We start from the raw sequence: 288,358 nt of genomic DNA on the forward strand, positions 1-288,358 counted from the left end.
GGAGGGCGGTGGCGGGAAGCAGAGGAACAAGGCTGTGCTGGCCAGTCTGCTGCCCGAGGGCCAGATCGCGCAAGTGGAGCGGAGTCCGTCTGACCCCCGGCACCCCACTGTATCCTCGGAGGAGGGCTGGCCTGGGAGAAGCTGGGAATGAACAGGAGGGGACATCCTCAGGTCGAGGCACTCAGGACAACGGGTACTGCCAGCTCAGGTGGGATGTACAATGAGAATCTGCAAGATTTCCAAATGAATGGTTGTCATTGGCAACATGACAAATCTCTTAACGGTAGCCCTTGGGAATCACACTAGTGATGTTCATTTAGAGCCCAGCATGGGTGTGACTTACACCACTATTTGGAATGAAAGTGATTTCCTTAACTCTTGTTATGTATACAAACCTGTATGTTTTGCAGAAAATGCAGTTTTAAAACATACAAGGAAAGGAAGTGCCTCCTTCTTCCTGCTGCAGTTTCTATCTAACTTAAAATGAGAAGACATTTCTAAGCTTTATTTAAATAACACATTTTCCCCTAAAAGATCAAGCACAATGTGTGTAGTCCACACAGCATGTGCAGCCCCTTGTCACTAAGCGTGGTTCAGAAAACTGCTGTGTGGAGACTGCGTTTGTTGCATGGACACGCCAGCCTTACGTGTTCCAATTTCCCCATTGCCGGATGTTTGGTTTGTGTGTCAGTGTATCTTAGCTTCTGCTGTGTTTTAGTTTTCTACTGCTCCATGACAAGTGGCCACAAACGTAGCGGCTCAAAGCAATCCACCTCTTCTGCTTGGCTCTGGTGGCTCAGCTGGGCCTCTGCCTGGGATCTCTCCAGGTGAGATCAAGGTAGACTCTCACCTGGGGCACCTGGGAGAGAATGGAAGAACCCAGTTCCCTGTGGTCGTAGGACTCAGGGCCCCTTTTCCTTGCTGGTTGTGGGCTGGGTGCTACTCTCAGATCCCAAAGGCCGCCCCCATTTACATGGCCTACTCCGTCTTCAGCTGTCAACCGTACAACGGAACCTGTTCATGTTTCAAATCCCTCTGCCTTTCTTTTCTGTCACCAGCCAGAGAAATTTCCTTGCTTTCAAGGGCTTTTATGAGGTCCAGTGTGCCAGGTAACATATCCAATCCCACAACTGTGATTGGGGGGTGATATCTCATCCCTTCACAGATTTAGAGATACGGGGGCATGGACTCTTTGGGGGTTCGTTTTAGCATTCTGTCCACCAGTATGTTCCCAATTTTTCATCATTATAAATAACACTGTGATAACAGCCTTAGTACAAAATGCTTTGTGCCCATGTCTACCAATCTTGTGATGTAGAATCCTGAAGTTATTTTACTGGATTTAAGGATGTAACTGAGACAACGTCTCATTTTAAGTTGAATAGAAACTACACCAGGAAAAAGAATATACTTTTTGTGGTCCCTGTTACGTGTTACCAAGTGAGGTACAAATTACCAAGAGCAGTGCCCAAATGGGAGCTCACTGTGGCTTTCCTAGGGTTAAAAAATCTTTTAACACATTTACCAAACTGGGGCTTCCCTGGTGGCGCAGTGGTTGAGAGTCCGCCTGCCGATGTAGGGGACACGGGTTCGTGCCCCGGTCTGGGAAGATCCCACATGCCGCGGAGCGGCTGGGCCCGTGAGCCATGGCCGCTGAGCTTGCGCGTCCAGAGCCTGTGCTCCGCAACGAGAGAGGCCACAACAGTGAGAGGGCCGCGTACCGCAAAAAAAAAAAACCAAAACATTTACCAAACTGAAAGGTGATATGAAAATTTTTTTTAATTTACATTTCTTTCACTGAGAGTTCTGTTGAACATATGTCCATATGTTTTCTAGTTAGTTGTATCTCTTCTCTGAGAATCCTGTAAATGCCTTTTTTTTTCCTTTTGGGATATTGTGCTATTCATAATGATTTTTAAAATCTCTTTCCTAGGAGTTGATTTTATTTGAAATTAAAGACACTATCAGAGAAAAGCTATACATCACAGATGAAGGTTAATTTTATGTGTCAACTTTGCTGGGCTATGGTGCCCAGTTGTTTGGTCAAACCTCAATCTAAATGTCGCTGTGAAGGTTTTTTTTTTAGATGAAATTAACATTTAAATCAGCAGACTTTGAGTAAAGCAGATGACCCTCCATGACATGGGTGGGCCTCATCCAATCAGCTGAAGGCCTTAAGAGAAAAGACGGGGGTCCCATGAGGAAGAGGGAATTCTGCCTCCAGATGTCCTTCAGACTCAAGATGCAGTCTCAGCTCTTCCCTGGGTTTCTAGCCTGCTGCCCTGCCCTGCAGAATTTGGACTTGCCAGCCCCTACATTCGTGTGAACCAATTCCTTAAAATAAATCTCTCTCTCTCCATCTCTCCCTTTCTCCCTCTCTCCCCCTCCCTCTCTTTCTTTCCCCCTCCTTCTTCCCCACTCTCTCTCTCTCTCTCTGTCTGTCTTTCTCTCTCTCTCTCTCTCTCTCTCTCTCTCTCTCTCTCTCTCTCTCTCTCACACACACACACACACACACACACACACACACACACACACACCTATTAGTTCCATTTCTCTGGGAACCCTAAGACAACACACAAAGGAAAAACAACTTGATTGACACAAGATTTCTCAAAGCAGTGATGGAAGCCATCCCTCACACCATCAACTAAACTTGGATGGGATAATATTTCAAATTTTTCAGGGAAGAACAAACTGTCAACCGATAGTTGTGTACACAGTTTTGTTTTGTATCTTTTTTTTTTTTTTTTTTTTTTTTTTTGTGGTATGCAGGCCTCTCCTGTTGCAGAGCACAGGCTCCGGACGCACAGGCTCAGCGGCCATGGCTCACGGGCCCAGCCGCTCCACGGCGTGTGGGATTTTCCCAGACCGGGGCACGAACCTGTGTCCCCTGCATTGGCAGGGGGACTCTCAGCCACTGCGCCACCAGGGAAGCCCTGTTTTTCATCTTTTAAGAAGGGAAATGAAGAGATTTACATATGAACATAAAGTTAATTTATTGCTGCAGCTTGAGCTAAAGGAGCTCCTACAAGATGGAACAAGAAATATTATCCCAGCAGGCTAGTCTGAGAGGCAAGAAAGACTGGTGAAAAATAAAATGGGGAGTATAAATTAAAATTTTAAACTATCAAAATAAAATACAGGCATACCTCATTTTATTACTCTTCACTTTATTGTGTTTCACAGATAATGTGTTTTTCACAAGTTGAAGATTTGTGGCAACCATGCATCGAAAGTCTATCAGTGGCATTTTTCCAACATTTGCTAATTTTATTTTGGTAATTCTCACACTATATCAAACCTTTTCATCATCACATTTGTTCTGGAGATCTGAGATCAGTGATCTTTGTTACCACTACAACTCACTGAAGACTCAGATGACGGTTAGCATTTTTTAGCAATAAAGTATTTTTTAATTAAGGTATATACATTGTTTTTTTTTAAATGATGTTAATTTTTTAACATCTTTATTGGGGTATAATTGCTTTACAATGGTGTGTTAGTTTCTGCTGTATAACAAAGTGAATCAGTTATACATATACATGTGTTCCCATATCTCTTCCCTCTTGCGTCTCCCTCCCTCCCACCCTCCCTATCCCACCCCTCCAGGCGGTCACAAAGCACCGAGCTGATCTCCCTGTGCTATGTGGCTGCTTCCCACTAGCTAGCTATTTTACATTTAGTAGTGTATATATGTCCATGCCTCTCTCTCGCTTTGTTACAGCTCACCCTTCCCCCTCCCCATATCCTCAAGTCCGTTCTCTAGTAGGTCTGTGTCTTTATTCCTGTCTAGGGGTAAGACAGGAATATACATTGTTTTTTAGACATGCCTCTGTACACTTAATAGACTGTAGTGTAAACATAACTCTTACATGCACTGGGAAACCAAAAATTCATGGGACTTTACTACAGTATTGGCTCAACTGTGGTGGTCTCGAACCAAACCTGAATATCTCTAATGTATGCCTATATTAGTATCTTTCTGTGAGATTTTTAAAAAGCACAGGACTAAAATAATGGGTAAGAATAGCATGTAATCAGGGTAGGGCAATGATAGTGGTTCAAGTGTTGTTTATTATGAGTGGGGTATAATATAGTAATTAATACTGTGAATAATGAAATTTTCTTTTCCCTCTGTCTTAATATTCACAATAAAGTGAATCAATGAAAGTGCAAGAAAGTGAATTAATAAAAAGAAAAAAACAAAAACAAGACAAAAAATTAAAAAGCAGGGTGGTTCAAGTTCAAATTTAGCATAACCAAAGTAAATGGGTTAAATTCCCTGGTTAGAAGAGAGATTCTCACATTGTACGCAGACCTCTCACTGTTGTGGCCTCTCCCGTTGCGGAGCACAGGCTCCGGACGCGCAGGCTCAGCAGCCATGGCTCACGGGCCCAGCCGCTCCACGGCATGTGAGATCTTCCCGGACCGGGGCACGAACCTGTGTCCCCTGCATCGGCAGGCGGACTCCCAACCACTGCGCCACCAGGGAAGCGCCTCACATATGTAATATTACATAACTGGGTTACTTTTTAACCCAGTTATGTAATATTTTTTTAACATCTTTATTGGAGTATAATTGCTTTACAGTGTTCTGTTAGTTTCTGCTGTATAACAAAGTGAATCAGCTATACATATACATATATCCCCATATCTCCTCCCTCTTGTGTCTCCCTCCCACCCTCCCTATCCCACCCCTCTAGGTGGTCACAAAGCACCGAGCTGATCTCCCTGTGCTATGCGGCTGCTTCCCACTAGCTAGCTATTTTACATTTGGTAGTGTATATATGTCCATGCCACTCTCTCACTTTGTCCCAGCTTACCCTTCCCCCTCCCCGTGTCCTCAAGTCCATTCTCTATGTCTGCATCTTTATTCTTGTCCTACCTCTAGGTTCTTCAGAACCATTTTTTTTTTAGATTCCATATATATGTGTTAGCATGGTATTTGTTTTTCTCTTTCTGACTTACTTCACTCTGTATGACAGACTCTAAATCCATCCACCTCTCTACAAATAACTCAATTTTGTTTCTTTTTATGGCTGAGTAATATTCCATTGTATATGTGCCACATCTTCTTTATCTGTAATATTTTTAAGATTGTTATGACCCTTGAGGAGGGTGGGAATACTCATGGGGGGCGTAGGAGGAGCTCTGAAGGGCTCGGATGCTCTAATTGTTGACAGGCATGGTGAGTACAGGGTGATTTATGTACTGGACACTGAGAGTCTAGGTGTCTCCCTACAGTTTATGGATGCAGCCAGGCCCACAGTCCCAGGAGGAGATGGGGCACCTCCCCAAAGAGAGATGTCGAGGCACCCCATTAACAGCTCAGCCTGTCCCACAGGAGACGAGCCCCATCCACAGATGCAGAGTTTTTAGATGATGGCAAATGTTCAATTCAAATAAGAAAGAGAGGGGACTTTCTTGGTGGCGCAGTGGTTAAGAATCTGCCTGCCAATGCAGGGGACACGGGTTCGAGCCCTGGTCCAGGAAGATCCCACATGCCACGGAGCAACAAAACCCGTGCGCCACAACTACTGAGCCTGCGCTCTAGAGCCACAACTACTGAAGCCCGCATGCCTACAGCCCATGCTCCGCAACAAGAGAAGCCACTGCAATGAGGAGCCTGCACACCGCAACTAGCGATAGCCCGTGTGCAGCAACAAAGACCCAACACAGCCAAAAATTTTTTTAAAAAGAATAAATAAAATAAATGTATAAATAAAAAATGAGAGAGACTGAAACACACAAAAATATAGGAAACAGGTTATGAAGGCAGAAGAAAACATCAGAGAACCTGAAGTATGTCTTAAGGGAATAGTGGTGAAATAATAGGATGCCATAGAGAGACATACCCAGCAAATAAAAGACGCCTCAGAAATTTAAAATCTAACAAATAATTCCATAGCAGCATTGGAAGATAAAACTGAGGAACTCTCCCATACAGAGTTAGGATATGACCCTGTGTCTCTTAGGGGTATAAATACTTTGGTTTCATCCGTGGTGTTTTTCCAGAGTCTCCTTGGATCCTTTGCCCAACCCTCAGGTCCCCTCGTTCCTGCCCCTTGGTAACCCTCAGTGATATCCCTTCCTTTGCTTCCCACTTATCCCCAAAGTCCTTCCCATTTCTCCCAGACCCTCCCCGCCTCAGCACTGCTTATCTGACAGTCACACCAGCAGGAACTAGCACCGGCTGGGAGAGGTTCACTGCTGGCATCTGTGAACACCTGCCTAGGACATTCCTCCACCCCGGGCCCTGGGGATGCTGGGCAGGGATATGTCAGCCCAGGGAAAACAGGAGCTGCTCAGGAAAAAAGAACAACTCACTTGTGTGTCCCTAAAGAGCACGGCCTGTTCAAAGGCATAAATGTAGGTTACAGTGTGGTGTGGGTGTGACGGGGGTAAATGGGTTAATGTACATGGGTGCTCAGAGCTCTCTTTCTCCTGCTGCGGCTGCTGGGGGTGCTTCTTCTCCACCACCTTCTCCTCCATCATCATCATCATCACCATCCATGGGCCACTCAAGTTTTCTCTGCTCTGATCCTCATTTAACCCTAATGACTTCCCTAAAGACCTCATTTCCAAGCACAGCCACACTGGGGGTTAGGCTTCAACATATGAATTTTGGGGAGACACAATTCAGTCCGTAGCAGACCTTATTTGGAATAAGGGTCTTTGCAGATATAATTAAGGTACGGATCTGGAGATGAGATTATCTGCACTAAGGTGGGCCCTCAATCCAGTGACAGACAGTAAAGAAGACACAGATACAGAGGGAGAAGACCATGTGAAGACCAGAGATTGGAGTGATGCGGCCACAAGCCCAGGACACCTGGGGCCACCAGAAGCTGGAAGAGGCATGGGACTGAGTCTCCCTCAAGCCCCAGAAGGAACCAACCCTGTGACACCTTGATCTCAAACTTCTAGCCTCCAGAACCGTAAGAGAAAAAATTTCTATTGTTATAAGTGCCCCCCAGTTTTTGGTAATTTGTGACAGGAGACTAACATGGCCACCTAAGTGGTCACCCTGTTTATTCATTGATTCATTTGATAAATTTCCATTGAGTAGATGAGTAAAAAGGACAGAATCCCTGCTCTCAGGAGTTTACCTTCCAGTGAGGGGTCAGGAAGCAGTACAGACAAAACCTGTACATCGTAGGCATATCTGGAGGTGATGACGGCCAGCGGAAAGCAAAGTGCAGCGAGCGGTGGGGAGGCTAGTTTTAACCACAGAAGAGAAGGGGCCCCTTGGGGAAGCTGACATTTGAGCAAAGACTTGGAGGAACGGGGAGTCCAGTGGGAGCCAGGGAGGCGTGTCCTACAGAGGGAGCCCTTGATCCCAGTGGGGGAGCATGTCTGGTGCATCACTGGGCAGCCAGGAGCCCTGCAGATGGAGTGGCCTCAACAGCAAAGAGTAAGGGCAGCCCAAGGAGAGCGTCTCGGCTCCTAGGCAGACCCCCATTCATTTACGTGAGCTGGGGGCCCCGCACAGTTTGAGTCAAGGAGTCACGATCTGATCGGCATTTTAAGAGAACCCCTGCAGCTGGCCTTTGAATAGACATGGGGAGGAGATTCAGTGACCAGAATGCTTAGTGAGCTCTGCTGTAACTCAGGAAAGGGGGGACAGGCTGGACAGGATGGGGCCAGCAAGGAGGTGACGTGAAATGCGGACGATCAATCGGGAAGATAGAGCCGACAGAATTCCTAATGGACAGGATTCCAAAACCTGGGGCGTCTCCAGTTTTCGTCCGAACCACTCTGGTCAAGCTCCTCTTCTCTGTTAGGCCCTGACCTTGACCTAACTTTGGCCTGCCAAGAGCCCAGTTTTAGCAAGGAATCCTGCTAAGTGGCTTATGGGGGAGCCCCCCACCCCTGATGTCCAAGTCCGTGGCTTACCCTACAGCAAGCATCACCATCCTGGGCATCTGACCAAGCTCCTCTCAGTCACTCTGTAGCCACTGAGCCCCTCACTCTGCCCGGTGGCCGAGAATCCTCAGCTGTCTTTGCTGTATCCAGAGTGGAGTCCAATCTCTCCCCACTTTTGTACTAGCCTTGAATAAACTCCTCCCTGCCATTTTAACAAGTGGCCAGTGAATAGTTTCTCTTCACCAGCAGCAACTCGGAGCTCGCAGCGTGGCCATTGCAGCTCAAGCACATCCAGGCTCATAGCCTCCAATACTAGGTGCCCCCCACGCGCCCGCAGAGCACAGAACCCGTCAGACGTCTGGGCACTTCCAGAGCCCCAAGCCTGCGCACCCCACCTCTCCGCCTGTCCCTTCTCCTGCGCCCGCCTCTGCCCACGGCTTCCCGGTGGTCCAGGCTCTCACCCGCGGATCTCAGCTCTCCGTGGTGACCGTGTTCCTCTCCTGGCCACTCTTCACACCACTCACCGGCTCGTCCAGCAGGAAGCTTTGCTGGTCCAGGGCAGGGATACAGCTTAACCTGCTCTCAAGGAGGCCCAGGGTGTGGTCAGGGGCAGCCACTGACATTCTCTGAGGATGCCTGAGATTCAGAATCTGCCACAGTTAGGGACCACACTCCACTCAGGGCTGGCATGGATTTTTTTTCCTAAATCACAATGACAGACGTCACTCACTCCATGAAATTCTGTGCCCAGTAGCCCTGGGCTGTGCTGTTTCACTGTGGCCTCTGCCTGGAGGTGGCCATTCCCACCTGCTCAAGTGGCCCAGGACCCCAGAGCCCCTCCACTCCCTAGGTCTGCAGGGGTGCACAGCTGGTCAATAGTGAGACTGAACCCCAACTTTCGTATTTCATTTCAGGCAGGCAAGATTTTTCCCTGTTCTTTTATAAAAGATTAAAAGAGCCGGAGGACACTCGTCAGAGAGAGACTAGTCATGGGGAATTGCAAATAATACAAACTTATCTTTCCTGGATTCTCATGTTTAGGTGCGGAAATCAAAAAGAGCCTAGGGCTTCCCTGGTGGCGCAGGGGTTGAGAGTCCGCCTGCCGATGCAGGGGACACGGGTTCGTGCCCCGGTCCGGGAAGATCCCACATGCGGCAGAGCAACTGGGCCCGTGAGTCATGGCCACTGAGCCTGCGCGTCTGGAGCCTGTGCTCCGCAACGGGAGAGGCCGCGATAGTGAGAGGCCCGCACACCACGATGAAGAGTGGCTTCCGCTCGCTGCAACTAGAGAAAGCCTTCGCACAGAAACAAAGACCCAACGCAGCCAAAAATAAATAAATAAAGAGCCGAAGCGTGTCCATCCACTGCGCCCACCTGTCACGTCGGAGGAGCAGGGCCCACACCAGGGCCCCGAGGAAGGACGGGGTGACAGCATTTTAGAAAATTACAGAACATGTCCCAGGGTCTTTAAAACATCCACACAACTGTTAGTTTTTCAATTAAAATGGCCACAGAGTTTAGTCAAGCAATTTTTTCCCTTTATTTTTGTTAAATAAGATTCCAGAAAGTATAGTGCAAACACTCAGTAGAAAAGTTGCAATTAAGAAATGTACATTCACATTTAACATTTCAGTCCATTTCACTGTTTTTTTTTCAAAATAAAAATAGGACAAATTATTCAATTACTTGTCTCAATTTAACAATCTTGGAAAAGACTGGTAGGTAGTCTACAGTGTTCAGTGGACGTAAAAATAGACCCGTATTGATTATACAAATCTATCATGAGAAGTTACCCAGTGATATTGAGTTGTTGTCCTTCTGGTACAGACATCTCGTTTCCACATCTAAAGAAGCATCCTCTGTGAGCTCTACTGGCAGGAGAACTGTCACCCCGGCCCACTCTGTGCTCCCTGGAGGGACAGAGGAGGGCCGAGGGGTTCACACAACCCTTCTCAGTGAGTAAAGAAAATCCAAGAGTGGGCTTTGGGTTTACCTTAAACGAGAGTGGAATCTGCTGCTAAGAGAGGGTGGTAATCGGTACATAATCTCCGCTTGTGCAAGGTGGGGTGCAATCAGTGTGAATGAGAGGTTGGCGGGGGGAGCTCGGGCTGAGGGGAGACACTGCAGAAGGAGTGCAGGAGCTGCACGGGCTCAGGGTCCAGGATCTGCTGTGACGGGACGCTCTGCAGCCTGCCGGCAGACAACCCGTGGTGGCCTGGGCCTGCCCCTTTGCACATGCTGCGTGTTTCGGAATCCCAAAAGTAAGTTTCACACGATTAGGAATTTCACGGCATGCGATGCTGAGTGCAAATGGCTCGCGCGGCCACACTTTCAACAGGGATGAAGACAAAACCGCGTGCCTCTCTGGGGCTGATGCCTGGGGAGTGCCGGCACCCCCGGCCTGTGCAAGAGGCCCTGGTGGCTTCCCCGGGATTCCCAGAATGTGGGAACAGTCCCCTGAGACATGTGCTTCGTGTCCGGGCCTGAGATCGCGTGCGGGCTGCTGGTGGGAGTCAAGAAACAAGTTCTGGATGCTGGTGGGCCCACTGCCCACTGCTCGCACCGCAGGGAGTGAGAGCCCCAGACACAGCTCTCTGTTTGGCTGCCCTGCACGCGTTCACCAAGCCCAAGAGGTGGACAGATCTCTCAGGGTTAGTCTAGGAATTGCTCTCTGCTTAAACGTCAGTTCTCAAGATGCGACTGCCAGCTGTTCTGGAATCCAACCCATCTGAAGATGAGTTGCCAGGAACCACGGGAGCCAGAGCCTGGGAGAGGCGGGGACACCTGTGCAGGGTGGCTGCCAATCCTTCACCATCCGTGGTGGTCCCTGTCTCGCCTTCTGCGTATTCTCAGTGAAACCTGCTGTTGGGCGTCCTCTGATCCCCAGGAAGGAACACTGACCGCCTACACCACGCCATAGCGTGACAAGGACATTGGAGGACTCTGACCAGGAGCTGGGGACTGGGTTGGCTCCTTGTAAGTGGAGAAGCGTGTGCAGTTTGGGGGCACCCGGGGGCCCCGGTTCTCCCCCTGGCTGATGTCAGAGAGGCCTTACAGAAAGAGATAAGACAACTGTCCTCACTGAGGGAGAGTCTGTGTTTTCTAAGACACGATGGCAGGTGGTGCTACAGGACATAGTTTTAGGATAGAAAGGATGACAAGACAAGGCAGGGATTCTTCAGGCCCAACACTTAAGTCTCTGCCGGGGATCAGCTGTTAAAGCAGAGGCAGGGCTTAGCGGAGAGACAGGCACTGTTTTACCGTCCTGACGTGAGGCCCAGGTGAGGACAACTCTGTGCCTGGGCACATCCAAGGGATGGGCTGTGGGGCAAACCCGCTGCCTGGGGGCCTGCTTGGCTGCTCAGACCCAGCCGGCCAGGCACCGCCACTACTTGTGTGTGCAAGAGCTAAAGGCTCCACCCAAACCAACACAACTTTGCCGATTTCAGTTAGTTAAGAGGTGCCGAAAAGAATGGGAAACCGGGGGCTTGGAATGGATGGGAACAGGATGAATCCTGGTCCTGCCACACAGTGCTGTGTGACTTTGTCCAAGTCTGTAACCTCTCTGAGCCTCAGAGTTCTCATCGACAACATGCGGAGCATAAGCACGCCTCCCTCTGCAGAATGTTTGGAGGCAAGGGGGCGGGAAAAGCACAGGAAAGGTGTACTTGCTGAGCAAGATACGGGTCTTAGTCATGATCATTCCCTTAGTTTGTAGTCACGTGAAGAGTCCACCAGAGACGTAGTTTAACTATATAGGAGAGCGACCCAGCCTTTCCCGGTGTTTATTAGTGTAGAACACACTGAATCAGGGGAAGTGCAGGAATTTCACAAAGGAATGAAGAATTATATCTACACGGATAGCCACCATCAAGGGCTGAAGAAACTGAGCTTACTGTAATCACGGGAGACCAGGGGGCTGCCACTGGGGTCAGTTGTCTGATTCCCAAGGTGTTTTTCCAGCCAGTTGCGACCCACACCCCTGAAGACCACCTGTCTATTGTTTTCTCTTCCCACAACACAGCCCAGAGACTGAAGCCGGGCCTGCAAGTGGCTGCCCGGGTAACTGGGAGGGAGGCGGGGGGGGGGGGGGGGGGGGGGGCTGTCGGCTCCTCCCTCCAGAATTCCTGCGGCACTCCCCGCAGGCCTCAGTGTACACCGGAACCCCAAACACAACAGAAATAAAACGACCACACAAACAACAGAAAACGGGATCGGCTCAGTGCCCTGACATCCCTGGACTTTGTACTGATACTGTGGAGAGATTCCAGGAAGGAGGGGAGGGAGGAAGGAAGACTTTCTTATTCTCTAGTGGTTCTCTAGTACTTGTAGAGGGAGGCCCGGGCACCACGTGGACGCCGGCGGGGGTCAAGGCTGCCTCTGTGTCTGGCCGAGAAGCTGCTGCCCTTACTCCTCCTTTTAAGGTCAGGATTTCTAGAGGAAATACAGCTGGGTCGGGGCACTCAGGGGCGGTTTCCCCCGATGCCCTGGGGGGTAGCCATCTGTCTGTATCTCTAGTTCATTTGTTTCTTATATGAATCCATCCTAATCCTAGGAACAAATAATTGATTTTAATTTTGCTTACGCCATGCCATGCAAACACAACACACACACACACACAAACTTGGATTAAGCCTGGCCTCTGGCAGAAAAGTTATTTTTTATCTTAGTGAACAGATGTGTTATATTTTCAGGGAAATTAAGGAATACGAATGTCTGTTCCACTGCCGTAAAGTCAAGTTGTTTAGGGAGGTCTAGCCCCAAATGGGGCACCTGAAATTGGGTTTGTTAATTTTACGAAATGGACAATGGAGAAGACAGATTTCCTCATCCCACCACAGGACCTGTCTCCAGTACAGGTCTCCAGTTTGTACACAGACAGGAGACAAAGAAAAACTCCCCGAATCCTTTCCAAAGCCTCCTGTGGCTTCTTGGAGGTGAGGGGTCCCCAGGAGCTCCCCCGTGTGCCGGCTGTCTGGGGTGCACCCGCACGGCCCCTGACCCGAGACTGAAATCTAGGTCAGGTTCCAGCAGCTTGGTCTGTAGCTGGCTTAACTGGCCACCCTGCTGGCCACGCCTACCCCAGCCCTGGGGTGCTGGGGTGGCCACTGGGGTGCCCACTGGCCACTGGGGTGCCCACTGCATCCTACTCTCCCACCCACACTGTCTCCCAGGCACGGGGCCTGCCTGTGGCTCCTGGCTGTCAGTCCACACAGAATCAAGGATGTCTTCCTGCTTTGGCGGATCCGGGGCTGGGGGACAACTGACTGTCAGCACTCCCGAGGTGGTCACCCACACAGGCCTCGGACACCAGCCCCAAGCTCCTGAGTCCATCCTGGGGAAACGCACAACGCCACTCCCCGCACGGCCCACCTGGCCAACCCCTGGGCACCCGGCCTGGCCTTTGCTCATGACACATGTCATGGGACAATGGGCCCTGTGTCAGCAGAGTCCCTCAGGTAAAGCCCATCTCCTTGCTGTCTCCCAAACTCAGTGTGGAGGCCCGAGCCACCACGACTGGCCTCCCATCACCCAGGCGTGGGCCCCCAGTCCCGCCTGCTGACCTCTGGGCCTGGCAGCGCAGGCCCCAGCAGACCTTGAATCTGATTGAGACCCACCCCCAGCCTAAGGTCCTGCGAAGGCAGATGCAAACCCAGGAGGCTGTATGAAGAAACGGCACGTCTTTCATCATCCACTACAAAACCGGCAGTATTGATTGAAAACGGGAAACGGCTAGCACAGACTTTCAAAGCAAACTGCAGCTGTGGAGGGGGGATGTCCGGGCCCAGGGATACGGTCGTGTCCTCCACCTGCCAGTCGGCCACAGCTCACCCCTCATTTACTTCACCAAAGCAAATATTTTGAAACCAATTGCCTCTGTGGAGTTTGGATTTGGGGGTCATTTTTGTTGTTGCTTTTCACTGAAGCCATTACAAAACCCAGGGCAAGCCAGTTTCCGGGGGTGGGGGGGGGCTCGTCATACACAACCAATAGGTCTGCACACTCGAGAATGACACGTGTGACAGCAGGTCTGTGATACCCCGGTAAGAGAACTGCTGGATGCAGGGCACACGCGTGTGAACCTGCATTTCCCGCGCGGTGCACGCACACTTAGGCAGTGCTTGCCTGACGGGTCACGCATGGGTGTCCCGGGCAGGGCCTGTCATGTGGGGAGAGACCCGCAGGACCCCGAGACTCAGGGGATCACAGAACACGCTTTGCAGAAGGGCGGGCACACCCTGGAAATGAGACGGGTCCACTTGCTGGGGAGGAAACCTAGACACGGCTGACAGGCCAACCCAGCCCTTCCTTCCCGCGTGGCAGGTTAAAGCGGGGATTCAAATATTATATCTAGGTCGCTACTGGGACGGTGGTGCAGGGTTCCTATGGGGGGAGACAAAGCAAGGTGTCCCCGAAGGCTGGCCAGATCCTGTCCGAGCCTGCACGTCAGCCCGGATTTGGGGGTGTCAGCCCCCCAACAGTGTGCTCTTCAGTTTGGGGAAACTTGTACACATGGCTTGTCTCTGAATCACCAATCTGCTTTGGACCAGACCTGTCTGTACAGTTTAGAGTTATTGCTTCTAGTGACAGAAGGTATCGGAAGCCCTGGTGGCTTTGGAGTCCGATAAACACGGCAGGCTCAGGGTGTCTGGGTCTGGGGGGCGTGGGGTCCACCCTGCAGGACACAGACCTTGGAGTGGACTGGCCCAGGGTCAGGGGCGTGGAAGCGTTTGGCAGTTCGGGGCTGCGTTCTAATCTACTGAGGTCAGGCACAAGAGGCATGCGAGGGTCTCGAAGGGACACGTGGATGGGGTCATTCCAAAGGGCAGCAGCAGCCTGGCCTAGCAGGGGCGATGCACTAGGAACCTCGCGCATCGGCTAAAGTGTGCTGTTCACACGGGGTGTCGGGCTTACCTTCATTTTGGTCAGAATGGAATAGGCAGACCGGTGCGCTATTTACAGAGCATCTTAAAAGAAATAATTTAGAGAGAATCCTACTTGGAAGGCTCTAACATTTGTACATGAATATCGTACAAGGTTAAAAATAAATAAGGCAATATCATACAGTCTTATCACAAATAAAAAGGAAGTCATTGGCCAAACCCCAAGGAACATTATGGCTGAGCACGGCCCCTAGGCCCACAGGAAGCAGGTAGGGTTTGGAACTGCTGATGATGAAGGAGGCTCTGCTCATCGAAGGGGAGACCTCGCCGTTGCATAACAGCCGAGGCCCCGATGGCTTCCCGCGGCTGCGGTGACAGCTGGCCACGCGTTCCGTGGCTTTGCCAACACTCCTGTGGGGGGGGTGGTGGTCCCGTGGCTCTGTGGACCTGAGGTCCCAGCACAGCGAGTCTGGGCTCTCATCCCGGGGCTCAGGGTCCACCTCGCTCAGGGTGATGTGAATTCAAGGCCTGTAGCTGTGGGATCGACAACCCGCTTCCTCACCAGCTGATGGCTGGGGCGTCCTCACCTTCGACCGGCTGCGGGCCCCGCATCTTTAAACAGCGACCTCGTGCTTCGAATCTTCCTGACTGCCCCGGCCTCCGTGTCCACTTCTAAGGGGCCACGTGGTCGCATTGGTCACACTGAGTTAACTCAGATGGTCCAGGATCCTCTCCTCAGCTGCTGCCCCAAGCCCTGAATTCCCTCTGCAAAGCCCCCTTTGCCATGTGACAGAGCATATTCGCAGGGTCAGGATCCCCTGCACTGTCCACCCCCCTTCCGCCCTGCCCTGGGCTGGAAGCTCGGCCATGGGGAGCAGGTGGGCAGCAGGGCCCTGGCCAGGGTCTCAGCCCCGCAGCTGGACGCAGGTGTGCACACCTGCACAGGCCGTGTGCTCAGAGGGCTCTGGAGATGACTCAGCTTGTGCTCTGTCTGTAAGGGGAGGGGGGAGGAAATTCAGCTCTCACCCAGGGCACATCTGAGGAAAGACTGTCCACCTGCCCGCCTCTGTCACTGGCCCGTCCACATGGGCTAAGTGGCCGGCCCTGTCAGCTACACCCACACAGCCACAAGTCATACACCCACAACGGAGGCAGCCCGGGGGACGCCACTAGCCACCCCCATGAGGCTCAGTCCAGAGTGAGCCCCTGTCCCAATTCTGAAAAGTCGGGACCCCCAGGGAGAGCGGTGTGGAATGGGACCCTCAGGCCTGCTGACTCTGCCGAGCAGGGCTCCCCTGCAACCCACAGAACCCTCCGGGCTGCTCTCGGAGCTTGGGTCTCTGCATGGCCATCCCCCTACTGACTTGCCTGCCCAGAAGGTTCCCTCCAGTTTCAAGCTGCCCTCCTCCCTGCAGTCGAGAGCTGAGGTCTCCACGTCCAGCTATTTCTGGCCAGTCTCTTCCCACTGGCCCTCCCAGATCCCTGCCCACGCCCAGGAGCCCATCCCAGCATGGCCGCATTCTTCATCTCCATGGCAACCGCAGAGATGCCTAGGTAGGAGATTCCCAGACTTGCACAGAATTACTTGCAGTCACTTTCCCTGCAAACCGGAGCAGGGACATCTGTACCGACAGCCATAAACTAACTCCAAATCTCCACGTCCAAGGGACTGGTTCTGCCAGAGAAACGCCTTCCATCCAGGAAGCGTTCTCATGGTTGCGAGGTCCACTTGTTTTCAAAATCAACAAAGCCTTGCACTGTTGTTCAGCGTACGGGAACCCAAGATGCCGTGGCGGAAGAGGTAAGAAATGACACCGACCACCTTCTCTCCTTTGAACAAACACAGTGACGTGGGCAGAAAAGGGAATGTCCAGGTTTTACAGGAGCCGATATGCTCAGCAGGGCAGGTGGAGAGCGCACAGGTGGAACAGGATCTATGCTGGTCACAGAGATGTGGCTGCAGGGTCCCCCAAGAATTCCAGAAGACCTGCCTCTGGCTCTTAACAAAAACCCAACCTCGACGAAAGCCAGCGGCCACCACCATCCATGCAGTGGGACAGGGGCTTCTCAGTTCTTCCCAAACCGTCCACCGAAGGCCTGCCCAGCTCTGGCTCTGGCCAAGAGAGTCCTGACTCTTACTCTGGGCTCTGCAGGCCACCGCCCAGGGCGGGAGCTGCCCTCACGGGACCCACACAGCTGGGCTGATGCCAATCCGTCTCCGGGCACACACGAGCTGGGCAGCCCAGTCACTCTGCCAGCCAGACCTCCAAGGCTCTCGCTGTAGCCTGTGGCCCTGGTGGACGTCCTGACGGTCCCGACGGTCCCGACGTCCAAAGCTCACCCAGCCAACCTCCCTCGGCCACCGAGAAGAGGACGGAGCAAACAAAGACACTGCTAAAGCCTCGGCGTCTGCGCAGTCTGGGTTCTCCCCTCACCCGAGTCACTGCCCAGCTGCTTCTGGTCATGCCTGGACAGTCCCCCTTCCCCAGCCCGGCCACTGGTTCCCCGCCCTGCTCTGCTGGCCGGGCTGGTCCCTGCGGGAGCCCCGAGGCCACCAACGCCCCGAGCATTTGTGCGCTGTGCCCCCAGCGGCCCGCCTGGGCTCCGCTAAGCCTCCTTCCCAGCTGCTCCGGGGGGCAGGTGGTGGCCTGGGGGGCAGGGGGCAAGCCCCGAGCCCTGCAGAGCCCCCGGCCCGGCTCTGACTGGGAGGCCGGCCGCAGGGGGCACCGGGGGGTGGCCCGTGGCCAGTCTGGTCTGGAGGCCGGCTCTCCCGTAAGGACACATTTTCCGCTCTGAGTTCACGGACCTGTTTTGGGAGCCATTTCCGTCGGTCCTGCCTTCCAGGAAGTATGTCAGCATCTCGCCCTTGCCCTTGACGCTGACTTTGCCTCGGCACACGAAGCGGTAGCAGCCCCGCCGCAGCAGCCTGTGCACTTCCTCCGTGACCTACAGCGGAGAAAGGCGGGCGTCACTCTTGGTCAACGGGGAGCCCACGAGAGGGTCCCTCCCCGACCTGCACTGATCACCCGATCGCCCGGCCTCTGGCTTCCCCAGGTCGGCCGGCAAGTCGGGTCCTGTGCCCCTCCTATGGTCACTCGGCGAGAAGGACGTGATCCTGCAGAGAAAGCAGGGGACTCAGAGGGGCCTCAACGGGGCCCTAGACAAGCAGGAGAGGACAGCGTTCGCCATGGGGGGTGCCCAGAGTGGGTGGGCGGGCTGGACAGGGCCCACACGGACCCGGTCCTAGGGGCTGCGGTGTGAGCTCCGTGATCACCCCAAGCCCTAACCAGATGCCTGGACACAGGGCTCCGGCTGTGCCGCCAGGGCCCTCGGGACGCGGTAACCCCACACGTCTTCGAGGGTCTGGGACTGGCAGGTAGCAGCTCAGCTGGAAGGGGACAGCACCGCCTCCCATCCCCGTGGCTGGCACGGAACCCTCAGGGCCCCGGTGGGCTCACACCAACCTGCCAGGGACCCCTGGGGCCTCTGTGGGCCACCAGCACGAGAGGGCAGAGGGCACGTTCTCCCAGGGACAACAGGGGTGTGACTTAACTTTCCTGATGCTCAGGTCCCGGGCAAGGGTTTAGCCAAAAGAATTCCTGCCTCACAGAGTTATGAAAAAGGTAAAGGGCAAGAAAGCACTTTCTAATAAGGTTCTGTACACAGAAGAGGACACGATCATTTGGATTCTCCTCACTTGACACTGAAGGCGGAGACCACCTCTCTCCCCGTCACCCCGACTCCCAGCTGCTGCTCTGAAAATCCCCCCTCCCCCACCCCATGTAGTCACCCACCTCTGGCGTCTTTATTTAAAACGACTCAGCCCACCCTGAGGCCAGGGTCTCGCATCCCCAGGGTGTCAGTCCCCAGCAGAGCTGGGCAGAGGGGCTGCTCTCTTCCCCGCCGGCTTCGCTGGAACCCTGAACCCACCCCCTCCCCCCAACGCGGCTCTCACCCTCGCTAACCGTCAGCCTGCTTCTCGCGTGCGACGGTAAAGGTCTGTCTCAGCACAACTTACCAAGGCTCCTGGTGTTCATAAGTGCTCACTGAATGAAAGAATAAAGGGACCAATGGAAGGAAGGGAGGGAGGGAGGTAATCAAGGCCCGCCAGAAACCTGCCCGCAGTTCAGGAAACAAGAATGACCACGGAACATCACAACCTGCACAGCTCCCGGGACAGTGAAATCTGCCGATGGATCTGCAAGTGCTGGGAGGGGGTCCCTCAGCTCCCCTCATGGCACAAACAAGCAAAACTGGCTGATCCAGTGTAGACAGAGGGCATGGAACAGAGTATGCTCAACCCACAACAAGTGGCCAAGGATGTATCGTTCCCCTTAATTAATTAACTCCACCAGTTTCTGTGGATTTTCATCAGCAAGGCACTGGCTGGTGCTCGCGCAGGGGGCAGGGGGCTGCTTGGTGTTCTGGAGAAAGTTCCGCGGCCCCTCACCAGGGCTGCCACCGCCCACCCACCGGGATGGAGAACGGCAGGTGGGTGCCTGAGGCCTAGACCCTCACCAGGTCGGCTGCATCTCTCGGCCTTGGGAGCAGGTCAGGTGGTCCCTCCCAGACCTCGTAAAGGAGAAGCATGTCGTCCACTTACAAGAAGAGTCCCTTGGTCAACTTGATGATGACTATGACATTCACAAAGACTTGGACGGTCAAGAAAAAGTGGGGAGTGCTGAAACTCCCCAGAGTGCTGCCAAAGACCTCGATCCAAGGCCACACAAGGGCCAGAGCCACACGGCCTCACTCAGGTCCCCAGCAGGGCTCAGCGCACCCCAGAGTCCTTCATGGAATTGAGCCACAGGCTGGCCGGTGACACAGGGGAGGTGCCACTGTCACAAAGGTCACCACTCAGATGTGGCCTCTGAGACGCAAGGTGATCTCAGAGGCCTGCTGTTGCGATCAAAGGCTCCATCGTGCTCCTTCCTTTCACGATTGAACCAACCCACAATTCATCTGTTCATCTGGCCTTCCTAGAACCCTGACGTCCAGCTTAAGGCCCAAAATACACATTAACAAAAATCTCTGAGTCTTATCCTTACGTGAGCTCTTTCCTCTCACTGTATTCTCTTGTCTTACGAAGAATGAGAGGTAACAAAATATTCAGATCATCGCACAAGGTAATGCTGGAGGTGAAGATGACCCACCAGCACATGCAGTAAAGCCGAGGTCTGAAGGCAGGTGGGCTCGGGCCTGGGCGTCCTTCCGGGCCGCTTGGGAGCTCGGGCTGCATGCCGCCCCTGTGCATCTCTCAGCCTTGACATTCTAGCCAGGAAGTCCCAGGCTGTGAATCGGGGTTGTGTATGACGTCACCGTGGGGGGCCCAGAAAGGGTCCAGGTCAGGGGCTCAGAGACACGAGGTCCCCAAGAGGCCGAGAGGGAGTCCCCTGTGAAGTCTGATTCTCAGCCACCTGCATGAGAATCCCTGTGTCTCTGAAGAGGTGGGCTGGGAACTCTCTCTAGAGCTCCCTGTGAGGCCCGGCCAGCAGTGGGGGGGACCCACCGGGGGGGACCCACCCTGCAACCACACCCACCCTGCAACCACACCGACCTCGCTCTGCCTGAGAGAGGGTGCTGGGCTCCCACGGAGACACTTCCCGGGAAGCACCTGCTTGGTCCTCAAGTTGATGGCCAAGGTGGAACCTGGGTATCGTCACAGTCAACCTTCTCGTGGCTGCCGTACTCCTTGGAAAACGGAGCCCTGGGATGCCCCAGGGACTTTAGTCTGCTCAGAACCCCCTTGTCTGCTTCTCCTGGGACAGCAGGCGTGAGGAGGGGTCTCCTTTTTAGGAATTTTGACACAGAAGAAAGAAAGCTCCCAGCTGAGGACTAAGGAATGAGCATTTGGGCAGGTGATATCTGATTAGATATTATCCTCAGGAAAAAGTTAAGACACCTCTTTGCAAACCTTCATCATTAATATGTGAGTCTCTTGTTCACTTCTTTAAAAGAACCAAAGGTTTAACCTGGGCTGGCAAAGGGAAGGGATCTCTCCTGGGCTGTGACCAAGAACACCTACGAGAACCATACAACAGTGGAGCATAAGTGTTTCTCCCTTTAAACTGGGATGACGAGCACGATGGGCTGGAGGGAAAGAGCCTTCGGCCAAGGGGGTGGCCAAGCGGCCAGGCCAGGTCACGTGGGCCGCCAGATGGAGGGACTGCAGGTCTTACCCAGGTTGACAAATGTCACCAGAGCCCTGCTTTTGTCCTGCCCTGTCCCAAGTGCATGGGGTGCTGCCACCCAAGCCTAAGGGCGGGAGGGGAGGGGCCTGGTCTGCTAAGACCTCCTGCGATGCGGACCTCCAGGAGGTCCGGGCCGAGGGACTTTGCCCTGCGGGAGTCCAGACACAGATATCGCCGGGCAGCCCAGCAGCCGGCAGAGGCTGGATGGCGTGCCGGAGTCCCTGCCATGGCAAACAGCCCTCACAGGAGGCCGGAGGGAGCAGGGACAGTTCTGAGCAGAGGGGTGGCCGACGCAGATCGGATGTTACAAACTTAGAGATGTGATGTTGGCACTGGACAGAAGCCAGGCTGGAGGGTGGAGGGGGCTCCCGCCAGGTGTCCCCTGGGGCATGACCAGCTCCTGGGGAAGACTGTGAGAAACATAGATGAAAGATCCTCTTAGAAAAGGAACACGGTGTCCTGGGATGGACGGCAGTACGACACCGTGGACGCGCTTAACGCCCCTGAGCTGTGCACTTAACAACAGCTAAGACGGTCCGCTTTCCGACATGTGTATTCCACCACCGCGAGAAAAGTTGAAGAGAAAGAATGCAGAGGTGCAGAGAGGCTGCACGCAGATCCCGCCTGTGTTCCGAGCAGGAGAGCCCCAGGAAGATTTTGGTGCCTGTCTTTTAAGCTGACGGACCCAAGGGACCCACCAAGGTACCTGTCCGAGGGTTAGCACCTGATGAATGCAGGCGGGGGCCCCAGGAACTGAACAGGTATGACACGAGAGGGCCCCAGGCGGGCAACCTTCTCATTGGAACCGCATCCTGCAGAGGCCGCACCCCAGTGCCTCTCTCAAAACCTGGGGTGAATGCACGTGTCTCGCAGGGTCTACGGAGGACTGAGACTTTGTAATCAAGTAAAGGACCAGTGCTAACTGGCTGCCAGCTGGTGGCTACCTCAAGGCCAGGCCACAGCAGGAGGGCAGTGGCCCTAGTCACCCAGCGCTGCGTTCTCTGCCCCATCCATCCGGGCCCCCAGAGGCCAACCGAAGCCACACACGGGGGACAGGCTCCTTCCCTCCGTGTGACCCACGCTTGCATGTTTGTTCCAAGGGAAATCCCGAGAGCGGAACCGCACGGCCACATACCACGAAGCGCAGGGGCCACTGTCTCTTACACCTTCAGTGCCAGCCAGTGCCAGAGCACCTGCTTCGCATCCCAAGTGAGCGCCCGCAGGTTCTCAGGTCAGGGGGCCCCACAGCACCTGCCCTTCAAACGGTGAGGCAGCCCCTTCCCTTCTCGGGAGCCATCACTCGCCATCCCCATCTCTGCGCCTGGCCACACAGAGGCCAACCTCCAAGGCTGCAGACACACTGAGCCTCGCGGCTCCGTGTCCCTCCCCAGAAGAGGCAGACCAGGACGGGAGGACGCAGGCTGCGGGGCTGGGCGGCCGCCCCCGCCCGACCCTCACCCCTTCCACCTCAGCCTCCCGCCGGCAGGATGGGCCCCTGTGCCTTGGGGGCTTCCGAGTGAACTGACCTGGATTCTGCCCTGGACGCCGGTGCTGTCCATCCGACTGGCCACGTTGACCGTATTTCCCCAGATGTCGTACTGCGGCCTGCGAGCCCCGATCACTCCAGCCACCACGGGGCCAACATTGATGCCTGGAAACAGTCGCGCGGGGCGTCAGTGGGGAAGCCTCCGAAGGGAGGAGCAGCCCCGTGGGAGGTCACGGATTCCTGGGGTCACGCAGTGCAACGCCCCTCCCCAGAGCAGGGACCCCAGAGCATCGCCGAGAGGCAGCTCCCGGGCTCTGCTTGCATGCCACACCGTCAGGAAGCAGCCCTGATCTGGGAAAAAGTCCCGTTTCCTGGAACGGCGACCCCGTGCCGAGGCTTGCGGATCGGAAGGCTGACCGTTCAGGCTGTGGGCCACAGCATGTCCCTCCGCCCCCAGCTCCCTCTCCCAGAAAGGACAGTGGCTCGACGGGTCCCCTGGATGAGGGATCCCCTCAGCTCCTCTGGGTGTCAGGCCCAGAACTACGTATTTTCAGGGCGCCCTTGTCTTTATGTGGCACAGGGTCCAACTGGCCTGGACAGTGACACAGGCCCAAGGAGCCCCAGTCGCCCCTGCAGCCAGGTCTGGGCTGACACCACAGCACACCTTCTGACTCAGTACTCTGCGTCGAGTTTCCTGAGCTTAGCCAAGCGCGTTAATACCGTTTCAGACGCTGGCCTAGTCAACTCCCCAAAGCCGGGGCAGTGGGTGCTAGCATCTCTGGGAGGAGGCAGGGGTGGAACTGGACGGGCTGAGCTGGGAGCCTCAGGCTAGGTGGATGTGGGAGCCCAGGAAGGAGCCCCAAAGGGGCCACTTCCAGATGGCTGGTGGGACCTGGGGAACCCCTTCTACCACCCCGGCTGCCCCAGTCCATGTGGACGAGACTGAGCCAGGATGCAGCCTCCTGTGTGACCGGCCATCCGGGCACAGAGGTGCGACGGGCCTATGGGTCCTCAGTAGGAGAGTAAGAAACAGAATTTCCCTGATGGACCCTTACGTCTATTAATCCAAGCCCGCGGCCCCAGAGGAGAACTGGACCCCGGGGGTGAGGCGCAGAGGGTGCTCTGACCCTACCTCCAGCACGTCCCTCGGGCCAGGCACCAGGGCTAAGTCAGCACCGTGTTTAAGCACATCAGAACTCTACCCACTCTGGAGGCTACCACCCCTCGTGCCCAAGCCCAGCTCTAAGTGCTGTTCTTTAAGGCCACTAGACATTTGAACTGTAAAACAGCCACAAATATCCTGTTTAACTATATCGTGGACTAGTAGGTAATGGGGGGGAAGGGGGGAGGGAGGGAGGGAGGGAGGGAGGAAGGAAGGAAGGAAAAAAGGAGAAAGAAAGAAGGAGAGAGAGGGAGGGAGGGAAAGAAAGAGAGAGAGAGAGGGAAAGAAGGAAGGAAGGCAGGAAGGAAGGAGAGAGGGAGGGAAGGAAGGAGAGAGAAAGAAAGAAAGAAAGAAAGAGAGAGAGAAAGAAGGAAGGAAGGCAGGAAGGAAGGAGAGAGGGAGGGAAGGAAGGAGAGAGAAAGAAAGAAAGAAAGAAAGAAAGAGAGAAAGAAGGAAGGAAGGAGGGAGGGAGGGAAGGAAGGAGAGAGAAAGAGAAAGAAAGAAAGAAAGAAAGAGAGAGAGAAAGAAAGAAAGAAAGAAAGAAAGAAAGAAAGGAAGGAAGGAAGGAGGGAGGGAGGAGGGAGGGAGGGAAGGAAGGAGAGAGAAAGAAAGAAAGAAAGAGAGAGAGAGAAAGAAAGAAAGAAAGAAAGGAAGGAAGGAAGGAAGGACAGAAAGGAAGACAGGCAGAGAGAGAGAGAAAGAAAGACATCTCTCGTTTAACTATATCCTCGACTAATACAAGTTTTTCTGGTAAACCTGTATTCCCAGAAAAAAGTGAATTTAAGACTGAAAACAGAAACCCTACAAGTCTGATAAGAGCTAGAGCGGAGCTTAGACCCCGGGTGGTTCCCCTCTTCACTCGCAGGCAAGGCAGGGAACCCAGGAGGACCAAAGACCCAGCCTGAGCCTGCACCCTGGGCTTCTGCACAGCCTCGGCCCCAACGTTTCGGGCCTGCAGACAGGGGCACCTTCCTCCAGCTGAGTGTGGACTCAGAGGTGTATCTGAGAGTCTCTAAGACAATCAAGATTTCTCCTGCGTTTCCTAAGCTGCACAATGACTCTTCCAGGTCCTCAGTCACTGATAACCAGCTCTGAGGTGGACCCAGCTGTCCCTGCGTCCCGTGCACTCCTCTGGGTGGTACCATCCTCCTTCCTGTGAGACAAGGGAGCCTGGACCGATGACCCCCGCTCCCAGGGGACAGCCCAGGCCACCAGCTCCCGGGGCCCGCGCAGGAAGGGTGAGCTGGCCCGAATGATGGGACAGCTCGCAGCCACGTACCAACACGGAGCACGAAGTCGTTGTAAGACTGGTAGTTGATCTCATCCAGGACGTCGAACATCTCGATGGCAAAATCTGCCAGTGTGCTGAGGTGGGAGGAGATGGACTTCTTAGCCTGGACGTGAGCAGACATGGGTTATGTTTGACAGGTGCAAGGGCAGAGGGGCCAGGGACACTCAGCCAGTGACGTGCGGGGGTGGGCGGACCAGGCTGTACCCCTCACAGGATCAGGGACTTGACCCCCACGTCAACCATGCAGCAGCCCCGCTGGCTGGGCCTGGGGCTGACTGGGTGGCACCCTACAGCTGCCCTAGTGTGTGTTTATCATCCCATTCTACAGGTAAGAGACTGAAACAGAGGAGGAATATTATTGCCCAAGGCTCCCAGCTCCTGAGGGCAGAGACTGAGGCCATCTGAGCCCAGGCAGAGCCCTTCCGCAGGAATGGGGGCGGGGGGGAACCCTGTGGTGGGAGACCAGATGTCCCACTGCTCAGACAAGGCTGCCACCAGCCCATTGGAAACAAGCAAAGTAAGGTGAGCAGAGGGGGTCTGAGTCAACTGCTCACACAGCAGAGAGCAGTTCCAGCCCTCCTTCCTCACACTGATTCCGTCTCTTTCATCGTGTTGTGTTGACAGATCCTCTCTTTTGTGAGAAAACAACTGTAATTTTTTTTCTTTTTCTAATGATATCAAGGTTACTTGCTCTTCTTGTTTTAGGAATATTTTCATAGTCCTCAAAGTTGGGGAATTAATGCTTTTTTAAAAAAAAATTAACTGACAATTTTTTAAAGAACAGTTTTAGGTTTACAGGTAAATTGAGCAGGTAAGTGTAGAGAGTTCCCATATACTACCCCCGTACCACCCCTCACACATACAGAGTCTCCCCTATTATTAACATCTTGCTTTAGGCTATGGTAGATTTGTTACCACTGAACGAACCTACGTTGATTCATTATTATTAACTAAAGTCCACAGTTTACGTTAGGGTTCACTCTGTGTGCTCTATGGGTTTTAAAAAATGCAAAATTTCATGTATCCATAATTGTAGTAGAATACAGAATAGTTTCACCGTCCTCTAAATCCCCCACCTATTCCCTCAAACCCTGGAAACCATTATTTACTATCTCCATAGTTTTGCCTTTTCTAGAATATCATACAGTTGGAATCACAAAGTATGTAGCTTTTCCAGATTGCCTTCTTTCACTTAATGATATGCATTTAAGGTTCCTCCATGTCTTTTCATGCTTTGACAGTTCATTCCTTTTTAGTGCTAAATAATATTCCATTGTATGGATGTATTACAGTTTATTTATTCATTCACCTATTGAAGGACACCCTGGTTGCTTTCAAGGTTTGCAATTATGAATAAATCTGCTATGAACATCCTTGGGCAGGATTTTGCGTGGACATAAGTTTTCAACTCTTGTGGATAAGTAACAAGGAGAGTGATTGCTGGATCATATGGTGAGAGCATATTTAGTTCTGTAAGAACTCCAACTGTCTTCCAAAGTGGCTGCAGCATTTTGCATTCCCTCCGGAAATGAGCGAGAGTTCCTACGGCTCCACGTCGTCACCAGCACGTGGCAGTGTCCGCGTTCTGGATTTTGGCCACTCTAATAGGTGTGAAATTGTATCTTGTTGTTTCAATTTGCATTTCCCTGAGGACATATGATAGGGAGCATCTTGTCATATGCTTATCTGCCATCTGTATATCTTCTTTGGTAAAGTGTCTGTTCCCATCTTTGGACGGAACACTTTTTGATTGGGCTATTTGTCTTCTTAATTTTAAGAGTTCTTTGTAATATTTTGGGTACAAAGCCTTTATCAGATAGGTGGTTTGCAAAGATTTTCTCCAAGTATATGGATTGTCTTTTCATTATAGTATTTTCCACCAGTAGAATTTTAAAATTTTAATTAAGTCCAATCTAACAGTGTTTTCTTTCACGGATCATGCTTTTGGTACTGTATGTAAACACCCATCACCAAACCCAAGGTTACCTAGATTTTCTCCTATGTTATCTTCCAGATGTTTTATAGTGTTGCATGTCACATTTAGGCCTATGATACATCTTGAGTTAATTTTTGTGAACAGTGTAAGGTCTGTGTTTAGATTCATTTAAAAAATATAATTTAGATAGATAGATATTCAATTTTTCTAGCAACATTTGTTGAAGACTATCTTTGCTCCATTTGTCAAAGATCAGTTGACGATATTTACGTAGATCTATTTCTGGGCTCTCTATTCTGTTCCACCGGTTTATTTGACTACCTCCCTTTTGCCAAAACCATACTGTATTGATTACTGCAGCTCTATGGCAAGCCTTGATTTCTGGTGGTGTCAGTCCTCGAACTTTGTCCTGCTTCTGCTATGTTGTGTTGACTACCCTCAGTCTTTTGTCTCTCCATGTCAACTTAGGATCAGTTGGTCAATGTCACATAATAACTTGCTGCACTTTTCATCAGGACTGCATTAAATCTACGGATCAAGTGGGAATCTGACATCTTAATGATACTGAGTTTTCCTATGCAGAAATACGGAGTATCTCTTGACTTATTTAGATCTTTGATCTAAATAAGCACTGGGCCCAGTGCTTTCTGTTTTGGAAGGTTATTAATGACTGGTTCAATTTTTAATATAGATATGGACCTACCCAGATTATCTATTTTTCTTATGTGAGTTTTAGCAGATTGCATCTTTCAGAGAATCGGTCCATTTCACCTAAGTTACCAAATTTGTGGACACATAGTTATACTTTTATACCAGTTGGAAATAGTAACTTTTAAAATGTTTGATTTTATAATTGTCTGTAGTTAAGATACAGAGATAAAATAGAAATTTCTACGTTGATTTTATATCCAGCAAGTTTGGTAAAGTCACTTAAAAATTCTATCAGCTTATATGGAAACATTTTAGCACTGTATATTCTAAACATGCGAGCAATTTGAGAATGATGGTTTTGTTCCTACTTTTGCAATTCATAACTCTTCTGTTTACTTTTCTTCCCTTATTGGACTGGCCAGGACCTCCAGTGTAGCACCATAGAGTTGTCCACAATATACTTTAACATCTTTTTTTTTCCGGACGCGCAGGCTCAGCGGCCATGGCTCACGGGCCCAGCCGCTCCGCGGCACGTGGGATCTTCCCGGACCGGGACACGAACCCGCGTCCCCTGCATTGGCAGGCGGACTCTCAACCACTGCGCCACCAGGGAAGCCCCTTAACATCTTTTAAATGTCCATTGGTTCAGTGGAAATGGCCCTTCTTTTGTTTCTAATATTAGTAATTTGTGTCTTCTCCCTTTTTCTTGGTTAGCATGGCTAGAGATTATCAATTTTATTGAACTTTTCAAAGAGCCAACTTTTGGTTTCATTGATTTTCTGATTTCTTGTCTTTGATTTCATTGATTTGTGCGCTGATATTTATTATTTCTTTTATTCTGTTGCTTTAGGTTTATACTGCTCTACTTTCTCTACTTTTCTAAGGTGGAAGCTTATTGATTTTGGATTGGTCTTCTTTTCTAATGTATGAATTCAATGACATAAATTTCTCTCTAAGCACTGCTTTTCCTGCACCCCACAAATTTGGGTAAGTTATATTTTTATTTTCATTTAGTTCAAAGTATTTTTCAACTTCTCTTGAGATTTCTTTCTTTTTTTTTTTTGCGGTATGTGGGCCTCTCACTATTGTGGCCTCTCCCGTTGCGGAGCACAGGCTCCGTTTGCGCAGGCTCAGTGGCCATGGCTCACGGGCCCAGCCGCTCCGCGGCACGTGGGATCTTCCCGGACCGGGACACGAACCCGCGTCCCCTGCATTGGCAGGCAGACTCTCAACCACTGCGCCACCAGGGAAGCCCAAGATTTCTTTTTTTTTTAATTTCTCCTTTGTATCACTTAGAAGTGTACTGCTTCATCTCCAAATATTTTGGAATTTTCCAATTATCTCCTAGCAACAGATTTCTACTTTAATTCCACTCTAGTCTAAGAATATAGTTTGCATTATTTCAATTATTTTAAATTTATTAAGCTGTGTTTTATGGCCCAGAATGCGGCCTATCTTGGTAAATGTCCCATGTGAGCTTCAAAAGAAGTATATTCTGCTGTCCTTGGATGAAGTAGTCTATAGATGTTAAGTACATCCAGGTGATTGACGATGCTGTTCAGTTCAGCTCTCTTCACAGATTTCCAGCCAACTGCATCTACAGATTACTGATAGCAGGGTAATGAAGTCTCCAACAAAAATAGTGGGTTCATCTACTTCTCCTTGCAGTTCTATCAGTTTTCGCCCCCTGTTGTTAAGTGCATAAATATCAAAGATTGTTACGTATTCTTGGAGAATTAACTCCTTTATAATGTACCTCTTCATCCCTGATAATTTCCCTTGATCTGTAATTTGCTTTGTCTGAAATTAAGATAGCTACTTGAGCTTTTAACCGTGCTAGCATGGTATCTCTTTCTACATCCTTTTATTTTTTAATGTATCTGTGACTTTATATTTAAAGTGTGTTTCTTGCAGAAAACCTAGCTGGGTCTTGTTTTTTAGCCGCTCTGTTAGTTTCTGTTTTTTAATTGGTGTTTTTAGGCCATTCACATTTACGGTGATTATTGATATAGTTAGATTAGCATCTACCATATGTGTAACTGCTTTCTATCCATGACACTTCTTTTTTTACATCTTCCTCTCTTTTTCTGCCTTTTTTATAGGGGCAACCTGAGGACTTTATTCACAATCCTGAACTGGGAAAGGGGAACACTCAGTGGTGCCAGGCTGCCAGGATGGGGCCAGGGTGGTAGGAAGGGGGCAGGGCTGGAGGCAGTTCTTGTGCCCGGCCTTCCGTGTTGACCTTCCCCAGAAGGTCAACACGGAACTGGCCACTGACAAGACAGCCTGCAGGCTGCTGCCCTAATCCAGTGCAGAGGGCAAACTGAGGCCCACAGTGGGGGGCCTGCCCATGGTCCCTGGGCAGCTGGGGGCAGAGCCGGGGGCAGAGCTGGGGCCCAGCCCCTGAGCAGGGCCCACCTGTCGACCTGTGCTCACCTTGGTCCCGGCCGCGGGCGCCAGCCCCACGGCAGCCATGTAGGTGCTTCCGATGGTCTTGATCTTCTCCAGGTCCTTGTAAAAGTCTCTGTCCATGAGCTTTGTTTGAAACACAAAACTGTTAAACGTTACATAACATCTTATAAAAGTCACGGCGGCGCACGGCCGCCAGGAGCAACCGCAGACAGGTACGTTCTGGAAAGCAGTGTGTCTTCTTCATGTAGGCATGAGACAAGTTCTGGGGCTGAACCGAGAGGCGCAGGCCTCAGGGGCTCCAGCAAAGGTGCTTAAAAGAGGCGCCAAGGAGGAGCCATACGGAATGCACTCCCGTCCTCTCCGTCCTCCAGCAGCTGAGCTCACAACCACCCAGCGGGCAGACGGGCCCCAGGGAGGGAAGCAGAACTGGCGCAGACTGGAAGCCTGGCTCTGGAGGGTGCAGAGGTGCCTGCCCACCCCCCAACCTGCAGGTGAAGCCGCCCACCTGAGCTCGACATTCACAAGGCAGGGCACAGACGCCAGCACCCGCCCTCCCCATATCCTAAGGCCAATTTCCTTCCTCAACTGTCACGGTTGGTTGGGATTCCCAAGGAGACAAAAGGCACGTGCTCCCCCTGGCCCCCTGCCATCCACAGAGCAACGTGCTACATCGGTGGACACAATTCAGGACTCGGTTGGAGGAGGGGCACCAGGCCGGCCCAGGCCCCAGGGGGTCAGGACTGTGGGGCGGCCCTTACCTCGTCGAAGTCGGCGATGATCTCGTTGAGGAGGCGCAGACACTCCACGCCCATGTTGTTGCCATCCAGCTCGATGTAGAAGTCGTTGAAGTTGGGGATGGAGGCGAACATGACCCCCACCTGCGAGTACGACTGGTAGTACAGGTCCTGGGGGTCAAAGGTTGGGTCAAGCACTGAAGAGGCAGGCAGAGCAGCATTGAGGGCTGGCGCTGGGAGCAGGGCCTGCGGACCAGTCCTGAGGCGTGGCTGCCAGGACGCGCCGGCACCCAGTGCCACACGAGGAGGGGGCTCGGAGGATCTAGGCCCACACGAGGTAAGTCAGCTCACAGGTGGGTGCAGAGCCCCCAGCCCAGCGGGACGAAAACATGAGCCCTGGAGCTATTTCAGGCCAAAGCTAGTGAAGCGAAGCCTGGAGGTTTGTGCCTTTAGGACCTAAAAGCCCAGCCGGAGCCTCTTTATTGCTGAGTCGGCTTTCAGAAGCCCTGCCCTATGCTGACTGGGTGGTCCCAGAGCTTTACTGCAGTAGGTCGCGGCCACTAGGACGTTCTGAGCAACCCAGACAGCTCTGAGCACAGAGAAGGGAGTGAACCGCCGGCCCTACGGGTGGGTGCGGCAGTTTCTAGGGGGCCACCCAGGACGTGCAGGCCTTGAAACGGCGCTTCCCAACCTCGTGTGCAGTTTACTGAAGCCCACTCGCCTTCCCTGTGGGGACAGTGGATGCTGTGCTCTCTCCCAGGATCAAAGGGGAGGGCACGCTAGCTCTGGGCACCTGTCACCCCCATGGCCCAGGGGCCTCAGATGGTCTAGTTCCCACCCTGCCCTTGGGGTGGCCGAGGGGCCTCTCCACCTCGGTGCTCACCATGTTGCGGGGGTTGGACATGAGGAAGTGCTGGGCGACGTGGGCCGGCAGGAGGTTGAAGAGAATCCTCTTGTTGTCCAGCTTCACCCTCTCCATGTCGTCCCTCTCCTCCTCTGCCTGGGGAGTGGTCCTCCGTTAGCCACTGGCCCGCCCACTCACGCTTCCCTGCTCGCTCGACTACCCGCCATGCAACAAGATTCTCGCCTGGACCAGACTCTGAACGCTCTTCCCCAATGTGCCCTGACGTCGGGGCATCCACGCTCATCTCTGCATCGTCCAGTTCGAGCAAGAGCCCTGCTTAGTCAGTTTAACACGACGCCCCACCCTTGACCTCTGATCACCCCGGTTATCTGATCGCGTTCCTCATCTCCGAGCCCAGCCAGGTGATGTCGGATCACCTTGGCCTGCTCTCAGCAGGGATCCTGTTAGGTCAGTTTAGCCGGAAGCCCCCTCACGCTGGATGCCTCCTTAGGGAGTTTCCCATCCACCGCCCCCCACCCTGCCCCTTGGCTACAAAGCCCCACTTGCCCGCCCTCTATTTTGGGTTGAGCCCGCTCTCTCTTCCGCTGCAGTGGTTGGTCCCTACGCCTGACGCAACACTCCCGAAAAATGTCTGCCTTACCCTCTTTAATGAGAGCTCTGAATTATTACACCTGTAACGCATGCTTCTTTCTGCTATCCAAGCTAAATGCCAAGTATGCCAACAGTTTCCACCAGGCTCATCTCCACGCCCCCTCCAGGGAGTGACTAGATCAACATTAGGGGCTCAGAGGATCCACGCAATTCTGGACTAGTCACCACCCGGCTCAGCTAGAGCTTCCAAAGGACAGACAATGAGGGGCCTGGCCCCAGTTTCCAGGGTCTACCCCCAGCCATCTTCTGGGGACCAGAGGCCTGAAGCAGCCCTCTGTGGGGCACGTGCCCACTCCCAGGACACACCAGGCCTCCAGCAGCCTCCGACGTGCCTCCAGAGCATTGCCGGCCTCACTGGGAATGCCCGAAGCCAGCGGTGGACCTTCCCTAAGCTCCTGCGTCCTCTAGAATCTCCTGGCTTTCAGCAGGACTCACAAGTCTCTGGGTGCTGAGACAAGCAGAAAGCTACAGGGGCCGGGGGGGCAGACCCAGCGGAGCAGAGGGTAGAAGCCGGCGGGTCCAACTGGGGGACACGGCCAAGCAGATGGCAGGTGCGGTACAGGTCCCAGCTGGCTGGCCTCTTAGCTCCAGGGCCCTGAGAGACTAATGCAACCAGTGGTGATGGCCCCACTCACTGGGCACCATGAGGGCTCAAGAGGCGATGGTGGCAAAGTGCTGAGGCCAGCCTCAGGTCAGGTGCCAGCCCTCAGAAATGGAGGCCACCGGATCACTGTGGGTCACTGTCCCCCACTTCCACATCTGGCACCTGGCCGTAGCCAGGGAAGGAGCTCAACTGGGGGGACATTACATCAGCATTACAGGGGCAACAAGCTCTTGAATGCAGTGACAATGTCACAGGCATGCCGTGTTGATGGCCTGCGGCCGCCACCAAAACCCACACCGTGGAGGGCAGCACACCCTGGTTCAAGTGGCCGGGTACAGAGCTCCAATTGCCTCGTCATAAAATGAAACACCCATTCATAGAGGCACCATTCCTACCTGTCAAGGGGTTAGGAGGGCGTGTGCTAGCTCGTAAGCCTTGAAGAGTGTCACCTATTTTTGGTGTTGTTATTATAATAACAGTGGAAGGGGTCGGCTACACGCTGCTGGGTTTCATGTAGTGATTCTACCAGTTAAAAGCAAGCATGTGAGACCCCCAAAGGTGGATGTGAGGAGGCCTCAGGCCACACCTGCCAGGAGGAAGGGGGCCCAGCCAGGAGTCCCAGGCCTCCTCTAGGGCGTTTTCTGGGAAAACGAGATGTGTGGTCCACAGGAGCCGTCAGTTAGCAACGGGGCTGATGCACGACAGGCTTCGTCCTGCCCCTTAAAGCGGGTAGACATGCTGCAGGTGAGGACAGAAGAAGGAGCCCAGGAGCCCCAGGACCCGGCTCAGACAAGCATGGACCCTGCAGACAGGGCTGTGGCTGCGGACAGCGGCTGAGATGGGTAACAGCAGACACAGCTGTGTGGGGAAGAAAGGCCTCACAAGGGAAACAGGAACCTCTCCTGAGACACATATAATTAATTTCCTGTTAACACGTGTGCACTGACACACAAAAGAAAGTTTCTTGAAAGATGAGGTAAAGAGAAAGTAAATAATAGTTTTTAACTAACAGGTGTTTAGAAATTTATTAATGACACAAAAATGTTTGCTCTCTCCAAAATATTAACGTTAACAGTATTTTAATGAATGCAGTGTAACTGAATATGTTTCAACTTTTTAAAAAATTTTGATTGATCACTTTGTGTGTTGAAAAGCTTTCGTTCTAATTTCGGTTTCTTTCAATTTATTTACAGCTAACTCAGATTTATGGGCTATCAGATTAACTCTCTTTCTAAATAATCAACTACTTTTTAATCCATCCACGGATGTGAACGTTTCTGTTGAAATCTGACTGATAAATGTCTATCTTCTTACAAACTAAGCAGAAGAAGTTGGATCGTTATATTTTTCACAAATAAGATGAAAATCCACTGAAGTTCTCTTTTTGTAAGACTTTCCAACCAGCCAGGAAGTATTGGTAAGAAAGAGCTGTGGGTAATATACATTATTCCTGTAAACAAAATCACACGACAGAGACACACCCAACATCCATTTTCAAAATGTTTTCTCGGGCTTCCCTGGTGGCGCAGTGGTTGAGAGTCCGCCTGCCGACGCAGGGGACACGGGTTCGTGCCCCGGTCTGGGAAGATCCCACATGCCGCAGAGTGGCTGGGCCCATGAGCCATGGCCACTGAGCCTGCGCGTCCAGAGCCTGTGTTCTGCAACGGGAGAGGCCACAGCGGTGAGAGGCCCACGTACCGCCAAAAAAAAAAAAAAAAAGTTTTTTCTACACCATAGTTTCCTTAGTTATCAAAGGGGAAGAGGAGGGGGGATAAATTAGGAGTTTGAGATTAACATATACACAGTACTATACATAAAATAGATAACCAACCTGAAACTAATACAACATGGTAAATCAACTATACTTCAACAAAAAAATTAAAAATTAAAGAATTAAATTAAAAAAGCACGTTCCTTCTCACGTGTCAAAAATCTGACCCCTGACTCTATAGGACAGATTATGGGAGCTTACCTTCCAGAAATTAATTACCAGGGGACACTTACAGACAGCTACACGGCATCTCAGAAGGGCACCCAGCCTGGGATCACTATCTTTTGGTAAACAGAACAGAGCAAAAACAAAAAACAGCACAACCTGACAACTCCCGGCAGATGACCGGTGAGCCGCTGTGCCCTGTGACTCTCGGTGTGACCCCTATGAGGTGCTGTGAAGCTTTCAGTCTAACCAGCCGAACAAGCAGACCCTGACCCAGCAGCTGGAGTTAAGGACAGCTCGCTAAAAATGAGCAATTGAGGGAGGGTGGCACCGGCCTCGCTATGCCTGGGAAGTGATGTCCCTGCCTGTGTCCTAGAAGTGACATCTGGCCAGGGTGAGATCAACCCAGCCAGCTCATTCTTCAACGAGGAAAGCATGTTTCTTAATTTTCAGATTCGCTCACTATAAACAGAACTTCTGATGTTGTTCCACAGTGTTCCGCAGAGAAACAGAAAGAATAGGGCAGATATAGATATACAGGAAGAGATTTATGAGGAGGAGTTGGCTCTCGTGATTATGGAGGCTGAGAAGTCCCACCATCTGCTGTCTGCAAACTGGAGACCCAGAAGACCTGGTGGTGTGACTCCTGAAGGTCTGAGAACCGGGGTGCTGAGGGCAGAGACGATGTCCCAGATCGTGTAGACAGGCGAGAGGGGCTCCAATTCTCCCTTCCTCCACCTTTCTGTTCTATTCAGGCCTCCCTCAATGGATTGGATGAGGCCCACCACATTAGGAGGGGGAATCTGTTCTACTGAACCCAATTCAAATGCTAATCTCATCTAGAGATACCCTTCCAGAGGTACGCAGAAAAACCTTTGGCCAAATAACTAGGCACCTCGTGATCCAGCCAAGTTCACACATAAGCTAACATCATGATGTCTTCTTCCAAAACCCCACTGTGCTATCTCACTTGCCTTCTGGGGTACACACACCCCCTCTTCGGGACGCCCAGGCTCTGAGAACCACCTCCTCCTGGGGAAGCACAGAAAGGGAAAGGGCCTTTCCAAAGCACACAGAGAAGCTGAGACAGAGGTCATCAGTCCCCAGGTGAGAAGGACTTCGTCTCTAACTCTTGAACTGAATCATTCCTAGTTGCCTCCCTTTGATAATTTAGTCTCACTTGAGGAAAAGGCACTCTGTGAGACATGCATCAACAACTGCATCAGCTGGGCAGGTGATCAATGATGGTGCTTGTCTCCATAGAGAGTGGCTGCCCTGCAGAGGGGACAAGTGTGGAGATTCAGGGTGGACCAGGCTGGTCAGGCCACACGGGGCACGGACATCCAGAGAAGCCCCCCACCCACTGTCAAGAGGGTGAAACACGAGGGGAGGTGGGGTCAGAGGAACAGAGATAAAGATGATAGCAGACTTATCGTTAAAAGGAATGCCAGACGAAAGGTGGCGGAACGTCTTTAACGCACTGAGCAGAAAAAAAGATCATGAACTCAGAATCCTATACCCAGCAAAAGTATCTTTCAACCACAAAGGCAAAATGAAGAGTTTTTTAGACACGCAAGAGGTGAAAGAATTCATCACCAACAGACTTGCAAGAAACATCAAAGTGGGTCCTTCAGGCAGAAGGAAGATGACAACAGACAGAAGCCTGGATCTGCACAGAGGAATGAAAAGCACCAGAAATCATAACTATGTGGGTAAACAAAAAATACTCTTTCTCATTATAACATATCTTTAAAACAGACTTTAATGTTTATGATGGAAATGATAATATATTTGGGGGGTTATAATATATGTACAAATAAAATCTATGATGATGTCAATGGCAAAATCCCTAGGATGGAAGAAACTGATGTACGTCCTGTTGTTATGGTTCTTATACTATATGTGAGGTCGTATAATACCACTTGAAGACAAGCTATGATAAGTACCCATTAAAAAAATACAACAAAGAGTTAGAGCTAATAAGAAAAGAGGGAGATCAAGTGGAATAATAGAAATATTTAATTAACCTAAAATAGAAAAAGAGGAAAATGAAAACAAAGCACAGATGGGACAAACAGGAAACAGCAACATGGAAGATTAAAGATTAAAATCCAACCACATCCATAATCACATTAATTGTAAACGGAACAGCTCGATTAAAAGGCAAGATCCAATTGTATGTTGCTTATATGAAATCCACTTTAAATAAAAAGATACAAATAGGTTAAAAGTAAAATGATGGAAAAACATATAACAAGAGAGCTGGATTACCTATATTAATATCAGACAAAGCAGACTGCAGAGCTAAGCATATTACCTGGAAAAAGAAGGTCTTTTTTTAGGGATCGATATTTATTTGGAGTTTTTGGTTTTAGCCCACAGGTATACAATAGCGTCTTCTTTTTTTTTTTTTTTTTTTTTTTGCGGTACGCGGGTCTCTCACTGTTGTGGCCTCTCCCGTTGTGGAGCACAGGCTCCGGATGCGCAGGCCCAGCGGCCATGGCTCACGGGCCCAGCCGCTCCGCGGCATGTGGGATCTTCCCGGACCGGGGCACGAACCCGTGTCCCCTGCATCGGCAGGTGGACTCTCAACCACTGTGCCACCAGGGAAGCCCGAAGAGCGACTTTTTATTGATCAGAGGAAAAAGGTTTCAATTTATCAAGAGGACATAATCCTAAATATTTATGCACCTAATAACAGATCATCAAAATACATACAAAAACTGACAGAACTGCAACAAGTTCTATCCACAGCTGTAGTTAGAAATTCCAACACCATTCTCTCAAAACTTGATAGAATGACTAGAGAGAAAATCAGAACCTGAATTAACTGACATATATAAAACACCATCCAACAGCGACAGAACCTCTCCCTGGCTAACTCCTCCAAAATCTCCAAGACTCTATCAGGTGTTATCTTTATAGGCTAATGTCACCAACTTGGGGGCCTGGTCAGGCCGTGGGCCTGTCATGCGTGTGGAGAAAGGAGGCCTGGGAAGTGACTGGAGAAGGAGCTGCAGCAGGCCTCAGCTCAGCCCAGCCACTGGGAACTCCACGTCTGAGCTCCCCCCGGCCACCGAGTGCTGAGAATGGCCGCTGCACAAGTGGGAATTACCGTCGGAATAGGCATTCATTGTAGAGAGAGAAATTTTTATCATAATCAAAATTATAAGTGTCATCATGATTATCTACTGAGTTCAAAGAAAAAAAATCACTGGAGCAAAGGCATTCCGATAGTTCCAGATTAAGAGGTTGAGGAAGTCGTCAGGAAGGAAAAGCCCATCTGTTTATTTAGGTTTATAGAACCAGCTGGGTCTCAATAAATAATTAACCCACTGAGTCTTTGGTCTGGCAATTTTGCAACAGTTCGAGGCACTCTGATGTGCCTCTGCACGACATGCTGAAATATCCAGAGGGCAAATGGGCAAAGTCTAGAAATTTCCTTGTTTTGCTGCGTTTACAGGAAAGCGAGGCGTTTCTCGTTACACATCGTTAGAAAAATATGTCAGTGTGTTCCATGTAGGCAACCCTTCCCCCATGACACAGAGGTCCTCTCCTGCACCAGACTCCCTGGAAAGCGCTCTTCACAGTGGGGCCGGGTGTGCAAGGGATATCGCTGGCAGAGGACCCCAGGACAGGGTCAACCACTGGACTTAGTAACATTTAAGGGGACACCAATGCCAAGAACAGCTCTTGCCAATCCAGATGAGAGAACCTGCCTGCCTGCCTGGGGGAAGGGGTCCCCAGCTGGGGGAGTCGACAGCCAGGGCCTCAATCCCACTCTCTGAGCATGAGGTCCAGAACGGGCACCCAGTCAAAGAGTGGGAAACCCCATCTCCCACACTCCCAAGCCGGTCCAGCGCTTCCTGGCTCATCCTAAGACCGTTCTTCTCTAGCTCTGAGTAGCTACTCATAACTGAAAGATCTTAAACCAGAGGGCCCAGCGGACGGCGAGTAGACACATCTCGGGCACCAGCCTGCCCGGTCACCCTGGATACCCGGCCGGAGCCGGACAAGACCAAGTTCAGCGGCACAGCCCACCACAAAGGGGCCGTCCTCCCTTACCTGGCACGGCTTTGGCAAACTGCAGCAGCCGCATCCCCTTTCCAGGAATGGTGTGCGCCGGCCTCTTCCCCTGGCGTCTGTGCTGACCCAGGACCCACCCAGAGGGCTCTACCTACAGGCCCCCTTGCCGCTGGCTTCTGGCCGGGCTCGGCCGGTGGGAACATCAGTAGGGGCTGGGAGGGAGGCAGGAGAGCGTGGCTGGGTCCCTCCCAGCTTGGTCACTGGGGGCTGGCTGTGTCCCTTGGCGGAAGGTCGTGAATCCTGTCTGGTGGCCCAGATTGTCCCAGGTGCTGAGGACCCCTTCCACTGTGGTGCCCTGGGCACTGCACCAGCCTGGGGTTGTCCTATCGCTGCCCCACCTTTCAGATGGTCCAAGTGCCATTAGCTCTCTTGACCTCACTGGTCTGGAGCGCGCCCTCTGCCCTCTGCCCAGACTGAGTGCTACGTGCCTGAGACCACACCCACCTCTACCGCAACCCCCGCGCCTGATGGATAACCACGCCCGGGCTCTACAGGGCCACTTCCAAGTTGCCCCCTGTTGGCCCCTGTGACTGTGGGGTCCCCACCCAGGGGTGCCTCCCCCTGCCCCTGCTCCATCACACTCCATGGCCAGGCCACCTTCCAGAGACAGGGATGGGATCCTGCCACCCTGGCTTTGGGGCCAGCAGTCAGCCCTGCCCACAGAGAACGGGGGGCTCTGACCCCTCAATGGTCTCCCCGCCACCCTTTCCCCCCGGGGTCTCTGTGAAGTTCCCCCTCCTGGCACACACCTTGTCCCCTTTCCTCGACGCCAGCCCCTCACCCCTCCACGGTTGAGTCTCAAGCGTCCAAGAGGCCCAGAGAAGCCCAGGCTCTTCCCAGAAGCCTGGCTGGGCATGGTGTGCACATGTCGGTGGGGCTGCGGCCTCGATCTGGCACCGGTGAAGGCGGCTGCCTGAGTCCCCCGAGGAGCGGGGTGAGCCAGAATCAGGTGGATTCCCACCCTTACGCCCTCACCAGGGGCCCTGCCCAAGCTGCACAGGAACTGGGGCCAGTGCTCTCCAGAGAGCCCACCTGGGGGGTCCCTGCCTGTGCAGAGGGAGCCAGGGGGCTCAGATCTCAGCGGCCTCCTGCCCACCTGGAATCCAGGTATGGAGTGAAGACAGGGCTGGGCCACAGGCCCCTGCGAATCAGGGGTCTGTCCCAGCAAGGGCTGGCTCAGGGCTCCCACTGGCCGCACACAGGGAGTCAGTGTGTCCAGAACAGGCACTGACTTAAGAGTACAGGCTGAAGAATAAAGAAACAGGCAAATCCACAGGGACAGAAAGTAGATGAGTGCTGGCTCAGGGCTGGGGGGTGGCTAGAAATGGGGAGCGACCGCTAATGGTTATGGGGGGTTCCTTGGGCAGCGTAAAAATGTACTAAAACTGACTGTGGTGTTGGTTGCGCGATGCTGTGAATATACTGAAAGCCACGGAATTGTATACTTTAGATGGGTGCGTGAACCACGTGGGATGTGAACTACACCTCAGCAAAGCTGCTGTATAAAAAGGAATAAATAAGCCATGCTTTTCACCTAGCATATCCGTGTGTGCACAGACAGATACACACACACACACACACACACACACACACACACACGCACATTTTCTTTCTTTTGTTTACCCAGAGTAATGGAATGATTGCTCATGATCTTGAATACAACCTGCCCTGGTGTGCAGACAGCAACCTGTTTTAGTAGCATCTGTCTTTTCCAGGTTAATTAAACTAGAGGGTGAACAGTAGTTTCCACTGGAGTGGCCGCTGCCTTCCGCCGCCATCACAGCCAGCCCTCCCATCCCCCCTCCCTGCCCCTCCTTCCCACAGGGAGAACACCCAGCAGTGGCTCCGGAGAGAGCCCAGTGGGGCCTGCAGCCTGTCAGACGTAACACGGTGTCTGCACCGACTGTGCGCCAAGCCTGCTGGGAAGGGAACTGTAATCGTTCCTCACTGCAGTGGCTAATTGCATGTGTCAACCTGACTGGGCCACAGGGCGCCCGGATCACTGGTGAGCATCCCTTCTGAGTGTGTCTGAAGGAGAGATTAGCTCTGAATAGCTGGACTGCGGGAGGAGGTCGTCCGCTCCAATGTGGGCGGGCGTCATCCAATCCCCTGGGGCCTGAAGGGAAGAAAATAGCAGAGGAGGGGCACTCCGCTCTCAGCCTGAGCTGGGGCGTCCATCTTCCCCCTCCCTCGGACATCAGCACTCCCGGTTTCTGACCTTGGGACCCGGACTGGACTACGTACACCCCAGCACTCCTGTTCTCTCACGGCAGGTGGCAGACGGCGGGACGTGTCAGCCTCCGTAACCTCGCAGGCCAATCCCGGGAATAAACCTCCTCTCTGCAGAACCCAACCAATACACTCCCACACGGGATTAGGGTCCTCACTCCATTCTACTGCGGACCAGGGACCCCAAGTGGAGTTGTGGGATTCCCGAGGAGGACCACTTAACTCTAGGCCCACCTCCTGCCCACCCGACACAGCTGACCAGCGAGGGCCTCAGCCACTGACCTCCTGCCTATTCCACCGCAGGACACGGACAGGCGTCATCCGTCTTCCTGAAGCAAGGGTGTGGGCAGGCAGAAAAAAAAGGAGACTGGGCCCCCCAGCAGGCGGGGAGAGTGTGGGGTGACGGCGGGGTGCACCCAGACACCTGGCTCAGAGCCACGTGGCTCTGGACTGGGACCCTGGCTGCACACAGGGTCCCTGGTATGCGGACACTCCCACCCACCACAGACCTGCTGGGACCTCCAGTCATTCCAGCCCTGGCCCTGGGCACGTCACATCTGTGTCTGAGCCCCATCTGTAATCCCACCTCCCGGGCAGGGCTGCTGTGAGGACGGAACAGAATGAACTCCCTCAGACAGCTGCTTCTTCATGTGTCAGAATGAGAAGACTCTCCTGCAGCCTCTGTTCTACTGCACACCTGCCTCCCCATTTTTAGACGAGGAAACCAAGGGGAAGCAATGTGTCCAGAGCCAGGAAGTGTGCAACTTACACAGATGGAGTCTGGCCTCTGGACCAGAAAGCCGGAAGCCCTCTGTTCCCAGAGTCGGGGACACAGAGCAGGTGACAAGGGGACAAGGAACAGGTGATGAGGGGGCTCGGAGACACACCACACCACGTGTGACCTGGGCTGGGCCCAGAAGTGGCCCTGGGTATGCCCGGTGCGCCTGTGCTCTGAGGTCATCGCCTGACACAGGGGCTCAGGGCCCAGGACAGCTCACGGGTCTGCTACTCCTCCGTGTCTCTCCCTCTCGTTTCAGCATTCCCCAGCATGCACTGTAAAAACATCAGGTCCCGGCCCCCAACCACAGACCTAAATCTGGAGCGGGCCACGCGAGATTCGGCATCTTCAGGAATTTTCCACGAGCCTCATGAGACCCGCTGTCACGTCCGGCCAGCGGAGGCCGAGCCCCTCTGCACCGTCACCCCTCTGCCAGCACGCCTTTGCTCACGGCTGACAAAGCAGTCAGACTCTGACCGTCGCACAGGGCTCGTCAGACCGCCCCCCGCCTGCCTGCCTTCCTGCTCCTTAGCCCCAGTGGCTCCACCCACAGAGCCGCCAGCGTCCAGCCGGGAGCCCCCACCTGACACCTCTCCCAAGGGGCCCCCGCCCCCCCACCCCACGGAAGCAGAGGGGCTCCTCTTGCCTGTGCGGCCCACAGGTAGTCCAGCCGCAGCTTGACGTCCACCTGCCGGGCGTGCAGGGCCAGCGTGCACGAGAACAGGAGGATGGCCACGATCGGCTCAAAGCTGCGGCCCGAGACGGCGTCACCCCTTGGGGAAGAAAAGGAAGGAAACCCACGTCAGTGTCCCGAACGCAAGGCCGGTCCCCAGAGGCCCCTCAGACGCGACACCCCCAGCGGCGCCCGGGACTGACCCGGGCGGAGAGCCCCATCCCCGGGGAAACCCGAGGAGTGGCTGGAACGTGGGTCCAAGTGAAGAAAGGGAGAAGCCCCGGCACCGGCGAGCTTCTGTTCAGCAAATCGGAACACAGGGCCCCTCGCGTGGACACAGGCGATGCCTGGCCACCGGCTCTAGCCGGAACAGCGTACCTACCCCACGGCCTTCGTGTACCCGCCGAGCTCCAGGACGAGGATGTAGGAGGTGGTAAGCACGGCAAGCAGGATCATTTTTGGCAAGGAGGACACCCGCAGGAATACAGCCAGCGGGAGGGTGCCCACGAGGCCACACAGCAGGGCGTGGGGCGCAGACTCGCAGGGCGCGGCGGGCAGCACGCGGTCCCGGCGCCCAGACGACAGGATCACCAGGGACCCGTTGGGACTGGAGCTCCAGGCCCAAGGCAGGCAGCCCACCTGGAAGGGGGACAGAGGACCCAGGAGCGTGGGAGGAGCCCCACTCAGGACACTCACGCGCCCTGCTCCCAGCCCCCTACGGCCTCCCGCTCCAACCCGCTCCCCCGGCGCCATCAGCCGGGCCTCGGAAACTTCTGCCTGCTCCCGGCCCTGCTAGTCTCCTGACTACCCAAGAGGGGGCAGTCTCCCCAGGGCCTGGGCCTGGGGGCATGAAACCCCTACCATCCTCCCAAACCACTCAGCTCCATCCTGTCCCTCCCCCCACCCCCTCCTTCCTGTTTCTCTGCCCAAGCTTCATCCTCTGCGCACTGCGAAGGCCGGGCCTCCATTCCCAGGAGGATCGCGTGTCCTGCACTGGGTGACGTCCCCTTCCCACCCCGCACTTCCTTGAGCACCCCCAGGCCCACCTCTGATCCCCTTGTTTCCCTCCCCAGCCCAGGGCCAGGCCCTCCAGGGTGGTCCCCGCAGGGCCCCCCACGTACCTGCGCCTGGCAGCTCTCACCACGCCCAGCCCCGTGCTCAGCAGAGACACTCACCACACAGCCTTGGGCCACGGAGTAGATTAAGACCACGATGAAGATACACAGGACGGTGCGGATCTGGATCGTCAGGCACCCTGGAAAACACTGAACAACAAAATGCTATTGAGAAAACGGCCTCTTGTTACAAAGTCGATCGTGTTCACAGTAAATCACAGTGCAGACTGTTGAAAGCCACCTGTACGCAGCTAGAGTCTCACCGACTACTCATCCTTCACACGCCTTTCTTGGCTGTTTTCATATAATTAATCTCCCCGGTGGAAAAGCTGCCCAAACTAAAAAAGACGAAAACTGAAGCCTTTAAATTAAAAAGATGCTGTGACGCTGAGTGGCACTGACAATCACTGAACAGATTACCTTGACGTGTTCAGAATACTGCATCCTTCTATCTCAGAAATGGTAAGACTTTCCATTCATTTGTGTCTTACATGCTTTAACTAAGTTTTATCATTTTCTTCACACAGGCTTTATAAAATTTTTGTCATTAGAAGTCTTATGTTAAGTCTATTTAATAAACACATTTTGCAATATTCAAAAAATGATGTCATGGATAAAAGACGTTCTTCTTAGACTCACACTTCTGAAATTAGAAACAAAAACGAAAATAGAGACCACAGGGAGATTACAGAAAACACCGACCAGCCAGGGAGCCCGGGACCATCTACACGGTTATCCCTCTATCCTCCCCACTGTGAAGTCGGAATCATTACCGACCCCGCTCTACCGGTGAGGAAATGCGGCCCAGACACCACTCACTCTCCAGTCCAGGAGACACAGGGTGGGCCGCTCCAGCTCACACAGTGGTGGACGTGGATCTGGGTCCCAGTTCTAGGCTTGAATACTGTTGTATTTTCCTTGAAACACAGATCTCCTCTGAGGTCCTCACGCAGAGGAGCTGTTCTGCGGCGGTGTGAGCCCCACTGTCTTAGTACCTGCATCATGCCCATCCCAGTCTTCTCTCCCACTGAGCCCTGGGCAAGGCCGTGGATGTTCAGGGGGACTCCTGCCCCCAGCCCCAAGAAGCACAGGCTGCTCACCCTTTTACTCAGCAAACCCTGGAGACACCGCCACCGGGAGTGGGGCCTGGCCCCTGGTGCTGCGGGAGAGGTGAAAACAGGACAAATGTCTCTCGGGAGGTTATGAGTGGAGGGCCACTGGCCAAGGCTGGGCAAGCCCCGCCCACGGTGTGTCCCGCTCTGGGCCTGGAGGGTGGACGTGGATGTACAGCTGGGTTGCTGATGCCTTTGGGCCACCCAAGGAAGGGCAGCCTTGGGCTGAGCCGGCACATAGGGGCAGTTAGAAGACCCAGAGAGAAACTGGTCTCAGGTAGTTGAATGGAGTCACTGGATAAAACCAGCCCTGGGCCCACCCTCCTCCCCTCCCTCTCTCCCTCCCTCTGAATTTTCTGAATATAGAGGACAATAAATTCCCTTTATCATTTAAGACCATTTGAGCTGGCTCTTCCGTTACCTGCAAAATAACATTGTTTAAGGCCGCCCCTGGATCACACAATGGTGAAGAGCTGTGACGGCCAGCCTCGGGGTACTGAGACCCTCTTCACTCCATGCTAACTGCCTGATCCTACGAACGTGTTTGATTGAATACACAAGAGTTAAAATACCTCTCTGGAAATTAATGACAATCACAAGGACCCACGTGGAGTTGGGGCTTGTTTGCTGGGAGCAACTAGAGGGTAAGAACACAGGCATGATAAGAAGGGCTGTCTGTTCATTTTAAGACTGCTGGCCGCCTTTTTTACAGTTAATTTGGGTCAACTTATTAGTTCTTGAGCAAAAAAACAAATATACAGGCGCGCACACACAGACACACACACACACACACACAGACACACACACACATCTCCACAGACCTAAAAACAGCATGAAAAATAGTTTGTCATAATATAGAAAAAAGGTAGCTGATCTGACATAAACAATGGAAAATTCCCCCAGAACGTGACCCACAATTAGTCAAAGGTGACCCAGGGGGTTGTCTATCGTTGCCACATCCTCAGAGCATGCTGTCACTGTCTCACGAAGGGACTCTGCAGCAATGGCCAGGCTGAGCGCCCGGGACCCCACGGTCAGACGGGGATTCACAGCCTGAGCTGAATTTCACAAAGGACCCCAGCAGTGTGACAAGGGCGCGAGGCAAGGGGATGCAGAGCAAGGCCCTGCCCTGTGCTCTGCAGAGAAGCGGAGCCGTGGAGCGTGCTGTGACCAGGGCGCGACACACGGAAGAAACCGCGGCCGCGCCAGATGGCCGGCGAACGGAGGGGTGACCGCCCGGCACCGTGGAAGGTCAGTCCTAATGCGGGCGACACTCCGCCGGAGCCGCGTGGCTGCAGAGTCTCAACGACCTAGGCAAAGGCGACAACTACACAACCGCAGCCTTCTCCACTCAGCCCTGCCTCTGCGCTCTGGGCTTATTCTCCGCCCATGCGTGTTGAGGGCCCAGAGAAGCACCGGGCGTGGCCAGAGACCACGTGCTCCCATGGGGGCGGGGCTTCAGAGGCTTCTGACCAGGCATCAAACCTGGCATCAGCCTTTGGCTAAGATCAAGTGTAGTAAGAACCGCGTTTTACACTACGGCGCACAGGTACACACAACTGAAGCAAACTTCCAGGAAACCCTGACTACAGTTGATGTAGGATGGCATTTTCATTCATTCCTATTCCATTCCTTTTGTTCACATCTCACAAAAACCTAAGAAAACCAAAAAACCACACATAAAAACAAGCCAAAAAAACCCCAATTTCACAGCCCCCCAGAGAGTTGCAATTTGAAGTTTAAAAAATATGACTTACCCTATGCTAAATACATGAACTCAACCCCACACAGATGCACTGCAGAAGCCACTGGGGCTGAGGTAGAAAAGGATGCGTCACGGGGAGGGCGGGGCACTCTCAGGGGCTAGCAGAGCCCTCAAGTTTGTCCCCGGAGGGTCACTGTCCTCTGCTGAGGCTCCGTCTCCCTCCCCAAGGAGGGAAAACCTACAGGTTTTCTAACTTCCCAGGCACTGTCCATTCATCGACGACGTCCAGTGTAAGCGGAATCTCACCACCACTGCAGACCTCCTCCCTGCCTTCCCCACCCACTGCAGGTGGCTCGCAGGGTCTAGGGTGGGCCGGGCCGGGGGCAGGAAGCCTTCCTCCCCGGAGGCCAGCCCTGCCAGGGCCGTAGGGAGGGCAGGAAGCCCAAGGCAGGAGCCCCACCTCCTGAGCGGTACCTTCGCTCAGGGGACCACAAAAGGGTGACTGGGACGGCGGACAGAAAAGTGAGGCTGAAATACGGGAAGAATGTGTGCCAGGCCCTGCTCCCAGTACATCATGAATATCCTTTCACGGACGGAGACACTGAGGCCCTCGCGCTGGCAGCCCCTAGCAATGGAGCTGCCACACCGGCTGCATGCCCTGGCTGCGGCCGCTTCTATGTCACAGAGGAAGGCACTCTGCCCAGTTGACTCCCAGGCCTTCTCGGGGATGCTCAGCTGCAATGGACCCTCCCGCCTGCGTGCACAGCCGTGACCACTCACGTCTCCCCATCTCAGCACGTGCTGGCCTCTGCGGGACGACCCTGCCCCCGCTGCCTGTACCCACCCTCCCCAGCCAGAGCCTGCCTGCTGTCTGACCCCTCCTGTCGCCTGGCGCCCAGTCTTCTGCACAAGCCCCATGGTGAGCTCAGAGCCCGGCGCAGGGCCTGCGAAGGGGAGTGTGCGAGTGTGTAAACTGGCCCCTGAACTGGCGCGCGCCGGCCGGGCGACCTGCAGCTGCCTGCTGCCAGGACCATGCACGCTGCACCCCGCTGCTTCCTGACCATCGCTCTGAGTGGACCCATGAAGCAATGGATCAAAATCGCACACCTAGAAAAAATGCTCAGGCCCATGGGGGAGGGCAAGGAGGGGTATGTGGGTGGAAAGAAAGGGGCTGGGGGAGCCAGGGTCACCTCCTCCAGGAAAACTGTCCACCAGGTGCACAGATTCTGAACACTGGGGATGAATGGGACGGGCTAAGAAATTAGCATCCACTTGCCATGCTTTCACTTGAAATCAGGTGAATAAAGCAATCTTATCTGAAGTGGGAAATTCCAGTTTACCAAACCAGACGCCACTCCATCTATGAAATCAAAGAGCTGGGAACGTGGTTTGAATAAATAGTATTTTTTCTTACTCAACAAGTTACCCATGAATAATAAAAAATTTAAATAAATAAAACTAGAGCCGATCTTCTCAAGAAGTAGCTGTTTTCCACAACTGTGCAAAAATAACCCTGGGTCGGTCAGACGTGACACGTGGGGGTCTAGTGGGGACAGGGGACATTTGAAAAGGAAGGTTCAGGATGGGAGAGAGGCGTGCGGGACCAGGACAGAGCCCTCTTCCAGGAGCCATGGGCGACACGGGGCCACGCACTCAGCCCTGGCTCCAAAGCCAATGAAGCATCCTCGAGAGTGTGGCCGCCCCAGGCTAGGACGGGAACCCACGACGAGCCACAGGACGCTCCATCCGCAGAGAAGAGCGTCACACCTTGTGTTCGTTTATCCAGTCACTACCAATCACCCACCCTTGTGTCCATGGGGCACCTTCCCAGAACTCCAAACTGCACCTGGCATATCATGACGGGCTTCATGAACTCCCAATACGCGGACAGCTCTTTCCGCCTGCCAAGAAGGCAAGCAGACGAACTGCCTCCACTACCCCACCTGTCCTGCCAACAGGGCAGGCAGAAGCCATGCACCTACCTGTCCAGGTTATGTGCAGGTGCAAGACACACACACACTGGTACCTGGACTAGGTAACGAGCAGGTAGAGAACACGAGCACACATATACCTGGACCCGGGTGATGTGTAGATACAGGACACAGGCCACCAGGAAGCAGATGCAGAACACCAGCAGGAGGAGGACGGCCACGCTCCTAGGACAGAAGACACGTGGGCACTGCAGGTTGGGCCGGGCGAGGTGTGCCCGAGAAATGCCTGGGAACCCACCCTTCCTCCCCTGCCTCACCCAGTCGCTGGCCCCCGGGAAGGAACAGCGGTCTCTGGGGACTTGTCCATGCTGGCTCTCTTCTAGGGGAGGAGCCCTTCCTGTGTCCACCCCAACTTCTAAGCCCCCCAGGGTCTCTCTAGTCCTGGGAGTGCCTGAGAGATGCTTCCCCTATGCAGGAAGGGCTGGGGTTGCACAGACTTGGCTGCTGGGTACCACCCTCTTACGGGGCTTCAACTGGGAAGGGTTTTTCTAGGAAAAGCTGTATCCCCACATAGGGCCGTGCAGATGGCCACTGTGTGTCCACAGTGTCCTGGGGGGGGGGGGCGGCTTCCATGTACTTTCTGGAAATTCACAGGAGAATTGCTCCACTCGGGACGATGACTAAATGTTATTAAAATCATTATGCTTTTGTTCCTTTCCAAAGCCTGCTTTTCCTCATTTTAATGTTTCTGAAAATGAGAAGCACCTAGACACCAGGGTGCCCATTTGGTGCCCTGTTTGTCTCCTGCTGCGGACGCTGTCATGAGGTCAATGGCGCATGTGGTGTGGACAGAGTCACTGAAAATATACGGGGTCTGAGAACTGAGCACATTTAAAATTAAAAACTGCGAGTGAGCGTTCCACACGTTTGCCATCAGGCGTGCTCAGCTAGTTCCTCCGGTAAATGGAGAACTGGTGCGTGGCTCAGGCCGTCCCCAAAGGCCAGGGCACCGCAGGAGTGTGACCGCGGGAGTCGAACCTGAACTTGAAAAGAAAAGGACTCCTGGTGACCTTCTCCTCTGACTGATGGACCCGGAACAGTACTTACTGCGGGATTATTAGAAGGTAGACAAGGCCGAATAAGGCGGCCAGGATGAGGGCCAGAATGACGGCGCTGGTGAAATACTCGTCCTGAAGCTGGTGATACTAGAAGACAGAGAAAAGGACCGTCAGCCGCCCAGCTTCCTGGAGACGCCAAGGTCTTCCTGAGGGCACCAGGGATCCCTAGAACTACAGGGAGAAGGGCCACCCACGTTCACTCCCAGCCCCCCCCCCCCCCCCCGGCACTCACCTTTCGCTCTCGCTCAGCCTGCTTGTACTTCAGGGTGAAGAAGTTCAGGTCCGCCATCTCCAGCTCCATCTGGCGGGCTTCCAGGAGGCGGCTGATGTACCTGTTGACGCGTGTCCCAGGGGTGGTGTGGACAACATTTGTAGAGAAAGACGAGCGGTTTCTGAGTTTTTCTGAGGCTGTTCTCAATGCCCTCCGCTGCCCGTCACGGAAAGAAAGGAAGGGATAGTGTCAAATTCTCCACTTATTAAAGAAAAGAGCTCTTATGCTCCCTCCTCCTGGGTCCTCGCCCACTGCAGAGTCTGGGGGGCCGGGTTTGGGGATCTGAGATGCAATCCCGCCTCAGCCACCTGCTGGCAGCGAGATCCCAGGTGAGTTATCTCATCCTTGGTGTTGTAAGTGGGGTTACATGGCACTTGTGCGGTGGTACCATGTGGAGGGTTAAGGGCCCCCGCTCATGTGGAGTGGACAGTGCCCAGCACAGAGCAATGAAACTGGTTCTTTGAAAATGTCAATAAAATCAACAGATATCTAGCAAGCATGACAAAGAAAAAGAAAGAAAGACACTAACAGATTCAGGAAAGAAATATAATTTTACTACAGACCCTGGAGACATCAAGAGGATATAAGGAAATACTATGAACAACAGTTCACATATAAATTTGACAACTTAGATCAATTACCTACTCCTTGAAACATACAAACTACCAGAACTCACCCAACAGGAAAGATAACTAGAAAAGCCCTATAATGGCTAAAGAAATTTACTTCATAATTTTAAAATTCATGCAAAAGTAGTCTCCAGGCTGAGATGGTTTCATCGTGAATTCTACCAAACATTTAAATAAGAATTAACATCAATTTTATATAATCTCTTCCAGAAAATAGAAGTCAACACTTCCCAAATCACTTGATAAAGTCAGTATTAGGGGCTTCCCTGGTGGCACAGTGGTTAAGAATCCACCTGCCAGTGCCAGGGACACGGGTTCAAGCCCTGGTCCAGGAAGATCCCACATGCCCGTGCGCCACAACTACTGAGCCTGCGCTCTAGAGCCCCCAAACCACAACTACTGAGTCCACATGCCACAACTACTGAAGCCCACACCCCTAGAGCCCATGCTCCACGACAAGAGAAGCTGCCGCAATGAGAAGCCCGCGCACCGCAACAAAGAGTAGTCCTGGCTCGCTGCAACTAGAGAAGGCCCACAGGCAGCAATGAAGACCCAACGCAGCCAAAAATAAATACAAATAAAATACATAAATTTATATAAATAATAAAGTCAGTATTATACTGATACCAAAACCAGACTAAGACAGTATTAAAAAAAGGAAAACCACTTTTGAGGTCACATCCCTCATGAATATTGATGCAAAAATCCTTAGCAAAACATTAGCAAATAGGATTCAGCAATATATAAGTAGAGGCCTACACCATGACCTTTACTAGATATGCAAGGCTGTTTAAATATCTGAACCTCCATGCGATCCATCGTATTAACACCATATTAACCACCACATGGAAAACCTCATGGTCATATCAACTGATACAGAAAAAATCCTTTGACAAAATTCAATATCCACTCATGATAAAAATGATCAGAAAACTAGGAATGGAGGGGAACTTCCCCAACTTGATGAAGCACATCTCCAGAATACCTACAGCTAACATCACACTCAAAGGTAAAAGGTTTTCCCTCTACCATCTGCAGTAAGGCAGAGATATCTGGCTCACCCTCACCTTGAATACAATACAGTGCCCCCAACCAGTGCCATAAGGCAAGGAAGGCAAATAAAAGGAAAACAGATTGGAAGGAAAGAAATGAAACTGTCCCTATTTGCAGACATGATAGAAACAGACATGATAGTCTACACAGAAAACCCCAGTGGGAGGAAAAAAAATCCTAGAACAAATAAGTGAGTTCCACAAGGTCATAGGATAAAAGATAAACATAAAAAATCAACCATATTTCTTTATACTAGCTATGAGCGTGTGAAGACCAAAACTAAAATACTGTACCATTTATAATCACTGAGAAGATGAAATACTAGGTGTAAATCTAACAACAGAACTTGTATGCTGAAGACTATACAATGCCAATGAAAGAAATCAAAGAAGATCTCAATAAATGGACAGACATACCATGCTCATGGATAAGAAGACTCAACATAGTGAAAATGTCAATCCTCCCCACACTGTCAATTCCTGTCAAATCCTAGCAGGATATTCTTTTTTTTTGTAGCTAGACAAGCTTATTCTAAATATTAAATGGAATAGCAAAGGGATTAGAATAGCTCATTTTTCTTAAAAAGAATAAAGTGAGAGGAATTGCTCTACTGATTTTAAGACTCACTATATAACTATATCAATCAAGACAATATGGTTTTGGCAGAAGGACAGACACATAGATCAATGGAACAGAACAGAGAGCCAAATAGCTTCACACAAGTATGGTCAACTGATTTTTGACAAAAGTGCAAAAGCAATTCAATGGTAGAAGCAAAGCTTTTAAACAAATAGTGCTGGAACCATTGGAGATCCATTAGCAAAAAAAATGAACTTAACTCAAACCTCACACTTTATAAAAGGAATTAACTCAGAGTGGATCACATTACAAAACATGAAAATATAAAATCCAGTTAGAAAGCAGACAATAGACACAAGGGGCATTTCACCAAAGAAGAGAACATACAAAGAGCTCCCTGGAGGCCTAGTGGTTAGGATCCTGGGCTTTCATCAGGGAACTGAGATGCCACAAGCTGGGCAGTGTGGCCAAAAAAACACATGGATAGAAATATAAGCACTCGCTTTTCGATCAATATTAAAGCATAGCATTTTATATGAGGGATTAAATCTTGAAATACATAAACACATATTTTTATTTATTTATTTATTTATTTATTTTTTTGCGGTACACGGGCCTCTCACTGTTGTGGCCTCTCCCGTTGCGGAGCACTGGCTCCGGACGCGCAGGCTCAGCGGCCATGGCTCACGGGCCCAGCTGCTCCGCGGCATGTGGGATCTTCCCGGACCGGGGCACGAACCCGCGTCCCCTACATCGGCAGGCGGACTCTCAACCACTGCGCCACCAGGGAAGCCGTTTTTTATTTCTTTTTAAAAGTGGATTAAATGTCATTCCCTTGCAGAGCTAGCCTGTATCTACTTTACAGTATGAAGTATCTCTTTAATTTTTATAACTAATACTTTGTATTTTAGTTTTTCTTACTCCCCTCAAATTTGGGGGGACATGAAAGTAGCTTTGTGAGGACCATTTGGAAATTCACTGTCACAATTCTCCCCTGTGCTTTGTTTGTTGTATCTTTGCACACGTGTAAAGATCTGTAGATGAAATGCTGTACAGACAGTTTGGCTGAAAACATAAAAGCTCACCAGCCAGCAGAGGGGAATAATAAATCAGTGATATTAAAATCTTCTTACAATGTCAGAAAGATAAAAGTCAGAATAAAGACTCTTTCCATTGAGAAAACGCTCCTAGATCAGTATGCAGCTAGAAATTTTAATAGGGAACATGCATCTTTTGGTAATAAAAGTTGTTAAGAAGAAAATAGCACACACACAAAAAAGAAAATAAGCACTTGAAAAGATGTTTGACATCATTAGCCATCAGGGAAATACAAAATAAAATCACAAGGAGACATCACCGCACACTTATTAGAACAATAATATATTTTCTTTAAAAAAAGTGGTGACAGGACCAAGGGCTGGCAAGGATGCAGAGAAACTGGATCGCGCATATGTTGCTGATGGGAATGTGTAGTGGTACAGTCACTCTGGAAGACAGTTTGCCGGTTTCTTAAAAAAACAAAACAAAAAGCAAAACCAAATATGACCCATCAATGGCACACCTCGGCATCGATCCAAAAATAATGAAAATTTATGTCCACGTAAAAAATCTGTACCTGAACGTTTATAGTAGTTTTATTTGTAATAGTCAAAATTGGACACAACCAAAATGTCCTTCAACAGGTGAGTGGTTAAACAAAGGTGGTCCATTCCAACCCGGCATACCAGCCAGCCACGGAAAGGAAGGAGCTATTGATCCCAGCAACAACCTGGAAGGACCCAAGCATAGAGTTGAGCATAAGAAAGGCCAAGTTCAAAGGGTCACACACTGTGTGATTCCGTTTATACAACATTCTCAAGTGACAGTTATAGGGATGGAGAACAGATTAGTGGGATCCAGGGTTAAGGATGGCTGTGAGGAGGGAGAAGGTGTGACCACGAGTGGGGCGAGACCTTGGTGGTGATGGAAATGTTCTGTGTCACTGCCACTAAGAAAGCCACTGGGTCTCAATCCACACCAGCACATTTCCATGGACCCACCGATGTCAGGGTCTCAGATGCAAGTGCGTGGCAGAGACTGCTGGCAGTCTCCCCGACATTCATAGCCCCTTGGTCACAGAACCCAAGTTCTATAAAGGCATTGGTCTCAGCCAATGCACTGCCTTTCTCCCCTTCCCGTGTCAGCTTGGTGCAGCTGTGTGGCTGAGTTCTGGCCAATGAGCTATACGCAGAAGTGTTGCTAGGGAGCATCCTCAAGAGGAGAGAGATATGCCTTTTGCCAGCTCTGCCTTCTTTCTGCTGGCTGGAATGCAGATGTAATGACCGGAGCCCCAGCATTTATCTTGGGCCATGAGGTGGCAGAGCAGCCAAGCCAGAATAATGAAAGAGAAAGGGTCTGGTCAAGATGCTTTGAAGCCACCACATTAGCCTTGAACTGCCTGCTCTCTGGATTTAGTTTATCCGTGAGAAAACTCACCGCTATCTTGTTCAAGCCACCATGATTGGGGTTTTCTTCATATGTCCTGAAACCCACTCCTGATTAGCACTACCTCCGAAAGCACACATCTCTGAAGCAGCATTCCTGGATGCTATGACCTGTCTGCTCCTCCAATCCCAATCTGCCCTCTACCTGCCATGGGGTGTGGTAGTTACAAGAAGACAGGGTGGTGAACTGGGGGACAGGGAAGATGGGGCATTCCCACAGCATGGAGCTGAAACCCTGGCCTGGGGTAGACTGGGCAGGCATGCACTTCCTGGGGCTGAGCTTGGGCACCCACCTTCCTGAAGCATATGAGCAGCTGAGATCAGTAAAAGTGTCCCCAGGCCTGCAAAGCACAGAGCTGCGTCTCAGGTCTCCTTTCACACCTGACACCCCAGAAAGGCCATGGTCTGAGAAACGGTCTCTGCCCAGCATCAGCCCCTCTGGGGAGCAGGCAGCAGGCAGCTGCTCTGCCCCAGGTCTTAGCCAGTCCCCTCACATATCCAGCTCCCCACAGGGCCCGATGAGCGGCCCTGCCATCCACCCTCACCTACTGAAGGGACAGGGACAGCCCAGGGGCTTAATGCTATCACTTCACAGACGACTTTCTAGAAATGACTCATCAGCCTAAGAACTGGCGGCTTTTCTCCACCCTTTTCCACGAAGAATTCCTTGTTTGAACCTCTCCCAGAGCAGGGGCAGGGGCCAGGCTCACGCCTCCCAAGGGGCGTCCTCATCAGGGGGTATCCACCGCCTCCTTGAAGCAGCTGCAAAGTTCTCTCCTTCCTCTTCTCTGCAAGAGTCCATATATGAGGGGGCACTAGAACTCCTTCAATGACCAGGAGAACCCACCGTCAGAGCCGTACGGGCTGGGAGTTTCCTCCTGGGAAGCAATTTAGTAAGACTTGAGTTCCTAACAGACAAAGGAGTATTCACATTTCCACTTTTGCCTGGGTCTTTTTGCCCTTTTGAGTTTTACCAGGAATTTGTCCATTTCATCTGAACTGTGAAGTGGGCTGTAAAGCTGCCACCTTACCTTCAACTATGAACGCGTTAGGATCTACACGATGCCCCCTTGCTCCCCGGGGGACAATGGTAATGGTTGTGTTGGCTGGATCGTCATGGATGACAGCTCGGGGTTTAATCCACTTCAAGGACATGGGCTGTCGGGGAGCAAGGAAGAGCAGAACCTCTTACTGGAACCCACTGGAGTTTTGCCAGACAAGGGCTAGCACAAGGGCTGAACCAAAACTGGCCAGGAGGGGAGGCAGCAGCTGAAAGCACAGAGCTCTCGAGCGGGGCCATGAGGGATGGCTCAGTCGGGTGATTTCAGACGAGAAATCCTACGAGCCCCTGGAAACCGTCCTGAGGCGTGAAGTCTTTTCTGAGGCCTAAGCAACGAGAACACCATGCCCAGATCCAGCTCAGCGAGTGTCTCTGCTCTGTCCAGCAGCTTTCCGGATGCCAGTGCAGGTTGTTCCCAGGTGGGCAGACCTGGTCTGGGTCTCGACCACGGTAAGTGACCTTCAGCTCAGAAGGTAAGTGGCCAATGGCGACTGTGCTCTGGTCTGGTTTGTCTGGGGCTGATGGACATATAGATCCACCTCAGGTCAGCCTGTCACCTCAGGGGTCAGAGTGTCCTCTTGCGACAACTAAAAGCCAGTGACAAAAGAGTGGCACACACATCACTGTGGTGACAGAGAGGGGAGCCAACCGCTGTCCCTTGCAGTGGTTATACCTGGGGCATCCTGATTCGGTGGGGACACAAAGCAAGTAAAAAGCTACTAGATGTCAAAGAAACCTTGGAGGAGCCTGTAATACCATTTACCCTGTAAGAGTCAGAGAAGAAAAGCCACCAGAATGATCATCTCAATAGATACCGAACACTATTTGCTAAAATTCAATATCTACTTCTCATTTTAACAAGTGCAAACACTCACTCACAGGGCTACTTTCTTGAGATCATTGGGCACCCATTACTAGTTCTTACCAAAAGCATCACAATTAATAAGAAAACTCTATTTGTTTTAACTAATTAAGCCAGAATGAAAAAAAGAATGCCACTCATCACTATCATTGAATAAAGGATGTAAAAAAAGAAACAAAATTTATCACTATTTAAAAGTGATACCGCTGTATATCAAGGAAACCCAAGGGAAGTAAAAAAGTTATTACAATCAGTTTCAATAAGTATGGACCAAACATAAGCTAGAATTTGATCTTCATCAAATTCAAGCAGAAATGGTGGAAACTATGTTTCTAAAATATTCCGAGCCATCTTTAAAACAAAAAGCTGGGAAACAGGGTAGGAAAGGCCCTCTGCAGACCTGAAATAGATCAGGAAGGGAGACGCGGCATGAAGCAACGAACAATGCTTAAACTGTGCTGAGGCCGTGCTGGGGAAGCTGTCACAAGAGTGAGTGCGGAAAACATGGAGAGAACAATTTGGCGACAGCGATCACAAATTCAAATACAGGCACCATTTAACGCAGTGATTTCACTACAAAGAAGTTACCGCAGGCTATCCTTGTAAAGTTCACTAAGATGTATAAAAAAATCTTTTTAATTTAAGAATGTTCTCAGCGCCGATGGCCAAGAGAAGAAATCTGGAAATCATGTTCCCATGCAATCAGCAAGGCACCGGGAAACAAGTCTGTCTGCAGGTGGAGGTCCCCTGGTACGAGCCTCCAGGACCTCCAAGGTCTGTCACTGAGTGAAAAGACAGGGCGTTGGGACAGTTAAACAGGTCAAGTCTTATTGGCATTAACCTTCTAGCACACAGCCAGGTTTTTCTGGGGGGGAAGAAAAAACGCAAAATGGTAAACAGTTCGGGGGATTGGACTTTCTGTATCACGGGTACATGTTACTTTTGTATTTTAAAATAAATATGCTTAGGTAATTTTAAATCTGAAGAGAAGGAGAGAGGCAGCATTTTTTAAAAGGGGAGAGAGAACTGGAAGGCTCCTGGTGTACATTCTGGAAGGGGCAAATCTACTGGCAGTATTAGGGGACTCCATAGAGAGCATCTCCCCAGGCTGGCCAGGGAGGGGGAGGCTTGTCTCCCACCTGCTGCTACAGCTAACACTGGTGCTACAATCTCTAACCAGCTACACTCTCGCAGATACTCAACTCAGAGAAATCCATTTTACAAAATGACCAGAGATGTAAGTGCACTTTCGTGAGCAAAAAAATGCTGTGAATCATTTATTTTGCTTAAAAAAAATCCAAAAAAACAATAAAAGCAGAAATGACCTAAATATCAATGGAAGTTGAGTGGAAGTTGAGTAAGTAAATGGTCTCTCCCTAGGCTGGAAATCTACACAATGATTAGAGAATTCTATTTTTGAGGAATAGTCAATAATATAAAGAAACCCTTATGATACACTGGCAAGTGAAAATAAAGTAACAAGCAGCAAACTGATTGTATATCATCCCATCAAGTTTATGTAGAAATTTATAAATATACACACATCTAAGAAGCTAGAAGGACGAAAATGTTGACGATAGGTTGGTTGAGGGTGATCGGATTGTAGATGAAGGCTTTTCATCTTCTTCTTTGTGCATTTTTGTATTTTTCCATATTTTCCACAATAAATTACTTTTATAATCAGAAAGGAATACTGAAGGAAGAAACAGACAAGCGTAAGCATGCGGGGGTTGGATTTACTGGAGAGAAGTACCTTGGACGTGAAGTACCCTAAAGCTGCGCTGGAGCCCTGACACCAAACCCCGAAGCCCAGGTCCCTGGCCGGAGGTGCGTGCACGGTATCGCCACCTAGCGGCCGATTCGCCCTGGGCTCCCACACCGCTGACCCAGGAGAGGCTAGGAACACGGGAACCCCAGGTGCGCTGTGGTCTGAGGCTGACCACGTACATCTGAGTCACCCCCCAGAACCTGGGACACAATGTCTCACAAACTCGGCACAAAGGCACAGACGACAGTGGAACCCACTGCCCTGATCCCGCCGGCTTCCCCAGCTCCATCTCCAAGGCCCCCTCGGTCAGGCTCAAGGTGCGGATAGAGTAAACGGAAGACAGGAACAGGAACGATGAGGCAGACCTCATCCTAAAGTAGGTGCAGGATCTGAGACCCGCCGGGGAGAACGGCTGCAAGGCAGGGGCTGCTCTGCTCGGGGGTCACCGGATGGGGCACTCATGTCATCCTCCCCAAATGTCCCCACTGGTGGCCGGCCCCGCCCGTGCACAGCCTCTCCACCCCATCGTCCCAGGACCACCATGGCCCCCCCCTCAGGCCGCCTGCCCTGTCTTCACCCTCTGATGCCCCCCCACGGTGCCAGCCCTCTACCTTCCCCATCCTCGTTTTCACTAATCACGGGGGGCAGGTGGCAATGAAAGGGCACAGAGCAGGGTAGCAGAGGCCCGGGCTCCCAGCTCGGCTCCCAGCCTGCGGCACCTGCCCATGGAGGCTGTGCTCTCTGTCTCCCCAGCAGGCGAGCTGCCTGGTCCCATAGAGGCTGCCCAGGGGGCATCGAGGCCGGAATCGGGCGCCCTGCGGACGAGGGGTCAGAGTCTGGAGGAGGCGGCGTGACGGAGAGAGAAGCGGGCTGGGTGCAGAGGGCGCCTGAGAGCAGAGCGCAAGCCTGGGCTGCGGTCTCCTCCGTTGGAGCCAGCCAGGCAGTGGCGGAGGTGTCCCAAGCACCAGAGATGTCGGGTGTGTCGGAGAGGGGCATGGGGACCCTGAGCACACAGGGTAGACCCGCGGGAGACTGCGGGGACAGGGCGCCAAGGACGAAACCCAGGACACCACCACGCATGCTCCCAAGGGAGGCGGGAGGGCTGCAAAGCTGGGGAGGTGAGAGGCTCGGGGCACGAGGAATCCAGGAATCCAACCGTGATTCGTGACGCTGGAAGAAAAGGATGGAAGGGGCTTCCCTGGTGGCGCAGTGGTTGAGAGTCCGCCTGCCGATGCAGGGGACACGGGTTCGTGCCCTGGTCCGGGAGGATCCCACATGCCGCAGAGCGGCTGGGCCCGTGAGCCATGGCCGCTGAGCCTGCGCGTCCGGAGCCTGTGCTCCGCAATGGGAGGGGCCACGGCGGTGAGAGGCCCGCGTACAGCAAAAAAAAAAAAAAAAAAAAAGAGAGAAAAGGAGGGAGGGAAGGGGCCCTGCACACAGCAGGTCTGCCTCCCCCAACTCCTGGGATGGGAGGGACGGGAGGAGCTGCACAGCTCCTGTCCTGGGCGTTGAGCCCAGGTGTGCGATTCCTCCCCAACCTAAGGAGCCATGGCTGGGGCGGGGGTGTTACTGGCGCTCTGTGGTCCGAGTGCGAACACCAAGGAGCCACCGGCCCCAGCGAAGGAGAGGCTGACGTTAGCTGTGCAGGCTCATCGGACACAGTCTGAATCCAGGGGTCATAGGCTCCTTTCACAGGTCAGCAGGCTCTGCCCTGGAAAAGCCTATTAACTCCTCCACCCTGGGCAATCCAGCAGGAATGACGCGTTCCCTCCCCGCTCCGCACCCCAACCCCCCTGGGGAGTCCTGGGGACGCCAGCTCTTGCCTCAGGCTCCAGGACGATGGCTCTGCACTGCCCAGGCTTCAACTAAAATTTGATTTTTCATTCATTGTGGATTCTTTTGGATTACATTTGATTTTTTAAAATATTGCACTATTACTTATCCTGATACTGAGGGGGTTTTTTGGTTTTTTGTTTTATAAATTCATTTATTTTATTTATTTATTTTTGGCTGTGTTGGGTCTTCGCTGCGGTGCGCAGGCTTCTCATTGCGGTGGCTCTTCTTGTTGTGGAGCACGGGCTCTAGGCACACGGGCTTCAGAAGTTGTGGCACGTGGGCTCAGTAGTTGTGGCGCACGGACTTAGGTGCTCCGTGGCATGTGGGATCTTCCCGGACCAGGGCTCGAACCCGTGTCCCCTGCATTGGCAGACAGATTCTTAACCACTGCGCCACCAGGGAAGCACATCCTGATACTGAGTTTTGGACGCATATTTAAATTGTGCACCTCATAACCCTTCCCCAGTCCCATCCCTGGCGGGGGGGTCAAGCTGAATCAAGGGGGTTGGGGCGGGGGTAGTGTGGGAAGAAGACAGAGATTAAATCAGGGTTTCTACCCTGGCAATCTGGCTAACAAGAAAGCCTGAGAGTTCTCCTGTTACAAATTCTGGGTAAATATATTAACTCATACATACTTTGAAATGTACAACTGAGCTGGCAAGAAAGTAAGGAAAATGACCAGAGGCCAGAAGCGTCAGGACAGTAGGAATGCAGGCCAGGGAATGGTACCATCAAGCTTTCATGGGGCTCACAGAAATCCAGGGGCCCAAGCAAGACGGGCAGTGAGGTCAGAGCCCTCCGGCTGAACCCCAGACCCTGAGAGGCTCCGTCAGCAAACACCAACCAGGAGAGACCACGCAGTGGGGTCGGTCTAAGACAGCTGGCCTTAGACCTAGCTGCGTACCACCTGGGACATCTAAAAACCACAAGCTGGGCATTTAGCCTCCTGCAAGGCCAGTAGAGGAAAGGCCCATCTTCTTGAGGGAATTCACCAGCAACAGAGCTCTTAGGCATCTCCAGATAAAGTTTTCCCAAACAGGAGCTCGTCATCAAAATCACAAGAAAATCCCTCTAGAATAAGGCACCACGAGCGAGAGTCAGCGGGATTTTGCTTCCTCCTGAAAAGCCACTAAAACTGTGGTGGGGGAATTCCTTTTAAAGGCATAAAACCCACACGGAGGAGAAAATGAGAGTGCAGAAGCGGCAATGCAATCCCGGGAAACAGGCAATCAGTCACGGATGTGCAGACCCAAGAGCACAGGTGATAGTGAAAGTCAGAATGTTCAGGAGGCACAGCCGTTGGTGAGGGGGCTGGAGGGCCAATGACAAGAGGACGCGGGGAGGACGCTCAAAGCTGCTGACGAAGTGGCGGAGCACAGGCTTCACCCCAGGCTGCCGGGACGCGGCCCTCCTGCCCCAGAGGACCAGGGTCTTCCCTGGGGGGGGGAAGGGATCAGGGTCTCTGGCCCCGGGTTACAGACAGTATGCCTGTGTGGTTGAAGCAGACACTAAGGATCCCCCCGCCAGCCACAATGCTGCCTCCGCTCAGCTCCAGGCTTTCACCCCAGGCCTCGCCCCATCCCAGCAGACTAAAGACGAAGGTGACTCTGACCAACCCAAGAAGAAAGACGGAAAATCCTGCACCCAGGTCACCTGTAGGAACACCCACAAAAGGAACCTCCGTCAGGTGCTGGAGGCCATGTACCACGAACTAGAGGGACTTAACCCAGGAAGGAGTGGCCTCTGATATGAGAGCCAGAGAGGGAGGGAGGGGATGGCCAGAGATGCTCTCCATGGAGGTGAAGGGCAAGGCTGGGGTGACACCACGTTGAGGCTCTCGGGGTGCAGACAGAGGAGGTCGGGGGCTCCGGAACCAGCGATACAATATCTGACACGTACAGATATCCTGAGGACAGATTTAAACAACAGCTGGGGTCTGTGGCTTGAATTTACCGATAAATCCATGGGATGCCAAGTTGCAAAAAAAACCCCACAACATAATGAAAAGTGTTTTGCGGGAAAGCAAAAGCAGCCCAGCTCTGAACAGCATTTACAAGACTGTGCGAGGTGAAGGACGAGGGCTACTGGAGCCGACCACAGCAGGACGGCACTGGGAGGACAGACACACAGGGACTCCCTGCGGGACTGGCACACGGGGGTGGGGCCCGCCTACCTTGTCATCGTCCTCGCAGGTCATGACATTGGAGAAAGGGATCTCAGCCTTGAACATCTTCCGGCAGTGCATGAGCTGCACCAGCAGGTAGCACACGGTCTTGAACTTCATCCTCTTGGCCGGTTTTATATCTGAGAGAATCAGCCCTGGAAATATCTGTGCGGACGTGCAGCAGAGAGAAACGCTGTGAGCTGACACACACGTCCTACCTCTTGGGCGGGGAGCACGAACTTAACGGGGCAGGGAGATCACAGGCCACTTGCTGAGGACCTGCGGCTCACCAGACCCAGCAGGGAACAGAACCGGCAACCCAGTCCCAAAACACGCAGGTCTCAACTACGTCCAATGCCTCTGAAACGAGAGCGATGCCCGAATCCCGGGGCGGATGCATGGACATCACCCAGCTGGGGCAGCACCACGCGGATGAGTGTCACCCACTGGCCCCCGGGGCCCCTCCTGCAGACCTGCCCTTCTGCCTTCCACCTTTTTCTCTCTCCTCCTCAACCCAAACTTCTCCCAAGGGGCTGCTCATCGTACAGACCTCGCCATCCTTCCCACCCTCAAACCGCAGCCATGGCTGACGCCGTTGTTTAATTCTGTATGACGGGTGGGGCGGCATCCACTCATGGCACCAAGGCTCCCTCCTCTGACTCACAACCTCCTGCATCCTGGCAGCGGCTCGCAGGCCTTCCTCCTTGGCGCCCTGCCCTCTGCTCCTATGTCCCCAGGTTGACCCCAGCTGGTCACCCAAACCTCTCACACCTGCCCTTCCCTCACACACTCACTCCCCTTCTCCAGAAGTCAGCTCACCCTGCCCTGCCTGTCCTGCCCTGAGCCCCATTTCTCTCCCCTGGCCAGTGCCACACCCATCCCCAGCTCCCACATCACATGGGGGCCACCGCATCCTGGCCTGGAGATGCACCAGGACAGCGAAACCCCAAGCTCTCCCTGACCTGCTTGTATCCTGAAGAAGTACTGTGGCCACCTGTGTCCCGTGCCCCTCACCTGTGTCCCGCGTCCCTCACCTGAGCCCTATGACCCTCACCTGAGCCCTGCACCCCTCACCTGAGTCCTGCGTCCCTCACCTGAGCCCTGCGCCCCTCACCTGAGTCCTGCGTCCCTCACCTGAGTCCTGCGCCCCTCACCTGAGCACTGCAATCCTCACCTGTGTCCTGCGCCCCTCACCTGAGTCCTGCGTCCCTCACCTGAGCCCTGTACCCCTCACCTGAGCCCCGGAAGTGGCTCGGTCACCCTCAATCGTGTCCAGATCACTTTCCCAGGACAGAGTGACCTTCAGCGCTCACACAGGATGGTCACAAGCCTTCCTGTGTGCACAGCACCCCTCGATCCATAGCGCACCCCATCCCTGACCTCCTGCAGAGGGTTCTCAAACCTGATTTGCAGGAGAGGCAGTGAAGGCCCAGGGAGGTGCGGTAGGACTCAGGATGGCCCAGCCCTCGAGGACCCCAGGGCCCTGACTCCAAGCTCCATCCCCTCCCCTCCCCCACGGCCCTCCCCTCACGGGCAACAGGCCAGGCCCAGGACACAAGGTCAGCGGGGACACCCTCCCATGTGCGCAGAGCTCAGGGCCTGAGAAGCAGCAATCTGGGGAGCTATGAGTCCTTAAGAAGGCTCCGCACAGGACCCCTTCTGGAGCCCACCTTTCGCCGATGGGAGGGCACGATGAAAAAGGTCTCGATGTTGTGAGTTTTCAGAAAACTGTTCCTCTCGTGTCCATGGCCCGGCTCCACCTCATAGTCACCATTCAGGCACGCCAGGGTGGTCTTTGTGATGTGAACCTTCCTACGGAAAAGGAGGCGGAGGTTTGGACGGAGCCTCCCCTGCGGGGCCACAGCTGGTCTGGGCGGCATCCGGGCGATGCTCTGCGGGGTCCTGGCAGAGCTCTGGAAGGAACACTCAGATTCCCTGGGGCATACGCACAGGAGGACTGACAGGTGGGATGGGGCAGGGGAGGGACCCCACGAGAGAGGGGGGAGTGTGCAAAGGAGGGCCAAGAACAGGGAGGGCTGCAGGCAGAGGGGATAAGGGGCCAGAGAGACACAAGAGGAACTGAAGGGGACAAAGGAAGCAAGTGTCAGAGGACACAGAAAGGACGATGAAGGAAGGAGAGGGGGGCAAGGTGAGAGGAGAAGCCAAACCCCCAGGGCGGGAGGACCCCAGCCCAACATCAGGCCCACACTGTCCCCACACAAAGTGGGCGGGTGGGAACAGAGCCGTGTGCGCGGCATTCATGCCCACCCCAGTGAGTTTTCTGGTGAGAGAAGGAGAAATCCTCTGTTAGCATAACCTGAGCAAAACCCAGTCCCCACGTAACCTAGACACGTGGCCTGAGCTTCCGGCCCTTAGCAAGGCCTGAGCACTGGGGCTTAGGGAGAAACACAAACTCCCCAGCATGCAAAACACTCCCTGCAAAGACCTGAGCCCTCACGTCCCCAAACAGTCTCCTGAATTCCTCGGTCGGGGAGGGGGAGACACATGCAGGGCACTGAGGCAGGAGTGAGCATCCCCCCATTGCTGGCCCTGAGGGCACCTGGGACACTGTCACCCCATCAGCCTGGCCCTGAACTGCAAACGGCATCAACGGTCTCCAGAAATGCACGCACGTCCACTCATTCATTCACTGGTCCCCCTCCCTCCTTTCCTTCCTCCCTTCCTTCCACCACAGAGAGGGACGGCACAGTCCTGTCACTGAGCTGAGGGGCCAATAGGGAGACAGAAACATCAGCGACCGCTCTCAGTGCAGGGCATCTCAGGCTCTGGAAAAGAGGAGGGGTCTCGGGTGCAGGTTGCCCTAAAAGCACATGGTGGCAATGGACAGCATCCAGGCTCTCAGCCTGGGCTGGGGAGAAACTGGAGGCCTGGCTGGTCCTGAGCAGCAAGGCCACTAAAGGGGAAAGCGCCACCTCACTTCCAGGTGCTGCCCACCACTCACGGGGCGATCCCTCCCCCAACACAGGTGGTGGGAGTGAAGACAGCCACGCTAGCTCGCCTGCCCTGGAGACGGAGGGTGGGGACGCCCAGTGTCTGCCATCCCTAAGGCCCACAGCACCAGAGCCCAGTTATTGATGAGACTGTCTTGTCCAAGACAATAGGGGTGGGGAGATGTGGGACCTGGGGCGGAGGGGGCTCCACCATACCCTGGAGCTGGGTGGGGTATGCAGGTGACCCCAATCATGGTTCCTACCTGAGGGCCCCTGGGGTGGGGGGCGCGGGTAGGCCATTTGCTCAGGACCCAATTTCAGTTGCTTCCAGGCAGCCTGGAACATGCATCCAGCACTTCAGTTTGGGGCTGACCAGGAGCTGTGTGTGCTTCAGGGCAGCAGAGAGGGCTGTGTGGTCTCCTGCCACCAAGAAGCTGGAGGCCGTCTCCGTGCAAGAAGCAGACAGGTGCCCCATCCCTCCCTGGCCTTGGCCTCTCCAAGGCAACCACTCAGGGTGTACGGCCTTGGGAAGGAGTCCATGAATCAAGTCCCAGGGGTCCCAGCATCAGATGCTGGGGTAAAGACACAGCAGTGATTCATTCCTCCCATCTGTCCGCCCGTCCATCTGTCTGTCTGACCAGCCACACTCCCCGAATACCCAATGAATAGAAGATAGGTGCTTGCAGAATGGATGGATGGAGGATGGATGGGTGGATGGAGGAAGTATGGAGGATGGATGAGTGGATAGGTGGGTGGATGAAGAAAGCAAAAGAAGGACGAAGGGGGAAGGGGGAGGGATGGGCTGGGAGTTTGGGGTTAGCAGATGCTAACTATTATATAGAGAATGGATCAACAACAGGGTCTTACCGCACAGAACAGGGAACTATATTCAATATCCTGTGATAAACCATAATGGAAAAGAATATGAAGAAGAACGTATTGACATATATATGCACGTGTAACTGAATCACTTCGCTGTGCAGTAGAAATTAACACAACATTGTGAATCAACTATACTTCAATAAAATAAAATTTTTTAAAAGAATGAAGGAATCACATTAAGAATAGTGCAAGAAAGAGCAAACCTAGAGAGGCAGAGTGAGGAAACCCTGAGAAGCTCCAGGGCGGACACCATCTCCAGGGGCCTCTCGGAAGGTTACTGGAAAAGCCCCATCACACACATTCCCCCCCTGCCCCGCTGCAAGGGCAAGGCAGGACCCCGAGGGGTGCACGCACCACGTGTGCCAGGCCCCTAGAGGCACTGGGGAGGGTGGCTCAGCAGCCCTGGTCCCCACTCACAGAGCAGCTTTCCAGCAACCCCTCCCAGGCCAGCTTCCTTCCCCTCCGCCCCCTGCCCTGCGGGGAGAGTCGCAATGCTGTCTCCCTGGGAGCCAGGCACTCACGCTTTGGCCCTCGTGTGCCCTGAACCCTCTGCTGAGGCCACCGCTGGCTGCACACACCTGATCTGGTGTCCAGTCCTCATTTTGCAGCACTGAACGCAGCTGACGGCTCTCCCTCCTCCCCAGCCCTCCTCCCGGCTGCCCGCACTCCCTCTCACCACCCCACCCTCCCCTGCCCCTCTTCCTGTCTCGCGCTCCCCTCCTCTCAGGAGCTCTCAGGCTCGGACCTTCATCATCTTCCCTCCTCCTCGCACCTCCTCCTGGCGCTCCGTGCACAGTGCCAGGGTCTCAGTGCCCCCAAGGGCCTGTGAGCGCCCCAGACCCCCGCCCAGCTCCGAACTGACCTCAGTGCCCAGGAGACCCAGGCTGACAGGTGATAAAGGCACCTCCCCCCGGCCCCGTGTCGTGCTCCCCTCTCTGCATCCCCCCGGTGGCCCCCCAAGAACGTGAACCCCACCGGGGCCGAGGGCTTTGTCTTCGCTGCCGACATCACCCTCCCCCGTCCTGGAAAAGCCAGGTGCTCTGTAAACACTGTGCTCCTGAGGTGGGTGTCTCCGAAAGGGGGAGTGGAGGGGAGGAGGGAAGAAAGAAGCAAAGCAGAGAGCAGGGCAGGCAGGATGCACGCCCCCCACCATGGGGCTGGTAAGTAGAGTGGAAGGAGGGAAGCTACCGGTCAGCCGGAACTTGAAAGACGCCCTGGCCAGGTGAGGGGGCTGCGGAGCGGGGTCCCTGGCGGTGGGAAGTCCGTGTGCTTGTTTGCACGGCAGGCGGAACGCTGAAAGACCTCAGTGGGCAGGGGCGGAGGGAGGTGGGCGGCTCCTGGCCGGCCAGGGGGCTGGACTTTGTGCAGGACAGCGGGGCTGCCGGCGGGCAGCTGCTGGGACTCACTCTGGCGCCCAGAGGGTGAGGGGCAGGCGCAGTGAGAAGGTGTCCCCCCCCCCACTCCGAGTCCCTGCTCTGAAGGGTGGAGAACAGGAGGAGTGGAGGGGTGCTGGAAGGACGGGGCCCTGGAGGAAGGAGGGGTCGGTGGCCAAGAGGGTCCCCCCAGACGGACGCTCAGAGGCAGCCCGGGTCACAGATGACAGTGCCGCAATTTTTGAGCTCGCTTAGAAATGCCGCGGCCACTCCCATGGCAGGCTTAGCGTGCATTCAGGCTTGTTGGATTCTAATCTCCGGGCTTGCTGCTTCCTGGAGCCCCGTAAGTCCTCCTTTCCTGCAATTTCAAAGCTGCTCTCCAGAGCCAGTGGCCTTGGATGTCACTCACTGGTCCCTCGGCCGAGCTCAGGGCCTTGGCACAAGGAAAGGTGTCACCTGTTTCCGCCACCTCCCCCAAAAAGTCAGGCCAGGAGGGAGGGGGGAAGATGTGGCCCAGAGGACACCAGGTCTCTAGGGTGAGAAGAGGACAGCTGGGGACAGGCAGCCAGGGCCAGAGGGGTCCTGAGGCCCCGCAGAGCGGAGGGCACAGAGCTTTGCCCTGAGGTTCGTAAGACAGAAGCAGACATGCGTGTGCAGGTGTCTAAGGCTCTGCTCTAGCCCCTGGGAACTGCAGCTGGGCCCTGCAGCAGCTGTGAGCACGGCCTGCCAACCCCTCTAAGAGGCGGAAATCGGGAGGGTGGGACCATGGGAGTGTGCCTCAGAGCCCCCTCTTCTGCAGTCACATCGTCCCCCTGCTGCCCACCGTTCGTGGAGGGCGGGGAGGTCCCGTTCAGTTCTCGGGTTAATGTTTTCACCGTCCATGATGCCTTGGCTCTGGGGAATGGTTTGAAGAAAATGAGACCAAAGGAGGCGACTGTAATGAGAAAGCATTAGGAGTGCACGGACCAGTGAGAAATGCACCCTCCTCACTCTAGAAGAAAATCTGTAACTTCCCTAGTGGGGCTCTAAAGGCAGAACACTTTCCACTTTAAGTCTGAGAAAGAAAGCAAAAAGAGAAGCGACATTGAGCACGCAGGACAGCTCCGAGCCAGGCAGACCACAGGGGCAGCGTTCAGTCTCCTCCTCCAGGGTCGGCTCGCCCACTCTCTTTGGGGCCTTGGGGGTGGGGCTGGGACAGCCGGGCATTCCCAGATCCCCAGACAGAAGGTTGAATTAGAATCCCCCGCCCCTACCCTCAAGGTTCCCGATTTACCCAGGCAGGCCGGCGGCTTCCATGACGTTCGCCAGGGTCACGTCGTTGGACCACACGTCGTACTGCCACTTGCGCAGGCCCAGGACCCCGCAGAGGACCCTGCCGGTGTGCAGCCCCACACGCATGTTCAGGTCCACCTCAGTGGCCTCGGCCACGGACCTGCAGCAAACACAGGCAGGGCGTGGGGCTGGGGCCCCGTGGTCTGCTCCCTCAGGGCCAGGAGCACAGGGCAGCGGGAGCATGCGGGGGGCGGGTCTCCTGACCTAGTCAGCCTGACCCCCGAGCTGTGGGCCCTGGTGGGCAGGGGTCACTCCAAGCTGGCTCCCCCCTGCTCCCTTGGCCACTGGCCATCTCACAAGGCATCCCACCTCCCCTATCCCCCTCCCCACCCAGAGCAGCAGCAGAAGAGAAATGAGCCCAGGACCCCGATCCAGGACCCCGATCCTGCTCTGGGTACCACTGACCTCATCAGGGGTGTCCGTGCCTGCTTGCTAGCCAGGGGCCAGCGTGAGAGCCCCGGGGAACATCGGACAGGGTCCCAGCAGCCCTGGGAACGGTCAAGGTTTGACCCTGAGTTCCCTGAGAGGGTGGGCTGCAGACCCGGCCTGTGGGGAGGTGCGAGGCTCCACAAACCTGCCCCGAACAACAGGGGGACCTTGTGGGTTGCAAACTGCATCAGTCAGCTCAAGGGAGAAAACAAGACGAAACACGCGGACGCTGAAATCAGACTGCAGGGCCAGTGCACGCGCGCTCCACTGCCCCAGGCGCTCGTGTCTCTGGGCTCCAGCCCCAGCTGAGGAAAGGGTTGGCAGGAAGCCCTGAGGGCCCCAGGAGAGACCACCCTCAGAGGTGGGGGGCAGTGTCACTGGAAGCATGCGTCAGAAGAAACAGGAGGTGGTTTTAAAAGTTCCTTTTAAAGGAACGAGGACGCCCTGCATGGTTTCTCCAGCCCCACGAGGCCCACGGTGAAGGGAGATGCAGGAAGTACGCAAAGGGCCTGTGATCGCACAGCCAGAGCGCAGGGGACGCACCGCAGCCACGGGGAGGCCCTCTGATGCCACTTTGCTGGACTTTCCACTTCTCCCCAAAAGCAAGAGATTATTTAATCTTTAAAAAGTCTGAAGCATGTTGCTGAGGAAGCAATGTCGGGCCTGGCTGGTGTGCTCCAAGGGACAGAATTGCAAGGAAGCCGTGAGGGCGGGGAGGGGGTCGGCCACGGCGCCCCCAGCCCTCCCCACCCTGGGCGGGTCCAAAGGTGGCCCCGACCGGCACGTGTGTTGGATGGGGCTCTCCGGCCGGTGGAGACGTTCCGTAGCAAGAAGGGCAGGAAGGTGGAGCTGAGGCTCGGGGACACAGCGCCCCATGATTAGGACATCGGCTGTGAGAGGGAAGGCAGACTGGGAGACCAAAGGCACACAGGGCCACGCTGCCACCACCCTCGGGCAGCCCGACATGGACTACCCACCCTCCGTCCCCTCCCAACAGCAGTTGCCCTGTAGTCCAACCACATCTAGACTTGCCCCCACAATACAGCAGGTGCCCCGAGCCTGTGAGCAAAATCTCAGTCCTGCCCCAAGTCTCAGGGCTGAGTCATGTGCATCCCACCCTGTTCAAACATAACAGAGGCCCAGCCCGGATGCTGCAGCCAGGAAGCCCTCCCAGATCCTTCACCACAGCAAACCCACTCCCGTCCCTGCCCAGACCCTTGTCACTCTGCTTCCGCTGGGTCAGGCTCCATCAGAGACTACTGCGTCCACATGGCCACATGGCCAGGCTGGCTCTACTGACCAGAGGCTTGGCGGACATCCTAGGGCCCTCTCAGAGAGTAGGTTGCAAGCATCCTGGGAGGGGCTGCCCCAGGCCATTCCTCACCTGTGTCTTGTCCCAGGCGGCTGGGACTTCCCACCTACCCCACCCGCGACGGCTGCAAGCTGTAACAGGGCTTAGCCGCTGGACAGATGCATTCCGGCCACAGCGCCCGCCAATGGCCCCTTGGGTTTGGTGTCAGCCCAAGGGAGAAGGAAGGCGGTAGCTGATACCTCCTGCCCTGGCTTAGCTTCCACAGCCCACCTGCGTCCCGTGTCCTGACTAGCCCCATCCCACCTGGTGGTCACTGCGCGTGAGCCTGCCTCCACGCTCGGTACCTGGAAGTCCTCTGTGCCTGGACTGGCCTGCCGCCTGCTGACCCGAGGCCATCCACAAGGGGTCCTGGCCATTAGTTTCCCAGGGCCTGGTGTAACACCGGTCCTGGACCCTCGTGAGTAAACGGTGTGGAATGAGATTTCAGTTCCCCTCACCCACACAGCTGCTGACCACCGCCAGCTCGCTGCCCTCCAAGAAAAAAACCCTTAATCTAAAAGACTAAAGAAAGACGAGGGGCTTCAAATGATGAGGAAATAAAGAGACTGGGAATCTTCATCTGAAACAAAATGAATGCCACCAGGACACAACTTAAGTCCACAACATCGCAAGGAGGTCGACAGAGAAGGAAAGTCCCGAAGCCCTGGCTCACGTGCCTCTGACAGCAAAGGAGCCTGTTCTGTGCAGCAGAAGAGAGGACAGAGCTGGGCCACCCCGCGGGAAGGCTGGGCCTTCCCCAGAGACTCTGAAACTAGCATCCCCAGGGACTCTGAAACTATCCCATGATCTCTTCCTAGCAGGTTACTGATGCGTGATGCCCTTACCAATGATCCACGATTTATTCATCATCATAACAGGAGTAGCAGCATTAAAGAAGCAAACACTTACACCCGGGGTGCACCTCGGGCTGGGTCCCCAGAGCTCCACCTCCCCAGCCTGGCTCGTGCACACTCGGCTGCCTCAATGCCAACGTCCTGTCCTCAGATCAAAAACTGCAGGCTGCGACCAGGAAGGGACAGGACCTGGGGGGCAGGGTAACCCCATTTGTCAGCAATGCCACAGCATGCGTGAGGCTCACTGGACCCAGCCCACCTGCCCTACCCTGACTTCCACTTGCACACCGTTCACCCACAGCCTGGCAGGGCTTCCTGCCAGCCAGGAGCCCCTGCCACGGCCCCCCACCCCGAGCGGCCTCCACTCAAACCTCCCCCCCCATCCCAGCCTGTCTTCTAACCAGAAGCAGTTCTGCCTGCAACTGCTCGCATCACCCACCGAGGGCCTGTCCCCCAAAACCATGGCACACGCGGGCCCCAGAGGCGTGCCGAGACACTGCCTTCCCAGCTGGCCCTCAAGCCCAGCCTCACCGTCCTCCGTATTCAGGGGGCCAGGCTGGACCGTAGAACCAGATACATCTACACAGGGCCCCGGGCATCCTGGTGTTCAGCTCTGATAACCTCAGAAGCCTGCGTGCCACGAATTTACAATAAAGGTTTTGTGGAAGCCTGACTGTTCACATATCTTTACTACCTATTTCATTGTATACACTTTAAATGTGTTTTTTTTCAATTTTAACTCTTTTTTCATTCGTTTGCCAATCGCCAGTTAAAGGTACTGAAACAACAAAACTAAGGTTTAAAAAAATTTTTTTCTTAATTCACAAAAAGAAATGAGTTCGGGAAAGAAGTAAACTTGCAAAAGATGTTTTTGTGCATTTTAAGCATTTCTACTTCTGCAGTCGTGGAAGGGCAAAGGGCAGGGGGACTGCTGCGACCCACATCCAACCTTCCTCAAGGAGGCCTTCCTGTCCGCAGTGTGCAGGGCCTTTGCCAGCCTCCACCCAACCTGTGCAGCCCAGGACACTCCACCAATTCGCCCCGTCTGTCACCCCTTCGAGCAGGCTCTCAACTGGGGGAACAGCAGACGTGCAGTGAGCTGGACAGTCACTTGTAGATAAATTCTGCCTCAAGAACTGTCTCACTCTAGATTACCAACAAGGACCTACTGTACAGCATGGGGAACCATACTCAGTATCTTGTAATAACCTGTAAGGGGAAAAGGTCTGAAAAAGAATAGATATACATATATATGTGTAACTGAATCGCTCTGCTGTACACCTGAAACTAACATAACATTGTAAATCAACTATACTACAATTTAAAAATTGTCGGGCTTCCCTGGTGGCGCAGTGGTTGAGAATCCGCCTGCCAATGCAGGAGACACGGGTTCGAGCCCCAGTCCGGAAAGATCCCACATGCCGCGGAGCAACTAAGCCCGTGCGCCACAACTACTGAGCCCGCGAGCCACAACTACTGAAGCCCGTGTGCCTGGAGCCCGTGCTCCACAACAAGAGAAGCCACCACAATGAGTTAAGAAAAAATTGTATGAAAAAGAAAAACAGAAAAAAACAAAAAACCTGTCTCACTGAAGAGCGTTTGCCAAGAACTGAGAAAATTGAAGGACGGGGAGGACCAGGCCTCCAGAACAACCAGAAATGACTTTTGTCACTCGGCCATCTCTTCTCATTCGACCTCCAGCCTTGGGCTCCTCCAGCCTGGGCACATCGGGTCTACCCATGACCTGAGCACAGGCAAGCTGGCCTTACCAGCTCAAAGACGGGTCAGGGAAGGAAGAGCACATGTCATTTCCTTCTACTTAACTCAATATAGTGAACCAAAAATACCCAGACCACAAGCAAAGCCACGTCTGGATGAAGGATTTAGCAAAACGGTACCCTGCCTGTTTGGAGGTCTGATTCGTGATTTGCTAATACCTGTGACGGGCAAGGTGCTCCCCGTGGAGTGGACAAACCCCGTTCCTGTAAGTGCACAGAATCCTGATGCTTTGGAGCCCAAGGGAGGGACAGCGGCAGCTCAGCTGGCTCCCTTTTCTGGGGGTTAATGAATTGATGACCGCAGTGGCTGGGGACCCAGCATCTTCCATGCCAGCCCATTTAACCTGGGATCCCATTTAATTCCCACAACAGCTCAGAGATGCAAACACGGTTTCTGCATGTCACAGCAGAGAAAATCAGGGATGGAAGGAAACCAAAGCATCACCTCAAGGATGGGGAACCAGGAACCCAGGGGGCCTGTCTGCTTCCTCGGGCAGGAAGCCCCCAGCCCACTCAGGAACAGCTGCATCTGGGGACTGATGACCTGAACTCAGGAAGCGTTCTTGTACCAGACTAGAGGAGCAGTTTCCTTGGGTCTGACCTAATATTCAAGGCCTGACAGAGGGAAGCTGGCACTGGGGTGCAGGAAAGGGTAGAGGCACAGATCTCACATGGGCAGCACACCCATTGGTGGGGGGGGCAGGATCAGGCCTGGGTACCCTGGGGAGGGGCCGCAGAACTTACGGTCAAAGACCCAGGTCCAAGCAGCACGACACCACCAGGAGTCCTGGAGAAACCTCCCCAGAACCTTCAAGGTCAAGGACTAGCCCCTGACCACCAGGACACAGGGCCTGGACGTGGCTGTGAGGTTGGTCCCACTGCCCTGGTCTCTGCCAATCCAACCTCGCTCAGAGCCCTGGATGTCATGAAGCCATCACTCCCATTTTTCAGATGGGGAAACTGAGAGCCAGGGTCACAGCTCTGCAGGGGCAAGACGAAGCCAGTCACCACATTTGCTGGGCACGTAAGGCTCTTCCCACTCTATCTCCATTCCTCCCACAGTCAGGTGCCACCTGGCCAAAACTGGGAATATATAGATGACTTTAAATTATTATTAAAAATCACACCAACAACAATTAACATGTGGTGTTTTTTTAAGAGCACATTGCACACCTTAATGAGGTCCACAGTTTGAAAGGAGGATCTGATTTGGGTGCTGCGGGCAGATGGGGGCCAGATTCCCCCAAGCAGGAGCCCAGAGGGCCTCGGGCACTGCCACTCCCCTGGGAGGGGGTTCAGAGCCCTGGGACTCCACATTCAGGCTGCATTCTTCACTCGGTCTTTTACACGGAGCATGGAAAATCTTTCATCTGTTTTCCCCGTAGAAATGAACTTTCTACCAAGTGGAAAAAAGATCATTCCTCACTTCTTGGCCAGGGAGAAGACCCTCGACCCCTCCGGTCTCACTCAAGGTCAGGGCCGGTCTGGCTGCACGCCTGCCTGCCCCTGCCCTTGCAGAGGTTTCTTCCTCGGTTTTTACAGATTCCTTCTTCCGCTCCTCTCTATCCGGCGGCAGCAGCGCTTGACCCACACACGTCGGTCCTGCACTCACAAGAGTCGGAGTGGATTGCCCTGTTTTCTGAAGCGAGCGACCCTGGTGGATGTGCTGCCCGCAAAGCGTCCGCCTGAAGAGGGAGCTGACAACAGTGGTCCAACACCCCTACGGTGGGGCTCGCGCATCCCCCGAACCTGAGCATCTGCGTCACCACGCACGGCGTCTGCACGAGATGCTTCAGGAATCTCATAACCTTGCCAACCATCCCTCCAGCCTTTGGGTGTCCTCTGTCCACTCAGAGGTCCCCAGGCCTGCAGCAGACCTCTCTGTGGCCCCAGCAAGGGACATCTCGGCACCACAGCCTCTTCTGCTTCCAGGTCACCCACGGCGCTGTGCCCGCGACCCAGGGCCACCTCTGGCCTCCCCAAAGAGCAGGCCGGTCAACAACCAGCCTCTTCTCCAGTTCAGCTTTTCTCCAGAGCAAGGGCTGCATATTGAAATCACCTAGAGGAGGGGGCTTTTCCACCCTCAATCCTAGACCACAGCCCAGACCAGCTGCCACTGGCTCTCCAGGCAGAGCAGGCCTCAGGGTTTCGACTTGCCCAGGCAATGCCGACACACAGCTCCTGGCTCCTGAGAAGCGGGGTACCAGGCCGAGCACGCTGGCGAGGTGCTGAGCGCCCTGCTTCTGCACACAGTGTGCAGGTGTGTGGACCCCGCAGTCTGCCTCGCGAGGACTGTGCAGCTGAGCCTGCCGTTCATCCCATCGCGTCCCATTCTCGTGCTATTACTTCTCTGCTCCCAAATGTGAAACCACGGCAGGCCCTGGTGACCCCATCTCACGGAGCCGAAGCCATCTCTCCAGGCTGTCGAGAAGCCGCGATGTGGCTCTAAGCTCCGCCCACCAGCCCAACCTCCCAGCTCCACACCCTCCTTAACTAGACGGAAGGCTCCCACCTCCTCATTGCCTGACGAGGGCTATGAGGGTAGCTAAGAAAGGAGCAGGCCAGGCCCCCAGTGTTCCAAAAATACCTGCTCCACCCCACCCTCTCTCCACAGAGAGCCCCTGACACCTGGTCACCTGTCCACGTGGACAAGCACGTGGGACTCCTTTTCAACTGGAACGCGGCCGGATTTGAGCCAACCCTTTCCCGCAATCAACTCCTTGAACATCTTATCCGGCTAAGCTCGAAGGGTCATTTCTTTTGGCCTGACTAACGTATAGCTGGCAATACCCTGGATCACCGCGGACAGGGAAATGCAGTCCCCACAAAATGCAAAGAAGGGAATCACAGAGGCAGAGCTGCACAGAGCAGGCGGGACTCCTCCACCCAGCACCTCGCCGCCTGGCTCTGGGTCTCCGCAGCCACGGCACAGGTGACCCACCTCGGACACACTGGCCAGGACAAGGCAGGCCTGCACGGCAGGGCACTCACGTGATGGTGTCGATCATGTCCAGGCCCATCTCCACGCAGCAGTGGGCGTGGTCCGTCTTGGGCTGAGTGAGGCCGGACACGCAGTAGTAGCAGTCTCCCAGGATCTTGATGCGACGGCAGTGGTTCTCCTTCGGGCGAGAGGGCAAAGGGCATGTTAGTGACGCACCTGGGGCTGCCCGAGCACCTGCGCCTCTGCCACCACCAGGTGTGCTGACCATTGAGCTCAAGGCCCGACCTAGACCAGGGCCCAGGCGGCTCTCCCACAGTCAGGGTACCTCGAGAGGGCAGGTGGCCCCTATATGGCTGTGATTAGGTCGCCTTGGGGCACCCCACGCCGTCCCCGCTACCCGCACTCAGCCTCTTCCCACGTGGGGGTCCACCTCCCCTGCCCTTCAGATCACCAGGCCAACCCCACAGGCCCTTCAAGGAGGGGAGGTCACCCCATGCCTGGGAGCCAGGTCCTCTCCCCAAGGAGGGGCCCCCTCTCCCAAGAGGGGCTAATACAGTCCCCGTCCTCGGATCACCATGTGATTGGCCCTACTGGAACATGCTAGGCTCCTTCGCCAGCCCGGGAAGGGCAGGCCACACGCATCTGAGTGCCCGTGGCTTAACCCAGAGTCAAGGTCCACAGGCCGTGTGAGCAGCTCTCCCCGGAGAACCACCAGCCGGGGCCTGAGCCCAGACCTCACCACCCACGGGGAACACCTTGGAGAGTCCTCCGACACTGAAGAAGGTCTACTCTCGCACTTACACAAAGGGGAGAATGCCAGTGCCCACCTCGCCCTCGTGTTGAGGACAGAGAGACACGCCAGACGCTTACTGCCACCTGTCCTGCACCAGTCCTCTGGGGTCAGCTATGATTATGACGGTGACTGTCAGTTTTATTTCAAGGACAGCATTAAAACGGCAGTTTTAGAACATTTTGTTTACAACACCCCTTCAAACCCCCCCTAAATAACTGAGGACCTCATAAAAAGTTTTCATGTAAGCAGGTTACAGCTATGGCTATTACCACATGAGAAGCTACAACTGAGAGATTTTTTAAAACGTATTAAAGCATTTAAAGTAACAATAGCAAATGTGTTATATATTAACATAAGTAACACTGTTTGAAAAATTATGACACTTCCCCAAACAGAAACAAATGAGAAGCAAGGCATCGTTCCCACTTTTGCAAGTCTCCAGTATCTGTCTTGACAGGAGACAGCTGGATTCTTTGTTCTACCATTCATGACATCATGTTTCCTGAGCTTGTGCACGTCTGTGAAGGAGATCAGCCTCACGCAGCCCGTCCGTGGATGAGACGGACCTCCCAGCCCCCGGGACGGACAGCCCCCCGGATGGTCCTGTAAAGCCCAGAGCTCTGCCGACCCTACTCTGAGAACACATTCTACAGCTTGTATTTAATTCTGCTCTTTGGTTTCTTACAAATGAGCCACCTCCTGCAGGTTTTCTCCAATGCTGTGAATTCACACAGTGCCCTGGGATGAGAATTCTCAGCCCTCACCACCCACGGGTTCACACACGGCCCGCACTTCTTCTGCAGGACGCTGTCCACTGGTGCAGAGGGTCGGGGAGGAACAAGGGCCTGCGACCCTGCTGCTCTCCTGAGAGATGGCCCAGGCCACTGAATGGCTGGGTGCCCAGCTCCCCCCAGCCCTGGGCCTCCCTCAAGGTAGGGACAGTCGGTCAAAGGGGAAGAGAAGAGCAGTCACTTCCACCTGTCGGGTGGTCTCTGGGGAAACCCAGTGACCGGGTCTTCCCCATGCTAAGCCCCACAAGCTCCCCCTGTGGACAGGGAGCTGGCCTCAGGGAGGTCCAGGGTCCAGCCACTCATCCTTCAAGAGACCAGAGGCAGCCACTTAACCATTAGGACACCAGCCTCCTGGTCTGCAGAAGGGGTTTGTTTCCCAGCGTTCCATGGGCAGGCCGTGCTGGGGCTGACTTGTCCCGTGACAGAGTCTGGGAGCCCAGGGCCTGGTGCAGACGTCCACACTGCAGAGCCCCTGGGAGGCAGCCAGCCAGGCTTCTCTAGGCTAGCAGGCAGCCCGGGCTCTCTTCTGGCACCTCTAGAGTGTCCGTCCTCACCTGTCCCCACCGTCACTGCCAGGACACACCGTGCAGGCCAGCGAGGGGCAGCTCGCCCCATACATCTGTGCCCCGTCTTCACAGTCGGGCTGCCTTCACTAGACCCGAGCGCCCAGGATGAGATGAGGGTCCACTGCCAGGGGCCCGACCCTCCCCAGGCGCAGAGACCCTCGGTGGAAGGCTCATGATTCCCGACTCGTCCAGCCCCCTCCGAGCTGTCTGGATCTGGTGATCCAGACCCCTCCCTCTGAGAAGCCCGCACAAGCACCTACCCCACGTGGGCAGCATTCTTGCAGAAGATCTCTAAGGTCACCAAGCCCTGATTCTGGGGACCTCGAGGATGACAGGTATTCCCCACCCATCAGCATCTCTGTGGGACGCTGAGTGCGGGTGACTGCGGACATCCCTGCATCCCCCAGCTTGGCTCTGCGGAGTTCCCAGCCACCTCCAGGCCCCATAACCCCAGCCTTGTGACCCTGGGACTGGAAGGTGCTCGGTACAAGGTCACTGAGCGGGCAGGTGTGCGCGCGCGCGCGCGCGCGTGTGTGTGTGTGTGTGTGTGTGTGTGTGAATGGGCCATAAATCCTACGGGCAGGTCGTAAGTGGCAGTTGTGCCGTCAGATTTCAAGGGAAATCAGAGGCCGTGGGTGGGGCTGCCCCCCAAGCAGCCACCCTATGAGCCCGACCGTCATATCTGACACAGAGACTCAAGAGTGGCCGCCACAGAAAAGGGAGTCTCTGTGGGGCTGGCCAACCCCTCAGGACAGGAGGTGCTGAAGGACCCTGTCGTTGTAAACTGTGATGAATGCAAGTGGTGTCCCTGGCGAGCCTCAGGAGTGACCCCTACGCCCAGCAGGGCTGCTCTCCAAGGCAGGACGGGGCATCTAGCAAGTGACATCCAGGCCACGGGCTCACAGGTAGATGAGGCCCACCGCATTCTGGGGAGAGCCAACACACGCAGGGGCATAACTACAGCCCGCCAGCGACACATGTGTCGCTGGCGACCATCCTGAGACCGTCCCTCCCGGGCTCAGAACAGACTGGGGAAGTGAAATGCTCACCCGTCCCCTTGTTTTTTAATCTCAACTCTCCTGACTTTTGTTAACAAGCTTAAGAGACCAAAAAAACGATGTTTTCCATTGCTTTTGGTGTTTTAGATAACAACATCTTCCCTGTAAATACCGAAAGCCAGCGCCTGGAGTTCCCCCGCAGGGAGCGTTTGTGACACCTGAACAGCTGCTTCGTGGCCAAAGCAAAGAAAGAAAATGGAGGAGGAGGGACGGCGGGGCTTGCTGGGAAGGGACAGGAGTGACAGGACATGATGGACAGAGCCCCCTCAGAGCAGCACAGGGGCTGCCGGGGGATCCAGGCAGGAGGGTCTCCTTTGCTTCCCAGGTATGGTCTGCAGGCCCGCTGGTCAACTCTGGACCTGGCTGGCCCTGCCCGAGAGGACGGCAGAGACTCCCACACTCAAGGGCTCTGTGACCCTGCCCGCCCAGCCCTGGACCCAGGAAGAAGCAGAGAATTCAGTGGGATCTCAGGAAGAGCCACTGCAGCTTCAGAACCGGAAGAGGCCCAAATCCCTCTGAGGCCGGCTCTGAAACAGCGGGGTCCAGAGAGGTCAGAGGCCATCATGTGCACCCCACACTGCAGCTGGCTTCTGGGAAGGCTGGGGAGCTCCCAAGACCTGCTGGCACCCCTGTGGGAGGGGAGATGCAGAGAGAGAGCTTGAAATGACCCAGTGACTGCACCTGAGCCCCAGGTGACTGCATGCAAAACCAAATGGCCAAGTGGTGTTAACCTTGCACGGTGCCGGGCCATCCGTGGGAAAACCAAATAAGAGATTTTAGAAAATGTTCCTTCTAGGAGGCTGTCTCAGCGTTTAACCTGCTGCGTCCGCACAAAGCTGAAAAGAAATGCACCAAGATATAAACCACGGCTATCGCTGGAAAGTAGGACACATAATCATTTCAACTTCCATTTCCATAGATCGTTCCTGCAGTTCCTTTTACTGAGTCCCACGTGCTCCACCCACTGCAACAAGGACCGCGGACACAAGCGAAGGGAAGAGACGAGGACCCTGTGCTCCGAGGGCTTCCTGCCCACGGGGAGGGACCACACAGGAGCAACAGAGCTGGAACCCAAGAACGCACAGACGTCTGTCCTACAGCAGAGACCAGCCGCATTAACTCAGGACCGGAAGTTTCTCCAGCCTCAGCCACGCCCAAGAGACATCAACGGGCCCCACTGAGGCACACTCTCCAATAATAAATAGTCACGTGTACACCTCTGCTGCTGGTATCCAAAAGGAACAGTGGAGGAGCAGCCCCAAACAGGGCACAGATGCCTAACTGCACAGGGCGGGGGGCGACGGTGGGGTGGCTCAGCCCTCTCTCCGCGTATCTTGCCTCAGGGTCTGCATTGTGGGACAGAGCCGTGCAAATAGTTGATGTACTTAAAAAAGAAAAATTAAATTTAGAACAGCAGTGCCTAAAAATAAAACCAAAATGAAATAACTGGGACCACGTTGGTAGCACAGTTCACAAGTGGTTTCACAAGTGGTTTCACAAGTGACAGGAAAACACGTATTTGACTGGATATCTAGTGGGATGTACTTCAAGGGCAAGGTAACGAGAGCAACCACTAAAGAAATCTTAGATTCTATTCAATGGTCTTATTGTGGGGAATAATATTGGTAATGCTATTTTGAATCAACTGTATATAAAAGGATGAAACAAAAAAATTCTATTACTGTCATTAGGGTTTCCAGCATCAAAGGAAAAGGGACACAAATTTAAGAATCACAGGAGTGAAGTTAAGTGAATTGGAAATATCAATATGAACTCAGAATTCATTCATGAATTTTTCTTTTTCTAAAACATATCTTCCATGTCTGGCTCCTGTAAAGTCCTAGGACCGGAGACCACCCAGATTACAGGCTGGAAAAACCATTTCCCAGTGGAAGAAACTAGGGCTTCCGGAAAACGCCGCATCTGTGAGACAGGACCACGCTCAGAGGGGACGGGCTGAGTCGAGAGGAAGCAGGAGGCAACCGCACGGCTCACCCCTTCGGAGGGTTCTAGTCCTGAAACTTGATAAAGAAATGAAAAGAACCAAGCATGCACTGAGGATAACCCAAGAGCTGAGGACTAAATGTGCTTCGTTTTTAAGGAACCACAAGCTAGTAAATGCAGAGGAAACAACAGGATCCGAAAACCACCACTGTAGCAACCAGAGTGAACACCGATGGGCCGAGTTCGCCAGGCAGCTGCTGTGACCCTCGGGTGCAATGTCATGGGAGACGGGTAACAACACGGGAACCTCAAACCTACACGCCCTGGAGGGAGGAGGCCAGTGGGGAGGGGTGCACTGGGGACAGCACTGCGCTCCAGGGAAGGGCTGTCAACACAAATGAGCGAGCCCAGGATCTAAGGCAGGTAGAGAAGGTCTGCTGGTTCAGGAGAAGCACAGGACACACCCAGCCTTGGGGCTGAGCCGCCACAAAAGGCAGGAGGCTTAACAAGGAAAAACCGAAACCAAGAAACACTTGGCATGTCCACGGAATACGGTGTGTGTATTCATCCAGGTTTTAGTTTTCTGTATCCTATGAAGGTCTGACGTCTCGGGGGCCTCGCTGGCAGGGAACGATGACCACCGCGCAGGGCTGGCTAATTCCCGGAGACAAACAACGGCTTGTTCCAATTACACCGGCGGATCAGAGGCCACGTCTCCTCTGCGGGCTCTCACACTCCGGCCACTGTCCCCACCCTAATCACCAGGGCAGGGACCAGACTGCAGGGAACACCGACAGCCCAGAGCCCTTACTATCCACACTGTCCAGCCCTGCATCTGCTTGCCCCCTCTTCCCGTGGAAATGCCAATAAAGCCCCGCCCTGCTCTCCCAGCCCCCTCTGCCAATCTGGGCGCCCGGTGGTCCCCTGTGACCTTGGATGGCCTGGTGTGTCCCCTCCTCTCGGGGACCATGAGTGATAGAGCATCCTTCTATGGCCTTAGCCTCTGTGTCATCACCCAAGGGTGCAGTCCAGACACACGTCCACCTCATGTGAATCCTGACTGGAACAAACCAGCTCTGAAGAAAAGACACGTCTGAGACGAGCAGGGTGACCAAGCCCAGAGCCAGACTCAGGACTCTGTGACTGCAGTCAGTGCAATTGGGTGCGACAGGGGCCTTGAGGTGGTGCTGGCCGTAACGTGCTCAGTGGAAGAGCTACTCACCAAGGATGCAAGCGTGCTGCGCGGTGCTGGGCAGGACCTGCGGGGGAGAGTGCAGACCAAACAAGACTGGCCAGACGTTAGTTACTGTCGAGGATGGGTTGTGGGTGCCGGGGGAGAGGGCGTGACGTTATTGTCTCTACCTTTGTGCTTGTGCGAATTTTCTAAAACCTTCAAGGGCAGGGTTTACATCTGGCTTACTCATGCTGCACCCCTATCACCTAGGACAATGCTGGCACACAGGAGGGACCGGGGAGCTGCTTTCTGAAGCCAAGTATGAACAAGTGCCTCCCTGGTGATACGTGGAGGAGACACGTCCTCCTCCTGTGCACGGCACTCAAGGGGCCCGTTCAGGCTACCCTGCCTCTCCCTCTACCGCGGCTCCCCACTCAGGCCTCAAGTGAACCTTGCTCTCCACACCACCCTCCTCCCTCTGCCTAGAGCACATCTCCCCACACAGGGACCTGGGCCACCGCACCTGCTGAATAAAGGTTTCCTCCCAGCAGACAGGGTGGTGAGTTTCTACAGGTGGCCTGATACGAATGACAGACTCCTTCAAATTCCAAACATCTACTGGCTTTTCAAGAAACAATATCTAGGGCTTCCCTGGTGGCGCAGTGGTTGGGAGTCCGCCTGCCGATGCAGGGGACGCGGGTTCGTGCCCCGGTCCGGGAAGATCCCACATGCTGCAGAGCGGCTGGGCCCGAGAGCCATGGCCACTGAGCCTGCGCGTCCGGAGCCTGTTGCTCCGCAACGGGGGAGGCCACAACAGTGAGAGGCCCGCATACCGAAAAAAAAAAAAAAAGAAAGAAAAGAAGAAAAAATATTTATTCCCTGCTAATCAAGGGATAATTAAAGAAATCCAGGTTCATCATCAAGGATGCAGAAAGTTCAGAAAATTAAAAATCACAACTCAGCAATAACCACAGTTATTCTGGGATATTTCATTCCAGCCTTTTCTCTCTGGCACTCACATAAGTGTGTGCACACACAGTGTGAAAATTGGGATTCTACTCTCTATGTTATTTGATCACTTAAAATCGTTCCTTTGGGGCAGTTTTCCAAGCTGAGCTCTGGTGACAGCTCCACCGCCACCCCCTCCAGGCTGTGCTCACGATGTCTGTTTACATCCTGACCACACGCTAGCAAACATCTCATTCAGCAAATCCTGGTTTTGCAAAATTGGCTCCAGTTCTCCCCACCCGAGCTGTAAGTACCCCGGCTGTAAGTTCCCTGACTCCGTCTTTGTGCTCCAGCACCCCTTGCCCGACAGCAGGTGCACAGGTGGCTTTGCTCAAGGAACACCGTCCAGCAGAGTCACAACTGACCCACGAGCACGTGTCAGGCCTGAACGCGGCCAACTCTGCGCAGCTACGGGACCAGGGTGTCAGAGCAGGAAGGCCTGACCCTCTGAAATGATCCCGAGGACAGTCTCCCGAGGAGGAGGGATGAGGGGGGACAGGAAGGATGGACCTGAACACACACCCGAGTAGCTCGGAATTGGGTAGGGAGCTCTGCCCTTGGACCAGCTTCCATGGGTCCCTTTCAGAAACATCCAGAAAAACACAAATAACTGAAAAATAATGTCCTCACTGACACAAGTCGTCAGAGTCATCTTTCAGGAATTGCACCCCCTACACTCTTGTCCAGGAGCCCCTCGGTGTCGGGTCCTCACGGGCCAGAAAGGCTCATGAAGCGTCCGAGTTCAGGGACAGCACAGACTGGCCAAGCCCAAGGGCGGGCATCCCCAGGGAGAGCCCCTTAGCAGACTCTGAGCATCCCCAGGGATGCTCGGACCAGAGAGGGGATGCCTCCCGCACTTGTCTGCGCTCGCTAACCACCCATGACGCATGTGGGTCAGCCTCCTGGCCCCGGGCACCACCAGCACTGTCCTAAATCCAATGCACCCCCATCCTGTGCCAGGCAACCGCCACCTCGGGACTGAGAACTGACAACAGTGCGACAAGCTCTCTCTGGAAACAGTCCCTGAAGGATTCCCGGGGTCATGACCAGAGCTAAGGACTGTGTTCTCATCTGCCTGTCACCCCTGAGGAGGGGGCCACAACCAGCCCAGGTGGCCTTGCGGATAAGAGGACAACCGGGACTCAGGCTCGTCTCCGTAGTGGGCACACCAAGGACCCTCCACGCTGGCCCACACCTCCCGAACCAGCCAGATGGACGTCTGCTTCACCCGGCCAGTTCATTTTCCCGCAGAGAAAACTGATCCAGAGAAGGGCCCCGTCCCCAACAGGTGGCGGTGGAGCAGGGCTGAGCCTGGGACAGGGGCTTCTCCATAAACCCAAAGGGTGCAGCCAATTGCCAAATCCACACGGAGATCAGAGCAAACACAAATCTAAAATGGATCCAATAAATGGGGGAAAGGTCAAAAACATAGTGCACATCTGTGGTCATCAGCCGTGCATCAGGGTAAATAAAACGTCAGCTCCTGTGGAGACTAAGACAAACACGCTCTGTGTTTGCTTAACTGCCCGGCAGATACCTTTGTAAAGGAGGATGGGTTTGGATCCCTGGGGTCACCACACCCTCCTCACCGGGCCCTTGGACACAAAACAAGCACATGTGAGAAAAACATGTCCAGGTGCTCATCAAAACAGGACACCAGCAGATTAGAACGAAAATATGTTTAAAACCCACAACATCCATGCACAAAAGGACAGAGAAAAAAAGCAATAAATTAGAAGGGAATGAGGCCATCTTAATTTTGAGCTTCCTCACAGTCACCTCAATGAGAAGGAAGAAAGATCCGAGATGAAACCATGATGTCTGAGCTGGAAGCTGCACTGGATGGTACGTGGCAGGTTAGACGCTGAAGATGCAAAGATTAGTGAACCTGAAGGCGCAGCAGTAGAGACTGTCCAAAATGAAACAGAAAGAAAAAGAACCCCCAAAATAAAACAAGATCACCATCCTGACGTGGGTGAAACTGGCGTTCCTGAAGGAAGAGGAGGACGGGCACAGAAAAGTATTTGCAAAACGGTGACTGAGGGTTTTTCCCCAAATATTATGAAAACTACAGATGCGAGAAGCTCAATAAACTGCAAGCACAAGACACCTGAAGAAAACCACAGCTAGGCACGTCAAAATCAAAGTGCTGAAAACCAGCAACAAAGAGAAAATCTTAAAAGCAGGCAGAGAAAAAAGACATTTCATACAGAGGAGCAAAGAGCTGACAGAAGACTTCTTGTTGAAAACAATACGAACGATGACAAGAAGAGCAGCATCTTTAAAGTTCTGGGGGAAAGACCTTTGCACTTAGAATTCTATACCCAGCAAAAAAGAAATTCAAAAAAATAAAGGCCAAATAAAGAGTTCTTTCAGAAATATAAAAGCTGAAAGGATTTGTCACTCGCAGGCCCACACTGCAAGAAACACTAGAGGAGGGCTTGCTTCCCTGGGGGCACGGTGGTTAAGAATCCACCTGCCAATGCAGGGCACATGGGTTTGAGCCCTGGTCCGGGAAGATTACACATGCTGCAGAGCAACTAAGCCCGTGCACCACTACTACTGAGCCTGTGCTCTAGAGCCCATGAGCCACAGCTACTGAGCCTGTGTGCTGCAACTACTGAGTCCAGTGCCTAGAGCCTGTGCTCCACAACAAGAGAAGCCACCGCAGTGAGAAGCCCGCGCAGCACAACAAAGAGTAGCCCCCGCTCGCCACAACTAGAGAAAGCCTGCGCGCAGCAATGAAGACCCAATGCAGCCAAAAATAAATAAATTTAAAAAAATAAATGTATAAAAAAAAGAGAAAAAGAAACATTAGAGGAAATTAAACAGAAAAAAAAGATAAAACGTGGAAATATGCCACACGTAGACCACACAAATGAGTGAAGCCCATATTCTGGGCCATAAATTTAAGAGGATTCAAATTTTAAAAGTATGCTCTCCAACCACAATCAAATTAAATTTGAAGTCAAAAACAGAAAGATCTTTGCAAACTCCCTCAAAAAACAAACGTCTTAATAATCCATGGGTCTAAGAAAAATTAAAGGGAAAATGATAAAGTATTTTGAACTGAACACAAATAGAAACACAACATATCAGAAATTTGCTAAAGCAGTACTTCGGAGGAAGTTCACAGCATTAAACACTTATATCAGAAGAGGAAAAAAGATCTAAAACACAATGGTCTCTGCTGCTACCTTAAGAAACTACAAAAAGAAGAGCAAATGAAAACCAAAATAAGCAGAAGAAACAAAATAATGAAAAAAAATAAAGGAAATTAATAAAATTGAAATAGAGATATATGAAACCAAAAGCAAATTCTTTTTAAAAAATCAATAAGACTGATAAATCTGCAGCCAGAATGATGAGACAAAAAGAAGACACAAATCACCAAAATCAAGAATGGGACAGGTGCCAGTACCACACATTCTACAAATATTAGAAGGATAACAAGGAAATAGTGTGAACAACTTTATTCTAATAATTTTGACAACTTAGGTTAAATGGGAAGACTCCCTGAAAGATTATAAAACACCAAGTTCATTCAAGAAAAAAATAAATAACCCCACGAGCCCTACTGAAAGTAATTGAATTTATAGTTAAAAATTTCCACAAAGAAAACTCCATGCACCAGTAAATTCTCCACACATTTAAGAGAGAAATCATACCGATGCTACACAAACTCTTCCAGAAAATTGAACTGGAGGAAATACTCCCCAACTCTTCTATGAAATCAGCATTACCTTGATACCACATAAAAACAACATAAGAAAAGAAAGCCACAGACTAATATCCTTCAGGAGCATAGATGGAAAAAAAATCTAAACAAAAACTTAACACACATGTACACACACGTACACCTACATATTCTCATACGTATTAACTCGTGTACACACATGCACACATGTACAGAGTTGCATGCATGTTCATGCACACTCACGTATATACGATGCACTCACATGTACACACACACTCACATACATTTATATATACATGCTCATTCACATGCGTACACATACACACACCTAACATATCTCTTACTCCAGTCAACCCACCATGAGGCTCCAGTGTGTGCAGCACCTGTTCTCTGGAGGGTGTGCACTTCCCTTGATAAAAGTATCTAATCCAACATCTCAGACACTAGTAAGTGTCCTGGTGAAAGAGCCTAGTAGTGAATAAAAGAGAAAATCTCTTACGTACCAACAAACTGGACAACCTAGAAGAAATGGATAAATTCCTAGAAATATACAATCTACCAAGATTCAATCACGAAAAAATATAAAATCTGAACAGACTGCATCAGTAATCAAAAACTCCCAATACAGGAAAGCCCTGGACCAGACGATTTCACTGGCGAATTCTACCAAACGTTCAAAGAAGAATTAATACCAATCCTTCTCAAACTCTAAAAAAAAACAGAAGAGGAAGGAGCACCTCCAAATTCATTTTACAAGGCCAGTATTATCCTGCAAGGATGGCACAAAAGAAGAAAATTATCCAATATCCCTGATGAACATAGATGCAAAAATCCTCAACAAAATTTCAGCAAATCGAATTTAACAATACATTAAAAGGATCACACAGCACGATCAAGTGGGATTTATTCCAGGGATGGTTCAACACACACGAATCAATGTGATACAAACACATTAACAAAATAAAGAATAAAAATCATATAGCAATCTCGATAGATGCAAAAAAGGTATTTGATAAAATTCGACATCCTTTCATGATAAAAAGTCTAACAAAGTGGGTGTGGATGGAACATACCTCAACATAATAAAGGCCATGTATGACAAGCCCACAGCTAACATCATACTCACTGGTGGAAAGCTGAAAGCTTTTCCTCTAAGATCAGGAACAAGACAAGGATGCCCACTCTCACCACTTTTATTCAACATAGTGTTGAAGTCCTAACCAGAACAGTTAGACAAGAAAAAGAAATAAAAGGCATCCAAATCGGAAAAGAAGTAAAACTGTCTCTATTTGCAAATGTCATAATATTATATACAGAAAACGCTAAAAACTGTATCAAAAAACTGTTAGAACTAATAAATGATTTCGGTGAAGTTGCAGGATACAAAATCAATATACAGAAATCTGTCACGTTTCTATATACTAATAACGAACTAGTAGAAAGTAAAATTAAGAAAATAATCCCATTTACAACTGCATCAAAAAGAATGACATACCTAGGGATAAATTTAACACCAAAAAAAGGCAAATTGTAACAATCTGAGGAAACACATGGAACACTGAGACATTCTGAGGGAACGTGTGATGCCCCAGAAGGCCCAGTGGACACCCTGCCATGTGCACCCTGGGTGCAGTGCCGATAGAAAGGGGCAATGGATGTCACAGCTGGGACATGGGCCCGAGAGGTGCCCCCAGGGCCAGGGTGAGGGCACAGGCTTGGAACTCAAGGTGACACTCACACCTGCAGCTGATTTAAAACAGAAGAAACTGGCAAAGCGACAGAGGGAGTTTGTATTCTAGGAAGGAAGAGGACAGGACAGGGAGCCCCCAGATCACACATTTCATCCTGAGAACGAAGACCTGGGTGTTCCTGGGGCACCATCTCCGCCCGTGCTCTCCCACCCAGGGAGGCCCATCTCTCCAACCCCTGGACGGGGTAGGCCCTGCGTCTGTTCCAGTAGAACACAGCACAGGTGGGGTCGGCCATCGGACTGCCCACCTCTGGGAACGCCACACCCACAAAAGAAGAAAGTGATCACTGGGCTGCATAAAAACTAAAATCTCTGCCCTTTATACAACACTGTCAGCAAATGAACAAACAGGCCAAAGTGGGAAAGAAAATATTTGCAAATCAGGTATCTGACACAGGACCAGCGGAAAATCCGTAAAGACTTCCTGGGCGGCTGGGAAGCAGGTTATGTCCTGAGAGGCCTGGAGCAGGGGGGTCTCCCAAGGACAGCAGAGGGGCAGGCGGCACTGCTCACCACGAATCACTGACCAAACTTGGCCCTGATCCTTCGGGGACCATGATGCTGACCTCAAGCTGCTGGGAAGACAGAATCGGACGAGGAGGCAAAGAGCACGGGCCCTCCCGTCAGCAGCAGATGCTCAGAAAAGAGGCCCTGGTGGGCCGAGTGGGACCCTGGTCCAGAAGCTTCCTGGTGAGGGGGGAGGAAGCAGAAGGCCTGAGAAAGCTCCCAAGCAGCACTGTGAGAGCCCCCGGCCGCCAGTCACCCCCTGCATCGGACAAAACACACATCCTGACCCAAAGGTAAAAGGTGCTGGAGGCCCGGGCACAGGCCACGCTCACGCCCTCCCCGCCTCTTCTATGCAGCCCTGTCCGCGGGAGGACGCCCGGGAGGCCTTCTCCCAGGAAGGCGAGGCGGCACGTGTTTGCACAGACCTCAGCCTCGCTCCCGGGAGCAAGTCCAGTGGCCGCGCAGACAAAGGCTGCCAGGGCCTCGAGGACAGGCAGCTCCATGCCCAGCAAAACGACATCACAGGCAGTGTGACCGCTGCTCGCTCTTCCTGCAAGGCAAGAGCAAAGGCCGGGGCCTGGTGTTCTGTGTCCTGCCCAGAGGCCGGTCCGAGTCTGCGGCCCACGCGGTACCCGCCACCCAGCGTCCCTCAGGACTCCTGGCCACTGCATGAGCCAGGCCCAGCCAGGGGTCCTCTCTTCACCCTGTTCACTGAGGGGACGTTCACTCTTCCTTCCAAGAGCTTTAACTGTCACCTCCTCTGAGAAGGAGTCTGACCTCGACAGAATCTGCCGGCCGACCCCTCCCTCCCTCCCTCCCTCCCTCCGTCTCATAACCACCCACTCAGGGGCCTCTGTTTCCACCTCGAGCGAGGCTGAAGGAGAAGGTGCACTTGTCCATGTCCTTGTGTCTCCCCCATGTCCTGGCAGGACAGGGCAGGTGGGGGTCGGGGTCCCAGGCCTGCATATGCTGCAAGTGAGGCCGTTAGCCTCGGCTTGACCTCTGCCGGCCTTAGATGTGACCTGTTCCAGGAAGACTTCAAAACCCTGGCGCTCAGCCCGCAGCGAGCAAGGGGGCCGGGCATCCTGACACGTCACCAGCTGACCCCCAGCAGGCAAGTTTCAAGCGCAGGCAGCGGGCCCGGAAAAGGGCAGCACAGGCCTGCTCCGAAGAGTCCTCCACCAAGGCCAGCCCAAGCGACACGTGCCACAGGACAGAAGGTGGAGGGCGGCCTGCGCGCAAGACCACGCAGCTCAGCCGGTGCCTCGTGCTGCCGGGGCCCCTCACTGGAGGCGCTGCCTGTGCTGGTGCAGCGCCGTCCTGTCTGCAAAGGTAGCGCTCAGGTCCCAGGGAAGGAACCAGCGAGCAGTGAGGCTGGAACAACGGGCGAACACCGCGTCCCAACCAGCCTAGGTCACATCTCCAACATGGGGATCCACCTGGCACATCGTCACCCCAGGAGCAACTCAAGTGAACCTCCGGACAAAGGGAGAGGCTGCGCTTACCGTGGCCAGCTCGTCAAACTTGCCGAAGAGCTCATTGAGGAGTTTCACCAGCTCCTGGGCCGTGCACTGCGACGCCAAGCCCGTGAAGCCCACGATGTCTGCAAAGAGGATGCTGCAAGACAAAGGGGTGCCAGTTGCCCTCCTCCGCCGACAGACGGACAGGCTCATGCCACTCAGACGGACGTTACCTTCGCACGTCACCTGAAACTAGAGCCCCCTGCTGATTCCTCAAGCAGCGGAAAAGGAAGGCTCTGCTGTTCTCGTGTCACAGGTGAGGAGACTGAGGCTGGGAGAAGCCGGGGGACTCTTTGGTCATAGAGGGAGGAAATGCTGGAGCCACTCAGAGCTCCTCCCAGGACACAGGGGAGCAGCAGTGACCACCGCATGCTGTCTATATACTCGGCGTTCCCCAGACACAGGGGAGAAGCTCAACGCCCACTAGGCCTGTCCCTTTTCCCAGGGTGGCCCTGTGACGGGGCCGTGGGTGGTGGCAGGTGAGCAGAAGTGACGTGCTCTTATGGAATGAGCAGCCCTCCTCCACACCTCCTACAGGTGATGCAGGCGACTGAGGCCCAGGCCCCGTCAGAGCCTCACGGGAGTCCTGTGCTACGCGCAGGGTCACCCCTCAGTCGGCTATGAGGGGGGGGGGGCAACCCCTCTTATATGCGGGGCGTCCGTTTACTACAGTACCTGGGTCAGTCTAAACAAGTCAATGCCCACCCATAGCACAGAGCTGGCATCCTGGATGCTAGAAAGACTTTCAAAGGCTTAAGTAATGAGGACCAAAGCAGGGCAGAGAACTTGTAGGACAACAGAGAACCTCCCCGAGCCGTACGTTTGGGAGAGGCTGGGGTTCCTGACGAGTCCTCCAAGCACCCTGACCCTCCCACATGTGAGGGACGAGGGAGATGGGATCAGGGGCCTGTCTCAGGACGAGGTGTTCCACGGAACCCACTTGGGAGAGGCCATGGGGCCTGATCATGGAGCTGCCGGACCAGGGCCAGGTGCCACTTCTGGACCTCTCGCCCCAGGGGAAAGAGAGCCCCTCGCTCTTGAAGACACTGCATGGCCAACTTTTGTCTCCTACAGCCAAAAGCACCCTCAGCTGTGAGACTTGGGAAATCACACACATGGTACACTGGAGGGGTTTGTGAGACTTAAACATGCATCTCCAGGTTAAATGAAGAAAGTGATGTGGAATGAAAGTGGTTTGTTCTTTTTACACAATTGTGTTCATATCTTAAAATTCCTGATGCCAGATCTTACCTCAGTTCTGCATTTTCAATAACACCTCATGCCAGAGAGTAGCGACCGACCTCACAGGCAGGGGCCAGGAGCCCACATCTCAGAGAAGCTTCTCCCTGACGAGGCCCTCGCCCCACCTCAACCACGCCCTGCCCCAGCTTGGAAAGACGCTGTGTTCACCCCATGACGAGCCGAACGTCCAGTTATAATCCTCTATCTGCAGGGCAGCTTTGCCCACTGAGACTGTGAGGGACTGAAGGATGCAGGCCCAGCTTATATGCCCACAGCACTGAGCACAGAGCAAGGGGGATGCACACCTGTGTCATGAATGAATGAATGAGTAAAACCTGGGTGTCTAGGGTAGAGAAGTGTCACTGATACTGAGAAGCTAAGAAAAGGGATTGCAAGAGTGGGCGGAGATAGACAACACCGATTTCTTTCCCCTCTGTTTTGGTATAAAATTCAGGCTTATTTACATCTCTGAGGAGCCACTGTGTTTTCTTCCTTCTCTATAACTAGCCATGCATTCACAGGCCTTCCTCTATCCACTGGCTTCTCAGCCTCTGCCCGTTCACTTCGTTCCTCAAAAACCGACTGAGCATTGCTCACTCCCATGCTAGGAAAGCCCCCAGGGCTTGCCCTGCCTGTCCTCCTCCACTACCTGTGGGAAACGTCACCCCCGAAGCACCCAACGTCCCCCACGCACGCAGGCAAACATGCGTGGAGGATCTCTTACACCCCAGGTCCCTGTCCTCAGGAGCTCAGCATCCGGGGAAGACAGCTCACAGGTGGGAGGGACAGAGCACAGGGAAGCAATGATATGGGAAGCCTGGGATTCTGTGGGAAGGCACAACACCCACTTCGCGGATGCAGCCAGGCTGGAGCTGTCCTCCCCAGGCACTATCCAGACACACAAGGAAGGAATGAGGGAGGGAGGGAGGGAGGTGAGAAGGAAGAAGAAAGGAAGAGGGGATTGATTCAGAAGTGCAAATAGCATGTGGAAACTAAGATGACTGAGAACCATATAATGACTTATCAAAAGCTGAGCGAGGGCTTTCCTGGTGGCGCAGGGGTTGAGAGTCCACCTGCCAATGCAGGGGACGCGGGTTCGTGCCCCGGTCCGGGAAGATCCCACATGCCGCGGAGCGGCTGGGCCCGTGAGCCATGGCCGCTGAGCCTGCGCGTCCGGAGCCTGTGCTCCGCAACGGGAGAGGCCACAACAGTGAGAGGCCCACGTACCGCAAAAAAAAAAAAAAAAAAAAAAAAAACCTGACAGAGGCAGACTGCTTGGAACTTGAGTACAAGCAGTAAGCAGTGGAGCACAAGTCTCCAGGATGAGAGGGGGTCCTTCAAACCGCCATCTCCTGCCTGAGTGACACTTACGTAAAGTATCGATATGATTCCCAGACAAGCAACACTGTTATCTATTCCAGGTACTTTAAAAGGGAATGCATGACTGAATACAATTAATTGCTTTTTAATAGAATCTTTAACAACAAACAAGCAAACCTCAGAGTGTCCAGGGAAAGTTGATTCACTCCAAGGGCTCAGTTTCCTCACCTATAAAATGGGAATAACAATCCCTAGCTCCTGGGGCTGCCATGAGATGAACAGAGTGAGAAGACCCCCTACCCCAGAGCCCGGCACCAACTAGAACAATGCTCAGTTATTAACCTGATGCAGGCAAATTCCCAGCCCAATGGCCACTGCCCAAACCTGGCTTAGGAACAGAGCTCCCACCCTTTCTAGCCAACACAGGAAATAGAAGGTGGAGAAATGAGAAAATGGGAAAGGGCAGCTGTGAAATGCATCACCCGAGAAGCCAACACACCCCCCTTGTGGGAGCTGCTTCCTTGCTGGGCAAGTGCTCCCCTGGGCTCCTAACCCACACCTGCTCCCTCCTTCCCTTAAACTAGCGCCCTCTGCCCACCTCCTCCATCACCCCCACCTCCATCCCCCCCACCTCCATTCCCCCCACCTCCATCCCCCCCACCTCCATCCTCCCCACCTCCATTCCCCCCACTTCCATACCCCCTACCTCCATACCCCCCGCCTCCATACCCCCTGCCTCTATCCCCCCCACCTCCATACCCCCACCTCCATCCCCCCACCTCCACTCCCCCCACCTCCATTCCCCCCACCTCCATACCCCCATCTCCATTCCCCCACCTCCATCCCCCCCACCTCCATACCCGCTACCTCCATACCCCCCGCCTCCATCCCACCCCACCTCCATCCCCCCACCTCCATCCCCCCACCTCCATACCCCCACCTCCATCCCCCCCACCTCCATCCCCCCCACCTCCATCCCCCCCATCTCCATACCCCCCACCTCCATTCCCCCCACCTCCATCCCCCCCACCTCCATACCCCCCACCTCCATACCCCCCACCTCCATACCCCCCCCTCCATTCCCCCCACCTCCATACCCCCCCCACCTCCATACCCCCCCCACCTCCATCCCCTCCCACCTGTGCTCCCTAGGCCCATCGCAGGGCCAGGCCAGTGCCAGCCCTACCTCACGTTGTCATGCCGCTGGATGTAGATCTTGTGGAAAATCCTCTCGGGGGGCTTCAGGAAGTCCTCCTTCATCTCCATGGCGACGTTCCGGGGCAGGAGACTCATGAGCAGCCGCTCCTGGACAGGAGAGACGGGCCCACGTGACACGGCAGCTCCCCCGACGATTCCTGGACACGCCCACCCCAGTGACCTTGGTGCCGGGAAGCTGCCCTCCACGAGGGGCCTCGGATCCTCCTCACACGTGACCGGCACGTGGTCCAGTCCCCCGGACCCTCCCAGCCCCAGGTGGGTGGTGAGCAGGCCTGGGCTGTCACCGCACAGGTAACCCGCGCCCAGAGCACTGCACAGGCACCAGCATCGCCTCCAGAACACCCGGCCCGCCCGTGAGCCCCAGCTTCAGTGAGCAGCGGGTCACAGCGGGGGAGTGTCGCTGCCGCCAAGCAGACCTGTCCAGCGTGGCCCCAGCAGGGACCTCGAGGTGGGCTACGAAAGCACCTGTGCCCCAGCAGACGGGGCCCGTGTTCACACAGAGTGAGTGGCTTTGGACACACTGTGGCACTTCCTCCCGGTCTTGTCTTCTGATTTCCCCCGATCTGCGGGAGACAAACATTTCCTCCCCGCACCGTCCCCACCAGAGGATGGAGCAAACGTCTGGGCTTATCCACAGGAGCCGTGCCGCCCTGGGGACGCTGTCGCCCTTCCGGGCCCTCGGTTTCCTCCTCTGGCCTCCACTCCTCCTCCTCTTGGTGGATCCGCCCCTGGCCTCAGACCCACTGGCCACACTGTATCTGAGAAACCGTGTTCTAGACACTTGGACTGAGGCCCCACTCCTCCCTCAATCCCTTTCACAGCCCCTCCCTCCCACTCTGCTTCAGAAAGCAAACAAAAGATCGGAATTTAGATCCTGCTTGGAATCAGGTGGACATCTTACAAGGGTGAACATGGGGCAGGGAGGGGGCACAGGAAGCCCCTCCCTCCCTCCAGCAGCCCCCAGGCTGGGCCCACAGCCCCTCGGCCCCGGCCTGTCCGGTCAATGGAGGAGGCTCCAACGGGGCCACATGGATGCCTGGCATGGCCCACCCGGAGCAGGGTCTGGGTGCAGCCACCAGGCCCTGAGACCCTCCTAGACCGCACGTCCACCCTGCAGTGTGAGGCCACATCCCTGACCGGGGGCAGACGCTCCTCTGCGCGACACCCTCTGAAGGACAACCAGAGCAGCAGTAGGGCAACAGTCACAGACCCTAAAAGCCCAGCCCGCCTCCCGGCCTGGGGTGCGGGTGTCAGGGCTTCTCCGCCTTGGCTCCAGGTGACACATTTATTTTAAGATGGGAGAATGTTTCTGATGCACTGGAAGAGTCTCCCCAGGCGACGCATCCCCACATACACTTCTGAGGAGGGAGGCCAGGCCCAGGCCCGCCAGACGCCAGGTGGAGCGGAGCGTGTTTGCCCAGGCAAGCCAGGCTGTGGCCGGGGCCCTGGGTCCTGAGCGAGGCCCGTATCTATGCTGGGGGCCCCACCCACTGTGGTCCCCACACGGCTCCAGGCTGGACAGACCTCCACACTCAGGAGGGACATCGCAAGAGCGCAGCTGTCCATGGCCACACGGGGAGAGGACCCTCTGAGACAGAAGCGCTGGTCCGAGCGTGTGTTCGGGGACAGCCTCAGGGACGGAAAGCCCCACTGCCCAGGGCACGGGAGCTGGTGTGTGACCTGAGCCTGCATGGGAGGACGTCGGCCATTCCTTAGCAGAGGGGCCTCTGGGCACAAGCCCGAGCGCGGCCCATGGAGAGGAGCCTCTGCAGGTGGCCGGCTGTCCTGAGGTGGAGGGAACTCGGCAGGGGGCTCACTCGGACCACCATCAAAGGACCACCTGGAAGGTTCCAGAGACTGTCACCGCCCTGAGATGCAAGGTGGGAAAACAAAAGCAGCTGGACGACAGGGCAGGCCGCCCAGGAAGGGCCCTGGGAACACACAGGGCAGCTGTGCCCTCTCCCGCAGCCCCAGTGTTGTGGGCGTCTACAACCCTGGGCCCTTGCACCCCAGAGCCCCGCACAGAGGTGTCGGGGAAAAGGCGGGTCCCAGGGCCTGCAAGACAGCTGCCTGGCCTCACATCCTGGTTCTGCCTCTTGGAGCGGTTAGTCAAGCTCCGTCACAATCCCATCCCGATGGCAGAGACCGTTTAACTGGATGGAGACTGGGGTGTGAGGGCTACACGGATCAGATCTGCCACGTCAGCCATAAAGTGCCTACCCTGGAATACGTATGTAAGAGACAAGGGTTATCTCACTTGGGTAAGCCACTGTCGTATGAAGTTCCTAACTGCGGGTTATATTTCTGACCAAGGGCCCAGCATGAACTCCATCCACAAGATTAGTGATGGTGCCTAAAGCCAACACACATTAATAATCAAGACTAGAGAGAAGCACACAGCCTCTCCCACGGGGAGCGAAGCCGCCACGTGAAAAGATCAAGCACCCATCCCCGATTAAAATCAAAAAAAAATCCAGCGAGCAACCTAAGACAAAGTAGCGCTCTGACATCCTAAAGATAAGACCTGGAATCCAATTCCAAACACAGCCCTAAAGCCTCAGGCAGCAATGAGACCTTCATTACATTAGGAGCAGACAGCTACGCTAATGAGTTCTAACCAGTGGAATAAGATACAAAGCCAGAAATCAAAGGGACAGATTTATGAACATGGATCATATCAAACATCCCAGCGTCCTATGAAGGCTATATAAAAACCTCAGTGTTTTTCTTGATTATCAAAATGGGACTTAAACGTATTATCCTTAATACATTTAAACAACAATTGTGAGGGCTCTGCTTCCGGAAAGATGGAGATGTACTTTTCCCTGCTCCCCCCACTAAATACACCAAAAGTCCAGGGCGTTACACATAAAACAGTCATCCAAGGCTGTGAAAGGCAGAGAGGAGGTGGCAGGAACCTCAGGACCAGGGATGGCATGGAGATAAGTCCTTGGACTTTCTTTTTGCCTCACATAACCCAGACTGAGTGCTGGACATGTGGGTGGCCCAGAGGTGCCGACAGGCACGGCAGTAAGTTCCGACAAAAGTCGGCTCTCTCTAATCAAAGGATCAGGATAGGGGCAGCCTTGTGAGAAAACTGCTGTACAAGAATGGTCCCACTCCAGGCACACCTCCAAAAATATCTGCAAACCTCCATCCTCCCCAGGCTGTGAGGAAGCACCAACCCCAGGCTGGGGTGTCAGAGAGGCCATGCAGGGACCCCTGCCTTTGGCCTCCCCCATCTGGTAACACGCGGCTCACCTCTCACACTGTTCCACATAGTCAGTGAAGACCAAAGGCTTTCCTGCTCCTTCCAAGTCACAAGCCAGAACTCTCTCCTGCACAGCAGTAAGGAGGTATCCCCACCCCCATGAACCCCAACCGAGGCCCAGTGTGGAGCCTGGACTTACAGCCCCACTAGGAAGTACTGGGGTGGTGGTCCCCACTTTCAAAGAAGACACAGAGTCTCATAGGTAACACCCCAACTGTCCAGGTTCCAATCAGAAATCACTCATCATACAAAGAACCAGAACAATCTCAACGAATGAAGATAGTCAACAGACACCGACACCAAACGACAGAATGATCAGAATAACTACCAAGATTTGAAAGCAGTCATCCTAAGAATGATTCAACGAACAACTACAAACATGTCTGAAAAAGCGAAAAAACAGAAACTCTCAGCAAAGAAATAGAAGACACAAAAAAAGAATCAAATGGAAATTTTAGAACTGGAAAAAAATCTGAAATAAAAAGCTCAACAGATGGCAACAACAACAGAATGGGGAGGACAGGGGAAAGCTCAGTGAACTTGAAGACGAAACAGTAGAAATTAACCAAACTGAAAAACAGACTGGAAAAATAATAGAAGAAACAACCCAGACGTCCATCAACGGATGAATGGATAAACAGCATGGTCCGTCCACACAGTGGAATACTACTCAGCTGTAACAGGAGTGAAGCACTGGCCCATGCTACAACACGGACGCACCCTGAGAACAGTACGCACAGTGAAAGAAGCCAGACACAAAAGGCCACGTACTGTGTGATTCCATGTATTGCTACGTGAAATGTCCTGAGCAGGCAAACCCACAGAGACAGAACATAGATTAGTGGCATCTAGGTCTGGGAAGAGCGGATGGGGAGTGACCACCAATGGGTACAGGTTTCTTTGGGGGGCAATGAAAATATTCAAAAATTAGATTATTGTGATGGTTACACACTCAAAATATCAAAAAAAAACATTTAGTTGTTTTGAACTTTACATTGAACTTAATAGTACTGATACATAAACTATAGATCAATAGGCTTTTTTAAATTAAAAATAAATAGCAACTATAGTGGTTTCAAAAGATGCTGTGAATGAGTCAGACCTCTTTAAAAATCCCTCCTATATCACTGAAAAGGAAACTTGCTTCCTCTTGATAAATTTCCTCACAATGGGAAATCAAAATTGTCCCATTTACCTTGTTAGGATGACAACTGAAGATGTGCTTTGTAAACAGCTGTAGGTAATTTTAGAATTACGAATTAATAATGGTATTTGAGGAATATCAGGGCCTTTGGAGCAGTGGCCTGTGCAGTCAGGTCAAGGACGCGATCTCAGGGGTAGGACCTTGCAAGCCCAGGCTCCCTGGCTGGGCTACGGGGAACGGCAGGAAAGGAGGCCCCCAAGGAGCTAAGGGGTGACCTTCAGAGGCCTCTCACCCCCTTCCCTAGGATCACCAGCTCTGACAGGCTCAGACCTAAGGGTTAGACCCCGGTGGGGAGCTGTGATCACCTAAGGCTCCCAGGTGGTCCCTGCCCCCCAGTGGAGCAGCCCTTCCAGCTCTACCCCAACTCTCACCAAGCTGTAGGAAGACAGAGCTGCAGCTTACCAACCTGCCAGCCCTGACTGGAAAGTAATACCTGTGCGCCCCACCCCCATTAGCTTTATGAATGCCACCCACTGCTCCCCATCTCCCAGCCCCTACCTGGCAAACTCCTACACATCCTTCAAAGCCCCAACCAAATACTCTTCCAGTGCACGTCCCACCCTCCCTACACACAGCATGCCCCTTGGACACGCCCATCCTCCAGCTGGGCCTCGCCACAGGGGCCAACTGCTGCTGCTCTCTGTCTCCCATCCAGTTACACCACATCTTGCTGAGACCAGGTTCCCTCCATCCCAGGGTCTCCAGAGCCGTGGGCCAAGCATTCAGATGTGCAGAGTCATGAATGACTACCCCCACAGGGATTCCAGCTGGGCCTCTCCCAACCCAATCGGGCACCAAGAGGCAAAGGGCCTCGGGGCTGACACCACTCATGAACGCAAGCCTGGGGACACAGGGGCTGCTCCCCTGCGTGTCAGTCTGAGCCGCATAACTGAGATTCTGGAATCCTAGCTCCATCCTCCAGAGTCATGAGCAAGGTTATCCTGCGCTCAGAGGAGTTTCTGTCCTATGCGTGATCAGCTTGGAAAGGTGTTTTCCTTCGACGTTTGTAGGACTCAGCTGTCAAACCACTGGGACCTGGTGATGACTTTTTGGCAAACTTTTCATTACTGAGTCCATCGTTTTAATGATCATAGGATGTTTCAGGCTTTCTTTTTCTTCTAGAATCAGTTTTAGTAACTAACACCATTCTGGGAATTTGTCCATTTTGTCTAAGTTTTCAAATATTCTGGCAAAAAAAAAAACCTCTTAGTGTTTCCCTCTCATCTATTTTTAACCTGGCTTTATCCCTAGGGCGTGTGCTTTCCCATCCCGGATCATCTCGTACCTGCTCTTTCTTCTTGTTCAGTCTCTCTAAAGTTTTTCTGTGTCAAAGAACCAATTTTTGATGCTTTTGTCTGAAACTGAAAGAGTCCTGTTAAAAGACCCCTCACAGCCCTCTGGAATACTTTAATCCAGATATCAATCAACCCAAAACATCTGTGTGAGCCTTTTTTTGTGGCTGAAGAGACACGAGGATGTAAAGGCAGAAAGCGGGCCACAGCTGGTTTGGGGGGGATTCTGGGCTTTGGCCCCTGCTCTCCTCCCTCTGCCACCAACGGCTTTGTCACTTGCGTTATTGGCCTTCCCACATCATTTAAATTCTCCGAGCCAGCCCCAGTTCTCGGGTTTACAAAACGGAACAAAGTTTTTACATGCTTAACTGCAATACAGGGGGCTGAAATTAGTTTTAAAGATCTAAGAACCCAGAGGAGAGAACACCTTCCGATCAAACACATTCCTCTCTTCTGCCACAACCCCGCGGGACAGGACAGAGTCGGGCAGCCCTGCGTAGGGGCCGCTGTTTTGATTCGGTGGGAGGAGGGGGTCACTGACAACTCAGGTAGCTTTTTCAAAATATAGCAGAGAACCTTCTAGAAGTAGAGTGCGTCCAATGAAGCAGACAGGCCCCCTGCCCATCCTCTCCAGCCCCTCTGGTTCTGTGGGTTGCCCTGAGGAGGAAAGAACGCTTCTAATATTCACACTTGTGAAAACGTTGGAGGAGGCCTTGCTCTTGGAGACTGGTCTGGGGAGAACATACCTGTCCGTGTCTGCAGGGAGCAGGGCAGGAGATAAAGAAACACTCAGATTTTGTAGCCAAAGCAGTTGGACTTTCTTTTAAAATAGCAACTTCAGGGCTATTAATTCTAAACCCTATGGGAGGGGAGGAGATGCTCCCGATTTCTGGCACAATCATCACTGTCTTCTCAGTGTTGCTGCAAAAATCAGTGATTACAGGCACGGAATGCCCACGGGTCCTTCCCGGCTGCAGGCGGGTGAGAGGTAAGAGCTCACAGTGGCATCCTTGCCTAAGACAGTCAGAGACTCTTCCCAAGGTTTGAGGTGAAGGGCACCCTAAAATCTACGTAACTGAATCACTTTGCTGTACACCTGAAACTAACCCAGTATTGTAAACCAACTATACTTCAAGAAAAGAAAGAAGCAACCGATCAACCTGGGCGAGAACAACGTTGGCATCAGATTTGTACAGAGCGGGGAAGGACCTGCGAATCCCATCTAAGTTACTGCCCGGGATTCTGCAGTGGGAGCCATGCTTCTCAACAGTTTGCATCTGCTGATTCCTGTCCCGGAACAAAAGGGTCCAGCAGCTGCGCCAGGCGAGGGTTCTGAGGTTGCGTGTCTGCATTTCACAGCAGGTCCCTCACTCGCCCCTCCCGCAAACCCTGGCCGGCCAGTGGTGGCCACACAAACGCAGGCCTGTCCTGCAGGTGCATCCCAGAGAGAGGACGTCTAGGGGGGCTCTGGAGAAACTCCTGCTTCGGGCCATGAAGCACAATCTTCTCCTGCCTGCAGAAGCCTCCTCGGCATACCTGGGTGGACACTCATCTGGGGAGAGAGGAAAGAACAACCTGCCCGGCTTCTAGGGCAAGTCCTGCCTCCGCACTGACCCCCCCCCCCAACCTGCATCTGACCAGCTCTCTGTCCTGCTCAGACACATCAGGGGCCCCGCCACGCGGTCCGGTGCGCCACCTTCCACCGAGGGCAAAGCCCTGCCTCCCTCTCACCTTCTCCCATCTCCTTCCAGCTGAGGCCACAACAAACTACACGCCACCCCTTGACCACCAATCACATGCCCCGCCCCGTCTCACCGCTCATGCGCCTCCCTGACTCGGTCTTGCTCAAGGACCCCATTCCCAGCCCCTGCAGCGCAAACCCGGCATCTCCCTGCCTCCCCCCAGAAGCCTGTGGGGCACAGCTGCCGCCACACAGTGGTCCTTCTGGAGCTGGACGCCCCACCCCACCCCCTCCCAGAACTGGACCACGTCCGCAGCATCCTCTCCCAGAACCCCCTTCCAGAACCAGGGTGCATCCACCATCCCCTCACATCACCTAGGGTGCCGCCTTACTGGGTCAGGGCCTGGAGAAGACTCTGGAAGCGGCTATGGAACTGGATTGCTCTGTTACTTGAGTTGAAGCATGAAAACGCAGACAAGCCCATATGGTCAGGGCGTCCCTCACCTGCAACTCAGGGGGCTGCGGTTTTCACACTGACACAGAGGTGTGAGTTGGGCAGAGCTGCCTGGCCACCTTCAGGCTCCCCTGGCCTGGCCAGGCCGTCCCCTGGTGCCTACTGGTGCTTGAGAGCCCTGAAGAGGTGGCTGAGCCCCACTTGAGCCCGAGTGCTTGCCTTCTGCCCCCCAAAGAGACAGGGCTCCCTGAGCTAAAAACAGGCGTCCCAGCCAGAGGCAGGGAGTAACCTGAGTGCCAGGGACAAGGCCTCCCAGGGAGAGAGTTGTCCGGTGATACGACCCGGGGGTTCCAATCAAAAAAATATAGCAAGTCAGGATACTGCCTCGCCCCCTCTCAGGACCAGCCAAGGGAACTCACAGGGGTGACCCATCCGCACTTCTGCATTTCGTGTGCTCAGCTTTCCCAGCAACAGATGAAGCCACAGAGGAAAATGACTGATACGGTGGAATACGCGAAAGATTGAGGTTTCACACAAAGAAAAGCACAGCTAGAGGAACAGACTTGAGGAACACCAGCCTTTCCCTAGTGAGCGGCTCATTCAAACCCACGGGAAAGTCAGAGCATGAATGGGCAGAGGATCAGAACATGCGCTCCACAGAGAAACACAACCGGTAAGCACACATGGAAAAGTGGCCACCACGCAAGGAACCGGCATCTGAGTAAACGGGGGGTACCGAGTTCTAACAGGAAGAGAGGAGGGAAGGAGGGACGGAGGGAGAGAGAAAGTGGGTCACGTGCAACGCTGGGGATACACACCAGAACCCTGAACGCTGGGCCCACCCCAGCTTTCCAAGCCATGGGACTGGGCAGGCCTGAGAATCTGCATTTCTGGCAGGCTCCCTCTGACGCCAACCCTGTCGGCCCCAGGACCCCACTCAACCACTGCTACCCAGAGCTGGGTGTAACTAAGTATTACTTATAAGATAAAAGGAAGCACAACATGTTTTGGAAAATACCCAGGACAGGGAGAGAGATGACACTGTAATATTTGCACTCCTGAGAATGTAACCAAGGATACTTCAAGTCTATACGAATAAAGATGCTTATGAGAAAGAAACATTTTTAAAAACATGGTGTCTAAAAGTCAGATGCGGAGACCTGCATGAAGACGAGGAAGCAGCAGCTGTCTTAGGTGACCTTTAGGGCACCAGTGGATACACCTGTGGGAAATGTTAAGTCAAAATGCAGAAAATAAAATTATGTATACACCAAAATGACGAAGATGAGGGAAGAGAATGTGCGTAAGGACGGAAACTCGAAAATACAGAGCACTCAGCTGGGTTCATGGGATTGGGTGATTGCACATTTCCTGCTTAAGAACATCAGGTCGGCGGTTAGAACTCAGACCCGTCGCTGAGCTTCCGTGAGTCTGGGACTGAGAAGCTCCTTGCTCTCGGAGCTGCAGAGAGGTGACACACGTACAGCAGCAAAGGCTAGGTTCGCAGCAAGCACGAGTGCTTGCTTGGCCACTGTGTTCCCTGGACGGGCGTGCAGGGGGAGGGATGTGCACTTGCAGAACCCGCACGCGCAGGCAGCAAGAGTGGCCACACCATGGCCAGCATCCTCGCCATCAACAGATGGGACCCATTGGAGGGACAGAGGGCACACCAAGCATTCGAAAATGTTTTAAGGGTAGATGCTAGGTAGTCTATAGGAAAGGCAGCAAGAGTAAGAAAAGAAACGCAAGACAGAACCAGAGAAAGCGGATCCAGAGAAAACCATAATTTGAAAAGACACATGCACCCCAATGTTCACAGCAGCACTATTTACAAGAGCCAAGACATGGATGCAACTAAGTGCCCCTTGATAGATGAATGGATAAAGAAGGTGTGGTACAGTTTCAAGATGGCGGAGTAGAAGGACATCCACTCACTCCCTCTTGCAAGAGCACTGGAATCACAACTAACTGCTGAACAGTCATCAACAGGAAGATACCGGAACTCACCAAAAAAGATAGCCCACATCCAAAGACAAAGGAGAAGCTGCAGTGAGATGGCAGGAGGGGCGCAATCACAATAAAATCAAATCCCACAACTGCTGGGTGGGTGACTCACAAACTGGAGAACACTTAGACCACAGAAGTCCACCCACTGGAGTGAAAGTTCTGAGCCCCACGTCACGCTTCCCAACCTGCGGGTCCAGCAAGGGGAGGAGGAATTCCCAGAGAATCAGACTTTGAAGGCTAGAGGGATTTGACTGCAGGACTTTGACACGACCAAGGGAAACAGAGACTCCACTATTGAAGGGCACACACAAAGTAGTGTGCGCATCGGGACCCAAGGGAAGGAGCAGTGACCCCTAGGAGACTAAACCAGACCTACATGCTAGTGTTGGAGGGTCTCCTGCAGAGGCGGGGGGCACCTGTGGCTCACCACGGGGACAAGGACACTGGCAGCAGAAGTTCTGGGAAGTACTCCTTGGCGTGAACCTTCCCAGAGTCTGCCATTAGCCCCACCAAAGAGCCTGTAGGCTCCAGTTCTGGGTCGCCTCAGGCCAAACACCAACAAGGAGGGAACTCAGCCCCACCCATCAGCAGACAAGCAGATTAAAGTTTTACTGAGCTCTGCCCACCAGAGCAACACCCAGCTTTACCCACCACCAGTCCCTTCCATCAGGAAGCTTGCACAAGCCTCTTAGATAGCCTCATCCACCAGAGAGCAGACAGCAGAAGCAAGAAGAACTACAATTCTGTAGCCTGTGGAATGAAAACCACATTCACAGAAAGACAGACAAAATGAAAAGGCAGAGGACTATGTACCAGATGAAGGAACAAGATAAAACTCCAGAAAGACAACTAAATGAAGTGGAGAGAGGCAACCTTCCAGAAAGAGAATTCAGAGTAATGATAGTGAAGATGATCCAGGACCTCGGAAAAAGAATGGAGGCAATGATTGAAAAGATAAAGAAATGTTTAACAAAGACCTAGAAGAATTAAAGAACAAACACCTAGAAGAATTAAAGAACAAACAGAGATGAACAATACAATAGCTGAAATGAAAAATACATTAGAAGGAATCAATAGCAGAATAACTGAGGCAGGAGAACGGATAACTGACCTGTAAGACAGAATGATGGAATTCACTGCTGCGGAAAGAATAAAGAATGAAAAGAAATGAAGACAGCCTAAGAGACCTCTGGGACAACATTAAACACACCAACGTTCTCATTTTAGAGGTCCCAGAAGAAGAATAGAGAGAGAAAGGACCCGAAAAAATATTTGTAGAGACTGTAGTCGAAAATTTCCCTAACTGGGAAAGGAAATAGCCACCCAAGTCCAGGAAGTGCAGAGAGTCCCAGGCAGGATAAACCCAAGGAGAAACACACTGAGACATATAGTAATCAAATTGCCAAAAATTAAGCACAAAGAAAAATTATTAAAAACACAAAGGAAAAATGACAAATAATATACAAAGGAACTCCCATAAGGTTAACAGCTGATTTCTCAGCAGAAACTCTACAAACCAAGAGGGAGTGGCATGATATATTTAAAGTGATGAAAGGGAAGAAACTACAACCAAGATGACTCTACCTGGCAAGGATCTCATTCACATTTGACAGAGAAATCAAAAGCTTTACAGACAAGCAAAAGCTAAGAGAATTCAGCATCACCAAACCAGCGCTACAACAAATGCTAAAGGAAATTCTCTAAGTGGGAAACACAAGAGAAGAAAAGGACCTACGAAAACAAACCCAGGACAATTAAGAAAATGGTATTAGAAATATAAATATCAATAATTACCTTAAACATGAATGGATTAAATGCTCCAAACAAAAGACACAGGCTCGCTGAATGGATACAGAAACAAGACCCATATATATGCTGTCTACAAGAGACCCACTTCAGACCTAGGGACACATACAGACTGAGAGTGATGGGATGGAAAAAGATATTCCATGCAAATGGAACTCAGAAGAAAGCTGGAGTAGCAATACTCATACCAGATAAAATAGACTTTAAAGTAAAGAATGTTACAAGAGACAAGGAAGGACACTACATAATGATCAAGGGATCGATCCAAGAAGGATATAACAATTATAAATATATATGCACCCAACACAGGAGCACCTCAATACATAAGGCAACTGCTAACAGCTATAAAAGAGGAAATCGGCAGTAACACAACAATAGTGGTGGACTTTAACACCTCACTTACACCAATGGACAGATCATCCAGACAGAAAATTAATAAGGAAACAGAAGCTTTAAATGACACAATAGACCAAACAGATTTAAATGATATTTATAGGACATTGATCTGAAAATAGCAGATTACACTTTCCTCTCAAGTGCACATGCAACATTCTCCAGGATAGATCACATTTTGGGTCACAAATCAAGCCTCGGTAAATTTAAGAAAAATGAAATCATATCAAGCATCTTTTCCGTCCACTACACTATGATATTAGAAATCAATTACAAGGGAAAAAAAGGTGAAAAACACAAATGCATGGAGACTAAACAATACGTTACTAAATAACCAAGAGATCACTGAAGAAATCAAAGAGGAAATCAAAAAATACCTAGAGACAAATGACAACGAAGACACGACGATCCAAAACCTATGGGATGCAGCAAAAGCAGTTCTAAGAGGGAAGTTTATAGCTATACAAGCCTACCTCAAGAAACAAGAAAAACCTCAAATAAACAATCTAACCTTATACCTAAAGGAAACAGAGAAAGAAGAACAAACAAAACCCAAACTTAGTAGAAGGAAAGAAATCATAAAGATCAGAGCAGAAATAAATGAAATAGAAACAAAGAAAACAATAGCAAAAATAAATAAAACTAAAGGCTGGTTCTTTGAGAAGATAAACAAAATTGATAAACCTTTAGCCAAACTCATCAAGAAAAAGAGGGAGAGGACTCAAATCAATAAAATTAGAAATGAAAAAGAAGTTACAACGAACACCGCAGAAATACAAAGCATCGTAAGAGACTACAAGCAGCTCTATGCCAATAAAATGGACAACCTGGAAGAAATGGACAAATTCTTAGAAAGGGATAACCTTCCAAGACTGAACCAGGAAGTAATAGAAAATATGAACAGACCAATCACAAGTAATGACATTGAAACTGTGGTTAAAAATCTTCCAGCAAACCAAAGTCCAGGACCAGATGGCTTCACAGTTGAATTCTACCAAACATTTAGAAAAGAGCTAACACCCACCCTTCTCAAACACTTAAAAAAAATTGCACAGGAAGGAACATTCCAAAACTCATTCTATGAGGCCACCATCACTCTGATACCAAAACCAGACAAAGATACTACAAAAAAAGAAAATTACACACCAATATCACCAATGAATACAGATGCAAAAATCCTCAACAAAATACCAGCAAACAGAATCCAACAACACATTAAAAGGATCATACAACATGATCAATTGGGATTTATCCCAGGGATGCAAGGATTCTTCAATATATGCAAATCCAGCAATGTGATATGCCATATTAACAAACTGAAGAATAAAAACCATATGATCATCTCAATAGATGCAGGAAAAGGTTTTGACAAAATTCAACATACATTTATGATAAAAACTCTCCAGAAAGTGGGCATAAAAGGAACCGACCTCAATAAATAAAGGCCATATATGACAAACCCACAGCAAACATCATTCTCAATTGGTGAAAAACTGAAAGCATTTCCTCTAAGATCAGGAACAAGACAAGGATGTCCACTCTTGCCACTATTATTCAACATAGTTTTGGAAGTCCTAGCTAGCCATGGCAATCAGAGAAGAAAAAGAAATAAAAGAAATACAAATTGGAAAAGAAGAAGTAAAACTGTCACTGTTTGCAGGTGACATGATACTATACATAGAGAATCCTAAAGATGCCACCAGAAAACTACTAGAGCTAATCAATGAATTTGGTAAAGTAGCAGGATACAAAATTAATGCACAAAAATCTCTTGCATTCCTATACACTAACAATGAAAGATCAGAAAGAGATATTAAGGAAGCAATCCCATTCACCACTGCAACAAAAAGAACAAAGTACCTAGGAATAAACCTACCTAAGGAGGTAAAAGACCTGTACTCAGAAAACTATAAGACACTGATGAAAGAAATCAAAGATGACACAAACAGATGGAGAGGTATACCATGTTCTTCCATTGGAAGAATCAATATGGTGAAAATGATTATACTACCCAAAGCAATCTACAGATTCAATGCAATCCTTATCAAATTACCAATAGCAATTTTTACAGAACTAGAATAAAAAATCTTAAAATTTGTACAGAGACAAAAACGACTCCAAATAGCCAAAGCAATCTTGAGGGGAAAAAATGGAGCCGGAGGAATCAGACTCCCCAACTTCAGACTATACTACAAAGCTACAGTCATCAAGACAATATGGTACTGGCACAAAAACAGAAATACAGATCAATGGAACAGGATAGAAAGCTCAGAGATAAACCCACGCACCTATGGTCAACTAATCTATGACAAAGGAGGCAAGGATATACAATGGAGAAAAAACAGTCTCTTCAATAAGTGGTGCTGGGAAAACTGGACAGGTACATGTAAAAGAATGAAATTAGAACACTCCCTAACATCATACATAAAAATAAACTCCAAATGGATTAAAGACCTAAATGTAAGACCGGACACTATAAAACTCTTAGAGGAAAACATAGGAAGAACACTCTTTGACATAAATCACAGAAAGATTTTTTTTTTTTTTTTTTTTTTTTTTTTTTGCGGTACACGGGCCTCTCACTGCTGTGGCCTCTCCCATTGCGGAGCACAGGCTCCGGACGCGCAGGCTCAGAAAGATCTTTTTTGACCCACCTCCTAGAGTAATGGAAATAAAAACAAAAATAAACAAATGGGACCTAGTTAAACTTAAAAGCTTTTGCACAGCAAAGGAAACTATAAACAAGACGAAAAGACAACCCTCAGAATGGGAGAAAATATTTGCAAATGAATCAAAGGACAAAGGATTAATCTCCAAAATATATAAACAGCTCATGCAGCTCAATATTAAAAAAACAAACAACCCAATCAAAAAATGGGCAGAAGCCCTAAATAGACATTTCTCCAAAGAAGACATACAGATGGCCAAGAAGCACATGAAAAGCTGCTCAACATCACCAATTATTAGAGAAATGCAAATCAAAACTACAATGAGGTATCACCTCACACCAGTCAGAATGGCCATCATCAAAAAATCTACAAACAATAAATGCTGGAGAGGGTGCGGAGAAAACGGAACCCTCTTGCACTGTTGGTGGGAATGTAAATTGATACAGCCACTATGGAGAACAGTATGGAGGTTCCTTAAAAAACTAAAACTAGACCTACCATATGACCCAGCAATCCCACTACTGGGCATACACCCAGAGAAAACCATAATTCAAAATGCACCCCAATGTTCACTGCAGTACTATTTACAATAGCCGGGTCATGGAAGCAACCTAAATGCCCATCAATAGATGAATGGATAAAGAAGATGTGGTACATATATACAATGGAATTTACTCAGCCATAAAAAGGAACGAAATTGGGTCATTTGTAGAGACGTGGATGGACCCAAGGACTGTCATACAGAGTGAAGTAAGTCAGAAAGGGGAAAACAAATATCAGATATTAACACATATATGTGGAATCTAGAAAACCGGTACAGATGAACCAGTTTGCAAGGCAGAAATAGAGACACAGAAGTAGAGAACAAACGTATGGTCACCAAGACGGGAAAGCGGGGTGGGGGAGCGGGTGGTGGAGGTGGGATGAATTGGGAGATTGGGATTGACATGTATACAGTAATATGTATAAAATCGATAACTAACAAAAACCTTCTGTATAAAAAAATAAATAAAATTAAATTTTAAAAAAAAGATGTGGAACATATATACAATGGCCTATTAATCAGCCATAAAAAAGAATGAAGTAATGTCATTTGCAGCAACATGGCTGGACCTAGAGATTAGCATACTAAATCAGTCAGACAGAGAAAGACAAATATCACATGATATCGCTTACATGTGGAATCTTAAAAAATAATACAAATGGGGCTTCCCTGGTGGCGCAGTAGTTGGGAATCCGCCTGCCGATGCAGGGGACATGGGTTCGTGCCCCGGTCCGGGAGGATCCCACGTGCCGCGGAGCGGCTGGGCCCGTGAGCCATGGCCGCTGAGCCTGCGCGTCCGGAGCCTGTGCTCCGCAGCAGGAGAGGCCACAGCAGTGAGAGGCCCGCGTAACACAAAAAAAATAAAATAAGAAAATAATACAAATGAACTTATTTACAAAACAGCAATAGTCCCACAGACATAGAAAACAAACTTATGGGTACCAAAGGAGAAGGGGGGGAGGGATAAACTGGGAGTTTGGGATTAACATATACACACTACTGTATATAAAACAGATAATCAACAAGGACCTAATGTATAGCACATGGAACCCTACTCAATATTGTTTTATAATAACCTATGTGGAAAACGAATGTGAAAAAAGTAGATATATATGTACGTATAAGTGAATCACTTTGCTGTACACCTGAAACTAACACAACATTGTAAATCAACTATACTTCGGTAAAAATAAATATTTTTTCTTAAGAAAGTGATTTTTTGAAGGAAGTGGGAAAGGAAGATACTTGAAAGGAGATGGAGAGGATAGAAAAATACAGAGAAAGCAAAGGAAGATTCAGAAACACACAAGAATGGCCCCCACGTTGATTTTTCCAGTGCTTCAGGCTATGTATTTAAGGGGAGAGGACTCTGAAGAGTCACTTCTGGGATCCCGTGGAGGTGATGAACGTAATAAGGCACCAAGCTCAAGGGTCTCTTCGCACCGAAGACTCCCCATCGGCGCTGATGACGCTGGCACGGGAAAACGTTCAGCGCACAGCCCCAGGAGACGTGCTCTTTATACTTGTGCATGTGGGTGCCAGCACACTCATACACACACATCCACACGTGCACATATGCACACACACCCACAAGTGCACACACGTGCACACGGTGTGTACAGCGACATATAGGCATGCACACACGCAGTCCACGTGAATGCAATCCACACACATGTATATACCCACACACAGACATGCACACATATACGCACATATACATTTGCACACATGCCCCACATATCCACAAACACACGTGTACAGACACATACAAATGTGCCCATGCACGTGCATACAACACACACATGCCCACATGCACATCGCAAGAATGCACACAGCCTCACAGACACACATCTCCCACACGAACACCACCCACAGACAGAGCCACCCGCTGATCCACACACGATCTAAACATACATGCGCCATCTATTTCTAAGTGATGGCCAACTTTTACTGTAAATACTAGGCATCGTTACAATACCTACAAATGGAAATGTGCGTGTGCATTTTTAAGTGTACAGTCTGTTCTTAACGCCTCGTATTCACAATAATAATAGCATCTCGTTTATAAACCCGTCCCATCCACCCTACCCCGGGAAAACAAGCACTTTGGGAAAGCACAGGAGTCCGGGTGCTCCCAGCTAAAGGCCTCGCCCAGGGCTCTTGGAGCGTCCCCGCGGCCCCAGGACAGCAGCAGAGGAAACGCCGCCGAAAGCGGTGAGCCCGCGACATGCAGGGGACGGTAGCTGGGGCAGTGGGAACCCACCCGGCTCCCTCCAAGCCTTTAGATCACAGGGGACAGTGCAGCTGCCCCAGCAGGCCTGGCAGGAGCCGGGCAGGGTGCTCTGCAGCCTCAGGCCAAGCTGCGGGTGTGAGGCTCACAGGGTGACCATCACTTCCTAGCAACTCAGCGCCTTCCAGCGGCACCAAGGCCAGCTCTCCTCTGCCTCCACTGAGGCCTGCCTCCTGGGCGTCTCGTCCACAGCCCCGTACCTCATGTCACCAACAGTTACGCCGAAGCCCAGGGATGACCACGGGTGGCAGTTCTTCTGCCTCTGCTCCCACGCAGCTGTCCCCTCTCCTCCGACCAGCTGAGGGGGCTGGTCCACAGAGACAGAGGGGCCAGCGGGGGCCTGAGGCCCCTACGCGACTCCCAGGCGGGCCAGGCTGGGCCTCACTCCCAGTGCCCTTGGTGAGAAGGCTGTGCGGCTCTATGCCCCCCGCCCCGGGCCCCCCATGTCCCTCGGGGCGAGACCCCGGTACTGACCTGCTTCTCGTTCTCATCCTCCAGCCTCAGCCGGTCCTCGATGCAGTTCCGGGCCTGCAGGAAGGCCTTCCTCTGGGAGCGCTCAGCCAGGATCCTCACGAAGACCCCGTACATGTTCACGCCAAGGAAGAGCAGGGCGTTGGCACCGAGCTGGAGGGGAGAGAACATTGCAGAGGGCTACACACAGGGCCCAGCTCAGCAGAGGCTCCTACGCGTCCTCCGACCACCAGCCCATGAAACGACTACGCCAGCCAGACCCACGGTGCCAAGCCGGTTTCACATGGCCACGAGCCAGGCCTCATCCCTCACCCTGTGCAGGGGTCACCTGTGCTATAAGCTTGTCACGTAACGGAACAGTAGGAAAGGACGCAAGGTGTGTCCCCCGAAATTCACGTGGAAGTCCTCACCCCTAACCCCCCAGCCTGGGCCTGTATTTGGACACAGGGTCTTTCAAGAGGTAATCAAGTTAAAATGAGGCCATTAGGCTGGGCCCTAATCCAACATGACTGGTGTCCTTATAAGAAGAGGAGATCAGGACACAGACACGCACGGAGGGAAGACAGGACACAGGGAGAAGATGGCCGTCGACACACCAAGAAGAAAGGTTTCGGGAGAAACCAGCCTCCAGAAGTGTGAGAAGTAATGTCTGTTGTTTAAGCCACCCAGTCTGGGCACTTAGTTACAACAGCCCGAGGAAACCATTACACCCAGAAGTTTTGAACGTGAAGACAGAGTGGTTATTCCCACAAAGGCAACATGGAAAGCTCTGGAGAGAAGCAGTGAAGGAGAGTTGATTAAAAACAAAAAAGAGGGCTTCCCTGGCAGCACAGTGGTTGAGAGTCTGCCTGCCGATGCAGGGGACGCGGGTTCGTGCCCCGATCCGGGAAGATCCCACATGCCGCGGAGCGGCTGGGCCCGTGAGCCATGGCCGCTGAGCCTGCGCGTCCGGAGCCTGTGCTCCACAACGGGAGAGGCCACAACAGTGAGAGGCCCACGTACCACAAAAAAAAAAAAAAAAATGGTGCCCACTGTCACCCAGAACACCTCATTGTGACCTGAGCGTCTCCATGTGACCTGGGCATCTCCGTGCGACCCAACCATCTCCATGTGACCCCGAGTATCTCCATGTGACGCTGATCATCTTCGCTGTGCCCCTGAACACCTCCAAATCTGAGCGTCCCGCTAGCTGGAGCGTCCATGCTTTAACCCGGTGCGGGGCTGGAACACAAATGCATCTTCAACGCCTGTGCCACCTCTCACAGGCACAGTGGCCAGCACTGGCTGCACTCCGGTGCACTGCACTGGCCCCCGTACCACGCAGCGTTTTCTGCGTCTAAAGGACCACCTGCTGTATTCTAGGATCAGCTCATCCCAGTCTGTAGATGAAGGCGCTTTTCTGGTGGCAGCGGGAAGACCGGCGTATATGAAACAATAAATTGTAATTTGGTGGAGTCAATATTTAAATGCGTACTGAGCGTGTTTAAAACGCCCACAGGCAGTAGTGAACACGTTTCTAAAAATTCAAACGATAGTGAGTCTTTGCACAAAATGCGCTTCTCTCCCAGCAGACCCTTAATCACCTGTGGCTTCTGCACGCCCCTCCCAGCCTCTATTTAAGGTTTTGAACATGCAGAACATATAACACACAGGACACCTCTCCCGAGATGCCCTCCAGCCCGTCAGCCCCACAGCTTCCGTGACCCCTGCAGTGAAGCGCCCAGCTGTCACTGTCGAGCGGAGTACGCAGTCGGGTGGAGAATAAGGAGTCCAACTGAGGGGCCAGGCGCCCGGGGTCAGCTCAGCACAGGGTGCAGGACGCCACAGGTCACACCTGGCAGATGCGGCTTTTCCAGAATGCAGGGCCTCAGGTGGCCGATGGCAGAAAAGGGGGGGAGTGCGGGTCCCTACTGAGGTCTGGGCAGAGACGTGAGGCATGGGCTGGGGGCAGAAGGGCCAGCAGAGGCTGGGCAGTTTGGTCAAGGGAAAACTCAGGAGCAGAGTGGGAGCGGGCTGGGTCACCGGGAGCCCCACCTTGTCACCTCCTCTACACCCACCTTCCCTTTACTCTGGCCATGGTGACCCCCCCAGGGACAGCAAGGCCCAGCCACGCAGTCACTGAGTACCTAGCTGCCCTGCCACACCGTGTGAGCTGCTCACATGGAAAACAGCCCCACGGCACACCCCACAGCTGGAGTCTGGCGGGCAGGGCGAGGCGGAAGCAGCGATCTGGGGAGCGGGCAGGTCTCCCCTGCCTGGTGCTCTGCATTCACATTCACACACCCAGGGTGCTTCCACGCGCCCCAGAGATCTTCCCGCAGGAGAGTGGAAGAGGAGGCCGTCCACGAGAAGCTGCTGGCACACCGGCCCCCCTGCATTCCCACACACCCCCAGACCAGCAGCCACGGTGACGGGCACACAGCAGCGACAAGAGGTGCAGCCCCTGCCCCCATGGGGCACAGGGAGGTATCAAGACTGGCCTCCTAATCAGTGATCAGGGACGAGGGTGACAAGGCAGAGAGAATCTGGCCCAGAGGTCACCTGGAGAGGGCGTTGGTTCACACCGGCACCAGAAGAGAGGGGATGGGGGCAACAGGCTGAGAGGGTTCTGAGCTCGGGGAAGGGTACGTGCCGGGGTGGAGGCTGAGTACCACACCCCAGAGCACGTGGCCGCAGGACCATAGGGCGTCCTGGTACTGCCAAGTCCTTGCCAACCCCACGGCATCCCTGCTGGCACTACACACACAGGCCCTGTGTAAGGGCAGGGCCCCCCGCTGCAGAGGGCGCGGCACACCCAGCAGACCTGCACACCGGGCCTCAGCATCTGGGCCCCCAAGGACCTTCCCACAGCCCATGCTGCCCTGGATGCCAGGGCCCTGCCAGGACCTCAATCCTGCACCTTTCCCACCCTTGGAAGGCTTGCCCTTCGAGCTCTCTTCCTTGTCTAGCTGAAACTCCACAGCCCAACAGGACAGCCCCCTACCCGCTCACACTCTGGAAGCGAAGCCAGCTCCGTGCACAACCCTGTGCCTGGGGTGCTCCTCCGGCCACAAGGGAATCCTCGTCTGTCCCTCCTCCCCCGGGGACCTCCCTCTGCCCAGCCCAGCCGGTCCCACTGCCCACTGCCTGCGGGGCCCCCCCTCCCCACTTCAACTGGGACCCGCAACTTCCAACCATCATCCTCGACAGCAAGCGTCTGATTATTTCTTTCCCCTGAAAATGAGATCCTTCTCTTAACGCCTCTTCCTCTCCCAGGCGGGCCCATCTTTCTCCCCTTTCCAGCAAAACTCCTGAAAAGGCCTCACCTCACCCCGCCTGGGCCGCACCCCAGCCTGCCTTCCCTTCACAGCTGCCCTGGGCGGGGCCACCTTCACATCCTGAGCCCACGCTCAGGTCCCAGTGCCCAGCCCACCGTCAGCTCCCCTCCCCTGGCCCCTTCCCCAGCCTCCTCTGGTCCACGCCTCACACCTGGACCCCCCTCCACCGCAAACTCCACCCCTCGTGATGTCTCATCCACACTCACCTCGGGAGCCCAGCCCTGTGCCAAAGACCCCAGATCGACACCTTCAGCTTGGGCCAGCCAGCCGTGCCCCTCCCCAGCCCAACGTTGCATGGGACAGACCCTGGCAGGACCCCTGGTCACCCCCAGCACTCACCCTGGTAGCCTCTCCCACCTCAGCAGACCCGGGCCCCTGGAAGCCCCTCAGGCCTGGGCCCATTGCCCCCACCAGCAAATCCTCCCGGCTCCGTCTCCAACAGACGGGGCGCTGACACCCCGCTGCCGACGGCTGCTTGGCTACCGAGCTACCTCCTAACCCGCCCTGTGCTCCTCCCAGCTCTGCAGGCTCCCCGCACGGTCCTCTGCCCTGAACCCCTGACCTGCAGTCTTCCTGTGCCCAAAGCCCTCCGTGGCCCAGGCCAGAGGCCCCTACACCCTGTCCTCCTCGTGTCCCCCCGGCCTCGCCTGCTTTCTTAGGGCCTCTGCCCTGCGTCCCTGGGTGGGACCCCTTTCCCACACAGCGCTCACCCCCGACCTCCAGGGCTTCCACTCACAAGGCACCTTCTCGAAACAGCCGACCCGACCCCTGTGTCTACAAAGGCACACACTCTCACCTGGGCTTGGAGTATTCTCCCGCTGACCAGTTCTATTTCTTTCCTTCTTCCTTTCCTTCTATTGTTTTTAGCAGTTACCGTCTTCCAACACGTTATATAACATTAACTCACTTGTCACCTTCCCTGCATGCTGTCTAGCCCTCGAGGGGCCTCAGTCTGTCAGGTCCACGACTGATCCGGGAGCCTGGAATAGAGCCTCTCGTATCATACCAGGTGCCTGGTATTTCTTGAATGAATAACTGAGGACACAGGGGTGGTGAGGGGGCTGGGCCCCGTCACATTGCTGGAAAGGGACAGAGGGAGAACTCACACGCAGACACCTGTGCTGCCACCTGCACTGCCCAACCTCTCTCCAGGCTGTCTCGGACGAGACCTGATAAGACTGTGTCCCAACTCTCATATGCCTCGTCAGATGGGCAGTGGGGAGGGACCCCAGCTTTTCCACGATCAAGAGAGGCACAAAAGAGGCAAGACATCAGGCTTCCCTGGTGGCGCAGTGGTTACGAATCCGCCTGCCAATGCAGGGGACATGGGTTCAAGCCCTGGTCCGAGAAGATCCCACATACCACAGAGCTACTAAGCCCGCGTGCCACAACTACTGAGCCTGCACTCTAGAGCCCGCGAGCCATAACTACTGAGCCCACATGCCACAACTATTGAAGCCCGCGTGCCTAGAGCCCATGCTCCGCAACGAGAAGCCACCGCAATGAGAAGCCCGCGCACTGCAACAAAGAGTAGCCCCCACTCACCACAGCTAGAGAAAGCCTGCGCGCAGCAGCAAAGACCCAACACAGGCAAAGATAAAAGCAGTAAACAAATAAATTTATTTTTAAAAATGGATCAAAAATCTAAATATAAGAGCTAGACTGGGAAAAATATAAAAAAAAAAAAAAACAAAGAGGCAAGGCATCAACGTGTCCTAGTGTCTGAAAGTGACGTGGCTTCTGGGGCAGGCTGAGCTGGTGGGAGCTGCTGGGACACAGCCCACAGACACATGCACACATGGACCAGATCACGCAGCCCAGGGAACGGCACTGGAGCGTGCGGGGCAGGCCTGGCAGGAGCATCCCCCTCCCAAGCCCTTGCCCTGCAGGCCCCGTGACCTGGGCAGACGGCCAGCAGAGGAAGCACTGCAGGGAAAAGGATGAGATCACCTGGCGACAGGTGTGCATGGCCACGGCAGCTCGTCAGCCTCTGCCCACGGGGCAGGCAGCCAACCCCACCCCACAGTGGGCACTGGGGGTCCCCCGGCCCCTTGGGAAGGCCAGTGTAGAGCAGGGAGAAGCTGGTACCGCGCAGTGGGTGGGCGCGTGGGGTCATCAGTCAACATGAACTGTCCAGATGTCCCCTGTGGCAGGCAGGGCTCTCCTGTCCCGGCCACTCCAGGTCCCAGAGGGCCAGGCGAGCCTTGCCGGGGCTGGGAGGAGATGAGTTCTGAGGCTGGAATGAGAACAAACAGGCCTGGTCTGGCATGTGGAATGGAGGCCTTTTCTGAGTCCACAGTGACCACAAAGATACAGACCCAGCCAGGAGGTTAAGGCCACCACCTGGAGGGCACGGGGGGAGGGGGGCTAGACCTTCTGTCTGTGTCCCCTCATCCGAGTGGCCCAGCTGGGGACTTCCGGGGCACCCACTCTGTCGGTCAGACGTGTGCTCAGAATCACTGATTCAGTGACTGCAGGAAACCACGACGAAGCGCATCTTTCTCTTAACCATGACGTATCGATGGTACTCGCAGCACTTCCCAATATTTTGCCACTCTTGTGACACAGGGCAAAGACTTGGGGGGAGAATTCCTCCTCAGGCGTTTACATCCCTGCAGTTGGCCTGCACTCAGGAAGGCACACAACTGCTCTCCAGCCGGAGGGCCCTCGCCCGCTGCCCCCCAAACCCCACACGCCCTGCAGATGGAATCACATGCCCAGGTCTTGGCTAGTTTCTCAGGCAGGGCTGGGAGCCCTCGTCAAGTGAGCATCTCCTGCGCACCAAGAGTTCTAAACACCGCCGGCACTCCGCCATCCCACGTCCCTGCTCCCTGCCTGGCACGCCGCCCTAGAGCTCGTTCAAGACCCTCACCTTCCACCCTGGCCCCCAGGCCCCGCTGCGCTGTCCTCAGCTCTCCCCCTGCCGCTCAGCACGAGGCCGCGGCAGCTTCGCTTCCTGCACAACCAACAGGGCTCACTGCCCCCCACCCCTTTACACGCACCTGAACGTTGCATCATTATGTTTTTTTTTTTTTTTTTTTTGCAGTACGCAGGCCTCTCACTGTTGTGGCCTCTCCCGCCGCAGAACGCAGGCTCCGGACGCGCAGGCTCAGTGGCCATGGCTCACGGGCCCAGCCGCTCCGCGGCATGTAGGATCTTCCCGGACTGGGGCACGAAGCCGTGTCCCCTGCATCGGCAGGCGGACTCTCAACCACTGCGCCACCAGGGAAGCCCCATCTCACACCCATGAGAGGCTGTGAGATCAGTAACTTAACCGAGGAGAACCCATTGTTCAGGACTCTAAGGGCTATGGGAGGTGGGCAGGCCTACCTTTACTAGGAAGCAGAAGGTAAACCTCCAGGAGGCCACACGAGCAGGGACTGCTACAAACTGAAGCAAAGGTGGCACCATGCAGGCCCCAAGCAGGCCCTGGGCAGGTGGGTGAGCCCGGAAATGAGGCCTGCCATTTATGGGGAAGACACGGGCGTAGAGAGGTTAAATCTCCCCGAGGTCCCAAGGCCAGGACGTCCCAAACACAGGCACGTAACTCCAGGGCCCGCCAGGCCACGGGCACATCTCTGGATCCAGGCCTTGGGTGGATGGGCCTTGGGGGCCCTGCACGGGTGGTGGCAGTCATGGGCTTCAGGGCTGCCGGGCTTGTGGCTGGTCGGGGGATGGCCGGGGCCTCACCCGCCCCTTGTCCTGCACACAAGGCCCAGGGCAGGTGGGGACAAGTGCCTAGTGGGAAGTGTGGAAGGGGCGGCAGGGCAGGGGCAGCAGGACGCTCTCAGGGCAGCAGGGTTTCAGGACAAGGACCCCATCACAGGTGCCAAGGAGTCAGGGAGTGGCTGCGACACAGGCAGAACGTGAGCAGACTGTTGAGATGGCAGCAGAGATCCTGGGCACTGGCTGGACACAGGGATCCGGAAGGGCCAGCCCTGGAGGAGGGGGCGGGGCCCCTGGAGCCATGAGAGTCCGCGTGAGGGGACCTTCGGAAAGGCCTGCACGGGAGGATGTGAAAGGTGGACTCCAGCCCTTGAAATTAAAACTAGAGTTGAGAAGATCAGAAACCTCCCTTTGGGGATTTTCTCATCATCTTAGCTTCCTTCCTGCCATCTTTGGGGTTAGATTACAAACAGGAATGGCGAGTCCCTGGGGGGCATAAAAGAGCCTGTGTGTGTGTGTGTGTGTGTGTGTGTGTGTGTGTGTGTGTGTGTGTGTCTGTGTGTGTGTGTGTCTGTGTGTGTGTGTGTCAAGGTGACTGACCAGTCAGTCTGTCCTCATCTGCCAGGGTCCTGGGTCTCACACACACACACCCCTGCCATGTGTGCGGTCAGCACCCCTCCCAAGTACAATGGCTAGGCCAAGGACTGCTCGTCTGCCCAGCAGAAAGACGTTCCCCCTGCCTCCCGCCCACCACTAGCCACTGCATCCCTCACTGGGCTCGGCTGGAGCCCACTGGGGGGAAGCAGCTGTTCTCCCTCTCCCCGGAAGAGCTCACCTCCCCCACGGCTAGGAAACCTGAGCGGCATAAGCCCATACTCCACTGCACTCCACTTCAGACCACCTGTGGGCCCTGCATCCCGCAGGAAAACCACACATTGTCCGCACCCCTGCAGTGAGCTGGGAGCTGCCCCCCACTCCAGCAGCACTCAGCAAAGGGACTTCTTTGATTTATTTTTTACATCTTTATTGGCGTATAATTGCTTTACAATGGTGTGTTAGTTTCTGCTTCACAACAAAGCGAATCAGCTGTACCTATACATATATCCCCATATCTCCTCCCTCTTGCGTCTCCCTCCCACCCTCCCTATCCCACCCCTCTAGGTGGTCACAAAGCCCAGAGCTGATCTCCCTGTGCTATGCGGCTGCTTCCCACTAGCTATCTACCTTACGTTTGGTAGTGTATATATGTCCATGCCTCTCTCGCTTTGTCACAGCTTACCCTTCCCCCTCCCCGTGTCCTCAAGTCCATTCTCTAGTAGATCTGCGTCTTTATTCCCGTCTTACCCCTAGGTTCTTCATGACATTTTTTTTTCTTAGATTCCATATATATGTGTTAGCGTACGGTATTTGTCTTTCTCTTTCTGACTTACTTCACTCTGTATGACAGACTCTAGGTCCATCCACCTCATTACAAATAGCTCAATTTCGTTTCTTTTTATGGCTGAGTAATATTCCATTGTATATATGTGCCACATCTTCTGTATCCATTCATCCGATCAAAGGGATTTCTTAAAATGGGATCACTGGTGGGAAGGGACGCTTCAGGGAGACTGGGGGAGGGCGTCTGCCAACCACCTGTCACCCCACCCTGGGAACCCCCAGGGCCCTCCCACCTGGAGCCCCCCCAATGTGAACCATTAGGACCAGGTGTCCCCCCCACCTCCGCACCTTGCCAGACGGGAGCTTCCTCACACGCCCAATGCATCTACTGATCCAAACCGGCCACCCCCGGGGTTTCCCCAGGGTTCAGGAGTTTTCCTTTCCCCACGAAGGTCTCTTGGACTTCCCTGGCAGTCCAGTGGTTGGTTAAGACTCCGCACTTCCACCGCAGAGGGCACGGGTTCAACCCCTGGTTGGGGAACTAAGATCCCACGTGCCTCATGACATAGCAAAAAAAAAAAAAGTCCTCCCATGAAGCTCTCTGAACTCGTGGCCCGGCCGGAGGTGCCCTGAAGATGGTGACCACATGGTTTAGCACCTGCTGTGCAGAAACCACAAGGGAGACAGGCCGGGGGTCACCGTGAGCTTCTCAGAGATGCAGGTGCCCACAGGCTGAGGGATGGAGAGTCAGGGGAGGAGGCGTCGGGAGGCATCACCCACCACTCCTGCAGCAGTGATCCCATCTCGGGCCCAGTCCAGCCCGGCTGCACTCCTGGCGAGCCCATGGGCACCCACATCACTCACTGCTCAGCACAGGAAGGAAACAGCGGCAGATCACCCCTCGGGTTCTCCGGGAAGGCCCCAAGACAACACCTGGGCCAGGGGAGTTAGCAGCCAGTCCGGGCAGAATTGCCCAGCCCAGGGGAGCCCACGGCTTCTTGCCACGGACAGCAGTCGGCAGCAGTGGAACTGTGCCCGGGCACCTCTAAGGCCCACGTGGGAAACTGCCACTTGGCCCGAGCAAGACTAGTGCCACGTCTCGGTGCCCCTCAGAGGACCTCCTCCCAGATGGGGATGTCCAAGGGGCTCCCACCCCAGGGGGACCCCCCAGCACTGGACACTAGCCAAACGGACGTCTCTTTGGCATGGGGAGACAGCAATCCAGAAGAAAGTCCCTCCTCCGGGGCCCGACCACTGGCTTCTGGGCTCCGAGGCTGGGCCGGGGCTGGCGCACAAGTGACCAGCACGACCACACCCGGCCTGGGGCTGCTTTCCCAGGGGACGATGACACCAGGACCGCTGCGGCTCTCACGGCCTGGTCCCCACGTGGACCCAGGAGTGTGGTCTGCACTGCACCTCTTCCCTAAGGGAGACCCCACGCTCGCGCCAATTCCACAGGGCCCGGGCGGGTGGGGCATAATCCCACCTGGCTAAGAGTCCCCCAGCACAGTGACCACGCCCAGTGTAGACACAGGGCCCAGCTCGCCCCTGGGACCCTTGCCCCCCAAACTCCCCATCTCCTGAGGGGCCATCTCAGAACGGGGGCTGAGCTGAGAGGCAGAGCCGAGCACCCCGTTGGTGCTGAAGCACGTGTGCGCTGAGTTTCAGACATTCACACCCCCGACGCTCTGTCCCCCAGTGGAATTCCGCTGCGCTGGGCTTCCCGCAGAGGCTCCTCTGCAGGGCGCTTGGTCAGCCCCAAGCATGTAAAGACAGAAGAAGCCAAACAGGGAAAGCACAAGCGCCTGCGTCAGACCTGGACCACCCGGAGGGCCCTGCCCCATCCCCAAAGGGCCTCAGGAAGGAAGGGCAGACACTTCAGATTTACAAGCTGGGCAGTTAAACGGGAAACGTGTGCCCCTGGTGTCCTCAGAGGGACCCTTCATAAGGGGAAATAACACACACACGCCACAAAGAAAAAAACAAAAATTTTAAAAGGTTCATGGCAATTTGGAAAGGAGTTCAAATATCTGCAGAAGATCGTCCCCCCGTCACTGCACCCACACCCCCAGTTGCTGCATCCACACCCCCGGTCGCTGCTCTCACACTCTCGTGGTCTCCAGGACAACATCCCGCCTCCACGGCAGGCCTGAGACCCGAGGAGCCCCGTGCTCTGCCCACTTTCCCAGGCCGGCCGCTCCCCTGTCCCCCTTCCCCCATCCACGTACAGAGCGTGTCGCACCCCAAATGCCCCCGCGGCCCACGCAGCACGCAGCTCTGGGGAGCCCACGCTCTCCCCTCGGCACTCCTCCCGCTCACTGATGCCTCTGCCCGCAAGGGTTCCCCTCCTTTCACTCGGCGGCCTCCTGACCCCCCAATCCCGAGGCACCCCAAGATCACCCCTACTCAGCATTCAAACTCCTCCACTGAACTTGATCCATTTTCAATCTGCTGCCGCCCAGACTGTCCCCAGCACGGGACCCGGGGCCCGTCCTGCAGAGAAGCCAGGTGTGTGGACTCGAGGGTGCGGCTCGAGGATGTCCTCCTCAGTCACAGAGGGCAGTGCGGTCACAAGACAAGGAGGGAGCTGCTGCCCAACGCACCCACCCCCCGCTCCACCACCCCCTGACTCCCCACGTGCCTCCCACCCCACCCTGCAGAGCCACTGTGCGTTTGGTCTGTGGGCCAGGCCCTAAGACCCCTGGGTCCCTCTCACCTCCTTTCCAAGGGTGCTCACAGGGGGACCCATTCATTCCCACCTCTACTCAGTCACCGCAAGCCGGGTGGCGCTCTTGTCTTTTCAAGCAGAGCTGGCTTTTCCACATCACTCACAGGTGTGTTGCCAAATTAATGTAATTGCTTCTTAGCTCTGTTTGCCAATTAATAGAAGTATTTTAGGGCTACCATCTTTTGAAAGAAGAAGGGCAGAAAGTCGGTAACTGTTGGAGCTGAGGGCTTCTACCCAAGAAATCACCACGCTGGCCCTTCTACTCTTGTGTATGATTGAAGTTTCCGTAATAAAAATAAAATAAAAACAAGTTATTTTTTAAAAGATGCTGATGGGCTCTTGTAAGCTCCTGCCGTTGGGTTTCTAAGCCCCAAGGCTGAGGCCCGCTGGGCTGTGGTCACCACACCTAGGTAGGGGCGGGAGGATCCAGGCGCAGTGCTATGTAACCCTCGGCATCTTCATCAAGGGCACCTCCTGGTGTTGGGGTCCCGGCTCACCCCACCTGCTGGTGCACGAGTGAGCTGGGCCACAGGACCGTGTGCCTCCAAGTCCCACCCACCCATAAACAGCACCTGCAGTATTTCAGCGCCTCCGTTCACCTTTACACACCTGGACGCCGACTCTATCCACAAAGAAGATCTCACCCCACTGCCCATTTCTGACCCTTGAACAAACTGGACTTCAGAAAAGGGTCCCACCGTACAGGGTGCTCCCGGGACACAGTGAGTACCCAGGAACCACTTGTGATTCCTGCAGGTAAGGATCTGCTTTAAAATAAAGCATCAGGGGCTTCCCTGGTGGCACAGTGGTTAAGAATCCGTCTGCCAATGCAGGGGACATGGATTTGAACCCTGGGCCGGGAAGGTCTCACATGTCGCGGAGCAACTAAGCCCGTGCGCCACAACTATTGAGCCTGCGCTCTAGAGCCCGCGAGCCACAACTACTGAGCCTGTGCTCTAGAGCCCGCGAGCCACAGCTACCGAGCCCGCACGCCTGGAGCCCGTGCTCTGCAACAAGAGAAGCCACCGCAATGAGAAGCCTGCGCACCCCAACAAAGAGTAGCTCCGCTCACCGTGACTAGAGAAAGCCACGTGCGGCGATGAAGACCCAACGCAGCCAAAAATAAAAAAATAAAATAAATAATTTTTTTAATTAAAAAAAATAAAATAAAGCATCAGAGATATTTCCAAATCCTTAGGCTAAACCAGTGATTCCCCAGATGTGCTCACTGAGCTTCTCATCCACGCAGCAGGGCACGTGTTTGGGAAAGCAGCCACCTTGCAAAACAAGTTCAAAGAGCACACATTTCAGATCCCTTTGGCCACGGTTGACTCAGGAGGCAACGCCTTCCCTTAACAAGAGAGTGTTTCTCCCATAAGGGAACTAGGCAAAGGCACTAAGAAAAATGCGCTAACGATTTCACAGAAGGTCATCACTCCAGCACAAGGCTCCCCCTCCCACCGATGCCCACGACCAAGTTCTCCCAGCAGCAGTGGGCAGAGTGTCCCAGAGCGGACGCCTCCCTCAGATGCTCACATGCAGCACAAGACTGCCAGTGCAGATGTGAGAAGCACCCTTGGAAGAATGCAGTCTCACACGGGCTCATCAGGCAGCTGCTGAGAAGGGCGCTAGGGGGACAGTGCACGGGACAAGAGGCCACACAGGAGGGCCGGCCGGAGGGCCAGGGTCCCGGGCACGGCCCAGGTTCGAGGGGGCAGGCCCTGCTGTGGTCGGTCATTCTCCTTGTCCAGAGTGTGGCATCTGACATCCCCCACCCTGGGCACATGGTGCCTTGGGCCCCATACGAGCCACTGCATGAACAACAAGACCCATCCATGCATCAGAGTCAGCTGTGCTCCCGGGAAGCCAGGGTCTACGTCAGCAAAGGAAAAGCTGGACCCTGATATAGTCACTCTGTACTTCAGAATCAAACTAGAAAGCTGCCTTCAGACTGGGAATGTGCCCACAGGGAGGGCTTCCCCCTCTGCAGGGTGTGGACAGCAGGAGGGAGCACCCAGCATGTCCAGTGACCCTGATGCACCACGGATGGGAGTCCCATCCCCAGGGTCACTCTTCTGGGCATGCTGTCCCCCTGCACCCGGATCCCTCACCTGAACATCCCCTCCACCTACCTGCACAAGGGGCCCCTCACCTGGGACCCCTCATAAGCACCCTGGTTCTGGGCCTGCAGCAGCCCCGCTGCCCACAGGATCCCCACAGGCCGCGACTGCCTGGCCAGGCCCCCTTCCAAGTTGCACTGCCCACCTCGGCAAGTGCCCCCGACTCCAGACCTAGACACACAGAGGCCCTGCTTGCTGTCCCTGCGCCCAGGCTGTGGGCCCTCAGACCACAGACCCTGTACCAAGCCTGACACAGGCACACCCACGTGAACACACTCACACCCCTGCACACCAGGATGCATGCACGTGTGTACACACGGGCACCTACGTGTGCACACACAGGCACGTACATTACACGTGTGCACTCGTGCGCGCGCACGTCCACAGCACGCGCAGGCGCGCGCAGAGGCCCCGCCCCCAGAGCTACAGGCATGCTCTGCACAGCCCCGCCCAGAGAACCCTGACAGCTCAGTATCAAGGCAGATCCCACCACTCTCCAATCCAAGAAGACAGGGTCCAGGAGGGAAGGGGACAGAGCAGGATCCAGGGGGGACGAAGACTGGAGGGCCGCAGACGCGGCAGTGAGGGACAGCCTGCAGTGGGTGGGGACGCCGCGTCAGCCCCATGCCACACCCCGCACGTGGATGTGAGCCCGAGGAAGCCCAGCCTGCCCAGCCTGGACTGACGCAAAGCAGACAGAGGGCAGAGGGACACAGCCGGTGGGGGTCCCGGCCCTTGTCACTCTTCCCCAAGGCTCTCAGTCCTACACACACGGCCCCCTCACCGGACCTCCCCCCCTGGGCAGAGCCTGGGGCCTGGTGTCATTTCACGCACTGGTCGTGGAGTTGGAGGGCCCCGGGCCCCATTTCCCTCGGGGGAGACACGTCCACCCGGAAAACAGTAAAAATAATCAGAGTGTGTTGCGTGAACGTGTGTGAGCGCGCCTGTGAGTGTGCATGTGGGTGTGTTCCTGTGTGAGCGTGCAAGGGTGTGTGTTTATGTGTGCATGCATGTACACACGTGAGTGTGAGAGCACGTACGTACAAGTGGGAATGTGTGTGAGTGTGCTTGTATGTGCATTTGTGTGGGTGTGAGTGTGCACTTGAGTGTGTTTGTATGTGTGCATGCACATGCGTGTGAGAGAGACAACGGACCACATGTGACTCACATCCTCAAACATGGCGGAACCCAGCACTTTAGGGGCGAGAAGTTCTTTTCTGCCTGCCTGGCTCAGCCCCTCGGTGCAAACTAAGGTGCCTGCAGTCCGGGAACAGGGTCTCACCTGGAGGTGCAGGGGCGGGGTGGTGGCCCAGGCCTCCCGGCTGCCATGCGGCCCTTCCTGCCCCACCGCCAGCCCCTGCCCAGCCTGGCACGTGGACGAGCGAAGCCCTGGCCCTGGGGAGGCCTCAGCACAGACACAGCCCTCTGGCTGCCGCTGCTGGGCTGTGCTACGGGAGGGCTCCCAACAGCACATCGGCCGGAAGCGATGGGAACACCCAAAGGGCACAGTCTGGACAGACGGCATGCCACCGGCATCCTGCGCGTCTCTTTCAGCGTTTGACCAAGACCAGACAGAGGGTCACAAAGGTAGGGAAAACTCGTAGGTCACAGGCTACGCTCAATTGGTGATGACAAGAGGAGACTCCCACTTCACTGAGTGCTGGCCCACGCTGCGGGGACGCCACGGTCCCAGAGGGCCACCTGCACCTACACAACCACGGGCATGACCTCGGAGGAAACTGAGGCACAGGGTAAGTCCCCTGCCCACCGCACCACAGCTCGGAGCAGAGCCCCCGCGGTGCTGGGAATTCCGACCCACCCCATCTGAGTCAGGAAATGATCCGAGGACGTTTCTGGGCTCCAAGCTGCAGGAACACAGAGCCAGCAGGAGACCCGTCAACCCAGAGGCTGGGCCCTGACCCTCTGGACCTCACAGATGTGAGGGGAGAAGGGCATCACCCCAGAACCACTGTAAGCCCATGGAAAGGGCAGCGGGTGGGGACGTTTCCCCACAGGACCCGCTTGAGGGAGACCTCCAAGTATTCCTTGTGGCCCGAGCCCCAGGGCCTCCCCGCACCTGCCTTTCTTCCACGCCCTCCTCCCTGGCCCCGTGGTGACCAGCTCAGTCCCTCAGGCAGCCACCTGCAGCCCCAGGGTCCAGCAGCCCCTTGGCCTCATCTATCCAGGACCTTGGCTGGAGCGCACTGTCCGCAGAAGGCCACCCTGAGCCCCCTGTCTGCCTTGTCCCCTTCACACGCCTCCGAAGGTCACACACACTCTCCCAGCACACACTGCAGTCCCAGTTGTTGATCGGGGTCCCCAGAGACTAACTTTCTGGAGGGCGGGTGGTCTGGTCCCCTAGCTCGGGGCCTGGCACCCAAACGTGGATCACAGAACTGTCCAGAGAAGGTGCCCCAGCCCGAGCAGCTGCGAGGCTTCACAGCCATGTCTGCTTCGCCTGGTCCCCGTCCCTTCCACCAGGTCCACCGGGGGGCCAGGCTCCAGCACATGGACAGTCTGGGGGTCCTGCGGCCACAAAGGAAAGCCTGGGGCCCACAGGACCGCCCAGAGGGGGAACAGGTGGGAACCCTCGCCCGACGCCAGGACGGTTCCCCCTCACCCAGGCCCCAGCTCCTGCTGCCCTGGTGTAGGCAGCTCTGGATGCTTCTTACAGTTTGAGCAGGCTGCCCTGGCGGGAGGATGACACAGCTGTGATGGAAACAGACCAGGTTTAGGGAGGGGACCGCCCAGCAGACAAGGGGGCTGGGGAATCAGGTGTGCCCTGTGGGATGCCCGCTGGACATGAACCTGGAGGCCTGGAGGAGCCACTGGACACTGCCCAAGGCTCAGGGAGCAGCCGGGCTGTCATGTGCAGGGGGTGGGAAGCCGGGGCAGTAAGTCACCATGGGGCTGAGCCCTGCCCAGTGACGGGAGCCAAGGCAGGTGAGCCAGCGGGTGATGGGATCCAGCCAGGGCAGGGGAGGGAGAGGGAGGGACCAGTAGGGGGCAGTCAGGAGGCTGGGGGGTTACGTGCAGCAGGAGAGGGGCCCCACCTAGGAAAGAGCCCAGCCAGAGGAGAAGGGGCCCCACCGGGGTGAGGGGCCGGCTGTGCGGCACGGCTGCAGAGGCAGGCTGGTCAGGAGAGGGTCCAGGGAGGTGGGGTGAGGGGAGGTGCAGAGGACCAGAGGGGAAGAGGGCCAGCCAGTGGAGAGGGGGCCATGGGGGGGAGGGCCCCGCCTGAGGAGGCGCTGGGCTGACGGAGGGGCACAGGTCTGGAAGGAGGGGTCGGAGACACATAGGGGCGGGAGGCATGGGCTGCCCAAGCCCGTGTGGCGGCCGGTACAGCCAGCACACATGGTGATTCTGACAGCGGTCACGTGGCTCCACCTGCCAGCACTCACGTTCTCCTCAAGGGCTCAGCCCAACTGGAGGGGCAGGGGGAATTCTGGCCAGCTCCCAGCTCCCCAGCACAGCAGCGATTTGTTACCCTTTCTGTGGTTCAGGCACTAAACACATTTCCTTTACGTGGATAGGCAACCAGACTGCACTGCAAGTTGCACACTGCAGTGGACCCTCGCTATCCCCCCTCTGAAAAGAGACAGCAATCCTGACCCGCCTGCCCACAAAGCGGGCATCCGGGAGGGAGCCCTGGGGAGAGAGTCAGCACAGGGTGGAAGCTGGGGCTCTGCGCCCTGCACCCGTCACAGGCAAGGCGCCTGAGGGGCAGAGCAGGCACCCTGAGCCAGCAACCCTTCTCCAGAGACACCCCTCCTGCCCCACTGTCACTCCCCGGCAATGACCTTCACAAGCACTGCCCTGACTCTACCTCCCCGCCACTCCCCAGCCAACCTGTCCCTGAGCACAGTCACCTCCTCCCAGAGCCTCCCCCCTCAAGGCTCTGTCGGTCAACAAGGGACAAATCTGGCATCTCCCCCTCCCCTCCTCCGCCACCCTCGAAGCCCCAGGCCCCCAGGCTGCTGTGCTCACCCCCCAACCCCATGCCCTCCAGCCTGCCCACCGCTGCTGGTTCTGAGCAGGCCTCAGGTGTTCCTGAACGTGATGCCTTCAGTTCTGACACGTTGCCCAGTTAAATAAAAGTGACTGTGTTTAGGTACAACCGGGGGGCCCTGAAAGCAAGGGGCTGGGAGGGGGGGGGGACCCAGTCCGGTCCACATTCATGGGGCTCATCCTTGGTGCTGGTCCAGGTGGGAATAAGGCCATTTCCCCCAAATTCTTTCTGCTCTAGCGGAAAGCAGCAGGCATACCCTCTCGGGGAAGGGTGGAGGCCCCCAAATTTCAGCAGTGCAGTCACGTGGCCGGCTTTCTGCATGTCCACCTCGGCCTCCCGGCAACTGGGCTGGTCCCGGCTCTACAGAGCCCAAAGGCTCTGGGATCTGGGCTGCGTCCCCAGATCCCCACACACCAGGGCGGCACAGGATTGCTGCAAGAAAGCCTTAGAGCCTCCCTGCGGAGGGCCTGAGGCTCTGGGAGCCCACACTTGAACCCCGGTCTCAGTCCCCAGAGCGCGCTTTCTCCGGCGAGCATATGACACGCTGCATATAGGCAGCAAAGGCGGCACCCATGCACAGACCGCCTCATTCATCCAGTCCTTCTTCTGCCGCTTTTTGGCCTCTACCCTGTGTCCTGCAGGGCTTCTGCCTGCCCCAAATTCCATCCTGCGGGAGCAGCGCTGTGAGCAGGTGAGTGGACTGCAAGATGGCAGGGAGGCGGTGAAGCGTGATTAGCAGCGGACATGCTTCGGAAACATGGGTGCTATCTTCTTCACTGGTCTCAAATACCAAGTTGCAGAGCTCACCAAGGACAGATTTCACAGACTCCCAGAATTTTCTAATTGGAAGGGAGGATCCCTGGGGCACCATACAGTCGGATCACCACGTATTTCTCTGCATCCATCCCCATCTATCTGTCAATATCACCACCACCTGTACAGACTCATGGGTTTGAATATGAACATTCTAAAGAAGCCAAAACGATTCAGAAGGGGCCTGAGATTTCAAATATGTGCTTTTCCAGTACGAACTTTCACCACAGCCCTACAGGGGAGCTGCGACGCCCTTTAGACAGGTGGGGAAACTGAGGCTCAGAAAAGGAAGGGTCTGCATTGCCCAGGGAATCACAGCCAGTGGCAGTGAAGCCCAGATATCTGCTCCCTACGACTCCCACGCCCCCAGGATGGTCTCCCTTTCTTCCTAGAATACAGGCGCTCCTCTTATCCTGGGGGAGGGGCAGAGTTCTGAGTGCCCGAGGCACCTTTACAGACTCCCCCTCCCGCACCCCTCCCCCCTCTCTGTTTTAATCTTTTAATTCTCTAAAAGGAATGACTACAGGCTACATAAAGCATTGGTTATTAAAAAAGAAGACAATAGTATTGCCTGTCACTGAAGCAGCTGACTGAAGCCCTGGGTGCAACCAGAACTGAGCCAGGCCCCAGCCCAGGCCTGTCCAGGCCCCCTCCCCACCTGCAGCTGACCTGGCCTCCCTCCCGGTCCTGGTAGGGAAGTTGTCCTTGCTGGGGGGACCTGGCTGTGGGGGGGGGAGAGGGACAACCACAACACATGGAAGGGTTGTTGGGGGAGAGATACAGGGGTGCCCCCTGCGAAGGTCAAACAAGCTGCACTCAAAGCCCATAGGAGGCCTGCTGGAGAAACAAACCCTCCCCCTTCCCCTCCCCCTCCCTCCCCCTCCCCTCCCCCTCCCCTCCCTTCCCCCTTCCCTCCCCTCCCCCCTCTCCCTCCCCTCCCCCTCCCCCCTCCCATCACCTTCCTCCCCTCCCTGGGGGCACGCAGCCCTCTGGCCCTCTTCTCTTTTTTCTGCCTTTATCGCTGCCTCCTCTCTGCCTCCGGCCTTCACCCCTACTTCCCTTCCTCTCTTCCCCCCACCCCCCAGCCCCTCTCCACATACTCCCTCCTCCTCCCCTCCCAGCCCTCACCACACACTGGCCTCTCTGGGCCCTGAAATATAGGTCCAGCATTGTGTCACTCTTGTGTGTCCCATGGCCCCTCTGACCCTGTACATCCTGGGCATCACCGTCTGGGGGCCCCTCCCTTGGTCCTCGGGTGGTGGGTCCTTAGTGGGGCCCCAGCCCCAGCTGTCTGACACCCATCACTCCCCCCACCCCAGCTGCTCCTCCCAAAGCCAGATCTGTCCAGCTTCCCCTCCTCACCCCATCTCCTCCATCTCCCCCTTTCTCTCCCTCGATGCGCTCCCCCACCCCACCCCACCCACCCCGCCCTCTTGCCAAAATGCAGCCAGAGGCAGAAACAGAACCCTCCCTCAGGGCCCTCCAAGCCCAGGTGGGATAGGCTGGGCTGCACGGAAAAGCTCCAAAATCACCACGCAGCAAGACCTCTGGGGTCCTTGGGCTGGGGAGGAGCCCACGGGCAGCAGCCGGCATGGGATCCTCGCAACGATCTTGCCCGCCAGGGAAAGACAGTGACAAAGTTCAGGCGCTGCGAGCCTGGGTGCCGGCTGCGGCAGAGCAGGTCGGAAGAGACCACAGCCCTGTGCGACCTTGGCAAACCCTGTCCCTGTGGACCCCAAACGGGTCCACAACTGGGCGCCAGGGTGGCTGGAGGGGGCCAAAGTCCTTGCCCCCTTCCCACCTCCCCCATGGCGGCACGGTTGGGAGGGGGTCTCTGCGAGCGCCGCATGGGCTCCAGGCGCCAAGCGTGAGGGAGAGGCACCCTAGGCTGTGCGCACAGCCTGCAGGAATCCTGCCTGCCCTGGCCTGCTCCCCGCGCCTACTTTTCGTCCCTCCTGCGGGGATGGGCGCAGACAGCGTCGGACCCGAGCTCTGGCCGCACCTGGCCGCTCACCAGCTGCCTGACCTTGCCAATCTTTGCCCTCTCTACACTAGTCTACCGGTCTCCACATTCCACACCCAGGAGCGCTTTGTGGACTGTAACTCGGAAAAGAGTCGGCCCCAGGGTGCCAGCCCCCACTGTGTCCCCAATTCTCTGAGTGACCTTGAACGTCCCCCCTCGAATTCGGGGCCTCAGTTTCCCCACCTGCCCAGCCTGGCGATGCGCGCCCTCCTCCCCGCATTCCCAGTCCCTCCCGGGCAGGTGTGTCCCAGACCGGATCGGGAGCGCGCGCGGCACTTACCGTCCTCCAGAGACGTGGGCGCTTGGCGGGGACCAAGGTAGCCGTGACCAGCAAATGCGAGGCGGCCACCACGAGCCCGAAGCCGATGGCCAGCAGGCTGCGCACGGGCAGCAGGGCATAGGACACGAAGGTGACCAAAAGGAGCTGCCAGACGCCCTGGTCGGCTGCCACCGGCACCGCTGCCCTCCCGGCGTGGGCCCCGGCGGGGCCGCCGAGCGCGAAGGGACAGCAGAGCAGCGCGAAGGTGAGGCTGAAGAGCAGCGCGAGCTGGCCGACCTGCTGCAGCTGGGGCACCTGCAGCGAGCGGACGTTGGTGACCACGAGCAGCGCCAGGAAGAGCACGCAGTGCACGGGGTGCGAGCCCTTGGCCAGGCCGGGCGCGGGCCCCGGCGCACCCAGCAGCTCGGCCAGGGCCAGCGCGCCCGCCAGTAGGCTGAGCACGGCCAGCGCCTTCAGCGTGGCCGCCTGCTCCAGCCGCAACGTGTAGCCGCGGAACAGCGCCTCCAGCTCGGGGCACGCGAACTCCTCGTCGCACGCCCGCAGCCCGCGCCGGCCGCCCGGCCCCGCCGCCCGCTCGGCGCCCCCAGACTCGCCCGCGCCGCCTCCGCCTCCGCCGCCGCCTCGGCCGCGCGGCGCCCCCGCCATCCCAGCGCCATGCAGCGGGCGCGCCCCTCGCCGGCCGGGGCGCCGGGCGGGCGGGCGGGCGGGCGGCGAGGCGCCGGGGCGCGGCGGGCAGAGTTGGGGCGCCTGCTGCCCCGCGCGCGCGCCCCGAGCGCGTCCCCTCCCGCCCGCTGCGCCTGCGCACTGGCGCCGCCCGCGCCCCGGCCCCGGTCCTCCGGAGACCGCGCTGCGACAGCCGAGCTCGGAGCCGCGGGCCTGGGCGCGCGAGGCACACGCGCGCGCCCCGGCCCGCACCCCAACGCCGCATCCCAGGCCCCCCGCCGCCGGAGGGGCCGCGTAAACCTCGGGCACCCACCTAGCCCGCTCCCGGCCTCAGTTTCCCCACTGGTGCGCAGTGCCACGCACTGTGCTGTCTCTCGGGGCGTTAAAAATGCTGAAATTTTGCGCTTTTCCCCTGTGGGAGGGCTTACCTTGCATGCCCCCCAAATAAAAGCAGGTCCCCTATTCTAGAGGAACGCAAAGTGGGGCCCATGCTTGACTGCGGATCCATAGCTAGGGCCCTGCGAGGTGAAGCGATGCCCAAGGACCCGGGGGCAGGGAGGAAGGTGGCCGCCACGGCATCTCCCCACAGGTCCTCTGCCCGCGGGACCCTCCCCACGGCGGGCTGTGGGCAAGTCCTGCCCTGGTTCCTACAACCCCCGTGAGTGGGTGCAGCGGTGCAGGAGCAGTGACCAGGTGGTGTAGTCCGACAAGCAGAGCCCCCAGCCGGAGTTCGGGCCGTGGGGCGTGTGGCCAGTGCCACCTGGGTGCAGAAGGAGCAGGTTAGAGTCCTAGCGGTGAGGCCTCTAGGGAAGAAGGTGGGAGGTTGTTGGTTCAGGGATGGGGTGGGTGTCGAAAGGAGAAGGGACCCTGCAGTTTGCCGTAAGAGGAAACTGGAAACCCAAGTGATGGGGAGATGTTTTCTTCCAGCAGGACAAATGTAGGGACTGTTGCCATGGCGCGTGCGTGGGACCCACGGCTTACACTCATTCATTCACTCTAAGGGAAGGGGCTTTGTGCCGGCCTCCACCTGTGTTGTGCTCACAGTGGCCCCGGGGGCTGTGCCTCTGTCCGCCCTTTACCATGGGGATCCCAGAGTGAGCAGCTGGCTCCAGGAGGTGTGGAGAGGTGTAAGGACTCACAGCGGAACCCCTGTCCCCTCCATCACCCCGTGCTGCTTCTCATATGTGTGAACCCCCAGTGGACCAGGAGGTCCCAGGAAGTCCCCGAGACCAGGAGGCTAGCCCTCTGCAGGAGGCCCTCCCAAGGCCCACTTCCAGACAAACAGGTTTAATTAATGCAGCCCAAGCATGGGTCTGTTTTAGAGGTACTCCCTGGGGTCCAGGGACTCTAGAGGTAAGAGCCGCTGCACCATATATTGTTATGTGGGCACAAGAATTAGAATTTTTTTTTAATATCTTTATTGGGGTATAATTGCTTTACAATGGTGTGAAGAATTAGAATTTGAGGTGTGTTTCACATCTTTCTGGTACCGGTATTAGTTGAGCCGTATGAAGTTGCCATTTTTGTGAGAGTCCAAAGTAATCCCTTACCGGTGCCAATAGCTATAAAGACAGCACCTCACAGACTCTGCCTAGGCACCTCCACTCCATGTCCCCAGCAGTTCACATCAGCAAATTTTTGGTGGCCATCGGGTCCCTCCTGGTGAAATGGCCTCCCCATACAGGGCACCTCCTCTGTGAAGCCTTCCCGATTCCCCCTGACCCAGCTAATGGCTTCCTCAGCCCAGTTCCTACTCCCCCCTAATACCCACCACTCTATCTGGTCATCAGTTTGTTTATGTCCAACCTCACGTGGAGATGGCAGCCCTGGGAGGGCCGTGTCTGAACCACGAATATCACCTGCCTCCCCCTCATGTGGCAAAGTGTCTGACTTCCATCATCTAGTTTTCTCCCTGCCCCCAAATGGTAGCAAAGTCTGCAGGATTTTTCTTTTTAAGTTCTGAGTATCAAGAATATATTCTCTTGTTAAATGACGTAGTATATTTTTTATCCTAATGATTTTATGAACGGAAAGCTGGATGATATCCAAAAACGGATCGAACTACGTAAGAATGAAACAAGTATGACAAAGCGACCTGGGTGCAAAGTTCACAGATCAACGGCACACTCTTCCCTTGGCCAACAAATTTAATAGACAAAATTGGCATCAACTCCTTTTCTAAAGAGCTTGTGTATGTCAGGGTTGATGGAAAGAGATTCAGGCACAGGCACCATGCCCTTTGCTTGCTGCCACACAGGGTCCTCCTGACAAAGCAGCCAGGGCCATGGGGTACAGTTCACAGGTCATTGTCACATCCATCATCCCATTTGGCATCCTGGAGAAAAGATCTGTCACCCTCGTCTTGTTGACCAAGAAGCAGAGGCCCGGAGATGCTTGTGCAATGCCGGAGACAGGAACACACCAGAGCTTCGTGTGAGCTGTGAGGGATCCAGCTTCCTAACTCCAGCTGGTGGGAGGGGTTGCCACAGTGGGGACATGCACTGTTCATAAGTTCATCTTGTCTCATCGAATCTTCTGGGTGGAAAGGAGAAGGCCTCACATGGGCAGTTTGCAGTCAGGGCTAGCAGGGAAGTTATCTGACAGACAGTCAAATGCACACATCCCATACTCTCTCTGGATGTCACGGCTTGAGTCGTGTCCCCGCCGCCAAAATTCATATACTGAAGTCCTAACCCCCAGTACCTCTGAACACGACTTTATTTGGAAATGAGGTCATTGCAGATATAATTAAGATGAGGCCATTCTGGAGTAAGGTGGGTCCTAACCCAATATGACCGGTGTCCTTATACAAAGGGGGCATTTGGAGATAGACAGACTCACACACACACAAGCCAAAGCAACACTGGAAGTCAAGAGAGAGGCCGGGAACAGATCCTCCCCCAGCACCTTCAGAGGGAGCGTGGCCCTCCCCACACACCTTGATCTTGGACTTCCAGCCTCCCACTTCCGTGAGAGAATATATTTCTGTCGTTTAAGCCCCCAGCGTGCAGTATTTTATTACAGGGGCCCTAGCAGAGTGATACATCTAGCATATGGTCTATCTTGGATAATGTTCCATGTTACAGCGGGTAAATATTGACCAACAGTGAAGGGGTTGCAAAGATCACAAGGAGGAATTCTGCTCTCCTGGGGAGCACGTCCTCCCCAGCGGAGGTGAACCGATGCAGGGCACCATCGTGGGCCGTGTTGTGTCCTGCGGGTCTGGGAAGACGGGCGTTCGGTTACCTCCTTGTCACCAAACAAAAGCTTTCCTCTCCAAAAAAAGAGCAAAACAAAACTAGTATACCTCTGGCCCCCTTGTTCCTCTGGGGGTATCAGAGTCCTCTCCCCACTTTCAGAAAGAGAGCTGACGCCTCACTTGAGACAGGCAGGCAGTACTTCTTGCGGCAGTAACGCCACTGGGCCTCTGTCTGACTTCCTGTTGTTTACGAATCTCCTGTGTATCTTTGCATTTGAGCCTCACAACTGCCAAGGGCTCTGGCCTTCTCAGAAACTAATCCAATTTCAGATTGTGCGTAGGCGTGGTTCAGGGTGGGCCCAGCCTGGAGCCAGGTCCAGCATCGCGGACACCACAGGGGTGGTGGACCCTGAGTCACATAGCTGGGCTGGTATCCCAGCACCACCCTTCCTAGCTGTGTGACTTTGGGCAGGTTACTTAACCTCTCTGTGCCTCATGTCCTCCTTAGATTGAGTAGATAACAGCCCCTGGCTCACAGGGTTATCATGGGAAGAGAGGCCCAATTGCACACAGAGCCTGCACTTCGTAAGCACAAAGTGGACGGCTTCTGCCTCTCATGAATGAACGTTCCATGCACACAGGAATGGGTCAAGTGTCATTCAGACTCTTTGAGGTAAATGTGTGAGTCTCAGGCATGTCCGAACAGAGACCACGATACCAGGGACATCGCTCTAAGCCAGCTCGTTGAGTTCCTCGGACTTTGGCCAGAGACTTGGCTTCCAGACGAGCGTTTCTTATTCCGCTGGCCACTCTGTATTTGGGACAAAGCTCGCCCTGTGGGTTTGTTTGAAGAGACCCACCTCTAGTGAACTGACTCTGAACCACTGTGGAAATGCAGGTTGGTCAGGAAAGAAGTGGGAAAGTTCAATAAGAAACTACGTTCAGGAAAGTTAATTTTGTCAGAGCCATTGCCGGGTAATCAAACGACCCACATGACAGGTTCAACGGGCCATTAAAGTGGAGACACCTGCAGCCGGGTGACCTGGGAGAGCTCAGCCTCCAGGGTGCCTGGGACGCATGTTCCTCTGACACCCACCACAGCATGCTTCTCAGGCCTTCCTCAGGTCTCTCCTGGTGGACTTGCTGTCTGGGGCATGAGGGACGCGCGAACATGATTTGTGGACCACGATTAGAAAAGGTCGGGGGATCTGTTCAGGACTCCTCCAGTCAAAAGGGGGCAGAGAACTCCAACCCCAGCTACCTTAACCGGAAAACTAGGAGGCCACTTCACTCTCCCAACTGAAAGCCTGGATGGATGACCCAGGACCACAACTCAGAGGCCCGGGGAGGCCCCTGGGGGAGACGCTCCACTCCTGGAACCGAGGGCAGGGGAGTCCTCGAGCCCAAGCAGGGACTGCAGATGGACAAGCGGCTGGATGACCAACGGGCAGGCGACCAGCCTACTTCGGTCCCTTCACACATCACTGTCCCCTGCAGTGCTGGCAGGAAGAAGCCTAACTGGGGCACCAGAGCTGGTTCCCACTCACCTCCCCCCAGGGTGGTGGGCTCGCCGGTCCTGGGGGACTCAGCGTCTTGCCCTCCGTGCCAGGGTCGCCGGCCGGCCTAGGGGCGAAGGCATCAGATAACAGCGGACTGTCCCAGCTTTTTGCAGAGAGACCTGGCTGGCGGGCGGAGGTTGGTGTGACTGACACTTTTGCCGATTGCCCTTGTCACTTAGGATTTGGTATCAAACAGAGCAGGAGTCTTGGCTGGTGGGAGAGGCCGGCGCCAAGCCCAGCAATCACACAGATAAATATGCGATCACAACTGAGGCAAGTACTCCCAAGAGAGCAGCCGCAGGGCATGTCCTTGGGTGAAACCTGTGGTGAGCGGAGTGGTGTCAGGCCACGCTGGGCTCTGTGAACAGCACCTGAGCCCCCAGCAGAGTGGGCTACCGGCGGCAGCAGGGAGACGTAGTGCCGCGAGCTCTTGATGCCCAGAGCACGCTGTGGGGCCTGGATGATTAGTCCAGACTCGGGGTGGGGAAGGGGGTGTGGACTGACCTCCTCCGGGGTCCCTGCGAGGTTCCTGTGTCATCCTGGTGAGACAGCAAGTGGCCTCATGAGGAGGGGACGTCAGCCACGGGTAGGATGGAAGGGTCCAGGTGACCCTGGGAGGGAGACCACAGTGGACACTCGCGGGTGCAGAAGGCAGCTCATCCAAGCCCCCGCAATGCCCTCGCTGTCTTTCCTGATGTAACTAACACACCTCCCTCAACAAGCCAGAGCAAGTGCATCCCCTTCCTGTTTCCTCTAAATCGCATTTTTTTTTCTGCTAAGTTCAAAAGAAATTAGATTCCAGGCAGGTGTGCGTGGGTATATTCCGAGGGAGAGGAGCTCTCCATTCAGTCGGTGAGCGCGCAGGGGCTGAGTGCCCTGCACAGGAGCGTGGCTCTGTCCAGCGGGGAGAAAGGAGGGGACAGACTCAGTGCCCAGACGGTCACCTCTGCTGCTAGAGAGGACGGGGCGGTCAGCACAGACAAGGGCCACCCACCCTAGAGACAGTGCCCAGCGTGCACCCTGAAACCAAGCGGGGTCCCCCGACTGAAAAGGACAAGGACGGGATTCTCTATGGATTCCCCAGTGATGTTCGGGGTCCTTACAGTTCATGAAACAATGCTGTTAGTACTCCCCATCCTGGTGCACCGTCCACCACGGGGACAGAAAGCGACAGGCAGGGTGCCTGCTCGGCCCCGCGCCAACGCCGGCCGCTGATGGTTATTTGTAGTGACCCGGGGGACCTAAGCTGACCGGCACTAAGTGGATTTGTATAAACCATCCCCGGGAGGGTAGGGCTGGAGGTGATGGGGAGGCAGGAGGGTGGAGCTATAGGCGCACCCTGAAACGTGCAGGGGAGCGGGGTGGAAATAAGCTTTGCATGGCGGAGAGTCGGCTGTGACAGCTGCACCCAAAAGGCAGGGAAGCTTCAGCCTGAGGATTTGCACTAAAAATAGAATCGCTGGCTTGTGGGTAGAGAATTTGACCCAATTAGAGATTACCAGTTTCAGGAATCACTGGAAAAGAAATCTCATTAAATAGGTTAAATATAGGAGCCAGAGGCCGAAAAGGCCATCTGTGACTAAAAGGAAAACCAAAACTCCAGAAGGATTTTTAAATGCATTTTGCATCTGCTGTACAGGGAAGGGACTTAAAGTGCTGTAAATGCAGCCCAGGGCACCTGAGCGATGAGCTCCTAGCCGTGCATTTTGCAGAGGGTGGAGGCAGGTGCAGAGCCACGCTGCTGCCCGCCAGCCCCATGCTCACTGCTGTGGGGTCTGGCTAAGCTGGCCCTTCTCCGTGCTGAAGAGCTGCAGCTCTGGGTCACACTCAGTGTTGGTGACAGCACTCAGGTCAGCCCACAGGAAATGTGAGCGGGACCCCACCCCAGCCCGCTCCGGATTCCCTGCGTCTCTAGGCACTGCCTTTCCCCGGCCAGGAGCCCGGCAGCCTCCCTCCACACCTCCCTTCCTCGCCTCACGTCCAATCTGCTTCCCAGTCCTGTGAATCCGGCCCCTGAAATAGCTTCCTCCTCTGCGTCTCCACTCACGCCCGCTGCAGCTGTCTTCATCCGGGTCTTCACCACTTCCTGCCAGGACCACTGGAACCGCCCTCCCTCCCATCACTCAGTCGCTGGCACATTTTCCCTAAAATGTAGAAAGCGTCTTATCCATTCCATGCTCTAAAAAAAGATGCTTCCTATTGCCTCAGAGCATCCCGCAAGCGTGTTTTTACAGCACACACGTCCTGAGGAAAACCCTAAGAAAAGAAACGCTGTGTCTGAAAGCTTTCAAGAGATGCTGCAGGCAGGAAACCCACGTACCCTGGTTGAACGCTGCCTTTCAACTAACTTGACCACAGAACACCTACGGGCACCACGTAGCAGAACACCTACGGGCAGCACGTAGCATGAATGGGCTCTGGGCAAGGCGGGGCAGGCCAGCACCCAGACCGCCCCTCCCCTACACACCTGCGTGCTGTTGCCCCCAGCTCAGCCTGGTGATGCTTTACCTGTTGCCTGCTGTCACCTGCATGGTCATGCCCTCTCCAAACCTCTCCTCTGCCTTGCAGAGTTTCACCCACTGCATTGGCCAGAAACCTTCCAGCTCAACTGAAAGGAGTGGAAACCAGAGCAGCAGGTTTGCTGCACGTCTTTGATGGGTCCTGAGGCCCAAATCATGCTTTCCAGACACCCGTGGGAGCAACGCCAGGAAGGGCAGGTGCCTCTTGCACCTTGGGTCATTCCAGGGCAGCTCTGTCCTCCACACGCCAGCAAAGGCAGCCCAGCGGCCCCCAGGTGCTCACTGCTGGGACAGTCACTCTGCCGGGAGCCCACAGTCCCCGATAGCCAGCCCCAGAGTCTGGGTCCTCTGTCCTCCCTAGGCAAGGGGGCATCAGGGAGACACATTAGCCTGGCGCCCCATTGGAGCCATGTCAACTGGGAAAGGCTGTGACACTGGTAAGATAAAACACAGTCAGCACATCCCCATTTAAGGGTCAACTTGGCTCCCTCTTCATCAAAGGAGACCCCCCATCGCCCCACGCTGATTCCCTCCATGCTCCCCTGCCTTTCCACACTCATCAATATCTGTCTCTGTAGCAGGTTGAACCGGGTCCCCCTGGAACTCATGTCCACCTGGATCCTCAGAATGGGACTTTATTTGGAAATAAGTTCTTACTTAACTCTAGTTAAGGGTCTCAAGATGCCATCATCCTGCATTTAGGTGTCTTTATGAGAGGAGAAGACACAGAGGGATAAAGGCCATGTGAGGACGGAGGCAGAGCTTGGAGTGATGCTGCCTCAATCCAAGGACACCAAGGCTGGCCAGCCACCACCTCAGCTGGAAGCGGTGAGGAAGGATTCTTTTGCAGGTTTCGGAGAGAGCACAGCCCTGCCAACACCTTGATCTTGAACTTCCAGCATCCAGGTGGGGAGAGGATAAATTTCTACTATAAAACCACCACCCAGTTTGTGGTTATTTTTTTACAGCAGCCCTAGGAAACTCTTACAGTCTTGAAGGACAATTATTTAGCTACCTGCACCTCCCTCTCTTGTGAACCCCTGGAGCACATGGCCACTCCTTATTCATTTTTACGTCCCACTCCTCCACACCCAGGGCTTAGCTCCCCTCAGCGAGTAGCCAGCAAATGTTCCTGCATTAAGTTTCGTTGAGTCTCACAGCACCGAGGGTCCCGTGTTTCAGAGCAGTGATGGCCACTGAGTCAGGGCGAGCTACTCAATCATTTGTGGTCCCTGGTGTGCCCAGCGCTGGGGCCCTGAATCTCAGGCTGCCCTCGCCCACCTGTGGCGAGGCACCCAGAACGGCAAACGTGCATGAAGCCAGGCGTCCACGTGCCTCTTGAGGGTGAAAATATGGGTGTTTGTTTCCTCTCCCATACATGTTTCTGTGCATAAATTTTTACAAAAATTTTATGACAAATTTTTTTAGCATCTTTATTGTAGTATGATTGCTTTACAATGGTGTGTTGGCTTCTGCTGTATAACAAAGTGAGTCAGCTATACGTATACATATATCCCCATATCTCCTCCCTCTTGCGTCTCCCTCCCACCCTCCCTATCCCACCCCTCTAGGTGGTCACAAAGCACCGAGCTGATCTCCCTGTGCTATGCGGCTGCTTCCCACTAGCTATCTATTTTACATTTGGTAGTGTATATATGTCCATGCCTCTCTCTCACTTTGTCCCAGCTTACCCTTCCCCCTCCCTGTGTCCTGAAGTCCATTCTCTACGTCTGCGTCTTTATTCCTGTCCTGCCCCTAGGTTCTTCAGAACCCTTTTTTTTTTAGATTCCATATCTGTGTGTTAGCATTTGGCATTTGTCTTTCTCTTTCTGACTTACTTCACTCTGTATGACAGACTCTAGGTCCAACCATCTCACTACAAATAACTCAGTTTCGTTTCTTTTTATGGCTGAGTAATATTCCTTTATGACAAATTTTTATAATCAGGAAAATGTAATTTAATATGGGTTGATTGAAATCCAACACATTACAGGTTTGCTGTGAGGACTAATGAATAAATCAGAACAGATAGGGAAGGACTTTGGCCATTGTAAAGTAGGGAAAATAAACATTATTATTGTAATAATAATATTACAATAATAATGGGTATTATTACAATATACAATAATATATTATTGTATTTCTTGGGCAGGTCAAGACAAATTGTACTCAATGAGAGAAAAGCAAGCCAGTTTATATGTGTTTTCAGTTCACAGTGATTAAGTCCCTGTTCCCGGCCTGCTGGGGGAAGATGCAGAGCCTGCCTCCAGGGCCTGGCCAGAAATGACAGCAAAGCAGGTCTTGGGCTTCCCTGGTGAGCTCTGGTCAACGCACTCTTTCTTTGGTCAGGTATTGTTTAGAAAGAGAGAGCTGGAACCCTGCAGGGAGGGCTTCCTTCTCCCCACAGAGAGTTGCAAGCAGGGGGTAAATGCTTAGTTATCACGTATTAATTCCCGGGCGGTCCAGTGGTTAGGACTCTGTGCTTCCACTGCAGGGGGCACAGGTTCGATCCCTGGTCAGGGAACTAAGATCCTGCAGGCCACGCAGCACAGCCAAAAATAAAAATTAAAAAATAAAATAAAATAAAAGTTCCCAGGCAGAAACTGAGTTAGAATGCTAAGAAGTCATGGAAGAGAGAATCCAAGCTTCATGCAGGTGCCACTGCACCCCGGGGGGGATGGACAAATCAGGATACTGGTGAGGGTGCCGCAACGTCAGAGCCCACTGCTCAAGGCTTGTGGGATGCAAACGGGTGTGGCCCAGGTCCCCGAGTGCTCGGCAGGGTGCAGCCCCCAGCCCCATGCACACCTGTGTGCACACCTGCACCCGTGAGCACGGTGGGCAGGCTGGGCACTCCTGGGCACTGCACCTGGATTTTGGTGGGAGTTACTGGGGTGAGGGGCACAGTTCACTTTGCAAACCACTCAGAGCTCAGCTCCAGCCTTACACCCCCCTTGGGTTTGTTGCTGCCATTGACCTTTTCCAGAGCGAACCCTCCACCTGTCCGGGTGAGACCTCTGCCAGCCTCCCTTCTCTCAGCCTCAATATTTTCATCTGTTGAAAGGAGGGTGACTGATGTTCCCTCACTGCTGTGAAAATGGGGTGCTCTGCCCATTGTGGAAGTACTGGGGAGAGCCCCCCACAAATGCCCTGAGAGACTGTGGGTGGGAGGCAGTCAGCCCCACCGGGAGTCAGCTCCACCTCCCGGTCAGCCCCACCGGGAGATTGATTGAGGAGTTGTGGGTGGGATGGTTCAGGGGCTGGGGAGCAGGCTGTCCTCCACTTCTTCCTTCCTTCCTCATGGCGGGAGAAAGGGACGACCCAGAGCAGTCACCTTGGGCCCGGGCTGGAGTTTACCAGTGTGGGTGGTACAGCCAGTCCCGGACTCCCCTTTGGGAAATCACATGCTAGGGGAAAAAACTTTTCTTTTATATAAAAAAGGTAGGGAGACTGGTCTAGAATAAACGAGGCATAATAACCGATAGCAACACATGAACCTTGATTGAATCCTACTTGTTGATTGTTTTTTAATTGAACTACAGTTGATTTGCAATATTGTGTTTGTTTTAGGTGTACAGCAAAGTGATTCAGTTACACATATATATGTATATCTATTCTTTTTCAGATTTTTTCCATTATAGCTTATTACAGGATATTGATGGTTCCCTGTGCTCTACAGTAAGTCCTTGTTTATCCATTTTATATATAGTGGTATCAGTTAATCCCATACCCCTAATTTATCTCTCACCCCCGTTTCCTCTTTGGTAACCATAAGTTTATTTTCTATGTGAGTCTGTTTCTGTTTTGTAAGTAAGTGCATTTGTATCATTTTTTAGAGTCTACATATAAGTGATATCATATAATATTTGTCTTTGTCTGTCTTAGTTCACTTAGTATGATAATTTCTAGAATCCTAGTTTTTAATCCATAAAAGAGCTGTTGGGAACAGTAAGGGAAACATGAAAATGGCCTGGGTCTGAGACGATATTGGGGAATTACTAGGTGGCCAGCTGACTTGATTTTCTTAAGTGTGATAATGATGTTGCAGTGACGAACTAGAGTGTTTTGGTTCTTAGGACATGGATGCTGGGGTATTTAGAGATGAAGTTTCACAATGTCTATAACTTTCATCGAATGTGTTCAGTTAAAGAAAACTCTCTTTCCGCTTTCCCTTATGTTTGAAAGTTTCTATATTGAAAGTTAGAAAAGGGAAGAGGGAGGGAAGGAAAAGGGGCACCTGCAGGGAATTCAGCCCAGAAGTGCCCCTTGGCTACCAACAGAATCATTAAATGTTGCCTGTCAGAAAGCGCCTCGGTTTGGTCGCCTGGTATCTCCTCAGACTAATATAAACCGAACCTGAGTTCATACTCAAAGATCATCAAGGACATAAGGAAGCAAACTACTGAGAGTAACAGTCAACAGAAAAAAAACCAACCATGGAGTTAGACCCTCAAAGACCTGGGATATTGTAATGATCGTATACAGAGTATCAACTAATGATGAATACATTTTTTTAAGGAATTAAACGTGTAGTTACAGAAGTGAGTGAGCAACAGACTATAGTACACAGTGTCTTAAAAGCGGCCAGAAGGGAAAGATCTGCAACTTACAAAAGAACAACAGGTGGCCTGAGAACAGACTTTTCAAACAGCAACAAAAAGTAGCCCTCAAAACCGGGGAATTACAATTTATAGGGACTGAGAAGAAATAACTCTCAACTGAGAATGGTGCAATTTGCAGAAAAAAAATTTCATGAATGAGGATGAAATACATTTCCAGAAAATCAAAGACCAAGAGAATTGCACCAATATACCAACAATAATGAAATTTCTAAAGGAGTACTCCACGAGGAAAAGAAAATGAACCCAGAAAAATTATCTGAACTGTGTGGTGAGTGAAAAGACGAATACTGGGCATACAAACAAAATTAAGTAATTCCTTGATTATAAGAGCTAATAGGTAACGACACCCAAAAATGGAAAGTCAAGAAACAGGAAAGAAAAGCAAACACTGAGCAAAAGACAGCTGGGTAACAAGGCTAACACCAGGCAGCATAAGCTTTAATACAGAAAGTGTTCCTAAGGACAGGGAAGATCACAACATAATATCAACAGCTTCATCAGGAAAATACAGGTGATGGCCAGCTCAGCCTGCTGTAACAAAACACCGCGATAACAGATTTTTTTTTCTCATAGCTCTGGAGGCTGGAAGGCCAAGGTCAAGGTACCATCATGGTCAAGTTCTGGTGAGAAACCACGTCCAGGTTGCAAACAGCTGACTTCTCTTCCCATGGTAGGAATAGGTCAAACTAGTTCTTTGGGGCCTCTTCTTATTTTTTTATTTTTATTTTTAATTTTTTTTTTTTTTTGGCCACACAGCTTGCAGGATCTCAGTTCCCCAACCAGGAATTGAACCCCAGCCATGGCAGTGATAGCCAAGAATCCTAACCACTAGGCCACCAGGGAACTCCCTGGGGCCTCTTCTTAGAAGGGCACTAATCCCATTCACAGCGGCTCCACCCTCATGACCTAATCACCTCCCAAAGGACCCACCTTCTAATACCATTGCATTGGGGATTGGATTTCAACATGTGAATTTGGGGGAGAGACACATTCAATGCATACAGTATAAGAATTCTAAATTTGCATGCAAAAAGTCTACTCCAAATATGTAAATTAAGAATTGGTAGAGCTACAAGGAGAAATTGATGAACATATTATCAGAGTGGTTGATTTCAATCCACCTCTTTCAATTATTAATAATTCAAGCTGACAAAAAATGAGTAAAGCTAAACAAGATTTGAATGAAACTGTTAACAAACTTGGTTTATGCAATAATACATTCTTCTAGGCACATACGCAACGTTTACAAAAATTTAACACTAGGTCACAAAGCAAACCTCAAAAATGTCAAAGACTCAGATTCATACAAACCAGTCACCCAGCCACAATGAAAGTAAAATGTGTGTAAATATAAAAAGATTGTTAAAATGTTCCCATATGTCTAAGTAACTCATGATTCAAAGTGAAGTAATATCAGAGAAATTCAAAATACTTCAAACTGAACAATAAAAGATACTGCATAGCAAAACTTGAGACATAATGAGCACAGTATTTAATGGGAAATGTATAGCCTCAAATACTTAAATAAGGAAGAAGCGAGGCTAAAAATAAAAAACTAAGAACCCAACCTAAGAGGCTGGATAAAGAACTATAGAATATCATGTGAGGATAGTGTTAGTAAAGAAAAGTCTAAAATTCAATAGAAAACAAGTATTCCATCTTAAGAATCAACTAAGCCAAATGGTTTTTTTTTTTTAATGACTAATAAATCTGACAGTGCTTTGTAGAAGTTGATTGTTTTAAAGGAGAGAAAGTATAAGAAAATATTAAGAATCTAAAAGAGGACTTAATTACAGAAGCTGCAGTTTAAAGAAATTAAGATGATACCATTCATGAATCTGTGGCAACGTATTTAAAAGCATATATAAACTGATCCTGGAAAAATATAACTTAAGAATAACGTCTCAAGAGGAAATGAAACATTCCAGTAGTGGCATAATCATTAAAAGAATCAGGTCAGTAATTAACAGCAGGCCTAGGAGATTTTAGTGGTCAGCTCGACCGACCTTTTGAGGAATCCGTCTCTGCAGAATCACAGACAATTCCAGAGTATAGAAACACTGGGTGCACTCCACGTTCTTTTATGAGCTATTATGCTTTGCTAGCATTAGAAAAAAAATCTGTATCATTCTCCAAATTAATAGATTGATGAGGGAGAAACCATATGATCATCTTAATTGATGAAGTAAAAGCATTTGATAAAATTCATCACACATTCATCATCCATCTAATTAAATACAAATGGAAGGTGACTTCTTGATAAAAGTCTTCAAAAACATTATTCTTTATGATAAAATCTTAGAATCATTTCTTTAAAACTCAGGAATAGGACAAGGAATCCCATTCTCATAAATTAGTTTCACAATTTACTCGAGGTCCTGGCAAACTATAATAAATAGTATTAAATAAATATAAACAGTATTAAATAGTTGCTAAAGATCTGAAAGCTTTAAGCATTGGAAGATCATAAGGAACAAAGCTAGTATTATTTAATTTATGATACTCTACATCAAATATTCAAGAAAATCCATGCCTAAATTATCAGACATGATACATATTTAACAGTATGACTGGCTATAAGATCAACATCAAAAATTAAGAACAGGGCTTCCTTGTTGGCGTAGTGGTTGAGAGTCCGCCTGCCGATGCAGGGTACACGGGTTTGTGCTCTGGTCCGGGAAGATCCCACATGCCGCGGAGCAGCTGGGCCCGTGAGCCATGGCCGCTGAGCCTGCGCGTCCGGAGCCTGTGCTCCGCAACGGGAGAGACCACAGCAGTGAGAGGCCCGCGTACCGCAAAAAAAAAAAAAAAAAATTAAGAACAGAGGTGTTTATACCTCTGAAACAAACAGAGACAGAATTTTCCAAATGATCCCTTTTATAATGATAGCCAAAAGTTTAAGGTACCTACGAATAAATGCAACAAAAGACGTGCAAGTCCTATAGAGATAAAATTATGAAACTTTAGGGATGCACACACATTTTTTTAAAAGCCTATTTTGTAAGATCAGGAAAAAAACTGAGCTGCAGAGACATTCAAGCTCTCATTCAGGAAGAACCTGCTCATAGCTAGCTCACTGTTTTTCTCTGTGAAAGTCAGAGAGAGCCTTAAACTGTTTTTGTATGTGTGTATGTGTATGTATGTATGTATGTGAGTGTATGTGTGTCCGTGTATGCATGTGTGTGTGTGTATTTTGCTGAATTATATAATCGGGAATGTTATCCCAAATTCCACGCTATAAATCAGTGGTTCCCAAACTTGAGCCTGCATCAGTATCCCCTGGAGGGCTGCCCTCCCCTCTCCCAGTTTCCGGGTTAGTAGGTCTAGGCTGGGGCCAAAGACTGCATTTTAAACAATTTCCCAGGTGATGTGATGCCGCTGGTCGAGGGACCCTGCTGTATTTGTTACCAAGTACTACCAATAAACATTTCTTTCTGCCTAAACAGCCTATGTTACTCTATTTCCTCAATCAGCTTATGAAATGAAAGCACTAAAATCTGATTGAAAACTTGGGAAAATGTTTTTAAATTGCTAAAATTTGCATTTCCCATTATCTGAACAGGAATAGAAATGAACAATTTTATTTGACAGACATAATCTGTTCTATATATAACTACACAATTATAGAAGCGGTGACTCTTCCCATTAAATTTTCAAGGTGGTCGCTGTGTCGTCTCACTCTGAGTGGGTCAGACAGGCAAAGCAAATGGAGAACACTTCACCATTCCCATCCCGTCCATGGGCAGCAAACCACCAGGGGACAGGAACTCTAATTTACAACACTAAACCCAGCACAGCAGGATTTGAATGCTAAAAGAAGAATTTTCACATTTACCTAAATGTTTTCTATCACTTTAAAGATTCATGTTGATTTCAGTGAGTTTTATTTTGACTAGATCCAGGGGGAGTGCTTTCAGTACTGGGTCTCCCCACAGTGTCTAGTTCATGTATTCATATAAATAAAAATAGAAAGCTTTCAGTGCGTTTAGAGTCCTAAAGTTATTAATGACACAACGGGCTTTCATGAACTCATACTGAATGGAAAAAGTAAAAAGTCAACACTATGCGTTCCTATGATTCCAAGCAGGTTAAAATTCAATGTACAGAAGATAGTTTCCTGTATACATTTTCATATTTTCTACTGTGAGTGTAAATAACAGGGGCTAGTATGCAGATCCCTCGCTGCGTGCCAGGCCCTGCGTAAGCATTCTCGGCATCTTAGCTCTTGCAATCCTGGCAGCGATCCTGGGCATGGGGACAGGTGGGTACACTGAGGCACAGAGCTGCAGGTGGCTTACCCGCAGTCCCTCAGCAGTAACCCGGGGCTCCGTCGGGCGGCTTGGTCCCAGGGTCCTCGCTGTCACTCCTGCACTGGCCTCTTCTTAAATTTAGGGAACTGGAAAGAAGAAAGTAAAGCGTGAGAAGCCCCCAGCACTGGGGGCAGGGAGTGAGGCTGCAGGGCAGGGTGCTCAGCGGTGCCTGTGCTCTGGACCCGCCAAGAGGGCCCTCCCCTGGGGCAGATCACAGAGAGCCAGGAACCCTGGGCCCCTTGGCCTAGGACAGGGTCCTTCACACGGAAACAGCGCTTTGCAGGTGGTTCCTGCCCTGAGATACCCACTCAGTCATCTCAGGATGGGGGATTGTTAGCTGCACTTTGGGGTCTGAGAGTCGAGGCTGATGGCCCTGCCTACGTGGGCCATAAGACATCCACATTCCCACACTTTGCTCTCTTGCACATTCTGACCAGTATATGTACATGCACACGCGCACATGTACACACACAGGCACCCACAGGTATGCACACACACAGATACACAGCCGCCGGCACACACACGGCCCAGCCATCGTAACGAGCAGGATTCTCTAGGAGCCGTACCCTCTCCTGCAGACCCCATTCCCAGAGGCCCACCCACTGCACCTCGGCAATCCCCACAGGGCCTCAGATCTCTGCTGGCTCTGCTTTCTGCCCCTCCCAGCTGCTGTTGGGTGCTCCAACTGTCACTTCTCCTTTGTACGCCTTTCCTGGGTTCTGAGGCAGGGCCCCTCATCCCAAGGGCTCTCCTGGTATCTCCGGGCCCCGAGGCTGGCTGCTTCCTAGTGATGCAGCCCATTTTCCATCTCTGCCTTCGCTCCTGTGAGGGGCCGTGCGGGCCTGCACCTTCAAGGAGCCTACGTCTGAGAACTTCCTCCGGCACCTGGGGTACCAGCCCCTCCCCTCAGTCCAAGCGCTCCATGGACGACGACTGATAACAGTCTTCCTTCTAAGATTATGTTTGGACATGAACGGGGTTTCCTGGGGCGGAAACAGCATGAGACGGGCCCAGGAGAATCCTCTTTCCCCATTGTTTCCCAGTTGTTGGCTGTGCGGCCCTTGATGAGTCACATCTCTGTATTCTGAGCCTCAGTTTCTCCACCTGTAAAGGAAGGCTTAATATCCTATTACAGAATCAAAAGGAACCGCCTGTGCACCGTGCCGCACAAGCCAGGTGTAGTCAGAGAAATGAGCAAAGGGAAACCCCTCCCTCCTGTCAATGGCCCAGTCCCTGAACATCCCCAAGGGCTTAATTAAAGCATCACGTAGCCTTATTTTTAAAAATAAATTTATTTATTTATTTATTTATTTTGGGTTGCATTGGGTCTTCGTTGCTGTGCGCGGGCTTTCTCTAGTTGCGGCGAGCAAGGGCTACTCTTCGTTGGGGTGCGCGGGCTGCTCATTGCAGTGGCTTCTCCTGCTGCAGAGCACGGGCTCCAGGGCGTGGGCTTCAGTAATTGTGGCTCGTGGGCTCTAGGGCGTAGGCTCAGTAGTTGTGGCGCACGGGCTTCGTTGCTCTGCGGCATGTGGGATCTTCCTGGACCAGGGCTCAAACCCGTGTCCCCTGACTTGGCAGGCGGACTCCTAACCACCCATCATGTAGCTTTTAAATGAATTTTTCTTATACTAAAATAGGAAACTAACACACACTGCAGAAAATGTAAAAAATAGAGGGACAGTAAGGATGCAATCAATGCTTATCTCCTTCTAATATGAACTAATTTACTAGTGAAACAGACATCTTGTCATCTATTTCTTGCCTTTACATCTCTTTTTCATTTGATATGAGGCTGTTTGCTGTCTTTTCGTGTCCCTTACTGAGTTTTCTAGTGGTGTTTTAAAATTGGATTTCAACAGATCTTTATATATTTTAAAGATATTAACTTTTCACTTGTTTTAATTATTCTAAATAATTTTGTGGTTTGTTCTTTATCTTTCAATTTTACTTTGTCTTTACCTTTTTTGAGATGTAATTCATGTACCATAAAAATCACCATTTTTTTAAACATCTTTATTGGAGTATAATTGCTTTACAATGTTGTTTAGTTTCTGCTGTATAACAAAGTGAATCAACTATACATATACATATATCCCCATATCCCCTCCCTCTTGCATCTCCCTCCCACCCTCCCTAACCCACCCCTCTAGGTGGTCACAAAGCACCGGGCTTATCTCCCTGTGCCATGTGGCTGCTTCCCAATAAAAACCTAAAAATAGTACTACTATACGACCCAGCAATCCCACTACTGGACATATACCCTGAGAAAACCATAATTCAAAAAGAGACATGTACCACAATGTTCATTGCAGCTCTATTTACAATAGCCAGGACATGGAAGCAACCTAAGTGTCCAACAGATGAATGGATAAAGAAGATGTGGCACATATATACAATGGAATATTACTCAGACATAAAAGGAAACGAAATTGAGTTATTTGAACTGAGGTGGATGGACCTAGAGTCTGTCATACAGAGTGAAGTAAGTCAGAAAGAGAAAAATCACCATTTTAAACTGGATAATTCAGTGGTTTTTAATGAATTTGCAAAGCTGTACAATTGCCACTAATTCTGCAATATTTTCAGGACTTCAAGGCAGTCGTGCTCCATCCTCACCACCCCCAATGCCTTGCAACAATCAATCGACATTCTATGTATGGATTTGCCAACTCTGGACATTTCATATAAATTTAATTATATATTATGTGGCTTTTGTGTCTGGTTTCTTTCATTTAGCATAAGGTTTTCAAAGTTCACTCACATTATAGCATGAATCAGTACTTCATTTCTTTCCATGCCTGAATAATATTCCACTGTATGAATATAACACATGCTATTTATCCATCCATCCGTTGATAGACATTTGGATTGGCTATTATGAATGATGCTGTGATGAACATTTGTGTACAACCTTTTGTGTGCACTTGTATTTTCAATTCTCTGGGGTATATACCTAAGAGTAAAATTGCAGAGTCCTCCGGTTTGGCCTCTGGAGGGACTGCCAAAGTGTTTTCCAAAGTGGCTACACTGTTTCACATTCCCACCAACAATGAATGAGGGTGTCAGTTTTTCCATGACCCTCATCAGCACCTGCTAATATCTATCTTCTTATTCCAGCCATCCTACTGAGTGTGAACTTGTATCTCACTGTGGTTTTAACTTGCATTTCCCTAATGACTCACAGTGTTGAGCATCTTTTCATGTGCTTATTGGCCATTTATATATATTATTTGGAGAAATACCTATTCTAATCTTCTTAGTTGGGGTCTTTAATTTTTTTACTTTTGAGTTGTAAGAAAAGTTCTTTAAATATTCCACATTCTAGACGCTTATCAGATATATGATTTCTCCCACTCTGTGGGCTTTCTTTTTCCTTTATTAATAATGTCCTCTTATATATAAAAGTTTTAATTTGGATGTAGGCAAAATGACTTATTTTTTTCCTTTGGTTGCTTATGCTTTAGGTATCATAAATAAGAAATTGTTTAATTCAAGGTCACAAAGACTTACCTCTATGCTTTCTTCTAAAAGTTTTAGAGTTTTAGCCCTTACATTTAAGTATTTGTTCCATTTTAAATTTATTTGTTTATGTGGTGTGAGGTAAGACTCTAAATCCATTCTTTTGCATGTGGATATCTAATTATCCTAGCATCATTTGTTGAAAAGACTATTCTTTCCCTTTTGAATTGCCTTGACACCCTTGTTGCAATCAGCTGACCGTAGATGTTGGGTCTATTTCTGGACCTTCCATTCTATTTCATTGATCCATATGTCTATCTGTGTGTCAGTACCACACTGTTATGATTACCTTAGCGTTCAAGTAGGTTTTTGAAATCGAAATGTAAGCCCTCCAACTTTGCAACTTTGTTCTTCATTTTCAAGATTGTTTGGATATGTGTGGCCCCTGCATTTCCATATGGGTTTTCATATAAGTTTGTCAATTTTTGGAAAAAAAAAAAGGCTATTGGAATTTTATGAGGGATAACATTGAAGCTGTAGGTAATTTGGGGAGTATTGCCGTCTTAATATTACGACTTCCAATCCATGAATATGGGATATCTTCCCATTTATTTAAACTGATTTGTGTACACTGATATTGTATCCTACAAACTGGTCCAACTTATTAGCTCTATTGGTTTAATTTTGTAAGTTCCTTCCTTAGGACTGTCTATGTACAAGATCATGTCATCTACAAATAGAGATAGTTTTACTTCTTTCTTTCCGATCTGGGTGCCTTTTACGTCTTTTTCTTGACTAATTGTCCTGGTTAGAACCTGAAGTACAGCGTTGAATAGAAATGGTAAGAACAGACATCCTTGTTTTGTCCCTGATCTTAAAGGAAACACATTCAACCTTTACCATTAAGTATGATGTTAGCTGTGAGTTTTTCATAGATGCCCCTTATCATATCGAGGAAGTTTCCTTCTAGTCCTAGTTTGTTGAGTGTTTTTATCATGAAAGTTGTTGGATGTTGTCAGATGCTTTTCCTGTGTCCATTGAAATGATCATTTTTTTCTCCTGTTTTTCTATTAATGTTGTATATTCTTTATTAGTGTCCTCGAGCTGCCATAACAAAGTATCACAGGCTAGGCAGCTGAAACAGCAGACATTTATTCTCCCACAGTTCTGGAGGCTGGGAGTCCAAGATCAAGGTGTCAGGAGGGCTGTTCCTTCTGGGGCCCTATGGGAGGGTCTGTTCCAGGCCTGTCTCTAGCTGCTGGTGGTTCCTTAGCTTGTGGCAGCATAATCCAGTCTTCACATGTTCACATGACACCTGTTTGTGTGTGTGTGTGTGTGTGTGTGTGTCCAAATTTTTCCTTTTCATATGGAGACCAGTCGTATTGGATTAAGGGCCCACTCTATTCCAGGATGACCTCATCTTTAACTACATCTGCTTCCAAATAAGGTCACATTATGAAGTTCTGAGAATGAGGACTTCAATTTGTAAAATTGGGGGGGGGGCACGATTCAGCCTATAACAGCTTAAATACAATAAAATGTACAGATGTTAAAAATGTAGATTAAGTTTTACTTACCTATTCAATATAAACTCATAGATGCACCACCCAAATCAAGATAGTAAATATTTCCAGCACCCCAACAGGGTCCCTTGACCCAGATGGCTATCTTAGCAAGACTTTATTTTGAAACCAAAGATCTGTTTTTATTTTCCAGTATCTGTTTGAAGCTACATTATCTCAGTGGGGCCCTTATACCCTCCTGTCTCTGGGTTCTGACCTTTTCTAAGCAAAAAGTCCACTCCAAGCCTGTCGGTTCTATGGCTAAAACCAGAGGAGACATCTGTTAACTGCTTCAAACAAATCAGAGGCGATCCTGTCTGGTTTCTCTCCTGGCACTGATGCACTGTCCAATCATCGTTGTTCATCTGGCGAAGGTCCTGGTTAATAAAGGAGCCGGGTTAACTCACCCTGTCCTTCAGGGCTAACGTCCCTGTTAGATTCCCCTGCACATCCCAGACCAGCTCCATGCTGTAAACTGACAGACAGTGGCAGCTACTTACCATGCCACCCACCACAGGCTTCTGAGTGGCTAGATGATGCAAGAGCATTTATTCCCACTTAACCTGAAGGCTTACATATTGGACTGGCACTGGCACTTTTGTCACTCGTTTTTCCCCTGGCCTGTTCATTCTTGTGTTTTTGTTATAGATCCTCGTAGTTGGCTCACCAGAAACACAGAACAAAATTCAGCAGCTGCAATGATGATTAACTCTCAGTCTCCTCTTGTGGAAGCCTCTGCCCACCAACGACCCTCTAAAGATCTTCATCTGCTTCTTGCAAAAGCATCTTAAGCTCAGTCTGTGAAAAACTGATATCCCCACCCATATTCCTCCTTAAAATCATATTGCTTTGCCCTTGTTAGTTTTTTTTTCCTTGTCATTATTGTTTTGTTTGGTCCACCCATATTCCTCCTTAAAATCATATTGCTTTGCCCTTGTTAGTTTTTTTTTCCTTGTCATTATTGTTTTGTTTGGTCCACCCATATTCCTCCTTAAAATCATATTGCTTTGCCCTTGTTAGTTTTTTTTCCCTTGTCATTATTGTTTTGTTCGGTCTTTGGTTTATTTTTTTTCTTAGTTTAGTAAATCTCTCTTCCATCTACTCAGTCATCCAAGAAAAGCTCCTGGGGATTATGCTAGGTGCCTCTATTTTCTTATATCCAATCTCTCGGACACTGGGTACCACTGCATCTCTCTCTCCCTCCCCATCCCTGCTGCCTGAGAGGTAGCTGTTTTCCCACCACAGTAGCCTCTCCCCTCTCTTACTCACCCCCACCCCCTCAAGTGTCATCAAGTTGAATTTTCTAAATGGAAATATGAGTGTGTCTCTTTGTGCCTAACACTGTCCAGAGCCTCTTAATAACCTCTGGTTCAGACCATAAAGGTCGCACATGCTCTGAGCTCCACCTGTCCCCACACCCTGGGCCCCAACCAACTCGAGGGGCTTGTAGTTTCTGGAACTCGCCCGGCTCACCGTGGCCTCCATGCCCATTTTGCCTCACTGCCCTTGCCCACCTTCTCCACCTGGGAACACTTGCTCAGCCTTCCTGCTTCAGCTCACAAGCTTCCACCTTCGGAGTCCTACCCCTGTGACCATCCTCCCCCAGCGAAGTGAGCCCTGTCCTCAGCACCCCAACCTGCAAGCACCCAAACTCTGCTCCCAGATTAGTTATAACTTCAGTGGTCAAGAGTGCCACCTGGGTTCAAGACCCTCTTCCAACACTTCTAGCTGAATGACCTCGAGCAAGTTGGTTGACCTCTCTGGGCCTTGATTTCTGTAAATGGGGGTCATAATAACCTACCTCCAAGGCTGTTACAGGGAATGATGTTTTACTATTGCTACCTAGGAAATGGTCAGTGCTCAATAAATATTCCTTATTAATATTCCCTTTTACATCTTTCTATTAAACTGTTCCTACAGTGGGGCAATACCTGAATTCCCGTGATGCTGTGAGCTCTCTGAGAGGGGGAACCACTGTTGACCATCCCTCCAGGCTGAGGTGTAGCTCCGTGCCCCATGCACAGATGACAGATGAAATCACAGTAAAAGATCTCCACTGTGTTTATCCCACTACTCCCCTAGGATGGTCGAGGGGCCGTCCGCCTAGCTTCCATCAAGGGCATTGCAGATGCTAATGAAATGCAGCGCTTATACGTATCCTTGGCCTCATCCACCTTTCCTGGGCACGCCACCTGGGAGATGACCATCCGGTCACACTTCTGTACTGAATGACTTTGAATTGGTTGATTCCATGGGCTATGCCCTCGGCTGCACCAGGGAATCAGATGGAATCATCTGGAGTTCAGGAATTGCCGCTTTGAGTAGATAGTATGCAGACTCCAGTGGGAATGTCTGTCTGAATCTCTTGGTTAGAACCCAGATGCCAATTCTGCTCATGGCCTGGGAAGCCAGGCTGACATGCTGGGCTTCTGTGCCTGGGACCCTCCTCACCTTTTCTCTCTCAGCTGGAAAATGGGGAAATCGTGAAACCAGCCTCACTGAGGCAGGGCTTTGTAAATATCACGTAAATATAATACAGAATGAAAGTTCTTACTCATAACAAACTGTGTACAGCACAAAACGTGGTCCTGAGCAAGTCTGCTCGTGAAATCTCGTCTAATGGTGACAATGAAGAGGAATTTTGTCCCTAAAGGTGGCCCCAAACATCCTGGGAAGAGCTGTCAAGGTTTCCTAGAAGAATATGAGAATAGCAGCCGCGTGGAGCGCAGCCCAGCCTCCTTGTGAGTCGAGCCCCTGCAGCCCCCCACCGTCTGCCTTTCCTGGGCTGCAAGAGCTCAGAGCTCCCAGCCCTGAGGCGATCGGCCTCTGCCCATTGTGGTCAGGTGGCTCCCCTGGACAGAGCTCACCTGTAACAGAGCTCCACTTCCTGGAGGAGGTGGCCCGACAGAGAGGAAGACTGCGTCCCCTCAGGGCCCGAGTCCACCCTCTCTCTCTCAAGCACAAGGGTTGGGCATGTCTGCTCTCCAGGCTGGGCTTCCTCTGTTGAGCGTGTCCCCTTTGGTGGTACCCTCTCAGAGAGTGACCTGACGACCAAGCTTTAGCCCTGAGCACGGCATCTTGACCTTACCTTGACCCGGCACAGATCCCAGTATGGCACTGGGAGCTCTGGTCCCAGCCTGGCCACATTCCAGTTTGCAGTCAGGTGTGTGTCTGTTCACTCTTCCGTTCAGTACAAAAACAGTGAGTATCTGCTCCCATTGACAACTTGGGACCCACCCTCTTCTGGAGGAGCTTAGAGTCTAAAGGTGAATAAAGACAGGTGGCCAGTCCTTACGTGATGCTGCTTAACAGAGCTCTGCAGAAAAGGACCAGCTGAGTCAGGCTTCCTGGAGGAGGTGACATTTGATTTGGGTTTCAAACAATAAGTAGAGTGAACTCTTACCAGTTCATTTTACGAGGCCAGAATGGCCCTGATATCAATATCAGACCAACATTGTACCAAAAGCAAACTATAAACCATATCCCTCATGAGTAGAGATGCAACAATCCTTGACAAAATATTAACAAGCCAATTTATCGATGTTTGTATTTTTTTTAAATGTATGACCAAGTGGGGTTTAATCCAGGTTTCCAAGGATGGGTCAATATTCAGGAAATCAATCAATGTAATCATCATATTCATAAGCTAGTGAAGAAAAACCACAAGATCATATCAATTGATGCAGAAAAAGCATCTGACAACATTCGACATTCCTGATAACTCAAAAAACTCAAAAAAGAAAAAATCTACAAAACTAGGAATAGAGAGGACCTACCTCAACTTGAAAAAAAAGGATTTTCAAAAAACCTACAGCTAACATTATACGTCATGGTGAAATAATGAATACTTTTCCTCTAAGGCTGAAACCAAGTCAGGATGTCAGCTTTCACCACCTGTACTTGGCAAAGTGCTGGGAGTTCTACCCAGTGCAATAGAGTAAGAAAAGGAAGCAAAAGACATAGAAATTGGAAAGGAAGAAATAAAAGCAATGCTCGTTGTAGATGACATGATTGTCCAAGTAGAAAATCCCAAGGAATTTCCAAAAAAAAAAAAGAAAAATTCCTAGAACTAGTGTGAGTTCAACAAGGTCATAGGACAAGACCAACATGCAAAATCAATTATGTTGTTCTCTACTAGCAAGGAACACATGGAAACAGAAACTAAAAGTACAATGCTATTTTAACTGCTCAAAAAGTAAGATACTTATGTATAAATATAATAAAATGTGTACAGAACTTATATGTTGAAAACTACAAAATGCTGGTGAAAGGAATGCAAGATGATATAAGTAATTGGTGAGACATACAGTGTTTGTATTGAAAACTTCCATGTGGTAAAGATGTTATTCTTCCCCAAATTGCTATACATATTTAATGTAATTCTATCAAAATCCCAGCAGGAATTGTATAAAATGTGGACTAGATTATTCTAAAATTTACATGGAAAGGCAAAGGGACTAGAACAGATCAAACATATTAATAAAGAAGTATAAAGTGTGAGGAAACACTCTTTCAGACATTATACAGTGACAGTAATAAAGAGTGTGGTATCAGCAAAAAGACACAGAGCTGAGTGGAATAGAAGAGAGCCCAGAAACAGACCCACTCAAGTGCAGACAAGCAATTTTTGAGAAACATATAAAAGCAATTCAATGGAGGGAGGATAGCGTTTTCAACAAATGCTGCTGGAGTGTTTGTACATCCAACAGACAGAAAAATGAATCTTCACTTCAGTTTCACTCCTCACACCTTATAAAAATCAACTCAACAAAGATCACAGACTTAAATGTAAAACTCTAACACCTTTAGAAGAAAACACAGTAGAAAATCCTCAGGATCTAGAGTGTGTTGCAGAGTTCTTAGAATTGACATCAAAGACACATTCATAACAGAAAGAAATTGATACATTGAACTTAAGCAAAATTTAACATCTTAGCTCTCTGTGCAAAAGACCCCATCAAAAGGATTAAAAAACAAGCTACGAACTGGGGGAAAAAGTTTTTTGACAACCACATATCTGACAAACATTAGTCTCTAGAATCTATAAAGGACTCTCAAAACTCAATAGTAAAATATATATATGTATATATATATATATATATATATATATATATATATACACACACACACACACACACACATATATATATTCCAGTCAGAAAATGGGCAAAAGATGAAGATATATGAAATCATGGAAGGGGATATTCAAGGGCCAAATAAGCACATGGGAAGATGTTTAATATCTGTGGCCATTAGAAGAAAGGCAAATAGAAACCATGATGAGACACCACTCCTCATCTATTAGTATAGCTGAGATAAAAATAACATTTGGGGGTTTCCCTGGTGGCGCAGTGGTTGAGAGTCCGCCTGCCGATGCAGGGGACACGGGTTCGTGCCCTGGTCCGGGAGGATCCCACATGCCGCAGAGCGGCTGGGCCCGTGAGCCATGGCCGCTGAGCCTGCGCGTCCGGAGCCTGTGCTCCGCAACGGGAGAGGCCACAACAGTGAGAGGCCCGCGTACCGCAAAAAATAATAATAATAATAGTATTTGGTACTAATGCTGGCAAGCATGCAGAAAAGTTGCTTCTCTAATGTTGCTGATGGGAATGTAAAACGTACAGCCACCCTGAAAAATAGTGTGATAGTTTCTCAAGGAACTGCACATACACTGATGATACGCAACGCAACAATCTCCCTCCTGGGTATTTATCCCAGAGAAGAGAAGACTTACATCCACACAAAATCCTGTACATGAATATCGGCTTTATTTGTAAGAACCAAAAATTGAAACAACCAAAATGTCCTTTCACAGATGAGTAGTAAAACGAACTGCAGTTCTCCTGTTGAGGCTCAGACAGGCCACCCCAAGATATGCCACAGCGGCATATTTGATAGCTTTGAATTAAATTGAGAAACAGCCGGTGGGAAAAAATATATAAAAAACACTCTCACTTCTACCTTTTCCCTCTGAAAGCAGGAAATACATCCCCCATGTGAAGGTATCTTCCCTGTACCAGAAGGACAGAAAGCATCTTTGTCACCAGAGTTAGGGGATTCAAGGCTAAGAAAGCTGTAATACAGATCTTACTTCTTCATTCGTTTGCTACCTCAAGGACAAGCCCCTTTGTTCTGTTAAATCTTCACAAGTAATTGTTTCCTTGTCTGAAAATGATGTATAAACAGCCTGCTTTGGTCACTTTGGGGGCCCCATTTCTATGAGACCTCCATGCATACAAATTAATCTTTTTCTCTTGTTAACCTATGTCAATTTAATTATTAGACCAGACAAAAGAACTCAAGAGGGGTAGGAGGGAACTTTCACCCTCCCCAGCCATCCAAACCATGGAATACTACTCAGTGTTAAAAGGAAAGAGCTGTTGATACACACAGAGCTTGAGTAGACCTCAAGGACATTGTGCTGAGTGAAGAAAGGCAATCCCATACTGCACTGTTCCATTTATATAATTATAATTCTTAAAATGACGAAGGCGTGAGGTAGGGAAGAGACTGGTGGTTCCCACGGGTCAGGGATGGTAGCAAGAGGACGAAGGTTGGGGTGACTGTAGGCAGATAGGTAGGGGGTCCCCGGAGAAAGGGAACCGGGCGTGGCTTTCTTGACAGAAGAGAAGCCATTTTGTGATCTAAGCCAGGCCACAGTGCTTGCCCTTGGACAGGTCTCAGTAATTAATAACCTTAAGGCAACAAAAGCAGGCAGGAAGAAAGGACTGCTGTCAGGCCGGAGAAGTAACAATAGCAAAGATAACATGTCAGTTGCAAAGACTCCCCGTTCTGTTTCAATGGTAAAGATTAGCCTGAACTCAACCACCAGGTCAGCTAGAACCTAAGGGAGACGATGTTGACCTTTTCTGACCCTCGTAACTTCAGTCCCCTAAAGCTTGGACTCTGTTCACCACTGAAGTCCCTTCATGAATGTGCTTCTGCTCTCAGCTTAAAGCTTCCCCAATTTTGCTCTTTGGGGAGCCAGTGCTTTGGGACAGATCCCAGGTGTTCTCCTTACTGGCTGCAAGTAATCAATCCTTCCTTCTCCCAGTCTATGGCTTGGCTGTGTCTTTTGGCTCAATAACACCAGCAAGAGGCAAACAGGGCTACAAAGGGGCCGCACAGGGAGGTCTTTGCCATAACGGAGTGGTTCTATAATTTGATTGCAGTGGCGTTTACAGGCATCCACACCTGTGATAGATGACGTAGAACTATAACTACATGCACAGTGTACCTGTGTCAACTTCCTGGTGTGAATAGTCTTCCACAGTTAGGCTGTGACAAGGGAAACCAGCTGCAGGGGACAGGGCACCTCTCCATTTTTGCAACTTCTTATCAGTCTACATTTATTTCAACGTAAAAAGTTTTTTTAAAGGCCAAGGCTGTACACCTTTAAAAAGACTAAATTACTGTTACCTGCAACACACGGATGAATCTCAGAGGACTATGAAGCCAGGCCCAGAGCGCCTGCTGTGTGCTTTCATTTCTGTGAAGTTCGAGAACGACCCCACTAACGATGGTGCCTTCAACCAGACAGCAACTACCTCAGTTTTGGAGAAATGGATTAGGAAAGAACATGACGGACGAGATATATGAGGCACTGAGAATGTCCTATAGCTCTTCATTCAGGGGTGTCAGGGGGCACACAGGTTTAAAATAAATCAGCAACTTGTACACTTAAGAAAAGTGAAAAGTGTCTATGTATAGCACAGGGAACTCTTCTCAATTCTCTGTGGTGACCTAAATGGGAAGGAAATCTAAAAAAGAGGGGATACGTGTATACGTACAACTGATTCACTTTGTTGTACAGCAGAGACCAGCACAACATTGTAAAGGAACTATACTCCAACGAAAATGTTTTAAAAAAAGGTATATGGTTAGATTAGAGTACTTGTTTTGTAAGGAAAACTATGTAGTCATTAAAAAGAATGAGGAATATCTTTAAATACCAAAATGGAAAGATATCTGACATACTTCTGAGTGGAAAAAAAAGTTGTCCAACGGTACATAGAATAGATTGCAATATTTCTAAAAATAAATGTGAATTCACTTAAAAGAAAAAAAGAAAGGAAAAAAACCTTGCTTAATCTTGTTTTATGAATTTCTGAACTGCCAGATGTGTTAGGGAAACACTGACCGAAGCTGCCCGCCCTGGCCAGGCCCGATAGTAACCACTTGCATGAGTCATGTTAGAACTCGGACCTAACAAGCTACCACCAACCGGGAAAGGTCAAAGGAGAGAGGAGGCGCCAGTCCATGTGTCCTACCAACCTCCCAGAATCCTTCTCGCTGGAATCCATCTTGACTGAGTGATGCTTGCGCCACCAGGAAGGACCCTGAGTGAGAATGATTGGCCAGAGACAACCGGGAAACTAATCCCATCACCATCAAACCCGAGACTGCGAGCCACGTGGCAGAGCAGTCCTCCTGGGCTCCCTTACCCTGCTGCTCTCCGCCCAGGTGCCCCTTCCCAATAGTCTCTTGCTTTGTCAGCACGTGTCTCCTCGGACAATTCATTTTCAAGTGTTAGATAAGAGCCCGCTCTCGGGCCCTGGAAGGGGTCCGCCTTCCTGCAACAGAAGTGTCACTGGTGGAACAGTGATTTCCTCTGTTCTTGCCCTTCTCGAGGGAAAGAAATCAATCAAGGGGCATAGAGCAGTTTTAAGTAGCAAGAGTTTTATTAAGCAGAGTGAAAGTCACTCCCGAGAAAGGATGAGAGCGGGCTGTCTGGAAACCAGAAGCAGCCCTGCAACAGGGTGGGGTTGGGTTTTTCGGAGCGGTGGAAAGTCCCTCCCTGTGCCCTGTGTCATTTGACTGACAAGTTGATTGACAGCTTTAGGTTATATAACTTTTCTCTTAGTGTGCAGGTGCTTACCCATAAGCACCCAAGCAAAACCCATGGTGGCAGGGGGAGGGGTGTGTGGAAGAAACCACAATGCTGATTTCTTACAAATACAGCATCATGAACCCCAGGTCACCTTGAGTCACCGTCTATGTCTTGGTGCACCTGCACCAACCTGTGGCCCTGATGTGGCTTGAAACCTAGCCGTGGTCCTTGGCCACAGGAGGGAGGATCTCTGGGTTTGCTCTGACCGCCAGTGTCCAGGTGGAGGACGGACTGCTCATGTCTGACTAGCTACCTCACAGAAGCAGGCCCTACGTGAGGGCAGCTCATACTGACGCCCACTCTGGGGTCTCCCCCCATTTCCACTTTCCCCTACTTTAAGTTCTTGGCCTCAGGCCGGGGACAGGGCAGAGGAATGACTTTCTTCTCTATTTTCTCCTAGAATGTCCCCTGCTCCAGCCTGCATTTCTGTGCCAATCTTGTTTACTACTATATAGCAGACCCTGAACAACCTGGGTTTGAACCGCATGGGTCAACTTATAATTGGAGTAAATACTATAGTACGACATGATCCTATCAGCAGTTGGTTGAATCCAGGGATACAGAACCATGCATATGGAGGAAACCCAGATATGGAGGAACTGTGGATAAGGGGGGCTGACTATAAGGGATACTCAAATTTTTATTGTGAAGATGATCGGTGCCTCTAACCCCCGAGTTGTTCGTGGGTCAGCTGTATTTGAACGGGAAGCTTCACGACGTTTGTCTAGAGCAGTGGATCTCAAACGTGGTCCCTGGACCTGCAGCATCAGTAGCATCAGGGAACTTACTAGAAATGCAAATTCTGGGACCCCACCTGACCTAGTGAATCCAAAACTCGGGGGCGGGGCCCAGCAACACGCCCTCTGGGTCATTCTGTGATGCACCTGGGGACCTCTGACCTAGAATCAATCCCTGTTTCTTGGGATGCCTGCGGGGCTGGGGACGACCACTCGCCCAGAGTAAACATCTCCTTTTCCCAAGATCACCGTCTGGCTGCTGTGGTCTCTCCCCACCTCCTTTCTCTACACCCAGCAGAGAAAATCAGATTTCACTTTTGTCAGGTGACCTACCATAGTCCAATCAACTGCGGCCAGTCTTGGGGTCAGGAAGCATAGTCTCAGGGGACAACCTTGGAGAAAGATAAGACAATTCTTAGAGAAGAGGGCTGGGCAGATCACCCAATATTTACTGCAATATCCTGTAAAGATGTTTGTAAACGTGCCTTGAAAACTCCACGGCTTTCAAGTGCAATGTTTGATCCTCATTAGAAAAGATAGAATCAATTTTCTCCGCTGGCTTTCTGTGATGCCTAATTTATTTTGAAAGGAGAAAGAAAATTATTTAATTTTCGGGAGTTTCAGTGTGAAGGGTAAATTAAATAATGACATGGAGCATGTCAGCTGCAGTTTCTCCTTCACCCCGCTCCCAGAAATCACATATTCTTTCCCAGTCATTACAGATTACTTTCAATTATTTTGAAAAGAAAAATGCCACTCTAACAACTATAAATGGCTTATATTGTAGCTCTCAACCTTTTAAAAGATGATCTATTTTGCAAAAATTAAATTGCATCAAACTCAGAATCTCTGGAAACGGAGCAGGCAGACTCCTCCAATTAAGCCTCCAGCATCTGCTGCAATATTTTGCCAATAAGCCATTCCAATCCAAATATAGTTCTGATGCCGCAGCGCTTTCTGGAGCAATTAAGTGTGTAGTTTTTAAGATCTCCACGTTGCATTTGGCGCTCGCTTTCCCAAGGCCTCCAGATCCATGACCACCTGCGGTCTAATTCTGGCCTCTCCTGCACACTCAGCCTCTCCTGCCTCAATTTCACAAATCCCTGGTGAACAAAGGAACCCGGTGGCTGTTTTCTTTGCAACCTGGGAGGTGAAGCCGGCTGACCCACGGTGCTCCCCGCTCAGCTAATGAGGAAGGCATATCTGCCTCACTCCGTGGTCGCACCCTAACTTCCACCTGCCTCCCCTGGAGCTCTGTCTGGAAGGCGACATCCCTGGTTAGTTCCCACCTGCCAGGGGCGGCTCATATTCCACCCGTGCCTCTCTTTAGTCCTTGGGACCTCCCTAGGAGGTGTTATAATCGCCAGGCCCTGCTGCAGGCTGGGTGGTCCCAGAGGCTGTCTCTGAGATGGGGACGCGTGTGCAGGAGGTTTGCTGGGTGTGCCCTCGGGTGGAGCATCTGCGGGAGGGGACGGCAGGCCTGAGCAGTGGACACGCGGAGCTCAACGCCACCGTGGGGAGCTCCGACCTGCAGGGCCCCACAAGTATCTCTTCTAGGAAGGGGAGCGGGTCCTCACATCGCCAGGTCAACACAGCATGGGGGCCACCACTGCCACCCGCAGGCAATGGGGAGCTGGGCCGGGACAGCGAGTTACCTGTCTGAGTGAGCATCTGCATGGAAAAGCATGACTGGTGCCCAGCACGGACTCCGAATGCAGCTCCTCACACAGGTACAGGAGTTATTAGTTAGTTATTTAGTTTCAGCTGTACAGCAAAGTGATTCACTTATAGGTACGTTTTTCAGATTCTTTTCCATTATAGGTGATTACAAGATATTGAATATATTTGCCTGTGCCGTACAGTAAATCCTTGTTGTTTATCTATTTATATTTAGTAGTGTGCGTCTGTTAATCCCATACTCCTAATTTATCCCTCCCCTTTCCCCTTTGGTAACCATAAGTGTGTTTTCTATGACTTGTGAGTCTGTTTCTGTTTTGTAAGTAAATTAATTTGTGTTATTCCTAAGATTCCACATATAAGTGAAAACATACAGTATTTGTCTTTCTCTGATTTATTTCACTAAGCATAATATTCTCTAGGTCCATCCATGTTGCTGCAAATGGCAATATCATTCTTTTTTATGCCTGAGTAATATTCCATTGTATATATATAGACCACATCTCATTTGTAGAGTTGAGGACGGCCCTAGAGTCTGTCATACAGAGTAAAGCAAGCCAGAAAGAGAAAAACAAATATCATATATTAATGCATATATGTGGAATCTAGAAAAATGGTACAGATGGACCTATCTGTAGGGCAGGAGTAGAGGTTGAGAACGGACATGTGGACACAGGGCGGAAAGGGGAGGGTGGGACGAATTGGGAGATTAGGTTTGACATAAATACACTACCATGTATAAAATAATTAGCTAGTGGGAACCTCAGCTCAGTGCTCTGTGATGACCTAGATGGGCGGGGGGAGGGAGAGGGAGGTCCAAGAGGGAGGGGATATAGGCATACATACAGCTGATTCACTTCATTGTACAGCAGAGACTAACACAACATTGTAAAGCAATTTTACTCCAATAAAAAAAAAAAGAAAAAAGAATAGACCACATCTTCTTCGACCATTCATCTGTTGATGGGCACTTAGGCTGCTCCTATGTCTTGGCTATTGTAAATAGTGCATCGTCCTCATTTCTTGTTCTACTGTCACTGCTCCATTCCACACACTTATCGGTTCTAGTCCAGACTGAGAATATCCCCTCTGGACAGCTAGCACTGCTTCCAGGCCCCCCTGTCCCTCCTGCTGCTAACACACCAGTGACCATGGATCACAGCTCCGTCAGGCTTCTTCTCAGAAAGATTCGCTTGTTTCCCACGCCTGCATGGCTGAGCCCAACCCCACCCGCAAGCCTGCTTTAGGACCATCAGTGCTTCAGCTCACCCTTCACCGACACCTCCCCAAGCCCCGGGTGGTGGCCACGTGACCACGGGGACTCTTCTTAGAATTGTGCTGGACCCTGCAGAGGTCCACCTTCCTCCCAGTGCCCAAGATCTACTCCACTTGCCTCTTCCCAAGAATATCACTCAGAGGCACAAAACCAGGGTAAGAGCCCATGACAGTGACAGCTCAGGCCTTGGAAAATATTACAGTTCTTCCTGGCGTAGCTAAAATAGGAAAAAGAAAGACTTCTGAGGACAATAGAGTAGACAAGTTATTCAGAAGTGAGAAAAGAGAAACACTCTAACATTGACAGATGAATGCAAGAACTTACCTTTTCTTACTTTGCTACGCTCATTCTACTTGTGGTTAAGTGGGTTAGGAGTCTAAGGACAAATGTATAATATTCTTCACCATGGAGCAGGTTGGACAGTGTTCCCCAGAATTCATGTCCACCCAGAACCTCAGAACAGGACTGTATTTGGAAATAGGGTCTTTGCAGATGTAATTAATTAAGGATCTCAAGATGGGATCATCCTGGATTTAGGGTGAGCCCAAAGTCCAAGGACGGGTGTCCTTATAAGGAGAGGAGAGGACACACAGGGACGCACAGAGCAGAGACCACGTGAAGACGGAGGTGAGACTGGAGTGATGTGGCCACAAGCCCAGCAACACCGGGAGGCATCAGAAGCTGGAAGAGACAGGAAGCCTCCTCCGTGAGAGCCTCTGAAGGGAGCACAGCCCTGCCCACACCTTGGCTTCCAGCCTCCAGATCTGTGAGAGAATAAGTTTCTAAGAACTAAGATCCCTCACGCCGCATGGTGAGGCCCCTCCTCCCAAAAACAGAATTGCCACAAAACAAATTACTCCTGTCCATATGGCATGACCGTTGACTCAAAATCAGCTGGTCCCCAGCCTGGATTTGACACAATGCCTCACGAGGCGCAATCCCGTCCCCACGCTGGACGTCGTAGGTGTAAAGGAGGCCCGGCAGACGCACAGAGGCCAGCACTCAAACAAGCAGGGTGACAAGAGCTCAGAGCCTCTAGGGCAGGCGTCCAGGGTCCTCCAGGGCTCAGGTGGACATGTAGACAGAAGTGGGTGCTGGCCACACTCTGAGTTCCTTGTGGGCCTTGACTCTGACTAGCACCATGTTGTGGGCAAAATTCATATGTTAAACTCTCATGCCTCATGTGATGGTTTAGGAGGCGGGGCCTTTGGGAGGTGATGAGGGTTAGAAGAGGGCATGAGCGTGGGGCCCCTGGATAGGATTAGTGCCCTTACAAGAAGAGGAAGAAACACCAGAACAGTCTCTCTCTCTCTCTTCTCTCTCTGTCATGTGAGGACACAGTGAGAAAGCTGCCATCTGCAAGCCAGGAACCCAGTTGGCTGGCATCTCAATCTTGAACTTCCAGCCTCCAGAGCTGTAAGAAATAAATGCTGGTTGTTTAAGCCCCCCTCTCTGTGTTGTTTCGTTATGGCCACCAGAGCTGACCAAGACACATCACGTCCCCTTTGAGGTCCTGGCCAAGTGGCCACAACTCCTTAGTCAGGCTGTCCCAAGGAGAGGTGTGACAGGTAAGCTTGGTCCATGTGATTCAGCACTCTGCTACATTTATCTAACCCCCTACTTTACGGATGGGCAGAGTGGCAGGAAAGTAGATGCAGGAACCCTTGGTCTGCAGCAGGGTTCGTACAAGCAGTAAGCCTTTCCTTACACCATATGCTTCCTAAAGTTATTTTTTTCTTTTGTGATTATTTTTGAAATATGCCTAACTTGTTTGTATCTGCTGTAAAAATAGTTAAAGAGAAATAACTCGAGATGATGACTAGTATTGTTTATAACCTTCTGAAAGACTATGCAGATTATAATACATAGATTATGCAATTGCAATAGTTTTTATGAATGCATTTTCAATTACCTTCTCTACAGATTTTCATATAAATTGTTCTTTTGGTTTCAAAATTTCTTTAAAGGAAATTGTACGTTTCTTATATATTTCATATATTGTCTTATCAACAAATGGATTTTACCAAGCTTCCCTACAAAGTTTATCATAATGCTCTTTTAAAAAATAATTACTAAAAAAATAATAATTACTGAAAATATAATCCTCCCTTCTCTATTCCTATCTACATTTCACTTCTCATTTCCTCCCTTTCCCCCTAAGATAAAAAAAATCACTTTATCTCTGAAGATGAAGGCTATTGGAATTGTGTTCCATTTACCTGTGTCCATTCAAAATAAATAATACACATATAAAATTAAATTCAATACCCATTCTTAATTTTAAAACATTTTATTGAACTAGTAATAGAAGAAAAACATTGCTTGACATAATAAAGAATAATGTACCTCAAATGATCATTTTACTTTGTGGTGACACAATGGAGGCATTCCTATTCGTATCTGGAATAAGATGAGAATATTCGCCATCACCAATAAATTTTAGGTTTTTCCTGGGCATTCTAACCAATGCAATATGAAAAGAGGGGGAAAAGTACACAAGTACAAACATTGTAAAGGAAAAATCAAAGTTTTTGCCAATGACATAAATATCTATTTAGAACATGTTTTCTTTGGTTTTATTTTGCTCTTTTTTTTTTTTCCTAGTTTCCTAATGTGAAAACTCAGATTACTGATTCAAGACATTCCTCTCTCTTTTTTTTTAATATGAGCATTTAATGGTATAAATTTCCTTCCAAATACTGGTTTAGCTGCATCCTACAGATTCTGGTATAATTTCAATTTTGTTCAGTGTATAACATTTTCCTGTTTCCTTTGAGAATTTCCCTTTGACTCACAGATGATTTTAAAATATGCTGCTTTATTTCCTAGTGTTTGGAGATGTTCCTCCTTTCTATCTGTTTTTGATTTCTAGTTTAATTCCACTATATAGAGAAAAATCTGCTTCAAATGATTTCAATTCTTTTACTTTTGTTAAGGTTTAATTATGACGCAGGGTGTGGTTGATTGTGATGGATGGTCCATGTTCACTTGAAAAATTGTATATTCTGTTTGTGGTGGAGTGTTTCATACAAGTCAATTAGATCCAGTTGGTTGATTGTGCTGTTGAATTCTTCTACATTCTTGCTGATTTTCTGTCTACTTGTTTTATAAATTACAGAGATAGGAGTATTGAAATCTCCAACTATAATTATGGATCTATTTCTCTTTTCAGTTCTGTTGGCTTTTGATTTTGCTCTCTATATATTGAATAGAGAAAGCTTAATGTTAAGAATGATTAGCTATAACAAGTGGTAGGAGTTTTGTTCCATGTACTTTTCATATAAATTTATTTATTTCATATATTTTATTTTTGGCTGCGTTGGGTCTTTGTTGCTGCACACGGGCTTTCTCTAGTTGTGGTGCAGTAGTTGTGGTGCATGGGCTTAGTTGCTCCATGGCATGTGGGATCTTCCCGGACCAGGACTCGAACCCGTGTCCCCTGCATTGGTAGGTGGATTCTTAACCACTGCACCACCAGGGAAGCCCTGTTCCATGTATTTTTAATCCTTATTTTAGGTGCACACACATTTAGGATTGCTGTGTCTTCTTGGTAAACTGACCCTGTTTTATCATTAGGAATACCACTTTCTCCCTGATAATATTTTTTTGCTCTGAAGTCTACTTTGAAAATAATGTACCTATTTCATCTTTCCTACTCAGATCCTGCATGCTAGATCCTTTTCCAGCCCTTTGCTTTTAACCTAACTATTTCATGATATTTGAAGTAAGTTTCTTCCAGGTAGCATAGAGTTGGGTCACATTTTTCGTCCATTCTGACATTCTCTGTCTTTTAACTGGTGTGCTTAGGCCACTTACATGTATTGTAATTGTTGCTATTGTTGCATTTAGTCTACCATCTTATTTTCGTTTTCTGTTTGTTTCCTCTACTTTTTATCCTTCTGCTTCCCCTTTCCTCCTTATATTGATTATTTGAACATTTTTAATAATCCATTTTAATGTATCTGTTGTGGTTTTGACTATGTATATCTCTTTATCTACTTGGTGTACTGATTGCTCTCAGGGCTACAGTACACACGCTTAACTTTTCCCAGTCCACTTAGAATCCATATTTTACACTTCCAGTGCAATATAGAATTTTAACCACCATAGAAAATCCTTTATCCTTCACCTCAATACCATTTTCTATAAATTACATCTATATAAATTGACAACACTTTCAACCAGTGTTGTATTTTTTGCTTTCACTTGTAACACATTTTAATGAATTCAAGAGACGAATTGTAGGTTACTACATGTGCCCAGATACTTCCCATTTCTGTTCCTCTCCCTTCATTCCTGATGTTCCATTTCCCTCTAGTAACTTCCCTATTGTCTGAGTAACTTTCTTTAGCAATTCTTTTGGGAGGAGTTGGCTGGCATTCAGGACTCTTAGTTTCCCTTCATTTGAGAATGTCTTTATTTCACTTTCCTTCCTAAAGGATATTCTCTGAATGAACTTAGAACTATGGATTGACAGTTCTTTTTTTTCAAAACTGTATTTCCACTTCTTTCTGGTCGCCATGGTTTTAATGAGAATCCACAATCATTTGAATCATTGTTCTCTTATAGATAGGCACTGCATCATTTTTCAGTGACTGCTTTCAAGATTTTTTTCTTGGCTTTAGTGTGTTTATAATATATTTTCATTGTGTTTCTATGAGTTTACCCTTCTTGAAGTTTGCTTCTTACATTTGTAGGTTCAGGGTTTTTGCCAAATTTGGGAAGTTTTCAGCAACTATGTCTTCAGATATATTTTCTGCACCACACTTTTTCTCCTCCTCTCTGAAAATCCAGGACACAAACGTTAGACCTTGCAGCAGCACCCCACAAATCACTAAGGCTCGGGCACTGCTTTCTTTTTTCAGTCTTTTTCTTCTGCAATGTTAAAGTCTGACTACTCTCTCATCTCCATTATGCAAATTTTTTAGTTTTGGTTATTGTATTTTTGAGGTTTACTCTTTCCATTTAGTTCTCCTTCATGTTTTCCATTACTTTTCTGAGATTGTCTATCCTTCTGTATGTTTCAAGATTATGCGCTATTACTTCTTAAAGTACTTTCATAGGATCAGGTTTAAAGTCTTTGATAATTTGGTCACCTCCGTCACCTTGGCATTGACTTCTGTTGATTGCTTTTTCCTATGCAAACTGACATTCTTCTGGTTCTTTGTGTGCGGAGAAATTTTGCTGTGTACCCTGAACTTGTGGGATTAGGTCAGGTTCAGGCCACAAGTTCAACCTACCTTCTGTGGGTTGTGGTCTCAGTGCCCATTCTATTGTCAAAGGCTCTTCACCACTATCCAGATCTGCCTACCTGTGTGCTACCCACAGCCAGCCTGGGGCCTTGAGGTGGTGTATGCCCTGGCTCAGGTCTCAAATTCCTTGATGTGTTGTTTGGAGTCAGGAGTTCATAAAGCTCACAAGCAACCACATGGCTTCCTCCCTCGTTCCCGAGATCTCTTTGGTACTTTCTGATCTCTGTGCATCTCCTTGTTGGTCCTGGTGCTACAGTTACCCTGCTCCACCCTGAACTTCCAATGACGGCATCGGCATCCTGGGCCGAGTGAAGGGAGGCCAAGGAGAAAAGAGAAGCAGGAGGAGCTCGCCCTTCCCTCCTAGAACTACAGCAGCTCCTCCGATTGGAAGGAAGGTTCCTTTCTCCAGCACTTTGAGCACCTGGGGACCCTGCTGCTGCTGCCCCTACCACCACCTCTGCTGGTGGGGGGCTGCCTGGGGGCTGGGGCATGGACAAACCAAAGAAAAGGGGGAAAGGAGGAATGTTTCACCCCTCTCTGTCTTTTCCGCTCTCTGAGCCCATGCTGGAGGGCTCTTCCTGAGGCTCTGGTCACATCAGTGCTTACTCCTGGTTGGGCAGCCTGAGCCCAGCCCAGGGGACACCGTTAAATAAAAGAGACCAGGAACCGAGTGTTGGTTTAATGGTACTTCAAAATCTTGTCTATCTCCCAGCTCCGTCCACCATTATTTGCTTGTCAGGGTCTCATGCCCCTGTTCCAGGTACTGTGTCCACAATCCATAACTTCATTCCATGGGAGAGACACACAGAGTACCCTAGCTCCGTCTTACCCGGAACCAGAACTCCACCCACTTTTTGGTTTAATTCTTTACATCTGAATCTTTATCCTTATAAAATGTGTTTTGATGTCATGAGAAGACTTAGATTCGAGCTTTACAATGTGGCTAGCCAGTTTCCCAACATACCTGAATGTGCAGTCCACATTTCCTGCAGGCTGTTCTACAGATGTGTTTCATTTGAAAGTCCAATGAATTGTCAAAGAAAATTATGGTGAGATCATTTTTCTTAAGTTGTTGGCAACGTCATCTGAAAGTTTATTTGTAAAAAGTAGGTAATTGAGATGCCCAAAGAAATTTCTGAGAAAGAAGAATAGACTATGTGGACTGGATTAATTTTCAGGATTATATAAAGATATAATCATTTAATCAATAAATTGATGATTTTCTGGTGTAATAATAGATCAATGAATGGGGTAGAGAAAATAGAAAAGAGAGGATGTAAATGTCCACCCACCATCCTCAACATAGAAGGAAAGATAGCATGTGCATGTGGGGTGGGGAGGGCTGGTGGTATTGGTAAGATTTTATTGATATTTTTGGCAAGGAACATCTGAGAATAACAAGAGAAGTGACCCAAGTAGCCAAATATGTTGGGATATACTCAGGATTAAAACTCATTGAAAAAAAACCAAAAAAACTCATTGAGATGGAGACACATGATTAATAATTGGAAGGTCATAGAATTGGGCTAGAAAAGAAAGAGACTGGGGCAGGGCCAGTCCCCTGGAAGACTGCAGCTAGCCTGGTCGCTGTCTGCTAAAGCCACCAAGTCATCCTCCAGACCCTAAACCTTGGCCGGAAGTTGAGGGTAGACTGAGCATGGCTTTGCTCCGAGGAGAGGAAATGCGAGGTAAAATTGATAACCGGGGACAGGAGCCTGGTTTCCCCATCAAGTTGTTAAGAGGAGGTCGGTCATGTTTAATAACATGTAGAGGCACAGAAAATAAACAAACGAGTTAATCACTAGTCAAAACTCAAAACCCAAAATCCTCACCGTTATCAACTTTTCACGGAGACCTCTGTTTAGATTTGACTCCAGTGATAATTACCTCCCAAAAAAAGCACCGGCTGCATTCCAGTGCTTTAATCACATTAAAATGTAATCTCATATCTTCTTCCTTAGGGATTGTGAAAAGAGAGGAAGAGACCAGAGAACAAAGAAAACCTTTGAACAGGGAGAATTGAGGGTGAGTCCTTTAGCGTTTATGGAATTCAGATGGTTTGTTGTATGTCAGGAAAACTTTAAAGTTAAAAGTATGTACAAAATGGAACCTTCAGAAACTCAAGGATAAAATGAGGTAACAAACATAAGTTGAAAACATAGAGGGATATAACAGACCCTCAACATTACACGACCTCTGAGTGACGTGAGCTGCCGTGAACCACATGTCCCAGTCCACTCAAAGCAAAGGGAGGTCTGTGAACTTCATCTCATCGGAGCTCAGATGCGGATGAACACACTGAACGCAGGGCCCTCCCTACAGCCTGCTAGCCGGATGGTCACTGAAATTCCCTGAATTCTCTGTCCTGGGGAAACACCACCTCACCAGGGGGCATCCTGCCATAGAGCAGCTCTATTTATTAGAAAGCACTAGCGCTCCTGCAGTTGGACCAAAATCTGCGTCTCTGTGGCTTCCACCCTCTGATCCCACTGGAGGCGGCTGAAATGTCTCTGTTCCCATTTCTGGTGTAGAACCTGATGTCTGAGGAATCTCCAGCGGCAGTGTTCCTTATTCCTACGACCATTCCTCACGTGGCAGGGCTTACCAACCAGTCAGGATTTCAGGGCTGCTGCTATGGTCACTGTGTCTCTTGAAGAAGGGCATATAGCGCTGTCAGCAGCAGAGGGGTGGCCATACATAGCATGCCCTGCGAGCAAACCCTGTGCTACACAGTTCACGCGGTTGCGCTCAGGCCATAGGAATCTATGAGCGGATGAGTCTCCTCGTGCGGTGAACAGGAAAGCCCCCTGTGGGGCTGAGCACACAGACGGGAGGGTGGTGCACTCTGGCCCACGGACAGAGGATCCTGCACTCAGCACCCTCCTGGACATCGTTCTATAGCGCTCTTCCTGTGGCCATTCCCTTGTACCCTTCGGAATAAATCAGTAATCTCCAAGCACGGTGCCTCCCCAAGTTCTGCGTGTGGTGTCAGCAACTCATTCAACCTGAGGGGGCTTGTGAGCCCTGAATCAGTAGTTAGCCGGGCAGAAATGGGGACCCCGCTGGTGGCTGGCATCTGAGGTGGGGCAGTCTCGTTGGGGACCTTGCGCCTAACCTGAGGGGTCTGCTCTGACTCCAGGGAGTTGCTGTCAGGTTTGAACTGAAGCGTGGGACACCCAGCGGAGGTCAGAAAATTGCATCAGAATACTGAAGCCTCACTTGCTTTTGGGCAAAGAGGCATCTCTGCATTTGCTCTCTCCCAATGGCTGTTAGGAAGAACCAAAGCCAGACAGTGGTAAAAACAGATTTTACCCAGGAACTACTGCAGAAGGGAAAGGAGACCTCATTACAGAACTGAGCTCAATCCCAAATACAGCACCAGCAAGTGAGGGTTTACAAGCCAAGGTCAGTGGATGGAAAATCACTGAGAGGAGACATCAGGGGTAAGGGTGGGCAGATGATTCTAGCTAAACCAATCTCCCAGGATTCTTGCTGAGGGCAGCCAGGATGATCAGACATCGCCCAGGGAGGGTGGTGGATGTGGAATTTGATCAGATGTCAAGGTGGGGACCTGTCTCCACACGTGTTTAGCAGGGTTCTTGCTATAAACAGCTCTGCAGGAAGAACACGAAGCCCAAGACTGAGCCTTGGTGGAGAAGAGGCTCAGAGGAGCCTGGTAGAGCTCAGTCAGGGAGAGAGTCTGTCCAGCAGGCATTTCTCAGATATACCGAGGTGTCAGGAACCTTAAACGATGCAGGACAGCGTATTGCAAACGCCTCTGTCTTTGTGGGCCTGCAGATAAACTGTGTATCTCTCAATGGACCACACATTTGTGAAAATGTGTAAAATCTGTGGCCTGAGTGAGTGAGTGTCTGGAGGCCCCTCCAGGGCTAGGAGTTTCTGAAGGGTTCGTTTAAAGGGAGGAGAGGCACAAGGCAGGACTGTGGGTGCCACCGCAGGCGGTGCTTTCACGGCGTAAGACCCGGCCCCCTGGCCCAGGTTTCCTGCCCCTGCCTGCCAGGTGCCTGCTTTCTTGATGGTGGGGGGGTGGGGGAATTGGGGGGATGGCAGAGCAGAAGGATCTGCCAGGGGTCCCTCCCTAATAGCGGGGTGAGTTGCATGGCTTAGAAAGAGCACTTTCTAGTCCATGCAACCTGGCTTTCACGTTTATTCACCTTAGGAAACAAAACACTCACTAAAAACAGTTCTCTCCGAGGACCCCAGAGGCAGAAGAAACCCCAGGGTTTCTGGGGATTCAGCGAAATCACTGCTCAACCCAGCTTGATGAAACTTTGCTGTGTTCCCCCTTTGAGCAGAGCACTCTGCAAAGGCCAAGGCGGGTGGGGAGGGGACTCCATGAAGGCCTTCCTGGAAGGAGGTCCCAGGTGATCAGGGGGCTTCTTGAAGGAGGGGAGTGGCTGAGCACAGACCTCCACCCAGGGGTGGCAGGTGGCCCCCATCAGCAGGGCGGTCCCTCCCCGCTCCCGTCAGGGGCTTAACTACCCTTGCTTCTTTTTTTTTTTTTTTTTTTAATTTATTTAGCAGGAGCTTAACTACCCTTGCTTCTTTTTTTTTTTTTAATTTTTAATTTTTAATTTATTTAACAGGGGCTTAACTACCCTTGCTTCATTTTTTTTATTTTTTTTTTTAATTTATTTAACAGGGGCTTAACTACCCTTGCTTCTTTTTTTTAAATTTAATATCTTTATTGGAGTATAATTGCTTTACAATGGTGTGTTAGTTTCTGTTGTATAACAAAGTGAATCAGCTTTACGTATACATATATCCCCATATCTCCTCCCTCTTCCGTCTCCCTCCCTCCCACCCTCCCTAATCCACCCCTCTAGGTGGTCACAAAGCCCCGAGCTGATCTCCCTGTGCTATGTGGCTGCTTCCCACTAGCTATCTATTTCACATTTGGTAGTGTGTATATGTCCATGCCACTCGCCAATGCCTGACCTACGGGTTTTTTCCACTTTGCTTTAACAGGGCGGCGCCTCATCCTCCAGGACTCTCTGGACACAGGTGGATGGGCCTGCTTCACTTATGTAAGAACCTTGGGGAAGCACAGGGCGCTGAGCATTTAAAAGAGTTAAAGTCCGGTGTTCCTGGGGAGGACTCATTTCATTCATTAACCCCTGAAGGGCGGCACAGCAGCGTTTTCACGTTGGAGCGCCCACTAGCCACTTCCAAGGATGCTTGTTCCCCTCCCCCTCCTCCTTTCCCTCCATGCCAGTTTTCCAAACCCCACCTTACCCAGCGGATTTTCCTTAAAAAATAAGAAGCGATGATGTCTCTTCCTGCTTCAAAGCCCCTGGTGGCTTCCCATTCCCCTTCGATGAAACATCTCAGTCTGGAACTGAAGCCGTCCCAGGGTTGGCCACACCCCCTCCGCCAACTCGTACAGGGCCCTGTGAGTCCCCTCTCCTGAGCTCTGGGGTCCTGGTCCCCTCAGAAGCCCCGGGTTCCTGCAGGCGGCCTCTCCCTGTTGGAGGGGAGCCCTGTGAGAGCTGGAGCTGTCAGCCCAGGGCAGAGCTGCGGGCCCAGCCCTGAGAACACAGCCGCGCTCCGTCCGTGGGAGGGCTGGGTGACCGCTCTCTGTTCTACTGAAGTTTTGCAAATGCAGTTCAGCCTGTTCTCGTACAACCCAACAGCAGAACGCTGGGGGGTGTCCATCACTCTCACAAGAGAACCCAGGTTCTGGGGCCCCGGCAGGTCCTGGCAACGGGAGTCTACACTCTGGCGGCGGGGACTCTCCCCGGCCAGTGGGCTCCCCGCGAGCTGCCTGGCCAGCTTCTCTGTCTGTGGTCGCAGCGCCACCCAGAGGGCATCAAAGGTGCAGCTCCCGGGAGAGGGCCAACCATGTGCCAATAGATGACTTCTTACCCGCAGGATACATATTCCCCAGTGTTTTCAGGGCGTGGGGGGAGGGAGGCAGGAGGGGACATGTGCTGAGATAGGATGGAACATAGCTGTTACACAGTACGGGAGCTCGAAGGACACGTTGAAACAGCTAGACCCGGCTGAGGGCCTCCTGGTTGTGCCCTTGGCTGGGGGCACGGCATCAGGTGGGCTCGCGGCTGGGGTGTGGGCTCTGACCCGGGTCCCGTCAGCCTGATCGCACATCCTACCGGGGCCGGAGCCACAAGACAAGCCGGGAGCTCAGAGCAGATGCCATTGCTAGATGTTTATCCCTAGGAACTCACTAGTATGTCATCTACACCAGCAAAATGCTAGAGTCAGCCTCCCTGGTCCACGTGGGGGTGGAGTGGGGCTAACAAGTGAGCATGCCATTCATCCATTCACTCATTCATTCATTCATTCATTCAAATATCCCCTCCTCCCTTGTCTACACCGGCACAGAGAAGCGCTGTCCTCACAGAGCTCAGTTTTCTGGGGGGAGAGATAATTTGATATGAGCTCCAGTGTGTGGGACACATGGCTGCGTCCTGAGGGGCTACGGATGAACCCGCCTGTGCACAAGGGCACACACTTCCTGCTTCTTAAAACAACGTCTTTCAATCAATAGTATGTGTTTGCAGCTGACAGAGCTGGGGGAAGGAAAGAGTGAGAAAGCATTGAGAAGGACGAGAACCAGAGCAGCGGGTGTAGCAGCATCTGCACAGTTGACACCTGCGAGCGAGACCAGCCCCCAGGCTCCCCGCCTTCCACTCCGTCTGGCTTGCATCCCCTCCGGAGGTGAAGCCGGTCCCCACCTCCCAGAGGAGTCGGTGGAAACCCAGGAAGCCAGGAGAGTGGGGACGGAGGCCCCTTCCCCAGGGCTGGGCTGGCTCACAGACCTCCCTGCAGGACCAGGAGAGGGTTTGCAGTGCCGCCCTCCCGGCTGAGGCCGGAGCTCCCAGCCCTTCTACAAACCTCAGGAGGGGCACAGGGGCCTGGCCCACTCAGCTTTTCCCTGAACTTGGAAAAAGGAGCTGGGTGGCGCCTAGCAAGGCAGAAAGAAACACGAGCAAGCAGATGTGCTGGTCCTGGGCGTTTCCCAGGCACTACAGAATCCGGCACGTTGTCAGCACTCTGGGCTCACTGAGCCTGCCCTGGCATCACTGTATCCTTGAGGGATCGCTCACCAATCGGGAAGGGCCTGGTCATCCCCACCCTGGGAAAAGTGGGTGCTCTCGAGGACCACCCGTCACAGGTGTGCGTGACTGCGGGGCAAGTGAGATCCTGGAGCAGCAAGGAGGCCCGGACACACAAATCTTAATTATGTTTCCTCGTGGTCGTTCTTTTACCTTCCGCCCCTGCTGTCATCTCAAAAGTCTTTGTTTATTATCCCATCGCCCTTAATTTCCTTAAAAACGCTGAGCACATACTGCTGTTTCGTTCTCACAAAGATGCGGCACTTTTGTCTGTCGTAAGCTATATAAAGGACCACAGTCCTTTATTTGAAACTCTTTTCTTAACAGACTTCACATTACTTTCTCAGTGGCCTGGGAAGCCGCATCCTCTACCTGACGCTGTTCAGCAGCACAGCCCTGTTCCCCCGGCCCAGCTGGGCCCCCAGCCCTCCGCCCACCCCTCCATCCCCGACGACAGGCTACCAGCAGGCCCTCCATCGCTCACTTCCCAGGACACAGGCCTCCCAGCCCTTGGTCTGGTCCCGTTTGTGGCACATCTAGCAGAAACTCCATGCAGCATGGGACACATGACACTTCGCTCTGGTTTGGGGGATACAAATGTTCCGCGGCTTTGGTTTTCCTCGGGTCATCTGTAAGGCTTCCGGGATGGGGATCCAGGAGCCGGTCTGAAGTGTTGCCCCCCTCCCCCGGGATGTCACCACAGAAGGAGTAAGTGCTTTCAGGCACTGAACCCTGGCCCTCACGTTTTCGATACTGATGGATGGGTAAGAAATAGTTCAGATGACAGAAGGCTGAGCTCTGGGTCATAACCAGCTGCCACCTGGGCTCTGGAAATCTGGTACCATCAGCCTTGCTCCCATTTCATCAGGCCTGGACGTTTGCGAGTCAATGAGCCCCAGAAATATGGACTTTGCTTCCAATGCTGCCGAAGTGACCAAGATTTCTAAATGTACGAGATTAGCGCTAAAATCTTCAGGGAGCAAAGTTTCTTTGTAAGATCAGCAATTCTTTCCGCTTCTTCAGAAAAGCAGAGGCTCCTGCCATTTCTTTACATTTCTGCTTTTCAGCACACCTGGGCACACAGAGGCTTACGCCGGTGGAAAAATGGACAGTAAGATGCCGTCCAGTCGTCCGGTCAGGCCCGGGCGGGGGGGCTGGGGGGATGCTTTGGTTCCTCAGATCCCCCTCGAAGGCTGAGGTCAGCACAGTCAGAACCTGTCCTGTCACTGCAGGGCTCAGCCAGGCACCTTTTCTACCTGGTTCCTCTTTCTTTACCTCTTTTCCGTACCAGGGTGGAAGGGATGGGAACACAGGAGCCCTGAGCATAGACTGAGCTTCTGGATTTTACATATAGTATTTAATTCTCACGACAACCCTCTGTGCTCCTCATTTTACTGACTAAGCATCCGGAAGGTTTGGTCACCGGAGAGGTCTTCCCCCTGTGCTCAGCGCACTGCAGCCATGGTCCCCCCAACACCACTGCTCGCTGCTAAGGAAATGTGACGGCAAACAAAAGCTTCTCCCAATCCAGGAAATCTCTTCAGAAAGGGAGCAGAGAAAACAGGTGTATTACTGAGGGAGCAATAAAACAGAATGGGATGTGTATCCCAGGCAACCTGCTGAGAGATTGCAGAGACAGGAAGACGCCTCTCCCTTCAGACTCTAAGCAGATACAACCCACTACCCACGTGTTTCCAAGATAAACATAACAACTTCTCAGGTAAGAGACCTGACAGCACCATTTGTCACATGTAGTTCCTCCTAGATTCGTCCGGTAATTGGGGGTGACCACCTGGGTTTGCTTCTTGGTTTTAGACAAAAGAAAAACAAATATCTCCTCTCCTTATGACAGGAGTAGTTTAGCAACCTGGGGCCAGGCACCCACCGAGGTTAGTGGGACACTAACACCCCCATGGACACTGGGAGCCAGAGTGCCATCTCTCTGGGAGGTTGTCTTTCCAAAGAGGCGGTTCCGGATCCTGGAGAAAGACACTCCTGGTGTAAAGCTGGAGGCCAGCTTATTTTGCTTATAACCAGATTTCCATATATTTCCAAGGGAAAGGGAAGGAACTTACAGTTGCAAGTTTCCTAAAGTAGATGCTCTAAGGAGGGCCGGGGGCATCTCCCCCTTATTTTCACCAGGAGGGTTAAGCCTCCTTGTTAAATTCGTATCTGCCTTTGCAGTGCCCACCAGACAGCAAGCCCTGCAGGGTCAGGACGACACATCCTTGTGCCCAGACAACGACCCTGTCCTTAGGGCTTTCTGGGCACTGAGGCAGACTGTGGATGCTCTGTCCTTTCCTTGCGATGCTACACATGAAGGGACCGTGGACATGGCCGTTTAGGTGTCTTCTGTGCAAGCATTGAGTGCTTTACACTTCTTTACAGATTTTGAACTGGCTTGAAAATAATTAAAGATGCTTTCATTTGGACACTAAGAAATCCTAAAGGAGTCGATCAATTTATCAGACGATTGTCTACTAATTATATTTTTCTTTTACAAATGGATGGAGGAGAAAGAACTCAAATAGAAGGGTAAATAGAGAAAGGATGATTTTGTCTCTTCAAATCCTTTCTCTGCTTATCTCTGGGGTTATTGTTTCTCTTATAAAAATGTCAGTAAGGGCTTTATCTGTATCTAGGTAGTATCTATGTAGTAACAGTGAGACTTATCATTTTTAGCATCTATATGCCAGACGCTCTACATCCATTATCAGTGCTCATTTCCTCCACAATTCTAAGAAAGCAGGATTATTATTCCTCTGAAAGGAACAGAGAAACAGCCTCAGAAAACTCCCTGGGGAGATTCTAAACCAACCCTGCCTGACCCGAGCTCCCAGCTCTCATTGCTCTGGGAAAGTCTACATGACACAGATATTTTCAACAATCAGCTACTGTCCCTTTGACTTTAGGGTTTTTTTGTGATATCACAATTTAACATTTTTATTTTAAGAATCTGAATTGTCCTCTGTGATTTCTCCCACTGCTTCAAAACTGAAAAGAATTATCTTCCATGATAATATAATTTAGGTTTTCTTCTAGTTTTGCAAATCTTATTTTTTCCATGAAATGCTTTAATTTAGCTGGATTTAATTTTAGCACAGGATGCAAGGTGTGGATGCAACATGCCCCCCCTTGAGATTGCTATCCACTTGGTCTAAGGACATTCATTAACAAATCCTTCCTTCTATCCTTTCCTTAGAGACGTACCCTATCTTGCAAGTTTCAGACACTGGTGTGTTTTCGTTCTCCTTTGATCTGTGTGTCTATACCTTTGCTTAAATATTCTTTTGCAGGGCTTCCCTGGTGGCACAGTGGTTGAGGGTCTGCCTGCCGATGCAGGGGACACAGGTTCGTGCCCCGGTCCGGGAGGATCCCACGTGCCACGGAGCGGCTGGGCCCGTGAGCCATGGCCGCTGAGCCTGCGCGTCCGGAGCCTGTGCTCCACAACGGGAGAGGCCACCACAGTGAGAGGTCCGCGTACCACAAAAAAAAAAAAAAAAAAAAATATTCTTTTGCAGATTTTAGCTTAGCAGCCCTATCTTAAGCAGCTGGAACTCCTGCTCATTTCTGTTTTGTTTCAGAAGCTTTGATAATCTTGCACATATGTTTTCCCTTTATCTCTAGGATTTTTTTCTCGAATGTTTCATTCATTCCCAAATCCTTTAAGATGTTTAAAGGGTTGCGTTTGCATTAAGTCCACAGATTACTTTGGGGAAAACAATCACATTTTGCGACATTCTGCCTGCTTGCCCGCGGACATGTGACACATCCCGTCCACGTGGCTTTCTTCCCTTCTGACACCTTCCGGGAGGTCCCTGGTAGCTGGTACAGCTCTCATTAATCTCATTCTTCTGTGCATCGTGTGCTTTTTGTTTCTATTCCCAGGTGAATGCTTTTCTCACCACACTCTGACAGATCTTCCAGGAGAAGTGAATGCCTTTCATTTAACATATTTGCTACGAAGCGATTCTTTTTACCAAACTCTTTTATAAAGTCTAACTGTTTTTGTAGAGACTCTGGAGAACACATGCCCATCACCACCTGCCACAAGGCACCCTCTGACTAGGTGAGACTCCCAGGGCGCCGGCGAGAGTCCAGAGGGGCTCTGGTGACCTTGGCCACGTCCACAACAGCCTGGGGGTGTGGCGGAGACCTGGGGGCGCGTGGCTGGTGAAAGGAGCCCTTAAGCCAGGCTCTTTGGTATCATTCCTTTCCCTGCTTCAGCTGGTTCCACAAAGCCCCGCACCATCTAGTCAGTGACACGGAGCCCTCCCGTCAGGTGTGACAAGGGGTCAAGGATCTGAAGCAGAACCTGCCTCACTGTCAAACCTCACATTTATCTTAAAATTATAAGTGGGGGGAGCTATGACCCACTTTCTCTCCAGAGAATCTTAAGGTAGGGCAGTCAGGCACTCTTCATCTGCAAGGTATGACCTGCGTTTCATGGTTTTCCTTGCATCCTGTACTACCTATGTCAGGAGGCCCTAAATGGTCCATATTCAGCTTTTAACAATAAATTACCCAAAAATTTGATAGTTAGAGCTAATTTGCCACCACAGTAATTGAAGCCAGAATCGCTTATGTGGTCCCACAAATAGAAAGCCAGACAAAGGTTGGGGATCCCTGGGGGCCTCTCCCGCAGGTGGGATGGGGTTTGGGGAAGGGCAGTGCTGAGAATGGAAAGCACTTATTTCTCACACAGTCAGTGATGTCGGAGTCTCTGAAAAGCATCCAGGACAAACCCCCGCCCTGACAGCCCACCCGTGAGCACCAGCCCTCGTCCTGGGACCAGTCCTGAACACGGGGGGTTCTCAAGGCCACTGGTCCTGAGCGCCAGGCCACCAAAACCTTCAGTCACGTCAGCTGAGCTCTGATGGGGGAGCCTGAGCCCTAGAAACCCAGCTCTCCTGGCAGACAAACAGGAAGCTCCGTTTCTCTGCAACGGGTTCAATTTACTTCTAGTTCACAAGCTCATAATCAATTTCATTGGTTCCACCCCCTGCTTACGGTCAGTTATGAGTTTGGACTTGGGAGCGACAGGTGTGTCCTGGCAGCTGCGAGATTACCTAACTCAGTCTTTTTGATTCTTGCCATGTTCCTATGATTTATACTTTGTGTATTTGGGCCTCAAATGCCAAAATGCAAGTGCAAATTTCCTGATGAGTTTTCTGAACATTGGACATTTCCTAAGCAGAAGAAAAGTTCTCTTGAAGCTCTTGGTTCAGGACACAAGTCAGACATAAACCAGCAGAGATATACGGTTTCCTCAAAGAGTACCAAAGAATGTAATATAACATTTTTTTTTTGCTTAACAGAAACTCATATGAAGCAGCTCCAGTGATGGCAGCAGAAGCTGTAATGACTCCCACTCTGCTCACAGCCATCAGTCCTTCAGCTTAGATGACTGTCTCACCGTACTGCTGCCAGAAGTATTTTCTGATTCCAACGCTGAAGCCAATTCTCAAGTGCCGGCACGAAATCTCTTGCAATAACAAAAGTGTAACCACGCCATTGACATTACATACATACATGCATGGTCAAAGATCTCAGTGCTTCACCTTTTTACAGCATAGCCACAGACACAAGTCATCACAATGAAGAAAAAACTTTCCCGTTGCTTGTGCAATATTTTTCTCCTGAAAAAGCCTTGCTTCTACGGCTATTGTGTGTAAGAGCTCTTCCAGCAGAGCCTTGAGTAACAGTGGTGAATTTGTGCAGACCTTCTATTACTGAGTTAGGAGTTCATGAAAAAGATTGCACTGCTTTTAGTGGAGATGATACACAAACACATTTGGGGGATATTTGCATAAAGATGCAACGTTTATTCAAAGTTGAAGCAGGGAGGGAACGATACCATGGAAGGTGTGGGCTGTCCTTCCCAGATTCTGCATAATGCTGCTCAGAGAGCATCTGAGGTCCTTTCTATGGACATCAAAGCCATCGGCATGAAACGGTTCTCTAACTTCAACATTTGTACTGTTCAAATGGAGCAATTGAAGGACTTGGGTGATTTTGTGGCCATTAAGTTGTATTCCATTCTCTCACATTCAAAAATGGTTGGTTCTCATTAGCAGATGCAGTTGAGAGAATCCTGTTCATGTGAAGTGTTGCAATCATACTTCAATTCTGAAGAAAGGCCCCCAAATTCATGCTGATTTTAGAAATGATTTACTGAAACAAGTCTACTTATTTGCTGTTCAGAGTTTTCAAAATCCTTTTAGCAACAGGATTCTGAAAATTGACAGAGCAGCCCACAGTGCTACTGAAGCACTCCTTTAATACGATACTTGATGAATCTGTTAAAACAACTTGAAGAACTGTTTATTCCTTCAAATGTCAATGCTGTTCTTCAAAGGGGCATTAATTATGAGCAGAAAAGGAAATTCTGACTTAAAATAGCTCATCCTTACGGCACTTGCCATGACCCTGTTTGAAATGGATTTCACCCCTTCGAGCATTCTTCTCTTTTATGTGGATGTTACTAAATGCCCCTCCCCTCGAGGGGAGAAGTAGGGCATCGCCGTTGTCCCAAAGAGGAAGGGAACAAACATGAACTGTTATGCTTGTGTGTTGGGGGCGGGGGGGGGGGGTGGTGAACAACATTTTAAAAAGTCATTGAACAAGAGATGTTATGGAATCCCGAAGAATGGAAAAGCAACTTCTACCAGAGAATGTGCTATGAGGCACCTCCAGAACTCAAATTCACTGCACAGTTTTCAGAGCTGCCAACGTTCTGCCAGTACATGCTCTGTAGACCAGCTCACAATGCTGGCACTGAGCACGGCTTCTCACTAATAAATAATCAGGGGACGAAGGAATGAAATAAGTGGCATGTAGCCGCTGTAGAAGGTGCATCTCGATGGACGTGGAAAATGGCAATAATGCAAGGAATTTCATAAGCGAATTCTGCAAAACAATTAACTGATAAGGAGAGCTAAGTCAAGAGGGAAATAGAATTAATTAAAGCGGTATATAACTTAGAGACATAATTTATTTCAGATACACAATGAATAATTTTAGTATGAGGCATCCCATGTAATATTTTCCCTTGATCTCAATGACCCTACGCATGGGTAATTAGAAATGACTTAAATGGACATCAGTATTCCCCTGTGCTGCTCTGGTGTCACCCCATGCCTACCCGCTCCCTGGACTGTGCCATTCCCAGGGCAACCTTGGCCTTAGCCTCATGTCTGTGGAAGGACAGAGCTGCAGGCTGCCTCTTGGGAAATGGGCCTGAGAATCCCATCCAGGGTCTTCCTAGAGAGCTGCACGAGGGGCCACCATCCAGGCCGGGCGAGGTCCAGTGGCAGGCACAGTGGCCAGGACGGAGGGCAGAACTGAAGTCTCCTCTCTTTAAACCGCCAGAGAGAGCACAGCCTCCAGCACCTGTGTCCATGGGGACCCGTGGATGCCTGTCCGGGGACAGGGCAGAGCAGAACCCCGTGGGCCTCAGAATCAGGCCTGGCTGTGTTCCTTACTCTTTCTTTCTTTTTCAATTTTAATTTTATTGTGGCAAGAGCACTTACAATGAGCTCTACCCTCTGAGCAAATGTTTATGTGTACAATTCAGTATTGCGGACCGTAGGCACAGTGGTGTCCAGCGGATCTTGGGACCTCATTCATTTTGTTCAACTGAGTCTTTATGCCCCCTGATGAGTAACTCCCCATCCCCCTGCCGCAGCCCCCAGCAATCTCTTATCTACTTCCTGTCTCCATGAGTATGAAGTGGAATGGTGCAGTATTGTCCTCCTGAGTCTGGCTTATTTCACGTAGTGTAATGACCTCAAGGTTCAGAGCATGTGAATTGCCTACCTTTTTAATGCTTGATTGATGTTCCATGGTGTGGATGGACCACATTGTCTAGCGTATAGGTGTGGCCTTGGGCACTTACCTGGCCTGTGTACGCTGAGATCCCTGTCCTCACAGTGCCGTCCTAACCCTGATCTGAGGGTGGTGCTGCTACTTGATGTATTCAAACCTGTTATTAAGTGAAATCTTCATGGTCTATTACTTCCCAGATTCGACTCAAAAAATCGTCTCTTTCCTGTGATTTATGTGCTAGCCAGGAACCCCGGCTTCACTGAAGTCTTAAGGCTGTGTGCAAGGAAGAGCAGAACCTTCCAGGCCTTTCCTACCAGGTTAGTGATTATTTCTTAGAGGCCCTTTACCTGGAGGGCCCTGGGTACAGGCTGCCGTGTTTGCTCTGTTCCGCTTTCACCTCTTCCCTGATGCTACATTTCCTAGAGACAAGGATGGCCTTGATATGGAAAAAAATAGTAGCCCAAACCTGTTCGTAAGCATGACTGGTAATCAAATGTTTTTACCAACTTCCTAAAGTGTGAGCAGAAATTATTCTTAAAGTCTCCAATTTAGAAAAAAATTAATAAAAAATCTGACAGTCAAGATTTATATGTTCCCCAAGATTTATATGCAGAGGATTTTCCTTCTCCACTTTCTTCCTTTAGAACATTTCAAAAGAGTTTTGAAAATATTTTATGTATGTGTATATATATACATATATATTTTTTGTTGTTGTTGTTGTTGTTGCTGTTGTTCAGAACAATTGAAAAGTTCAATCGCTCAGCTGCCTTTTCCTAACCCCTTCCTGCTGTGAGGATCACGTGACAGAGTCTGGAGAGCACCGAGAGGTGAGCAGAAGTTAGCTGTGTGTTCCTGCCTGGAAGGTGATGTGATGGCTAGAGCCGCAGTGGCCACGCTGTGGTATGAGGAACAGGTCAGGACAATTGTTAAAATGGCTGCCCTGACACTTTTGAGCTGCTGAGCCAAGCTCTGACTTGTTGTTGTTTTATTTAAGCCACTAGAGCTCTTCTTCTATTACTTACAGCTGAAAATATTCCAGAGTCTAACAACAGGTCATGGACATTGCAGGTACAGACGACAGTAGTGCCTGGCAAATGGCATGTCCTGTGTAGGGGACGTAGACAAGGGTGTGACACAAGTGGCCAGATAGTGAAAACCCTGAAGAACTCAGGCTAAATTCTGCAGGGTACTGGAATCCTGAAAACACACACCCTTTTTATTTTAAAAAGCATATTCAGTCTTAAAAGGAAACTACCGCCATATTTTAAAGTATACTTGAAAGCACATTGTGTTCAATTTTCAGAATCTTAAACTGACACGATACCGAATTCAAGAGTGAAAACTAAATGAAAGCTGTATCTGGAAAGGCAAATATGGAGAACGTGTTCCAGGCTACACTTTAGAACACAAATATTTTGATGCTCGTAATGCAGCCCGTAGGTCAATGTGTATTTCCCCCTCTCAGTTCGCTGAAATTAATGGGCATCTTTTGGCACATCAAGCGAAATAACAAACTTCTTAATTCTCTTTGTGAGAGCCATTCAGGCTGTTAACAGGGAAAATACTATTTGACAACCTGTAATTAGAGGAACTGCTCCCAACCTGCACCAGGAGTACAGGGACCCATCACTCTTGGTCCTTTGTAATAAGAAGAAAGAATCCTCGTGAACCCACAAACACGCTGCAAACGAACACTGAGTCATCAGCAAAGGACGTGCTTTAGAATCCCCGCAGATGGGTGTGGGGCAGTTGGCTGATTGCAGTTTCTTGTGAAATTACTGGGCGTGTGAGCTATTAGGTGACAGTGTGAGCTGATAGACTTCACCGTCAACGCATTAGGGTTTAACTGGCAGAAGTCCTGTTTTCCTTTGATGACAGTCCTGAGAAGTAAGTGTTTGTAGACTGTGTCCTGCATGCCATCTTCCTGCCAGTCCCATCTATAACCAAGCTGGCTCCAGCTGAGTGGGGGGCGCCTCGGACTGTGGGAGCCACAGAGCATGCCTGCGGGACTCTGGCTTCAACACTCTACTACATGCTTCGTGCCTCAGTTTCCTCCCTTACAGTCGCAGATTACACAAGGTAACCCCTGAAGAGAACTCACCACCTCCTGCCATGTGCCATGTGTCAGTTTCTCAACAGCCTGAGAGCTGTGCTCTGTACCCTCAGAGTCCATTGTCTCCCTTGCTATTTCTGCTTCTGTGCTGCTCATCATCTTACGGAATCACAGCAACTCCCACACATCTCACTACAGGGCAGTTCTTAGATGTGAGGGGTCATCCAGGCCATGCCCCTTCTACCAGTCTGTCTTTTGGGAGCTCACGGGCCACACATCTAACCTGCCATTCCCCAGGGGACACTGGAGTGACTCTCGTGATAATCAGGCTATGTAATTTCATTGGTTAGGACCCACCCTCAGTCCCCTCACTGTAGCTTGCCCTCTGGTCAGGTGGTAAATCCTCCAGGCCCTCAGGGAAATCTCACTGTTCTCATGAGGCTGACGGCAAATCATACCATTGAACTTGTGATACAAAATTTGGACAAACTTATATGTATTTTCTTGTCCTCATGGAATTATCTCCAAATAGTTAATCAAGTTTGCAGATGCAATTAGATGGATTGGTATGGTGTGGGGTTCAGATGGCCTGGGAGGATGGGTACCAGCCCTGGACCTAAGAATGATGATTTTTTTTTTTAGGTTAATTTGTGCTTTTGTTTGCCGGTATAACTTAATTACAGTGATCAGAAAACTTTCTTGATCTAAAAAATACACCACAATCCAACGAACACATATCTAATATGTATACATATATAAAAGTGAAACAGAAGTTTTGCCAAAAACTTCTACCCTGAGTGTTAATTTTTTTTTTGAGACTTATTTTTCTAAAGCAGTTTTAGGTTTACTACAAAATTGACAGGAAAGTACAGAAATTCCCCGTATACCCCCTCCCCTCACATGCATAGCCATTATCAACAGAGTGGTACCTTTTTTTTTTTTTTAAGCCAGTGATGGACTGCATTGACACATAATCACCAAAGTCCACAGTTCATCTTAGGGTTCACTATAATGAAGTGAACAGTGTTGCACATTCTATGGGTTTGGACAAAAGTATGATGACATATATCCATCATTATAATGTCATTCAAAGTATTTTCATTGCTTATAAAAGCTTCTGTACTCTGTATTCATCTCTCCTCTCCCCCCAATCTCCTGGCAACCACTGATCTTTCTACTGTGGTTATTGTCTCCATAGTTTTCCCTTTTCCAGAATGGTATATAGAACCTATTTTTCTTTTTCTTTTTTTTCCAAAAGAGAGGTTCTAAGCCTTTATGTCTGTAAGACCACTCATGGTCCACCCATGCACGGACCAGACAGGCTCTAGGCGGCAAACTCCCCCACTAAATACTATAGCTTTCCTTTCAGTATTGAGCCCTGTCCCACTAGTCCTGTGCAACAGCCACGTGAGCTGCAGAGGGACACGGGTTGGGTATTTGCTCATAGGAAGGCCACAAGTTTTGTGTCCCTTGTCACAGTGCACCCAGATTCCTGTTGGGTATGCTGTAAAACAGAGGAGCTGTTTCTTCAGACCCCCTGCTCTGAGCACACCCCAACCTTAACGGTCTTGAACAAGCTATCATGTCTAATTGGAATAAAGGCAAGTCTTGAGATTTGCCCTCCGAAAGTGCCCAACGTGACAAACCGTAGATGAGGAGAAAGGATGCCAGAGCAGCTGAACAGGGCTCTCACCAACCAAAGTGGAGACAAGCAAACATCGGAAAGGAGAGTAACCATGGTTGACTGAAACACATTCAACCTATAAAAATCCATGAGCTCATCATAATTCTCAAAGAGAGCAAACACACAAACAAAAGCCCTTCCCTAACTTGCCTTCTTTAGAACCAAGAGTTATACCAATGCTTTCCTCTGAAAATTCAGTTAGGCAGGGGGAAGAATGAAGGCCTTATTCACCTTTCCTGCAGAATCCATATTTGGGGTTACTAAACAGCCCCAGCTGATAAGAAAACAATCTTCTGTATGGCATTAGGCGAGCTAATAACCACAGGTGATAAGATGAGAAAATCCCCTTTCATAGCCCCTGATGAAATAACTCAGGGCCCTGAGGTAGACGGGGCTAGATACACTCAGGGTTCCAGATGCGCACCCCAATAGCTTTCAGCTCCTAAACCCAGACAGCTACTTGAGCAAAAGGAACAGTCAGGAAGCCCGTGGAACCCCGATGTGGTTTCCTGCTTAAATTGTTCAGACATAACCACCTCAGGGCTTAGGGACCTCCTTTCCAGAGACAGGAAACAGTGAGCCATTAAACCACTGCAGGACAGTCAGACCCACCAGAGGACAGATCCTCTACAAGACAACTGATCTGACCTCTTCAACAATATAGTGAAAAAGGGAAGTGAGGGAGGAGTCCATTTAGCTTAAAAGTGATACAAGAAATAAAAACTCAAAAATTCTGTCCTTCATCTGCATGAACCATATTTTAAAGATATCTTGGAAACAATAGGAGACACTTGACTTTCTAATAAGTATGAGATGATGACAAAGAATGATTGTTCATTTTCTTAGGTGTGGAAAATAGGATTGGTATTATATAGGAAAGGGTACTTGATTTTTAGAGGAGGACATTAAAGTAATTAGGGGTAAATGCCACAATGTATGTTATTTAGTTTAAAATACTTCAGCTAAAAACAACAGTTGTAGCGATATAACAAAATGTTAACAGTGAAACCTAGGCGGTGTGTATATGGATATTCATTTTAATATCCACTGTATGTTTGAAACATTTCAAAATAAAAAGTGAAAAAAAAAAGGTAAAAGATACATGGCTTAACAGCAGCTCCTTAAGCAAAAGATGTGGTGATTCTGTGTAGGACAAGAGATGAGAGCTGGTGTATCACCAGCAAGGTGGCAGCAACCCCCAGGCACATCCCTGGAAATAGGGTTTGCAGACATAGAACAGTGGTCATCCTGCAGGTGAAGAACTGGAAGAGACATTTGGGAAAGATACTTGGAACCACGCTCTAGAACAGAAGTGATAAATAGATCTTGGATGGTGGCCGCCATGCTGAGCATCTTCCCAGACCATCCTTCAGGTCAATGGGAAGAGTGCTCTGAGCAATGGGTGATGGACCATCCTTTCGCCTTTCTGAAATCCTGACCTTTATGGACCCACAACATATATGAGGGGAGAAGTTAGAGAGGAAAGAATCTATACCAAGTGAGTTTAAAAAGAAAGAAGGTTTGGGTTTGATATGCAAAATAATGTTAGCGACATGCAAATGACCCGAGAGGAGGTACCCAGGTTGTATAGGAACCTTCTACACAGCAAGGGCCCAGCCTGGAGGACACAGCCCATCCACCCAGTTCCTGGAGGACAGAGAATACCCTTGTCCACCCCAGGCAGAACCTCTCCGTGGTGGGAAAGGGAGATGTCAGAGAAAAGAGGAACTCAGTCCGTTCTTGGAAAGAAGGCTAGAGGAGGATGTTCAGGTGCACACGTGCACGTGCACACGGACGTGTGTGTCTTCCTATTACGTTTGTGTTTTTATTTCCTTGATTTCTGCTCACATATTTTTTATCCCCTTCCTTCTGCTTGCTTTGTGTTTATTCTGCACTTCTTTTTCTAGGTTCTTGAGGTGGTAGCTCTGATTATTGATCGGAGACTTCTCTTCTCATGCAGGTATGAGGCTTCTAGTGCAGCCTCCAACAGCTAACTATCAAAATGAAAAGTCTGATCATTTTTATTTTCATTTGGTTAAAAGTATTCTGAAGTTTCTCTGGACTCTGATTCATGGATGATTTAGAAGTGTGTTCTTTACTCTCCATCTATCTGGGGATTTTTCACTCCTCTTTCTGTTACTTCTAGTTTAATTCTTTTGTTGTCAGAACATACTTTGTGTGATTTCTATTCTTTTAAATCAGTTAAGGTGTGTTCTAAGGCTGAGAATGTGGTCTACCTTGGTGAACGCTCCATGTGAGCTTGAGAAGAGTGTGTATTCTGCTGTTGGATGGAGAACTCTCTCAATTTCAATTAGGTCAAGTTGATTGATAGTGTTTAACAGATCATCTGATTTCCTGCCTCCTTGATCAATTACTGACAGAAGCATGTTGTAGTTTCAGCTACAAAAATGGATTTGTACATTCTCATTTCAGTTCTATTAGTCTTGCTCTATATATTTTGACATATTTTTAATGTATTGTGAGGTTCATGCATGCTTAGTGCTGTTATAGTTTCTTAGAGAATCTATCATGTTACTCTTCATTCCTGATAATCTTTCTTGTTCTGAAATCTGTATTGTCTGAAATTAATACAGTTCCTCAAGCTTTTGTTTGATTAGTGTTCTTTTGATTAGTACCATGGTATTTCTTTCTCTGTTTCATTCTTTAGGGAGATTTTCTATCTAAATATTTATATTTAAGTGGGTTTGCTGTAGACAACATAGTTGGGTTTGGCTTTATGTCCACTCTGCAAACCTCTGTCTGTTAATTGGTATGCTTAGACAACTCATATTTTAAATGACTATTAATACAGATGGATTGGTATCTACTATCTTTGTAACTGTTTTATAGTCACCTTATTTGCTCTTTTTTCCCTATTGGTGCATTTTGTGAGTTCAGCTGAGCATTTTATATTATTGTATTTTCATATTTTCTTAGCATATCATTTATACTTCTTGAAAAATTTTTAGTTTTTGGCCTAGAGAGTACACTATATAGAGAGATATAGATATATATAGATATATATAGATTTTTTTTTTTTTTTTTTTTTTTTTTGCTGTACGCGGACCTCTCACTGTTGTGGCCTCTCCCGTTGCGGAGCACAGGCTCCGGACGCGCAGGCTCAGCGGCCATGGCTCACGGGCCCAGCCGCTCCGCGGCATGTGGGATCTTCCCGGACCGAGGCACGAACCCGTGTCCCCTGCATCGGCAGGCGGACTCTCAACCACTGCGCCACCAGGGAAGCCCACACTATACATTTTTAACTAACCTTAGTCTGCCTTCAAAACAACACTCTACAGCTCCATGTGGTACAGGTACTGGCTATTCCCACATTTTCCCTCCTCGTTCTCCTGTCATTGTCATCATTCACCTCACTTAGTCACCCAATACATTGTTATTATTACTGGTTTAAAAAAACAACTACTTTTAGATCAATTAAGAACAAGAAAAATAAAATATTTTATTTTAACCTCCATCTATTCCTTCTCCAGCAATATTCCTTTCTTTGTACAAATACAAGTATCTGATCTATGCAGTTTCCTTTCTACCCAAAGAACTTCTGATATTTCTGTGTGGCATGTCAGGTGGCAATGAGTTCCTTCAGTTTTGTTTTAGAAATTACTTTTTTCTCATTCATTTTTAAATAATTTCTCTAGATGTAGAATTCTAGGTTTCTTTTTTCTCCAGCACTTTAAAGATGTCAGTCCACTCTCTTCCTTCTTGCATGGTTCCTGGCAGAAAGGTCTCTCTAATTCTTACACTTGTTCCTTCAGAGTTAAGGTGGTTTTTTTCACCCTCTATTCTGCTTGGGGTTCTCTGAGCTTCCTGGATCTGTGGTTTGGTATCTGTCATTAATTTGGGACCATTCTTAACCATTATTACTTCAAATATTTCTTCTACCTCCCTTTCTCTTTCTTCTCCTTCTGGTATTCCAATTACACTTATGCTACATATTTTGATATTGTTCTATAGTTCTTGCACGGTCTGTTCTGCTCTTTTTTTTCTTTGCATTTCAGTTTGAGAAGTTTCTATTGGCTTCCTTCAAGTTCAGTGATTTTTTTTCTTGGTGTATTATTCAGTGTTCTCCAGAGAAAGAGAGCTAATAGAGTGGAGAGGGATGTTAATGAATTGGCTCATGTGATTGTGGGGCAACTGTGAAATATGCAGGGTGGATCAGCAGGCTGGAAGCTCAGGCAGGGTTTCTGTGCTGAAATCTTTTTTTAAATTTTTATTAATTAATTTATTTATTTATGGCTGCATTGGGTCTTCGTTGCTGTGTGCAGGCTTTCTCTAGTTGCAGCGAGTGGGGGGCTACTCTTCGTTGCAGTGTGCGGGCTTCTCATTGCGGTGGCTTCTCTTGTTGCAGAGCACAGGCTCTAGGCATGAAGGCTTCAGTAGTTGTGGCTCGCAGGCTCTAGAGTGCAGGCTCAGTAGTTGTGGCGAAGGGGCTTAGCTGCTCCGTGGCATGTGGGATCTTCCCGGACCAGGGCTCGAACCCATGTGCCTTGCATTGGCGGGCAGATTCTCAACCACTGCGCCACCAGGGAAGCCCCTGTGCTGCAGTCTTGAGGCAGAGTTGCCTCTTCTTCAGGAAACCTCAGTCTTTGCTCTTAAGGCCTTCAACTGACTGGATGAGGCCCCCCCGCAACATTACAGAGCATTAGTAACCTTACTCCATGTCTGAGTAGAGTCTGAGAAACTGATTTAAATATTAATCACACCTAAAATATATCTTCACAGCAACGTTTAGACTAGTGTTTGACCGATAAACTGGGCACCGTAGACCAGGCAGGTTGACATAAGTTAACCACCACAGTCTACCCCTTGTCAATTTGGCACCCTTCCACATCTCCTTAAACCATACTTACTTCTATAGCCAAACACCACAGACTGGGTGACTTATAAACAACAGAAACTCTATTTCTCACAGTTATGGAGACTGGAAGTCCAAGATCAAGGCTCCAGCACAGTCATGTTCTCGTGAAGGTCCTCTTCTGGTTCATAGCCAGAGCCTTCTCACTGTGTCCTCTTGTGGTGGAAGGGGCAATGACCCCTCTGGGGTCTCTTTTATAAGGGCATGCATCCCATTCATGAGGACTCCACCCTTATGACCTAATCACCTTCCAAAGGCCCTAACTCCTCCAAGTATCGTCACCCTGGGGATTAGGATTCCAGCATATGCATTTTGGTGGCAGGGGCTCAGGCACAAACATTCAGTCCATAGCAGGTAAATACCCAGGCGTGTGATTGCTGGCTTATATGGTAATTGTATGTTTAATTTTAAAACAAGCGAAAAACCCTGCCAAATGAATTTCCAGAGTGGCTGTACCACTTACATTCCCACCAGTGATGTGTGAGAGATCCAGTTTCTCTGAATCCTCACCAGCACTTGATATTGTTATTGTTATTTTTTTTTAGCTGTTCTAATAGGTGTGTAGTAAACCATCTCATCATGGTTTTAATTTGCACTGCCCTACTGGCCAATAACGAATATATTTTCATGTGCATTTTTGCCATGTGCATACCGTCTTTGGTGAAATATTTGCCCATTTCTTTTACTGTTTCATTTTGAAAGTTCTTTATATATGCTAGATATAAGCCTGTTTTCAGATATGTGGTTTATAGTTATTTTCTCCAAACCTGTAGCTTGTCTTTATACTCATTTTTCTTTATTCTTTCTTCCTTCCTTTCTTTCTTCCTTCCTTTCTTTCTTTCTTTCTTTCTTTCTTTATTTATTTATTTATTTATTTATTTATTTATTTTTGGCTGCATCAGGTCTTAGTTGTGGCACACGGGATCTTTCGTTGCAGTGCATGGGCTTCTCTCTAGTTGTGGCGTACCGGCTCCAGAATGCCTGGGCTCTGTAGTTGCCGCCAGCGGGCTCTCTAATTGTAGTATGTGGGCTTAATTACCCCACAGCATGTGGGATCTTAGGGCGACCAGGGATCGAACCTGCATCCCCTGCACTGGAAGGCAGATTCTAAACCACTGATCACCAGGGATCACTCAGTTTGGCTTTCTGGGCCTAATTCTGTTTGCTTATGGGGAACAATTGAAAGAGAACAGCATTCAAAGCTCGTTTTGGAACACAAATAGACGATTTATGTAATTAGCCCGGGTGCAATTACATGGCGCACCATCAAGTGGCATCTTCATGAACTAGATTGGCACCAACTAATTCTTATAAACATAAATAGATCGAGTTGTTAAGTAACAAGTAATTGCAGAGAGCACATGATATTCTCTCTGGGCAAATCAGACTACCCATGTTTAATCTGGCTTCTGTACTGCTCAGGGGAATCAGAAAGAGGTGGAGGGAGGCTATCAGAATGATGTGCTGAGTAGTCTGGGTTAAATTCAAAGGGATATATGAACAGCCCTGTGATCTAGATAAAATGCAAATGCAGCAGTGAATGATAAGAACACATTTTTCACCATGGCTTTACTCTCCTTCAGAGGAATCCATTATTCTTAAATTACACACCGAAAACTATTTGCAGCAGATATTATAACAAGCGTGAACAACTTTTTATGTATAAAGAGCTCATGCAAAATTAAGAAAAATATGAAGACCCAAATATTTAAGTTGTCAAAAGATGTGAAGAGTCATGTCCCAGGGGAAGTACAAATGACTGATGCACATGTGACAAAAATTAAATTTCACTAGTAAGCAAAGAAATGGAAAGTAAAGCCATGAAGTGATGCCTTTTTGTCACCCATACTTCTAGCAATAATTTAAACATTGATATTGCATTTGCTTTTATCCCTCTGGAAACCCCATTGGATGGTCTCATAAAAGCACAGAAAATACACCCATGAGAGCAAAGGAGGAAGGAAAGTTGTTCTGTCTAAGGATGACTTGAGACAGGCACGGGGACAGGTGTTTGTGGATGGGTGAACAGAGCGAGGGATGTCACAGCCGGCAACATCCCGGAAGTCTGCCCTGTTGCCCTGAGCTCAAGTTCATCGGGAATAGTGGAGGCCAGGAGTAGGAGTGACACAGACACCCAGCACTGATGGGAGGTCGGCGTCTAGAGCAGCTGCAGCTCCGGGCCCTGGACATCTCCCACACCCTGTCCAGACAGCAGATACCTGTGCAAGCCACCCACCCAAAGGCAAAACCAGAGGATTCTTCCCTGAAGAAATGGGGAAGTCCCAGGGTTTCCAGAGTGGTGCTGGTACCCACAATCAGCCCCACCCCTTCTGGAATGTGGACCCACAACATGACCCGCCTGCTGGTCCACGCCCACACCATCGCAGTGTGGTCAGGGAGGGGGCCTTGCCAAAGGGGCAGAGTGAGGCCACTTCAGGCCCCACGGTGGGGAGAACACAGGAGGAATGTCACAGCAGGGGGCATGAAGATAAGGGAGAACCCACAGGAAAACTGACCCAGAAGTGTGGATCATTCTGCAACAGAAGAGCTCCTTCATAAAGGATTTGAGTTTGTATTTTCAGAGTTGTTCAGGAAGATGTAACAAACGTATGAAAATAGGATACTGCGACAAAGGAACACTTGGGAAACAAGAAGACCTTTTAGAAATGAAATCAACTGTTTCAATAAAACGTGGAGCTAAAAAAGACAAGACAGAAAATATGAAAGGAAATGTTAAAAAGAGACAGAAGATCAATGCAGGATGGCCATCATTTGACTAAAAGGGAGGGTCTCGTTGATCCGTGAAACAATACAAAGTCTTCAGTTTCAGAGGCCACCAAGAGTTCACAATGATTGAAATAGACCACAGATTCAGCCTCCTCTTTTAAGACTGTGAAAATATTAAGGATAAAGAGAAGATTCTAGGAGCTTCCATAGAAAAAAGCAGATCACCTGCAAAGGCACCAGAGCCGAAAGGGCATCAGAATGTTCACTAGTCATTCCAGGTTCCAAGTGAGTTTCAGCCTGGAACTCCGTAGCCACACCATTAATCAAGTGTGAGGACTCACTGCAGGGTTTCCAGACATGCAAAACATTCAAAAATGCATTTGTTTTTGCACCCTTTCTTGGGAATTTGCTTGAAAATGTGCTGTCTCAATAGAAGAAAAGCCCAGAGGAAGAAAGCTAGAAACCCAGGGATCTCAGTTGCTCCTGGCTGTGTCCCCAAGTCCGCAAAAGGAGTGAGGCCCAGGGACAATGGCGCTGATTCCTGGGGAGGGGTAATGCGGGGGAAGCAAGCTGAGGGTGATGTGTGTGTGTGACCAGCTATGGGAAAGCACAGTACTCCTTTTCCAGTATGAAAAAAAGTCTCCAGGGGGAGAAAAACCAGACTGCATTAGTTTGTGAGGGCGGCTATAACAGAGAACAACAGGCCGGGCAGCTTAGACAGAAGTTTATTCTCTCACAGTCCTGGAAGGTGGAAGTCTGAGATCAAGGTGTCAAGAGGGCTGGTTTCTCCCAAGGCCTCTGTCCTTGGCATGCAGATGGCCATCTTTTTCCTGTGTCCTCACATGGTCGTCCATCTGTGTGTGTCTGTGTCCCAATCACCTCTTCTTATAAGGACCCCAGTTATATCGGATTAGGGCCCAGCCATATGGCCTCATTTTAACTCAGTCACCTCTTTAAAGACCCTCTCTCCAAATACAATCACATTCTGAGGTCCTGGGGGTGAAGACTTCAACATACAGATTTTGATGGACATGGTGCAGCCCATAACATGTACTGAAATGTTGTTACTAGAAAGAACAGAATGTACAAAGCAAATTGCAACATGGCCTGACTTTGCAGGGCAGGTGGAGTGTAACATTTGTGAGCTGCAGGCCCTTCACAGGGTTTGGAATTTGGGTTTGCAGGCTCAGTTGGTGAAGGCGGGGTCTCGTTTCTCCTTCTATGAACACCAACTTCCGGCTGGTGTTCCCACAGTGGCTGGAAGAGAAAGGCTGTGACACGCGGAATTCCTCCCACAGTTGGTGGGTGAGGAATTTAATGAGGGACCACCTCAGGCTCTCATGGCCTCGAGCAGCCAGGTTTTCCCACTGCAATGTGGCAAGAAGATTCTAGAACATAAGCTCTGTGAAGGCAGAGACTTTTTTGTGTGTGTGTGTGGTACGTGGGCCTCTCACTGTTGTGGTCTCTCCCGTTGCGGAGCACAGGCTCCGGACGCGCAGGCTGAGCGGCCATGGCTCACGGGCCCAGCCGCTCTGCGGCATGTGGAATCTTCCCAGACTGGGGCACGAACCCATGTCCCCTGCATCGGCAGGCGGACTTTCAACCACTGCGCTACCAGGGAAGCCCGGCAGAGACTTTTGTTTGATTCGCCAGTATATGCCCATAGAATGGGCCAGTGCCTGGCACACAGTAGGTACTCAAGAAATGTTTGTTGAATGATTCAATAAATCAACCATTAGGATGAAACTATTGTCAGTAGTTTCCTGTTGGTAACATGTAAAAGAGTCTTGGAAGGGGTGAGTCCTGGAGCAGGCTGGGAGCATTTCTAAATTTAGAAGGAATTAGCCGCATCTGACCTATAAGTTTTGGCTCACCTGCTGTCTCCTCCATGAAATTTGGTTTCCCATGATTTCATGAGCTTCCACTTGAGGTATGGATGGCTTGGTGGTCAAAAAGCAGCACATCTGTAGCACACGAAGGAAAATCTCTCTCTCTCCCTCTCACCAGCACTCCCACCCCCAAGCCGTCTCTGAGTTTGGATGTTTGCCCTGGGAAGTGCCCCTCCAATCCCCACACCCCCCTGAGATCCCAGGTTTTCCCAGGAGGAAAGGTTTGAGCTCCTCCATAAGAGGCTGGGCAAGGAGCCTCCTTTTCCCCCTGGAATGGAGCGGGGGCACCAGCAGGAGGAAGGAAGGGGAGGGAGGGGCTGGAGCACTGGCTGGAGGGAGAGGCTGGCTGGAGGGCCTGACCTCCGGGCATCACTGAATGCTGGAGGAGGGCCTTTGCTTCACCGCACCCCAGCCAGCTCCCCGTAAAAGCTTGTTTTATGTTTCTAGTGTGACGGGTTGTTTGAGTTGACTCATTAGTTTGGAAGCTCAACCTGACCAGCACAAGGATGCTCAGGACAGGGGCCCAGGAGGCGCGGGAGGCCGAGAGAGAGTCCTTCTAGGGCCCCTGCCCAGGTTGCCACTGGCGGCTCCCGTGCACGTCCTCGGCGCCCTCCCAAGAGTCCGAGAGACCTGCTTGCCCGGAGCCATCAGGTTCTACCACCAGACCAGGCAGGCAGAGCCAGTCACTTGATACAAACTCTACTTTTACTCTTGCCTGAGGCCCACGTGGGAAGCTCAGGCCTGACCTGGAGAGGAAGCTCGGGGCTTCCACAGGGCATGGAATTAGTGGGTTTGTCAAAAAAAAAAAAAAAAATCTCAACTTAAAGGGGAGACCTTATTCCAAAGGTTATCGCAGCAGGAGAGATGCTCTGACCACAAGGTCTGCAACATCTCTGGGGTTGAGCAGAAAGGGTTTCTTGTCCAGAAAGAGGAAAACAGGCTGGAAGAATGGGAATGTGATGGGAAGGTAGTCAGAGGATGTTTTCCCGAGGCCACCCTAGTCCAGGGGTCCAGGTCCTGGGGCCCAGAAGAAGGAGAGATGTTTATGCCAAGCTCAGTTATGACTGATCAGTGGGGACGGCCGTGCAGGTGGTCGTTGACCAGATGAAGATTGGGACCCTGGCCTGTGTCTGGCCTCATCCAGGAGAGCAGGGGCCTCCCTGGGTCTCATCTAGGGCATGCGGAGAAGGGATTCTTCACAGTGGGGATTCCTTTACCCCTTGCTGCTTCCAGGAGCACAGGGCTCAGGTGAGATCCGACATGGTCACATGTGTCATGGGAGCCCCTCTGGCTCGTGGGTTATACATGCACGTACGTTTTTGTCATTTATTAATTTGTTCTTCTGAAATTAAGAAATACCTACTTGGATCATTTTTCTTTTTTTAATATTTATTTATGTATTTATTATTTATTTACTTGGATGCATCGGGTCTTAGTTGCAGCACACGGGATCTTTCGTTGCGGCACTCAGGCTTTTCTCTAGTTGTGGCTCCCGGGCTCCAGAGCACGCAGACTCAGCAGTTGCAGCACGCAGTCTCTCTAGTTGTTGTGCACACAGGCTCTAGAGCACACGGGCTTAGTTGCTCTGTGGCATGTGGAATCTTAGCTCCCCAGCCAGGGATGGAACCTGCGTCCCCTGTGTTGGAAGGTGGATTCTTAACCACTGGACCACCAGAGAAGTCCCAGATCATTTTTCTTTTAATTAAGGAAATTTCTCTGAAAATGAGTTCAACTTCGTAGGTGGATGTGTGGTAACCTTCCTGCAGCCTCCACCACGCTGACGAGTTCCCCCAAAGGATTAGGCGGGGGTGACAAGCTCCGTGCTGGTTTGGGCTCATTAGTCATTTCTGTACATTCTTTTCATGTGAACAAAATCCCAGATAAAAATAATGCAGTGGGGGCTTCCCTGGTGGCGCAGTGGTTGAGAGTCCACCTGCCGAGGCAGGGGACGTGGGTTCGTGCCCCAGTCCGGGAAGACCCCACATGCCGCGGGGCGGCTGGGCCCGTGAGCCATGGCCGCTGAGCCTGCACGTCCGGAGCCTGTGCTCTGCAACAGGAGAGGCCACAACAGTGAGAGGCCCGCGTACCGCAAAAAAATAAATAAATAAATAAAAATAAAATAAAAAATAATGCGGTGGTAGCTTTGGAGCCTGCCATTGCTGGGGACACAACAGCGCCATGGGCTCCTGCCGGCACTCCCTGACGGCTGCATGCATAAAGGGGGACCCTATCTCCAGCCCCCTAGGAAGGATGCCACCTGGTGCTAGGGATAGTCCTGCTGTTCCTGCCACCCATCAGAGTGAGTGCAAAAGGGAGGGATCCGGGCCCCCCGAGGGCTCTGCAAGCTCCCTGTGAGCTCATGCTTCACCAACGGTGTAACGCCTTCACTTCCGAAAATTCCCTCAGATATATTTCCTTTTCGATCACAGAGCAAATTAACAATCTCACTTATATCCTCTGGGAAGATACAAGGTTCCACTTGTTTCTTTCCACCTCTCCGCACCTGTCTCCAGGCCACTACTGTCAGAAACTGGACCCCTCATCACGCCTGCTCACATAAGCGTTGGTCCTCCTGGTGCGTCTCATCACCAGCTGTCCCGTACATGACGCCGTAACATGGTCCATGAGGACATGCCGTCTGCGACAGGGTCCCTGACAGCATCCTCACCTTCACTCTAGTCAAGCAGTTAGGAGCTGGGAGAGCAGCCTCAGGAGTAAATGGGGGATCCTCAAAATTAAGAAAGAGTCCTTGCCCGGTCTAGACCAGACTCTGTAGCTGGACAGCCAGGAGGTCCTGGGTTAAGTCTCCTTTTGGGGGGAGCTCTGGGTCCCATCTGTCAAATGCATAACTAACCAATGTCTGGATATCTCACAGGAGGTTTATGAAAGTCGTGTCTGTTAATACTGTAGTTCAAGTGCTAAGATTTGATTTTTGTATGATTGAATTACTTCATTCAGCTTCTCTTATAGCAATGAAGATGATAATTAATGAATCTGAATTTTCGAAATCTGATTTTTGTAATATTACCTCTGTTTCTTACAAATACAAGACAGAATATTTATTGCCAATAATATAGTAAAACCTTAGCTATGTGCACAATATTGATTGTCTAATTCTGTTATATATTATGATGTTTATCACCACTTATATTTTATCAGCTAGATGACTTGAAGCAATTTTCTCCTCATTTCTGTGATGAGATTTTTATTATTCAGAATTACAACACAGAAATTGGAATGTTTATTTTTGAATGAGATGCCGTTTCTTCTCCCAGAATTTATTTAGAATGTTACATAACACATTTTAAACTCTAATTTGAAAAGAAATTTCTGTGTCAGCAACTACCCTGCAGAGACACTCAAACTGGTATTGACAGAAAAAGAAAAAACAGATATAACTTTATCCCTTAGAAAAAAACGGGAATGATAAAATCGTTATTCTTTTTCAGAAGGCAACACATGTAAATTTTTTAAAAATAAAAGTAGTCATACTTATGTGATGAATCGTGAAATATATGGGAAAAAAATGAAGGAAAATAAGTTACCTCAAATCCTACCAGCCAGAGAGAACCATTCTTAACATATTGGTGTATTTCCTTCCAGTCTTTCTTCTATGAAATAAACCGATACTATTAGCTGTGCAATATTGCTACACATGATTGTGTCATAGCTTAGTAACTTCCCCCCAGAGTTGAAAATTTAGGTTGTTTCAAATATTTTGCTATTAAAAGATGACACACCTTCTGGTGGGTATGCAGGGGTATCACACTGTGATTTTAACCTGCGTTTCCGTCTAGTGAACATGATATGTGTCCTATGTCTGTTGGACATTTTGATGTCCTCATTTGTAAAGTGTCTGCTCAAATCACTTGCTATTTTTCTATTGTGTTGTTTGTCTTACTAATTGAATAGTAGGAGTTCTTTATATCACTGTCCCTCGGCATCCACGGGGGATTGGTTCCAGGACCCCTGCAGATACCAAAATCCACAGATGCTCAAGGCCCTTATAGAAAATGGTGTAGTATTTGCATGTAACCTACGCGCATCCTCCCATATACTTTAAATCACCTTTTGATTACTTATACCACCTAATACAACGTAATGCAATGTAAACAGCTACAAATACAACGTACATGCTATGTACATGGTTGTTGGTATGTGGCAAACTCAATTTTTGCTTTTTGGGAATTTCTGGAATTTTTAAAAAATATTTTTGATCCGAGGTTGGTTGAATCCTCAGGGATATGAAACCCGCACATACAAAGGGCCAACTACATATTCTGGGTTCAAGTCCTTTGTTACAGTTACAGTAGATTCTCAATACTCAAGGTAGTTATGTCCTACAGAGTTGCCATGAATACTGAATTAGTGAACCCTGAACCATTGCTCCTGGGGAAATCCAGGGTTTAGGTTCCTGCGAGCCTCTGGTCACAACATGTTCATCAGCCGAAACGCTATTTGCATTTTCTGGGTTCATTCACCAATGTTCTGGTGAAGCAGGACGGTCTCATCCGCTTTTCAAATCTGCTTTTCCCGTAGCCTTTTCCCTCTGTAACGCATAACAGGTATCGAGACAATCTTCCTCTAGTTCCTGAGCTCAGAACCCCCTGGTGCAGGCTTGACATTTTCATGCCTTGTCGCCTTTTGAAACCTGCGAGCCAGCCCGCGCTAGCCGAGAAGGGTTTTACATTTTCTGGACCCTAGGCAACATGACAGTAATGTTCTTTGGCTCTCAGCCTCCCCGCGCCACACCATCCACTGCCCTCTTTTTTATTATCAGCCGTCATTTCATGAATCTACCCATTTAGCCGCTTCCCCGTCTTCTTTCCCACCTCTTAGTCACACACTGCAGATGTTACTTTGGTACTTTCCGGTGACCTCACATACAGATGGGTGCATTTCCTCTTCCTTTTCCTGGATGTAGCATATCGTACTATTGATTCATTCTTGCTGAACTCCCCGGCCGCAGCACCGGGACTCACGCCGGGACGGCTCACCTAACACACGTGTTTTCTGCGTAAGGCACATCACGCCTCCTTGCTCGGGACACTATAGACAGCACTTCAACATGACACTTGGGGGCCACTTTAAACAGTGATATCACCAACAAAAAGCACAAATATGAACTAAAACATGGTACTGAATTGACCACACAAAGAACACTTGTTTTCAGTATGAGCTGAAATAAGGCGGTGTCGCGGTGTTCGACCTCAGCTGGGAACGTGCCCGTGGGGTGACTCAGACTTGGCACCTCTCTGAGCACGTTCGCAAATGCCCATGAGGGCGCCATGATATTCATTTGGGGTTACCTATAAATTTTCGTAAGCAGGCAAATTCACAGCTGTGGAATCTGTGAATAATGAGGACCCAGTGTATTTGTATTGTGAATATCTTCTCCCTCTATGGGTTACACTTTTTACTCTCTTAATGGGTCGTTTACTAAGCATAAGTTCTAAATTTTTAAATAGTTAAACTTACTGTGTTTGTTAATGGTCAGAGTTTTTCAATGCCTAATCCAAGATCATGACATGGTTCCTTACTCTTAGTTTCCCTTTAAAAGTTTTATTGTTTACCCTTCACATTTAAATTGGCACTCCACCTGGAATTGATTCCTGCATATAATGTGAGGTGGATATCCATGTGGCTATCTTATTGCTCCAGCATAATTTATTGAAAATAATATTTCCTTTCCTTTGTGGCCCATTTTTTCATGGATCAAATAACCTATAAAGGTGGGTCTATGTTCAGACTATTTTTAATCTATTTATCTTTGTGCCGATACCAACTGCCTTAATATAGCTTTTAACAGTTCTTGATATGTATGTAGTGTAAGTCCTCCAAATTTGCTGTTTTCTAGAGTATCCTGGTTATTTTTGACACTCTGAATTTCTATATAAAGTTTAGAATCGGCTTTTTTTCTATAAAAATACAGTTGCTGGTGTTTTGACGGGGACTGCATTGAATCAATAGATTCATTTGGAGGGTACTGACTTTAACAAATATCATTGACCTGGATTCATGAACATGGACTACCCCTTGATTACTTATTTCTTCTTTAATTTACCTCAGTAATGTGTGTCAGTTTTATGTAGAGTCCTCGTGCATCTCTTATTGGGTTTATATCCTCTTTGTTCCTACATCTATTTTATCTCATATCGATATAGCAACTCCTGGTTTTGTTCTTGAGTAACATTAGCATGATGTATCTTTTCCCATTCTTTCGCTTCAAGGTACCTGTGTTTTTGTGTTTGAAGGGAGTTTCTTGGATACAGCGGGGGTCTGCTGAGACCAAGTAATTCCTGACATGTTAGGACTTAAATCTGCCAATTTTTTAACGTACTATCTGTTTTATTCCTCTGTTGTTCATTCCTCTTTTTTCTTGTCTTCTGTGTATTTGAACCTTTTCTAAGGTTCCATCATGTCTTATTTATAATATTTCTGAGTACATGGCTTTGTATATTTTTCATGGGAGTTTCTCTGGACATTATCTCATGCATACCTAACTTATCACAACATACTGTCATTGATGTCTTAACAATTCAAATGAAGTATTGAAACCTTCTCTCTGTATAGGTCCCTTTCCCATCTCTGTCTCAAAAATGTAATTGTCTCAAGTATTTCCTCTGCGTACACTGAGTACTGCAACTGATACTGTACTCTCGCTTCAATCGTTATGTCTTATTTAAGGAATCCACGAGGTGGAGAATAGCTTTTATGCTCTCCATGATCTTTCCTATCCAGCTGTTCTTTCCTCTCTGAAGTTCCAAGTCATCTTTTTTAAAAAAATTGGTGTAAAAGACACATATCACAAAATTTACCATCATAACAACTTTTAAGCGTACAATACAAAAGTGTTAATTATGTCATTGTTGCACAATAGATTCCTAGATCTTTTTCATCTCGTAAAACTGAAACTCTATACCCATCTAACAAATCTCTTCTCCCTCAACCCCACCAGCCCCTGGCAACTGCCATTCTACTCCCTGCTTCTGTGAATGTGACGATTTTAGATTCTGCATGTAAGTGAGATCATGCAGTATTTGTCTTTCTGTGTTTGGCTTATTTCAGTCAGCATAATGTCCTGGAGGTTCATCCATGGTGCAGCACGTGTCAGAATTTCCTTCCTTTTTAAAGGTTAAACAACATTCCATTGTACGTGTACATCATGTTTTTCTAATCCATTTATTGATCAATGGACATTTAGGTTGCTTCCACCTCTTGGCTATTGTGAATAAGGCCCAAAAGGACATGGGGTACAAATATCTCTTCCAGATCCTGCTTTAAATTCTTTTGAATATATACCCAGAATTGGAATTTTGCATCGTATGTTAATTCTATTTTAATTTTTGTTAGGATTCTTCATACTCTTTTCTATAGATTTTGTATCATTTTAGATTCCCACCAACAGTGGTCTAAGTGTAATTGAAATCCAATCTTTCCTTATTGATTTTCTGTCTGGATGATCTATAAATCGTTGAAAGTGAGGTATTGAAGTCCTCCACTATTATTGTGTTGCTGTTTTGCCTTCAGATCTGTTAACATTTGCTTAATAAATTTAGGTGCTCTGATATTAGATACGTGTATGTATCAATATATGTATATGTGTATATATCTATCTATATATATGACAACTTACAATGAGCAATTTACAATTGTTATGTTTTCTTGATGAATTTATCCTTTCATCATTATATAGTGACCCTTTTTGTCTCTTGTTACAGTTTTTGACTTAAAGTCTATTTTGTCTGAAATAAGTATAGCTACCCCTGTCCTCTTTTAGTTTCCATTGCCATGAAAATCTTTTTCCTTCCCTTCACTTTGAATCTATGTATGTCCTTGAAACTGAAGTGAATCCCTTGTAGGCAGCATATATTTGGGTCTTGTTTTTTAATCCATTCAACCACTCTTCATCTTTTGATTGGAGAATTTAATCTATTTACATTTAAAGTAATTATTGTTAGGGAAAGACTTACTATTCCCATCTTTTCATTGCTTTCTGGCTTATTTGCAGTTCCTTTGTTCCTTTCTTCCTCTCTTGCTGTCCTTTGTGCATTGATAATTTTCTATAGTGGTATGCTTTGATTTCTTTCTCTATGTCTTTTGTGCCTCTACTACAAGTTTTTGCTTTGCGATTACCACAAGGCTTACATAAAGCATAGTTTTCACAATCAATTTTAAATGGATAACAACTTAGGCTTCATTGCATGCAAAAACTCTACACTTTTATTCCTCCTACTTCACATTTTATGTTTTTGATGGTGCAGTTTATAGCGTTTTATGTTTGTATCCATTCACAAATTATTGTAACTACAGTTATTTTTGATATTTTTGTCTTTTAACCTTTATATAAGACTTAAGTGATTTACACACCACTATTACAGTATTAGAGTATTCTGAATTTTACTATATACTTACATGTATCAGTGAGTTTCATACTTTCATGTGTTTTTGTGTTACAAATTAGCATCCTCTCATTTCAGCTGGAGGAACTCCTTTCAGCATTTCTTACAAGGCAGGTCTAGTAGTGATGAACTTCATCAGCTTTTGTTTAGGAAAATCTTTTTCTCTCCATTTCTGAAGGAGATTTTGCTGGGTAAAGTATTCTTGGTTGTAATTTTCTTTTTCTTTCAGCACTTTGAATATAACATCCCACTCTCTCCTGGACTGCAAAGTTTCTCCTGAGAATTTTGCTGATAGACTTACAGGGGTCTCACCATATGAGATGAGTTATTTTTCTCTTGCTGCTTTCAAAATTCTCTTTGTTTTTGATTTTTGGCAGTTTTATTATAATGTGTCTAAGTTTGAGTTAAGTTTGTATTCATTTGTATGTTCATGAATTCTTGAACCTGGATGTCCATATCTCTCCCAGATTTGGAGTTCTTGGATATTATTTCTTTAAATAAGCTTTCTGCCCTTTTCTGTCTTCTTCCTCTCCTGGGACCCCCATAACGTGAATCTTGTTTCAGTTGATGGCGTCCCGTAACGCACATGGCTTTCTTCACTCTTCTTCATTCTTTTTTCTTTTTCTTTTCCCTCCGACTGAATAATTTCAAATGACTTATCTTGAAGTTTACAGATTCTTTCCTCTGTTTCATCAACTCTGATGTTGATGTTCTGTACTGCATTTTTCATTTCATACATTGTATTCTTCAGCTCCATAATTTCTGCTTAGTTCTTTTTTATTATTTCTATCTCTCTGTTGAACTTCTCATTTTATTCATGTATTGCTTTCTTGATTTCATTGAATTCTCTATCTGTGTTCTCTTCTAGCTCCCTGAGCTTCCTTAAGACAATTATTTTGAGTTATTTTCCCAGGAATTCATAGATCTCTATTTCTTTGGGATCAGTTACTGGAAAATTATTGTATTCCTTCATTGGTGTCATGCTTCCTTGATTTTTCATGTTTCTTGTGTTCTTGAATTAATCTCTGAGTACTTGAGGACTCAGTCACCTCTTCTAGATTTTATGGACTAGTTCTGGTGGGGAAAGATCTTCACCCGTGGGTAGGTGTGAGGGAACAGGCTAGGTAAGCTGTGGTGGTTCCAGCTCTAGGGAGGGCCCAGCAGTGTCATCTCTGCAACTGTCAGCTGAGATCAGTGTCAGTGAGGACTGCAGTGATCCTCAGTAGTCAAGGCTGCAGTAGCAGAAAGACTGTTGGGGTCTTTGGCGGCAAAGGCTGACCTCTTTTTTTCCCATAGGGCATGCTGTCACTAGCCCACAGTGGCAATGATGTGTGAGGGATGGATGCCTGTGGAGCAACCACAGAGCTGGGGACTGGAGCTCAGGTGCTCACAGAGCAACAGCGGCTGTGGGGTCCAGGATGCTCACAGGGTTGGAGGGTGACAGCCCAACCCCATGATGGCTCCTTCTGGGCAGGGGGATGTAGCAGCACCTCCCTTCCCAAGGAATCTGCAGTGAAAATGGCTACTGGTTATCTCAGAAGCAAAGACTTCTAGTGTCTTCCACAGAACAGGTCACTGGGAACCAAGATAGCACCTACCACACGGCTGATAATCCTAGCCATCTTCTTTGTTCCTAGCCATCTCCAACATCTCAGCTAAGCCGATCTCCCCAGTGATCCCTTCTGTGCAGTTATTCTCTTTTTTTGTTCCACTGTTTTGCAGTAGGTTCTTAATTAGACTCTTGAGCCCTACTCCCAACACTCTTTTCGCTTGTGCATAGCTGTGCAGCTGTTGTTTGGTGTGGTGGGGGGGGCAGGGGAGGCAAAGCTAATACCGCTTACTCTGCCGTCATGCTGATGTCACTTCTCTGTACCTGATTCTTGAAGTACTTTTGATGGCAGCTTTAAGTCATTCTCAGTTAATTTTAACAACTCATTCATCTTTGTGTTGCCATCAATTGATATCTTTTCTCACTCAAGTTGTGATTTTTCTGGCTCTTGTTCTGATGAGTGATTTTTTTTATTGTATCCTGGACATTTTGGAGACTATATTAAAAGACTCTTGGTCCTACCTAAATTTTCTGTATTTGCAGGCAGTCATCCTGTTCAGGTTTAGTGTGTAGGCTCTGACCTACTTGTGTGAGCTTTAGTTTCTGAGCCCTTTGCCATGCTATTAAGGACTCCTTTGTTCTTCTGATTCTGCTGGAGCTTCTGCTGGCTCCCTGATAATGCTGCCCACTGGGGTGGGGGGGTGCCTCCTTGGACCACTCATGTCCTTGAGTATAGGTGGGATGCTGGGCCTGTGGGATGAAGAGTTTCTACTGGCCTGTTCTCTGGTCATCCAGTTTAAATGGGCTTATAACTCTATCTCTGCCAGTGGCACTGGGTGAAGGAAGCATTTACCGGGACCACCTTCTTTCATAGGGTATGGTTCAGGAGACCCCAGGTCTAGCTCACCTTCTGCCACTGGAAGGAGGGCCTAGAGAAGCCTGGATCTTCTGTTTCCAGACAGAGGGCCAGAAGCCACTGGATCTAGGTGGATAACAGGGAGACACTAGGCCTGTTGGCCCCACAGTACCAGCAAAGGGGAAAGACTGCTGCAGTCAGACCCACCCAGGTCCTAAACCTGCCACTGCTGTAAGCAGACCAGTCCGTAACTTTCAGCTGTTGGAGCTGGTGCTGCAGGAAGATCTGATGACCTGCCACCGGTTATGAGTCTCCCCGTTATATCCCTGCTGGGCTACCTCTTTCCCATTATTTTTAGAGGGGTTTTTTGGCCTGAGAGGACAGGCTTTTCTCTCTTTCTCTTTCTCTTTCTCTTTCTCCCTTCCTTCCATGCCTGTTAGCAGTTCTGGTTGCAGGTATCTCCAGCACTCAGTCCAAGGTATCTGGGAGATAAAAAAAAAACAAACCAGTGAGCTCACTGTGTGTCCTTTGTCAAGTCCTGATGTCCCTAGGCAGTTCACCTTCTTTCCACCTTTTGGAGCCCTTTATGGCTGTTGAATTATTTCTAGGGTATTTAGTTATTTTTAGAGGGGAGGAACAGAGAAAAATGAGTACATGCCATCTTGCCCTAAAACTAGAACCAAGAGTTTTATTTTTAGTTAATCATAAATGTTGATTTGCAATGCTTATCAAAAACTTATTACCATCTATCAAGACAATCCTATGACATGTCTTCTTTAATGTATTAATTTGGTGAATCACAATGATTGCTGTCAGATGTTAAACCAACCATGAGTTATGAGGTAAATTCAACATTTTGTTTATTCTCTGCTTGTCACCTCACAAGACTCATTCTCTGCCCTTTCCTGGCCTGTAAAATGTGAACCTCTCCATGCTGCTTTGCCCAGGCTCCTTGTCCTCTGAGCTGGGATCAACTGAATTTAAATAATGGAAGGTGTAGCCAAAAGTTTAGAGGGTGGGAATGGAGAAGGAAGTTAGGGAATCATCTCCTCCCTCTAACTGCTTGCTGTGGGGAGATAGATACTGAAACTAAACATAAATAAGTGAGAAAAGTATATTGTATCTAGAAAGCAAGAAGTGCCGTGCAAAAAGTGAAAGCACAACAGAGTAGGAGAATTGAGAGGGGGCAGGTTGTAATTTTAAATCAGATGGGGTCACACTAGGTCTTGTTTAAGAAGGCGATATTTGAGCAAGGACTTCTGACAGGTACAGAAGCAACCATTTTAAGGACTTTGGATTTTCCTGAGTAAAATGGAATACATTGGAGGGCTTTAGACAGAAGAATAACATACTTTGACTTATATTTTACAAGGACCTTACAGTAATAAAAGTCTCTTGAAAAATAGAAATGCATGAATCCTTCCTTAAAATGATAAAATGTAAATTTCAATCCTGAAGCTCTTATTTTAATTGCAGATCTATTAGAGACATCCCCACTAAGGTAAGGATCAATGCAAGGGTGACGAATTTCCCCACACTTTCTAACATTCTTCTGGAGGTATTAGCCAATACAATTGGACAAGAAAATACAATTAGAGGCATAAGAACTGGAAATGAAGAAATAAAACTATATTTTCAAATGTTATATTAGTTTAACAGGAAAATCCCATATAACAATGATAATAAAAGAATTCAGCAAGGTAGCTGGCTATAAAATTAAATTGAAAAAAATGACCTAAGCCTCGTATAAATTAATTCAAATAGATTAAGTCAAAATAGTTTATAGAATTAATGTAGGACATAACACTATAAAACTTATACAGGAAAACATAGGAGAAACATGGTGACCTGGATTAGAAGAAAGTGAAGAGGTTTTTTACATGACATCAAAAGCAGGATCCATAAAAGAAAAACAATCAATAAACTGAATTTCATCAAAATTTAAAACCCTTGCTCTGCAAAAGATGCTGTTAAGAGGATAAAGACAAGCAACAAATTTGTAAAAAAATAACTACATATACTACATATCTACAAATATGTAGATAACTACATATCTACATAACTATATATCTACAGATAACTACATATCTATATAACTACATGAACTACACATCTGAAAATGGACTTATATCAAGAATATATAAAGAATTTTCAAAATGAAACAGTAAAAGAAATGGGCAAACATTTCACCAAAGAGGATATGCAGATGGCAAAAATGCACATGTAAATATATTCAGCATTATTAGCCAATAGGGCAGGACAACTTAAAACCATGATGAGGTGTCACTCCACACCTATTAGAACAGCTAAAATTTTTAAAAATAAATAATACCAAATGCTGGGTGAGGATTCAGAGAAACTGGATCTCTCACACACCATTGGTGGGAATGTAAATCGTATGGCCACTTTGGAAATTCATCTGGCAGGGTTTTTGCTTGTTTAAAATTAAACACACAATTACCATACAAGTCAGCAATCACACTTCTGAGTATTTATCTGCTATGGACTGAATGTTCATGTCTCTCCAAAATGCATATGCTGGAATCCTAATCCCCAAGGTGATGATACTTGGAGGTAGGGCCTTTGGGAGGTGATTAGGTCATGAGGGTGGAGTCCTCATGAATAGGATGCATGCCCTTAAAAAAGAGACCCCAGAGGGGTCCTTGACCCTTCCTCCACAAGAAGACACAGTGAGAAGCTGCTGGCTGTAAACCAGAAGAGGACCTTCACGAGAACATGACTGTGCTGGAGACTTGATCTTGGACTTCCAGCCTCCATAACTGTGAGAAATACATTTCTGTTTTTTATAAGCCACCCAGTCTGTGGTATTTGGTTATAGCAGCCCAAACAGACTAAGACATTATCCCAAAGAAATGAAAACATGTCCACACAAAATTCTGCACGCAGATGTTCATAGCAGCTCTTTTTGTAATATGCAAAATGGGAAACAACCCAAACACCTTTCAAAGGATGAATGTTTAAGCAAACTATGATACATCTATACCACAGAATATTCCTTAGCAGTGTAGCCAGTGAAGTGTTGATAAGTCCAGAAGCTTGTATGGATCTCAAGGGTGTATGCTGAGTGGGAAAGGCCAATCTCAAAAAGTCACATATGGTATGATTCCATTTATGTAACAGTCTCTAAAGGACAAAAGCATTGGCGGTTTCCAGGGAAGTGGGATGGTGATAGGGAGATGGGTGTTACTATAAAAGGTATCACAAGGAATCCTTGTGCTGATAGAACATTTCTGTATCTTGATTGTGATGGTGGTTACACAAATCTACACATGACAACATTGCATAGAGCTCTACTTGTACACATACACACACACAATGAGTTCATGTGAAACTAAAATCTAAATAAGGTCTATAGATTGTACCAGTGTCAGTTGCCTTGTTTGATAGTGTGTTATACTTAGGTAAGACATGACCACTGGCCAAAAAATTCAAAATTCTTACATGTCCGCATTCTTTAACTCACTATTTCCTTGGGACATACCCCAAGAAAATTATTAGAAAGGTAAGCAAATCTTTACAAATATGGATACTCATTACTGTTTTCTTTTTATACATATGTATCATATAACAATATAATTTGTATACCAATCCAGGAAAACCTTAAAAATTAGGGGAAGGTGCTAACCTAATTGAAATTATATAATTTCTTGAAATATTTCCTTTTTGACTGAGAAGTTGGTTTACCATGATTTAACATGGACTTAATAAAAGAATTCTAGTCACAAAATACTGTAAAAGGACAAATAAGACATTCTAGCTATACATCTTTGATTATGTTTTAAGAGTTACTCTACAGAATATAATATACATCCACAACTTATCACAATATACCTTGAATTACTAGTACACCACTTCATGTATAAGGTAAAAATCTTACAACAGCATAATCCTACTTAAAAACTTTCTGTCCTCTCTGCTACTGGGAGCATATACTTTACTTTAAAAATTTATAATCCCTAAACACGCAATTATTAGTTTTTCCTTAAATATTAAATAGACTGTAAATGAATTTTTTAAATGAAAGAAAAACAGTCTTTCATATTTATCAACCTATTTACCATTGTCAGCTATCTTCCTTCCTGTTGATCTGAATTTCCATCCTGTATTTGTTCCTCTCAGCCTGAAATTCTTTTATCATTTCTTGTAGTGCAAGTCTGGTGATGGACAATTCTCTCAGCTTTGGTATACTGAAGATAACTTTATTTTGTTTTTGTTTCTGAAAACCTCTGCATATAGAATTCTGGGTTGTCATTTTTTCTTTCAGCCCTTTAAAAATGCTCCATTTTCTTCTTGCCACTGTACTTCTGATGAGAAGTGAGTTGTTCTTACCATTATTCCCCCAGTATGTAATGTGTCTTTTTCCTCTGGCTGTTTTTAGGAATTTTTTTCTTTATCTTTAGTTTTCAGGAGTTTGTATTTGGTGTGCTTTGGTGTGAATTTGGTGGTGGGAGGGGGAGGGAAATTTTTATACTACTTGAGGTCTGTAGTGATTCTTGAATGAATGGGTTGATGAACTTATCAAATCTGCTAAATTATTAAAGACCTAAATGTAAGGCCAGAAACTATCAAACTCTTAGAGGAAAACATAGGCAGAACACTCTATGACATAAATCACAGCAAGATCCTTTTTGACCCACCTCCTAGAGAAATGGAAATAAAAACAAAAATAAACCAATGGGACTTAATGAAACTTCAAAGCTTTTGCACAGCAAAGGAAACCATAAACAAGACCAAAAGACAACCCTCAGAATGGGAGAAAATATTTGCAAATGAAGCAACTGACAAAGGATTAATTTCCAAAATTTACAAGCAGCTCACGCAACTCAATAACAAAAAAACAAACAACCCAATCCAAAAATGGGCAGAAGATCTAAATAGACATTTCTCCAAAGAAGATATACAGATTGCCAACAAACACATGAAAGAATGCTCAACATCATTAATCATTAGAGAAATGCAAATCAAAACTACAATGAGATATCACCTCACACCAGTCAGAATGGCCATCATCAAAAAATCTAGAAACAATAAATGCTGGAGAGGGTGTGGAGAAAAGGGAACACTCTTGCACTGCTGGTGGGAATGTGAATTGGTTCAGCCACTATGGAGAACAGTATGGAGGTTCCTTAAAAAACTACAAATAGAACTACCATATGACCCAGCAATCCCACTACTGGGCATATACTCTGAGAAAACCATAATTCAAAAAGAGTCATGTACCAAAATGTTCATTGCATCTCTATTTACAATAGTCCAGAGATGGAAACAACCTAAGTGCCCATCTTCAGATGAATAGATAAAGAAGATGTGGCACATATATACAATGGAATATTACTCAGCCATAAAAAGAAATGAAATTGAGCTATTTGTAATGAGGTGGATAGACCTAGAGAATGTAATACAGAGTGAAGTAAGTCAGAAAGAGAAAGACAAATACCGTATGCTAGCTGGAATTTAAGAAAAAAAAATGTCATGAAGAACCTAGGGGTAAGACAGGAATAAAGCCACAGACCTACTAGAGAATGGACTTGAGGATATGGGGAGGGGAAGGGTGAGCTGTGACAAAGTGAGAGAGTGGCATGGACATATATACACTACAAAACGTAAGGTAGATAGCTAGTGGGAAGCAGCCGCATAGCACAGGGAGATCAGCTTGGTGCTTTGTGACCACCTGGAGGGGTGGGATAGGGAGGATGGGAGGGAGGGAGACGCAAGAGGGAAGAGATATGGGAACATATGTATATGTATAACTGATTCACTTTGTTATAAAGCAGAAACTAACACACCATTGTAAAGCAATTATACCCCAATAAAGATGTTAAAAAAATATTAAATAAAATTTTTTTTAAAAAATCTGCTAAATTTTGTCAAATATGTGCATATTTTATTGAATGTATAAACTCCATTTCACCCTCTTCTTCTACCTTTGAGACACCACTTCTATGTATGTTAGACCCTTTGGCACTGTTCAACATGTCACTGAAGCTCCATTCATTTTTCAGTCTTCTTTATCTACATGCTTCAGTTTTCTTCAAGATCACTGATCCTTTCTTCTGTTACATCCAATCTTTTGTTAAGGCTAGCCAGTAAATTTTTGACTTGAGATATTGTATTATTCAGTTCTAGGATTTCCACTGGATTCTTTTCTAGTTTTCATATCTCTCCTGAAATCCCACTCTTCACTCATTACAGTCATATTGTCCCATGGACTGTGTAAGCAGAGTCACTGTAGGCATTTCAAATCCTTAATGCTGATTCCAGCATCAGCATTCCTTGTGATTCTACATCTAATGACTTAGTTTTCTGGACTGTGAGCCACATGTTCCTGTTTCTTCACATATCTAGTGAGTACACTCCTGTGCCATGGTTTCTTCATTTAGTGAGAACTTTGGTTTCCTATGAGTGGTACTCCACTAAAACATGTTCATATTAGTGCCACCAAAAATTTATTTTATCTTCAACATCAACTTTAGTAGCATGCAGAATTATGTCAGATGTTATATTTTCTATGAAATAAACTTTTAAGATCTTTGTGTTGATTCCCTGAATTACATTAAAAAAATGAAACAATTCATATTAACTAATTTTCTATTTAAAGGATCTAATGACTACAACAAAAAATGACATTTTTAAACTGATTTTAAAGTTTTTTCTGAAAGTGGAGGCCATGTAATAACAGATACAGCTGTACTTTTGATACATGCAAAAAATCCAAAAATAGAAGTGAAAAAAATAATTTAGAATGACAGCCATTTGACCTAAAAAGGCATGTTTCTCAAGTGATATATGAGTGCAGCTTCTGTCATTGTACATCTTAATTGTTCACCTTTGAGCGCTATGTTCTTAAAATAACTACTAACTTTTGAAGCAAAAGCTGATGCTTTCTCAGTCTTTTTTTTTCTTGTGGAGACTGGTGGCCTGGTGCCTTTGTGTGTGTCAGAGACTATGCCATGCTACTTGCCTTTCAGATTTAATCAGGAGTTAAAGTCAGAGCTCTGCTTACCACACATTCATCTCACAGTGGCAGCCACTGGAGGTACACAGTGGTGGTCTACCAGAGTCACCTATCTTAACGTGGCTATTTATAATAAAACAATTAAAAATGAAAAACCCAAGATAAATAATAAGCTATATGGGACTCCAGGACAACAGGAATGTCGTGGGAAATTGGGGACATATAGTCATTCAGTTTATACCTACACTTTGCAGTTATTTTGGAGATGGGGCTGGTCCTTTTGCTCATCACAATTCTATCCCTGTACCATTTGCTGGTATCTGCCATTCCATCCCTGTTTAAGGTTCAGGCCTTGAGCAACGACACGCTGAGTGCCCACAGACATAGATCTGGCCGTTCTTTTCTGCGGCACTCACTGGATTGAGAGGACAGCTTCACACAGGCTTCTCCAGGTTTGTGGGGTCATTTCAGCATTAACCTGAGAGTAACATGGCCCATTCTGCGATTCTCTAAGTGCACTTCATTTGCTCACACCTCACTCTTCTGTCACAACAGATCACGCCCACGGAACTCGAGTTGTTCCATAATTGTGTTCACTGCTGTTCGTAACAGGCCACAAGCTTGTCATCTGGCATTAGTGCTGGCAGGTCTGGGGCTGGGGCGGTCCCTGCGTGTGACTCAGGCACCACACACACATGCTCACGCCGAACAGAACTCATCCCTGTGGTGGCAGATGTCACCTTCCTCAGCAGGAACCTCCATCTCCAAGAGGTTGTTAAAAGTAGACATACACCTTTAATGGGGACATTAATACTTCATGAGCTTGTAACGTTGCTGGAGAGCAGGGTTTTAGTCACTTTCCAGGACCCATTAAAATTCATGTGCAAATTATTGGGGGGAGTTTTTTCAGCTCATCATCCATTAGTAACTAGTGAAAGAGCTGTTTCACATGTGCATGGTGGAGGGAAAGTGCTGCATAAGCAATCAGACCTAATATTTATCATACTGCTTGGTTTTTAGGTTTTGGAGCAGTTGGTAATTATTACAAAGTTGGTAAATTTTGGAACCAGCGTATTGGTTGTACAGGAAGTACAAACATAACCAATCAATGGTTCTCTGACTTTAGGAGGGTTCAGGCTGCTGCTTTTAAGAAGCATCAAAGCCCATTTTGACAGCTGAGTGTTATGGGAAGAGGCTGCTGTTGACACTTGCGTTAGGAATTCACATCCTCTTAACAGACTGCCGGAATTCCAGCCCTGCCTAAAGGTGCTGGTCTGAATAGAAATGTCACAATTATCTACGCCTGTCCCAGGAACAATAACTCAAATTCAACTAAACTAAGCAAACATTATTAAGCATTTACCGTGACAGACCCAGTGCTGGAGCTGGGGATCTGTGGGGATCAGGTATGGTCCTGGCCCTGAGGAGGCTCTCAGACTTGTAGGATCCAAGGAAGCAAAAGGTTACACCATAGCGGTGTGTGTGAGGAAGAAGTGGGGAAGGCATGAGCAAGGGAAGCTTCTAGAAAGTGGCAGGCGGCACCACAAATGGAGGAGTGAAGATGAGGCCTGCAGGCACACAGGTGGGCAAGCGTTCCAGACCGTGAGAGCAGTATTTGCAAACCCAGTGATCTTAAACCTATCTGCATTGGGTAGGTCCTGTTACCCAAAAGCTGGGTTCGCGTCTTGGGTGCCAGGCCAAAAGACACAACCAAGCCAAAGATGAAGAGAAGGAAGGTGTGATTACTTGCAGCAGGTGAGGAGAACACAGGGGATCTTTCCCAAAGCACTGGCTCCCCAATAGCAAAACTGGGGAAGTTTTAAGCTGAGGGTACGTGCATATTCACGAAGGGGCTCGAGCAGAGGAGAATTCAGCATAGAATTGGGGCAAAGGTCGACAGAGTCCCTCCCTCAACCCTCTCCTCTTGGCAACCACAAGTCTGTTCTCTAGGTCCGTGGTTCTGTTTCTGTTTCACAGATAGGTTCATTTGTGTCATGTTTTAGATTCCCCGTATAAACGATATCATATGGTATTTGTCTTTCTCTTTCTGACTTGCTTCACTAAGTATGATAATCTCTAGTCGTATCCATGTTGCTGCAAATGGCATTATTTTGTTCTTTTTTATGGCTGAGTAGTATTCCGTTGTATATATGCACCACATCTTCTTTATCCATTCATCTGTCGATGGACATTTAGGTTGTTTCCATGTCTTGCCTATTGTGAATATTGTCAACTTTTTAAATGATAGTTGTTCAGGAAGGGGTATGAAGACATCACATAAATTTTATGGGGTTTTCCAGTTTTGTGGTGGAAGCAACCATTGTTCCAGCACTGTGTAAGCAAGTGGACCTGGTCACCTCTAATCCTTTTGGGTGGTCCTTTCCCAGTTTCAGGTGTTTTCTCATGCACAAGTGCTGACCCGCAGTCTGCTGTTTACTAAAAGGGTACCCTTTGTAGATTTCTCTGTGCCAATGGCTCCCGCCTGTCAGTCTGTCCTGCAAACTCTAGCTGCCTTGATCTCCCCAGACTCGCAGCTCCATTTCTTTAACCTGGGCGTCCACCAGGCATCTCCTGGCACCCCCTTGCTGGGCAGTCAAACTATCCCAAGGTAGTAATCTGGGGGCAATCACAGTGCTTAGCTCACTTGTTTCCTGCCTCTCAGAGATTATTCACCTACATTGCTAAACATCCAGTGTCTTGGAAACCAGCGTCTCATGCATTTTGTCCATTTTTTGGTTGTCTCTGATAAGAGGGTCAACTGGTCCCCATTACTCCATTTGTACCAGATGTGGAAGTCTTTTTCATACACTTTCAAATGGATAATTGGTAGATATTTAAACGTTATTGCATTTAGATTTCAGATACATTTAAAAGAGTGATGCCACAGTTTTATTTTAAAACTTCAATATTTACATTACTCTAGGGGTCACATCCATGGAGTAGTTAACCTTTCACTGAACATTTTTATATGTCAACTTGAAAAGCACTTTAAGTTAATATTTAACTTAATTTTAGCATTTAAGTTAATATTTTTGTCAATATTACTTTGAGGTTACAGAAGCAAAACAGTCTGAGGACCATTGTTTTAATTACCCATATGGTGTCTCTGTCGGTCTGAAACTAGTGACATTTGCCAACATAGTGGTCTTTTAGGGACTCCTGGGGTACTAGGACCAGCCTGTGTGGTACCCTTGTCCCAATTCCTTCCCGACAACAGGCTTTGTCTTGAATTTCATGAAAGGGGAAACTGCACCTAGTTTGCCATCTATGGTATGATAAGCATCAATGGTTGCTTTTCGCATATCTCATTTGTGCAAGTCCATGTCTTGGTCTTGGTGTGATGAGCATAGACACACACTCTTGACGGGTGAGTATAAGCTCAGATCTTGTTTGGAAGGGTTGCCATCCCAACGAGAGACAGTGAGATGGCTCATCCACTGTCACACTCTTAATCATGTGTGGATCCAGAATTGGAACCCAAGTGACTAGACACAGCATCTCCTGTCCTTCTTCCCACCAGAGTCTCTAATATAAGTGGGACAGACAACCATATTGGCCATCTATCCCATCTGTTCCCACTTTCACATGAAGAAAGAACTTGAGTAAAAATTGTTATTGTACAAGTGAAAATTTGAGGGGGACTTACTTATTACCTATGTTTTATCAATAAGAGCATAGATGTTTCATAGTTGATCTGTGTATAAGTCTTAAGGCTACTTCTTGGAAAATGATAACCCCAAATAAAGTTGATACAATAAAAGACCACTATATAGTGGAAAATTAACCAAACAAATTTAAACAAATTGTATTAATAATCATGTGGCAATATTTTCAGTAATTTAAGTGTAAAAAATAAGAATGTCAGCAAGTGAAATTCATTCAATTTAAAATGACAGTTGTCATAAAACAGTCTTTCCTCAACTGTTGGTAATTTCAACTATGTGCATGCAGGAGATTTTCATCTATTTAGGGGGTTTCTAGTAAGTGGCTACTAAGAGAAATACAAATATGGAGAGCTTCATGTGATTCTTCCATAAAAAACAAAGAAAGGGCTTGAAAGTTGAGATTAAAAAGGAATTTGAACTTTGATTCTGGTGGCCTGGTAGATTAAGTACCCCAATGGATCTTCCTGACTGAATCAACTAAATGCTAGATAAAATATAAGGATGAAAAATCAAAATTACAAACAACAATAGCATGTGCATTGGAAGGGGGTGATAAGGAATAAAGCATTCTAAAGTCCTTGAATTATTGGGGTGAAGGTATAGATACTGACTACTGTTGTTCCATAAAATTAAGTACACATGTTAATATACTAGCATAGCCACTAGAAGAAGAAGCACAGAGCATATTACCTGCAAACAAGAAGTTAAAAAAATACTGGAATCGGAAGAAGACAAAAGAAAATCAATGAAAAAGATGGCAGTATAAAAGGAAATAGAAAACAGAGCAGACCAAAAAACATACCTAATATGATAATAAGGTTATATTCAAATAGAGGAGTAATCAGAATAAATGTAACCGGATAAGCTGTGCAGTTATAAGACAGAAATATCAGACTGTCTTTTTTAATTCAGCCTAACCGTTGTTGGTTTTGTAAAGAGACACGACCAAAACTTACAGATGCAGAGATAGTCCTTAAGTCAATGGATGGCTGGGAAAAAAATGTGCACCAGAAAAATGCTAACCAGAGAAAAGCTAATGTAGCCATTTAAATAGCAGACAAATTAGTTTCTGATCAAAGGTTCGTGTTAGCAAAAAGATATAACCTCTCTAAGCTTGCAAGTGTCTGAGAAAATAGCCTCAAATTGTACAAGGCAAAAATTGACAGAAAACTAGGAACGTTTGACAAATTCACTATCATAATGGGGGATTTAAACCCCTTCTTTCAATAATAGGGTAATCAAGCAGGCCAAAAAGTGAGTAGGAACGTAGGAGATTTGAACAACAAAATGAATAACTGGATCTAATGAACGTTTATAAAACACTGCAACCAACATTCAGACAATACACCGTCTTGTTAAGCGCTTACTAGAATCCATGAATTTCAAATGATAAGCCCCCTTCTTTGACCACAATTCAATTAAGTTAGAAACCAACTGCAAAAAGAAAATGAGGAAAACACCACACATTTGTAAATAAAACCTCACACACAGCTAAAGCCTTCATGGATAAAAGCAGAAATCATCAAGGAAATGAGACAATAGAACGGAAGGCTGATGAGATTACCACTTATGATAATCTGTGGGCTGCAGTAAAAATATTACTGAAGTGGAAATTTATAGCCCCGAGTGCTGACTTCATATAGCTGGAAAAGCACACGTCTCAAAATACAGTCATTTCATCCCAGGTCTAGACTCACACACATACTGCACCAGAAATCATATGTAAGAAAGCTGTGGAAGCCAGGTTTCTCGCAGAAAAACGCATGGTCGGTAAATGTGGTACATGTATGATGACAGGCAAAAGGCTTACCAACTTGCATGGTACATTTTATTCATACATAAATAAAAATCAAAGTTCCCTTATATTCTTTAGATAAAACAATATTCTTTTACGTAAGTGCCTACCAAGCCATGTAAATTGGAGTGCAAATTTTTAATCAATTCACTCTAATAATTTTTTAAATTTTTAATTGTGGTAAAATACATATAAAATTTACCATCTTGACCATTTTTAAACATACAGTTTGGTGGTATTAAATACATTCACATCGCTGTGTAGCCATCACCACCATCCAACTCCAGAACTTTTTGCATCTTCTCAAATTGAATCTCTGTCCCCACTGAACACTAATTCTCCATCCCTCCTCCCCCAGGCCCTGGCATCTGCCATTCTACTTCCTGTCTCTATGAATTTAACTAAACTAACGACCTCATATGAGTGGAATCATACAGTATTTGTCCTTTAGTGACTGGCTTATTTCACTTAACATAACGTCCTCAAGGTTCATCCACGTTGTAGCATATGTCAGAATTTCCCTCCTTTTTATAGTTGAATAATACTGCATTGTATACATAGACCACATTTTATTTATCTATTTATTCTTTGATGGACACCTGGGTTGTTGCATCTTTGGGTATTAAAAATACTCTTCAAGACTATGCTTCCGTTCTTTGGGGTATAGACGCAGAAGTGGGATCCCTGGATCATATGGTAATTCTATTTTTAATTTTTTGAGTAACCGCTACACTGCTTTCCACAGTGACTGCCCCGTTTTACATTTTTACCAACGGTGCACTGTTTTTTGATAGCAGCCATTCTAATGGAGTGAGGTGGTATCTCATTGCGGTTTCTAATTTTCTAAAGAAAGGATTTGTTCAGTATTTTGTCTGATGCAGCTGTTACAAGCTAAATAATGGCACAGTTTGACCTGGGAACCTTTATCCAGTGTTCACCAATTTCCTCATTAACGTGATACTCGGTGACTTATACCCGCGAACAGAAGAAAATTCCTTTTGACATGAAATTGTTCATGGTGCCGCATCTTTTCTCCACTTCTGTTGCAGAATAACTATTTTTAACATGTTCTAGTCCTTATAAAACTGTGTGTGATTTTTGTATATCAATATATATTTCAACAGCTGTCTTGAATATCATTATTGAAACATTTAATTAGCTTACTTTTGTTAGTTTTTATTAATTTTCAAACTCCAGATTTTGAAAAACATCACATAGGCAAGTCTTTGGATTCATTAAATATAAATACCTTAAGTATTTATTATATATTTTTTCCTTTTTTTCATCAAACAGAAAATGTCTTCTCCTCTAATTTCTCCTATCTCCTATAAGATAATCATAAGTTGTTCTCTTGGATTTGATTTTTTGTTGTTGTTTTCAACTGCTATTTGATATGTAATCAGTCAGTTTCATCTAGTTATGATACGCAGCCATAAAAGAAAATCTCCATGGCCTTCGACAAGGTTGTTTCTCATGCATATGGTCCCCCGCGGGTTGGGGGCCGCTGGCTTCAGGTCTTAGTCTGGGATCAGTGGCCCATCTTCATGCCTGGATAACTGCCCCCACAGGGAACCGAACCAACAGCTGCTATCACATCAGCTTGGAGGGTCCAAGAAGCATAAGATGTGTGAAAGAATCAAACCTCCCAAGAAGTACAGCAAGAGACTGTCCATCGCAGGTTAAAAGCAGACACGTGCTGCCTAGGGACTCAAATACGGGCTATAAACAGTACAGCATAGAAAGGAACGATTAAGACAAAATCCAGGATACTGGCGAGCTCCATGGGGGGAGGGATGGGTGACGTAACCAGGAGAACCTGGAAGGGACATGAGGGCAGCTCACACACCATAAAAGAAGAGATGGCTGCAGGTCAGCAGCACGCCGAGGTCCACACTCCAATGTTCCCCACCCTCCCTGCTTTGGGGTTAGCCCCGAAGGAGACTCATTTTATTATCTAGCTAGGAAATCTGGACTGTTCCTGACCACGTCCACGGAAAGGGGAGGTTAATTATGTTATTGGGGATTCTCTTAGCTGGTGTCAGCAACTCAGGGTAATTAAGGACCTACAGGAATAATAAACAACAAGAAACTAAAAAGATTCCTGAAGCCATAGAATGGCTTCACCGATTAGGTTGGATTACGATGTTTAATTTTTTGGAGCTGTCTCTGTTGCTATAGAAATTAACAACGAAGACAAGACACCTGAGCGTGGCCTTTCGAAGCACTCCAGCCCCCAGCCTCGCTCCGCAGCCGGTGGCACCGGTGCCCAGAGCCGCCCCTGAGACTGAAAGGGGTGGGGGTCATGTGGTCTGTCTCCAGGCTCCAGGGCAGTGCCAGCTGCACGCACGGAGGTCACGACCAGCAGCCTGCACCCAGTTTAGGAAGGTGACCAGGACTTGACCCACGTCTGTCTCTCCCTGTGTGGCCTGGGCCGGGCCTCAATTTTCTGCCTCTGGGATGCAGTCGTGATGTCCTTCTCACCCGGCGGTGAGGCCTGGATGAAGAGCACATGTGGACCCCCCCATAGCCCATGGTGACCCCCACGTCCCCATGCTCAGTGAGGGCGTCCCCCGCGTCCCCAGGATCCACACCACAGCCACGTGCACCATGCCCTGCGCAGGGTCCCTGCCTGGAGTGCACGTGCTCCAGCCCACACCATGAGCACCCGTCCCTGCTCCGTCACACACTAACGGCCGGTATCTGCTGGGGAGGGGTTGGAAGTGGTTTGCATTTATTCGTTGTTCTGCCAGCAGATATAAAGGAGGATATGTGCGCAGAATGGGGTCAGCTGAACTCAAGCCCCAGGGAGGGGCTCTGGGGACACCTCAGCGGCTGCCCCTCCACCTGCTCTCCTGGGACAGCCCCATCTTGGCCATCACCGGCTTTCCCTGTTGACCACACGGATAGTGGGTGGCCCGGTCCTGAGACGCAGCGATGTGACCGGGTCTGTGGAACAGCAGGGGCAGCGGGCACAGGGTGCACACTCGTGCGTGAAGCCGTGCAGGGAGGAGGCTTCCAGGGGGCGAGGGGGGAAGAGGCTGTGTGTGCAGGGCTGAGTGGGCGGAGCTACAGTCCCGTGGGGTGCAGACGCGGAAGCCCCAGGCCCCAGAGGCAGGAGCTGCGGCCCCTAGGCTGGGAGTACCTCATACAACCCTCTGAGGAGCTGGAGAGCCCTCTGCATCCGAGTCTCTGTAAAGGTCAAGACCGCATGCATTTTGAAATCTCAGAATTTGTTTAAAATGGAGCGTCAAAGAAATCAGCATGATGAGATGTGGGCGGCATGATTCAGGAAAGCACCCTTTCCCCAGAAGTCATAGGCACAGCCCCTCAGCCGAAGGTCCCAGCACACGGGCCACTGGGGAGTCTGAAGGGTGTGGTGTGCATCTGTGTGTGTGTTCACGTGTGCGTGTGTGCACATGTGAGTTCATGTGTGCGTTGGCACATGACATGGGTGCATGTGCGTACACGTGCATGTGCACTCAGGGACAGGGTGCCACATTCCGACGTGCCGCCAGGTGGCCAGGTCAGCACCTACAGACACGTGGACAAGTGTTAGCTCCCCGCCCGTGATGTCCCTGATCCGATACCGAGGGCCACCTTCTTTTTTGGTGGCTTGCATGACCAGAAATGAAGCGACCCCTTGTTTCTCGGTGGGAAGTTCTCTGAGGAGAGAAAGAAAAAGACCGGAGCCAAAAGATATTTTAAACGTCAGAGACACACGCTGAGACGCCCCCGTGCTCCTCGGGTGCCTAGAAACGCACGAGGTGCACGGTGGGAATTCATCGATCACCAAACCTTCATGAAATACACGTTCCTAACTTTGCGAATTTCTCCAAAATCTGAAAAAGAGGGAACGACTCAATGCCTTGATTTCTTCTCTTTTTTTGTCGCAGCAGTGCAGCGTCTGCTCCCAGGCCTGGCAGGTGTTGACCGGACCTGACTCTGTGAAATGAGAGCGAGTGGTCACATGACACTTGGCTGGGGGGAGGGGGAGGGCCCTGCTGGTACCTCTGGGCCGCGACTCCCACGTGTGCTGTTCTCTGGGGTGCCTTGTGTCTGGCCCGGCTCTCCCCGTCCCCACCGCCTGTCCTCCTGACGTGTCCCTCCACCAGCCTGGCTCTCAGACACCCCCATCGAGCTCTCAGCCCTGCATGCCACCGCTGCCTGCCCCACGTACCCACCCCCGCCCCCTGCCCTCTCTGCACCACCACCGTCAGGCTCCACTCCCGGCTGTGGCCTCCCAGCCTCCCTAGCTCCAGTCCTGCCCCCAAGGTGGCCAGAGGGGTGATCTCAACCCCCTGCTTCTTGTCTGGGTGGCAGAGCTGCAAACTACACAACCTGCCCCAACGGGCGGAAAGCCTGAGGACAGGGACGGGCTCCCAGGCTAGAAATCACAGGTGTGGGGTCCCAGGGGGACCAGCGGGGGCCCACCTCTGTCACTTACCACCGCGGCCCCGGGGTGAGCTCCACCTGAGGCTGGTTCACAGCAAGGCTGCTGGCAGCACAGCAGGGCCGGCTCCCTGCCCTTGTCCTGCAGGGGACACACAGGCTATCTTTGCTGCTGTCCCTTCGAAACAAGGAAATTTCCTCACTTCTCCTCACGCTCTTTGGCCCCAAGCAGGTCATGAGGCCATTGCTGGCCAATCACTGTCCCTGTGAGGCTGAACGCTGACAGTCTCGGGCCTGGGTTCATGAGTGGCGCCCACGGGGGTGCAGGGATGGGCTGACTGTGACAAGTGATCTTGAAAAAGAATAAACTATCACGACTTGAAGCCACTACGTGTGGGGGGGGCTTGGTTATAGGACATTCAATCCTGGCACGCACAGCGATGTGACCAGTAAGAGGACGGCCCTGGAATGTGCTGGGGTGCTTTTGAGGGACAAGCAGGCCCTCCGTGACCTCTGGTGCCCAGGCTGGTAGGAACCCTGACCTTCCTCCACCACAAGCCCCTCTCACGCTGCAGGCCGTTGCGCTCAGCCAGGACTGCAGGGCGTCTCCTCAGGGAGTGTCAGGAGGACCCTCACAGACTCAGAAGAAGTACGCTGAAGCAGAATTCGTGACTGTGAAGGTCCCAGATGGCCACAGCATCCAAGCTTCAGTGGCTTCTCACATGCTGGGTGACACATGCAGCTATGCCGAGAGCATGCAGCCCAGCTCGGGAGCTGATGGGCAGCAAGTTTGCCCAGCATCGCAGGGAATGCCTCAGTGAAAGTGGCGGAGCCGGGCTGGGCCCCCCATGGGGGGACGAGGTCAATGCTCTAAGGATATCCCACGGCGATGTCTCCTGTAGTCTTTGAGCATTGACTGGCGCCTTGGTCGGGGATGAGGCGACCACATCTGCAGCTGCAGGAGAACAGAGATGGGCAGCGTGGTGGGGACTGGGGTAGGGAGTCGTGCAGCGTGAGGGTGCCTGTAGAATGACGTCTACCATCATGGTTTCCCAGGAGTCCTCAGGAGCTGGAAGGAGTTGCACTGATCTTGGGTCCAAGTGTAGGGGCTGCGAGTATCACCATGCTGGGGGCGGGGCTGCCCGGAGTCTCTGTGTATAGTGTCTGGAATTGTACATAGGCCATCTTGGCCCATGGTGTGGTCGGGCATTCAAAGCACAGCTGGAACGCTGACCTCCCTGGCTGGGTGTGGAGCTGGTCACTGTGGTGGAGGAGACCTTGTGGCCCTCTGTCCACCATGGGGTAGCTTTGGGTCTTGGCTAGGAGCCTTGCTTGCTTGGTCAGTCTTTTAATTGAGCACAGAACGGGCAGCTTAAACAGCAGACACTTCTCATCTTACAGTCCCGTACACTGCAAGTCTAAGCTAAATGTGTCGGCAGGGCTGCTTTCTCCCGGAGCCTCTCTCCTCGGTGTGTAGATGACCGTCCTCTCCCCGTGTCCTCCTCGGAGTGTCTCTGTGCGTGTCTGTGTCCTGACCTTTCTTCTTATGAGGATGCCTGTCATATTCAATTAGGGCCCACCTTAATGACCCCATTTTAACTTAATTACCTTTTTAAAGACCTGACCTTTGAAGAGTCCCATTCTGAGGTCCTGGGGGTTAGACTTTAACCTGTGGCTTTGGGGGACACAGTGTGGCCCACAACATTTCCATTAGTCTCTCTGATCCTCACTGGAAGCCAGGGCACATGTGGGACAGGCATTATCCTCCATTTTATAGACGAAGTGACTGGGGTGAGAGACACTGACGCTCGCCCACCAGCACAGAGGCGGGAGGGCCAGGGAGAAGCCGTCCAGCTTGTTGCCCGACAATCAGGCCTGAGACGAGCACGGACAAGACACCTTGGCAACACACAGCTCACTGCGATCCACCCCTGGAGAGGCTGTCAGACAGGAGTGGGGGACCATCTGGGGGCCTGGAAATGGTGTGGTTGGACTCTCCCAGGAGAGAAGAGGTCTTAGCCAGTGACCACAGCTCTGGACACCCCCAGCCTCTGCCTGCACAGCTTCCAGAACACCTTGCTTCCTGCACCTTCTCCTGGGAAGGCTGTCCTTGGGTAGGCCCTGTGCCCCTTGGACCCATACGGAGTCTTGCAGCACCTGCCTCTCCTTCCTTCATGTCTCTGTCCCTTCTCGGGCCACCCTCCTCTGTCACCACTAGAGACCTATCTGCCTTGTCCACCACAAAACAGAGGTGCCAAGAGGAAACACAGGCTCTCCTCAGAGCTCAGATGCAGGCATTCAGGAGATAACTCAGTGAGAGGCTGGTACAGCACAGGGTCCTGTTGGTTCTCCTGGTGCCACGGCTTCGCTCCTTCCTCCCTGGCAGGACTTCACACGGTTATCAACAGGTATTTACTGAGCTCCTACCATGTGTCACTTCTAACCCACAAGCAGGGTAAACAGACAGCAGGTACCAAACTTAACGCATAGGTGACTCACAGAGTGCCCTGAGGGTGCTTCATAAGCACTAAGGAGAAAAGAACAAGGGGTGAGGACGGGAGGCGTAGGGTGGGGCTACTGGGCACGGGTGCAATTTCAGGGGCCACTCAGTGACGTGGAGAAGGTAGTATTCCAGCAAGGACTTGACGGGGTCAGATGCCCATCATTCTGGGATCACTGTAGCAAATTGCACAGGCCCCCGAACCTGCAGCTGTGCTTAGAGAGGTTGGGTCCCCAGCTAAGTGCTGCGTGGCTGGCGTGGCAGATAAAGTGGAGTGACTGAGTGGAAGCAGTAAGTAGGAGCTTAAGGAAGGATGGATAATTCTGGAACTCTCTCCCTCTGTCTCATTTCAGTATATCTAGCATACTGATTACAAGTCAGCAAAGACTTGTACTGTCCATGGTCACTTTCAGAATGATCCTACCTGCTGTCTCATCGGGTCCCGACTTTTGAAATAAACACATTTATGCCCGTTCCACGGACGAACAACAGATCACTCTTCAGAATCACGATTCTCCAAAGAACGGTCTGGAAAAGAATTAAGAAATAAGACAGGGGAGTTTAACTAGGCGATATCTCGTTTCCATCTCTGCACATCCATGATCACAATGATCTGAAACGTCAACATTCTGCTTCTTCCACTGCTTACATTTTCAAAAATTAGGCCAAATCACACTGGCAGGCATTCTCTGAGGACATCTACCAGCCCAGATAGGTGCTGTGAGGCCTGACAAACGTGTAAGCTGCAGTCTGAGTTTGCAAGCAACTCAGCAAAGTAATTTACACATAAAAATGCAGACCTTCTTGTATTTAAGCAACACTATTAAGGAAAGTGCAGGAGGTAGCTGAGTGCGGAAGATAACCGCTCTCGGACAGCACGATCCTGGGTGGTGGTCCCGACTCGGCCCTGGGCAATCACCGGCCCCTACCTGGCCTTCTGAGCTGTCCCTTCCTCAGCCACGTGCCCCAGGTCCCGCTGGAGTCCCACAGTTCTGTGAGAGGTCTGCCCTCAGTCACAAGCATCTATCTGGCCTTTTCCTGTTTTCTAACCCTCTTGACAATTTTACCCAATGAAGATCACACCAAAGGAGGCAAGAATCAACAAGACAGGATTCCACCCCAGGGATACTAAATCAAAAACAAACTGAGCAATGTCTTTGCATTTAGTGAGTCCTGAATATTTTGTGTGCCAAGCTGAATGCACAGCCTCTGCTGCTGGAACCTCACAAGAATCCGTCTGTGTGCTCAGCTGACCTTGCTGGTATGTGCTGGTCTTTTTACGGGGTTGCTTTATATGGACCACGCCGTTCCTTGTCTCGTGTGAGGCAGCGCCTCGCCCCGGCGGGCGCGTGCTGAGTAATGTGTGGTCAGATCCTTCTAGAACTTCTTAGCTAAGAGCAAAATGGCTTCGCCTGCTCATTCTATTTTCAACTTATTTCTGTCTCTTCCCTGTATGGTTTCTGTTGTTCCAGAAACAGGCCTGTACTCAGATCAGAAAGATGCAAACACTAGCGTTGAGTTAGTCCCAGGCCAGTGTTCAGATTCTCTGAGCTTTGGACCTCTGAAAAGCGACAGGGATAACAGTGTCTATTTTGATATAGTGAAAGAATCTTGGAAATGCACGTAGCCCGGCACGCGCCCGTGCACGTTTGCCGGAAAACTTCCCACCCTGTTCTTGTCTTATCTTTTATCATTTTTAAACAGGAGACGGCTACCCTCATCTCCTCTCATCCCACACTGAGCAAAAACAATGATAGAGAGCCCGATCAGGAGCAGAGAGTAAACAAAGTAATGAGGACTGACAGGGACACGGTCAACGCTGAGTTCCAGGAAACCCCTCTGGCTGCGGCACGAAGGGCTGGGAGACAGAGATGCTAAGCCGCGCTGGGTTTGCTGAGGAAGGAGACCCGGGTGGGAAGGGAGGGCCAGCAAAGTGGCACAGCTCCCAGCCTGCTGGCTGCCTGCACGAGGCTGCAACTCGGTGATCTGGGAAGGAAGGAAGGTTTGGAGGAGAGGATGGAGGGACGCCGAGCCAGACGCACCTGCCATCTGGAGCGGCAGCTATTCTGAGCCCCAAGCTGCAGAGTGGAGCAGGGTGTCCCCAGAGCCATGGAAGAGAAGGTGCTGGAGGGGAGGGAGGGGAGAGAGGGGCGGGCAGAGGCTTCGCGGGGCTGGGAAGCAGATGCGGGAAGCAGATGCAGGCGATGGGAGGGTAACCAGCATTTGTCCACTTCTGCCAGGTGTCCTGGTGCAGCCACCAGCCGAGCCGTGCAGAGCCGAGAGGACCCATGGCCACAGAGCCCAGAGTCCCAGCATCCCCACCGGGTCAGAGAGCAGAGTACGCCCTCTTCACCTGTGTTCCCAGTGGGAGGGGTGCCCACTCCACCTTCCGCCTCCAATGGGAGGACTTTTACTCTTTAGATGGAAACTGGCAATGCTGCTCTATATTTTCAGTCTGCAGAAGTCCCATCACATGCCCCTCACCGCGGCTGCCCCTTGAAGACACACGTGGTGCCCACGTCTGCATTTCTTCAACACGTCCTAGCCTCCCAGTTGGTCCTGCCACACGTGCTGTCCAGGTGCTGAGCACTTACCCCCCAGACTCGCCATGACATCCTGTGCGCCTCCCAGGGCTGCAGCTACGTCTCCACCCCCAGATCCCACCCTGGTGCATTTGGGGGTTTTAACCCAAAAGCAGAGCCTGATAGCCGCCCTCCCTATCCTATCTCACTGTCTGTCTTCCAATCGCCACAGAACATAAAAGCAACTAAAATGGAGCTGACACCTTCTTCTAAGAAATGGAAGATTCAAAAATGCTTTTTGGGGGGCTTCCCTGGTGGCGCAGTGGTTGAGAGCCCACCTGCCGATGCAGAGGACACGTGTTCGTGCCCTGTTCCAGGAAGATCCCACATGCCGCGGAGCGGCTGGGCCCATGAGCCATGGCCGCTGAGCCTGCGCGTCCGGAGCCTGTGCTCTGCAACGGGAGAGGCCACAGCAGTGAGAGGCCCGCGTACCGCAAAAAAAAAAAAAAATGCTTTTTTTTAAAAAAAGCTTTAAATAAATGACAAGAGCAAGAACAAGCTGAAAACTCATCATGAATGAAGAAATTTAAATTCCATTTTTATTAAAAATAAAATAGAGAAGTGTTGCTTTCTGTGATGAAACATGTCTCTCACTTTCAAATCTTCATTAAAGTCTCAAAGGTCCCTCCAAATACCCTGTTTTAACACTGCAGCCTGTGTCATAGGGTTATATGTCTGGGTGAGAAAACTACCCCCAAAATACCCATTCTGTCTAAACCAGTATAGAGATTTAATGCAATTTCATCCCAATGGCCTTTGTTTGAACTAAACAATAGATTCTAAAATTTATCTGAGAAAATAAATAATGAGATTGTGAGGAAACTTTTTAATATGAAAATTAATGAGGGAGCTTCTTTTTTATCGAAGTATAGTTGACTTACAATGTTGTGTTAGTTTCAGGTGTACAGGAAAAGGGATTCAGTTCTACATATAGGTATCCTTTTTCAGATTCTTTTCCATTATAGGTTATTATAAGATATTGAATACAGTTCCCAGGAGCTTCTCCTTTGAGATAACTTTAAATGATTACGAAAAAAGAGGAAAGTTATTTTAAAAAGAAAAAGCGTGTGTGGCTTCCCTGGTGGTGCAGTGGTTGAGAATCCGCCTGCCAATGCAGAGGACACAGGTTCGATCCCCGGTCTGGGAAGATGCCACATGCCGCGAAGCAACTAAGCCCGTGTGCCGCAACTACTGAAGCCCTGGCGCCTAGAGCTCGTGGTCCGCAACAAAGAGAAGCCACTGCAATGAGACGCCCGTGCACTGCAACAAAGAGTAGCCCCCGCTCGCCGCAACTAGAGAAAGCCCGCGCGCAGCAACGAAGAACCAATGCAGCCAAAAATAAATAAATAAATTTTTTTAAAAAAGAATAAACACGTAAAGCTTCTCAGCCATCTCCAGAAACGTGCTTCTCCCCTGAAGGCCAGGCAATAACGCGGTTTGCGGTCCATCCACTGGCCTTGCCTTTGACTCTTCCCGTCGTGGGCAGGGTCCTTTGAGGAGGAGCCCCTCTCAGTGACCCAGATGTTGGAGGTGCAGATGTGGCTGACACACAAGACGCAGCTGCTATTTCCCTGATTTAGTGCAAATGCACCCATGCAGAGCCCTCACCCCACCACCCCCGACTGGGCCTGTTTTTAGGTGGGAGGTTCTGTCCTGTGGACAGAAAGGAGAGGCAGTGGCCTAACTCTCCAGACGGCCAATTCCAGCTCTTCTGGGCACTCGTGGTTTGGGAGCAAGGCTCACCCACCCACCCCTGCCGAGTAGGCTGGTCTCTCCGCCACGTGGGCAGGGCTTAGGGGAGCTTTCCTGAGCCTTATTCCCACCTCTGTTCCGACGTGGGGAGAGGGTGTTAACACCGGTCACTAGTGCACTCGTTGCACTAACCGCTCTGCCGTTGTCACAGGCATTCGAGTTAGCCGGGTCCTGCTGCGGCTACCGCGCTCCTCGTGGGTGAAGTGAGGGGTGAGACAGGAGGCGGTTAGAGAGGGCCTTCTCCACAAGCATTTTCTGGCACAGACAACCTTCTGTTTTTCCAGACACGCTGTCCCTAATGAAATGTGCAGCTACGTTTGTTTTCCCCGATGAGGCTGAGTACCAAACGTACCACAGTGACTGTGTTTAAACCATAAACTGCTTATGATTCAAATGTTCATATTTCTCAAGCCATGAATCATCATTTTAGTAATAGTAGTTGGAAATGGCCATCGTGTGTGTGTGTGTGTATGAGAGAGAGAGAGAAAGAGAGATGGGGGCCATTAAATGCCATATGGCCTCAGTTTAAAATCAGGTGACCTTATTTACATTTTCCAGTGTTTTGTGAAAAAAAATCAATTGAGCCCACTTAAGGAACATTGGCGATGTCTGTGCCTGGAGCCATGTCCTCCTTCTTTGGGTATGGGAGCTGGGCCCTGGCGGCTGGGTAGGTCTCTGAGCTCGTCCAGAGCAGGCAGGGTCCGCAGTGCTCGCTTGCCTAGCTGGTTTGGACAGAGTGGGGGCGGTCCCTCCCTCGACACCGACCCAGCCCGTAGCCCCAGCCAAGCAAGCTTCCCACAGGGCGGGCGGGTGAAGCACCAACACAGGGAACCACAGGCTTGCACGAGGTCACCACTTCCTGACATTCAGCGGACAAGGTGGCTCGTTGGCCGGAGGGAAAGTGGAATGAGGAGAAGGCCGCGGGAGTGGGCAGGGCAGAGCTAGCGTCTCAACCGCACCCAGGCCAGGTGGGCAGCTCACCTGCTGTCTGAAGCAGCCGGTGCCTCTAGCATCACGCCTGGCTGATTTGCTGGGCAGATCTTGCCCGGTGTGGCTGGTGAGCAGAAGGGAACGGAGGTCACCAGACACTACATGCCCTCCCATGAGGACCAGCTGGCTAGACCCAGTTCATGGCCTTCGCCCGAGGACCTGCGGGGCCATGGCTTCTGGTTCTGCCTCTTCACCCAGCGCCCCCTCCATTCATATTGGCTCGTCCACGGTCCAGCTCCAAGGCTCCTCTCCTTTCTCCCACCCACACGTGAAACAAGAATCCTCCACATCTCTGGGCTTCCCCCCAACACAGCCGTTTTGGGCATCCCTGCATTACCATGATGTGTACATACCTTGGACATCCTCAGTTAAATATTGTCTCCAGTAAACCCAAGTGGGGGCAGCATCGGGCACGGAGCCAGCTCCTCTGACCCAGATGCTGCTTGACTGAGAGGAGGCCCAGGTGAGCGGCGTGGCTGAGGCCTGCCCAGGGCCAAGCCACCAGTCATGGGGACCCGGAGAGCTATGTTTGCTGCTACAAAAATGGATTAAAGGGACATTCTCCACCTATGTAGCGGAAGTGCAGGGTCTTCCCTGTTGCTTGGGTTTTATAATGAAGATGGAAGCCAGTTTCTGGGATCCAGGAGAACCCAAGAGACTGCTCAGGGTGTTCTCACAGCCAGAAAGTAATTGAAACACTTTTCAAATAGGCCAGAATGTCCGGTCTGGAAATAGTCTGTGCTTTTTCAAAGTAAAACATATTCACTTCAGATCCCATCCACGGGGGAGGCTTCTCAGCAGCCCTGCTCTGTGCGGGTGATGGGGCTTCGTGGAGGACGGACCAGAGGCTCTCACAGCTTTGCCTTTCAGTCCCTCTCAGCCCTACCCCAGAGGGTCTGCGGGCTGCAGGCCTGGTCACGAGGGATCCCTCAGACCATCTTTCAAAACAACAACAACAGTGATGGCAATAACAGAGCTGCTAGTTACAAGCATCACCACAGCCAGACGTGGCCTGCCGGCTCCCCCCACTCATCCACAGAGGCCCCAGTGAGCTTGTGCGACTCCACCTGCTTCTCTCCTCGCCCCTGGGGCCCCAAGGTGGGAGAGGAAGCCTAGAGCCCAGCTCCACCTGGGCATTTCACCATCTGTGAAATGGGGATAATGCTGCCTGGCCCGTGTCCCGCTCCCCCTCCCCCGCCGCCCCCAGGGCAGCCTGGCCTTAGGTGTAGCTGGGGCAGTGAGGCTGTGTTCCAGGAGTCCTTCAGTGAACAGGAGGCAGCGGGACCAGCCATAGCAGAGAGCTGAGGAGCAAGAGGCCCCAGACGCAGGTGGGAGGCAGCGAGGCCAGAAGGGCTCTGAGGTCCCGCATTTGCCCAAACCAGGCCAGGCCTGGCGGTCTTTCCAGTGTCAGGACGGAGACTTCCAGCCAGCCGCCTCCCTCGGTTCCAAAGAACAAAAAACTGGCACTCTTCTTTTCCCTCTTTAGCCTGTGAACTCCACCCCCTCCCGTGGGGGCACGGGCCTCAGACAGAGGACGAGGAACACAGCCTCGAGGTGTCTGTGCTGACCCCAGGGCAGCCCCAGTAACCTCCCACCCCGGACAGCTTCAGGGGCCCAGGCACACCCACCCCACTCCGCTCAGCTAAATGTGGACCCTGACTGCCCCCAAGGGCATCCCAGGACCCCTGTCCAGATGGTGCTGGACCCAGCAGGAGCCCCTCCCCACGCGGACCCCACATGCATCCCAGCACCCCTCCCACCAGTCAGGACAGCCGGTGTCCCCGACGGGCTCTGTCCTCCCGTCACACCCACAAGGAGACAAACACACCAACCTTCACCTCCATCTGACTGTGGGAGGTGAGAGGGTGGGTTTTCCACAGGACCCCAGAGCACCCGTCTCTCCTGCCAGCCCTGGTGACTCCGGCTGGCCCCCGGGCTCCATGCGTATCCACGTGGGCTGCAAGCCTCCCACAGCAGATGATGATGCCAGGAGCCTTAGGCACAGTTAGACGTTCAGGGCTCCAGACTAGTTAGCCAAAAAGCATTTGTCCTCCCTGAAATAATATCGGTCTGAAGAAATAACCCCAATAAAAAGTGAATGCCCTGACCGACTCATCTATAGCCACTTTGGGGAAGCCCCCAGGGGCCTCAGTCTGACCCTGGTGCTCATAGCAACACGCAAACTTCTCCTGTCTCCGCTCCCTCATTGGCACCCGGTTCCGGTGAGGAGTCGTGTTGAAGCCTCCTCCAGTGGCTTGGACAAGTCCACCAGTCACAGAGAGTTGCCTGCCTCCTTTTTCCATGCTCCCAACACGCCAGGAAGAAAAGGCACCCTAGAGCCCTGCAGGAAGCCAGCCAGAGGAAACCATGCCCCCTTCCCCAGAGCAGGTGCCGGGGGACATCTCAGGGCAGGGTGGAGGGAGGGGACTCCGGACTGGATATCAGGTTGACGTTTCGGTGTGGACTCCATGGGATTTTCACATCAGAGAGTGAGTCCTAATCACTTACAGAGATTCTTCAGGCCATGAGATCTTCCTGAGATGTCGTGCTGTGGGAACTAGGAGACATGAAGACAGCCTTTGCAGGCAAACAGCCATTTAAGAAGGCTCACTGTGCAGTACATCGGTGACACAAAGATTCTTTTTTTTTTTTTTTGCGGTACGCGGGCCTCTCACTGTTGCGGCCGCTCCCGTTGCCGAGCACAGGCTCCGGACGCACAGGCTCAGCGGCCATGGCTCACGGGCCCAGCCGCTCCGCGGCATGTGGGATCCTCCCGGACCGGGGCACGAACCCTCAACCACTGCACCACCAAGGAAGCCCGATTCGTATGTTTTTAATGATGGCAGTTCCAGGGAGCTAATGAAGCTGACGGGAACAATTCCTGTGCCCTATAGAGGTACACATATAAATAAGCCAATATGCCACTGGCTGCTGGACACATGCCCGTATAATCCCCCTATCTGTTTGGTGAAGCCTACTAGTTCAATGACTATTAAAACAGGAAAGCATGTGGACGCTAACGGGAAGATATATCTTCCTTATCTACACGAATGGAAACACTCACAGTCAGACTCGGGGCTTATTCAAGTCACGATTGTAGTGTTTGGAGAAGAACCTCCAGTCTTTTCTCATCCTACTATCTCAGCATCCTATCCACCATACCAGGCAACAGGGCCACCAAATACTTCCTACGAGCCAGGCACACCAGGTGGAATTTCCGCATACCCATCCAGATACCCTTCCAATCCCAGTGGTGACCCAGGCCGTCCTTACCCACCTGGCGGTCAGCATCCTGCCACCACAGGTTCCCAGTACCCTTCCCAGCCTCCTGTGACCATTGTTGGTCCCAGGAGGGATGGCACAATCAGCGAGGACACACTGTCCGAGCCTCTCTCATCTCAGCAGTCAGTGACAAACTGAGATGGCGGATGAAGGAGGAAATGGATCGTGCCCAGGCAGAGCTCAATGCCTCGAAACGAACAGAAGAAGACCTGAAAAAAGGTCCCCAGAAACTGGAAGAGATGGTTACCTGTTTAGATCAAGAAGTAGCTGGGGTTGAACTCAGAGCTGGGGTTGAACTCAGTTCTACTCTGGAGAAAATGGAAAATCGATCTGAAAACAATGATATTGATGAAGTTATCATTCCCACAGCCCCACTATACAAACAGATCCTAAATCTGTATGCAGAGGAAAATGCTATTGAAGACACTGTCTTTCACCTGGGAGAAGCCTTGGGGCGGGGAGTAATAGACCTGGACGTCTTCCTGAAGCATGTATGTCTTCTGTCCTGCAAACAGTTCCAGCTGAGGGCATTAATGCAGGAAGCAAGATACACTGCCAGTCTTAGTGACCTCTGCTGCCTCCTGTGATACCAGCTGGAGATTGAGCTCTTCTAAAGCATCCTTGTCTTCTCTTCCTTTCTCTTACATCAGTAGGTGCCCAGAATAAGTTATTGCAGTTTATCATTCAAGTGTAAAATATTTTGAATCAATAATATATTTTCTGTTTTCTTTTGGTAAAGACTGGCTTTTATTAATGCACTTTCTATCCTCTGTAAACTCTTTTTGTGCTGAATGTTGGGACTGACTATGCTAAATAAAATTTGTTGCATTAAAAAAAAAAAGTATGAGGCATTCACTTTCTCCACATCCTTGTCACTTGTTATTATAACACTTGTTATTATCTGTTGTTGTTTTTTTTAGCCGTACTAGTGGTTATGTAATTGGATCTCGTGGTTGATATTTTCATTTCCTTAATGATGTTGAGCATCTTTTCAGCAGCTATTCAAATTTTTGCCCGTTTGCTGCGCTATTTATTTTATTTTTACTAAGTTGTAAGAGTTCTTTTTATATTCCTATATAAACCTATATATAGGTCCTCCAATTTTGTTTCTCTTTTTCAGGACTGGCTATTCTGAGCATTTGCTTGTTCGCTTCTGCAAGAAAAACTGCTAGGATGTCATAGGATTTGTGTGGAAACTATAGGTCAGTTTGGGAAGAACTGTCATCTTAACAATATTGCTTATAATATCTTAACAATAGCTTAACAATTCTAATTCATGAACTTAAGCATCTCCCCATGTATTTTGATCTTAATTTCTCTCAACAGTGTTTATAATTTTTGGTGCATGTTTTATACTTTCTTTTTAAATTTTATTCCTAAGTATTTATTATAAATGGAATTGTTTTCTTAATTTCATTTAAGATTGTTTATTGCTAGTATGCAGAAATACAATTGAATGTTGTATATTGATCTATATCCTGCAATCTTGCTGAAGTTGTTTTTTAGTTCATGTCGGTTTGTGTGTGTGTATGGATTACTTAGGATTTCTGAGATCTGAGATCATATCATCTGAGATCTGAGATCTGAGATCATATCATCTGAGATCTGAGATCATATCTGAGATCATATCATCTGTGAATAAAGACGGTTTTACTTCTTCCTTTGCAATTTTAATGCCTTTTATTCCTTTTTTTGCCTTAATGCACAAGCTAGAACTTCCAATGTTGAATAAAAGTAGTGTGATTGGATGTCCTTGCCTTTTTCTGACCTTAGGAAGAAAATATATAGTCTTTCACATTTAAAGATGACACTAGCTATTCGTTTTTTATGAATGCCCTGTATCTAGCTGAAGAAGTTTTTTCCTATTCCTAGGTAGTCCAAAGTTTGTATCATAAATGGGTGTTGGATTTTGTCAAATGCTTTTTCTGTCTATATCATGGTTTTTGTCTTGTTAGTCTTCTGTACTAATTGATTTTCAGCTGTTAAATCAACCTTGAATTCCTGGAATGAATTCCATTTGATCATGTGTATAATCCTTTTCATACATTTCTTGATTTGGTTTGCCAATATTTTTTGAGGATTTTTGTAACTATATTCCCAAGGGATGTTGGTCTGAGTTTTCTTTTCTTGTGATGTCTCTGTCTGGCTTTGGTATCAGAGTAATAACTGGCCTCATAGAATGAGTTGGGAAGTATCCCCTCCTCTCCTATTTCCTGGAGGAGTTTGTAAAAATTCGCAGTATTTATAGTCTAAATGTTTGGTAGAATTCGACAATGAGGCCATCTGGGTCTAGGCTTTTCTTTGTGGGTAGATTTTTAGTTATTAATTGAATGCCTTGCGTCCTATACTACATTCCCTAGAATGCCCTTTCCAGTACCTTTCTGGCTACAGCATACTGCAAGGGATAGTCCCTTGTGACCGGAGGACGTAGGGAGGAAAATGCCATCTTGTAGCATACGTGCACCTTCTCTCCGTTATTCAATCAAATACATTGTAATTGCTGCTGTGAAGGGATCTTGTGGAAGTAATTAGCGTCAATTGACATTTAATCAAAAGGAAGATTATTATGGGTGGATCTGATTTAAGTAGTTGGAGGTCCTTTAAAGGAAGGTCTAGGTCTTCCCTGAGCTCAGAAACCCCAAGGAGTAGTATGGAAGGAAAATTGCAGAATCTTTGTACGTTTTGGGACCTCCACACTCACTTTGTTGGCGGTGGTCTGTTGATTTACCTCACTGGCATGAAGCAGCAGCTGGTCCTGCAACTGCTTCCCAATTGTTTTATGGCCTAGACATGGCCTTTCCTCAAGAAGAGTCCATGTGTGCTTGAGAGGAAAGTGTGTTCTCCTGTGGTTAGGGGAAGTGTTCTATAGAGGTCGGTTGGGTCAAGTTTGTCAAGAGTGTTGTACGAATCTTCTGCATCCTTGATTTTCTGTTTAGTTGCTCTATCCATTACTGAGAGAGGGGTACTGAAGTCTCCAAATCTTATTGCTGAATTGTTTTCTCTTGAATTCTGTGGGGTTTTACTTATTATATTTTGGGGTTTTGTTGTTAAGTGCATATATATTTATAACTATTCTGCCTTCCTGATGAATTTTCCCTTATGTGATTATAAAATGACCCTTTGTCTCAAGACCTATTTTGCCTGATAATTCTACATCCACTCCAACTGTCTCGTTGTTCTTTGCATGATATATCTTTTTTCCATACTTTTATTTTTAACCTGTTTGTGTCCTTGAATGTCAGTACATGTCTCTTATAGACAGCGTATAATCGGTTCTTATTAACTTGTCTACTATGACAGTTTCTGTCTTTTGCATGGTGTGTCTATCCACATTTAATGTTATTATTGGTATGATTGGATCTACATATTCCATTTGCTATTTGTTTTGTATATATCTCATGTCTTTTTTATTCTTTCTCCTTTATTACTTTCTTTCGTATTAAATATGTTTTCCTACAGTGCCTTTTAATTCTTTTAGTGAATTTTTTACTACAATGTTTGAGTTCTTTTCTTAATGATTGCTGCATGGATTTCAACATGTATCCTGATTTACGACAATTTAGTTCATATTAATAGCACCTTAATTCCAGTAAAATATAGAAACTTTTCTCCATCATTGCTTTATTCCCTTCCCCCATTTTATGCTATTATTGTCATCTATAGCATGTCTATATATGATATAAACTTAACAATACAGTGTTATTATAATTATTATTATTGTTACTATAATAATCTTATATTTTTTAAGTTTTTAAGGAAGAAGGAGAAATTGCATTTTAGAACCTCTTAAATTAACTTCCCACTACTCTTAATTTCTTCCTGTGGGTCCGTATGACGCTTTGGTTTCATTTCCTTGTTCCAGTTTATTTCCATTCCTTGTCTTCTCTTTTGTGCTATTATTGTCATAAATTTACATATTCATATAAGGCCAACAGAACAACTTTATAATTATTGTTTTGTGTAATTGTCTTTTAAATCAGTTTTAAATCAGAGATTTTTTTTTTTTTTTTGCGGTACGCGGGCCTCTCACTGTCGTGGCCTCTCCCTTTGTGGAGCACAGGCTCCGGACGCGCAGGCTCAGCGGCCATGGCTCACGGGCCCAGCCGCTCCGTGACATGTGGGATCTTCCCGGACCAGGACACGAACCCGTGTCCCCTGCATCGGCAGGCGGACTGTCAACCACTGTGCCACCAGGGAAGCCCTCCCACTATTTTTTAAACCGAGTTTCAGTAGACTTTCTTGAATTAATGCTTCTCAACTTGCTGTATGACTTTGGCCAATTTGACAGAAACCTTAAGGGATTATTTTTGACAATTTTGTCCAGTATTGTGTAGGCCTTGTGGGAGACAGGATTTGCCAAGCTGTTCATTCAGACCTTCTAGAAGTCTTGCCCCAGACAAGGATTCAGATTAGGAAATATTACAAAAAATATCCCCAATGAAAACAGAAGTCTGGGGAAATATCATAAGTATAAACAATAAGAAAACTCCTTTGTTATCCAAAAGCATAAACTTTTGTATTTTAATGTCTGACCCGTATAAGCAAGGTCCCATGAGCCTGTACTATAACCACAAAATGAAGCCTCGTTTTAATCATCAAATTATGATGGCATGAGCTTTCCCTGGCCTAACTGGGAGATATTTGCTCTCTTCAAAATTGTTCCCAACGACTTCGAGAGTTCTCCAGACACGTGTCCCACATCTGCTCAGGAGCCCACCCTTCAGGATTCCCCAAGGCTTCCTCTTCCCGCTTCACATCTAACATCCTATAAGATGACCACTCTTCTGGGTCTAACTGCCACCCATGGAAACCAGCTGAATGCTCCCTCAACGAGGGACGCAGCCCCCTGCTCAGTTCCTGCATCTGAATTGTGTGCAGACTTTTCCAGTTTCCCCCAGAACAACTGTGGCTCTTATCAAAGCTTTAAGAGAGCTTAATTGAGACGAAGTTGTATGAGTGACAGTTCTAAGCGAGTTGAGGTTCTAATTATGAACAGCAGAAACGGACTCCGACTGATTCAATAGTAAAAGGAATTCATCGAAAAGCTATTTAGCAGATTGGAATATGAACAGGAGCAAAGGGAGAGCGGAAGCATGGACCACGGACGGAACAGCCCTCAGGAAGCCCCCTGTACATGCTGATCTGTGGACAGTACAAATGGCACTGAGCCCCTGGCACCACCACCTACCTCCCTGACAGTGGCTGCAGTCACATCCTTCCGTTCCATGCATGCCCGCCAAGGATGCTCCTTTCACAGCTTTGACTCCATTTTCAAACATCTGACTGACCAGGGTAAGGTCACATACCCACTCAACAGCAGCCAGAGGCCTGGCTTTGGGGCTACAGGAGGGGGTGGCCCTTTGGAGCCCTCAGACCAAACCTGAGCCCAGAGCTCTTTTCCAGGACAGGCTACATCTTGCTCATCCTGTGTCCCTGTGCCTGACCCACAGCCTGTACTCAGTGTGCCCTTATTGAAATAAACTGAGAGATATTCATCCTCAGAAATAAAAAGCCCACACACCAATGGATATGCTACCTTTGATAAAAAGAAAGCAGATTTTTTTGTCATCGCCCCATCCGAGGACATGTTCCAGTTTCCATCTTGGCTTCTGCGTCTCAGCTACCGAAGACCCAGTGAGAACCACTCTCCCCATTGACATCATTCAACCACAGATTCAAGGAGAAGCGATGCTGTGAGGCGGGGGCTCTTTCCTGTGTCTGCAGAGATCAGTGCCAAAGAGGAGAGTCCTTGCCTTCTATACTAATCCCTCAAGGGACTCTGAACAGGCAGGGGGGAAGGGGCTAGTCCATGGCCACGCAGCACATTGTGCAGGAGCAGATGTCCAGACTCCTGAGGAAGGGAGAGATCCTTCCGTTACCTGGCTCTTCCTTATTCGGGGCATCCAAGTCTCCACCGGTCGAATGAGTACGCCGAGCTGGCCAGCAAGGTGGAGCCCTCCTGCAATTCCTCTGTCCAGTACTGGCTGTGCCGTCAGGAAGCCCTCTGACCCACCCACGTCTCACCCACAACACAGACTCCTCTTTGACCCCCCCAGGAAGGCTCTTGGGAGTAAAAGGAAAGATACATCTAGATGATAGTCCTTGAGAGAAGTCAGAGGTCCAGGAAACTGTCTGGCATGGCTTAAAAGCAGCTACAAGCAACGCTCTGTTCTCCTCCTGCTGAAAATAGCCTTCAGATGAGCATGTCCAGGAGGCTCTGTGACTTCTGTTCTCCAGCAACTCAAAAGATACCTTGAGGTTCCTGCCACCAAAATAGAGCCCTCTGTTGTCTCAGGAGCACATCTCCGAGGACTGCTGTGAGAGCTCCAGCAATCCTCCCTGGAGCTTTGAGGCTGCACGTAATCCTGATACTCTCAACCCCACGTAAATCCAGTCAAGGCTCTGCCTTCCTCTGCTGGTCCTTCTGAGATTGGAGCAGGTTACCAGGAACCAGGTGACGTGCATGCATCACCACGCATCCTGAAGGCATGGGGAAGGCTGGGCTGTCCTCCCTGTTTGATACATATGGAGACCAGGGTCAGGAGCATGACAGAGCAGGAATCATGGACTCAGAGGCTTTCACAGGGTTAGGGCTTCCCTGGACAGGATAGGCAGTGCCATCTCAACTCAGAATATTTCTTTTTCATTCATTCCTCATTCATTTATGAGTTCAAGAACGTGGACCTCACACCAAGCCTTATGCTGGAAGCAGGGAGGTAAATAAGACACAAAACCAGTCCCCGCATGGCTCAGTGTGGAGAGGCAGTGGTCCCACTAACAAACAGCTCCCCGCACGGTGGGGTCCAGGGACGGATGAGGCATGACCCTCCCGGGGGCACCAGGCTCTGCAGAAATTTCACCAGGAGCGAGGTGAGTGAAATAGCAAACCTCTGGCTGCAAGAAGAGCAGAGAACAAGGCCGGAAGGACTAACGGGACAGGACAGTGCAAGTTCCCCTGTGGTCAGCAGGTGGGGCTCAGTATGGGGGAGTGGAGGCAGGACAGCCAGCTCCCCCAACACCGCAAACAAACCCTGGGCACTGAACTAGGCTTCTGGAATCCTTCTTAGAAGTATACTTCAACGCCAGACTTTGAGTTACTGAGGCTACTACAGGTGTTGCTGGAAAGCGCTTCCAGATGAACAGAGCCAAGCAGAAGGTGGACGTTGTTTTCTCCCCTGCCATGTTGGACTGCTGAACCAGCCAGTACCTACTGTGGATGTGAAATTGGGAAAAAACAAGCACTGCATTCAAAGAAAGTAAACCGGGCTTCCCTGGTGACGCAGTGGTTGAGAGTCCGCCTGCCGATGCAGGGGACGCTGGTTCGTGCCCTGGTCCGGGAGGATCCCACATGCCGCGGAGCGGCTGGGCCCGTGAGCCATGGCCGCTGAGCCTGCGCGTCTGGAGCCTGTGCTCCGCAACGGGAGAGGCCACAGCAGTGAGAGGCCTGCGTACCACAAAAAAAAAAAAAAAAACGGCAAAGAGAGCAAACCACACTTGGCAGGATATTTATTTTCATTAGGATAACTCCTCATCATTCTAAGCAACTGTGATAGATACCATCTCAGCTTTAACAGATGTAATTTTGAGAATTAGCAGTGTGCTGTGGGGTAGAAGGAAAGGTATCTGGCATCTGGAGACAAGATTAAAGCTAATGTTCCACCCTAAGAGTCGACATTAACAGACTCAAAAATGTAATTCTTGTCTCCCAGTGTCTGGTAGCGAGCCACTGCACCTTATTGCATGTATTTTAAAATTCATTCAAGTGTGGAATAATTGATGATTAGAGAGCTGGCAGAAAGACTTGTGTGTAACTCAATTTGAGGGGCTTTTCACATGCTAGGGGACATAATAAAATAAATAATAAAGCAGCTACCAGATGACGAATCAGTTCGAGTGTCAATCCCACACCAGGAACAGAAGAGTCTAGAAGCACTGTGACCATTGCCTAGAGCAGCCCTATCACCCACAGCACCACCATCATGGCTCCCTTGACATGACGCCAAGATGACCATGACCACGTTAGCCCCAGTGCCGCCCAAACCACCGTGCTCACCCTCTGCACCATCATTATTCACGTCTCACTTTCTTCCTAACCTACTGACCTCTGAAATCGAGTGCCCTGGGGCTATCCTCAGACCTCCTGCTCTCTGTGTCCACCCTCCTGCAGTCCAGTGGCTTTGAACACCAGCAGTTTCAAGGCCAACTCCATGTGCACGCCATTCACTTGAAGTTTCTCAGACTCGACACCTCTGCTCAGTCTCCACACAGAAGTCTAAGACGCATCACAAGTGTAAGCATCCACCAGTTTTGGACTTCAGCCCCCCACCCCTGCTGCCTCCAGCCATTCTCATCTCAATAAATGGCACCTCAACTCTGACCTCTGTAACTGGCTGCGGAGATGGAAACCTGGTACCACATTTATTTACGCCAAGCGCAGCGCACCTAGACTTCACCCACAATGCCACATCTCACGGCCCAGCGCACCTGCTGAAACAACGTGATGCCTTCTTAACTCCCCTCCCTCTGCCTGTCCCCTCTTAATTCTGCACAGGAGCCAGCCTCCTTCTTCTAAACACACGTGAGATCTTGCCACTCCCAAACCCAAATTCTGTTAAAGGGCCTAACCAGATGCAAATGCAGCCCCCCTGCCCTCAGGTGGCACTGCTCTCCATTTTCCCGGAAGGACATGCCCGACCCCCAGCCTCCCACCCTCCCAACATGACAGACTGGCTTCTTCCGCGGAGACTTTGATCTCCTATTTGCTCTGGAAGCCGGGACCACTTCTCACTTCCTTCACCCATGTTCAACATCGCTCTACAAGAGGAGACTAAGATAAAATACCACGTCATCTGCTGTGCTTTGCCAGCCTACGCCGCTTTGTCTTTCTTCACAGCATCTTTCAGCCTGTTTGGTGTCTGGCTATCCCAATCAAAATGTCAAATCCACAGAGCAGAGGTTGGCCTGTTTTGCTTATTGCCGTCTTCCCACCCATTGCCATCCTGCCCCACGGCAGTCATGGAACGCGTGTTTATCGAGTGGATGAACAGATGGATGAGGAAGTGTGGAAATATCCCTAGTGTTCGTGATGTTGAAACATTAGTGTCTTCCATGTGGGGCATCTAGACCAGAAGGGGAGACACCAGGTCAGCACCACTAGAAGCGTCACAGACACAAAGAGAAGCACCAGCCCCTGTCTTAGGATCTGGGAGTCACCGTGAAATGGTGGCCAGTGGGCAAGTTCTCACTACATGTGTCCCCACTTCCAGGGAGGGTTTCTGCCAGTGACTGCTTTCAGGAGGTTATCCATAGAAAGGTTCTCCGGGGAGGGGAAGACATTAACGATGTCCAGATAATTCAAGGTAAGTATTAAAAATTAAAAATAGAAACATAATACAACATTTTCAATAACAGACTTGAAAACTAGCAAAGGAGGTCGCTATAGACCAGCCCCACGAGAACTTGAAATAAGGTAAGGCTGCCCTCAAAACCAAACTGCAAAATCAATCCACCACGTCTCAGAGATGTGCCAGGTCATCCTCAAAAGACACGGCGGGATGCAGATGACTTCAGCCAAAATGGATGTGGCACCTGCTATGTGCCTGGAGAGCTTCTAAGCACTTTGTGGTCCTGATGACAATCGTGTGACCTATTTTGCTGACGAAGGCACTGAGCCACAGGGGATGGGAGGGGGGCGGAGGGGAGACGGGGTAAATTGCTCGGCCACCGGCTGATATGCGGCAGGACAGGTGCACAGTGTAGGTGGTTGGTGCCTGAAACACCAGCCCTGGTGACTCCTGGCTGTGACCACCTTGTCTTATCTGAAAGGAGAGGGTGTGTGGTGTGTGTGTGTGTGTGTGAGTGGCTACGGTGGGGCGTTCTGGTGCCACGGAAGCTTAGAACAAGGGAAGTCACAGACATGACGCAGGCAAGGTGGGAGACCTTTACTCCTCTGATCCTCTTGGCAAAGCCGTCCCCCTTACAGCAGGGCAGTACCCTGGACTGACCCCATTAAATAGATGCAGGTTGTCTTACCTGATAGCGTGACAGTCAGGCCCCTATGAACCTCCCTTTCTTCTGGTGCCCATATGGGTCATGTGGGTGGGAATATTCTGGTCCGCACAAATGACATACATTAACAAATTGTCCTATAATTTACTCCTGCGTGTCAGTGGAGGTCATCAGCTTCCCTAAGCCAGGTCAGCAATGAGTGTGGCTGAGACCTCGGTGGATCCTTTCCCCACACACATCCATAAATTTCTAAGAATCCTCCTGGGAGGAAACGGATTCCGCTTCTGCTCTTACCCCAACTCCGTCCTTGAATACAAGACTGAAAAACACCTCCTGAATGAGAGACTCAACAGCCCCAACCAAAGCTTGTGTGCAGGTGCAGCAATTACATGGGGTTGGATACTTGGGAGGACTCGCGAGACCGCACAGTTTACTCACGAAAGGTGTGGATAAAGGTGAAGATTCCGGGGGAGGAAGGAAGCACAGGCAACCATAGAAAGATGCCGACCCCCAGGATCCTTTCTCAGTTGCAGAAGACATGTTTCACCTTCGAAACATGAACCACAAAGATACGTGTGAGATGTCTTGGAATTGGGGTCACGGCACAATTAACCTGGAGTAGGGTGCTGGCTGTAGCCATAGGGTCCTATCTTGGGTATAGAGCTGTGTACCTAAAGTGATGGAACCTGGGAATAAAGGGCTGTAATACCTGCCAACTGTGGGTTTTTACAGAGAGGTGAGAGAAAGAATGCCTCTCCCAGTCGAAAAAGCTGTCTTTCTGGCTTTGCCCACACCTCCTCTCTTGAATCTGTCCCCCTCACTCCACACCCCCTGTCCCCACCCTATTCCAGCCAACTTCACCTCTTACCTGGATCGTTGCAATTGTCCTCCACCCTGGGAGTCTCCACTCTGCACTGGTTCCCTGTGGTGGAGATTGGGGACTGACACATCACATTCATTCCAATTTTTTCCAGGCTGGCCATCCTCTTCCACAGAGGCTGGGGACAAAAAAAATTTGATTTCTCACACGTCTTTGCACCTGTTCCAGTTTCACCAATTAGACGCATCCATGCAAGATATTGAAAGCAGAAGAGGTAGGGACTGAGGACACGGGGAGGGGGAAGGGTAAGTTGGGATGAAGTGAGAGAGAGGCATGGACATATATACACTACCAAACGTAAAATAGCTAGCTAGTGGGAAGCAGCCGCATGGCACAGGGAGATCAGCTCGGTGCTTTGTGACCACCTACAGGGGTGGGATAGGGAGGATGAGAGGGAGATGTAAGAGGGAGGGGATATGGGGATATATGTATACGTATAGCTGATTCACTTAGTTTTATAGCAGAAACTACCACAACATTGTAAAGCAATTATACTCCAATAAAGATGTTTAAAAAAAAAAAAAAAAGAGGTAGGGGCCCTCCTGCCTCTGTTTCAGCTATTTCGGTTGGAAAAATGGGAGGTTTTTCTGCAGTCACATTCCAGTGTCTATTCCCCTGTGGGCATTTGGAGGCAGGGCTGTATATAGTGACAACAGTGGGTCCCGAATATTAGATCACAACTCAGGTATGTTTTTCCCAGGATGGAGTGCAGAATATGACAATAGAATCTAACTCGATTGTGAAAGTATGAACCAATCTCACTGAAGGGAGTGGGGAAGAGGTCCTGACCTCAGTAACTTTGGAAATGAGTGGAGTCTATACGACTCAAGGCAAAAAGAACAGTACATATATAAGCACTGCACGCTAGTTGGCAAAGTTATTTCTCATGGGAGTACGATTTTACAAGTCTGAAATCACTATGCATATATACTGGAAATGAAAACTTAACTAAATGGATAGAGGATGGTGAGAACCAGGTTTGTCACTGTTGGAGTTAGAAGTTCCAGAAAATCTAGGGAAGGTTAACGTGAACCATGTGGTATGGAGTAAAATTTGGATAGATAACTATGAACTTATGTCTACCCCAATATAGGTACAGATGGATGTGTGTGTGAGTGAGTGTGTGTGTGTGTGTGTGTGTGCACAGGTAAGTATACACACATATGTTTCCCAGCCCCATCTGCTGAGAAAGCCTAGAATCAATGATACTCCTGTAGCAATGAGCACACTCAACGCCCAGATCATGGTCTCTAAGAGCATTCTTCAGTAAAAGGAACCAGGGCTCCTTAAAGAAATGGCTTATTCTAGGACTGGGGCAGGAAATATTGACATATGAGATGATTCTGCAGTATCTTGTGTTATAAAAGATAAGAAAATGCTCAAAAAGCACCAAATGATAGCAGTACACAAAGTGACGTAGGAGCAAACCAAAGAGACTCCTAATGGCCAAAGCTGGAACAATTTGAGTAACAAAATAAGTAATGTAGAATTGGATTATAACACAAAGGATAGCATAAACATCCCTGGGTTGTTGCTGATGTAAATGATGGAATAGATGAGTAGACAGGAGGGAATGGACAGGGCTTCTTGCAGCAGAGGTCCAAGGTGTTTATTTCCCCCTCCACAAGGCGGTGCAGCATTGTTCCCCACCCCTCGAAGGGGGAGAGCACGTAGTAACTTCTTTATGAATAGCACAGTGTGGAAGGGCTGGGGGGCAGGGAGTAACTTCGCAGTGGGGGAACTGGCCAGCAGTACCCCCAATCCCTCTTCTAGTATTTATACTAGAGAAATGAAAGCCAGTGTCCTAATTTTTGTTTTAATTTGTATTTTATAATGATTAATGTTGTTTAGGATAGCCATATGCTTACTTGCAATCCATATATTGTCTTTGAAGTATCTATGTAAAAATTTTTTGCTTATTTTTTATCGGGTTGTCTCTTTTCTTGCCTTCTTTTTTTTTTTTAATTCTCTTTTTGTCTCTTTTCTTATACTGAGTTTTGAGAGCTCCTTCTACATTCTGGCTACAAGTTCTTTGTCAGACATAAATAATACTTTGGAAATACTTTCTCCCTGTCTGTGGCTGAGCCGTTCATTCTCTTAATGTCTCTCCGAGATCAGAAGTTTTAAATTTTCATGAAGCCCAATTTCTTAGTTTGTCTGGCCGCGGATCACACTTTGGTGTCATATCTAAGGATGCTTTGCTTCGCACAACGCCACAAACACTCATTTCTGGGTTGGCTTCTGTGCTTGATTCCTCTCCTCATTATGGTCCTATTTTCTGGCTTCTTTTCATGCCTGGTGATCTTGGATTAGATGCCAGCATTGTGTATCTTACCCCGTTGGGCTAGGGGAGTGAGGGGAGATTTGGGGTCGGCCTCCTTGTGTCCCCCAGTCCCTCACTCCTCACAGACACCAGGAGGAAGCATTCCAAGCCCTCCTAGGTCCCTGCCTCCCCTACTCTCCCTCTACTTTGCACTTGCCCATCTTGGCTGGGCAGGGCACATCCCCTGTAAGCAAAGATCATCTGTGCTTTCTCTCCTCTTGAGGCCACTAAAAGTGTCAGCCTGCCATCCCCAGCACCACTGGCCCCGGTGACCTGATGACCATTGAAAGATTTCCCCCCTTAACCCAGGCTTGGCTGTTGTCCTAATGAGAGGAGGGGTCTCCCTTGCTGCAGTGGGAAAGGGTGTGGGGGGGAGAGGAGGGAGCCTAGGAGAAGGGCAAGCTCTACCCCTGCAGGAACATGGAAGGCAGACACAGATGCTTTCTGTGATGAACTATCGCTTTTTTATTCTAAGATTTCTAAGAAGCAATATTTCCACCCTGAGAGCAGCAGTTTCCTTCAGAGACCCGTATGTGATCTGTGTGAGTCTCAGATTCTTCTCCTCAACCTCCACAGCATCAACCCCTGTGCCCACACCAGGCTGACTACACAGCCACCCTTCCCCACACCGGCGCAGGCCACAAAGCTTTTCCAACGTTGCCCTGATGGGGTGGGGTGCAAACCCCCCGACTTTCCCCTCTGGCAAGAGTAGACAGGCTGTGGGAGGAAGACTGAAACACAGTTAGGGCTCATGGCACAGGCAAAGGCAGGGTCAGGCTCGGAGCCCACAGGCTGGCCCCAGATCAGAGCCCCACCATCGTCACCACCACCAAGCTGAGGGCAGGAATGAGGGAGCCATGTGCCAGGAAGGGCACCAGTGTTTCGGTGGAAAACCCTCTCGGGTTGGAGTCTTTGACTCCTTTCCTTATTAGCTGGATCAGCCTGGGCAAAGGGCCAGGAAGTGACCTGGCAGAGGACGGGGCACCGGCATCCAGGTGCCTTCAGAGGGGCCACCCAGAAAGAGCAGGGTGATGTTCCAGGGAACCCAGGAGGGGCTGGGGCACAGGCTGGATGGGTCCCCAGTCCCTTCTTCACACTTAGTGCTGGTTTTTCATCCCTCCACCTCTCACCAGGAGACAGAGGGTTTCCTCTCCAGGGAAATGAAGCCAGACAGGATCCAGGTCTGGGGCACAAGAGGCAGGATAGCAGGAGGGGTGGGACGGGAGCAGGTGAGGAGTGAGACCAAAGGCCAAGCATTGTCTGCAAACCCTCCAAAGGGAGAGAGGTCCACACCCCTGGCCAGCTCCCCAAACTCCATCAAGTCCGGGCACCCTTGGAATACAGCCTTTCTGAGAACCGATATCCTCAAAGATAAGGTCTCCAGGTGGGGAGGAAAAGCCTGCCAGTAGCCAATCTCCACTAAGTAAGTGAACACAGCATTTCCCACCAGCTTTAGAGCACGCACGCTCAAATGGGAACCTAGCCTCCACAGCAGGCAAAAGGGAAACCTAGAGGAGATAGAGGCAGTGCAGGGGGATAGGATAGAAACCTAGAAAACAAAGTTTCTTTATCTTAGATAGCATTACCAACCAAAGAAATGAACGGGAAGGGCATTGCAGACAAGGGGATAAGCAGAAACACAAGATGCTAGTGAGAAAAACACAAAGCACTAAAATGTTCGTTGCCCTTTGCTTTGGTGTCAAAATGACTGGGAATTCATCCTAAGAAAATTATACCAAACTATGAAAAGCCCCCATGCTTCATGGCTAATAATCTTCAGCAATAGGAATCAATTTGAGTGGCAACAATAGAAGAAAAGTGAAGCGAATCACAGCCCACCCACGTGAAGAACTATCACGCAGCAAGCCAGCATGATCACTAAAGGACCAAGTAGTAATAACAAAGACATTTGTGATGCAATTACAGGAAATTGTATACAGTCGGCCCTTCATATCAGCAGGTTCTGCATCTGCAGATTCGACCAACCACGGATCAAAACTATTCAGAAAAAAATTCCGGAATGTTCCAAGAAGCAAAACTTGAATTTGCCAAGCTCTGGCAACTACTTACATAGCATTAACATTGTGTCGGTTATTGTCAGTAATCTAGAAATGACCTGAAGTATACGGAAGATGCGTGTAGGTTTTATGCAAATACTACACCATTTTATGTAAAGCATTTGGGCATTTCTGGACCTTGGTATCTGCGGAAGTCCTAGAACCAATCCCTCGTGGATTCCGAGGGACAACTACATGTGCTGTTTGCACATGTTTAAGACGAGTGCATTCCCAGGGGTAAAGGCTGGAAGAACATTGAAAAATGAACACGTGGCAAGATTGTACGTGAAGTTCATTAAATGAGGTTCTTGTCACATTGCTGATGACTCAGTAAATGAACCTTCTGAAAGCTGAAATGACCTAGCTGATTTTGTGTGTGTGTGTGTGTGTGTGTGTGTGTGTGGTAGTTTAGTGATAGTGTCCCCTGATGGAAGTGACTGCATAACGAGTTGCAATCACCCCTTGCTTCCCAGAGGACACACCCCCAGGCTGTGTAGACCAGGCTGCTGGAGGCGAAGGCTCTCAGCAAACTCACACTCCAGCAGATGGTTTCCCACACTGTGTTATATTTATTAACATTTAGCCCAGACTTAATTGACAATACTAAATGCTGGTTCTTTAAACATTCAGTTTCATTATTTGCAATGGTAATTTTGGTAAACACTTTCTATTCCAAAACTCTGTAGTGTGAAATTAAGTTTGTTGGTTAATTAATTGGAAGAATGTAGCAACTTCATTCTGCTTACAGATTGTGGCATTGAAATTAGTGGTCTGTAAAATTACTCACAGTACAGCAAAGTCAAAACAATAGAATAAATACACTTATCAGCTTTTAGAAACCAGCAAGCACTGAGTTGCCTGCAACAATGTTATTGGAGAATTAACACTCTGCCATGTTGGTTGGAGGATATTCTTGTTCTAATAACAAATTCCTCGCTTGCTTATTGCTTTGGGGTCACTATAGCACTCGAATTATCGTCCTGGACAATTTTTCTTACTAATGTTGCATTTGACAGAATGGAAGTTGGAGAGCCTCACCCTAATGGCAGTTGAAAGGAAAAGGTCTTATTCAGAGAGTGGCCTTCTAGCTGAAGGTAGTTACATTACATCAGTATTTTCTATCAGCTTGTTATAAATCTTCCAGTTACAAATTATAACGTGAACTACTTCGACCAAGGACATTTTAAATGGTTGACTTCAAAAGGTGATCACCAGCATATGTCTGACGGCCATTGGCAGGCCCAGAACATTACCAATTATAATAATGAGATGACTTTTTTTTCACCTATTGAATTGGCAAGGATTAAAAGCACGGATAATCCCAGTGTTAACACAGCGGGTGAGAAAGCATCTGACACACTCTTTGAGGAGTGGAAACTGATACAATATTTATGAAAGCAATTTGGTATCAAAATTATATCAAACAAGTATCACAAGCCTCTGTACGGCACCTCCCGAGAGATTCCACATCTGGAAATGTGGCCTTCAGGTGTGACTGTGGATGTGTTGAAAAGTGCGCACATGAGGGTTTGACTCACGGAGCTATTTACAGTAATGAATAGTCCAAATGATTAATTTTTCATTGATTCTGGCCAACATTATGGCGCTGATGAAATGCATTTACAATGTTCATTCAATGGGATGATTATGCAAAACGTGGAAATAACGTAGCAGAAGACAATATAACGATACAAAAACCTGTTCATCACATAGTGTCAAGTTGTAAAAGCTGCCTGTGTATCCTGCAGGGCAGCCCCCTTTCCTGAAAGCCATGTGTGTGGGTATTGAAAGTGACTCAGAGGTTTACAGGTGGGGCTTCAGGATGGGGCTAACAGGGGATTTTCTTCTTTTTGGTCATCCATATTTCTTCACTGGAGCACGAAATTGTTTAAGACACAGTCATCACCTGTTCTCCCAAGGAGTGTGGAAATGGCTTCGGCAAGGGCAGGAGAGCACCTCACCTCACTGCGCAACCCAGCCAGCACACAGAGGCATATTCAATGAGAAAGTGAGGCCAAGTTGCCTTCCCGGAAGGCTGTACTAGGTTTTCCCTGAATGCCCTGTGGCTTTGTCATGCTTGAAGCAAAGAGGAAATTAGAATAAGAAGAGGCTGGGGTCAGGGACTTCCCTGGTGATCCAGCAGTTAAGACTCAGGCTCCCAATGCAGGGGGCCTGGGGTGAATCCCTGGTCAGGGAACTAGATCTGGCATGCCACAGCTAAGATCCTGCACGTGGCAATGAAGAGCCCACGTGCCGAGACTAAGACCCAGGCAGCCAAATAAATAAATAGTAAAAAAGAGAAGGGGGTGGTCAGTTTGCACAGGACCCATAACGGACATCAGCAGATGCTATTGCCCCCAGATGGATGGAAATGTCCCAGTTTATCGTAATCCTTTCAGGCTTTCGTCTAAACATCAATTAGTATAATCTGCAAAAATACTGAATCACTATGCTGTAACTATGCCGTACACCTAAAACTATAACCAGGCAGGACTCTATGTGGCCTTCCCAACACAGGCCTTCCCCTTCCCATGGGGGGGCCTTCCCCACACCATGTTGTTGCCGAAAACCCAGCCTCTGTTCACCGGTGCCGAATAGAAATGGGGAGACAGAGCTTTGGAAGAAAAGAAAGGAGTATCTTTATCACTTTGCCAGGCAGCGGGCTCCTGCCTCAAAAAACTATGTGTCCCAACCCAGAGGGATTTGATGAGGAGTTTTATGACAATACTTCCTAAGGGTAGGGTTGCTGACAACATTAGGGCGTATGCAGGGGCTCAGGTCGCTGGTCTCCTAATCTTGATGAGCTTCTCTGGTTCCTTTAATCTTGCCTCAGGTGGTTTCTTATTTTTTCTTTTTTTTTTAATTTTTTAATTTTATTTTACTTATTTTTTTATACAGCAGGTTCTTATTAGTTATCCATTTTATACATATTAGTGTATATATGTCAATCCCAATCTCCCAATTCATCACAGCACCACCACCACCACCCTGCCACTTTCCCCACTTGGTGTCCATATGTTTGTTCTCTACATCTGTGTCTCTATTTCTGCCCCGCAAACTGGTTCATCTGTACCATTTTTCTAGGTTCCACATATGTGTGTTAATATACGATATATGTTTTTCTCTTTCTGACTTATTTCACTCTGTATGACAGTCTCTAGATCCACCCATGTCTCTACAAATGACCCAATTTCGTTCCTTTTTATGGCCGAGTAATATTCCATTGTACATGTGCACCACATCTTCTTTATCCATTCATCTGTCGATGGGCATTTAGGCTGCTTCCATGACCTGGCTATTGTAAATAGAGCTGCAATAAACATTGGGGTGCATGTGTCTTTTTGAATTATGGTTTTCTCAGGGTATATGCCCAGTAGTGGGATTGCTGGGTCATATGATAATTCTATTTTTAGTTTTTTAAGGAACTTCCATAAATGTTCTCCATAGTGGCTGTATCAATTTACATTCCCACCAAGAGTACAGGAGGGTTGCCTGTTCTCCACACCCTCTCCAGCATTTGTTGTTTGTAGATTTTCTGATGATGGCCATTCTAACCCGTGTGAGGTGATACCTCATTGTAGTTTTGATTTGCATTTCTCTAATGATTGTGATGTTGAGCAGCTTTACATGTGCTTCTTGGCCCTCTGTATGTCTTCTTCGGAGAAATGTCTATTTAGGGCTTCTGCCCATTTTTTGATTGGGTTGTTTGTTTTTTTAATATTGAGTTGCATGAGCTGTTTATATATTTTGGAGATTAATCTTTTGTCCATTGGTTCGTTTGCAAATATTTTCTCCCATTCTGAGGGTTGTCTTTTTGTCTTGTTTGTAGTTTCCTTTGCTTTGCAAAAGCTTTGAAGTTTCATCAGGTCCCATTTGTTTATTTTTGTTTTTATTTCCATTACTCTAAGAGGTGGATCAAAAAAGATCTTGCTGTGATTTATGTCAAAGAGTGTTCTTCCTACGTTTTCCTCTAAGAGTTTTATAGTGTCCGGTCTTACATTTAGGTCTCTAATCCATTTTGAGTTTATTTTTGGGTATGGTGTTAGGGAGTGATCTAATTTCATTCTTTTACATGTCGCTCTCCAGTTTTCCCAGCACCGCTTATTGAAGAGACTGTCTTTTCTCCATTGTATATTCTTGCCTCCTTTGTCTCAGGTGGTTTCCTGGCTGCTCCTCCCTTGATTAAGAGCTGTTCAAATCTGCCCCTTGGAACTCAGAGAATGTCATGAAGGCTGGAGTCTTGCCTATAAGAAATGGGGGACAAAAAGAGGCCTCCATGCCTGGGAGCCCCACAGGGCCCTCCTCAATTTCAATGTCCTCTGCCTGCCTCTTTCTTGTAGAAAAACTTTAGACTCCTGGGCCTTCCCCGAGTTCCAGAGAAGAAGTTTAATTAGAGAAGTGAGAAAATGCAGAGACAAAGAAAAACAGTCAATCAAGACAAAATAATAATAGTTTAGCCATTAAACAAAGTCAAGGACTTTAGTTCCTCCTCAGGGGCTGTAGATCATATTCTGAGCCATGTCCTTTGAGCTGTTTTGCAGATACTGAAACCCCCACCAGGTGGAAGAAGTTAACTATACACTGCCCACAAGCACATAGATCTCAGAGCTGTTGGAAACAGAAAATTGGTGATGTTAACTCTTGATTACCTCACCACCAACCAATCAGAAGAATGTCCACGAGCTGATCACACACCCCCTCACCCTGTCTTTAAAAACCTTTCCCTGAAAGCCATCGAGGAGTTTGGGTCTTTTAAGCACTAGCTGCTTGGACTCCTTGCTTGGTGGTGCAATAAATGTTACACTTTCCTTCACGATAACCCTGTGTCAGTAGATTGGCTTTACTGCACGTGGGCAAGTGGACTTGAGTTTGGCTGGGTAAAACAATAAACACCATATTGTAAATCAACTATACTTCAATGAAAAAAGAAAGAAAGAAATGACCTCTGTGGGAACAGGCAAACTTGTCTCTTCTTCTGGTCTGGGCACCTGTTCTGTGTTCTTTTATGAGATAGTTAGTCAGTCAGCCTAAGAGGAGGCAGAAGAGAGGCTCAGAAAAGCAAATTTCTTACACTCAGGAGACATGGCACACCACAAAGGGCCACAGGGAGCACTAGCTGGTCAGGAGGCAGAGGACAGGAGTGAGGGGAGGGCCAGCGCCAAAGCCTTTATTAAGGGTTCCTTTGGAAGGACAAAGCAGGGCAGGGTGGACAGCTTAGGACTGGTTAGTTTGAGCAATTCTGGTGGCTCTAAGCTATAGATGTGGTCCCTAGTTGCCTGGAACCTTGCCCTGGGGTGATTAAGGTGAAAGAATATTTTCTCCTGGAAGACCGAGGGGGTCTGCTCTGGACCGGTTAGTTTCCATCTCACAGAACTGCTCCTGGATGGGCTGTTTTCTATCTCTAAGCATTGGCTGACCCAGAAGAACCAGTCTCTCCCCAGCCAGAAGGTGTTTGTAAGATGTCAAAACATCATCATCAAAACATCATAATACACAGAAAAAAAATTTTTAATGTAAACAATACAGCACTAGAAATAATGCCAGATACAATAGAAGTTCCTAAACATAGTGTAATTCCAGTACGTATGAGGACACCTGACACCAGAACAAGGAAGCCCTCAGGTGCCCTTTGTACGGACCTCGAGTCTCCTCAGATGGAGCCTATACAGAACAGTAATTTTACAGCTGCAGAGACTGTGACTTTGGCAATCGGAACAAAATTAAATATAGGCTTTTAAATAACAAAGGTGAAACACTTGAGGACTATTTAAGGAATACTGCCCTTTCCAAAGGACATTGGCAGAAGTTGTCTGTGGGGACTAGATGCAGTGTTTGCCAAATAAAAATTGTCGGAATGCTCCCCTTGAACGTGAACTGGATGCCAGCCTCATACCAGAGAAAACTGGAGTGGGGCTGCTGTGGACTCTACCCCAAGGGGCGGCCAGAGGGATGACGGCCCCTATGGGATGAACCTCTGGGTGCAAGAGAAGCAGACAGAGACAGAGCTTCCTCTGCAGGATGGTGGCAGGTTGCCCAGCCTGGACCACGCATGCCTGCGCCTCCTCTGGCTGAAGCCCAGGCAATAGATTTCCTACCCCCTTCCTTCCTCTTCTCGTCTCCACCCCATCCCACCAGGGGTCAAAACTGTCATAGGCTGAGGGAAAGAGGCAGATACACAAGGAGAGAGGACAGAACTCAAGTCAGGAAGGGCAAGGAGACTCCACTCTAACTGGAGGTTGAGTGTGAATCGGGACCAGGCACTTCCATCACCAGTATGAGACACCGTGAGTGTCCAGCACAGTCCCCGAGAAGGACTAGCCCCACGCAGCCGTGCAGGGAAGGGAACCTGGGTTGTATCCACCTAGAACTGGGCAGGTCCCAAGAACCAACCCGGCCTCAGGACTGACACGCGTTTTCCTTGGCATCTGAAGTACAGCAGAGTGTGAGCCACTGGATAAGTGCACAGAAGCAGGTCCAATGGTTTTAGCTTAGTCCTTCTTTTTTACTTTAAGTAAATTAAAACAGTGCTTGTAAACCGAATCTATTCCACAAAGTGCCTCAATTTAAGTCCTGAGAGCTGATGTCCCCGTGGGTTATGTAAGATGAGAGCTGGGAAGAGCCCAGTGGGAGAGCTTAAGGCACAGGCGCTGCAAATCCCCTTCCCGACGCCTATCACATGTTTGGTCGCAGGGGTTCCCATCCCCAAGGCTTGCTGGCGGCGATCTGGGCTTGACAGGCTCCAGGCCAGGCAGGAGCTCAGCGGTCAGTCACCCTGTGCCAGGGACTCCTGCCTGCCACCCCATTTAGTTTACACCCAGGAGACCGTTTCCTCAGAGCCCCAGACACAGGTCCCCTGGTGTCCCTCACAGCCATTAGGGGGCTGCACCACAGACCTGCCTGCCCAGGAACTGCCGAAGGCCAGACGTGATTCCTCTATACGCCCAGATGGATGAGATAACAAAGATGAGATGTTACAGGAAGGCTCTCGGAGTTTGTGTCTCCCGAGCCCCCAGGGTAGAAACCGGGAGGCAGAGCAGGGGGACCACACAGGACGTCGCAGGAAAGCTGGGACAAGAGCCCAGGTGTCCCTTCCTCTCACAGGTCTGACCCTGCCCCCTCCACCTGGGGTGCAGTTCCCCGGGCTGGAGGCAGCAGAGAGCAGGACTCAGAGCAGGGACTTGCCCATGTGGCCCCGGTGCTTCTGGGGGCCTCCCGGTCCCTCCATGCAGTGCAGGAAGGAGGGGCGCCCCTGTGGGCTCCGGGGAAAGGTCAGTGAGGTTTGCTGGGGGTCAGGGAGGGTTCTGACAGCATTAGAGGGTCTTAGGCAGGGAAATGGAAGGCATGGCTCCACTGCCACACCCCCTCTGCCAAACCTGGCCCCAGGCAGAAATGCACCCACACCAGAACACAGCAGAACAGGGAACGCGGGCCAGCCCAGTGCTCCTGGGGGACGCCTCACTGGGGAAGATGGAGTGGGACACAGGGAGCTTTACTCAGGACACAGACCAGCTTAAGAAAACACAAACTAGAACAAAACAGCGATGGTGGAACGCATTGGCTTTCTCATCTCTTCCTCTTCCCTCCCTCCCCCTCTTCCTGTCCCCCCTCCTACTTCTCTCTTTCCCTCCTTTCCTCCCCCTTCCGCCCCTCCCCACTCTGACCTTCACCCTCAGGATGCTCTCTCCAGCTGCTGGCAAAGATGGCTCCCAGCAGCCTCTGACTTCCTTGGTGCTCAGCTCCAGCCATCTCAGAAAGACAGAGGAGTACTTTTGGCAGCACCCTGGGGTTGGCTCTGATGGGCCTGATTTGGGTCACGTTTCATCCCTGAGCCCATCACCGTGGCTGAGGAATGCAGCACTCTCACTGACCAGGCCTAAGTCATGTGCCCAACCTGGGCCTGAGATGGTCACACGGACCACATATGGGGGGATGAAGGGGCAGTTCCCCAAAGGGATGATGGATAGGCAAAAATAAAAGTAACCAAGAGAGTGACTTAAGTCACCCAGGGCACAGGGTCTGCTGTCTCCGTCCAGAATCCACGATGAAGGAACAGAAGATTCAGAGATGGAGAGAGAGAGAGAGCATTCACAAATGCACATCAGCTTTTATGCTTTGATGACACAGAAGAATCAACCATGGTTTATCAGGGGCTCAAATCTAGCCAGCCGGACAGGAACTCCTCTTTCTTGGGGGGTGGGGGGTGGGGGGGGGAGCGAGAGTAATAGGATGAACCAGATGGACCAGTGTATAGACTGAGAGGCTCTTCCCCAACCAGATTCATCTTCCAAGCCCTGAGGCTTTCAGGGATAGTGAGTGAGGCGTTAGGAGAAGCAAACTCCCCACAGTTCAGGAAAGCCACCTCCTGTCATCCCGGACAGCCCTCTCCACTTTTGTCACATGCCAAACAGTCCCCTATGCAAGGGGACTACCTAGAAGAGACTCACTTCAGCTTCAAGGACACACATGGACTCAAAGTAGAGGGATGGAAAAGATATTCCACACAAACAAAAACCAAAAGGCAGCAGGGATAGCTCTACTTGTATCAGAAAACATAAGCGTTTAGCCAGAAATAGTAATGACAGACAAAGAAAGTCATTACATAATGATAAAGGGATCAATTTGTCAAGGGGGTATAACAATTGTAACTATATGTGCACCCAACAAAAGAGGATCTAAATAAATTAAGCGATATAAGGAATCTGCAGTGAGAAAAAGACAATACAATAATAGTAGAAGACTTCAATACCCCACTTCCAAAAGTGGATGGGTCACCCAGACATAAGACCTAACAGAGACACTTCCCTGGTGGCACAGTGGTTGAGAATCTGCCTGCCAGTGCAGGGGACACAGGTTCGAGCCCTGGTCTGGGAAGATCCCACGTGCCAGGGAGCAACTAAGCCCGTGCGCCACAACTACTGAGCCTGCGCTCTAGAGCCCGCACGCCACAACTACTGAGCCCACGTGCCACAACAACTGAAGCCCGCGCACCTAGAGTCCGTGCTCTGCAACAGGAGAAGCCACCGCAACGAGAAGCCCGCACACCTCAAACAAGAGTAGCCCCCACTCGCCGCAGCTACAGAAAGCCCACGCACGGCATTGAAGACCCAACACAGCCAAAAATAAATAAATAAATAAATTTTTAAAAATAAATTAAAAAACCTAACAGACATTCCATCCATCAGCAGCAGAATACACATGCTTCTCAAGCACCAATGGAACATTCTCCAGAATAGATCCTATATTAGGTCACAAAGCAAGTCTACGAATTTAAGAAGACTGAAATCATACCAAGTGTTTTTTTCAACCACAGTGGTATGAAACTAGAAATAAAGAAAGGGAGGAAAACTGGAAAATTCACTAATATGTGGAAATTAAACAACACACTCCTAAACAACCTATGGGTCAAAGATGTGTGTGTGTGAGTGAGTGAATACACACATAGCCTATAGGTGTGTATATCATATATATATGGAGGAGGGGTGTTTATTTTAAGGAATTGGCTCACACTACTGTGGGGCTGGCCAGTCCACGGTCTGCAGGGCAGGCAGCAGGCTGGAGATGCTGCAGCTCAAGTCTGGAGGCAGAATTTCCTCTTCCTCAAGGGACCTCAGTCTTTTCTCTCAAGCCCGTCAACTGATTGGAAGAGGCCCACCACATTTTAGAGGGTCATCTGCTTTACTCAGAGTCTTCTGATTCAAATGTTAATCTCACCTAAAAAGTACCTTCACAGCATCATCTAGGCTAGTGTTTGATCACACACCTGGGCAACATGGCCTAGCCAAGTTGACACATAAAATTACTCAACACACCATCCTTCAGGAGAGAAAGAATAGGGTCTGAGTTGGTGCAGGTATGGTGAGGGTACCTGTGAGCGGAAGCAGGGTCTGGAGGCAGCAGGTACAGAGTGAGGTCCAGGAGGCTCCAGGTCTGGGTGATCGGCAGGACACAAGGGCCCAAGGCTGACTCAGCCGCTGGGGCTGTGGGGCGATAACTAACTGCCACTCAAAACTTTCCCCCTGACGGAAGAGCTATTTGTTTTCTCAAGCTCATTAGAAGCACGGCCATCAGGAAGAGTCCCGTGCCAGCGTTTGAACATAGAATCACTCTTCCAAGGCAGTGCTGTGCTGAAAGCTCCCCCGTGGCCACAGGAACAGCTGCCCCCACCTGGAGGACCAGGCTCCATCACGAGACGGGGGTGCAGGCAGCTGGGCCCTGCAGGGCAGGCGGATGACAAGCTCATCTCCAGATATTCGTGCCCTGGGTTTTCATCATCTGCAGAGACGCGGGGCTGAGTGGGTCAAAGCAAATGAACTGGCAGCTGAGGTGGCCCCGGCAGGGCCTTCGACCCTGCAGATAAATGAGAGAAGCACAGACTGTACTAATCCTTGCCTCTCCCATGCTGGAGGCCACAGAGGAAACAAGCCGAGGTCCAATTTCGAAGTGCGGGCTTGATTAGATGCTCAAAATTTGAAAGTCATGATTGATAAATCCACTTGGTGTATTGGCTCCATTTCCAAAACATCCGTGAAGTTGCCCTGCTCGGTTCCATCTCCATTTTTACGTAGAAAACATTTGCTTTCTTGGGGTTCAAGGAAGCACAAGCCATTCATTCATTCATTTATCCATTCATTCATTTATCCAGCTTTATTGAGATGTAATTGACATATAACATTGCGTAAGATTCAGGGGTACCGCCTGATAATTTGATACACACATGTATTGTGAAATGGTTATCACAGTAAAGTTAGTTAACATCTCCATCACCTTACATGGGTAAAACATGTCTTTTAGTGGTGAGAAATTTTAAGATCTACTCTCTTAGCAACTTTCATGTATACCATACGGTATCTTGAGCAATATTCACCATGCTAGACACTAGCTCCACAGAACTTATTCATCTCATTTGTCTTGTACTCTTGACCAACATCTCCCCATCTCCACCACCTCCAAGCCCCAGGTAACCACCAGTCTACTTTCTGTCTCTATGAATTCAATGTTATCAGATTCCACATATGAATGGGATCATGCAGTATTTGTCTTTCTCTTTTTTCACCATCCAGGCCTCCCACATCATACCTAACTACTAAGCCAGTGTCATGTATTACAGACTTTCTTAAAGCCAACTCAACTTTGGGCACAAATTCTGCACCTGCTTCTTTGAGACCAACATAACAGTGGCTTCAACACTGCACACATCCATACCTCTCTCTTCCCACGCAAGCCCAGGATGAAGGTCTTCATGAGTCCAGGCCCCTCCTGACGGTCCTCTGTCCCCCACATATGAATGGTTGAAATGACTTCCCACCAGCCCACAGGAAGGGGTCAGAGACAGGGAAGGCAGAACAAAGATGCCCTCGTCACGTCTGCACTCATCCTCTCAGATATGGCGTAAAGGAAAACTCATAAGGGACGTGGCTCTAATTCTATTTGTTATTTGCAAAACCAAGTTTATTCTTTTTTTTTTTCTGTTTTTGCGGTACGCGGGCCTCTCACTGTTGTGGCCTCTCCCGTTACGGAGCACAGGCTCCACACACGCAGGCTCAGCGGCCATGGCTCACGGGCCCAGCCGCTCCGCGGCAGGTGGGATCCTCCCGGACCGGGGCACGAACCCGCGTCCCCTGCATCGGCAGGCGGACTCTCAACCACCGCGCCACCAGAGAAGCCCAGTTTATTCTTGATTTAAACACCCTCCAATTTCTAGATGTGACTTACAGTCCAGTATATGGTGGTCTGAATACGTGTGTGTGCACCCCTGTGTGCATGCACATTGCACGTGTGCACCCAAGTGTGTGCTAATGATGTGCTATGTGGCCTTGGCCCCCCTTGACTACACACCACCCCCACTGCCCCAGTAAAGGGAGGTCACAGACAGGCAGACACACAGGACACAAGATTTGTGTATCGGCTTCTGGGCTTCTAGACAACACCTTGCAGATGTCATAGTTATAGGACACACTTGCCCTTACTACACACACTTCCCAGTGCAGGTGTGGGCACCCAGACACACCTGCCCCAAGACAAACCTCTGGTGGCGCAGTGGTTGAGAGTCCGCCTGCCGACGCAGGGGACACGGGTTCGTGCCCCGGTCCGGGAAGATCCCACATGCCGCAGAGCGGCTGGGCCCGTGAGCCATGGCCGCTGAGCCTGCGCGTCCGGAGCCTGTGCTCCGCAACGGGAGAGGCCACAACAGTGAGAGGCCCAAGTACCCCCCCCCAAAAAAAAAAAAAAGAGGACCACTGAAGGAACAGAATTAGAAAGTAAAGTTCCAAACCAATGAAGAGAAAAATGGATGAAATAAATGTGATCCATGTGAAAGTCAAGAGGGAAGTTTAAAGAAATAAGCAGAGAGCATGTCAGATAGACTGCCAAAAAATATCTGGTAAACTAAGTCCAAAAACATGCATAATCATAACCATGTAAATATATTAAACTCACCTATTAAAAAGCAGAGACCATCAAATAGAACTAAACAAATAAAATGCAATGCTTTGCAACGTATGAAAGACAAATGTAAAGAAAAGCAAACACTAAGAAAAATACAAGGCAATCACTAACCAGAATAAAGTTGTTGCAATATTTTATGTCAGTCATATGTGTGGCAAAAACCATTGATAGGACTTGGATTAACTTCCCACTGTCAGCAGAGAACCGTGAGCCCTGACATCCCTCCAACTTTCCATCAAGATGCAGTGCCCGACCATGAGCCCTGGGGAAGGAGGACCAGGGCAGAGCATGGCAGTCTTGCTGGGGCGAGATGGGAGAGAGGGAGGCTGAGGCTGTTGGCAGTTGAGAGAGTTTCAGGAAGAAAGGCAGTACGCAGAAAAAGAACCCCCAAACCTCCACAGGGGGCCCCGTGAGTTTTTGTCAGGTACTAAGGCCTGTAATGAGCACTCGGCTAGTACTGAGCAAAAGTACACAAAGATGGGAAAAGAACGGCCAGGTGGTTTAAACAGAACAATGCCCAGACCTCACACAGGTCAGGGAATGTTTACACCATGACCAGTCAAACATAGGGTCCTTAGAGATAACACAGAGCTCTCAGACCCTTTCACCATGCCACGACGCCCAGAGCAAGGGATGCTCTAAGTGAGGGGCTAGCAAACTCTGACCTATGAGGCAAATCTTGTCCACTGCCTGTTTTTGTTCACCTGTGAGCTCAGAATGGTTTGTAAATTTTAAAATAGCTGGGGAAAGTCAAAAGTATAATCGTATTTCATGACAAATAAAAATTGTATTAAATTCAAATTTTCAGTGTCCGTAAATAAAGCTTTACAGGAACACAGCCATGCTCAGTGGTTTCCATATTGTCCAGGGCTGTTTTGTGCTTTAATGTTGGGGTTGGAAAGTTGTGACAGAGGCCTTACAGCTCACAAAGTCTGAAATACTTGCTATCTGGCTTGTTAGAGAAAATCCCTGCTCTACGCCCTCCATAGCAAAGCTAACAACAGGACGTTAAAGAAAACGTGAGCATAATGAGGAGGGAGGAAGATTTTAAAAGAACCAGATAGAGTTTCTAGAGATGAAAAGTACAGTATCTGAAATAAATTTATTGGGTGGGCTTTCATCAGATTAGTCAATTTCTATAAATGTTACATGAGTATTTGAGTAAAAGACATATTTTGTAGGAGACAGTAAAATCTTTGGTTTTGATTTATACAAATCAAATCTGAGTTATACAATCTGAGTGTGACTTGACTCATAATGTCTACTCACACTGATTGTGTCATTTATATGACAAATTGTTTTGTCCACATGACCTGTCATAGACTGAGACTGACAAACTCTTCTTGTTCCATCATTTTAATTTCAATTTGCCTATGTCATTATGTTTAAAGTGAGATTCTATGAACAGCACATAGTTGGGTTCCATTTTTTTATCCATTCTGACAGGAGGATACAACAGTACATAACCTGTTACTGTCTTTTTATTGCTGTGTTTAGACCATTTACATTTAATGTAATTAATTTACTTAGGTCTACCATTCTATTACTTGTTTTCTGTCTGTTCCTTCTGAGATTTTTCCCTCTGTTTCCCCTTTCCTGCCTATTTTTGGGTTGTTAAACATTACGTATATTCCATTTTAATTTATCTATTGTGATTTTTCACTATATCTGTTTGTATAATATTGTCAGTGATTGCTCTATTTGAAATCAATTTTTATCCTCTCAATTACAAAGTATATAAAACTTACCACAATATGGTTCCCTTTACCCTCCACATTTTATGCTATATTTATCTTATAAATTATATCTACACAAATTGAAAACACCATTAGACAATAATATTTTTTTTACTTTCAACATTTAATCATATTCTTTAAAACTCCAGAGAAGAAAAATAATCTATTATACTTACCTAGATAATTAACATTTCTGTCACATTCCTTCATTCCCGATGTATTAAGTTTTTCTGGCATCATTTCCTGTCTGCTCGAGAATTTCTAACAATTCTTTTGGAGCAAATCTGCTGGCAATGAATTCTCTAAGTTTTCCTTCTTCTGTGAAAGATTCCATTTCATCCTCATTCCTAAAGAATTTTTTGATAGATATAGAATTCTGTGTTGATAATTCCTTTCTTTTAGTACTTTAAAAGTGTGACCAATTCTTCTGGCCTTGATGATTTCTGATAAAAAATCTACTGTCATTTGAATAGTTGTTCCGCTGTAGGTAATGTGTTGTTTTCCTCGGGCTGCTTTCAAGATCCCCTCTTTATATTTAGTTTTCAGTAACTTGATTATAATGTGTTTGTGAGTGTATTTTGGGGGGATTATCTTATTTGGGGTTTGCTCAGCTTCTTGAATCCGTACATTTATTTATATCTTTTGCCAGATGTGGGAAGTCATAGGCTATTATGTCATCATATATTTCTCAGCATCCCATTCTTTCTCTTCTTCTGGGACTCTTATGACATGAGTATTAGACCTTTAATTGTCATACTACATGGTCTGAGACTCTGTTTACGTTCATTTTTCAAACTGTTTTCTCTCTGTTGTTCAGATTGGGTAATTTATATTGATCTTCAAGATCACTAATTATTTCCTCCTTCATCTCCTTTCTGCTACTGAGCCAACACAGTGAGGTTTTTTCTTATTTCCATCATTGTAGTTTTTAGTGCTATAATTTCCACATGGTGTATCTTTATATTTCCTATTCCTTTGATGACAATTTTATTTTTCCATTGGTTTCAAGAATGTTTGTGATTGTTTCTTGAAATAGTTTTACAATAGCTGCTTTAAGGTCTTTGCCAGATACAGTAGGCGGAATAATAGCCCTACAGAGATGTCCATGTCCTAATCCCAGAACCTGTGAAACCATTACTTGACATGGCAAAAGAGTCTTTGCAGATGTGATTAAGAATTTTGAAGTGGGAAGATTATCTTGGATTATTTGGTAAACTCACTGTAATCACAAGGGTCTTTATAAGACAGAGGCAAGAGGGTCAGATTGAGAGAAGGAGAATGATGATGGAAGTTATGTGGGACCACAAGCCAAAGTATGCAAGCAGCCCATAGAAGCTGGAAAAGTTAAAGAAATGGATTATCCTTCAGCCCGCAGAATGAATGCAGCCCTGCCGACACCTTGATTTTAGCCACTGAAGCTGATTTTGGACTTCTGATCCTCCTGAACTATAAGATGACAAAGTTGTATTGTTTTAAGCCATGAGGTTTGTGGTAATTTGTTGCAGCAGCTATAGGAAACCAATACATCAGAAAATTCCTACAGCTCCATCCTCTCAGCATTGGCTTCTGTCGATCAGCTTGTCCATGTGGTTGAGACTGTCCAGGTTCTATGTATGGAAGTCCTATTGGATTATAAACTGTATAATTTTAAATACTAAGTGACGTAACTCTAAGTCTTATGTAAATTTTATGGAGAATGTTCATTTTTTGTTTTAGGAGGCAGCCTACTTACGTTCAAGTCCTAAGCTCCAGCCCTTCTGTTGGCTACATCCTGATCAAGGTTTGGTTTTCACAGCCTCTGCAGTGCTATTTGGATCTATGCCATGTGCATAGCTCAGGGGTCAGTCTGAGACATGGGTGCCACCTGTCAGCAAGGTTACCAAAACCTTGGCTGGGTAGGACCAGATCCGCACATGCGCAGCTTAGGGGTGAGCTCAGAAGCCCATAAACGACATCATGGGGTCGCTTTCCCAGGCTCCTTGCTCACCAAGATCTCACCAGCTCTTTCCATTTGCTTGAGGTTCTCGTGTGTTTCCTCTGGCCCAAAATCGGGAGCATTAGTTGTCCTGTTCTGCTGTGTGCTTCCATAACTGTGCCTGCATCTGAGCCCAAGAAGTGGGAGGGGGGAAAACAGTGGGATCTCCCCTCTTAGAATCACATCATCACCATTTTGAGAGGGAGTCCCTTTCCTCAAATTAAAAATACAAGTATGTGGAGCAGACTTAGAGATACTGATATAAGCACAGTGCAAATAGGATGTCACCTTTCCAATGGGAGACTGTGCCGGTACAGTGGGTAGAGAATGAGGGGTCATACTCAGTGGGTACTGCAGACAAGGGTGGTGAGAATGTCATAATTACCTTATGTATCTCAATATATGTAAAGAAAATCAAAGTCAACCCATTTGCATTTTGGAATATGTCATCTCATGAAACTCGAGTGGCTACACAACCTGTTCCTGAAGATGCTCTTCTTAAATACAGCAGAGACAAAACGAAAAAGACCCTGACAAGTGACCTTCCATGAGGCACCAGCCAAGCAGACAGCTTCTGATGAAAATCCTCTCACCTTGAGGTTGAAGGAGAAGAAAACTCAGAAAGGAACCCCAGATTGGAAAAGACAGAAAACCTGGAAAGGACAAAAATAGATGATAAAGGAATACAGTGGTTTTTTAAAAAAGACAGTACCACAGCTCTTCTTTGCATGAATTAAAGAACCTCAGGGCATTTTCAGGAAACCGTACTAGAGTGAGAAATAACTGGGAGAAAGACAAGAGCTGATTTTTAAAAGAGACTGTTGATGTCATCTGTCACAGTTCAGCACAACAAGCACTTATTTCAAAGTGCTAAGCTTTTGAGTTTTAATTTTCTAATTAACAAGCAAAAACATTGCCACTGTGCTTGGTACTTAAATTGTAAATATATGTGCATAAAATTAATATTTTAAAGAGTCAATTTGTTTCTCTGTTCTGAATTTTCCATCTTTTCTACTCAAACTTTTTAACTCATTCATAAAACAAACAAAAATGTTTTAAACACCTCCATTGATTTATCAAACAGAAAGGAGTAAATCTAGAATTACTTAATAACTTAAAAGAAATTGAAAGAACTAAAAATCAGTTGGAAATCACTTTTTGTGTATTTCCAATTTTTTTTTTTTTTTTTCTTTTGCGGTACGCGGGCCTCTCACTGTTGTGACCTCTCCCGTTGCGGAGCACAGGCTCCGGACGCGCATGCTCAGCGGCCATGGCTCACGCGTCCAGCCGCTCCGCGGCATGTGGGATTTTCCCGGACCGGGGCACGAACCCGTGTCCCCTGCGTCGGCAGGCGGACTCTCATACCACTGCGTCACCAGGGAAGCCCTGTATTTCCAATTTTGAACACAAAATACCTTAAGTTATTAAGTAGTTAACCCAAAGTTATTAAATGGTATAATATTAACAGTCCCCAAGAGATCACGATAAACATGCTTTTATCCAGATGTAAATTGTACCAAAATGCCCTAGCTGAGTTTTTAACTGGTAGAACATACATACACGGTACAAATAGGAGACTATAGTCACAAAAAGAAAGCTCTTATTAATCTGAGTCCCTTTAAACCTTTTTAAATTGCTACTACCTTAATTCCCAACAGTAAAAATAATCCTTAGGGACACACCATTTTCATTTATAAAACATTTATAAATTTGTTTTATGGATTTCCTCCATAATCAGGAAATCACTGTCTTTTAGAGTTTGCAAAGAGCAATTTGATCTCAATTTATTAAGTAAAAATAGTGAGTTAAAAGAGCAAATCTATAATAGGATTTTTATTTCATATACAAATATGAAAAAATTTCTCGCTACTAAGTGAAATATGGAATATTAACATTATATAACAAGCATGAATGACTTGATTAATTTAATCATCTTTGTACGTTATATTTTTGGAGACATTATGACTAAAGGAAATATTTTTAAAACAAACTTTTACTCTAGATTAGTGTTAGATTTACAAAAAGTTGTGAAAATGGTACAGAGAGTTCTCGTATAACTTACACCCAGTTTCCACTATTTATGTTATATTCTTATATTATGTATTGTCTTATATACAATAAGTATTATGTTATAGTCTACATCTTATCTTAGTATGTTTCAGCTCATGAATCTATATCGACACATTATTATTCACTGATGTCCACACTTTATTTGGACTTCCTCAGTTTTTTACCCACAGTCCTTTTTCTGTTCCAGGTCCCACCTGGAACACTATATGATATTAGTTGTCATGTGTCCTTAGACACCTCTTGGCCATAACAGTTTCTCGGGCTTTTTCTTGTTTTGGATAACCTTTACAGTTTTGAGACATATTGATCAGGTATCCTGTACAATTTGCCTAAATTGGGGTTTATCTAATGTTTTTCCATGATTGCACTGGGCCTATAGGTTTTTAGGAGGAAGATCACAGAGGTAGAGTGCCCTTCTCATCACACGATATCAAGGATGCATACTACCAACATGACTTGTGGTGCTTACCTTGGTCACCTGGCTGAGGTCACATCTCCACTGTGCACATTTCCCTTTCCATGCTGTGCTGTTGAGAGGGAAGTCACTATGCACAGCCCACTCTTAAGGCACAGGGAGCTATGTTACACTTCCAGCAAGACAAAACATCTTCATAAATTATTTGAATTTTCTTCACAAGAGTTTTGTTGCTTCTCCCCACTTATTATTTGTTTGTGTGTTCAGCCATTTATTTACATCACACTCGTGGATTTATTTTATTCTTTGGGTTGTAATCCAATACTACTGCGTTAATTTTGTTGCTATATCGGCCCCAGCTTTGGCCATCGTGAGCGCCTCCACTTGGTCCCTGTGTTCCTGTGGCATCACCATATTTTTTCAGACACTTCCTCTTCTGGCACTACCAGGTAGGTTCTCCAGGCTCACCCTGTATATTCCCTGTCCAGGGACAGAATCAGCCAGTCCTCCAAGCAGCCCTAGTTCCTTTTATCAGAAAATGGGATTAGAAACCAAGATCTGGGCACTGGTTGTGCTTATTGCTACTGGAGTGTCCTTCCTTCTAGGCCTTCTCAGCACACAAAGCAGTGTAATACATGTGTGTGTGCTAACCCGTGTGCATACGGATATCTGTGATCATTTCTATGTGTACCGTCTGTAGCTATACTAGCTAAACATGAATCCACATTGATGCCTCAGACTGTGATCTTTTTTTTTTTTAAGATTTTTTTTTTTTGATTGGACCATTTTTAAAATCTTTATTGAATTTGCTACAATACTGCTTCTGTTTTATGTTCTGGTTTTTCTGCCACGAAGCATGTGAGATCTTAGCTCCCCAACCGGGGCTCGAACCCACACCCCCTGCACTGGAAGGCGAAGTCTTAATCACTGGACCACCAGGGAAGTCCCTCAAACTGTGATCTAATACCACTTCGTTCATTACAGCCTTCCTCCCTTGATTGTCTGCTTCCTCCTTCTGCAGTAGTGAGAAATCTGCTCCCAGCATCCACCATTCATGTACTGAATTGCTCATTACAGTATCTGCAGAGTGGTTTCAGAGTTGTTGCCCTGAAAAGGAACAACTTTACCAACCAGAGGACAGTGCCGAGAGCAACAGCTTCTGCCTTTAGTCCTACAGTTACTATTCATTTCCAGAGTTACCTAGGTCCTCATTCTCCCACTCCCTTAATGAGGTTATTGTATACGTTTGTGAAAACTATCTTTCTCAGTATTAATTCCATCTGGGATCCTCCAAACTCCTAGATGAATTTTTAAGTTGCATATATTAAGGTTCACTCTTTGTGATGTAAAGTTCCATTTTAACAAACGCACAGTGTCATGTATCCACCATTAAAGTGTACAGAGTAGTTTCACTGCCCTAAAAATCCCATGTGCTTCACCCATTCAACCCTCCCAGCCCAAGAAAACCTGGTAATGGCTGATACCGATCTGTTTACCACCTCGATACTTTTGTCTCTTCCAGAATGTCACATAAATTGAATCATACAATATGTAGCCTTTTCAGACTACCTTCTTTCACTTATCAATAACCATCTAAGGGTCATGCAGGGCTTTTCATGCCTTGGTATCTCATTCCTTTCATCACTGAACAATGTCCCACCGTACAAATTACCACAGTTTATTCATCCATTCACCTGTTGAAGGATATCTCGATTGCTTCCAGTTTTTGGTGATTATGAGTAAAGCTGTTATAGATATTTGCGTGCAGCTTTTTTTGTGGATACAATCTTCAAATCAGTTGAAAAATATTCAGAAGCATGATTGCTGGATCATATGATAAGGTTATATTTAGCATGATAAGAAATTACCGAACTCTCTGTCAAAGTGACTATACCATTTTGCATCTCCACCAGCAATGAATGAGAGCTCCTGTTGTTCTGCACCCTCACCAGAAACTGGTATAAACCTCTCTTATTTTTTAATTTTAGACATTCCAGTAAGTTTTTGTCATGATAAGTGATGTTGAGACTCTTCATATGCTCATTTACCGTCTGTACGTCATTTTTAGGGAAAAGTCTGTTTAGATCTTTTGCCTATTTTGTAATTGTGTTGCTTGGTTTATATACTGTTGACTTTTAAGAGTTCTTTGTTATTCTGGACACAAGCCCTTTATCAGGAAGGTGATTTGCAAATATTTTCTCCCCGTCTGTGGTTCGTACTTTCATTCTCTTAACAAAGCAAAAGTCTTTCACAGAGCTAAAGTTTTCAATTTTAAGGAAGCCCAATTATTAATTTTTTTCTTCCATGGATTGTGCTAATAGTATTGTACTACAAAATTGCCAAACCTGAAGTCATGTAGATTTTCCTACATATTTTCTTCTAGAAGTTTTATGATGTTGTACATTTATATCTATTTTGAGTTAATTTTTGTATAAGGTGTGGAGGTCTGTTTCTAGGCCCTTTTTTCTTTGCATATGGATGTCCAGTTGTTCAGCACCTTTTATTGAAAAGATTATCCTTTCTCCATTGAATTGCCTTTACGCCTTCGTCAAAAGTCTGTTCACTATACTTGTGTCAGACTACTTCTACGTTCTTCTGCTGATCAATGTGTCTGTTCTTTCACCAATATCACAGTCTTGATTACTGTTGCTTTATATTCTTTACGTTCTCATAATTGGCAATCTGTGTTTTCTCTCTTTTTTCTTGGTTAGCTTGGCTAGAGATTTGTCAATTTTACTGATATTCTCAAAGTACTAGTTTTTGCTTTTATTGATTTTACCTTTTGTTTGCCTGTATTCAATGTTGTTGATTTCTGGTCTAATTTTTATGATTTCCTTTCTTCTGCTTGCTTTAGCTGTAAATTGCTCTTCAAACTCTTGTTTCCTAAGGTGGAAGTTTCGATTACTTATTTTAGACCCTTCTTCTTTTCTAATATTTGCATTTTGTATATAGTGTTATAGATTTCCTTCTACCAACTTCTTTAGCTGCATCCCCAAAATGTGCTAAGTTAAATTTTCTAGAAATCTCTCCCTCAGAATAGAAGCAGAAGTACTTCCCAACTCATTTATGAGGGCAGCACTACACTAATACCCAACACCAAAACCAGATAAGATATTGTAAGAAGTATATTTTAATTTCTCTTGAGACTTCTTCTTTGATCCATGGGTTTTCAAGTGTTTTGTTTAATTAGCAAATATTTGGAAATTTTTCACCTTTCTCTTACTTATTTCTAATTTAATTTCACTGTAGTCCAGAAACATGCTTTGTATGATATTCATTCCTTTAAATATATTAAGACATGTTGCATGGCCCAGAATGGCATTCATCTTGGTGACTGTTCCATGTGAGCTTGAGATAGATATGCATTTTGCTACTGTTGAATGGAGTGGTCTGCACATGTCAACTACATCCAGTTGATTGACGGTGCTGTTGAGGTCCTTACTGATTTTCCAGGTGCTTGATCTATCAATTACCTGGCAGAGGAGTGTTGAAGTTGCAACCATATAGCGATTTGTCTATTTCTCCTTTTCGTTTCATCACCTTTATCCGATGTATTTTGATGCTCTGTTCGTAGGCGCATCCACGTGTAGGATTACTGTGTCTTCTTTTGCCTTCATCATTCTGTAATGTCATTCTTTATCCTTGATGATATTTCTTATTCTGTAGAATGCTTAGTCTGAAATTAACATAGGTAATCTATCTCTTTGTGGATTACTTTTAGCTACCTGAGTCTTAATATTTAAAGTGGGTTTCTTGGAGACAATATATAGTTATGTCTTATATTTTTATCCAGTCTGACAAAATCTGTCTTCCAACTGGTATATTTATATTAATCATATTTCAAATAATTATTGGTATAGTCAGACTAGAAAACTTTTATTTGTTTCATTTTGTCTTCTCTTTTCTTCCTTCTTTTTCTGTCTTTTCCTGTTTTAATTGAACACTTTATATTATTCCATTTTTATCTCCTCTCTTGCCAAATCATTTAATCTTCCATTTTAAACTTTTCAGTGGTTGCTCTAGGGTTTACAATATGCATTTTAAAATAATCTACGTCTACCTTCATATAACGTTATACCATTTCACATGTGGTGCAATGTTAAAATTCAATACGAAGTGGAGACCAGACTTGAGAATTCCCTGAGCAGACAAAACCACTGAAGCCATGTAAGTAAAACTAAATCTAGCTTATTTCACAAACATAAGCAAAACTTAGGTTATTTCTTGTAAATGTCTCTGATGATCATAAACAAGTCATCTTTCTAAAAATGGTATAAGATAATCACTTTTAACCAATCCTCTGGAAACCCCATTGTAATAACCAATCATTGTAAATGCTAAACTTCCTCATTTTCACTTTATAAGACATCCTACAACATCATGAGCCTGAGTTTCATATCAGTTTTAAATTTGGAAGCTCCGAATTTGTGAACCATTCTTATATGTACAATAAAGTCTCGTAAATACAATTTTATGAATCTGGTGGTTTTAATCTTGCTATTTCTGGATTTTTGACAGCAGGTATCTTACAACAGGCAGACTCTGGGCCCGGCCACTTGCACTGTGCACCAGTGCTGCCGCTTACCAGCCAGGTGGCCGAGCAGTTTACTTCCCTTCCCTGTGTCTCAGTGTCTTCATCTACAAAATGAGTCACATGGTTGTCATTAGGACAACAAAGTGCTTAGAAGCTCTCCAGACACATAGCAGGTGCCACATCCACTTGGGCTGAAGTCGTCTGCATCCTGCCGTCTTTTGTGGATGACCTGGCACATCTCTGAGAGACTGTGGATTGATTTTACAGTTTGGTTTAAAGGGCGACCTTACCTTATGTCACATGCTCATGGGGCCGGTCTATAGCAACCTCCTTTGCTACTTTTCAGGTCTGTTGTTGAAAATGTTATGTTTCCATTTTTAATTTTCAATTCTTTCTTTGAATCAGCTGGACATCGCTAATTTCATCCCCTCCCCAAAGAATCTTTCTATGGATGACTCCCTGAAAGTCCTCCCGGGAAGTTGGGACACACGTAGTGAGAACTCACCCACTGGCCACTATTTCACGGGGACCCCCAGACCGGAGGACGGGAGCTGGTGCTTCTCTTTGTGTCTGTGGTGCTTCTACTGGTGCTGCCCTGGTGTCTCCCCTTCTGGTCTAGATGCCCCCCATGGAAGACAATTTCCAACAACAACGTTGCAGCTCCTTGAACCCTGGAGGTATTTACATTTGTTCATTCACTCATTCATCTACTCAACAAATGGTATAAATCCTAGGAATAAAAACTCTGTCATTTCCCAACAGACATTTTCGTGTATTCTGTGCTTGAGGCGAGCCCAGAGCTGCATGAGCTGTGAGGAGGACACAGGGCCAGCCGCTTCTCTAGGGGGATTACGGACATTAAACACATTAACAAACACACACAGAACATCGTGAGATACAAAGCTGCCATGAAAAAGAGCATCTCGGAAGTGGTTTGGGACTGGATGGGCAGGCAGGCTGGTCTGTGGGAACGTCATTTCAGCGGAAACCTAAAGGTCAACAAGAAGCTGGAGTCAGGCAACAGTTCATCCATTGCTCCGTCTGTTTATTCACCACCCCAGGGGCACACTGGGCCTTCTGGAATCTGGTTGTTGACACTGTTGCAGCAAAAATAGAAATGAAGTTTTCCTTCTCCTGAGCGCAAGGAAAGCAAAGGGAACAGTGAACAGGTCAGAGAAGAAACGTCACCTGGCCTGAAAGAGTTAATCACTGCTAGTTTTATTTTAACTGTTACTCATCTGTACCGTCTGTAACTAGATTTGGACTTCACAAAGCTATCCTCACTCCCTGACACTATGTAAATTACACTCTGCACCTGTCACCCCTGACTCTGTGTGAGTTACATCCTGTGCCTGTCACTCCCTAACCTTATTACATCCAGTTGCTTACATCCCCTACGCCCCCTGGTGACAAATCACCCCCTGTAGCTTTTGCATTTCAGAAAGAAGGTCGCTGGGCCGATAAACCAGAGACAAACGGACCCAATTACCAGACTGCCGGACCCCAATTACGGAGGCTGCCTGAAGCCAGCTATGACTGTTTTGAAATAATGCAAAGGAAAAAGAAAGCAAGACCTTCACTACTTTGATCCTTATCACATACCCCAGACTTTAAGCCCCAAGTGTAAAATCGTCTCCGATTCCCTAGGGAAAGGGGCACAGTTCTTAAGGATCTGGCCTGCTGTGCCTTCCCTTCTGCCTGGAAGGAAAATAAAGCCATCTCTCTCATCCTCCAAAATCTCTGCCTCTGTATTTCTGTTCGGCATCGGTGCACAGAGAAGCAGAGATTTCAGCAACAATACTCTTTAATCCCCCTCAGGTTCTAACCCACTGTATTTCCAAATGAGACCAGTGAACCTATCGGGAATCTCTGAGGAATGATAGAGAAGGGATCAAAGAGAATGGCGGATTTTCAAAAAGCATGAAGAAGTAAGATACTGTGATATTATGATTTATATTAAGAAATACATACACTCGTTCTTGGGGGATTGGTTCCAGGATTGCCCCATGGACACCAAAATCCGTGAATTCTCAAGTCCCTTATGTAAAACAGCATAGTACATACACATAAACTACGTACATATCTAGATTACTTACAATACCTAATATAATGTTAATGTTATGTAAATAGTTGTCAACATCCAGCAAATTTAAGTTTTGCTTTTTTGGAACTTTCTGAAATTTTTTTTCGAATATTTTTGATTCATGGTTGGTTGAATCCGTGGATACAGAAACCAAGGATGGAGAGCTCACTTTCGTCTTTGTCCTGTTTCTGACACAGGGCTCCTAAAACCCTTGGAATTTCCTAAGAGAAGAGAGTGATAAAGTTGTCTTTTGTTATATTAATGAGGCGATTTGGGGAGATGGAGGCTGGTTGCCAGGAGAACAATTAGAGGGTTGGAACTCTCTCAGTCCCACCCCTCCCCCAGGCCTCTGAGGAGGGGTGAAGGGCTGGAGGTTGAATCAATCACCGATGGCCATTAAAAATATAGCACAGGGAGATCAGCTCGGTGCTTTGTGACCACCTGGAGGGGTGGGATAGGGAGGGTGGGAGGGAGGGAGACGCAAGAGGGAAGAGATATGGGAACATATGTATATGTATAACTGATTCACTTTGTTATAAAGCAGAAACTAACACACCATTGTAAAGCAATTATACCCCAATAAAGATGTTAAAGTATATATATATATATAGCAGTGTGCCTGTATACCGCAGGGAACTCTGCTCAATATTATGTAACAACTTAAATGGGAAAAGAATTTGAAAAAGAATAGATACGTGTATGTGTACAACAGAATCACTTTGCTGTAAACCTGAAACTAACACAACGTTGTTAATCAACTGTACTCCAATATAAAATAAAAAGTTAAAAAAAAAATCACCAGTGGCCAATAATTTAATCAATCGTGCTTATGTAATGAAACCTCCATAAAAAAACCAAAAGGAGAGCTTCCAGGTTGGTGAACACTCGGAGATTTGGGAAGAACGGTGCTCCTGGAGAGGGCATGGAAGCTTCGTGCCCTTTCCCCATACCTTGCCCTGTGCGTCTCTTCCATCTGGCTGTTCATCTGTATACTTTAGCATATCCTTTAATAAACTGATAAACTAAGTAAATGTTTCCCTGAGTTCTGTGAGCCACTCCAGCAAATTAATCAAACCCAAGTGTTAGGGGAAACACTGACTGAAACCACCACCCTGGCCAGGCAAGATAGTAGCAACTTGCACAAGTTATCTTACAACAGGAGGTCCTGGTAAGGAATGCAGAACTAACAAGCTACCACCAACTGGAAGAACTCAGAAAAGGTCAAAGGAGAGAGGAGGCGCCAGTCCATATGTCTTACCAACCTCCCAGAATCCTTCTTGCTGGAATCCATCTTGGCTCAGTGATGCTCGTGCCACCAGGAAGGACCCTGAGTCAGAATGATTGGCCAGAGACAACCGGGAAACTAATCCCATCACCATAAAACCCGAGACTGTGAGCCACGTGGCAGAGCAGTTCTCCTGGGTTGCCTTACCCTGCTGCTCTCTGCCCGGGTGCCCCTTCCCAATAGTCTCTTGTTTGTCAGCACGTGTCTCCCCGGACAATTCATTTCCGAGTGTTAGACAAGAACCCACTCTCGGGCCCTGGAAGGGGTCCCCCTTTCTGCAACACAAGAATAGAGTCATTGCAGCCTCCAATCTATAGGTGCTTTACTTGAAACACAGGTGACAACCTGGACTTGAGACTGGCATCTGAATTTGGGGAGAGAGGATGAGGGGGCCAGTCTTGTAGGACTGGGCCCTTAACCCATGGGATCTAATGCTATTTCCAGGTAGATAGTGTCAGCATCCAGTTGAATTGTAGGACACCCAGCTGGTGGTGTGGAGAATTCCTCGGTGGTGTGGGGAAACCCCCTCCGCATACACATACTCACTCACACTGGAACTTGTACCAGACCCCTTGGTATCAGAACCACTATTAAATACGTTCTGAAAACTACAGACCCTGGAACTCTACGCTGGTCCCAGATAAGGCTGTAGGGTCAGGGACATAAGCCGAGGCCCAGGCATATCTAGACAGGGAAGCAGTGATGTCTCCACACCCACAGGGTCCCAAAGACCACATTGTGAAGGATGCTGCCTTTTCTGTAAGATCCGTCTGAGAAGGAGGTCCAGGATATAAGGTCTAAGAAATAAATGTACCTGGACGCAGACAAGGCATTTGACAAGATCTTTCATGACATCTCTCTGGCCACAGTGAAGAAGTATGACAGTATAATATGAACTATAAAGACAGGGTGTATCACCAGATAATTGAAGGAGAACAAGACCCTTATAAAAAAAACTTCATTTCAGTTTGCTGAAGCACAGTATATAAAATTGAGGGTTAGAAATAAGTAAGAAAAGAAAAGCAATGGGCTTACCCTATACACATCAGAAAACAGATCATTAAATGCAGTTTCAACAATATTCCAAATGAATGATCACAGTTATGTCTCTCTCATCAGCTCATTCATTCCCACCTAATTAATTCTTACTCCATGGGATCTTGGGATAGCATTCTATTTTCAAAAAGCAGTTCTAGCTTGCTAAAAATCTTTTTTTAAATTGGTATTGGTTTTTTTTTAATTGTAGAAAATATCATATAACAAAATTTACCGTTTTAACCATTTTTAAATTTTATTTTATTATGGTAAAGGCATAACATGAGATCTACCCTTTTAGCGGATTTTTAAGTGCACAATACAGTATTGTTATCTATAGGCACGATGTTGTATGTTTGATCTCTAGAATGTATTCATCTTGCATAACTGAAACTTCATACCCGTTGGTTAGCAACCCCTTCAACCTCCTCCCCCAGCCCCTGGCAGCAACCATCCTATTCCTTGCTTCTATGAACTTGACTATTTTAGATTCCTCATATAAGAGGAAACACACACTAACTGTTCTTCTGTGACTGGTTTATTTCACTTAACATGAACCTCAAGCTTCATCCGTGTTGTTATATATGGCAGGATTTCCTTCTTTTTAAGGCTGAACAATATTCCCGTATATGTATAGACCACATTTTGGTTATCCATTCATCTGTTGATGAACATTTGGATTGTTTCCACATCTTGCCTATTGTGGATAGTGCCACGATGAATATGGGGGTGCTAATATCTCTTCAAGTTCCTGACTTCAATTATTTTTGATAAATACCCACACGTAGGACTATTGGATCATATGGTAGTTCTATTTTTCAGTTTTTGAGGAATCTCCATACTGTTTTCCACAGTGGCTGCACCAGTTTACACTTCCACCAACAGCGCATGAGAGTTCCCTTTTCTCCACACTCTCACCAACACGTTGTCTCTTATCTTTTTGGTAATTGCCATTCTAACAGGTGTGAAGTGATATCTCATTGTGGTTTTCATCTTCATTTCCCTGAAGATTAATGATATTGAACATCTTTTCATGTACCTGTTGGCCACTTGTATGACTTGTTTGGGAAAATGTCTATTCAGGTCCTCTGCCCATTTTTAAATTGTTATTAGAGTTTGGGGAGGGTTTTGTGTTTGTTTTTTGTTACTGAGTTGCAGTCTGAAAGTTGTCTAAGCAACATCAGCTTAAGTCCAAAGTCTGTACAGAATTTTTAGAATCTGAGTAGTTGACAGTACCTAGTGCAGTCCTTTCAGGACTAGATTCTGAAATGAACCTTCTTTGCTGAAGACCTAACTTCTCAGCCTGTAAATTAGAGCAGAGCTTTCAGGCAATCACAAGAAAGCAGAAACCAGCTGTTGATGACAAGGCTCTGGTTATTTTATTACAGTTACCAGCAATAGGGAAATGGAGGGAGCACAGTACATAATTACTGCATATGATTTAATCAGTGTTTCTTCTGCAGTTAAGAACATCCTACAGAAAGTGAGGGCATTGACTTATCTCCAGAACCTGCCTGTGAAGTGTACAATCTCTAAAACGCGGTTATGTTAAAGATGTTTTACCTGAAACCTTGGGAAGGTTGAACTTCTCCTTTGATTTGACAGATCTTTCCATACAGGTTTTTTAAGCGTTGAGCTAATTAAGAAATATGAAGCATACACAAAAACTCATTATTTCTACCATAGCTCATTTTATATATAGAAGAACAAATCTTTGTGCTTTTCTGACAGTTCCATGGGAAATCACAAGGATGGTTTTAAGTGTTTTTTGAATCCAAAATATATTATTTTCCTGAATTTAGGGTTTGATCTCCGTGAGACAAAAGAATTATAACAGGGGATTTGGTCACTTAATTAAGATGGAACCATAGATGCCTAAGAAGATGGATTGGTTACAATTTAAGCAAAATAACATATGTTATTTTAAATAAACATAGAAGATGATAACATGCCTGAAGGAGCCTGATTTATGGCAGAATTGAGGAATTCCTTTCAATGTTCTGTTTTTAATGAAGGACATGACAAAGTCACCAAGAGCACAAAGATGTACCTGGTAGGATAAGGAGTTTCTTCCATCTTGACAGATTACAGAAAGTAGAAAACGTTTTACTTCCTTGGGTTAAAAGCAGACTAAGCACTCTAAGCCAATCATTTTAAGAGAGAGAAAATGTAATTTCTAGTTTTTTAATAACATAACAAATGGCAGTAAATGATCTACAAGTTCCTTTTTCAAATGTCATTTTATAGTTCGGCACGGGAGAAAAGGTAGATTGAACCACGTGGTAGAGGATGGAGGGTGAAGACATCATTATGAACTCGTGTTTAACCTCATATACAAATATACACCCAGATGAATGGACATTGACATATATGGACAAACATATATATTTATAGACATGTGTATATGCACAGGTCAGTATGCAGACATATGTTTCTGTAGAAGAGGAAAACTTCCCTTCTTCCCTTCTAGGTTCTTGGCTGGTCTAATAACTAAATTGACAAAAGACAGATCAAAAGGAGAAAAACAAATTTAATATCCTATGTACAGGAGTCCATAAAAATCTGAGACTCAAAGAAGTGACAAAATCAGGCAGTTTTTATACCTTTTAGACAAAGAAACCATAGATGAATCTTATGCAGCAAGAATTTGGTTTAAATTCAGATCTTTTAACCTATTTCTCTCTCTGTATCTTTTGTACTATTATGAATTTTAAAGACAAATTTTAAAGCTAAGGAGCAGCATGATAATTCCAATGGTTAAGGATTAGCCCCTGGTGTTATTTCAGAGCTTCCAAATAGCGACACATAAATGAGCTCCATTCCTCACAACATATCCGTTGTCCACGTGGGCAGGCCCTCATTGTTATGAGATTCACAAAACTCCAAAAATTTGTCTTCTTTCAGGAAATGATGGAAGTCTATGAAAGCTGTGACTTGAAACCCTTGACAAATGTTCATTATGTAAAACTATTGTCACATCAAGTGTAGAATTTTTTTAAAAAATAATTCAAGTAAATCCCACATAGACTAGAATTGTAACCATGACTCCAGTGCTCCAGGCTCCCCCAGAGGACGCTATAATTAGTTTTTTCATCTTCCTACACCCCAACAAACAAATGTTCCATTTTCACAGTGCTGTTAGCAGAGGCAGTACTTCACGGATGGGGTGCAAGGCTTACGGAGCTGAGTTGTAGCACATTATTAACCCACTAACGGTGTGTAAACACATCCTCCTCAATCCACAGGTTCCTCCTTCTAGACACGCTCTCCAGAAAGGCGGCTGGCATATTCTCTACCTCATTTTCCTTCCAGCCTCCTGGAGCAGTTTCTGGTGAATTCCTCAACTCCTTTCATGCCCAGATACTTCAGATTCGTAGGTTTTGAAGCCAAGGATACAGGAGAAATGGTAACTACGTGAGAAATTATAAAGACTTTAAAAATTAACTAAAGCTTTTTTGAAATGAAACTGAGTTATTTGTAGTGAGGTGGATGGACCTAGAGTCTGTCATACAGAGTGAAATAAGTCAGAAAGAGAAAAACAAATACCGTATGCTAACACATAGATATGGAATCTAAAAATAAAATGGTTCTGAAGAACCTAGGGACAGGACAGTAATAAAGACGCAGTCGTAGAAAATGGACTTGCTGACATGGGGCAGGGGGGAGGGGAAGCTGCGATGAGGTGAGAGAGTAGCATTGACATATACACACTACCAAATGTAAAATAGATAGCTAGTGGGAAGCAGCCACATAGCACAGGGAGATCAGCTTGGTGCTTTGTGACTACCTAGAGGGGTGGGATAGGAAGGGTGGGAGGGAGGCTCAAGAGGGAGGGGATATGGGGATATATGTATACATACAGCTGATTCACTTGGTTATACAGCAGAAACTAACACAACATTGTAGAGCAATTATACTCCAATAAAGATGTAAAAGAAAATTTAACTAAAGCTTTTTAAAAGATAATTTAATGTTTAGGGCAATAATAATAACAATATATTGTGGAATTTATAACATATGTAGAAGTAAAGTATATTACAATAATAGCACAAAGAACAGAAAGGGAGAAATGAAAGTACACTGTTGTAAATTCCTTTTACCACACACGAAGTGCTAAAATATTGCTCAAAGGTAGACTGCAATTAGTAAAGGATGCATATCACAAACTCTAAAGAAATCACTAAAATATCACAACAAAAAAAGCTGATAATCCAACACAATAAGTGGTGTGGGGGCTTCCCTGGTGGCGCAGTGGTCTAGAGTCCGCCTGCCGATGCAGGGGACACGGGTTCGTGCCCCGGTCCGGGAGGATCCCACATGCCGCGGAACGGCTGGGCCCGTGAGCCATGGCCGCTGAGCCTGCATGTCCGGAGCCTGTGCTCCGCAAAGGGAGAGGCCACAGCAGTGGGAGGCCTGCATACCGCAAAAAAAAAAAAATTTTTTTTAAATAATAATAAGTGGTGTGGAATTATTTTAAAAATTCAATAGATCCAAAAGAAGATAAAGGGAACAAAGAACAAATAGGACAAAGAGAAGATGAATAGCAAGACAATAGATTTAAATCCAATCATTTCAATAATCACAGTAAACGTAAGTGACCCAAAACCCATTTAAAAGTTAGAGATTGTCAGATTGAATGAAAAATCAAAGCCCAAGTATATATTCCTTACTGGAAATCTACTTTAAATACAAAGACACAAATAAGTTAAACGTAAAAGATGCAAAAAGGCAAACAATGCTATCATTAGTCTAAAGAAAGCAATAGCATATTAATATCTGACAAAGTTGATTTCAGAACAAAGACTATTACAAGGGATAAAGAGAATCTTCTCATAATGATACAGGTTCCAATTAATCAAGAGGACATAACATAATCCTGAATGCTTGTACCTAATAACATAACTTCAAAATACATGAAGTAAAAATTACATAGACAAGGAGATATAAACAAGTCCACAGGTGGAGTCACAGATTTTGACATCACTGTCTTAATAAATTGATAGAGCACATAGTAGACAAATCATCAGTAAGGATATTGAGGACCTGAACCACACTGTCAATCAACTAGACCTAAATGACTTTTATTGAACACAACGCTCAAAAACAGGAGACTATCCATTCTTTTCAGGTATTTATGGAACACTTACCAAGATGAACCATTGTCTGGACCATGAAAAAATCTTAATAAATTTAAAAGGATTCCAGTCGTAAAAATATGTTCTCTGATCACAAAATGAAATTAAATTGGAAACCAATAATAGAAACATATTTAGAAAGTCCTCAAACTTTTACAACTAACTAAAATGTTTTTAAATTAAAGATTAATCAAAGAAAAAAAATTTAAGAAATTAGGAAGCATTTTTAACTGAATGAAAATGAATACGCAATATATCAACACTTGTGGGATGCAGCTGAAGCAGCGTTTAGAGGGCCATTTATAGCACTAAACATCCATGTTAGAAAAGAATTGTTTTTTTCTTTTTTTGCGGTACACAGGCCTCTCTCTGTTGTGGCCTCTCCCATTGCAGAGCACAGGCTCTGGACGCACAGGCTCAGTGGCCATGGCTCACAGGCCTAGCCGCTCCGCGGCATGTGGGATCTTCCCGGACCGGGGCACGAACCCGTGTCCCCTGCATTGGCAGGCGGACTCTCAACCACTGTGCCACCAGAGAAGCCCAAGCCCATTTTACAGTGAAGAAACTGAAAGTTGGCCAACTTCCCCCCACCTCCCACCAGAGGAGCCTGAAAAGTGCTCCTTTTAACCACCACTCCCCATACTGATAAGAATACACGTCTTTTATGGAGTATTCCCACACACCAGCCTCTGTGAAAGGCGTTCTGAGAGGATTCTTTGACTCTCATAAAACTTGGTGAAAATGGTATTG

At 49.1% G+C, this 288,358-nt stretch overlaps 1 protein-coding gene, 1 non-coding gene and 1 pseudogene across 3 annotated transcripts; 1 reads left to right on the forward strand and 2 right to left on the reverse strand.

The window, feature by feature from the left end:
• Window positions 1-17,216: 17,216 nt before the first annotated feature.
• Window positions 17,217-133,663, reverse strand: ADCY1 (adenylate cyclase 1). Of its 2 annotated transcripts, XM_067745730.1 has the most exons (20): window positions 133,019-133,663; window positions 112,686-112,835; window positions 94,569-94,687; window positions 90,806-90,917; window positions 76,063-76,190; window positions 68,601-68,759; window positions 63,792-63,933; window positions 62,131-62,286; window positions 49,649-49,843; window positions 49,406-49,503; window positions 48,439-48,523; window positions 43,611-43,700; window positions 42,818-43,074; window positions 42,409-42,535; window positions 31,497-31,613; window positions 30,638-30,784; window positions 29,904-30,002; window positions 24,869-24,983; window positions 22,468-22,592; window positions 17,217-17,696 (listed from the first exon to the last, which is right to left on the reverse strand). In XM_067745730.1, exons 1-20 carry the CDS (start codon window positions 133,661-133,663, stop codon window positions 17,358-17,360), a joined length of 3,405 nt encoding a protein of 1,134 aa, XP_067601831.1. In that variant the 3' UTR covers window positions 17,217-17,357. The 2 variants fall into 2 exon arrangements, 1 of the variants encoding a protein (XP_067601831.1); XR_010945363.1 differs by lacking the exon at window positions 17,217-17,696 and having other exon boundaries at window positions 22,568-22,592; window positions 29,904-30,021.
• Window positions 133,664-191,141: 57,478 nt separating this feature from the next.
• Window positions 191,142-191,272, reverse strand: LOC137229643 (small nucleolar RNA SNORA11). The gene has a single exon (XR_010945795.1). It is a non-coding gene; the product is annotated as a small nucleolar RNA SNORA11 (small nucleolar RNA).
• Window positions 191,273-239,106: 47,834 nt separating this feature from the next.
• On the forward strand, window positions 239,107-240,469 carry LOC137229564 (tumor susceptibility gene 101 protein pseudogene; annotated as a pseudogene).
• Window positions 240,470-288,358: the final 47,889 nt, after the last annotated feature.

Source organism: Pseudorca crassidens, chromosome 8 (genome assembly GCF_039906515.1).
Source record: "Pseudorca crassidens isolate mPseCra1 chromosome 8, mPseCra1.hap1, whole genome shotgun sequence".
Classification (NCBI taxonomy): Eukaryota; Metazoa; Chordata; class Mammalia; order Artiodactyla; family Delphinidae; genus Pseudorca; species Pseudorca crassidens.

What these genes read in the sequence shown, in the direction of transcription:
- ADCY1 (XM_067745730.1), bottom strand. Translation starts at nt 133,663, where the DNA reads ATGGCGGGGGCGCCGCGCGGCCGAGGCGGCGGCGGAGGCGGAGGCGGC. An exon ending in TGCCCTCCCATCGGCGAAAG is followed by an intron (nt 62,287 to 63,791) that starts GTGGGCTCCAGA and finishes ACGTCCGCACAG; the next exon opens with ATATTTCCAGGGCTGATTCT. An exon ending in AGGCTGAGCGAGAGCGAAAG is followed by an intron (nt 49,504 to 49,648) that starts GTGAGTGCCGGG and finishes TCTGTCTTCTAG; the next exon opens with TATCACCAGCTTCAGGACGA.